Source organism: Cyanistes caeruleus, chromosome 1 (genome assembly GCF_971803275.1).
Source record: "Cyanistes caeruleus chromosome 1, bCyaCae1.hap1.1, whole genome shotgun sequence".
Lineage (NCBI taxonomy): Eukaryota > Metazoa > Chordata > Aves > Passeriformes > Paridae > Cyanistes > Cyanistes caeruleus.
In genome coordinates this window covers 117,993,282-118,281,639 of record NC_141701.1, presented here as the reverse complement: position 1 = coordinate 118,281,639, position 288,358 = coordinate 117,993,282, and the positions used below count along the sequence as shown (strand labels likewise).

At 40.3% G+C, this 288,358-nt stretch overlaps 2 protein-coding genes and 2 long non-coding RNA genes across 6 annotated transcripts; 2 read left to right on the top strand and 2 right to left on the bottom strand.

Annotated features, from left to right (window-relative positions):
• Positions 1-20,994: 20,994 nt before the first annotated feature.
• Positions 20,995-26,156, bottom strand: LOC147655851 (uncharacterized). Its single transcript, XR_015280254.1, has 3 exons — positions 25,930-26,156; positions 22,829-22,990; positions 20,995-22,342 (listed from the first exon to the last, which is right to left on the bottom strand). It is a non-coding gene; the product is annotated as an uncharacterized LOC147655851 (long non-coding RNA).
• Positions 26,157-46,132: 19,976 nt separating this feature from the next.
• On the bottom strand, positions 46,133-47,011 carry LOC147655850 (uncharacterized). Its single transcript, XR_015280218.1, has 2 exons — positions 46,899-47,011; positions 46,133-46,607 (listed from the first exon to the last, which is right to left on the bottom strand). It is a non-coding gene; the product is annotated as an uncharacterized LOC147655850 (long non-coding RNA).
• Positions 47,012-92,730: 45,719 nt separating this feature from the next.
• Positions 92,731-251,084, top strand: CHN2 (chimerin 2). 2 transcript variants are annotated; one of them, XM_086852786.1, is made up of 13 exons: positions 92,731-92,911; positions 156,370-156,408; positions 163,752-163,807; positions 181,597-181,628; positions 184,661-184,774; positions 186,438-186,723; positions 227,452-227,529; positions 233,698-233,782; positions 236,117-236,290; positions 238,081-238,158; positions 244,604-244,741; positions 245,586-245,691; positions 249,245-251,084. In XM_086852786.1, exons 1-13 carry the CDS (start codon positions 92,863-92,865, stop codon positions 249,414-249,416), a joined length of 1,407 nt encoding a protein of 468 aa, XP_086708912.1. In that variant the 5' UTR covers positions 92,731-92,862; the 3' UTR covers positions 249,417-251,084. The 2 variants fall into 2 exon arrangements, with proteins under 2 accessions (XP_086708912.1, XP_023774943.2); XM_023919175.2 differs by lacking the exons at positions 92,731-92,911; positions 156,370-156,408 and adding an exon at positions 159,640-159,710.
• A 7,433-nt stretch (positions 251,085-258,517) lies between these two features.
• On the top strand, positions 258,518-261,056 carry PRR15 (proline rich 15). 2 transcript variants are annotated; one of them, XM_086852795.1, is made up of 2 exons: positions 258,518-258,689; positions 259,143-261,056. In XM_086852795.1, the coding sequence occupies exon 2, from the start codon at positions 259,152-259,154 to the stop codon at positions 259,512-259,514; it is 363 nt and encodes a 120-aa protein (XP_086708921.1). In that variant the 5' UTR covers positions 258,518-258,689; positions 259,143-259,151; the 3' UTR covers positions 259,515-261,056. The 2 variants fall into 2 exon arrangements, with proteins under 2 accessions (XP_086708921.1, XP_086708927.1); XM_086852801.1 differs by lacking the exon at positions 258,518-258,689 and adding an exon at positions 258,741-258,829.
• Positions 261,057-288,358: the final 27,302 nt, after the last annotated feature.

The following is a 288,358-nucleotide window of genomic DNA, read 5'->3' as shown; positions in this document are numbered from 1 at the left end:
GAGTTGTTTTGTGCAGCCTGTCTTAATTTATGTAAGAACCTTGATAAAGTGTTTGTAGAGTTTTTCAAAACATTTCTAATTAAAATGAGGGGACCTAGAAAATTGAAGTGGAAGCAAAAGCATTGTGGCCCTTACATTCTTTTATTTTTATAAATATTTGCATTTTGATTACACAGTACTTAATGCCACATGATGAAATGTGATACTGGATCAAAGCTGCTGCCCATGCTGTAGCTGAGACTTGTTTAAAATGGTAGATTTATTTGTAGTGTTCCATTATACTCCATTCTGTTGAGGTACATGTTACTTTAGCTGAATATGTTGCAGTTGGCTCCAAACAAGAGTATATGTATGATATAGTCTGGAATTGTGGACGAAGGAAAGGCTTGCTGTGACGTGTAGTTTAATGTATAGAGCTGGTGATGAAAGAGCTGTAAGAACACCTAACATAAATAAGAAGCTACTCTGATATTCTCAGGGTCTGAGAACACATAGGGTAGATGATAATATTCTAAAGTGGGACTAAATGTGGCTGGAAAACTTAAAACTGATCTGTGTTGGTATTTGCTTCATAACTTGTCAGGTTTATCAGCTTTGGTTCTTCAAGGATTTATCCCCTGCTGTGCATTATTATCTATCATTAAAAATCTGGATGATGGAATAGAAAGTTCTTATTTAATTTACTGGCAATTCTGCACAGAGGAGAAGCTGCAGATATTGGAGGGTAGGGTCAGAGATCACAATTAATTAAACAAATAATCTAAGGAAAAAAAGTAATTCATAATCCCCAAGAAAGATGTGGTGAAGAGAGAATGTAGGCAGGGAGAGCAATAAGAATGATGAGTGCTACAGCAGTTTCAGTAGCAGAAGAGCATATATAGGCTGATTTAATGTGCATGTCTGTAGTTTTCACCACTGTAAGAAGTTTTATCTTAAAAACATGCTGACAAGACCAGAATTACTTTTAATTTTTGGGTGGTTAACTGAGAAGCTGAGCTCAATAATTTTTGAATGCCTAAACTGAGAGGCTCATCACCTGGTTTATAGTCATCATTTATGTAGTATTTAAATATTTAGTATGTAGCTTCTGCTAACTGAACTTCCACCTTTAATTTAGAGGTCACTTCTTTTGAAAATCAGGTTTTCCAGATGTTTCAAATTATACAACCATCAAATAAAGGACTCTAAACTTGTGGGGGTTGTGTGTTGATCTGTGATAGAGATAGAAACTGCTACTCCATGGAAACATTTAAGTATTTGGACTCTTTTTTTTTTTTTTTCCTCCTTAAACCTTACAGTCCGTGTCTCCTGTAAAATCTGATTCTCATGTCCTGCTCATAGCAACCTCTTCAAGGCTTTGAATTTTCATGCCACTAAGCCAAGATCCCTACTTCCTTCATAAAGAACTTAATATCAGAGTGTATGGAAATATATATGTACATAAATGCTGACAAGGTATAAAGGCAAACTAAATTCTGTAATTTCTTAAGATGTTTAACTTTTAGAATTATAGAATATTTAATGTGATTTTTTTTTTTAATTGTTAATTTAAGTTCTTAACATTTGAAGTCCTCTGTAGTCCCTGGAGTACTACAATTCTCTTCATAGATTATAAAATAAAAGATCTAAATAACTAAGTAACTCTTTTTGTTTTCCATATCAGATTGTGAAGAGCAGTGTTGTCCTTTTTCCAGTTTTCATGTGATAACTGATGATCCTGTGTTAAATTCACCATCCTCTGAGAAGTCTGAAGTTACTTGGATTTGGGTTATATTCTCAACTAAGGGTTTTCTTTGATTAAGAACTCTTACATATTTCTCATGTAGCACACAGGATTTAGAATATTAATTTCTATTGTCATATATAATATAGTTTATATCTCTGTAGCCTTGTGCAATATGAATAATGTCAGAGAGTCTTGATAGGGCTTCTGTCTATCAAGGCTTCTGCCTTCTTCAATTAGTCATTGTAAAATTGCCAAAAAAAACCCCTATTTCAGATTAATGCTGAATATTTAAATATTCAGCATTGTTCTAGCAATGTTATTTTACCTCACTTGTATTTTTTTTCCACCTCCCCAGCACCGTTTGTTTTACATCATGGGTAGGGGTTTTGCATAAAATGAGGAAAATAAGCCCGTACCAAAATTAACATCCTGAAAGTAATAAAACTTAATAAAAACCACATTTGTGATGGACTGCTTGTTAACAGCAATCTATAGGATCACTGCAAGCGTATCATGTTACAGGTATCTCATTCTTAATCAATGCAGGTTCAGAAACTTGGCTTCAGAGACAGAGGAAGTGAATAGGGGCAGAAAGGAGAGCTCCAAATTAAGGGGAGAATCATGTAGATTTATATTTTAATGGTATTTTCAGGTTACTTGTTGAGGAATTCCATCATTCTGCTCTGCTGTTTCTTACTGTAAATTGAGTATTTGACTGTCCTTGGTATTTCATAAATATTTTTATATTGCAGTGACTTCCTAATAGCTGGCCTACTGTTGATTGTACAGGCCATGTGAGAGAAGAAGGTAAACAGTAGTGCCACCAGGGAACTTGTGTAACACAACCCAGTGCTGTCCAGTCTAAATGTGTGGAAACTGGTCTTTTAAAAAATACATTTTTAGCTAGAATCTCAAATGAAACAATAGACATGTGCCTGTAGTAAGTATAACATACATTCACTTTTCTTAGGGGAACGTGCAGTAAGCACAAAATATTTGATTTTTAATGATTTTTCTGTCTCAGTGACTCCTCTGTTAAACTGAATATACACTACATTTTGGGCCAGATCTTCAGCTGGCATTATTTGCAATACCATTACAGGCTTTTCCTTACATGAGTTAAAGTGCTGGTGCATCAACATAAAACATTTTCACTCAATCCTTCCTGTAAATATTTAAAAATCTTCTACAACCTGGCTAGATTGAGTTATGTATGAGGTCAAATTACGATAAAAATGAAGTGTATTCAACAAAATCAGTATTCTTTTCCCTAATGGTAATATTAAGTAGTATTACCATGTTCAAGGGTTGAAATGTAGTAAGAAAGGTGCAGAAAAATTGCAACTTTTCAGTTATAGCTTCCATTTTGTTCATGCTGCAGAATAAGAGTGTATCTGAAGGAAGTCATTAATTTAGAATTCATTTAGAATTATACAGGAACTTCATCCTGTATAATTGCCATGACACGAGGGGTTTAACATTCAGCAGGAATTACAGTGAAAGCATGTATTAAATGTATACACTGTATGTCATGATAGAATTGTTAAAGCACATTATTAAAGTTTCTAATAAAAGACTGAGCAGCTTTAAACCATTGTGAAGTGAAAGAAAAACTTATCTGATTTCTTGCATTGCTTCAAAATTTTAAGGAGGGAGGACTTCCTCCTTTCTTCCACAGTGTTCCTGTGTCAAGAACAGCTTTGTGTTTTGGAGTTCTCCTCTCCACCTTGTCTTCTTGAGTCACCTTTACTTGAAAAACCTTGGTTTAGGTCAGGTATTATGAAAAAATTCTTTACTACGAGACTGAGGCACTGGAAGAGGTTGCCCAGAGAGGCTGTGGACTCCCATCCCTGGAAATATTCAAGGCTGGGTTGGATGGGGCTCTGAGCAACCTGGTCTGGTGGAAAATCTCCCTGCCCATGGCATTGGGGCTGGAACTCAATGATCCTCAAGGTCCCTTCCAACCCCAAGCATTTTATGATTCTATGAAGTAAATAAAACCTTCCTCCCTGGGCTGTTCCTTCTTATTTTCATACTTGAAATATCATGTGAAATATAATTTGTGTGTAGAAGAAGTGTTACACCTTTGGGAAATGATTATGCTAATAGTGAACAGTGTAGTTTTGTATTAGGTCATAATCAATTGTGCACATCATAGATTTAGAAATTTGAAACTTAAAATTACTAAACCCAAATCAAAAGAATAATTGTATTAATAGCTTAGGGAATAAATATCTGAACCAGAAGGAATATAAGAATTCCCATCCTTTGGCCATTAAGGCTGTAAATATTTATGTCTTGTTAGAAAATCTTTCAAACCTCCCCATCTCAATGAAAATTCTTCTTTTTTTTCCATTACAGTGTTGTCAAGTCCACCAGTAGAATAAACAGAAAGTGGGATGCTTGGACTCCTTCAGCTTTAGGCATCTCATGAAGGCAGTCACTGGTGGTGAGGTCAGTTTGTCCTCTAACTTAGTAAAAGTGAGAGTGTTTGGTCTTACTCCTATTAAATGTCCTGGTTCTGGCATCAGAAAATGTAGTTGCTAGGCTAAAGAATAAAATATACATTATCCTACAGCTATGTCTGTATTTAAGAGGTGGAATAAAAATGTACAGACTTTAATCAATGGACAAACATGCAATAATAACCATGTTTCTGGGGGGAAAAAAAGGCAAGAAACAAGATTGTAATTGTGTGCAAAAAACTTTAGGTCACTAATTCAGTTGAAACAGGCTATTAAAAAAATGTACTTGGATAAGAAAATATGTAAAATATGGGACTGAATATTTCTCCTGTTGGCTAATCTAACTTCAATTGTCCTCACACATGACAATTATGCCACTGTATAAGAGGAGAATGGTTTCTGAGGCCAATCCAAGGCTAAGTACAGTGTTGTGAAGTAGGGTTGTTGCTCTACTACCAATTCATATTACATATATGTCAGTTCGAGATAGAAGAGAATTCATTCTCTCAAAATACTGTGGTAACAAACAAAACCTGAAAACATTTGCAGAGGAAGATGCAGAATAGTCTATCCTACCATAGTTATGAAGATTTCCTCTTGTTCAGTAAACTTTATCTTTTACTGTTTTTTTCTCTTTTTTTCCCCCCTCCTTTTTGTTTTTCACAAATGTCAGATATCCTTCATTTTTACACCCTTCTGAATTCTTTCCTTTGATTTAGATATAAATATGTATTTTCTGGAAATTAAACTTGCTTTGACAATAAAGGAAGATTAATAAGCTCTTTATGTGTCGCCACTAGCCGTTGAAGCTGCTCTTGTGCAGCCTGCTCAGCTATTTCTGTTGGCACACAGCAGAGCTGGAGTTTTGCCTAGAGTAGCACAATCTTTTTATGTGCTGGAGAAACAGCTAGTCACCACCTCAGCTATATGATATTCTGCCTACTGCTATGCAGGGACACAGTTGCAATATTTGTGATAGTGCCCTCATCTCTAAAGCTCTGTGATGTCCACACTTTATCATTTTTTTCCCTAGCAGTTCTCTATATTCACGGTTTTTATATGTTTCTGATGGTTTCTTTCAGCTTCTTACTCTCAGTCAGTGCCTGACTTGACTACTTGCTTGGGGTTGTCATGCCAACTCCCAGGCTTGAAAACCAAAGTAGAGAGAAGATTTATCCGTTTTTTATCCTTTTTTTTTGTGTGTGTGAAGTACTCACTTCACAGTTACCAAGCTGCATGAACTGAATGCATAAGTATGGTAAACAGCTCTGTGACATTGGTCTGATGCTTAAACTTCTAAATATCTCTTTCTGTTTTGTAAATACTTTGAACATCCCTTCCTTTATCCTTGCCTCTTGTCTGCATGCTGAAAATCAGGAAAATTAAAAAGATTGATGAAGTGGGGAAGGAATTTTATAGACAAGTTGTTGCATTTTTATTTAAACAGAACTGCAAACATACATCAAATCCCCTCCATAGAAGTAATCTTTGAAAACTCCATGAGTCTGTTCAATCTTTTTGAAAGTTAGATATTACTCAATTTGATTCACTTTTCATGTCAAGTCATACAATATTTATGTGTATCAGCTTTCCAAATAAACAAGTGAAAAATACGAGAGGTACAGGAAATCAAAAATGCAAACTCTTAAGTTACATTGAAGTCACATGCAATCATTCTGCCTGTTAGTAATGCATGTAATGAAGACATAGTTCTGTGAAAAAACCTGTTCTCAGAAATAAACAGCAGTTTTAATAGGTTTACTGTAATTGACAGATACATTCATGGGTGAATTGCATTGGAAAATATAATGTGTTTAAAGGAAATCGCTTTAAAAAGGAAAAAACGTGGAAATTTCATTTCTGATAATATTGCTCTGTGGAGATTCCTGTGGAGGTAAGTTTGCCCTAGGTTTCACAGGAGCCTCCTGTATGGCTTGTGTACCATTGCATCAGTCTCTTGCTTTTCTTAAGCTAAAAAATGTGCCCTTTTAGTAGAAGTTATTTCATTTATAAATACTTGCTCTGCATCTTTTATTTGAAATTGAGCTTTCCAGGCTGCAAACTTCTATTGAGAAAATACTTTAATTTTACTTGAAGAGCTTTATAGAATCAAGTAAACTGGCTGAGCCTTTTCACAATGGTTTAATAGTAAACTATGTTTGTTTAAAGGAGCCTGTTCGAAAGTGGAAGACTTTTATATCTCATTGAAAAAAACAAGAGACCTGAGTTATCTAAAGAAGCTTTTACTTAGTACACAACTAGGTTTCAGAGCTGTATTAAACATTACCTGTACTTTGACAATCTTGCAATAATCTCAAATAACTCCAAATACAGGAGACTCTGCAGTTTATCTGAAAAATTGACTTTTTCTTCTCCAGCTCTCTCAAAGAGTCTATGACTTGCTCTGGCCCTTTATACAGACAGAGAAATAAAGGTAATTGCATTGGTTGAGAACTTCAGGCCTTAGTAATTTTGGATAACTGCAACAGATGTTAAACCTAAAAGGACCACTTGTACCTCTACAGAAGCCTGTTAAAAAGTTTTAAAAGTTCAAAAGGCGAGTTACAAACTGCCATAGGAAGAAATATGAAGCACTGAAAGAGTCTTGGGATCCTGTGGTAACACAATCTTTGAGCGATAGTTTCTGCATGGTCTTTAGAAGTGTGTATGTGGTGTATATGTACATGCTAAGGCAAGAAATCCCTGACAGGATTTACCTTTCTGCTCCCACTTCTGATGCCCAAAGTGGGCATGTGATCTGTCCTTGAGAGGTTTTAATACTTTGAGGAGCACCAGCACGGCCCAACTTGTTTATTTCATCTTGTGCTTTCCATCCTAATACTTGCTCTTGATGAGACAGGGTATAAACTACATAAAAACAGATGATCAAGCAGCAAGATGACCAGAAAAGATTGTTTACATTCTACATCTGCCAAGAGGAAATAGACTCTAGTCTTCTATGCTAGGAATGCAGCTTGAAAAGAAATGTTACTTTCACATCATCTCCATGGTACTTCCTTTATACTGAATTTTATGCATCTTTTTCTAGCTAGATTTATTGTGAGAAGATCCTGGGATGGGAGGAGGCAGAGCCAATTAGAAGGGCTAATCAGCTGGAATGCTGAGAACCACTGCTTTGGAGGCCTCCCATCCACGCGGCACCATCAAACGCACTTTGCTGAGCAATGGACAGCTTGTTTGTTTTGGCCATGCCTCATGTGAGCAGAGATAGTGAGAAGCCAGGGAATCTAACTGGATAAAGAACATCTGCAAATGATGTTCCCTTAATGCATATTCTATCCAAAAAAGCCTTGATGCTTGGTCTCAACTCTGGTCTTAGCCACACAGGCAGGTTCATTCAGAATCAGCTTTGGTTTTCTGTAAATAAAGGGGAGCCAGAGTCTATTTGATGCTAACCTAAAGTAACAGTGTATACTATTTCTAAAAAAAAATAAAAAATATTGTTTGATATATGTAAATCCATTATGGAACTAATTAAAAAATCATGGATTTAGAAGTTTAATCAGGTTTTTCATTGATTGAATCTTTCCTATATTTCTGTGTGGTTTTTTGGGGTTTTTTTTAGTTCAAGAAGATGGATTAATTTGGCAATCTATCAAGAGAGTATGAGAAATAAATTGCCTACTGCCCCATGTGACACAGAGGCTAAAAGTTAAATATTAAATTTTAAAGAATATGCTAGGTGACTTTAGAGAGGTAATGGGGTCATATTGCTGCAGAAGGAGCTATTTGTTACCAGTTCTGTGAATTAAGTTACAGTCTAGGACAAAATAATTTGCCTTTCAGTTTGATATTTTTCTCAAACAGAAGCATCTTTTTAATTATTTACTATTGTTGTCCTAATATATTAATAATCATGAATAGCTGGTTATTACAGTTGTATAATTTCTTCATTCTGCATGAGTGTTCATTCTGTACTCTAGTGTAAGGTTGGATAAACACAATCTTGTAGTTGCTTCCAGAGAGAAAAATATATACAATTTTCAGAACATAGAGTTGGAGAAAATTTGTTTTGGGGACAAACTCACATTTAATTCAGTTACTTGAAAGCACAAGCTGAGTTTCCTGTCCTGTACATGTGCTTTGTATGGGGTTGATAGCTGATATCATGTCCGAGCAGATATTGTTGTAATATCTTTTGTGAATCTTCTGTCTCATGGTTTCAACTCTTGATATTTTCTTCTCTGCAGTCTTTTTCTAAGTGAAGAGGAAAAAAAAAAAAAAAGATTAATCATTATCATTAATAATTTGTGTTTATGGCAGTCTTAACAAGGTAAGCAGTAAGTTAACAGCCAGTATTTCACAGTTTAACAACTGCAAACATTTGTATCTATGTTTCCCTTTATGTGAATTTGCATTGATCGGTAAATTAAGATAGTATTAATGGAAGATAATAACCCTTATATATTTCACTACAAACTATTTTCCTCTTAAAGCTATTTAAACTTTATACCATTGTTTCAAATTTAGTTTTATGAATCAAAGAATTTTACTGTGAATTATTACTTGCACAATACACCACAATAAACCAACCACTTAAGCTTTCCAAACTGACTTTCTGCACTGACTGTTGTTGGGTTAATGCAAACATTTTTCCTCTCTTTTTTGTTGCTTATGTATTTTATGTAGCGTATTTTTATGGTTTGTCTGACAGCTTTTCAGCTCTTTTTTTTTTTTTGGTCTCATCTGAGGTTCTTTGATCTTCTATTTAACTCTTTCCGTTCAACTGATAAAGAAAGAACATGCATGGTCTGTTCCTGCTCTCAACTGCTGTTAGTGAGACCAGAGTACCATGTTTCTAGATTATGGAGATTATATAAGAGAGTGAGATTTCAAATCTATTTTCATCTTTATGTGTAATGTATTTTATCGCTTCTGTTTTTCAATTCTGATATTATATTTAAATAATAATAGGTCCTTTTTCTCCGTGACTACAGTGTATCAGGCCAGCTTGTCAGCAGTTTGGACAATGGGGATAAGAAAGCTTAAAACTGAAGAGATTTAGCTCTTCATAAGTATATCACCAGTCCAATCCATGAAAATTTCATTTTGTAAAGCATGTGAGGCAAAAAACCTTTTCTGATTACTCACATAACTTCAAAATTTTGAGGAGGTGGGACTTCCTCCTTTCTTCTTCAGTGTTGCCTTCGTGGCTTTGGGTTCTCCTCACCACCTTTCATTCTTGAGACAGCTTTACTTTAAAAATCTAGGTTTAGATTAGGTATTAGGAAAAAGTTCTTTACTGTGAGGGTGGTGAGGCACTGAAACATGTTGCCCAGAGAAGCTGTGGATGCTCCAGTCCTGGAGGTGTTCAAGGCCAGGTTGGATGGGGTTCTGAGTGGTGTGGTCTAGCAGCAAGTGTCCCTGCAGGGGTTGGAACTACATGATCTTCAAGGTTCCTTCCAACCCTAAGCATTCTATTCCTAAAACTCAGCTGTATTCAGAGGACAGTGCCATTTTTAATCACTGCTCTAAGGTGAGCTCAACAAATTTTCCAGGATCTGCAGCAACTTGGATTTGCAAGCCAGTGTCCCCTGCTTATCTGGGACAACAGAAAGGGAATCTGCCAGTAACTACTCACTCACCCTGATTTAAGTTGCCTCTCTCCAGCTGCAGGGATTGCAGCTCACCAGTTTTTATCTGCCCAAATTGTAGTGCTACACCCCCTCTGAAATTTATTTTTCAGCCTAAAATCTCACATGAATGACACATTTGAGTATAGTCATCTGGCTGTAGCAACTCTAAGTACACCTTGATGGACTCCCATCCATCCAATCCTTTCCTACAACCTCTTTGTTTAGGAGAGCAATCAAATTTTTCACTGCATTTGGGAGGTGTTAGTAAGTAATTCAGTGCTTCTTCACCTTATACAGAGACACACCTTCAGTGTTAATCAGGGGTTGAATCCCTCTGATTAAATAGGCTACCTTTCCTCCTGAGCTGCTTTTTAAGGTGTAGTAGTGAATATGTCTTTTACAGCCTACTGAAGTACAGAGCAAATTTTTCTTATCTCTAAAACACTGTATAGTACAAAAAAAAAAAAAAGAGTTGAAGTTTCTGAATTTCTCTGATTGGATAGTAGGGGATTTTTGGAATGGCAATTAGGAAAAGGATTTCAAATGCATTTAAACAATATAAAGACTGACATTCTCTCTTTTTATGAGTAATTTATGCTATGCATCCAGTTTGCTTTTGAGAATAGGATATTAATGGCTTTTGAAAATTTCTCATATTGTTAAGATACATTTTTTTTAAAACCTGCACTTTACCAACTAGACATTTGCAAATTTAATACTCCTATAACATTCACTCAATTAAAAAAATTGAATGGATTAATCATGTCAAAAACTGAGTACAGCTAATTCAGTATATATTGGGTTGCATACAGTTTCAGCACAGCTAGACACTTCAGGTACCCAATGACTGAATGATTCTTCCAACTATATATAAGGTCTGTTAGCTAATCTTTGTGGTTTGAAGAAAAGTGAAGCCCACTCAAGTAAAATAAGAGGAAATCTGATTTTCATTACAGAATGACAGATTTTTTAACCTCTCCGCTGTGTTTTTTTTTCTAACAACATATATGTTAAACCCTGTATTATTTAGGTTTTCTTGTATTTTGGCACAAAATACTCTAAACCAGAGTATTTCTTTCAACTCTTAAACTTTACCTTTAAAAACCAAATTACTTCTATCCAGCTCCTTTTACCTGCTAATTATTTTCTGAGAAGCAAATTTCTGTGTCTGACTTTTTAACGGATGAGATCCTCTTTTCTGGATGCACGTTTAAAATGTATAATTATTCCTATGAGAAGATTTATTAAAAAAACCCCACTATGTTCCATGATTTCTGACATTCACACAAGACAAGAAGAAAATGCAGGAGGAGAAGCATTGTTGCATTACCCTGTCTCTTCATGCCGACACTGAGTATGAAAATCTGGGCTCCAGAGGGTGAGAGAAAGTTCAGACTTCATGCTAAATCAGTTTTGGGACTCGCTCCCAGGATTTGCCAGCTATGCCAATTTCCATAGGACATAAACTCTAAGATAATGTTAATGGAAAGCAAACCACAGCCACCACACTCATTTTCCTTTGGCAGAAGGATCACTTTAAATCCCCAGAGCAGTCAGTGCTGTATCCTTCCAGACAACACTCTCTCCCCTAATCCAATCAGCACCATGACCAGAAGCTGCTAACCATGCTGTGGATTTCCAGATTTCTGCCTTAATTGCCGGTCTGCAGGAACCTGAGGCACGAGGCAATAACTGGCACAGTCAGGTGGGTGAACATCTGCAGCTGCCCTGCTCCAGGCTCTGCTGCAAACACTGCTGGGAGAGGCTGTGCAGCAGAGCCCTGGTGCCTCACCTGCACCATGCTCCTGGGAAACAAAGGTGGGGTGTGGTGTCCCTGCTGGCTCCAGTTGTGACCCAGGCTTCCTCCTTGTCCTCTTGTTGTGGAAAGGAAAGGCACTGGCTTTAGGATGTAACTACCCTGTATCATTGTACCAGAAACTGGTAAGCAGGACTAGGGAACAGACTGTGGTCCTGTGCTCAGCACTGGTGAGGCTGCACCTCAAATCCTGTGTTTTGGGACCCTCACCTCAAAGACATTGAGGTGCTGGGGTGTGTCCAGTGTGTTGTAGCCTGAGATACAGAGTGTGTGCCCTTGTTTCTGATACCTAGCTCTGAGATCCAGAAGAACACTGCGTTTCATATAATAAGAAATTTATGAGCATGTTTTCATTGTGTTACATGAAAACAACTGTTAAAGTTAGATAGAAAAGCTAAAAGTGTGAGTGTGTAGATTAGAGAGCTTTCTTAAGTCACTAGGTGAAAAAGTTACAGTTTAGAGCTTATGCTAGTTTAGAAAGCAGAAGACAAGATGGAGGATTTAAAATGTTGTTTCTTTTCCTTCTTTCTTCTTCATGTTCTTCTTCTAGAGGCTTTTGGGTAATAGCAGGTGATTGGATAGAAAATTGGTCATTGGATCATCAAGAAAAATAATATATGTGTCTATTGTTAATTGGAAAAGAATAAGTATAAAGATAAAAGAACTGAGTAGTTCAGGGCACTTTTGTGCCTTCAAAGCCCAAAGTGAGCCACAAGGCCATTTTATACCATCAGAACGAAATGTGCCAGGCTGCAGTGAATTGAACTTGTGCAGAAAGTCTGGAGAGACCTGCCAAGTTTTGTGATAACATCCTAATGAACACAAGAAACAAGATCCTAACAGGCTTTGGAGTTTTTGTCCTGACCTGCAGAACTGAAATAAGCGGGACTCCCCATGAGGGAATATCCCCAAGGAGCTCAACTCAGAGAAGCTGAGAAATCCAGGAGTGAAGAGAAATGCAGAGGAAGCACAGCAGCAGCAGAATCAAGAGAGAAAACATAAATAGAATTTTAAAAATGTTGTACAGTGAAGGGCAGAAGGGCTGGGGAAGGGTCTGGAGCACAAGTGTTGTGAGGAGTGGCTAAGGGAACCAGGGTTATTTAGGCTGGACACAAAGCTCAGGAGGGACCTTATCATTCTCTACAAGTACCTGAAAGGAGGCTGTCTTGAGGTGGGGGCTGGTCTTTTCTCCCAGATAACAAGTGACAGAACAAGAAGAAATGGCCTTGAGTTGTGGCAGGGGAGGTTTAGATTGGATATTTGTAAAAACTTTAACATGAAGAGGGTGGTCAGGTACTGGAACAGGCTGCCAAGAGAGGTGGTGAACCATTTAAATACCTGGAGGTACTTAAAAAATGCGTAGATATGGCACTTAGTGACACAGTTTAGAAGCGGACAGTGCTAGGCTATCATTTGGACTCAATGATCTTAAAGGTCATTTCCAACCTAAATGATTCTATGACTGTGGTTTCAATGAGCCAGGAATTTCACTAAGACAAACAAACATCAAGCTGGTTGAATGACATCATGAGGTGTATCTTAGTGCTTTTACGCCTGTTATGTGCAGTCATAATTAAATTGATCCTGACTGGAATAGTCTGGTCTTTGTTTTAGGTTGTATTAAGGCTTGCAGGAGAGATTGCATGATCCCTTCCATATGGCAAACCATCTGTGTCAGAGATAACTGCAGACTGAAGTTGTGGCTCTCTCCACGTGTCAGATGTAGGGACAGACAGCAGGTTTTACCACAGTCAGCCTCTCTGCAGGAATGTACAGCAGCTGACTGACCTGGTGCCCTGGTGTATCCCACAGGTCAGTGACATGCTGTGCAGGGCAATGTTTCTTTCTGGATTATATTTACCTTCTGCTCACTTTAAGCCACATTTTGCTCTTTTGTAAATAACAGACTTTAAAACGAAACTGGTGCTTCTTTTTTTTCTGTAACATAACTTTTCCAATAGCTGTAATAAGTGCTTCCAGCTATGTTTTTCATATCCATTTCTCTATCCTCTCCTTCCCACCAGTACTTCTTACAACTATTATCTCCTGGATGAACCTTTACAATAGCTGTGATCAACACTGCTCTGGCGAAAAGTGGTCAGGTCTCCACAACATACCTCCTGCAGAGATGCCAAGGTCATGATGGACATAAATACTGTTATTTACTGTGCTTAGCTATGGACTGAATCCAGACAAATATCTCTGGTGGCTTACTGTCAGGAATGGTTTGGAAAGTCCTTGAGGCACTTCTGCAGCACTGCACATGAAAGAGCTGAAGGGAGAGGATTTCTCTGGGCAAAAGTTTTCCAACACAGAGCAGCATTGTCTCGTATCTTAGATGAACACCAAACAATGTCCGACAAGTGATGACTTCTGAAGTATAGCCTCATTTGTTAAGTGGGTAAGCCTATTGTTTTGAATAAATACTAAAACAATCAGTGGAAGTAGCCAGTCTCCCTAAAGGATATTATTAGAGAATGAATGAGTTATTAAAGGGAGTATGTTTGTTCTGGATCCCACCAAAACCGAGCTCTCACTGACATCCTTCCTTTTATCCAAAAAAAGTCATTGCTAAGGTCAAGTCAAAGATTTAGAGTAAAGACTGCAGCTATTTTAAGTAAAAAAATAAAATAAAATAAAATAAAACTTGTGTATGTAATAAGCAACATCTGCAAAAAGAAAGTTTATATTTATTTCCATGATGCAGAAATAAAGATTTATTTTTGCCAAAATGCTGCTATTTCTTTGTCTTTCTTTCCTTCTTTCTTCATTAGCTAGCTTTATGCTGTAGTTCCTTGTGCTGTCTGGGGTATTGGGAGGCATGTTCAATTAAGCCAATGAGAGGAGTACTGCGAAACAGATGTGGACAGACCCAGCATAATTGGGTGAGCAAACTGCTGGAAGCACAGAGCAGAAAAGGCCAAGAGTGTTCTTGTTTTCTGATCTCTGGCATGGGACTGGAAGTTGGCTGATAATGGGTGTTTTGAACAGCCCTGTGGCTTTGTGGTAATGCAGAGCAGTATCATTTGGGAGAGCAGCTGGATTCCTGATGTGGAGTTATTGTTTCCTGGCTGGGATGTGCTGGGGAAGCAGCGATATCTGCTCCAAAACTCAAAGGACAACCTGCTTTGCATGGGTAAAGCTGAAGAGTAAACTGGTAAGAGACAGCTTCACTCCTCATGCAAATGGTTGGCAACTGCAGGAAACAGAGACTCAGTGTGCAGTGAAATGCAACCAAGAGCTGAGGGATGAATGGAGATCAGGAGACTCAGATTGATTTTGGAATAGCTCTGAGTGAGGAGAATGAGTGTCTTGGCTAACAGCCTCATCTCCAGTTCTCAGTAGCTGCAGAAAATCAGCCTGGAATATAAAATTAATAAATACCAACATCACGTAATTCATATGTTAAGAAGTTTGCAACCACATTTTGTGCAGTTCTTAAACTCTCCAGGCAGCAACTGACAGAACAAGAGACCACAGTTTAAAGCTGTGCCAAGAGAAATATAGGTCGAACATTTGGAAGAAGTTTTTTATGGAAAGAGTGATAAAGTACTGAAATGGTCTGCCCAGGGAGGTGGTAGAATCACCATCCCTGGATGTGTTTAAGAAAAGACTGGATGTGGCACTCAGTGTCATGGTTTAGTTGAGGTGTTAAGGCTGGGTTGGACTCGATGATCTTGAAGGTGTCTTCCAACCTAGTGATTCTGTGATTCTGTAAATATTATTTACATATTGAAACTGTGAAAACTTAGTATTCTTAGATAAAGCTGCATGAAACATTCCAAAGATATATTCAAGTTTTCTTCTATTCAAAATTTATTTTAAATATGCATTTCTCTAAAGAATATACCCTGAACGTACTACAATGGCTTCAGAGTAATAAAAATAATGAGAATTTCATGTGAGCCCACTCACATATCCAGCAGAAAACAGCATCCTGACCAGTCAAACATCATTTTAAAATGGAAGCCAATTGTACTGTTTAAAACAGAAGGCAAATTTTTTCGAAGGCCAAACGAGTGTGCTTCCTTTGTTGGCACTCTACATTAGTACTGGAAAAGGATCATTTATTGTCCTTTGCTCCTCTACTTTTGCAGGAGTTAATGCAATGGTAGAGGACCCTGCTTCCCCTAAGGAAGAGCATGCTGGACAGATTCTGTCTCCATAGCACACCCCAGAGAAGTCACTACAGTGCTGAAATCAGTGCTTGCACAGGCGATTTTGTGTCAGCTCTGAACACCAGGCAATAAAGACCCTTTTATTTACTGCCACTTACTTCTATAAAACAGAAATTTGTGCTATTAAAAACCCCTTTTTTTCCTCTGCCAGCACAAATGAAAGTGTCTCCCGAGCTATTTTCCATACACCATGGGCTTGTGCCTGCCCAGTTTGACCCTCACCAGCCAGAATGAATGTCGTTCTTCATTCTGCACATACCACTGGCAGCACATTCCGTGTTTGGAGCAGGCTGCATAAGCTGTGCATTGTGGCTGCCCTTGGGTTGGATGTAGTGCTGGTATCAGCTGCATCACTCCCAGTCCTGTTCCAAAGCAGAGAAGTCTCTGGAGATTCAGCAGCTAGCTGGGGGAATTTGGAGCTTCAAAACACAGCTGAGGTCACCCAGAGTTTGTTTGAAGTTACTTAAAAACACTGTCTTTAAATAAATGCAGCTAAAACCTTGAAGGGGGAGGTGAGAGAAGTTGCTTGCTCGCTCTATCAAGAAGTCCCCCTCAATGAACTAGTTTGGCATGGATCCTACTTTTTCACACATTTATTATTCAGAACTGAATAACTGATTAATAAAAGATTGCTTTACAATAATACCTATGAAGTGCCTAAGGAGGACTACTATTTTCTTGTATTAAAGATCAGCAGGTGTAGGTGCTTATTTGGAGTCCAAGGTAGGTCTTGGGACTTAATTTGCAGTCCAATCAAAGTGATTTACAGCAGCTCACTGCCATTCAGTGTGACAGTATGGTGGCAGGATAATTGGTCCCATCTTATTTCAGGATATTTTCAACATTTACTACATTTTTGCTTGTTTCTGGTTTACCTCAACCAGAAACTACAGAAGAAGAAATTAGGAATAAGGAATTAGCTTGCTCTTTCTTTTTTTTTGGTACATATGGGTAACCGAACTCATTAAGTTGGATCTGTGCAAGAGGGAGACAGAAATGGTGGACAGGAAAACAATGTTAATTTTTATATTTTCATTCAATAGAAGTTAAGCTTCTAAGTTGTACTTCTAAGTGTAAACCATGCAAGCATGCTTGTTACTCAGACTACTTTTGGAAGCCTTGACTGCTGCTGAAGTCCTGGAGGCAATTTAAGATGCGACTCTTTTACCACATGTGGGCCTGCAGGCATTTAATCCCAATTTCATAAGCAACAGTTCAGGTGGAAAGCCACAAATCATTTGGCATGTTAGCTTGTTCAGTGGCTGGACAAGAAGTGTTTATTTAACACATTAGGGTTACAAAGGCTGTGAAAATAAGCGGAGTCACAATAAAAAATTTAAACATTCATTTTGACAGAACGACAACTATGACAACCATTAAAGATGCTCTAAAATCTAAATCTAAGAAGTTACATAGTCATCAAGGATAAACTACTGTTCTGTTACTTCCTAATTTATGGAATTGTTTCATATTTAAAACCACTGCTAACTTGAGAATGTAGAAGATGGGTTGATTTCTATTGTATTTGACTACCCAAACAAAATCCTAGTGTAGTTAAACTTTGAATGCAGCCTGTGGTACACATGACTGGTTTGTTCTGGTAGTAGAACTGCTAAATGAATGTACACTGAGGATTATATTTGGGGACAAAAGGGAGGATCTAAATATTACAAAAGGTGTACCCACTCATCTGTCAGGTTTGCACACGCATTTAGCAAGAATTAGCTTTAAATACTCAAACTGCCAGAGTTTTCTTTTCAAAGACCTGTGCCTAAGCAGTGGATGAGAATCCAAGCATTTGCTTCACAGAGCAGGCATCTGCATTTTTAATTTAACAAAGACTGCAATAAAATCAAGGTTTTCTTCCTGAAAAAGAGCTGGTCCAGAAATAATTAGCCCAAATCTATTTAGCAGCTTGGAGATTGTCTAATATAATGTAATGCAATGGGGAAAACCAGAACTATCTTATTAGGATTTGTCAGTTTGCTACCTGTATTTTGTCTTTAAAAGATCTTGCTTAGAAAGTTGCCAGGCATTGTTTTTTATTTATTGAATTGTTTTGGTCAAAATTCTGCACCATCTCCTCTGAGTTCATTACGTACATTTAGCTTAGCATTTAGGCTTTGAAAATTATGTTGCATATATTAGGTTTGATGAGCATTTGCATCATTGAAATTAATCTATAGTCACTTAGGCAAAAGGATTTGAATTTGTCTGGGGAATTTTGGTTTTGGAGTTTTAGTTTGTTGTTGTTAGATAGACCAATATATCAAGACCCATTCTAATTTGGTTTAATAAACTGTACTTGGAAGAATAATCAAATCCCATTTTTAAAATACAAATGTATCAGCCTATTCCTAAAATATGCTTGAATGTGACTTTATCCTAAATACTTTGATGTTCCAGTATGTCTACCTTTGCAATTTGTAATTGTTCAGTGCAAGTTTTTTCTTATTTTACCAAGGTATCCACATTTTGGAACTATTTTCTGTCTCTATCATGTATTCTCGCAAAGGTTGAATATTTCATGAGTCCTGAAATTGTTAAGGTGCAGAGAGGGACAGGAAGAGAAACTTGAGGCAGTGTCCACATAATGGCTGAGCAAATCAGGTCTCCTCAGTCTGCACGGGGACAGTTGAAATAAAATACTCATCTAGTAAATCATGATAGGCACAAAGAAGGTGGACAGCAATCAGTGGTTCTCTGTTTTCAGTGTAGGCACTACAGAGTATCTAATAAAGCTAATAGGAGGTGAAGTTTTTTTTTAAAAATGGAGGAGCTTCTTCATCTAACTGACAGGAAGGCTGTGAATCTCTGTCTCACAGTCCTGTGAGCGCTTGAAACTCACAGGGAGCCAAAGGGGGACTGCAGGGATTGCCAGATATCACCACTGATTCACGTGGTCCTCGAGCCAACAGGGGATGCAAATTGGGACTGCTGCTGCTCAGGAAACATCTTTCCTAGAAATCTGTTTCTGGCCAGTGTCAGAGACAGAACTCTGGGTTAGTCTGTCCTTTAGTTTTATCCAGTTCCTACAGCACCAGCTGATGTATGAACTCATCAGGTATAGTAAGATTCACATTACTGTCAGTACTAGTGATGTAAAATGTGGTTGTAAAGTATCCTCAAATCATCATGTTTTCCATTGCTTCTGACCTCATCTATACTGGAAGATTGATGGAAGATAACAGGTAAAATAAATTGTAAATGAACCAGCCAATGGTGCAAACTCCAAAAGCCTACTTATATTTAACTCTGTTGAACTTGACTTTGCTCAAACCAGTTTAAGTTCATAATATTAAAAAACCAAGTTTGCATTGCATTAAGGATCAAAACTTAACTGTACCCAATTTCTGGAGTCATGTTTCTTTGCTCTTAATTTTATGGCTTTTTTTTCTTAAAGACAACATTTTTTCCCTTCTTTTTCACTAACACTAAACATAGTAAGCATCTATCATACTGTAATTTATTTTAAATTTAAGAGCCAAAGGGTTTGGCAGAAAAAGTTTTCATTTTTGTCAACACAAGCACATGCTTCTGTTTTATGTAACTAATGCTCAAATGAAAGCCCATGGCAATTACAGCCTATTTTTTCATTTCCACACACTTAACTATTTGTAAAGTCTCCAAAGATTCAAGTTTCATGGAGAACGTGTTTTTGTTACTGCTCAGCAATCATATTTGATCTCTGAGCAGGGTGAAGACCAGATCTCTGCCAACATTTTTAAATCAACTATATAAAAAATGAAAAGGCCTGGATTCAGAATTAAAGACCACTTAATTATTGCAAACATGTGTAACTCTATTTTTTTCCCTTTCTGCATGTTATGAAATGTTATAATCTCTTCTCAACATACATGTAGAGGCAGTGTAGTCTATGTGTGGATAAATCACTAGGCTTAGACTTCTAAGACCCAGATCCCACCATGGACTTTGTTACAGGCACCAAGGAAAACCTATCCCATCTCTTGAACAAAATTTTCACCAGTAATGACAAGAGAGAGCCAGATAAAGGGTGTTGACTTATGATTATGTGCATTAATTTAAATTTTCCAGTACTTCCTAACAAGGCTTTCAATGAAATAATTTTATTTGTCTTTTCACCCGCAATTTGCTCATTCTGGTTTAAATTTGATCCACCTTCCAGGCTGCTAAGTCCTTTGAGAGTACCAGTCATCACAAAACCAGGCATAAATGTAGGAAGGTGCATGCACAGAAAGAAAACACAGGAGAAAACCTGAGGGCTCCCTAAGATGTTGTTTTCAAAAGGGGACCTTTTTGGACTTGGCATTTTTGTTCTACCTACTGTGTACCTCCTGTCACAAACCAGAAAAAAAACACCAAGACAGCCCACAAAAATTAACTGTATATAGTTTGCACTCTCTGTGGTAGATTTAACTCCAGAAAGGCTTAGTTATATTTCACTATACACAACAACAGGAGATGATAGGACAGGCTATGTAGTTCCACTAATCCTCCAGCTGCTGACCCACAGCAGACCCATGGCCCTTCTGTGCAACAGAAGAATCGCTGTTGTTGCAGTGGAGACCCTTGGACAGAGATCCAGAGCAGCCCTGCAGGCTGCCTGGGGGCAGTTCAGGTGTCCCTGAGGACAGAGGTGCCTGCAGCACAGAAGAAAATCCCTGTTTCTGTGCTGCAGATGCTCTCCTAGCGCATGAGCAGGGGCAGGAGCATCCCCTGCCAGAGAGAGGGTGTCTGATAGAGCAGCTGCTCCCTGCGCTCCAGGCAATGCACTGCTTAACAAACCCCTCCTGTTGGAAAGGGCTTCTCCTCAACAAAATATTCAGAAGGCATTTCTGTGGCTTTCCAGAGGCAAGGAACTGAATGGCCAAGAGGTGCACTGTCTCTGGGAGGCAAACTGAACAGGAGAAGACGACTCTGTTGGTTGAGGACAGAGAGGGAAAATGGGGGAGCAGAGATACATGGTAAAACTGCAGGGGCTTATGGACCTATTTTCAAAAGAGATTACTTCAATTTGCACAATAAAAAATGTAGGCACTGACTAAATTCAACCCAAACCACTTACACACCCATAGGATGTCTGTGCTCTCCAGGGGCACCAGTTTTATGCTTCTCTGAATTAGATGTTGAAGGTCACAGGCAAAATTATTCTTGGCTCTAGCTATAAGATCATTGTGTGCTCTGGCTCTTCTTAACCATTTCTGTGTAAGTGGAGTGGAGTCTAATCAAGTTTCTTTTTTAACAGGTTTTAATTTTCTCGTTAAAACCAAGAAAAAAACTACAGACACTTTAAAGCATATTGTAGCAAGATAGAATACAGAAAGAATATTCAGAAGAAAAAGAAGTGCTCTGAGGTGCCATTTAAGAAAATAGATGTGTTTTCTTCCACTCTGACAAACTTGTACTCACCCCTATCACACCCCTGTATATATTTTGGTGGTTTTTTGAATAGATCACTAAAGAACTCAAAGAAGTTATCAGCTGTGATATGAATCGCCATCTGTTTCCAGCCCTCTTTGAGATCTTGTCTTTCATATTACAAGACATTTAGTGGAGCATTTTGCCAGCTTTTTAGAATGACCAAAAGAGGCCTCAGACTCTCAGTTTTCATAGCTATATTCCAAAATTAGAGTGTTCTCACAAATTGGCGAGTTTCCAGTTTCCGAAACAAAGTATAGCAAAATCCAGCACTGTTTTAGCACTTGTCCCCAATATCCAATGTTAAACACCTCTGCTAGTGTTCTTCAGCTACCCACAAGAGTTACCTGGACTATGGTAAAGAAATTACTTACAGTTGGAACTGTAGTTCAGTTAACAGGAAATTTAATAAGGGCGACAAAAAGGTCATATTTAAGAAGAAAAACATCACAGGAACCTTATGAGTATGCTTTAAACTAGTAAAGAACACAGATTATTTTGATACTTGTCTTTCCACAATGAATTCTGTAATAATTTTTCTGGAGATGTAGTGAAGATTTTAAAGAAATTAGTGTGGATCTCCTCATTAAATACTTTTCCAGCTGGAGACCAAGCTCTTGTTTTCATTTTGAATGAGAATACTCCTTGTAAGGAACTGCCTTGACCCTTCAAACCTGAGACAAAAGGAGCCAAGCACATGTACTTTGCCTTTCTCTTCTTTCACCAGGGTTCTGGAGGCCATCAGTTTCCAGCCCTGCTTTTTTTTTTTTTTTTAGAATCCAGTTACTGGTTGTGCTGATGATCACTGGCACATTCATAGAGACTGTGGTAGACCCAAATTTTCATCACAAATACCTAAAAATCCAGATTCTATAAGGCAAGTTTGACTCCAACAAGCTCCATAGACTCCTGACAACCTCCAGAATAGAACAGAAAGCCTCAGTTTTTTTGTGGCATCTCAATGGCAGCATTTTATCTGGATATTCATTTTGCTGTGTACGTGCATTTCATATTTCAGTGACAAAGGAGGAATTCACTAAGGTTCACTTCAATGAGAATGTGCATCAGTGACAGGGAGGTTTGGAGGGCGACTTAGAGCAAGAGCTTAACTTCAGACACTCTAAATCATAGCTCTGAAGGAACTCTTTTCTTTCCAGGTCCTGTGAAGGAAGTGCAGAGAGATTATCCTCAATCAACACAAATGTCAATGCAAAAGATTGCATGTGATGGCAGTTAGGAAATCAGATAGCTTAATGCAGCCATTAATTAAACAAAACCACTAAGGCATTCTCACCATACATTTTCATAATGCAACTGAACTAGAATTTCAGTGTTTGAAAAGATTTTTGTAATTAATTGCATCTGTAGAAGCGACGAAACACTAAGTGTCTGAAAAATTACCCCTCAATGCCCCCAGCACATTTAAGTGAGCAAAAAATGTACCCTGTCTTTTTCATAAGTGCAATTCCAGGACAAAAAGAAATAGTTTGAAGAACTGTCATTCAAAACATGGTATATAACTGTAGCAGCATATAAATAAAGCAGAATGAAACTTTGTTAAAATGTTTGTGCACACTGTAAGATTTAATGTTTCCTTAAAAACACCATTTACAAAAGTGGTTGATATACTAAAAAATGCACTTAACCTTTGGACTGTGTGTCTGAGCATTTCCTGGTATAGGTTCATGGTGGCAGCATGAGGAGCTATAAATCTGTGGAAGACACCACAATAAATGTGGGAATTGATGTTTCTGGATTTCATCATGGGTGAACTCCACCAGGCAGATGCTTTTGGCCAGGGAGCAGGACTGAAAAAGAAACAGGCACCCCTATGTTGAAAACACTTTATTTATGTAATAAATATTTATAAATAATAAATATTTATGTATTGCTTTAGAGCAAACACATGATCGATAGTCAACAAAGCAATACATTGGGTAATATTAATTTCTAAATTCCAGGCTGGTGTAGTATTTACATTTTGTATCAATCAGGAGCCAGCAGCAATTTTGTAGGATTTAAACCAAAATAAAGACCTTTTAGTGTGCAAAACATAAAGGTATTTCCTCTATGAGCCAGTAAAAATTGCAAGATAGGCACAGAGGTTTTTCTGAAAAGTCTCATCCCAACCAGATGACTGAATACTTGCAATGTTTGTGCATGTGAGGGATGTCAAGAGATCTGTATTCTTTGTACCATCAAGAGAACTTTCTGCAGCGGTAATATTTACCAGCATAGACACCATTAAATCTGTCTTTTATACCACATCATGTATGCAAACACTGAGAATTACTTGGTGCCCAAGGATTATGCGTCTTAACTGTGATATTCTCCTGTAAAGTATTCTTTTTGAAATGTTAACACTCAGATTACATTCATTGTTAGCACTGATTTCTTCTCTTGTTTGATGTTGCTAAATGTTTTTATTACAGCATTCATGGCTTTATCTACATAGAAAATGCAATAAGGTGTACTCCAATGTAAGGTAAATATGGGACTACAGTACAGCTCAGGTAGAAATCATAGTATTTCTCCATCATTTTTTCCATAAGTAATTGTTGGGATAGCAGCTTATTTGACACAGAAGAATGAAACGCTTACTTTAATGATTTTTACTAAAAAAACCAGCAAGATCTCTGACATGCAAGACAACTCAGCAGGTCTGTATGTGTTAAGCAGATTATTAAAAGAATACAATATGGAAAGATGAGGTAGGCCATTCCAGTGCATATAAAACATTTTCTCATTAACACTGTTTTATTGAGAAGCTATCAGAAACTTATTAAGTGCATTATCAGTTTGTTAGAATTTCCTCTATTATCAGTTGATATATTTTCTCTCTATAGGTCTCTCTTTCTCTCACTTTTCTCCTCCTAAGGCTCTAGGATCTCTTACTAGTAATTATTAATATGTTATCAGTATTTTGGCCCCTGGCATATAAACATGTATTAGATATGCAGGTACTGAGTCATACAAACATCATTAATTTTCAGAGGAGGAATTTCAGGGGACGTTTTTGTGGCAACTGAGTTATGGTAGACTCAGTGTTATGTCTGGGCTCTGAGCCAGCCTTAAAACCCTTCCCGTACTACCAACCATCGAGGGCACAGAGTCACAGCCACACATGGGGGTGTCAGCTTGAGGCTGTGCAAGAAAGCCCAGATCCAAGGAAAGCCAAATATATGGAAGGCAGCTCTGAAGCAGCTTGGCAGCAAGTCAGATTCTAAGTAGTAATGCTTGTATGAAATATATTCTACCTTCCACGCTTAATAGTAATAAAGTTTGATTGAAGTCATGTTTAAATTGCACTCTGTCTGATGCCAGGTATTTAATATAAAGCAGTTTGGGGAGTTTTGCTATCTGAAGCAAAAGGGATTTAGATTTATTTCAGACTTTCACAGTAGAAACTTGTTCAATGGCCTGGAGCCATTAAGCCAGGGGAAAAAAAAAAATAGAAAAAGGCTACTGGAGATCTGATCATCTTCCTTTTGGCAGAAAAACCCACTATTCTTTTGCCTGATTTTAAAAATTGCTCTGCCATAAGAGGAGTTACCCTTTGCTGCAGCACCAGGAAATCCCCATTTTGCCTTGAAACTGCTGCAGGGTCAAATATGATACTATTTCTTTCTGCAAGCACAGAGCTCAGAACTCCTGTGATGATGAACTCCCATCTCCCTTCCTCTCTCTCTCTTTTACTGAGACACTTCCTTCCCCTTGTGTTTGCAAAATTAAGTTTGCTGCAAACAAGACTCAAAACAAGAGAAGCAAAAGAAAAGAATCACAAGTTATATATTGTTTTTCCTTTGTTATTTAGAAAGCCTCCTGCTCCTGTGGCAATCCAATTATATTTGAAGCCTGGCTCATGACTTTTGAATACTCTCTGGCACATCAGATATCCTTGGGGACCCAGAGCAGGCTCTGATATTTCATAAAACCTGTATTAGGTTAATACATAATTCACCATTTAGAAGACAGATAGGAGGGCAGCCTTGCCAATACAAATTCTTCATTTACTTTTAGGTGATAGGCAATACAGATCCTGTATTTGAACTCTGATTAAAGATTTTATTAGCTCAACATTTCATATCACTAGCTAACAGCACACATGCAAATATGTGTTGTATTCATTTGGATTTGCATTTGCTTGGGTGGTTTTACCTATAATGCAGCCATAGACTCTTACAGGATAAGAATTGTCAATAAAGTAATCTGTATACTGAGGAGATAAATCCCTACCTGGAGCATAAACAAAGAATTTAAAATTCAGAACTATTGGCATAAAAGGTTTTGAAATGTGCCTACAGGGTGAGTGTCCTTTTGAAGCTAAGTACAGGTAGCAGGAGGAAATTAGGAGACATCCTTCTACACTGAGCTGTGGCCTGGGAAAGCAGGTGACTTGCCAAATAGGTTCCCTCTTCCTGAGCACCCTTAGCTAAACCCTTGCAATAACACCTGAGGATTGTGTCAGACTCTCTGCCTGATGCAGAGAAAGTTTTACTCTTCCATCACACCACCTTCTGTGGTTTTAAACTATTTTCATTGTTATATATTGGTGCATTCCTAGGAGATGATAATATTTTGCAGACAAATCTGTTGGCCTTTCCCAATGACCCAGTGATCCCAGTCTCCAAGGTTTTGTGATTTCCTGAGTGGGGAAGCACCAGAGCAGCGGCCTCAGCACCTTCTGCAGATTGATCCCAGCTGACTGCAATGCATCTGCATTTTGAGTGCTTTTCTGTTCACTCACCCAACCAAGTCAAGAGTCAGGATGGCAGTGAAACATCTGCAGAGAGCATATTTCTTTCTTCTGCTGCTGGAGATTCTGGCAAATTTTGGAATGCATTTGGAATGCTCTTGACTATGGCAACACAATACTTCCAGCTTTGTGCTATTTTGTGCCTCCTATGTTTTTTCCTTGCAGCAAGGGGAAGTGGGAGGAGAGGAGAAGGATTTTCCCTGGTGCAATGGTTGGTGTCAGGTAAACTCTGCATAAATCTCTTTCTGAGGAATTCAGTTCATTAAAGCCCAATTAGACACCAATGGTTTGATTTACCTCATTAAAGCTAATTAAAATTAGCAGAAACAGCAAATTGCTATTAGGGATTTATAGCTAGAGTTTTAGTGGCCTTTAACAGACAAAGCAAAGCCTTGTTTCCTTTGACTATACTTTTCACTCACTCATACTTTTGAGCATAAATACACATAAAAAGGATATTTACTAAACCTGGAGTCAAACTGAACTTGAAACAAGGAAGACATTACCAAATAGAGTAATTTATCTGCAATTCTTTAGTGCATATGTGGTGTTTAGATTTTTCTGGGAAGTGGGCTGTTTAATAGTTCGGGTTGGGGGTTTTTTTGTTTGTTTTATTTTATTTTTTTTGCTTTGTTTTGTTTTTATTTCAGTTTTTGTTGCCGTTGTTGTCTGTATTTGTTTGAAGTACAACCACATTTTTCTTTGAGATATATTAAGTGAAAAGACTTTTTAAAGAAATGAAAATAGTCTGGATGTGTTTTTCCTTTCTCATAAAACTTGTAGTGAAAAAACTAACGTTTGCACACATTGCATCTTCCAGCATTGCAAGAGCAGGTTTATGCACTTTTGGAAACAATTATATATTCATGACTCTGTGCAAACATGGTGGAGAAGGGTATGGACACTGTAATGTACCCAAAATTTCAAGAACAAGTATTTGGAGTAAAAAATGACCCAGGAACATATCCAGCTCTTTCAGAGGCCAGGATCTGTGTGAAAAGGAACGTTGATTCTTTTCTTTATCAAGCTGAAAATGTTAGCACTATCCAAGAAATGGCTGCTTGAGTACAGCAGGAAAGCACCTACAGACATTTATGTGAATCTATAATTCTTTCATTTTGGATCCATAAAGCCAGCTTGTGTTCCCAGAGGCCTGTAAGCAATCAAAAAATTAATATCTAACCTATACTGCTCATCCAGTCTCCCTTTCAGGTTAACAAATATACAAGATGGCTTTTACAGGTCCTCTACAAGAGTTGTGGTTGTTTTGTCATTTGGAAGTGTCACCTAGATTTACTAGAGGTAAAGTGTCAGGATTTTGAAAAGCCGTTTGTACAGCCAGGTTTTGGTAGTGGGGGTGTTATGGGGGGGCTTCTGTAAGAAGTTGCTAAGCTTCCTCCATGTTCAGCAGAGCCAATGCCAGCTGGGTCCAGGACAGAGAGGCTGCTGGCCAAGGCTGGGGCAACCAGAAATGGAGGGGACACCTCTGTGGTAGCAGTTTTAAGAAGAGGAAAAAAGTTATTGACCAGATTAACTGCAGGCAGAGAAGAGCAGGGTGAGAGTGTGCGAGTGCAGCAGCTCCGCAGATCCCACAGCCAGTGGAGAAGGAGGGGAGAAGAAGTTCCTGGTGCTGGAGCTGGGATTTCCCTGCAGCCCATGGTGCAGATTATGCTGAGGCAGCTGTGCCCCTGCAGCCCATGGAGGTCTTTTGGAATGCAGAGATCCACATGTAGTCTGTGAAGGACACCCATGGATGGGTGGATGCCCGAGTTCCCATAAGAACCTATGGGAAGCCCACACTGGAGCAGGCTCTTGGCAGGGACCTGCAGGTCCATGGAGAGAGGAGCACACACTGGAGCAGATTTCCTGGCAGGACTTGTGACCCCATGGGGACCTCATGCTGGAGCAGCCTGTGCCTGAAGGACTGCACCCCATGGAAAAGTGATCCATGCTGGAGCAGATTGTGGAGAATTGTTGCCTGTGAGATTCATGTTGGGGAAGTTCAGGAAGAACTGTCTCCTGTGGGAAGGACCCATTCTAGATCAGGGGGAAAACTCCTTTCCCTGAGCAGCAGCAGGAGCTTCAAGTGATGAACTGACCATAATCTCCACTCCCTGTCTCTCTGTACTGCTGAGGGGGATGAGGTAGAGCTGGAAATGAGGAAGAGTTGGGGGAAGTGTTTTGAAGGTCTTATTTTACTTCTCATTATCCTGCTCTGATTATGTTATGAATAAATTCAATTAAGATCTCCAATTTGGGTCTGCTTTGCATGTGATAGAGAGTGAATGAACTCTCCCTGTCTTTATCTCAACTCTTGAGCCCTTTCTTACATTTTCTCTCCCCTGTCCAGCTGTGGAGGGAAGCGTTAAGAGGCTTTGGTGGGTATTTGGCATCCAGCCAGAGTCAACCCACTATCAAACATCACACTCCAAAAGCTGTACTAAACTATAATATGGGTATAAATGTGTGTGAGTGTATACATGTACCTGTAATACTCCTTTTGACAAAGGATGTATGCAAAAGGTCTTTCCTATGAAAAGCCAATCTCAGGAATGATTTCCACCTCCAGATTTATGTTCACCTATCTAAGGTTACATGTGCTTAAGATAAAGTACTCAGATACATCATATTTGTGCTTTTTCAGCCTAAGACTCTTAAAGGAGGAGGGACAGGTTGCATGAATCAAGTAGTTGAGCATTTGAACTCAAATTTTGTAACTGAAGTTGGTAATAAAGTTTTACATACAGCAGAAAAATGGTAAGTTTGGATGACAGTTTTCTCTTGTACTAAAGATATTGCAAGGATGTGCTCTATCAAGAATAGTTTCTGCTTAAAACATCAGTTCTCTTCAGAACACTCAGGCTACAGATTGGGAGCTCATCAAAGCCATTGAACCATGTCAGACAAATCAAAAAAGGTAGGTATACATTCAGCAGTCAAGAACAAATGCAAACATTGTAACAGAAATATTTATCCATCCCAAATGGAAAGTTATTTCTGATATTCTGAAGAACTAAAGCATTAATAGCAAGAGAAGATTGCATAACTGCATCCTCAAGGTCACCAAAAGTTCTGTTGAAGGCTTAAAGTCATGTCTTAGTAACAGAGATAAATCATAGCCTTCTACTTTTGGAAATTCGTCTTCAAAAGACCCACAGCTGCCACAGCTCTCTGTTCCCATTGCTCTCTCTGACCCATCTTAGAGTGCTTGAATAAAAAGTGGCTGACAAAAGACCATGTCCCAGATCTGGAAGCTTCTTTGTACTCTTTTAATCTTCCTTCTCTGATTTTCCTAACAGTCATTGCTAAAAAATGCCTATCTGTTCTATGCTAAAGCTTGCTATCCTTTTGAAAGCAGTGTTAAAATCTAGTTGTTACATCTGGTAAAGTTTTCTCTGGTGATGTTCATGGGAGAAATTTGGAGATCATTTTACACAGAAACACAGAAAACTGTGATTGCAATTTAAATCACATGAAGCCAGTTCTCTCAATTAAACTTAATTTTCACTTCCCCCATTATGAAGATTTAGTATGTGAAAATTTGCACATGCCAACTAAGGGGAAGTTTTTTCAGGAGCTATGCAAACAGCCTTTCTCCATCACTGCCTGGACTGTGAATGAGCCTACATTTACCCCAAAGTTAAAATCAACAATTAAACTCTTAAATGCTCTTAACAGTGTGGTCTGGTGAGCAGCTGAGCTGGTCTAAGAGTCTGCAGTTGCCAGAAGGCAGTGCCTTCACCCTGCTGTCCCTCCTCCTCCTCTTCCCACATTTCAGCCGCGGGCTCACCCTCCCTTCAGCTCCCCTGAAAAGCAGCCACAGTCTGAGCAAGAAGGGAAAGCAGAAGCTGAGTGACTGCCTCAACATAGCACAGTTAGCCAGTAGAAAAGAGCAGACCCCTCACATTCTAGTTTCTCAAATGCCAGCCCCCTGAACAAGTCTGCTCTGTGCCTTGTCTGAACAGTCCCAGATAGGTCAGCATGGGAAAACAGGAAGAGGTAGAATAAGCAGAGGGCTTCTTTCTCCCTCCTTCAGGAAAACAAAGTGGTCAAATCAAAGGAACTGATTTTCTGCTTACTTTTAGAGGAAGGCATTGATATATAGAGATGTTTCATCATGTTTCAGTTTGACAAGTGATACCAAATAATACCCAGTTTATGCAAGTCGCAGGGGAGTGGAGCAGCTCCATTTTTATCCTGATTTTGGAAGGGTAGGGGACTCCTGCAGCTGTGGTGTCCATCTGCCTCTCCCCACCATACCCAACCACTTTTGAACCCACTGGCCAGCTTCAACTCAATGTCCATGAAAAGCCATTTCTAAACAGAGGAGAAAGAAACACAGATTATTACTATAAGAAAAACAAGCCTGCAGTCTGTGGTTATTCAGGAGGCAGAGGAGAGATATCATGGTACTACAGGAGATTTAGGAGACACAGAGGCAATTTAATGATGCTGCAGCAAGGAGTGAATTGAGCTTAGGCTATGTTACAGGAAACAATGCCATAGGAATCCAGATTTGTTAAATCTATTGTTTCTTTCATGGATGAAAAAGTATCTTTGTGGAGTTTTTAAAACAGCATCAATTGTTTGAAACCTTCTGTTCAAAATCTTTTCTTCTGTGTGATCTTTCGCTTTCAAAGAGGCAGGAGGAGGTTTTATGTTTATGTATTTTGTGGATGGAGATCCTACACAGAAATAGCTGATCAATATATTTATATAATTTTGAGTCTCACACGTGCACTTTTCCAAAACAAAAAATAAATGCACGCACCCTCAACAACATCTGTATTTATTTTGGCCTTTTCAGAGTGAATTTCTACAACTTTCTACCAGCGTGTTTCTAATTGCTAAAGTAAATGCAACATTATATCCAAAATTTGAAATAAGACACCATAGTGCCTGTCCTAATTAGGAAGAGATGCTTCTACAATTTTTTTTTTCCCATGAGTCAGAGGCATTTCAATAACATTCCTGAGCAATGGGACAAGTACAGAAGAAATCATACAGTCACAGGCAGCTGCACATCCTGTATTTTGTCTTTTGGAAATTAATGAGCAAGGTACCCCTAGAACAGCCTTAAACATTTTTGAGTTCATTCAGAAATAATGCTGACAAACATTCCTTCATGATTCGAGTCCATAAAAGTCCAAGTTAAGAAAGTCAATTGATTAGGTCAGTGTCATAATTTTTATTAAGTTAAGGGAAAGTTTGATGCCTGAAGGAGCAGTGGAGCCCCAGTGGAACCTCAGTCTGCCACCCTGAAGACTGTTTAAGCAAACCTGCCCATGGGAGACAAATTCTCCATGTTGTCTAACAGCTGCATTTTAACAAACTGAGGCATTTCAGCAAGATCAAACAGCCTCACCTTTGGGAAGAATGACAGAATGGGCATGCTTTGGTATATAAAACAGGCTGCGTGAAGGATATCCCACCTGCAGTATTCAGCTGTCCTCTACCAGATTAGCCAACAATGGAAAAAAAAAGGTCTGAGGAAAGATAATTGGCCTCCAGTACTTGATAAATTAGTGCAAATTAATAGCTGACATGTGATGAACTGAAAAATCAGAGCTGAACATTTGTATTTCTGTGCAGAGGTATGCAGGGGCAGGGTGCCTCAGCATCAATCAGCAGAAGAGGAAAACACTCCAAGACAACTCTAGACCAAACACACAGGCAAAGGCCTTGCAAGCTTTCCCAGAGAGCTTGGAACACTGCCTCATTTATTCCAGATGTAATCTACAAGCCTCATTTGTTCTGATGATGGCTAGATAGGGATATTTCATACAAAGGTCTCGAATGGTAAGTGACCAGTGCTTAAAAATACCAAGTGCTGTTCACATCAGTGAGCAGGAGATCTGGGATCAAACTTCACAAGTTTTCCTTTGTTCTGGCTCCATAAAGCATGAGAAATGACACCAAGAATGGCACAAAATAGCTCTGCTTGGTCACCACATGAGTTTAGCAACAGCTCCTCACCATTTTTGTCTGTAATTTACCCAATGTTATCTTCTCCAGATCTTTGTTTTTTAATCTATGAAATTAAGAGATTTCGTACATCATTCAAGTTCTGCAAGACCTGGATTGTTAGTATTTATGAATTTGCTCTGGTGTGAAAAATGTACATTTCATGAGACTTTACCAGGGCAACAGACTTTCTGAACAGGAAAAACTGTGCTGAGATCCTCTTGTAACAATTATTATCCAGGCACCAGTATTTAGCCTGAGAAGACTGATGTGTGATCTTGCAGAACTGCATTGCCACTTTCTGCACATAAAAGTGTAGTTTGGTGAAAATTAAATGCATGCTGTATGACAGCCTAGAGAAATGTTCTTGTGTTTGGTAGATTTTTAGATTAACTGCAAATTTATTTTTTTTTAACTTTAGGAGGTTTCTTCCCCATCAGCATTGATTGTTATCACTTTCAAAAACACTTTCAAAAAGTGTCTGAGAAGACAGCCCATAGTTTGGCGCAATATAATTAACAGACTCAATCAAGGCTAACAAATATAACAAAACCTAGTAAAACCAGCAGCAATAGCATCATTCCTCACATCAGCTCCTCACAGAAAATCACACAATGACATTGTATCTCAAACAGGAGACTACAAATTGAATTTATTTACCAAATGCATTTGAAAAGATTCTTAAATCTTGTGTATCAAGGTAATAATGATGAAAGTGTTAAAATAAGAAGAAGCTTCATTCAAAAAGGCAAGAATTTTCAATTTATTTCAATGATCTAAATGCTAATTATAGTGGAATTATTCCCACTGCTACAGAACCTCTTAAGCTTGAAAAACATATATACCACTTCCAGGTCTTTTTCTAAAAAATAAAAGAAGACCTCTGCCAATTGAAACAGGAGGTTTTAGGAGAATAAATAAAAATCTGTATTTGTCTCATGATCATATAAACATAACTGAAAGTGATTAGTTTCTTTTAACTGCAAAATTAAAGTCAGTATTTCAAGCTCAGATGATGCTAATCTTGGTGTATGCCATCTCGTCTTCAGAATTTTGTCCTGGAGAAAATAAAAGCACTATGACATCTTGGACTCATGGATTGCTCCTCAAAGTAGTCACCTGAAGTTATGAATGATTCTAAGCTATGACTTTTGATTTAATTTGTCCTAATAGAAAATACCAAGAAGAAGGGTGCTGGTGGATGAGAGGCTGGACATGAGCCAACAATGCACTCACAGTCCAGAAATCCAGCCGTACCTTAGGCTGCATCCAAAGCAGTGTGGCCAGCAGATCAAGGGTGGTGATTCTGCCTCTCTGCTCCCCTCTGGTGAGGCCTCACCTGGAGCTCTGCATCCAGCTCTGGGGTCCTCACCACAGAAAGGACATGGGCCTATTGGAGCAAGTCCAGAGCAGCTTGACAAAGATGATTAGAGGGCTGGAGCACCTCTCCTGCGAGGAAAGACTGAGAGAATTGGGATTGTTCAGCCTGCAGAAGAGAAGGCTGTGTGTCCTAATTGTGGCCTTCCAGTACTTGAACTGAGCCTATAAAATGGAGAGAGACTATTTACAAAAGCACACAGTGGTAAGGGGAATGACAGCTGAAGATGGTAGGTTTAGATTAGATATTAAGAATTCCTTACTGTGAAGGTGCTGAGACACTGGAACAGGCGGTCCAGAGAAGTTTTGAGTGCCTCATCCATGGAAGTGTTCAAGAAAAGGCTGGATGGGTTTCTGAGCAACAAGATGGAGTGGGAGGTGTCCCTGTCAACAGCAAGGGTTGGAATTAGATGATCTTTAGGGTCCCTTCCAACTGTAACCATTCTATGGTTCTATGGTTGAACTAGATATTATTTATATTTTGAGTACAAGATAGGATGTATTCAAGCTTTTTTTTTCAGCTGAACGTTGGCAGTAGGATTTTTTTGGATATGAAAACATTCTTTAAATTATTTAATGAAATGGGGGGGTTGTTATTTATGGCAAATAACCACTCGAATATTTTTTCTTGTGATTTTGCTTATGAATCATTTCTTTGGTTGATAGAAACTTTTCCTGCAAATCACATGATGACAACAAAGTGATAGATAATTCATAGATAATTCTGTAGAGAGGTATTCATGGGAAAGAACAGAAGGAGCAAAAGAAGTACAATGAATAATAAATGAAAAAGAAATAATTTTCATGCAGAAACAGGCATATCTTGCACTAAAAAAATATAATTTCCTCTGCATTTCCAGCCCCTTCTGGGAATAAGCATTTTCATCTTGAACAACTGAACTAAAAGATTGAACAAAAAGGGTACAATTTTTAGTGTTTTGAACAATATAAACCTCTACATTCCATTGCTTTCTGCACCAGAAGTGACTAAAATAAGGGAAATCAGTTGGATTTTAGGATTTCAGTGTGCTAATTAGGCTCAGAAACATTAGGACCTGGATACTAGAGTGAAGCTGCAATTAGCTGAGATTTAATGAGCTGTGTAATGATGAGTGACAGGGCTATGTAACTTTACAGCCATAATTTCCTGATTAGATGAACTCCTTAACACTGCAATCCTAAATCCTACCCCAAGGTATGTTGACCTCTCTAGCTGGCCAGAGGAGAAACAAAGTTTTGCCTGCAAAGTTTTTAGGACCTACACAATATTTTAGCAACAGGAAATTCCTATAGTTTAGGGGCAATTTCTCACTCTGATCAGAGCAAGCATCGTTTTCCATGCTAGTCTAAACATTTTTTTCTCTTCCTTTTAATCTAGTTTATGTGGCTAGAAGTGTTTGTCTGATGACAAGAGGATCCTCTGAAGTAGCCACGGTCGGATAGGATATCAAGGGCATCCAGTATCCACAGCCACATCAAACACAGTTTGGGTGACAGAGAGGATGCACAAAGAAAGCCTATAATAAAACACCTCATAAAAGGGGCCCAGAAATGCAATCCCAGAAAGAAAGCAAATCCCAGCATTAGAAAAACTCTGTAACATTCATGAACATCAAGGGGAAAGTCTTCTAGATAAACCAGGGGTCTGAGAATCAAGTGATTTGCAGCCATAAAATGCTTCTGACTGTCTGCAACTTTTCACAAGTCATATTCTCTCTACCAACCTTAACATGAGGAATGTTACAGATAAAAATTATTTGAAGGTGACAACGTCCTCAGATTATTCCCTATGGGAGACACTAACATATTGCTCATTCTTTGAAAACCAAATAAAGTCAAGATTTTCTTTTAAATCTTAAACTTTCTAGGATAGACAAACTGTCATGTATGCCATACCTGAGTATGTATATATTTTCTTATTATATTTTTTTCCTTCATTCCTTTGCCTCCTTAAGCACAGAGAACACATTGACCATGACTGATAAGCACTTAGAGGATTGGAACTTAATTTTACCAATTTTTTCAGCCACCATCCCCTGTTCTGTCCTTCAATTTTAACAGAATTTATAATGGATCAAGGCTGAGAGATAACGCGATGAAAGAACACCTAGAAAAGCTCAAAATTCCTATAGTGAGATTTCATCAGAATTTGAATATCTGGATGTACAAGAATGATAAAAATCTCTTTCTCCTGCAAGACATTTCTTTGGAGGCACTGACAGGACCTTGCTAGACACTGACACTTCCAGCATGTACCTTCAGCAAGAGGCTGAAGAGTGAGTTCCCATCCATGTTCAAGCACGGTCCAGAAATTCTGCATAGGTCATGGAGACATTGAACTGCTGGAATCTTTCAGAAAGCCCATCAGCATGGTCACATCCTTGGAAAACATACATACAATAATATAAAACATAATAAAATACATCAATACTATAATATATAAATATAAAAATAAAATATAAATTATACACACAATTCATGGCACTACTTGGCACTTTGAAAACATCTTTTGAAAGTGGGTGGCAAGAGAGAGAGAGAGCAATGAAGGAAGCAGATTAAACATGGTGCTCCCCAAATGCCACATCTGCTATCTTTACTGTCATGTATTTGTTGTGGTGGGAGTATAAAGCCAGCAGTATGATACTGAGTGCTTATCAAAAGTCCCAAGGAGATAATAACTGCTCTGATATGTAGTTCAGAGCTTCTGGGGCTGTGAAATGTGTGATGACATGGAATTCCTCAGCAGTGTTACCAGCTGTGATATCCTTCTGCCTTTCTCCACCACTTGCCACTCTTTGCTTCCTCCGTGGCTTGACATGCAGTATAATTATATTTTTCTGGGGCTGACAGCAGAATAGAATCCTTTTATTTTGCTTTTTGTCTTACTTTGTTCCGCAAGCTGGTGCCCAGCCTGGCTGACAGGTAGTCACACTCATGCAGCAAAGAAGGCACAGCTGCTGTGACAAGGGAGTAGGAGTACGTTAAGCCAATTTTTCTACAAGAAGAGTAATGTATAATGAGATTGTGTGAGAACCATGACCTTATCTAGCTGTGAAAGGAGTCAAATACAATTGTAACTCAGTTAACATGCTTAGGAAGTAATTGCCAACTATCTTTTGTGCTAGGAAGCTGGCCTAGCCCTGAACAAATATTACCATGCCTCATTTACACTATCATCAACACCTACAGCTATTCAAAATTGTCACACAATCTCCACTATTTAAATAATTAGGCAAGGAGGAACATGATTAAACAAGACAAATTTTGCATTTAAAGATTGGAGTTCTTTGCTGTGGAATTCTCCTGTAATCAACTTCATCCTGTTTTATCCTTCCTGATGGGACAGGAGGTGGGAAGGTTGCAGGCAGGGCTGGGGACACAATGCCCTTGTGCCAACCTTTTTCCTGGGACATGCCTCTCACTATCTTTGTATCTGAAATAGGCAAAGGCAGCAGTGGAGGAGGACATGGATTTAGTAGCAGTCTTAGGGGCCATGATGAAGAACAACATCTGGTACTGGGAAGTGCCTCTGGGGGAAAGGTAGAACCATGATTCATTGCTCTTTGGAGACCTCCAACCCAGGACACACTTTGTAAAGGTGAAATCCCCTTTTCAGCAGCACTGAGGATTGTGCTGAGGGAGGGTGAGAGTGGGAAAAGAAGCAACAAAAGGTTGAGACATTTGGTTACTACTGTATTTGACCCTGGCATGGCTAGCTGCCTGCTCCTTATGGAACTTTGTGGGCAGGCTGCATCTTCATAGAAACCAGAGTTAACAGATTCCTGCTAGCCATGGTTATCTTTATTTCTTTGTTCATCTTGCTTGCGCGCTCCTCGGGCTCTGCAAAAAAGGCTTTCAGAGATGGGTGGATAATACCCAACTATGACAAAAGCTTTCAACAGTCATCTAATGTTCCAAATGAGTAACTCAGTGTGGAACACAAAACCCATAGAATGAAGTGCCAATAATGATGGTATCCAACCTTTCCCAAATAACTGCCACAACATGCACAGTTATGCCTTGCCAAGCAACCCAAGAGTGAAAAGTGCTGTACCACCAGTCTTTGGGAGATAAGCAGAAGAGTCACACAGTTCACACTGGCATGCCACAGACCAGCAAATCATCACATGTTCCTCACAGTATCTGGATTTTATGCCACTCTTGCAGACTGGTGGCATAGCAGAATCACTGGCAAGTAGATGACAAGAGTTTGCTATGTTAATGTCATTTTATGAAACCTGTTTCTCAGCCAGTGATGGGGATTTGAAGAATAAAGTATACCATTCACCTTTTTTCTTTTTCCAATTAAAATAGCAGCAGCCAAAGACTTAATGCAAGAAGATTAAATGTATGTGAATTATTTCCTGAGGGCTTTTTCTCATTTCAGTATGAACAATGCAGCCAAAGTAGTGGGAAAGCCATGGAAAAATGGCCAATTTGCTCATGTGCCATACTTTAATCACAGCCTAAACCTATTAGAATACTATTTCCTTGAAAGTGGCAGTATATTCTAGAAAAACTTGGTAAAAATCTGTAAGCAATGCAATGAAATAATTCAACCCCTGCAAGAGAGAAAGGTACCAAATTATTTTTTGCTTTAAAGTCAGCTTGATGTAATCATATGTCCAAGTAACAGAGAAAAACTCACAACCTAATCACTAAACCATAGCACGGAAAAAATACACCAAGAAAAAAAACCCAAGTCCTATGCTCAAGCAGCAAAATTTTTTTCATAAGATTTTGCATATTTTATCTTCAGTAAAATAATATGAATTAGTTAAAATCCCTTCTGAAACATTCTGGAATATAATATGATTTGAGATGAGGAAGCAGCAAGAGTTTTTGATCCCTCCAGAGGACAAAGTCTAATACAGTCATCCGTTTTAAAAGGCTTTCCAGCCAGAAGTTCCTCTAATGCAGCAACTGCCTCATAACTGTCATTTATCAGAAAGATAAACTGGTGGAAATTGTCCATTCCCTGTTCCAGCATGAGCAGCACATGATGAGGAGTAAGTCATCGTTTGGAAATAATCACCTTCCCTCTGTTCCCTTCAGTTTCATCCAGCAATTCCAGTAGTCCTCTTAAAATAAGATTTATATCAGAAAATGGTTTCCCAGGAACTCTTTAGCTTAGTAATGATATTGCATATAGTAAAGAACTACATATATTGAAAATGCCCCACCAACACAATCTCTGGCATCTAATTTTCAAAACCAGCTTCTGGCAACTAATCACAAAAGCAGCTTTCATAATAAATCCACCTGCTTTAGCTGCCACGGTAAATATGCTGCTATGATCAGGGCAACATGGAGCTTGAATCCCAGACAGAGTCTTGGATTGATGGCATTTTTCATCTACGTGCTACAAGGCAATGCAAAAGTTGTTCAACTGTGTAGTTCTGTGTCTGTTTCATTTTCCTTGAAGCTGAATCTTAGTCTGGATTTCCTGAGGATGTAATGGTTATTCTTGTGATAATTATCTTAAATGACTGATTTATACACAAACTCAATTGTGGTTTAATACTGTCCCTAAATAAAAGGACTTCCTTCAGGATTTTTTTTTTGTGGTTTGGTTTGTTTTGGTTTGTTTGTTTTTCTTTTTTTTTAATGAATGAATTTATGTGTATCATTTAAAAAGTCAAAGAAAGAAAATATTGGTGCAATAATTGTTTAAGTACCTTGAGAACACATTTGCTCCTGAAAAGTGGTGGAATGATTCTCTAGATCTTTCAGCCCTTTGATGTTTTAGAGCAGCAAGAAGCAGTGAGTACCCAGCCTGTGGAGCTGGGGTGATTTCCAGCTTCACCTGGCCAGGGGGGGAAGCACTGAGGCTCATGGGCCTTGAAAATGGTGAAGGCAACAAATTTGAGAAGCTGCAGGAGCCTCAGTGGTGAATTCTGGGGAAACAGATGGCCAAGAAATTGAAGATAGTTGTAGCAAACAAAAACTGCAGTGAGGGCCAAAATCGCCAACTCTGGGGCATTCAGAAGAATGAATAAAATTCAACCATCCAGCAATGAGATGTGACTGAGGCTGGAAGAGAGATCCTTCCTTCCTTCCTTCCTTCCTTCCTTCCTTCCTTCCTTCCTTCCTTCCTTCCTTCCTTCCTTCCTTCCTTCCTTCCTTCCTTCCTTCCTTCCTTCCTTCCTTCCTTCCTTCCTTCCTTCCTTCCTTCCTTCCTTCCTTCCTTCCTTCCTTCCTTCCTTCCTTCCTTCCTTCCTTCCTTCCTTCCTTCCTTCCTTCCTTCCTTCCTTCCTTCCTTCCTTCCTTCCTTCCTTCCTTCCTTCCTTCCTTCCTTCCTTCCTTCCTTCCTTCCTTCCTTCCTTCCTTCCTTCCTTCCTTCCTTCCTTCCTTCCTTCCTTCCTTCCTTCCTTCCTTCCTTCCTTCCTTCCTTCCTTCCTTCCTTCCTTCCTTCCTTCCTTCCTTCCTTCCTTCCTTCCTTCCTTCCTTCCTTCCTTCCTTCCTTCCTTCCTTCCTTCCTTCCTTCCTTCCTTCCTTCCTTCCTTCCTTCCTTCCTTCCTTCCTTCCTTCCTTCCTTCCTTCCTTCCTTCCTTCCTTCCTTCCTTCCTTCCTTCCTTCCTTCCTTCCTTCCTTCCTTCCTTCCTTCCTTCCTTCCTTCCTTCCTTCCTTCCTTCCTTCCTTCCTTCCTTCCTTCCTTCCTTCCTTCCTTCCTTCCTTCCTTCCTTCCTTCCTTCCTTCCTTCCTTCCTTCCTTCCTTCCTTCCTTCCTTCCTTCCTTCCTTCCTTCCTTCCTTCCTTCCTTCCTTCCTTCCTTCCTTCCTTCCTTCCTTCCTTCCTTCCTTCCTTCCTTCCTTCCTTCCTTCCTTCCTTCCTTCCTTCCTTCCTTCCTTCCTTCCTTCCTTCCTTCCTTCCTTCCTTCCTTCCTTCCTTCCTTCCTTCCTTCCTTCCTTCCTTCCTTCCTTCCTTCCTTCCTTCCTTCCTTCCTTCCTTCCTTCCTTCCTTCCTTCCTTCCTTCCTTCCTTCCTTCCTTCCTTCCTTCCTTCCTTCCTTCCTTCCTTCCTTCCTTCCTTCCTTCCTTCCTTCCTTCCTTCCTTCCTTCCTTCCTTCCTTCCTTCCTTCCTTCCTTCCTTCCTTCCTTCCTTCCTTCCTTCCTTCCTTCCTTCCTTCCTTCCTTCCTTCCTCACTTTCACTGATTTTTAACAAAAGATGTTTAAAGTTCCATGTTGCTATTCATGTAAAAGACATTTTTAGTAAAAGAATGTTACATTTCATCAAAGAAGTTTATTCTTATTTAAGTTTTAAGACAAGTAATTATTAAATCTAGTCATATTCTATATTTTGCCCTTTACATTTGAAGTGTGTGATGCCATGTGTACTTAACAAAACACTTGAAAGAAAAATTTGATTCATACATGAGGAAGTGACTCATCTAAGAGCAGCAGAGAGAAGTGACTGAATTATTTCTTAGCGAAAAATTTGCTTGGAAAGAAAGAAACTCACACCAAGCAGCCATAAAACATGACAATGGCTGGAAATTAATTCAGACATGTAGAAAACTAAAGCATATTGCACAGGGCTTGAGCTAATTGTAATCACGAAGTTTAAATCCCTTCTGGCTTTTGAACGAGCCCAAACCAGTTTGCTTTGCTTTGGATTTGCATTCTGCACAGATAGGCTGAGTGATACCTGCCCCAGCATGTGTTCAGTCAGGATGTGTGCACTTTCTTGTTCAGCCCTCACTTCCAGCTTGCAGCATGCAAGATATATTCTATGACAAGAATTGTGCTCCATTTTGGAGGACAAAACATGTATCACTCATCAGCGCAGAAGCTGTGCAGCTAAGAAGCTTTGTAATTAAGAAGCTTCACAGTTGCATCCCATAATTTATTCATAGTATCAATTACAGAATTCCTGGTAGAGGAAGTCAAACTAATTATATTTTTTAAAATTTAAATTAGTTTCTTCTGTTCAATTAAGGGAAGCCAGAAACTCTTCAGGGTACCCATACTGCCAGTGGCAAAGCGTAATAGCTTTGCAGTGAGACAGTCAGCTGCAGCAGCTGCTAAAGAACACTCTGCAAAACAAAAAGCAGCAGTAAAACAATTTTAGCCAGCTTCATCTTGGAGAGTGTTGGCTCAGCCTGCTGAGTACTTGAGTGCTACTGGCTTTATATATGGTCGTAATTCTGCAACTTTAAAAACAGGCACAATGAGCAATATATTCCAGAACTACAGTCTGCCTTTCAGGGTGGTGAATAACCCATCTCTGAGCAGATGAACAAATGCAGATGATTGCTCCTAAGGTGTGTGTTAGGGACACACTCATTCTAGACCCAAATCTCCTCCTGGGTCCTCCTCATCACCTAACGATGAGCAGAGAACAGCAATTTCCCAGGGCAGACCCCTCAGATGCATGAACTGAGAGGGCAGTTTTGGCCCTGCAATCCAAGAGTGCAGCTGAGTTGTGTGTTTATGTCATCCTAATGGGATGTGGGTCCTGCCACCCCCTCCACTGGCACTGATGGATCAGGGGCTGAATTCAGCTGAATTCACCCCTCACTCCCTGGGCTGCATCACTGCCTCCCCCATCCTCATTTCACTGGATCAAGGATATCACTTCACCTTTTTTGTGCAGTTGGAGGGAGAAGGAAACCTTGAGTTTTCAGATAAAATGAAAGCTGCTTTACTTACATTAGATCCTCTAAAAAACCCCACAATTGCTTGCAAGGAGAGTGGTACAACAAGCAGCATTTCTGAGAACCCTGTGGGCATTTTCTGATGTACTTTCAAGTAGCAAATAAAAAAACTCTGGGCATGAACTCCATCTGCAACTGCTTATGCCCTGATAGCAGAGCAGAGGGCCCCAGCACCCATCACAGCAGTTATTACAGGACATTCCTTCACATATCCCACACAGTGAGTTACAGCAAGCTGTATTATAAATCCAGCTGTATTTTTAAGTGCATTAGTGGTCGCTTGAGTACAAGTGAGTCTGGTCGGAGTTCAGATGCTTGGTGGAGTTTTTTTTATTCCCCACTTTCCTCCTAAGAGCTAGGTTATTTTGCTCAAAAACCCCTGCCCTGCAAATTCCATCTACTGATTTGAACAAGGAGTATGTGTGTATGTGTGTGTGTGTGAGTGTGTGTGTGTGTGTGTGTGTGTGTGTGTGTGTGTGTGTGTGTGTGTGTGTGTATTTCTTTTAGGAAAAAATTCCAGAAAAAAATTAAATATACTACCAAGTAGTTTATTTTCTAATTACAAAGACAGCAGGTTACCAGATCAAGCAAAACCAACACCTTATCTTGGATCCATTCCTTGTGATGCAACAGTAACTTTTGGTAAAAACTCCTCAGTGTCTGGAGTGATTTGTGCATGGCTAGGAGATGAGATATTGGCAGTATGTGACCAGCAGGGAAACTTATTTCTACACAGAAAAAAAAGACCAGAGACTATGTGGTTAGAAGTTCTTGAATGCATTAATGCAGCTAACAAGGCTTTATTGTCTTCATCATATTTTAGGTTAAAAACTATGCAACTGCAGTCATGTTGTGCAAAGCAATGTGGTTTCTCACATGGGTGAAGTTATTCATTCTGGGAGCAATGAAAAGTTTCCAAAATCACTCTAGTCTTCAGGCTCCTGTTCTAAGGGAAAGTTTTTGTGAACAGAATAAAAGTGCCTCAAACAACACAACCAGCACCCTATTTCCAACATAATGATTATACATAAATAAAGAAAAGCCTCTCCTGGTTTTTGAAATATCTTAGCACTTCAAAGTTCTGCATAATTTGATGAATTTCATCATATTTTTTGTCAGAAGAGAGAAAACAGCAACAGCAAAGTAACCCAAATACTTCTTGTGACCCAGAGAATTACATGTTCTCCAACAGAAAAGAAGGTGAAAGATTTTCTTTGCAAAACAGTCATGCTTCAGTTACCATGTCTGCAATCCCACTTTCTCCCAAGAGAAAATGCCACAGGGAAGCAAAGGTGCTGCACATTGTCTTTCCTCCCACTCTGTGAGAAAGGGAGTAGCTATTTAAATTTTCATTTTATGCATGCCAGGCAATGAATGGAAGCTAATTGTATCAAATCTGCTCCCAGCAATATTTTAGCATATTCCTGGACATTTGAACTCCATGCTCACAAGGACTTTGCTTCTGGACTATGTCATAGGATGCAAAAATGTAGTTTACACAAAAGGACTGAATCCCTTGATCTATAAATTAAAATGTTAGTCTTCTAAATAACTCTTTCCAGAAAAATATCCAGGCTTTGAGGTGTTTGTGTCTTCCATCAGTCATTTATATAATAACCTGCTATCAGCCCATGTCATATATCTAAGCTCCTTTCAGATGCAACACTTACAACCAGAGTCTGTTAGGAATTGGTTTTCCCCATTTTGCATAATTCCATAAGGAGTATAAACATCTTCTGACAGATCTACCTGAACAAGTAATCAACAAATGATACCTGTAATATCACTTCCAACCAAAGAAGTCTCTAAAAAAAGCAGATTTATATGAGGGCCCATATATGCAGTCATGATATACTCTTATAAAAAAAATTTGGCTCATTATTGTGAAAATTCGGAATGATCCTGTGTCTAGAGGGGATTACACCAGTTATGGGGCATGTAATCAGATACCTCATTTCAGCCTCTAATTTCATATCCAAATGCCAAAAAACCATGGCCAGCAGTTTTCAGTGGTTTGACTTCAGGCACCAAGGTCAGACCATAATCCTTATCATTTATGCTGGTCATAGCAATTCTGAGTGAGTCCTCTGCAGACCTCAAATAAGCCCTGCTGTAAGGGGAAATGCCTTCACAGAAACTGAGGTGGGGGAGAGGTAAGACCATAACCATGCAATAAAGCTGTTTCCGATGTGCATGGAAATGAATTCCTCCCCAGACAGAGACTAAGCTCTAGTAAAAGAAGTTGCTGGGTTTGGAGAAAAAAAACTATCAATAAACTCATTAATGTATCCCAATGTCCTTACTAACAGCGTCTGATAGTCTAAGCTTATACATAAATGAGTGTGTAAGTCAAATATTATGTGCTTGAGTAGCCTCTTTGAAATCAGTGCAGCTGTTCCTCCTCTTGGATCAACATACACAGAAATGCGTGACCACATGGCAAGGATAAACCAAATTTTACATCAGCTGCATTTAGGCTATTTCCTAGTGCTGGTATAAGAATAAGACATTTATTTACATTAAAAGATTTTTTTTTGCTTGTACACCAACTGGGTGGCATAGCAAGGTCATTTGTTTGAATCATACTGAGAGCTTGCCTGGCAATAAAAGACATTATAGAAGTTAATATATTATTTAATATTCTGAGAGAGGGAAGGAAGATGGTTTGTATTATTATATAGCCAACCTGATAATATCTGGAGAAACAATCACTCTAAACCAAGATGGATGGGTGTCTTTAAAATATAACCCCTATAATCAAAAATTTTCTTTTACATGAATTTGTTTTCTAGGTCACATTCTGGAAAGTTTAACTTTCAATTTCCTTCCAAGTATTGGTATTAAATGACTGTTTAAATTTTTTATATCAAATCCACAGTGAGAGAAGAGAACACTTTCGTATTACTAGTTCAATAATACGGCACAAAACGTTCCCTCACACCTGGATGGAATTTAATTACTTTCTCATTTAAGCAGTTTCTTATTTGCAGCCTAACTCTAGTATAGGGAGGAGTCAAAGGTTATCTATTCTCCATGGAAGCTAATTTGCAACAATTTATACAGTGTAGGACAGGTCTGTTAAGATTTGTAATTACTTATATTTACTCACAGTCGTCAAATGCTCCTTTCTGTCTTTCATTTTCTATAGTGGACTAAGGTCTGCACTTAACCTCAGAGAAAATTCAGTCTGAACTGAATTATTCTGCTCTCCCACAAATAATGGAGTTCCCCTTTCTTCCCCATTCTCCCCCTGCACCTCCACTCTCCCACTTCCTTAACACTAGATTCTGTATGGTTTCATTTCTGGGTACAATTCAAGTTGAAATATTTAGATGTCTATGGATTCATGACATTTTTAAGCCTGCATTCAACAATACTTACATTTGTGCCAAGTTTAAGGTGTTCTCAGAGAAGATTTCCAGTTTGGATTTTAGTTCAAAAGACTTTAAACTAATGTTTTTCAAAGGGATCTCTGCTTTGTTTCCAGCCTTAAAAATATGGTTAAGGGAAGGCTTATGTTTGTGAGTAAAAAGTCCCTGCATAGCTGAAGTGGACTATACTTACCTGTGTTGTCAATGCAGTGAAAAATACTCATTAGAAGAGAAATTTCATTACTGCAGGCACAATGTAAATAAATAGAGCAAAAATATGGTTTTTTCAGCTAATTTACAACGTGAAGAATAGGTTTATAGATAGTTTCAATTATTATTTTACAATTGCACTGTAGGAAAATTTCAACTATGTTGAGTGTTAGGTAATTATCACAAAACTTCTCATTCAAAGCAATGGTAGTGCAATTTATTTTCCTCTATTGCGAACATTTAGTGTTGAATTATCATTTGTGTCCAGCTTCTACCATAAAAAAAAAAGAAGCAGTGCCTAAATTTGAACTTGTCTTATAAAATGGCCTGGCACAAATTGCTGGGAGATCTTTTACCTTGTTTAGATTTAGTCTTGGTGATTAGCAGAAATTTAAGGTGAGTGCACAATTTTTTTCACTGTTTTAACAGAGGCCTTATCAGATACATTAAAGCTCTTCTAAAATTGCTCAGTTTTTCACCTTGGCTCCCCATTTCCCCCAGGCCTTCCATTTCTAATCACCAAAGCTTCTGGCCACCTGAAAAAGCCTCGAGCTGGGTTTAGAATTTGTCTGGAACATCCTGTATTGCTCTATGACATTTCTGTCACAAGTTAGTCCTTTAAGATGACAGCCTGAAACAGTAGGCTCAGAAAAAATAGATTAATGATACCTTCACAGTCACACTGAGCTTCTGAACAAATATCCCTTTTCTAGCATACTGTGATAGCTTTTATTACTCACACCAGTGTAATATGTGAAAGAATCTCTTGAATATACTACATCACAGACAAAAAAGCTTCCTTTTAAGGATTTGCACATTACTTCATTTCTACTGAGACAAAGATTAATGGATAAGCTTTGTAGTCTTTTTTTTTATTATTATTGCAAGATTATGAAAGCCACCTTTAAACATTTGTTTTCTTTCTATTTGACACCCTGATATTCAAAAAAATTATTTTCCATGTGTTTTGGGACATTAAGAGAAAGAAAGAGCAGCCCTGCAGAAAGGGATCAGAAGGTACTGGTCAGCAGTGGGCTCAGCAGGAACCAGCAGTGTGCCCATCCTGGGGGAAGCAGTTCCAACAGCACGAATCTGAAACACAGAGAGAAAAGGCTTCTCGGGAAAGGTAAAATCCTTTATTTGCTAAGTCTGGAATTGGCTTCTATGAGTAAAGATACAAACAAAACTGTAAGCCTTTGGAGAATGTCCCCATCACACTTTTAGAGCTGGATATCCCAAAATGTAGCCCCACAAACAGGAGCCAGACTTTGTTTCCAGCCATACAAATATCTCCTCACCGGAGGTGAACAATGGCAGATATAATTTTTGAAGAAATTATAAGCTGCCTATATGTGGACATAGATCTACAGGTGTTAATCTGACCTAGCTCCTACAGTGTCTGGACACTGAATTGTCCTTAAAGAATTTGTCTTTGTAGCATTCCTGTGAGATGAAACCCACGCCTTTGCCTGCTTCACAGGGGGACAGGAGCACCTGGGGCCCTACAGCCTCAATGCAGGCCTTTAAAGGCACCGAGGTAATTAGAAACAGCCAGCATCTGGCCTAAGAGTGAACTTGTGCCAGGTGAATCTATGCCTTGCCTAACTGAGAAATTTTACAAGTTGTGAGAAATGGGAATATTACAGCAGTTTATTATTTGCACATACTCAGCCATATCAGCAAAACGTGTGCTTTTTATGTGAGGGATTTCTCCAAAACCAAACAAGACATATCAAAACATGCTGTCAGAAGCCTCTAGGTCATCTGCAATTTTACCTTGCTGTTTTCTTCACCTGCTAGCTGAGTGGCAGAGGTATATCAACATCTCATTGTCCCTGACACAGCTGTTCCAGCATCATGGACAGGCTGCTCCAGGGCTGGCTGTGTAGGGTGAGGATGGCCTTGGCCCCTGAGAGGGCTGCCACTGTGCTGCTGGGCCAGGAGAAAGGAATTTTGATAGCAAGTGCCTGGTTTTCTGAAGTCTTACTCTGAGCACAGACTTCATGTTTTGGCCCAGATCAAGCATGAAGTTTCCAAGGACTTGGAGGCAGGTGTCCAGCTTTCAGTACTCATGGCAATCAAAATGTTTCACTGTGGTGGATATGTTTCATGCTCCAGCCTTATCAAACTGTCTAATTGTTCCTTTCCAAAATGAGTAGTGTACTGCCAGGCCTCTTGGAAGGCTAAAAATAATCCTGCTTTTTTTTTTTTTTTTTTTTTTTTTTAATTGTAGCATTTTTTCTCATTTATTGCTGCCTTTTGCTAATGTTAATGAGGGACAGATTTCTGCATATTAAATGTGTAGTAGCCCAGATACAAGGATGAGCCACAGTTATAAATATGATGTGAAAATTCTTATTGAAAAACAAAGTTACACATTAGGCATACAAATGATAGGATTATGACAGCAGAGCTCACTGTAACTTATTTGGAGTGGATTATTTTGTGCTTAGAAAACGTCTGTGCCATAAGCACTAACAGCTACGACCTGGTATCCATCAGAGAGCTCAGTTCTTCCTTGAGATCTCTGCTCAGCAGTGCCTTAAAACAGAGCCACTGCTTCTGAACGTGAAACTCATAAAGCATGTCATCAAGCCCACATCAGCTCTCCCTAGACTGCATATCTTCTGATTTCCATGGGATAAGTCAAACCTTCAGGGCTCACAGAGCCTTAGCTAAAGAAATTAAAACAGCTCTTGAAAGACAGGATTGTATAAACAGATTCTGAAGGGGCTCTGTTTGAAATTAGGCCAAAGCAAACACTGAGGCCAGCTCTTCCTTTCCCTTTGGTTGCCTGTCCGCCCTCGGCGCCGCTGCAAGGGACACCTTTTCCAGACGGCTCCTGACCTCCCTCACGCCCCTTTCTGACCCCCAGCCTCTCAGATGGTTTTAATTGCAGAAGGTCTAGGTCCTTCAGCATGTACTTCAGTGGCATCTCTCAGCTCCTTCTCCTGGATATTTTCAAGGCTTGCCCAGCCAGCTGCTGGATGAGCCTCTCCACCTCTTGTCCCGCGAGTCCGTCGCTGAGGGGATTTTGCAACCTGCATCTTTCAGACATTCATGCAAAATCCAGTACAAGTTCCTGGAGAAGGGATATTTTACTTCTAAAAGATAATTTTCATTTGCTTTTGGTAACTAACAAAGACTGAATGTATTAGAACACATTTTATATAAGTCAAAAAAAACAGAGAATCAATTTGGTGATGTCTGAATTTCTTTGACAGCTACCAGAGGTATAAATCTATCAGAAAATAATTTGCAAAATGGCTTTTATCAAAGTAGGATAAATGAATCTGCTTAATTGCAAAGAGAATAGAGATACAAAGAAAAGGCAAAGGTCATGCCACCCACATCCATAAGCAATTTCTTTGAAGTTGATCATAATCAGGGAGGTGGGATTATAGGTGTGAATCTAGCACCAGATAGTAGGTGCAGATTTCTCATCCTACGTCTGGAGGATTGGAGGGAGCACTAGGGTGATTGAGTAAATGAGATTTTTTTTAAATGAGTTCACATGGTCTGTTTTGTGTTAGGGTTGAAGGATTTCTCTGTTAGACTACCTCACAATGTTTTTAAATTCAGCTTTCATAAGGTAACTGTAAATTTCTGGTCTTTTTTGTTTCTATTTTTCTTGCAGCACTTGCCTAATCTCCTCCTAATGACCAAAAATTATACTTAATGTCATAACCAAAGGAATCCCAGGTTCTGTGGGCAAAACTGTCTAATCATCTGGAGGATTTGAATAAAAATATCTCATTACGCACTATGGAAATTTGGCAGTCCACATGGAAATCTGATCCTTTAAAAGTATTTCTTTCAGAATGATTTTAGTCATTATCGAGGAACACAGAAGCATGACATACCAGCTTTGTTTTCAAGCTCCTAATTCACCATGCACAACCTTAGGTCTATTTAACCGATGTCTAAAGTGGTTATGGCTGCAAAGAAAAAGGCCAATGTGTGAGCAGAACAACAGGTGCAGAGCACCTGGAACAGCAGCACTTGGACCAATGAACTGCCCTATTCATCCCAGTAAGTCCAAGGTGTAGGTTTCTGATACAGCTGAGCCACTCTGTGCAAACTGCTCACAAACACGCCTTGCTCTCCTCCTACACTGTTTCCTTTTAGCCAGCTCTGGCATTGGTTTGAGACCAGAGTAAAGCAGATCAGAACAATTGCACAGAAGAAAACTTTCTTTCTAACACATCTCTATGCCCTAAAAGAGGGAAGGAAGAAAGAAAAGACTCTTTTCCATCAACTGAGAGGATGAGGAGAAATAGCTTTGAAATCTGTGACTTGCAAATGTATGAATCTGGCAACTTATTCCTCTCCTGAGGTGAGGTTCAGCATATGATCAAAAAACCCTTTTGTTTACCTTGTTAAAGACCCTTGAGCAATCTCTGGTGGTGCTGACATGCCCATGCTGCACTGGGACAGGTCATTAGCCACAGCAGCATCGTGCTGCTGTGCAAGCAGCCATGGATGGAAGGGAAGAGGGATTCAGCCACCAGCAGGACCACACTGATGTGGCACCTCACTTGGGACTTTTGGCTGTCATGGAGGTCACTGTGCTGCAAGAGCATTTTGGGAATGAGACACTGTACACTGCAGCTCCCTGAGGGGCTTAGACCTGTGATTTCTTCCTTCTCCCAGCCAATGCCCACCACTCTCCTGGAGAACACGTGTGCTCATTTCCCATATTCACCCAGTCAGGAGATGCATGATCCTGGGGAAAAGACAGGACTGACTGGGTTAGATGGCTCTTTTTGGCATCATTATACAGGCTAATACCCATGAGAACTTTTATGTGTGCAGGTGGCTATTCATGGCATAACTATGTCAGCAATACTTTCTAGACTGGCCTGGCCTGTTTTCCTTTCAGTGTGGTGTCCTACATTGCCATCATTTAGGAGACTGATTGATTGCTTCTCTTTGCTAAAGATCCAGGTCCAGTGGACCAACAGTCTCTGAACCAGAGTCCTATGAGAACAGGGTGTGCACAACATCCATGTATATAATTTCAGCTTTTTATGTGAGCTGAAATGATAGAAGTCCACTGTTTCCTTCCTAACATACCCTTTGGACCCTCTGATAGGAAAGTTTTGCTGTTAAGGTCAGTTATAATCAAAATCAATGACCCAGAAAATAATAGAGCAAAACTCACTTGTCCCTGTTCTAAATGTTCCTATTTCATACAGTGACTTTGCCATGGTATCTTCAGGAAATCAAATGCTGCATGAGAAGCAGCTGGCAAAAACTGAACCTGGCAGGAATACAGTAATTCTGGTCAAGTTTGAAAAAGAGAAGGTTTCAAAACCTATGTGGTACATAAACAGAACCTTTGCTTGCTTCTATCTCTGCTCATGTCAGCATACAGGTCCTAAATCATGCTAATCTCACCATCAAGTTAGAAAGCACTTCAAGGACCAGCAAAATAGACCTTTGACTTTCCTTGCAAGAAAAGACCTGATACCAGACTGCTTCATTGTTCTTGATGCTAGAAAAGTGGGGGCAGTGGTGAAGAGTCTCATTCTGGCAGGAAAATGCAGCCTACCTGTGCTGGCAGCTGCAGATGTCCTTGTTTGTTCAGCCATCCCAACACTGCTGGTCAAATTTCAAGATTTAATCCTCACATTTCACCAGCACCTCCAAATCCACCTATCTGATTTCCAAGATTCATTAGGCCAAGGCCAAAAAAAAGCATTTTTCTAATCAAAAGGAGTTTAGTTCTCACAAGCAGAGACCATGGAATAAAGATTAAGTAGTTAAAATGGATTTAGTCTACCCTTAAAGCATTCCTTATCATTTCTTCTAGGACAAAGATTTTCCCATTTTTTTACTATGTGCATATTTTCATTACCATAACTCCACTTTTGCCCAAGGCAGGAAGAGAAGAAATTTCCTGAAGCACAAACAAGCAAAAAAAAAAAGTAAAAAAAAAAAGTAAAAAAAAAAAGTTTAGCATAATTTCCTCCTGGCAAAGGCAAAAAAGGGTTTATTTACTCTTATAAACCTGAAGAAAGGCTCAATATCATAAAAATCCAGGTAACCTATAGTATTTCTTATGAGCAAAAAAACCTGAAGGTGTCCTGTTTTGCTCTGGAGGTGGACAGTGCTTTACAGGAACATGAGACCAGGTTTCTGTTTCAGGAAGTGGGAGACCAATTTTTCTTTAATGTGTATATGAGTTACATTGGTGGGTAATCAGAATGGCAGCGTACTCTGAGTCCTTTACAGAGAGTTTTACTGCTGTTTTACTGCTTTTCAAAAAGAAGCATCATTATTAGTTTGTATGTCTTTTCTGACCTACGCTGTATGAACTAACCAATTTCTGTGAGAACAGGCAGAATTATTTTCCAGAAATGAAAAACATAATGAAAGGAACCTGTCCCCTGCACTAGTGTTCAACACTGTCTAACCCATGCTAACATTTTGTAACAAAACCAACCATTGTAAGGGTTTTTGTGCTTTCTGTTGTTCATTACTACTGGAGCAGTGGCTTTCCTAATGAAGAAATCAAACTGGAATCTGACACTTCAGAGTCCGAGTAGCTGCGGAGAACAAAACTGTAATGAAAACAATATCCTGGGACCAGTTTCACATGTGGTAGCAGTTACTCTCGCTGCCTGTCCTCTCCCAGCACTGCCTATCTGCATAATCATGGGCTGCAGAGCAAGATCAAAAGGCTTTTCTGCAGAGGAACCCCACACTGCCTTGGCTGCAGCGCAGCACATCCCTGCATGGATGCCCAGCAGCTGAGAGCTGAAGACAACTCCTTGGCTTGCTTCTGTCCTACAGAACAGCAAAACTTGGCTAGTGCACACTGAAAGATAGAACAACTCTCTTCTGTCTGCTTAGTTGCCTAACTGTTTTGTCAAACCTGTGTTAAATACTCCAACTAACTCAAGAATTCTCTGGGCCCCAGATTGCTTGTCCTGCTTTTGCAGGTGCTGTTATTGCTTGGCTGCCACAGGCAGGATCAAGGGCTGAGCAGGCTGTAGATCTGGTACCATACAACTATTGCTATATTTGCATGTTAATACAGCTCTGTTTACAGCAAGGATCAACACTTGGCTCTAATCCTATAAATTATACTTTGCCATTAGCAAAATCCTGTGGTCCAGGATTTCACCTCAGACTTTTAAAATCAAACTGTCTAGTTGGTTTCAATTAAATATATTCATATATATTTTAGACCAATAAGTTGAATAAAGGAGCAGATGAGCCATAAAAAAATCATTTTTGACCCCCTCCAAAAAAAATTAGTTCCGACCCAAACTACTCCACAAAAGAAGAAGGACCCTCAGATGTTTCACTGGAAAGTTAAGTGAAGCAGACTTAATAATTACCACACTGTTTCTTCTAGACATCCCTCAAGTTCATTGTGCCGTTACTGAAGAACGGATGCCTTGTGCTCCCTCAGCTGGTTAATTTGTGAACGTTTCCCAGAGTTATGCTGTTCCTGATGCCTGAATTTCCCTCAGCTTGCTAATGCCTTGACATGTGCAAAGGTATTTGTCTCTATGAAAAAAACAGAGCTTACAGCAGCGACAGCAGTACGGTGTGGAGAAGGAAAATGACCTGCTGTTAGGGCACTGCCTGTGATCTTGAGTTGTCTGACAGGGGTATTGAAAGATAGCAAGTGAAAGCAAACATTGACTCTTCCCTCTCATCTCCACACACTTAATTAGACTTTACCCTGACAAACCCCTATTCTTTAAAGGAACAGCCTTAACCAGTAATTCTGTGCTCTCACACAGCAATTCACATGGTATTGTAATTAATTCAGGAAAATAGTGGTTTCTACCAAGGAATTCCCTAAAGCTTTTTTTTTTTATTTTTTTTTTTTTTACTGCTATTCTCAATGCATTTTTATTATTTAAACACTGGCCTCTCAGTGAAAAGCATGCAGGACTGACCACAAGCTCTCAAATACGCAGCCTGTGGAATCCATTCACTTCAATAACCCATCATAGGCTAAAACAGAAAAGTAGCAAACTTCTCATCCACTCAGCTGTGGTTTGTTTGAGGTTTGCCTTGGGATTCCAGGAAATTACATTTTGTCTCTGTACCTTTTTATCACCAAGCAAAATTATTTGCCATTATCTTTTATTCAATTATTTCCTATACTTACTTTTCTCTCTTCTTTGCCTTCCCTTCTAGGCATATCTAATTGAAATTTGGTAGGCCTACTTTCTCTTATTAAGTTACTGTAGAAATAAAACACAGCTTCAGTATCTTTAATGAAAATACGCAATTAAATGTCAGCAAAGTAAATTTAATAATTCCATTTAATTTACATCTTTGAGTAGATTAAAGTATTATATGCTTTCAGTATAAGTGGAGATTTCCTTTAGATGCCAAGAAGAAAAGGAGGAAAAAGTAGGGCTTTTGGTAACTAAATTGTCCAGTGAGCATGTCTTCCATTTTTTGTGCTTATTTACAAATAGCCATGTATATGACAGGTGTCTTTCATGAAAATTTGTGTTGGATTGTTTGGATGTTTTTCAGTATGGTCCTGGTATTTGCTTTTACTGAACAAGTTGAAATAAGGTCATAAGAATCTAGCTATTATTTTGTCATGAGAATCTCACTAAATAAGACCTCTGTACAAAAGCAGGTTGTACATATAGCACCAACTTGGAAAAGTAAACATTTATTTCTTTTTTTCCTCCATATCTGAGATGCAGGTAATATTCTGCAGAAATAACACAACTTTTTTGTAAGAAATTTGGTGCAGAATCTACTTAGAAATCAGATGAAGAAAATTTTGCAGGTGCTGCTGAAATCAGGGGAATGTAGCTATCTGCCAGAGACCTCTATGGAGACTGATTCCTGATTCTACTTAATTCCAAAGCCATCTTTATATTTACAAACAAAGAATTGCACAGTCTTCAGAAAGGACCCAGATTCTTCTCAGAGTTTCTTGCAAGGATAAGGCCAATTTGGCTCAGGAGAATAATAAAACATCAAAGTGAATTGAGCGTAAGTTGACAAACAACGCAAAATAGCAGCCCTGGCAAATGGAAAATGTGTTTTTCCCTGGGTATGGCAAGGCAGTGGGGATACCAGGCCTTGGTCAGATGGGTTTTAACTTTTGCTTGAAGGTCCTTAAGGATCTTCAGCACAAGAGATCAGCTTCCAGCTGGCCCTGAAATGTGAGCCAAGGTGATGCTCAGGGTTTAAATCACGGTGGTTCATAGGGTGAAGGCCACAAAAAGAGCTGGCCTGCAGCTTTTCAACTACATTTCTGAAGCATTTTTAAGGTCAGATGGTTAGATAAAATATCTGTACCCCTCTGGATCACCCTTGCAGATAGCCACATCAGGTTGTCTGATCAGGGAAAGGAAAACCAGCAAAAGTCTCATAGAATACTACTTCCCTGTGGAGTGAATGATGGAAAATAAAAGCATTTCAACCAACAGGAAAAAAAAAAAATTGCAGGAAATTATTTCAAAACATAATGTCTAGCTTCTAGAGAGCTTCCAGATAACTCCAGGACTCAGTAACAGGTGAATTTGCTAATTAACAAATACAGTGGGGGCCTAGTTGTACAAACCCATGTTTCAAGATCCAGGATTGTTTAACAGCTGAAAGTGTTGCATGTTCTACCAAAATGAGAATCCAGTGAAAATCCAATAATACTGTAAAAGCTCCAACAACACCTTCATGGACTTATTGAAATAATGCATCTCATAAAAGAGCTAAAATGAAAAAGAATCTATTCCAGGCAAGTCTCTAATCTTAAAATATAAATCAAGTGTGTAACAGAACAGTAAACAAATTTAATCTAAAATTTATGTCTAATAAATCTGGGGAAGTTGGTTAAGAATCTGTCACATACACTTTAAAAGCAATGGTAGTACCCTCTGATAGACTGCTGCTCTAAAATAATTTTCTGAAACAGATGGAGGAATGTGCATAAATTGAAAGATGTATGTGACTACTCTCTCTGTGAGGTATAGAGAGAATTAAGACCCATCTTTTTGTCAGGTGATCTGCCAATCTGGTTACAAAGCTGAAATACGCCAATAGAGACCTTAAGAATCAGAGTCTGATGCAGAGAATTACATTGTACTTGAAAGGTTTCATATTCACCCAAGGAATACAGGATTTACAACAGAAAAATGTTCCTATCCCTCTTTACCATATGAGGATCCTAAATTTTCCCTTTCATCATTCTGCTCAGTGGTGTCTGTCAGAGTGTAAAGAAATGAAGATTTATTTCTTAAGCTCCCAAGTAGTTATAAAGTAAGATGGTTTCCAGGGACTGGGGGTTGTTTTATCTGAAGTAATTTCTCCAGTAACATAGAAACATTTTTTCTGGTAACACAGAAATCACTAGGAAAAAATAGATAAATGTACTGGACTATAAATAAAAATACAAATCAGACTTCTATAGGAAATGTTCTCCCAATTCAAGCAACACATTTAAAGTACATTTATTTGAAATACACAGCAGAGTTTTATATAGTTGTAGTTGTTTGGATTGGTAGCCTTATGATTAGAAAACTCATTTTGCTATGTTTATGGCACTTTAAAAGATATAACTGTCTCATTACTTGGTGTTGAAGATATAACTCCAGCCTGAGCAGTCATCTCATCCAGAATTCACATAGTTTGTGGGAAATGCAGCCAATACTAAAGGACATCACAGGTTACAACATTTCTAAACTGACCTTTGGAGAGAGAAATTTTTAATTTTTTTTGCGCAATGAGATGATATTTAGAATTTCCTGGCTCATTTGGAGCAAATTTGCATGGTGTGTATGCAAGCATTAAAGCTGAACTAAGTTCTGTTTTCTTAATTCTGTAACCAGCCAATAGGTACCACTGAGTCTCAGTGGAAATGGGATATGACAGCTTTCATCTGGTGAAGTTATAAACAGTATTGTTGAAGGAAACAGATCCGTCCTTTGAAGAAGACAGAGGGAAATGCAGCTGGCTTTGGCTTAAGCCCTGGTCATAAAGAGGGCTGTTTTCTCTGAAGTGCTGTATGTACCCCTCTGGTTACAAGCAGGCAGTAAACATGTTTAAGGCTGGAGAAAACTTGTTAGACCACAAGGCAATCATCAGCAACTACTGAGTATTTAAGTGAAGGGATAGAGGGCATAAAAATGGCCTACCAGCCCTTAATTTCCTGTAGGTAGGCATGCCTTTCTAGAAATTTTAAACTTTCTTTTGCTTTCTTCTCAGTTCTGGGGAAGGGGACTGCATTAGAGAAGGGAAGATGCCAGAAAAAAAAAAAAGTGAAACCTATGAAGAGACAGCTGAAATCAGTTTTCTGCACTAGCCTTTGATTAGCTGTTCCCCAGCTTTAAACCCCTGAAGCTAAAGGAACTAAAAAACCCAGCCATAAACAATGAACGCTTTGAATTAGCTCCTCTTCATATGTCATGCAAGAGGAGAGGGGTGACGTGCCCGCGGTGAATAGCCACAGAGAAGGTCAACTGGAATCTGCAACAAAATCCTAGGTTGGAGCTAATAGCTAAAAGCATCTTCAGGACAATTAAGGAAAGCTGCATAAAAGTCAAGACATCTGTTAATTAAGCAAGTAAAACACTTGTTAATGCAGGAGAACAGCCACCTGAACCCACCTGGGCATATGGTGGTGGTGGTGGTGGCAGCTCTGAACTCTGTCCCTCTGCAGCCCAACACTTCTGTCCCATTTCATTCCATGTTCAGCCTCCACCAAGGTGAGCCTTGCTGCTCAGGATTGTGAGGAGACGGCAGATCTAGAGAAAAGTAAATACACCTAATACAGGAAATTCAGAGATTTTGTTTCTCAAAACACCAGTAAAGCCTCAAAACACCAGGAGAATATCTAGGAATGAAAAAAAGACCAGAAAGATCTGAGTAGATGATAATATACTATCCATTCTGAAGAATCCATTAACAGTGAAATCACTGACTCTTTCTGACAGATATTCAAACAGGCCTGTAAATACCCAAGTGGACTTTTCACTAACTGTGTTTACTTAAAGAAAAAGATCCAGGCAGAGCCTTTCAAGAGAGCCAGTGGAGGCTTCATTTTTTAAGAAAAAAAGGGAAACATCTACACCATGACGGTAAGAGAAGAATTTAAAGACATAAGCCAGACAAATCTTCGGGAAAAATTAATTTATTTTATTCCCACTTGTTCATGGGAACTGGGTATTATGGTTGCATTTTTATAAGGATGAATTACAAGGCAAGTGATTTTTCTTGTACCATTTTGAATCATTACTTCCCCATTATTTTTCCCTGAAGTTTTTTATTTCTGATTTTACTTCAGTTAATAATTTATATTACAGGTATTACAGACAATTTGGTGCCCCAGAGAGATTTCTTAACACCAGTGATTATCACTAAAAGCAGTAACTTCTACAGGTCCCCTTTTAACATAAATTTCTTTAAACTATAAAAAAGAAAAGTATAAAATAGAGAGATTTTAGAAGTTGCCCAGGAGATGTTAGCAATATCAAATTCTGGGCATGCAGAGGGCAAGTGTTTAAAAACCAGCAATAATATAATCTAGGAAGCAGTACCTACTTGTACAAAAACCTTTCCACAACATCTTAATTTACTACACTTTAGTTTCCATTTCACTTTACTACATTTACTAAAGTAACATTAGCATAACTAAAGCTAATCCAAAACTAGCAATAAAGAAAAATCTAGGGCACATGAAAAAGAAAAGCCTGCTCTTCATCACTAAACCACTTATAGGGTTTTGCTCATATTTCCTTTTATCTAGAAGCTAACATCATGTTGCTTCTTGATATTAAAATGGATAGATTATACTTAGGGCCTCTAAATTTTGTGGAGAAAAGATTCTCTTGCATTTTTTCTCATATGACATTCTACATAATGGGAATCCATATTTGAATTTATCAACCTCTTTTCAAAAATTAGAAAGAAAACTCCAAATTGCTTTAGACTTTATGTCTGCTCCCTAGCCATTATGCTCTCACCACATTCCAGGAACAAAGAGTCTTCCATAGGCTGCAGACTTGCATACATCAAGGATGAACTCTTTGGGGTTTTTTTAAAATATAATTTCTCAAGTAAGAACAAAAATGTATGTAAAAGTGAAGTTGCTCATTTAGCCAAAGAGGTGCTCAGAAAAATTTTAGATGACTATAAATAGGTGTACACTTCCATAGATCACAGAACCATCAAAGAATCATAGACTGGTTCGAGTTGGAAAGGACTTTAAAGATCCTCTCATTCCAGCCCCCCTAGATCAGGTTCCTCAAAGCCCCATCCAACCTGGCCCTAAACACTTCCAGGCATGGACCATCTAAAGCTTCTCTGGGCAACCTGTGCCAGTGCCTCACCACCCTCCCAGTATAGAATTCTTTCTTAATATCTAATCTAACCCTACCCTCTTTCATTTTAAAGCTATTCACCCTTGTCCTGTCACTACATGCCCTTGTGAAAAGTCCAGCAAGTTGCAAAAGCCTTTTATGCAGCTGTCCTTCTCCCTGTGCAGGCACATGGTTCAGAATCTTGTCTCCAAAGGCTTCTTTGTTTCTTAAGAGCCTGTTGCTAAAGGGATGTTGGCAAGAATAGGCCATTTACTTTCAGGTATGAAGGAGGAAATATGTATTCAGTGTTTGCTCCTACAAGGTTGTCAATGCAAAACGTGGATGTACAAGGAAACTTCTTTATTCACTGATAACAGATTTTTTTGTCAGCCCTGACAGTTTTTGAATGATGGAATTTTTCTATTAAACAAACCAAACAAACAAACTGCTACAGAACAATATAGTAGCTGTTTTTCTATTTTCTTCTACACGTGCTGCTGATTTCAATGCCACATGTAAGAAATAACTATAATGACAGTGTTATAAAATTAATATGACCATGGAAAATGTGCACAAGAGACACAGTAGCTACTGTATTTTCCCAGGATGTTCTGCATTATCATTGTTGAAGCAGTTATAAATCCTGGTTTCAGTTACCCAAGTTCAGCCACTTTAAGTTCATATTTTTCAGTCCAGAGTTTTGGCCCAGGACAATTAAGGGGAGAATGTTTTCTGATTTAGTTTTTCAATGATTTTCAAGAGTTACCTTAAAACATCCTGGTGATTTTCCCTTTAAACATCTCCTGTGTTTCTGGCTTTGAAACTGTACTTTGGCAGGATGATTGCTCTGTCCATGATGCACCAGAGGAAATAAAGCTGATCTGGGGAGCAGTGAGGATGGGGGAAGATGGAATGGTGGATGGGGAATGGAAAAAGAACGCATAGGTGGTTGGCATGAGGACGGTGAAAGTGGTAGTTTTTCCTCTAGGGCTGGATATCAAAGTGTCTTAGAATGGGGAATATTAAAACTGGGGGAGAAACTGCAGAAGGAGAAGTTTGGGAAGGAGGAAGCAAGGGGGAAGGGGTAAAGAACAGAAAATGAATGATGCTCTGGGGAAGGTGTGGGCGGAAGAATGAAACGTGTGAGCAGCTGAGGAGTCCAGAGAGCAGGCTGATATGGGACTGGGGGCACTAGGGAGAAAATTTAGATGGCAGGCCAGGAAGGATTGGCTGGATAAGAAAAAATATGCTGGAAGCTGGAAAAAATGGGGAAGAAGATACAGAGCCCAGGCAGAGAGAGGTTTGTCAAAGGAACATATGGGCAGAAAAAGTTATAACAGAAGGTCAGACCTGGGGCTGGAGAGAAATCTCAGAAGAACCTATGCCTCCTTGGAAAAACAGTAAATAGCTGCCTTGTTAAAGAAAGTTTTTTTTTTCAAGTGAAGAGTTCAAAAGACAGAAATTTCAGATTAAGGCTGTCTGTGTAACCCTAGTTCAATCTTATTTGGGGTATTTTTATCACAACTCTCACTCAGATTAGGAACTGCTTGCTTTTCATGGCACCTCATCATTACAATTAAATTTGTTAGCCTTGCGTAACAAAGAAAAAACAAAGAAGAGATAATGTTAGTGAAAACATTTTTCAAAGTGCAAAAGTAACAGAGAAACATGGATAAGGGAGTTCATTGAAAGAAAATGCTACAATATACTCTGGATAAGTGTAAGTCATTAATAACCTCGTGCTTTTTTAAAAATTATATATAATGTAATATAATAACTAGGAAAAAATGTATCAAACAGCAAATAAACAAGCAGCACACTGGAAGGCAGGAAGAAGTTTAATGCAGGTGCATTTAAGAGCAAAATGTAACTGTGATATATGTTGGATGTAGGAAATAAAAAGATATTGCAGAGCTAGGAAACTTTAAGAGGCTACAGTACAGAAAAGTACAGACAAAATATTTAAGAGCAGTTTGAAGGTTTCAGATTTGTATCAATAGCCTATATATTGGGATCCTCAGGATTCAGGCTCACTGCAGAGTATGAATCAAAAATCCAGTCAGGAGATCCTAATATGAAATAGAAAAGCCAGAAGTTATAGGGAGTACAAACAATGAACATTCCAGAGAAGAGGGTGTATTGTAGGTTTTCTGCTATTGTTCCCAGTCAAGTTCACTGTGCTTGTACCCACAGTACAGCACAGAAATATGGATGCTACCAACAGTGTTATTTATTCTTTTAAATGCAACAAAACTCTTCAACTAGGATTCAGCCCAGATAATAATGCTGGAGGGCAGCCTATTCCAGTATAAAGGAAACAGAGGAATTTCTGAAATAGTCTGCCCTATTTCTCAGAAACTTTTAAAACCTTCTAAATCCTATTGTCAGTGGTGACTGAAGTTCCCTTTCCCATGACATTCTCTCAAAGTCTCTGCTGATAGCAAGACTTTGGAGAATGAATGGGGTTTAAAATCCAGTCTTCCCTTATCAAGAAGCCAGAAAAAGGAAGCAGAAAGGATGTAGTGAAATGTCATCCTCTCCTTTAATCGAGTGCTTTTTTCACCTTTTCTGATTTAATGACAAAATACTCCATTTAAGGGTCGCTATTGTTAGAGTTACAGTCAGAAAACAATGTTTATCGTCCACCAAATTCTTTTGATGCCCCCTGCAGGCCATGCTGGATAGGAAGCCTGAATCCTCCTTGGAGAAATCCTGGAGGTACTATCAAAATACCTATTTTATTAAGAAATACAGCTGCTGCCAGTTTAGCTTGCCTCATGAACTTCCTGACACGCAGTCCTTCCTGTTCCAACACGCACGAGCAAAATGTGAAACACTTCTTGATTCCTTCCCGCTGACTTAATCAGGCAGAGTAACGAAGGCTGGCGGAGCAGCGCAGCACAGAGATGTGCAAGGCCAAATATGGGGGTAAAATTGGAGATGCCCAATTGGTGCGTGAGACTTGGAGGAGCCTTCCCCATCCCTGTGGGAACGTGCAACTCCGCTGTTTTCTGTCCTGAAGATACCAATCTCTTGTCAAATGTTTTTGCCTCCTGGTGGTAGTGACTCCTAGAGATGAATAAACTTCTGGAATTAGTCGATAGCACAGCTCACATGGAGTCAGTCACCTTCAAGAAGCTGAAGGTTTCCCTTTAGGGTGTCTTCTCCCCACTAAACACCCTCCAAGACTTCACAGTACCTGCCTGATAGGCTCTCTTCTCCAACTTCTCCAGGATCCTCGGGGACAAACGTGATAAAACTGCACTAGCTGGTTATTTTTCATTACTTTCCTTTTTAACCTTGGAGACTAAACATTTTATACGTTTCTCATAAGGGATCTGTTGTGCCAGCAGTTTGGATGAAATATGCAACTTCAGTACTCAGGAGAAGAGAAAAACTATAATCACACATCATTAAATTAATCACCCCGCTACCCTAGCAGCATGTAACAGGATACAGTGTGCCTTGCAAACCTGCTCTCAAAAGTTAAAATTACACTTTCTTTAAAAATCAGGATCAATCACTTGTCTCTCTCTTTTTTTTTTCTTTTTTTCTTTTATTCTTTTATTTTTTTTGAGAAAAGATATGTAAGATATGGAAGGCATGAGGCAGATATGGTGGGATAATTCCCAGATAAAAATAATATTAAGGGTATAGATTTAAGAAGAAATAGAAGACAGAAATTTCTAAAGGATGTTTGTGAGATAACTTGCAGGGAAGGAAATAATACTGAGAATAGATAATTAGCTATGGGAAATTATTACAAAAGAATGTAAGGTTCTCATAACCTTTTGTTCCTGCTGTCATCTGTTTTTCAGGGAAAAAAAAGCCCTCTGAGACAGGTAGTAGAAGTTTGATGGACGCACACAAGCTGATCTGGGGTCATTCTGGACTTCTTAAATCAACCTACAGCAGTTTGGAGCCAACATGCAGCCAGTGACAATAACATGGGTAGGAAAGAAAGGACACAGGGTGCAAGCAAGTCTCTCCAGAGGAATCACTGCTATTTTCTGGTTTTCATTACACAGATGTTAACTCTGAGCTATTCTGTGTGCTTGTTTGATAGCTAGTGTCTAAGGTACCGTGCTTTTCTTCTGAAATGTCATCTTCCTATTGTGAACAGTGAAATAACTGCCATGCTGAGGTTTTGGGGGTGAGCTGTTTGTTTTGTAGGGTTTATCTCTGCCAGCCTCTTGCAGGTTAACTCTGCCTTGGCACAGAGAGAAGAGATTGCTGTTTCAAGTCTTGCTCCGTTCAGGGAAACTAGAGTAACTTCTCACTTTTATTCCTTGGAGGCAACCAACCAAACTTAATTTCCTTTCCAAAAAATGAGAGGAAATGAAAACAAGTGTTTAAAAGAAGTGGAGTATATGCTTAAAACATTTGTAAGAGAGTCAGTTTTAGTTGAAGCACACACACACGCACACACACACACACATAGACATGCAATTATTGTGGTAAAGCTTTCAAGGCATCACCTATTTTGACTCATATACTGAAAATTCAGCATATATACAATTTAAAGCACTTCTTTGTACACAACATTATTCACCTTAAGACTTGTTCATATTTATTCTGCTAACTGAGGTGGCTTGTGCTGATTCAGACCATGAAAGAAGTGTCTGGGTGAGGAAAATCCCTGGCTTAGGCAGACAGTAGTGAGTAGTTGTTCAGCTGGACAGGGTGTCAGTGGGAAGACACAGGCCATTTAGTTTAGTGAGTATGTCATTACAAGGCATAAACCAATGGGCAGAGATTTTTTACACACAATGAATGGAAAGAGAAGAATAAGAAGGGGATACGCCAACACTGTGTATCCTATTCCCTGAGCAAATATTACCATCTGGGCATCCACAATTCCAGAAGTTGATCCTTTCTTTACAGGCTGTTAAAGAAATGGAGAATAGGGGATATCCACACCACCAGCACCTTTATTTAGGGTAACTGCCACAAAGACTTTGGTTCCCAATCCCTTCTGTGGGATGCCCAGCCCACTGTACAGTGCAAGTTGCACAGTGGGCCCTTGAAGCACTGAAGAGGGAAAGTCACTCAGCTTACCAATAATCTTGTTTCTTTAGGCATCAGGCATTTACCCTGAATTAGTTTCTTAGGATCCTGGCTTCTGCTAGATATTTAGAAGTAATTTGGAAAATGTAAGCTCTTTATAATTCAACATGAGCGAGTATAAAACAAACAACCTATACTTGGTTAACACAAATTGTAAATCTCATGATTTTGTTTTCCAAATTTTCAGAATTTTTTCAGAACAGAGTCTCATGTTTTCAAGAATTCCTTTAAAATCAGTTATTTAACAGCACATTTAGTAATATTTTAAGTCCTGGCACAGTTAATGAAATCTGCTGTTGCCATGCTGCCGTATGAGCAGTACATTAGGCTATGTCATTGCAGTCTCATTTAATCTCTTGCTTTGATTCTTAAACTCTTGCAGCTTCAGAAATTGGCAGTGGCAGGGAGCCCCAGATCCCTAGTGAAGGTTAGGCAAGGAGTCTATAAAACAGTTTTAACTGTGCTGCCATTTCCAAAAGAAAGGGTAAGCAAGAGCAGCTGCTCTGGGTGTCCTCTGGGTGGCTTGCAGCCCTTTATCTCTCTGAGCAAAGACTGCTGCTGACTCCTAAGGTGCCATATAAGCTCAGCAAAGCCAGGAGAGCTGTTGTTTTAGACACTGTCATTCAATCATCCAAGGTAGGAAAATGCCTCACAGATCTGAGACAAGAATCTGCTGCTGTGCTTACTTTGCTTTGCCTAATGGTCTATCATGTCATTCTATTTTATCTCCATCTCAAGATGGTATGAGGAATCCTCTAGGCGCCCTTTATCTAATACCTCCTGCAGAACAAATTGCTTTCACTTCTTTAAGTTGTTCTCACTTTTACAGTGATACAGCAAAGGAAAAGAAAGTTTCTGATAATTTACAGCAAGAAGTAGATAATGTGCCCTCCTGGCAACACTGAAGGAGAAGCAGAAAATTTTCGTAAACGCATTTCTAAAAGGCAAGATCAGAAACAGCACATTGCAACTTCAGAAAAGCCCTTGCTACAGATTTTGCATTTATGTCCACAGCCTCTTGCAGTTTGGGATTGTTCAGTTCTCAGGTAGAGATCTAAGGCTGCTTTTCCATGATAACACAAGCTAATTCTGAATTTTAAAAATAGCACTTCTAAAAGGTTTTATGTGTTGATGCCACAGTTCCCAAAAAATGGGAAATGAGAAGCAAAAATAATCAGCAAAGACTTGGAAGGGTAAAGCAGCTGGAAAGTTGCCTGCTAGAAAAGGATCCTGGGGGTGCTGGCTGGCAGCACCTGAACATGAGTCACTGAATGCCCAGGTGGCCAAGAAGGCCAATGACATCCTGGCTTGTGTCAGGAACAGTGTGGCCAGCAGGACCTGGGCAGGGATTGTCCCCCTGCACTCAGCACTGGTGAAGCTGCATTGAAAATCCTGTGTTCAGTTTTGGGATCCTCATGAGAAGAAAGACATTGAGCATCTAGAGCATGTCCAGAGAAGGGAAACGGAGCTGGGGGATCTCCTCACTCTCTACAGCTACTTGAAAGAAGGTTGTGGCAAGGTGGGGCTCCGTCTCTTCTGCCAGGTAGCAAGTGACAGGACAACAGAAAATGGCCTTAAGTTGAACTGGGGGAGATTTAGATTGGATATTAGGAAAAATTTCATCATGGAATGGGTTGTGTAGCATTGGAACAGGCTGCCCAGGGAAGTGGCGGTGTCACCACACCTGGAGGTATTTAAAAGATGTGTAGATATAGCACTTTGGGACATGGTTTAGTGTTGGACTTGGCACTGCTGGGTTAATGGTTGGATTCAATGATCTTTAAGACCTTTTCCAACCTAAATGATTCTTTGATTCAATGACTCAAGCTATTTAGGTCAGAGGCCTTTTTCTTCTTTCTGTGTATACAATGCCCTACAAAGCACTGCTCAGGAGCTTGAAACTGTGGGAAGAATTCTGAAGGAAGATTTTATCTAGATAAAATCTCCATGGAAAAGACTCATGGACTTGGTAACAAAAACATTTTTCAGATTAATGTTGGTTTCAAAGGAATATTCATATAGTACAGCAAGATGAGCTCCATCATTTTGACACTATCAAAGTGAAGGGACAAAAACCCTAATTCTAAACACAGTTTCATCTAAACCCAGAACAGTTTTTCTGACTGTTCAAGAACTTCAAGCAAATGAAAGAAAACATATATTTTATGGCGTTTGGCTTCAGGTGTTATTCCAACAAAGAACAGATAGTAAACCTTCCTTGAGATCTTCTGACATGAGATTTTTCAAATGAAAAAAAGGCAAGATTTTTCTAAGTTCATTTATATTTCTATAAGGATTAAAATAGAACGATATAACAAAAGGATGTCAGGCTTATATAAGGTTCAGCATTTTAAAATAGAACAATATAACAAAAGGATATCAGGCCCTGAAGAAGGCTCAGCGTTTTCACAGCTCAGGGTTTGGGAAAAGGTAGTCCACAGATGGATGTAGTTCCACAACACCACATGCTCATATCTGGCAATAAAAACTGAAACCTGCTGTTCATTTTAAGACAGGATCTGTGGCGAGGTACAGCTGTTTGTTTGAGCTACAACACTGAAAAATAAACCAGTTAACCAACAGCACAAGTTTGCACCCACATCCTAAACATGTCCATTCAAGGCTTTAATTGCATTTGTAACACAGACCAGAATAAATGCTACAGGAGGACCGGAACAAAAACCAGCTTCTGTGATTAAGAAAAAACAGACATGTGCATGCTAATTCAAGCAGCCAAGAAAACTGTGTGAGGTTGGAAAAGATGGGAAGAAAGGTGGAAACAGCCTGAAAATAATATTAATATAGCTCTGTGAATAACTGATAATCTTCTGGAGATTGTCTGAGTCCTAAGGAGAAAGACAAGGAAAAGGTGTTTTTTATTGCTGAAATGAAAATCTGCAAGAACTCTTTGTTGAGCAAGGTCACTTAGTGGTTTTGGACACAGGATAGTCCATTCAGCCTCAACCCTTTTGGACCTGAGTCAAGAGAAACAATCTAAAGAAAGGGTTGGAGTCAGAAAGTTGCTTGGGCTGTTTAAATGACTCATTAGCTAGAACTCTCAGCCAGCAGAAGAGATTGCCAGATTTTATTGATTCTCCCACTTTCAGAGGTTGAAACTAGTATCTCTCGTTTCCCGGGAGAGATCTGTTCTGATTTTCCTTTCTGTATGAAAGGGCTGCAGCAGGCAGCTCCATGCTCTAAAATAGTTTACCAGACAGTATTTGAGTAAGAAAACAGAAGTTAAAGTGTTCTCTCTCAAGTCCACGGTGCAGAGAAATCCCAAGGGAAACAAAGAAGCAGAAAAACTTCTACACTCATCTAAACTTCAGTTGACTGAAAATCTTCATAGATTTACAAAACACTGTAGATGGAGACTCATTCATACAAAGGCTGAAGTGTATTACAAGCAAAGCTGTTTCCTTCATGTTGCTCTTTATAGATTATGCTATAGGCCTAAACAGGTTTGACAAGGGCCTTGGTTAATCTGTGGATTAATTTGGGTTCAGCAATTATGTTGGAAGAGAGATGTTCTGTGTTTCATAAGCTATTGCAGTATTCATTTGGACAGTAAAAGCTGTATCAGAAGTAAATTGGTGGTTACACCTACAGGTATTTCTCAATCATAAAAGGAGTGTAAGCTCATGGTTCCCTTGATCTGCCTTCCCATTTTTTGCCTTAAAGAAAACATTGCAGGAAAAAGCAGTATAATTGCAACATCCCTAAAATCTCAGAAAAAGCTGCAGTTTGCTCCAGTATCTGGATTAGTGGAAGTGATTCATTTGAAGATGATACTTAGCTGTTCAGTAAGCATTGTTCACTCCCTGATTTCTTTACAAGGCAGGAATCAACGCTCCATTCACCAGGTACAAAACATTACAATTTAACTTGTGAGCATATTCTGATTTCCTGACATCATCACTCCACAGATTTCTCTGAAAAGTTACTTCATGCAAATCAGCCCCGGCCTTTACCACTGGCTTAATGCTAATTGCACAGGTCATGGGAAGAAAACACTTAGGAGCAAATCCTTGTGTTAGCACTTCTTGCAACACACCAGCAAGAAAGCAAGGCTGGGAATCAGTTTCCTGCAATTTCAGACACATGTGAAACCTTAAAGAAATACCCCCTTTCTCACCAAGGTTCTCAGATTAATTGAGCTGAACCACTCTTCCCACAAAAGCCTGCTTCTGAAATAAATGCCCTTTTGAAAATTAACTGATATTAAAGGAATTTGACAGCAATAGCAACCTGCTGTGCTCTCTTGACCACAGTCCAAAGATACACCCTCTGGTCAGTGTGATCAGTAAGATATCGTTATCTCACAGCTATACTGCAGAACCATTAGTTGACATTGTTGCCTCTCTCCTGAAGTAGCTGCAGGTGATATGGATGAATGCTATCAGTTAATAGCAGTTATTATTATCTCATAATAAAATCAATATTATCAATATCATAATATAATATGAGGGTAGGTGTTGGGATTTTTTAACCCAATCACTTACTTCCACATTATTGTAGAATGATAAAGTCACAATTTTATTGCAAAAATAAATGATAAAATTCCTAGGAAATTAATCTCTATTCAGATGTTGAAGAACGTGCAAGTGTGCAATAAAAATACTGGATTTTCTTCTGATAAATCCATGTAAAAACACACTGTATGGAAAAGCCAGGTATTTAGTATTCTAGGCCAGTCTCCTCAAATCAGAGCAGCTACTTGCTGCTCTGCTGCCTGGGTAATCTATTAAGCAGTCTTAATCTGACAAATGAAGGACAATGGCATTTTAGTAATGGGCTTCCTATTTGTTTGGGAAGCCTGCAAAGGCATTCTGAGCACTCTCATCACAGTCCAGAGGAAGGCATGGAGCTCTCCCTGCCTGGGCTCCCTGCAGCTGGGTGTGCAGGACAAGAGCAGCAGGTCTGGCAGAGCTGTGCTCCCCTAGAGCTGGAGCACGTACTGGGAGCAGTGTGCTGCATCACTCAGCTACACACCAGGATCCAGCTGCGGCTCCTCGCTGTGGCTCAGCTCCCAGAAACACCAAACCGGCAGAGTCTCTTGCAGGCTGAAATTCACTTATCCTGCTGATTTCAGCTTGGGTGTTAGTCACTCTGCCAGGACTGTTGCCAACCCTCAGGCATTCTCCTGTATGATTTCCCCGAAGGCTGACTTTCAGGCTGTGCATATGTTGGTCCAGTGCTTATTTCTGTTCTTCTCAGCATTTTTAAAATTCCTCCCAAACTCAGCATGGTGACACCTGATGAAAAGAAGGTAGTCAGGAGGCTATTTAAAGGTCCCTTGCTCAGCTGGGCTGTGCTGCTATAACTCTTCTGCAAGTAAAGGAGATGGATCAGAAAATAATGCAAACACTTTTGCAGCAGTATGAGAAGCATATTAGTTCCACTCACACAAAATCAATCAATCTTTAGCAAACAGACCACCCATCACTGTGAGTCTTTCAATGGATTTCAAGAAGAGAACAATTAGCAGGAAGGCTCCAGTCTTGAAAAAATAAATTAGAGACTGCACAACCAGGGTGACTCAGGGCCGCTTCTGATACAAAATACCAGCAAGCCACTTCCAGAATATTCTTGATTTAATCCTCATCCTGTGGTGTTTCAGTCATCACTCTGAGTTTTCCTGGATGCAACAATCTGAAAAGCCTGGGATGCTTTTTTTCATGGCCTTTGCTTTTTTGTAGGCTGGGGTTGATGGGAGGCTTTCATATCCACACCAGTGGAAGGAGTAGCTGAAAGCACAGGAGGACACAGAGGAATGAATGCACCAAAACAGAAATCAGGTGCAGTACCTAGTTGGGTCAACACAAGTTATACACCTTCTTCCTTTTAATCCATTTGACCCCTGCTGCAACTTTTTGACTTAAATAAAAAGAGTTGAAGCAAGGTGTTTCTGCTGAGGAGGTTAATTTTTTACAAATTTAAGTCCCTAATGCAAAGTTAGGGAAACAAATGGAATTCACATCAAACTGGAAGCCTTGGATTCAGCACCCTGCCTAAAGACAAGCTTTCTGACATGGGTAAACCATGTGTCTAATATGTCAGCTAGACACTTTCCCAGCGTGGTGTTCGTGCGTTGCCTGAGTTTTAACCATCTGGTGAGCACGTTAATTCCCTCAGAAAAGGGAGAGACAGCGGCAAGCGCGGCAGAGATTTGCACAGTTTACATTACAGCTTTACACCCAACCGTGAGGTCGCAGCACCGCGCCCCAGGACAGGGTTTGGCAGCAACCACCAGCACGTCAGAGGAGACCAGACACAACCCTTGCACTCACAGGGACCACATTTCTTCCTCTCTTGGCAGTTGACACCAATTTCTGAGAGTAAAAACATGAGGAGAATAACCATGAGCAGACTGTCTGTGGGAGGTGCCATCAAGGCTCTTGGAAGTGCTACCACAGTGCACCGTGATGTCCCAGTCTGGTTCAATCACTATTTTCACAACATAGCAGGAGCAAGACACAGGAAATTGTGTGAAAGGAGTAACAGCGCGGAGAGGACACTAAAACCTACTCTTAACACCAGTTAGGGAAAACTAACACAAATAAAAGCTGGCAGGCTGTAACCAGCAGGGTGGAAGATCTGCTTTCAGAAAACAGGCAGGAAAGGTGTGAGGGAACATAACTTCCTTTTATAATTGTTGGTTCCCCCACCTTGGCACAGAAAGAAAGCACACAGATTTTATCCTCTGACTGACTCCAGGTCACTGGAACAAAACACTTCCTTTAATTTTAAGCACAACTGCTAAACAAAATTTTCCTACTCCTACAAGAGGTGATGGTAGGTAAACTTTCTCCTCATCAACTCTGAGGTGTTTTTAGAGGAATGTATCAGTTAGCATGGCTGGGACTGATGCAGTCTCAGTCTCCTTTTGGCAGTGGATGTTTCTGTCCTCCTTTGACAACTCCATTTAAAGTTTTGCATGAGGCAGAGTGGTCAGTACCCTAGCTACTGTCATCCACGTTTCCCCATTCTCTTCCACTGTTGCAGCTTAGAATATTTAACAGGTTGAGCCAGCTCAGGTATAAAGGAAGGTGTATCTAAAATCCTTCACTGTGGTTTGTCATTACTTAAGACATTTTTTGTTGTTTTTCAAAAATTTGGCTGTGTCATCATTAAGCCATCAGAAATTTGACCCCATTTCATGTAAAGCAGATGAGTTTTTTAATAAGGTTCATTGAGATGACTAAAGTAATAATATCCAGGATTCCACATCTCAGAGTGCAGATGGGTATCATAGAAGGATTAATTAAGTGACTTCTGGGGAAAAAAAAAAAGGTCTTTTCTATTGTCATCAAGTAACATGGAAATGCTCTGAAGTTTCACTGTGTACCAAGTTACAGTGTTGACAAAATGATAAAATTCCTCCAGAAGAGTGTAAACCAAAATATTGTTAAGATATCAGGGAACAGACATTGGGCATAAACTCTATGCACAAGCCTTTGTAATTTCAAAGCTTTACACTTAAAGTTGGCTATTTTCACTGTTGATTTTGTGATTATACAGAGGGGACAGGAAGACAGACCTGAGTGATATGTTTCATCATCACTTCTGCAAAGGTGAAGACAGTAAGAACTAGGCATCCAAACTATTCTAACTTTACAGCAAATCTCAAGATATGACACAAGACGTGACAAGTCAAAAATTTCCTCAGGAAGTAAATAAAAGCAGAGATCTTGCAAGAAGCTGGTTTAAGGAACTTGAGATTTTCTGTGTCTTTTACCTACAAATAACCAGCTCACTGGGGAGTCCTTGGTTTTTCATATGAATGACAGACTATTAACTTTTAAAATGAAAGTTCTGTCGAGAGTGGATGTGACACAGTGAAAAATGGGAAGGCGTGCTGCATTGCCATCAGTCCACAGCTCTGACATAAATGCTGTTTTATTCACTTCCATCCACAATCCTAAATAATATAAGAGGTAGAGCTTACAGAAACTAAATTTCTATATAATTAAATACACAGCTGTGGAATTTGACACTGTACTCAAAGTCAATTTATTTCATTTATTTTTCTGGGCAAAAGCAGAGTATGAAATTTCATCATACATGTTTGTTCCTGCAAAAGTACTGCTATAATTAAAGAAGGATCTTGTGGTTAAGATGTGACTAAAAGACAGCAGTGACAGAGGCTGTGTACAGCTGCTCTACAGCTTACAGAGGTTCTAGTTTGAGTCTGCAGAACGAGGATGATTTAGTCATAACATAAAGTAGACAGGACAATGTGTATTAAAATCCACCTGCAGAAATAATTCATAACAGTGCACTATACCAAATGCAAACCCAGAGCGAGAAACCATGTTTTATTTTCTTGAAAATGCATTTTACACATTTTAATGAATACTAAAAGCATCAAGAAGCTCAAGGCACTGCACTGGGACTTGATCTAGGAGACATTTTCTTTCTTTCCTATAGTGTAAACTAGAGAAGTTTAGAGTATCACTGATAGATAACTAATACATTTAGATGTCTGAACCCTCCTGTTTCAATTTATGCTCAATAATCAGAAGGCCAATATCATATCTGAACACAGTCCAAATGCACTTAACACAATTAACCGTGTTTTAGGAGAACAGAATTGTAAATCCAAGCATACCTAGTGGACAGAAAGTATAGATTAACCTCCGTTCACGGGGAAAAAAGTGATAATTATTTCCTGCATAATATATTTTTCATGTAGGCCTCTTATTTTAACAGCTTTAACCAGAGTAATTCCATGTTATTCACATGCACATCAACTGTAGTGAATCAAGACTTGCAAATTAGAATTTTATTAGCCATAGCAAGGTTAACAAGCAATCTTTCAGTGTAATACTTCAGTGTCATTTACTCTTCCATTTTATCTGACCGAGGCTCCTGATACCCTCATGAGAGACAGAGATTATTCACCCTTAGTGGTAACTATCAACACATGTGGCAAACTGGTCTTGAATGAAGAAGCCACAGTGGCAAAAAAATCATTCACAAACACAACTGCACAGCTTTACATCCCCGTCAGAAACCTGAAAGCCTTAAGCAGTTGAATTATTGTATATTTCTGCAGCAAAATCTCCCAATTAGTTTGAAGCTAAAGTCGCAGTAATCAAAATTTTCCTCCCTCTAAGACAGCTGATGCTATTTGCTCTTATGTCTTAATCTGTTTGTGGAAAAAAAAAAAGAAAAAAAGTCTTCATTTAAAAGTGCATTAACTGCTGCTTGTAGGGGCTGGAGCTACATGTGTGGTATTTGTTATCAGCTTCCAAAACATATCCATTGTGATAGTGAGAGCTCCAGAGAAAATAGCTAAGCAATAATTAAATCAATATGCTTTCAAGATGTCAATACAGTTGTGTGTTTCTAGAGCATAGATCAGCCTTTGACTCCTGTGCAAAGCTCTAAATCTCTACTTTGAGCTTGTACCCACTTTTCTTTACTTGAGAAGTCATTCTGCACAATGGAGGCTCTTTGACAGGAAAGAGTTTATCAGCTCACTGTTACTTTAGAACTGTTCACTTTCTACAAAGTATCAGAATTTCTTTCTGAAAAATATTACAGTAAAGAGAATAGATCAGCCAAGTAAACCAAATCCCTCATTCTAATCAAGTGGACTAAAATTTGTAAATCAGATCTTATTCTCTGAGCTTTGTAGCTGGAGCTTAAGAAGATGGAAGCTTTAGAACATGCCATTTTTGAAGCTCCAGGTAGGATCTTCATCTTCTGATGGGATTCAGTTGCAGCAGAGCAGAACCAGGTTCCCTCTGTAAAACAGATAGCTATTACCTGAATAATTGCCAATGAGGAGCTCAATGGCTCTTTGAGATCCACAGGTGACACTGACAAAATCCTGATTTACTGTAAGGGAACCTAAGTCACTAAGACATCCAGATGCCTAAATTTAGGTGTCCTCATATTGTGGATCCCACTCACTGCAGAGGGACTTGGATGGTTCACAGGAAGCCTTCTTGAGTCATTATTTTGCAAACTAGCGCATCCAAGGACCTAGAAGGTATTTCAAGCCCCAGTTAAGCCTGATAAAAACAAATACCACAAACTGTAGTTTCCCTTTCCACCTTATTTCAAGATCTATTATTGCAATTAGAAAGAAAAACTGACACAAATCTGAAAAGTAACTGCAACTAGACATCAAAAGATTGCATCTTGTTTCAAGGTCATAAAGATATGCTGTGGCATAGTGAGCTTATAATACAAAAAGCAAAATCCCAAAGTTTAGGAGAGCTTACTGTAGTTCTGAGAAAAAGTTAAATTCTAAATGGTTCATGAATTGCAGCAAAAAACTACTGTCTATGTAACTAAACACTAAAATAAACAATACTGAAAAAAATAACGTTGATTCTGGATTTTGATAAATCTATTTCTTATACAGTTTCATCTCTGCTAATTTGATCATCAGTTTTTATCTGCTAATACTGGCTTGATTGCTGGATCAAGTAAGTGCAATGAGTCCTGTTTCTTGTCTCTGTCAATGGCATCAGTATGAGCTCTTTTGACTCTCCTTTGCTTAACTGTGGCTTAAAGCTGAGTTCACACGGTTTCATTCAGCAGGGTTCTGCCAAATTATTTTCCAAGAGTGTATCTACAACAAAAGGTTCATAATACTATGGGATGCCTCAGTCTCTCAGGTTACAGACATTCCCCCACCTCACAGGACTTCTGGGACAGTTAGGCAGATGTTAGTGATGCACAATTCCTCTTCCATTTGCAGCCGCATCTCCACTGCTGGCCTAGGAAGTTATAAAGCTTAATCACTCTCTGCTAGGGAGAGATCCATAGGGGATGCAGCTTCTTAGAAACTGGTCCAATTTATTGGATGTCATCATCCCTCAGGGAATGGCATTTACAACTGAGTTGAATGTTAATGATCAGCATTCCGGGCTCTAAAAATGGTGAAAGGTCTATGGAATGGCCTCTGTATTTCTTGGACGCAATGTCAAGGATAAATATTAATATCTCTTCTATAAATACAATAATTTGACCTGCAAAAAAACAAAACACTTCAAAGAGTATAAAAATCCTTCCTAGCATCTTACCAGATCATGCACAATAATGATTCCCTGTATAATGATGGTATTAAATTGTGTCTCAAATTCGTGTCAGTGGAAATTCATTTAGCGTTTTTCACTTACAGGCATCAAAGGAAAATTAGTTGAGACAGTCCCACTACTGGCTGTGACAGAAACATTTGTCTTCCAGTGTCTGTAAACAAGAAAAAGGGAAATAAGAATTGATTGATAAAAATTTGACTGGAAAAGAGGTTAGCCAGTTATTAGTATGAAGAAACTACTATCACAAATCTAGCCTGAATAATGCACCATACTGGGAGAAAAGGGTTTCCATACAGCCCAAGGAAGAAATCAAATGTCACAAAACTCAAGTTTTGACTGAAGCTTTTGACAACTACTTTCTGATTCTAAAAGGATAAGGTCTTTTTTTGAGAGGCGAAATATTGTAATATTCAATAAGCAACTAATGTTCTCTATTTCCAATACTCTGAGAACAACAGTATGTGAGTTAATTTTAACATGTGGAAAGAACATTTAATTTTATCAGAAGGAAACAATGAAGAATCTAATTTATTCTCCATATGTGTGCATAACCCCCATTGATATTAATAAGGGTTAAGCAGCCTATGGAGAGGAAAATAGGACTCCAGATGAGGCAAAATGTTTTAAGAAAATTATGTGCAGCTTTCTAATGACCACAAAAATTATTTCTTTTTCTGTATCAGTGTAGAGAAAAAAAATGGCCTCATATCCAGCCAGTCATGAAATGTTTCTGACTTTCCCAAGGCTATGTGTGTGTGAGCAGTGGTACACACACAGACACAGACACACACAGACACACACTCACAAATGTGCATATGGAAGGTGGCTCACAGACACACAGGTACATCCTTCTCAGTTGTTTTTTTCCATGGCACAGGGTTGTTTGAAATTCCACTGCTCTTCCTACTGGCTGCTCTTCCCAGCTAGGGGTAAAACAAGGAAAATTTTGCTTAATGCATTATTTTTTTAAAAGTGAGTGTTTAAAGTATTGTCAGAGGTAGCAAACAGGGCCAATAAAAGCTGGTGAAAAACCTCCTTTGCCCTATGCTATGTTTGACTGTAATTCCACAAACTTTGGTGAGTGTGGAGGGTTAATCTTGATTAACCATGAGTAAATATCCTCAGTTTCCCATTGGCACTCCTGAAGTGGGGCACTCTTTGACTTAATCCTTACCACTTTTTGAAGCTCTGGGTATGTGTACAGTCACTTCCATTTTCTTTCCAGAATGAACTGTGATATAAGAGGTTGGTCTTTGGCAAGTCATTCCATCTAATTATTCATTCTTCTGAGGCATTTCCTTCTGAAGACATAAAAATACCTTGCTGTTTCTATGGTAGAGCTCTTTCAATTTTCTGAACTTTATTGAGAACACAGTGATCCTTATGCTCTTGTCCAAACCAACCACTGCTAAATGGAACCTCTGCAGACGCTGAAAGGGCTGTCCTTTTATTGGTGTTCACAGCAGAATTTTAACTGAATGTCATTCAACTTTCTTTTCACAGCATCCCCTGGGGAACTGCCTGGGCCTTGAAATCCTTCACTTCATGTTCTCTGTAGCCAAGAACTTGCAAAGCTGAACCAAATCATCCTCAACAATTTTATGGCCCTATTCTGCCCAGCTAAGCTTATGACATGTTAATGTTATTTACACACAGACACTTATTTTGACTCTTTTACATAGCTTTCATCCAATTTTATCTTTAATTTATTGTGCAATTTAAGAATAATGTCATTTGAAGTACTTGCCTCTGATAAAATTCCCTAGAATTTGCATTTCACATAATGTTTTTGCATGCTTCAAAATGTCAGAATAATAATGAGAGCAGGACTTAAAGGTTTTGCTTCCTTTTTACAACTATGGAATGAAAGACAGGTTTGGTGTAGGCACCTCTGTTTACTTTCCTTTTGAATCATAGACAATAGGATCTTCAGTCACTGATAAAAGCTCATTTGTACTTTGAATGTTTTCCTGTCCACTTAAACTGATTTTATATAACATGCAAAATGGCTATTCAATATTCAGTTAATTATGCACCAAATGGTATAAGGCAAAGAATTAGCTTAATCAAGCATTCTTTTTTCCTTAGGGAAAAAGTAAAACCCAAGCAAACCAATCCAGCCAGAAAAAAGCCCAAAACTAAATAAGAGCTATGACAGGTATTGCAGATAGTCTCCTGGATTGACAATCAGGAGACATTCATTCTCTTCCTGGTGGGACTCTCTCCTTCTCATGGTGATTTTAAACTGGAGATTTCATTTTGCCTTCATTTACTTTGTCAGGTTTTCCATTATCAGCCTTAGATAGTTACTTAGAAGATTCCTACTTATGGTACAGGCTATATCCATGTATCTGTATAACTATACATATCAAAATATTTATGGTATATATATATTTTATTTTTTTTTGCAAGCTTTACATTAAAAGGTTTCCTCAGTTGTGTTTTTACCTTTGTAGGTACAGGCCATATAAAAATAAATATATTTATAGCAAAACACTTACTGAATAGAAATATTCTTTACAATCTATTCTTCAAAATGTTTCCTCAGCTGAGCTTTTATCTTTGAAGCCCAAATGTGCACCACCCCACATCCCCTCCTCAGATCATAAATAACAGAATACAGAAAATACAGATACAGAAATAACAAATACAAATACAGAAAAACAAATATAGAAATTCTGCACTGGGACCAAGATCTGGCCTTCCCTTCAAAGTCAAGGCTGTCACATACTTAGATGGACCTGACTTAGGAAATTATAAGAGGCCAATAGCTCAAATTGTAATAGTTCCTGTCCCTATTGCTCACTGTCTCTACTCATCTATAATACTCTATATCCTGCATACAAGATAACTTTATTTGGCTCTGAATGAAAGACAAACCTGATCTTCTTTTCCTTACATATATTTGGTCTGGATGCTTGAAGCTACAGCAATGCATGTATCTTCTCAGGCAGAAGATAAATGACTGGGAAAAGTTAACTAAAGAAGTAAGGTAATCCATGATGTCATATCTTGAAATGAAGCTGAACTTACTAAAATCTAGGTTTCACCAGGACAGTGGTTCAATACCTAAGATCTGCAGAACATGTTCTATAGTCTCACTTCTCTCACCAGCTCCTTAGAGCTCAAAATCACATTTCTAACCTTCTTCGTGACTGAGAAATTATAAGAAGAGATTTGTTGGTAAACCTGTGGTTACCTTCTGACTGCCCTTGGTGGAATAGTACTAAGCAGGTACATGGGGGTTTTTTATTGCTTGAAAGGATGTATTTTCCATTATGAATGCAACAAAAACTCTGTTTTTGACTAGGAATATTTGCCTCTCCTGCTTTATTTCTCCTCTCTCTACTGCATAAAAATACATATTGACACTACCTTGTGGTATTACAGTTTTTACTATGGTGTATTATAGTTTGAAAATACAATAACAAAAATTTTTATGATATGTGGTAGCTTAAAGGGAAAAGCAGTATCCAGCAGGGAAATGAAGGGTGAAACACTGGCCTCTTTGAAGTCAGTGAGAAAAACTATTACTGTTGTCAGTAGAGGCAAGGTTTCAGTCAAAGCATACAGGGAGAAACATGGAGCTGTATAGTGATTTTATCTCTTAGGCAAAACTCTAGAAGAAAGAAGAGAAATGCGTTCATCTGGAATCCAGGCTGGTTAATGTCAGTAGGCCTTTAGGAAATTGTGTTACATAGATGAATGGTATGTTGGTCCAATCAAACATCCAAAATCTCTACATTTGACCTATAAGTCTATAAACAAAGAATAGAGAACCCAACTGCAAAACCCATTATGGCCTGTAAGGCTTTTGTTTTCATACGTGAAACAGAGCATCCAAATCTGAACATATTTAAGAATAAAGCAGCTAACTTCGAGGCTTCCTCAGCCTGTAAGTTGCAAAGTATATGCAATTACATTTAGACAGCGTTTTATAAAGGAGCAGTAAACATTTATAAATAAAACCCATATTAATATGGGAATTCTCCTCTAGTAGCTGCCCCTCTCTAATTTAAGGTATTTGTAGCTAATTAAGAGAATATGGTATCACAGTTAAATAGAGAAAATATCGAGATAAATAATTCATGAACATCTGAAATAAATAACTTAGAAATAGATACTTTGACTAATTTACTTCTGACAAATAAATGAGCAAAGCTTTGGTTTTGCAATAGTCTGATAAAGACAATTTTCAGCTCTGTAGCTGAAATAGAACTTATTTTGGCCAGCTGCTGGTTTAATTTCTAAAGGCTCATAACACACAACCTTGGTGACAAAACATACAACTCTACCACTGTTTGAGAATTTAGGGTCTCTGAATACATTTTTGCATTGAACAGTTCTCCAATCCATCAGCCAAAATTTGTCAGTACCAAGAAATTGTGAGAATGCTGTAATAGCAAATAAATTTGTTAATTAAATCTTGGTAGGTTTGCATATAATTCACATACAAGCTAAAAATGACAGGAGAGTTAAAGTAGCTCTGTCCTGAATTCCACTCTTTCTTCCTTCTTAATGAAAGAGTAAAGCTGAGGCTTTGATATCACTGCTTTGTCATGGTAATTGTGAAGTTGTGAATTCAACATGATGATTTTACTGTGGATTGAAGAATGAAGAGGTGTTGAACTATAAGGAAAAGGATCTATTTAAATGTCAGTCTAGGTAAAAGGCCGAAGGTTAATAAAAGCTATGCATTGTACATCATGGAGTTTCTTTTTAAGTGTGATGTACTTGAAACAATTCTGTATGAAAATCTCAGTTTATGCCCATTAGGCCCATACTTAATATTGAAATATTCATATTTGTTAATACATAGTAACATAAGAATTAAAACACTCAGAAAGGGAGACTGATTATTGTTGTTGAGTTCATCAAAATAGTTTCTAGTCTTCTTTTTATCACCTCTTCACCTACATCAAATTATTTCGTAATTCAATTGTTTCCAATAGCTATAAAGGGAAGATGAAAATAGCTCTTATACAAACATGACCTTCACACTGTACTAGTTTGAAATCAAACCAGTGAGAGATCGCAAGTCAGAATTATAATTTAATAGGAAAATGATAAAAAGAATAAATGCAATAATATCAAAAACACTGACAGAGTCAGAATACAGCCTGGAACCCTGTTAGGGTGATGGTAGTCGTCCAGATGAGGTGGTCTTGTTGAAGCGTGATCCTCTGGAAGAAAGGGGGTCTGGTCTTCAGCTGAAAATCCAGCAGTAGCTCCTGTCCTCTGGAAGTCCCGTAGGTAAGGGCTGCTGTGGTGTTCGAATTCTCAGCTTATATCCAGTATGGAATGCTTGGCTCCTCCCTCGGGGAGGAGCATCTCACAATGGGATGGTGAGTCATGAGATAAGGCCTTGATGAGCCATTAACAGAAAACAGTCCAGGAGGAAGTTATCTCTGAGTCATGCAGCAAGGCAGTGGTGGGCCCATTAACAGGGGACAATACAGGGGGAAGTTATCTATGAGTCATGGGGCAGGGCATTGATGGGCCCATTAACAGAAGGTAGCCCGGGGGGGGGGGGGGGGGAGGCAGGGAGCACTGCCTCACCTGGTTTCAACAGTACATGAGGATGGTGATAGAATATACTGCAACCCAGGACATAATCCACCCCTTATTCTATTACCATCTACATAATTCCAAATCAGTACCTTCCTTAAACTCCACACACACACACACACATATATATATATATATATACAATGGAACCTTACACACAGTTCTCACTTAAAATGAGGTCTCCTTGTGGCACACATCGGGTTTCCCCATCTTTCCGCATTACCCACCAAGTGCAACCAGGTCCTTGAGCGAAGACAATCCCACGGATAGGTTTGTTCTTGCCTGAGGTGGGATTAATCCAAACAGTCTTTCTTAACATACCTCTCATGTGTACCACAGGGACTTTATCTCCATCCACCGTGTGCAAGGGTTCAGACTGGGCAGGACCAGCTCGATTGATGGATCCTCTGGTGTTAACCATCCAGGTGGCCTTTGCTAAGTTCACTTCCCAATTTTTGAAGGTTCCTCCACCAAGTGCTTTTAGGGTAGTCTTGAGTAGTCCATTGCACCGTTCAACTTTCCCAGCAGCTGGTGCATGATAAGGGATATGATAGATCCATTCAATTCCATGTTCTCTGGCCCAAGTACTTACGAGGCTGTTCTTGAAATGCGTCCCGTTGTCTGACTCGATTCTCTCAGGGGTGCCATGTCTCCAAAGGACTTGCTTTTCCAGGCCCAAGATGGTGTTCCGGGCAGTAGCATGAGGCACAGGGTATGTCTCCAGCCATCCAGTGGTTGCTTCCACCATGGTCAACACGTAGCGCTTGCCTTGGCGGGTTTGGGGAAGGGTGATGTAGTCAATTTGCCAGGCTTCCCCATACCTGTACTTGGACCATCTTCCACCGTACCACAGAGGCTTCACCCGCTTGGCCTGTTTGATTGCAGCGCAGGTCTCGCAGTTGTGGATAACCTGTGAGATGCTGTCCATAGTAAGGTCCACCCCTCGCTCACGAGCCCATCGGTACGTTGCATCTCGTCCCTGATGACCAGAGGCATCATGGGCCCAACGAGCTAAAAATAATTCTCCCTTGTGCTGCCAGTCCAGATCCACCTGTGATATTTTCACCTTGGCAGCTCGATCCACCTGCTCATTGTTACGGTGCTCTTCATTAGCCCGACTTTTGGGTACATGAGTATCCACGTGTCGAACCTTCACGATCAGCTTCTCCACCCGAGCGGCGATGTCCTGCCAAATCTCAGCGGCCCAGATGGGTTTCCCTCTGCGCTGCCAGTTGGCTTTTCTCCAGCGATCCAGCCATCCTCACAGAGCATTAGCTACCATCCAGGAGTCAGTGTAGAGATAGAGCCTCGGCCACTTCTCTCTTTCAGCAATATCTAAAGCCAGCTGGACAGCTTTAAGTTCTGCGACTTGACTCGATCCACCCTCTCCCTCGGTAGCTTGTGTAACTCGTCGTGTGGGGCTCCATACAGCAGCTTTCCATTTCCGGTTAGTGCTTACAATTCGGCAGGAACCATCGGTGAAGAGGGCATATCGTCTTTCACTCTCCGGTAGCTCATTATATGGTGGGGCTTCCTCAGCACGTGTCACTTGCTCCTCTTCTTCAGAAGATAATCCAAAAGTCTCACCTTCAGGCCAGTTTGTTATAATTTCCAGAATTCCAGGGCGGTTCAGGTTTCCAATACGGGCACGCTGTGTAATGAGGGCAATCCATTTGCTCCAAGTAGCATCGGTGGCATGATGCGTGGAAGGAATCTTTCCCTTGAACATCCACCCCAGCACCGGCAGTCGGGGTGCCAGAAGCAGCTGCGCTTCAGTACCAATGACCTCTGAGGCAGCTTGGACTCTTTCATAGGCGGCCAAAATTTCCTTCTCTGCTGGGGTGTAGTTGGCCTCGGATCCTCTGTAGCTTCGGCTCCAGAATCCCAGTGGTCGACCCCGAGTCTCACCAGGCACCTTCTGCCAAAGGCTCCAGGACAGACCATTGTTCCCGGCTGCAGAGTAGAGCACGTTTTTCACTTCTGGCCCCGTTCTGACTGGACCAAGGGCTACCGCATGAGCGATTTCCTGCTTGATCTGGGCGAAAGCTTGTTGCTGTTCAGGGCCCCAATGGAAATTGTTCTTCTTGCGGGTAACCAGGTAGAGAGGGCTCACAATCTGGCTATATTTAGGAATGTGCATTCTCCAAAAGCCTATGGCACCTAGGAAAGCTTGTGTTTCTTTCTTGTTGGTCGGTGGAGACATCGCAGTGATCTTATTGATGACTTCAGTGGGAATCTGACGCCGTCCATCTTGCCACTTTACCCCCAGGAACTGGATCTCCCGGGCAGGTCCCTTGACTTTGCTCCTCTTGATGGCAAAACCAGCCTTCAGGAGAATCTGGATGATCTTCTGTCCCTTCTCAAATACTTCTGCTGCCGTGTTCCCCCACACAATGATGTCATCAATGTACTGCAGGTGTTCTGGAGCCTCACCCTTTTCTAGCACAGTCTGGATCAGTCCATGGCAGATAGTAGGACTGTGCTTCCACTCCTGGGGCAATCGGTTCCAGGTATACTGCACACCCCTCCAGGTGAAGGCAAACTGAGGCCTGCACTCTGCTGCCAGAGGAATGGAGAAAAACGCATTTGCAATATCAATGGTCGCGTACCACTTTGCTGCCTTGGATTCCAGCTCATACTGAAGCTCCAGCATGTCTGGTACGGCTGCACTCAGTGGTGGCGTGACTTCATTCAGTCCACGGTAATCCACCGTCAGTCTCCATTCTCCACTGGACTTACGCACTGGCCATATGGGGCTGTTAAAGGGTGAACGAGCCTTGCTGACCACCCCTTGGCTCTCCAGCTCACGAATCATCGTATGGATGGGGACCACAGAGTCTCTGTCGGTGCGGTATTGCCGACGGTGCACTGTTGCTCTGGCAATTGGTACCTGTTGTTCTTCAACTCTCAGTAGTCCCACAGCAGAAGGGTTGTCTGAGAGACCAGGCAAGGTACTCAGTTGTCTGATGCCTTCTGTCTCTAGAGCAGCTATCCCAAAAGCCCAGCGATAACCTTTTGGGTCTTTGAAGTACCCGTTCCTGAGGTAATCTATGCCGAGGATGCATGGGGCCTCTGGACCAGTCACGATGGGGTGTTTCTGCCACTCATTCTCAGTTAAACTCACTTCAGCTTCCAGTACCGTGAGCTCCTGGGATCCCCCTGTCACCCCAGAAATAGAAATGGGTTCCGCTCTCACATACCTTGATGGCATTAGAGTGCATTGAGCGCCGGTATCAACCAAAGCCGTATATCTTTGTGGGTCAGATGTGCCAGGCCATCGGATCCACACTGTCCAATAGATCCGGTTGTCCCTCTCCTTTACCTGGCTAGAGGCAGGGACCCTCTAATCCTGGTCATGGTGCACGTTGCTCTCTTCCGGTGAATATGCTCTTGATGTCCCTTCAAGAGGATCACTCATATCATCATTTCTATACCTTCTGATGTTCTGGCCACGAGAGACCGGAGCGGCGCTGGCTCTAGATGAGCTCCTTGTGGTAGTTGTCCCTCTTTTTAGTTCACGTACCCGGGCTGCTAAGGAGGAGGTGGGTTTTCCATCCCACTTCCTCATGTCTTCTCCATGCTCCTGGAGAAAAAACCAGAGGTTACCTCGTGGAGTGTATCCTTTCTCCCTGGCTGGGGAATGCCTACTCCTAATAGCAGAGACTCTTGTTGGTTCTGGGGAGACGTGGTAAATTTCTTCCTTAAGTTCCTTTTTTAGTTTCTGATGGCCCTCTTCAATCAAGCTCCGGACTTGCTCAGCTAGCCTTGTTTCCACAGATGAGACATGGGTGCGAAACGGGGCAGTGACAGTGTCTTCGTAGATTCTTAGTTTATTGGCCAGGACACCCACCCTGTCCTCACCTTCCCTCCATTGCAGTGTTGCCAGGTAACGGGAGTACATCTCTGGTCCAAGCCGTGCAAATCTCAGCCACATCTGTGACGTGCACTGGACACCATCTGGGCTCTTAGGAAATCTCTCATCTTCTGCAAAAATGATCTCCAGCACAGCCAACTCCCTCAGGCATCGGATACCCTGTTCTATTGTGCTCCATTTTCCCTGGTGCACCTGGAGGTCTTCTTTGCAGAGGTATCTGTCCTTTACACTTGTCAGCAGTCGCCTCCAGAGGCTGAGAGTTTCTTGGGTTCTCCCAATCCCCTGGTCAATGACCACATCCCGGGACAGCGATCCCAGTTGCCTGGCCTCACTTCCATCCAGGATGGTGTCGTTTGCTGCAGCGTCCCAGATGCGGAGCAGCCAGGTTAGGATGGACTCGTTCGTCTGGCGGGTGAATTCCCTCCGCAGGTCACGCAGCTCACCTAGGGATAGAGAGCGAGTGATAATCTCTGGTTCTGTCTCCTCCGCTGCGTGTGAAGGTCCTGCCTCACTCTCATCAGTCACTATGCGGACTGATTTGCTTTTTGATTTCTTTTTCTGAATGGGGGCAACTTCTACCGGTTTAGGCTGCTCTGGTTCGGTGACTGTTTGTGTGGAGGTGCTCATGGCCCTTTTGGTTCCTTTCTCCTCTGTGGTAGTCTGCGTAGACATGGACGCTGTTGTTTTGCTCTTGGTTCCTTTCTCCTCTGTGGCAGTCTGAGTGGACACGGATGCTGTTGCTTTGCTCTTGGTTTCTTTCTCCTCTGTGGCAGTCTGCGTAGACACGGACGCTGTGGCTTTGCTCTTGGTTCCTTTCTCCTCTGTGGCAGTCTGTGTGGTCATGGATGCTGTTGCTCTGCTCTTGGTTCTTTTCTCTTCCTCCTCAAGAAGACGCTGTACCACACCAAACAGTGCTTTGTTTCTAAGCATGGTATACATGGTGCAGGCCATGCAGAGAAAACAAAACAGCAAGACTAGGCTGTCCTTGGCATCCAGAGAGAACTCAATATTTTTAAAAACTGCTGTGCCTGACCTGAAAGGCTGGAAGAAACCACTCTCCACTCTTCCCACCAAGGGCAGGGTGCGATTGTTGAGAAGGTCCCAGATGTAGCAGCCCAGACTAGGACAAGCAAACAAAATTGAGTATATATTCCGAATGGTATTCATTGCCTCACAGGTTATCATGCCATAAGCATAATAAACCAATAAAGCAATTCTCATACCATTCCCTGGTCTCAACAGGAGCAATACAACAGGCAAGTAGTTCCCCATGTGAGGGAAAATATAGAGAGCAAGATACAGTACCCATATAGACAAGCCAACCACCATGGTGGATAGGTTTCTGTTAATATGAAATTGCAATTCTGACTTTCTCTCAGGTTAATGCCCCACGTTGGGCGCCAAAATATGTACTAGTTTGAAATCAAACCAGTGAGAGATCGCAAGTCAGAATTATAATTTAATAGGAAAATGATAAAAAGAATAAATGCAATAATATCAAAAACACTGACAGAGTCAGAATACAGCCTGGAACCCTGTTAGGGTGATGGTAGTCGTCCAGATGAGGTGGTCTTGTTGAAGCGTGATCCTCTGGAAGAAAGGGGGTCTGGTCTTCAGCTGAAAATCCAGCAGTAGCTCCTGTCCTCTGGAAGTCCCGTAGGTAAGGGCTGCTGTGGTGTTCGAATTCTCAGCTTATATCCAGTATGGAATGCTTGGCTCCTCCCTCGGGGAGGAGCATCTCACAATGGGATGGTGAGTCATGAGATAAGGCCTTGATGAGCCATTAACAGAAAACAGTCCAGGAGGAAGTTATCTCTGAGTCATGCAGCAAGGCAGTGGTGGGCCCATTAACAGGGGACAATACAGGGGGAAGTTATCTATGAGTCATGGGGCAGGGCATTGATGGGCCCATTAACAGAAGGTAGCCCGGGGGGGGGGGGGGGGGGGAGGCAGGGAGCACTGCCTCACCTGGTTTCAACAGTACATGAGGATGGTGATAGAATATACTGCAACCCAGGACACACACTAAATAGGGATCCATTCTGTTCAGAGTAAAGCAGTAAGAAACACAGAGAAAAGTCCTCTTTTCCTGTATCTGTAGGACTTGTTTGATACTAGTTGCCTGGACCAACAAAAGGTTTCACTGTCCAAAATTATTAGTGTTTATGGCTCAGTAAAAAAACAATTAGACATATGTTTAAATATTTAGTAGCTTTGTGTTCCACTTCTGGAAAAATTTAAAGAAACACTGTCATGTTCCAAAGTAAGAGTGTAATTGTGAAAAAGAACTATACTGCAAATAGTCAGAACTTTCAAATTCTGTTCTCTGAGGCAAAATATTTGAAACTTGATGATTTTTATTAAGAAAGGAAAAAACACACTGAAGTTCAATCTCACCTGAATGGATTCTGTACAATTTATGTTTTGATAATAAAATCTAATGATAGTTACATAGTTGACTGGTAATTTCAAAATCTTTATCAGTTGCCGATTACAGCTTAGAGCTCCACAATGAAAAGCTTTGAAAACAACATAACAAGGAAATTCTCTACCCCAGCAAACACCCTCTCTGAGATTCAATTAAAATAGGATGTATGAGACAGGAAGAAAAAGGACAAATAGGATGGGTGTTCATAAATTAGTCATAGCAGCAGCTTTAGCACTCACAAATTATGACAAGCCCATTTGCTGTATGTTTTGGGGTTTTTTTTTGCAGAGCTAATAAAATTCGATAGATGCCTCTAGTTTGTTCACCAATTGAAAGTGCACAGCTAAAAATTGCACCAGGCTTTTGAGGTCTCAATCCTTCCTCTTTGGAGTATGAGGAAAAAAGTGAGAAATCACAGAGTGTCTTGAACTACACCACCACCTGCTGTTGCAATCATTATGACTCACATAATTTATTCATACCCAAATACAGTGTGCATCTGCTATTTATTGATATTTTGGTTTATTTTTCTTATTATAGCTTCTGCTTACATTGAATAAAGTTTCCAAGTACTGTGGAGAGTATATAAATATGGATTATATATTGCTTATAAAGGCCTTTCCTTTTCACAGCATCAAAGAATGAAAAATGCATTTCCTCCCTTTCCAGCTAAGCAATATAAACATCAAAGGAAGGATTAGCATTTTAGGTCTTTGCACTCTAAATCTTTGTGTCATATGTCTTGCTGTCTTGCACAGAACATTTATATTTCTATACCTATTACATAATCAGAGGAGTGGGCCAAACATCTTTACTTTCCTCTTATTTGCATAATTAATTAAATTCCAACATTTTTGCCAAGCTATCTACACTCGCGCTGAAATAACAACCGCCACATTTCAATCTGAAATAAATTCATTACCTAGGATGCAAACTGCTGCTCTCCCTGCCAGGTGAAAGTTTATGGCACACAGTCAGCCCCTGCTCCTGTGCTGCACTAACCCAGCCATCAGATATTGCAGATTATGGCAGATTCCATAAACATAAAATCCCAGACGCCGTGACTGCAAAACCAGAAGGGCCTTGAGGATTGTGCTGCAGCCACCTACAGGGGCTTGGCTGCCAGAAGGCAGCACAAACCTTGGCTGTCATATGGGATGGGGAGGGTTTGAGGCTGAAGAGACTCAAGATGTGCTGATTTCAAGCCAGATTTTTTTAGGAGGGTTCTTATGAAATGGTTCCTGTGTAATGGAAACTTCAACAGCTTAAAGATAGCAATGTAAATGATTGCCTGCCTTGGATTAATTTCTTTCAGACAAAGTAATCCAGCCTGATACAGAGATCCATATTACTGCAGGCCCTATTTAGTGACCCTCTTTTTTTTTCCCCCCTCATCTATACTTGTGTTTTAAATCTCTTTTTCTGCAGCAGAAAGCATTCTGCGAAGTCAGTAAAATGAAAGAAATTCTATGCAGAGGTCTTTGCCTCCACTGTGAAAGTGCCTACTGTGCCTAAAGTTGAATGAGAGGAAACCAGGATGTTAAATATGTGGATACTTAATAATAAGCCATTTGGTCAATAGGGAAAAATCTGGCTTCTTGAAGGAAAGCAGCACAGCTCTTCCTGCTTTCCTTTATTTATTATTTCTAGGTTTTCAATCAGCTGTACAGAAGGGTGACTTTCTGCTTGCTTTTATCACATGGGAACATTAACAACTATTTGTCAGCCAGGATTTGTCCTCACAGAGTCACTGCAAGTTAGGTATGATAGTGATGACCATGCAGAAGGCAGGTGGTCCCTCTCATCTGCAGAGCCTTTGTTCTGAAATAAGGAGACAAGCCAGTAAATACCAGTTGGCTGGGGAACTAAGGCCACTCCAGAGGTCACTCCACAGCACAAAAGCAGCACAGAGGTGTCCTCAGCTGTCAAACTCACTATGCTTCGCACTGATGGCTCTCCAAATGCATGTTCTCACCCTGCTTACGCTTACAATTTTACCAAAACACATCCTTCCACCAGGGTTTGCATGACAATGAAATTATGCATGTACCTACACACAAAGAGGTTTGAAAATACACTGTGAAAGAAAGTTTCTTTTAAATGTAATTTTACTTACTTTTGTGTTTGGTTCAACAGTTCTTGGGCAGCAAGACTTATTATTTACTGTAATTCCATGATGTTTATTCATTTTTGTTTATTGGAGAACAAAAAAAGTGTGACCTATAGCTTGAACAGGAGTTTCACCGTGCTAAAGTATGAGAGTGGATAATTAGGCTACAGAAATAATCTAATACATTCAAAGTTTGGAGAAACCTTTTAGGTATTTTCTGAGTTTTTGTGGGGTTTTTTTGTTGGGTTTTTTGGGTATTTTTATTTTTTTTGTTTGTTTGTTTGTTTTAAATCAAGTAGCAATGGGTTTGGGTTCCTTTAATATTCCAGCTATTACTTTGAGCTTCCCATATCTTGCAGTTTTTGGAATACTATGGCCTCTTCCACAGTGAGTCAAATATTACTTCAAATATCACATTGTTAGCTGGGCTCTAGCATTAGGTAGGCACTCACTTTGGAATTTTGCTATAGACTGAGGACTGGTTTGTTAAAACTTTGTTCTTCAACAAACACTTTAATCTCTTAATAAAAAACTCCAAAAACTCAAAGAAACCAAACAAACAAAAAAAGCAAAAAACCCAAAAAAACCCAAAAAAACCCAAAAAAACAACTAGCCCCAAGCAGTCAAAGTCTACCAGTAAAAGCTACATTGAACCAGTCTAGAAGCAAGAAAATCTTCAAGGAATCTTCCCCAGGAATGAAAACCAGAAGAGCTTCCAGATTTTTCTCATGCTTAATACAAAGCATACAATTTTATATTTTTCCTTTGCAACTCCCTGCTAATGTCAAATGTAGTGTTCTAAGGTCATAATATACAGGGAAATGCGGTTTTTCTGAGTTCCTCAAAACCATTGGAAGCTGTGACTTCTCATCAAAGTGCAGATATCATGGAAGCAGGCACTAAATTTAGTTCTATAGGGAGAGTAAAGTAGAAGATTTTTATCAGAGTTATATGAAACTTTTGTGAAGATTTTTATTAGACTTATATGAAGCTTTTCCATAAGCATACACTTATGGAATGACCAGGAACAGTTTACATCAGAGTTTACAATTAAAAATTTGTTCTTGATACTAAGGATTTATATCATTAGCAATGATACATCTGGACTCTGCCAAATTAGACTTGGAATCTGTTGACAGTTTCTGTAAAATAGAACTGAGCTTTGATTGCATTGTCTTTACTTTGCACTTTTTACACAGAACAAGGCTACTTCTGTGTCATTTAAATTTGCTTCCCCTTTGATGTAGTAATTTCCCCTCTACTTCCATGGCTTTTATGTTCTCTGCTTGTAACAAGAAAAAGGCCACCCTATCTTGAAATGTGAGTTTCTTTTAATCTACAGTGCATTTCACTTAACTTTATTAATTTACCTTTCAGTAGAAACTGAGATTACACAACCTCATACCTGCTGTTACCACAAAAATTATCAACAATTGCCTGTTGATAATTTCAAAGGTACACACAGCCATATCCAGACATGTTCATACTCACAGGTTTTGGATAGAAAATACTCCATTTTCAATTACTGGAATATATGAAGTAATCATTCTTTGAATAAATTGCTCTCTTGATTTATCCAGATATATGGGTGGAAAGATAATTTAAAATTAGTTAAGAAAATTCTTTTCTGTCTGCCAAGTCTCAGCAGAATGAGGGCATTTTCTCTTTTTCAGCTTATTTGCCCTTGTCCTTGCAAATTCTGACAGTGTTGTTAACACCACCATATTTCACCAATCATAAGCGACACAATTCCAAGAGTTGCTGGGGAGACAAGAGGACAAGGGAGTGCTAGATTATAGAGGGGAAAATAAAGACATAGCAGACTACGAGAAGGCAAACATTGGAAAGAGATATTTCAGGAGGAGCAGAAGAAACGACCACGTAGGATCCAAGCGAATCCCATTTGACTGAAACATCACACACACTGCAAGTAACATTTTACTAGGACAGTCTTGGTGTTTACTGTACAACTGCAGTATTTTCCTACACCCCAGGTATCAGCCTACTTTTATGACCTATCTGCCTTTCTCATTTTGCCCTTAACATCCCGTCTTCAAAAATGCGCGACACAAAATATTTGGCCAAAGACCAAAAAGCGGTGACACGCCTGTCCCGGTTTTATGTCCGCGCGTGGCAATTTACAGATTAATAGGAGCTAGCGCTGAAGCCTGGTTTAAAGCTCTCTCCTTCTCCGAGCCGTCATTAGAAAATGAAACCCGGAGAAGCCAGCTGGCCTCGGCAGCGTTGGCAGCGCTGCCGCAGGAGCCCCGCGGGGGAAGCGGGACCCGGCACCGCTGCCGCCGCCGCCTCCGCCGCTAGAGGGGACTCGGGACCTGCTTTCCCGAGGAAAAAACGGGAACCGGCTGCAGGTTCTAGGGAGCCCGGGCTGCATTTTGGCTCGGCGAGGAAAGGGAAGCGGCTGGGCGCGGGTTTCGGAGCGGGCAGTTTGCGGTTTGCACGCTGCTTTGGGACGCGGAGTAGCTGGGTGGGTAAGGCTTGGATTGCCAAAGAAACTTTAACGCGCTTCCTCTCTTCCAAAGTAACTTTGTGTTAGAGACTCCCTGTTACGAAACATGGAAGGCTTTCATAAATCAGCGTCATGGCAAATAGGTTTTAAGCTTCTTAAGATCCCGTGCCAGCAAGACTGTGTGCCATGCCACTCGGGCGCCCACCTTCCTGTAGCCTTCCCATCCTGGTTTTATAAAGTGAGATGGAAGCTTTGGCTGGCGGTAAAACACTGAAAAAGGGAGCGAGAAGGGCAGTGAACAGGAGGAAGCCTCCAAGTGATGCTTTCTCGGCTCTTCTTTCCCTCTTGCACACTAATGCGGACCCGGCTGGTCGGCCAGAGCCCCCATGCCCCCCGCCCCCGTTGGATGCTGGCAGCCGCTCCCCGTGTCCCCCAGAGCCCCCGGGCCGGGAGCGCTGCGGGGGAAGGTGCGAGGGAGAACCCAAACTGCGGCCAGGCCGGGGGCCCGCACTCGCTGTGCACCTGGCAGGTCAAAACCCCGTGTTGGTGTCGGCCTGGCTTTTTTTGGAATGGGGGGGTGGGGTGGGGTGGTTTATTAAGAAAAACTCATGTCAGAAGAGAGAGAGGAAGGGGAAAAAAATTTAAAAAAAAAAAAAAAAAAAGGAAAAAAAGGGAAAGTGGGAGATTGCCCGAAGGGATGGAGAACCCCGCGGGAGCGGAGGGCAGCCCGCGGGGTCAGGAGACGGACAAAGGGCGGCGAGGCCGAGGGGCGCAGCCATGCCCAAGCCGTAGCGGGGGTCCCCGGCGGGCGGCGGGGCGCAGCCGAGCGCGGAGCCCACACTGCGGCACCACCGAGGGGGCTCCGGCCGGGGCGCTCAACAGGCGCTGCCGCCCCGCCGGGACGGGGCTGGCACACGGCAGGAGCCGCGCTCGCTGCCAGCCCCGTGCCAGGCGGCGGCAGGGAAGGGGCTGCCGCGCCGCCGGGGCTCGCCCGAGCGGGACCCACCCTGCCCGCTCAGCCGGGGCCGGCAGCCCGGCCGGCAGCGCCGCCGCTTCCTTTGTGTGCGTGAGGGGAGCTGCGGCGGGTTCCCCCGGCGGGCTGTCAGCGCTGCCCGCGAGGAGGCGGGGAAGGGAAGGGACGGGAAGGGAAGGGAGGAGGCGAGGGAAGGCGCTGGCAGGGCGGCTCTCGCGTCCCCGTCACAAGGTAAGCCCTGCTCCCCAGGGCGGAGAGAGGCGCTGGAAGCGCCGCGGGGCCCTTTGCCTGACCTGCCGAGCGGCTTCGCCCAGCCCCGGAGAGCGGCGGGCAGCGCCTCGGCGGGTCGCCGCCGCCTCCTGCTCCCCGGCGGCGCGGGGAGCCGAGCGCGGGCTGCGGCGGCGGCTCGGCGCGGCGCGGCTCCGGCACTTTGCCATGGGCTGGCGGCAGCGGCGGCCGGACAGCAGCGGGGGCCGACGCGGGGCTCGCAGCTAAGGGGCGAGGAGGAGGGACCATGGCCGCATCCAGTAACTCCAGTTTGTCCGGCTCGTCGGTTTCCTCCGGTAAGTTTCTCCAGCGAGCGCCGCATTTCTCCCCTCCCTCCATTTTAGCAGGAGCTACCTGTCTGCAGAGGTCTCGCCGTCCCGCTCGCCCCGACCGCGCGGCAGGCGCTCCCCGAGCCCCGGGCGGGCGCTCCCCCGGCCGGCGATGCCCCTGCCCGGGGTCCGCTGTCCCTCAGGCGGCACCGAAGGGGGAAGCCGGGACGAGGGGAGCGCTGCGGGGCCCGGTTCGCCTCCCCGCCGCCCTGCCGTGCCTTTGTGTGGGGTGAGGGAGAGGGGAGCCCCGCGCCCGGCTCCCTGGGCGGGGGAGCAGCATCCCTCCTGGCTCGGAAGGAGCGCGTTACCGGGAGCTCCCGCCGCGGGGCTTGGGCTGAGGAGGGCGTTCAGAGACCTACGAGCATCCTCTGCCGTGGTCCCCGCGGTACGGGACCGGCCCCGCATCGCGCCCCGGCGCGTCGCGGTGCTCCGGGGCGGGCGGGGGTTGCCAGGCTGCCACTTGGTGCGTGTTGCGGCACACCTCGCCTTTCCAGTACTTCTAAAAGGACTGGGAACGATTAAATTCGCGATCCAGATGAAAAATGCTCCAGGTGACGGATTGCCCCAGGGTTTCGGCCGCGGGTGTGAGGAGCTTGTGCCCGCTCTGTGTTTTGGGGGTGCTGGGTGGGAGGCGGTGCCCCGCTCACGGTGGGGGGCTGGCTGCGCTGCAGACCCGCAGGAAGGCAGAAAAGTTACGGTGCGTTTTTAACCGAAGCAGCCCGAAATTGAAAGCAGTGACACAAGAATTACCACCGCCTGCTGCTTAGCTCGCGAGCAGTTACTGTAATATTTAAGTTATGAGAAATTGGCTGAGAGTAACATCCTGGCATTTCCGTGGGCTGAAGGAGTAAATAGAAGCATGAACAACTTAGGGGTTCAAGGGACTTGTGACTCAGTGTTTTATTTGAGGTGCCAGACTGAGATTTTTAAGAGCATTTCTTAAACATAGCAATATGTGCTGTGAACAGCAGACAAGCTCCTCTGACTATCAATACAACTCAATATAAACAAGCAAAATATAAATAAATGTAAAGGCCAATGAGCAACTACGGTTTTTTAAAAGACAATGCGTATAATTTACGCAACATATTCTACGCCACTGTTCCCGTGTTCAACACTTAGAAACACATCTGAAGAAGGAAATAGGTCCTAAAAGCATTTTTTTTAAGTTTTAACAAAAAACCCCACAAATGTTGTGAGCCCTTATTGCCTTATCTCAAAAGCATCTGAACGAAGCAGACACGAGAAATTCTGCCTTGTGTTCACATTCACCATGCAAGAGTTGCAAGACCAGAATGAAAATAAGCAAGAATCCAGCCAACTTTATGGCTTATTAGTGAAGGTACTCATTTGGGCAATGTGGTCTTATTTTACACATCATTTGTATATTTTTACATCTTAGTTATGTGATAAAACCAGAAACAACTTTAAAAGCCCATTCTGGAGCCTGTGACCCTCTTCCTTGGTTCTTTAACCATTAAGCTGCAGAAGCATGTCCCCACTTTGGAGAAAGTGTGTAGCTCCCTTGCTCCATGAATCTCACGGTCTTTCTTGCATACTGCTCCAGTAGGATACTGAATGCATCCCTCTGAATTCCTTCTGGCTTTACTAAATCTGGGCTTCAGGATCCATCTTGTGAATTGAGAGATGTGCGATCCCTGCAGTGTTGGTTCAAATACCTGAAAAGCAGGGAAGAATGGGAGTTCAGGTACATCCTTGGTGTGAGCAGTTGATGTCATCCAACTCCAGGTGGCCTCCTGCTCACCGGGTAAATCTAGCACCAAAAGTAACATCCAGCCAAGGAACTGGGATCTAGACTTTAGCTGTACATCATTAAAAGATGTACATTAGGAGCTGACACTTGACAGTACCCTGTTTTGTATGAAGCCCTTAGCTACAGCCTACAACAGTTTGTCAATTATCTTTTCTTTTGTATTTTTGCAAGCATGAGCAAAAACATCTGAGCCTTGGCCTGTGCCTGGGGCTCTTAGGTGCCACCGTAGTACAACTAATAAATACTGTCAAGTACTCTATAAAGCAACTGAGTGACCTTGGCTTCCATAACTTATGACCTTGGAATGGTTTTTGGTTTTGTTCCAGTTTATTCAACCTATATTTTTTCTATGCATGTACTAACCAGCAGTTAAATTTTCTGCAGCATGATAAAGTTGCCAATATTAGCAGACACACTGTATCTGACTATGTGCAGCTGTATTCTGGCTGTCTGTGGTTTAAGTTTTCAGAACTCAGCAACTCTAGCAGCATTTTGTTTACATGGCCTAAACAAACAGTCTTGCCCTAAAATTTAATTTGCTAGAATTTATATGTGTGCTTTACATGCCAATATGAAGATTTCCAAATAGTAGAATTGTTTCTATTCCACTGAAGAGGGGAGGTTTTGCTACCACAGTACTTTCTACTAATAGAAAAAGGAAGTGAAGTTTGAGGTTGACAGCAGAATACCACGCTGCAGAACTCAGCTCTACCACTACTTATGAATGCTGCCAAAATGCTGCTTGAGAATGTGTTACTACAAGTGACCATTTGTGATGTAGCCTTTCAGCAAATATTCATACTTAGGAGGCTGTTGCTCCTTTGAAATCACTGCTGGAGGACCAGTCCCTCCTTCAGAGCTTGTGTCTGTGGCCTGCATACTCATCTCAAGAGCTACTGTGAGGCTGCTAATGATAGGTTAAATAATTTTAGGTACTTGTTACAGGCCCCATCTGACAGAAGCCTATAAAGGACTTTTTTTCAGTAAGCTGGCACTCACTGGTAACAAAATCTACAGGAGAGCCATGAGTATTTGTATTGTATTTCTTCATATATCATTTCTCCAAGCTCTCTGCTTATGGTAACAGAACTTAAGCCTCCCTGACTACCAGCTGTTGTGTTTGAAGTGTCTGGGGGAGAAAGAAGGGCAATATGCTGGGGGAAGAAGGGGGCATGGTAAGAAATTACATTAAGTATTCTTCTTTGGACCTTGGATAAATCTGCACACCATATAAAAAACTGAAATTATAATTACTTCCACTGGGAATTCCACTTTACTTTCCAGTTATCTCTTCTCTAACACATACCCAGGTGATCTATTAGCTGTATTCGTTGCAAACCCCTAAATTTTGTTCTTCTCCCTAGATGAAGGGCTGATTTAACCACAAGCAGCATCTCTTCTGTCTCTCCTATCCTCTGAAGGAAACTGTACATGTTTTTATGCTTTCCTTCACGCTGCGGTCTCCTTAAAATAGACATTCCCTTGCCAGTGCCCGTCTTAGTATTGACCCTCATTCTTATTCATTACAATCTTTCTTTTTAAAAACTTTTTTTGCTGTTACTGTAACTTCTTGGCTTTTTCCTGGCAAACAATCCACCTCTCCTACTTTGTCACTATCTGCTTCTAGTTTCCTCCACCCAGTAGCCAAATACTGATTATAAAGAACTGATGAACTTGAGACTCGACTTTCTAGAATGTAAATAGAAGCTTGAGTGAAGAGAACTTTGTGGCTGTGCCTGCTTTGCTTCTCAAAGAAGCAGCAAATGCAGCATGTTTCCCACCTAGGCTCAGTGCAGTGGTATTTCTAGGCACTGTACTTCTTCGTGCAGCTGTGCCATCCAAGGTTAGTACAAAGTGGTTATGAATGCCAGCTGGCTTTTAAAGCTGCCATTCTGCTTGGGAAGTCTTATGCCAGATACCCTCCCTGTGGCAGGTGGTTGGGTTAGAGATCTTGGGCTTTCTGCAGGTGAGGGTCCACACTGAAGGTGAATGCAAATACAAGTCTGATAAATGACAACATATAATCAGGCTGCCTCTGACAGCAGGACTCAGGCTGTGCCAAAACCTTTGCATGAGCCTGAGCCTGTGCTGTGAGAGTGGTAACACTGCAAGAATTTGGGTGAGAACCCAAGGCAAATATGTAAATGTATGTGCCAGTGTACCCAGTATTTTGTTTCTTCTTTGAGCTCCAAAGACAAGTTTGCAGGTGTTAGGAGGAAGGGATAGCTCAGCACCTTTCTGCTTCCCATCTGAACTGGTGCTTCTTCGTGTGCTTTGTAAGCATTTTGAGTAATACCTGTCAGTAGAGCAGGTGATGAAGTTAAAGCACATAGGCAAGCTTTCTGCTTCAGGCCAAGAAAGGCTTGTGTATTTTCTCAGGTAATTTTTACTTTTCAGCTGGGTCCACTGCTCTAATAAAAGACAGCTTCTTCTCCCCCCAACCCCTGTTTTTGTAAACTCAGATACTGTGGAGAAGACTGTTATAAAGTCAAGTCACTGATTATTGATGGTATATTTTTTACTTGAAAATCAAGATTTATTTTTTTCCTTGAAACTCAGAGAAAAAGGCCTTTAAGTACCATTTAAGCAGTGATCCTTATTTAATCAATAATTAAGTTTATGGTTATTAAAATAATACTTGCAATAAATTGAAAGGCAACAAATCGTTGGGTTTTTTTTTAAAGAAAGGAGCATGAGTTGTTTAAAGAAAACATAGTTCTCAACTATATGTTTTTGCACAACCTCTACATTTTCAGAAGGATTAAAAAATGCTTCAAAATCAAGGGAAGAAGAAAAATCTTTGATGGTTCCAGTAACTTAACAAGGTCAAGATAAAATATTAAACGCTCGTGACTCTCTGGGGGTCATGAAGGTGCTATGATGTGAAATAGGCAGATATATTATAAAAAAATGAAAGTCAACATGGACCGATTTTAATTAAGATGCAAGCAAGTGGGAAGAAATGAAATTACCATTGTACAGAGATTCAGAGAGATTCTAACTGGGAGAAAGATTAGTAAATGAAAATAGATGTTTATTCTAAATGATTTAATAGAAATAGTGTTGTGAAACTGGCACATGAAAGCTATTGGAATCATGCTGTCATTATGCCACGCTATCATTATGATAAGGTGCTACTTTTGATTTTTAAAAGGGCAGTAAGTTTTTTTCTATTTCTGTTCTTCATGCCAAGCTTCTGCTGGCCAGGGTATTCTTGCTCTAAATTAAAGCTGAAGTCTTTTGTATCTGATGATTACAAAGAACTCACCGTTCTTATTAAAAATAATAAAAATTCAAAAGGGAAAAATGCCATAGTACTCCCTTCCAATGTAGTGATTGATTCAACAGTTAGTTACTGAACATGTAGGCTGTGATTATTGGGAATAAAATAGACTGAAAGCGGATGCAGTGCATGTCTGCTTCACAATTTAGCTTATAAGCACTCATGCACTGTAAAGCAGAAGTCTTATTCTTCTTAAGGACCTGCTTGTCTCACAGGCATGTGTGGAGGATCAGGTGAGCAGTCTTTCATGCTGTCCTGCTGATGATCTTTTTGGATTTCCGTTCTATTGGAGTTCTTGCCTCCTGTTTGATGGTTCTAAGGAAGCTAACATTTGCCAAATGCTGAGTGATAGGAATATTTTTATGTTGGTGAGAGTGTTTAGAGTCCTCTTGTATCCCCATGACCATAATGCTTTATGATGCTGAAATCAAAATAATTCGGCTACTGTGGTACATAGTTAAGTGTTAAACCTGGTGTTTTAGACAAAAGAGATACCTTTTTTCCAAAGCTGATTTGTTTATATGCATACCTTTGGCTAAAAGGGCAGCACTGGCTGGATTGTCCTCACTTGCAACATTGAAGGCTGGCAGAAGCTGTTCCCATGCTGGGAAGCCAGTGGGCTGTCACTCATTCTTCTCTTCTGCCAAAGGAAGAAATACTGAAGAGATTAAATATTTGGAGAGCTCTGTGTTAGGGAATGACACATTAATTTTGCATGAAAAAACTTTTGTTGCAGGGAAATATAGTGGGATTTACACAAGAAGCTATAAATCTGTAATTCTATATATATCGCATTTTTTACAGGTGTAGTCACAGTTTGTCTAAGAATTATACAGTATCTAGTGTAAATGTATAGTTTTAACAACTGTGAATAATGACCCATTTTGCTGTCTTTTTCTGACCTTTGATTATGAGAATGTAAATTTGAATGTTGCATTTGGAGGTGGTTATTACCAGCTGTGAATCATGCCGAATTCAGCAATAATTGTTTCGTCACCCCATTTTACTCAGCAGTAGTTCACATCCCAGGGCTGGAGGGTGAGTGTATCCCTGCAGAAGGAAACTGATGTTGCAATAGTGCTCTCATAACATGAACACACTTCAAAGTTTGCCAATGAAACTTGACAGTGCAGGCTGATGTATTTGGTAAGGTAGGGAGAGGTTAAAGGGTTTTTAAGATTCAGAAGAATGCACAAGTATCACACGCCTTGCTTCTGGTATTATTGATCAAGGTCATCACAAAAGAATCAGTTCAATAAATAAGACATCTCTTATGAGGATATCTTTATCAGGCAGTCCAATTCCACAGAGACAAGGTGTTTCCAGTGTGCTGTTTCCAGTGCTATTGCTGACAGTGTAGAAAGCACTAGGTGGGCACTTTCTTATCATCAGTAAATCATGTGTCACCTGCTGTGACCTGTGTGAAGTCACATTTCTCAGTTTCTTCTTGCAAGCTTCTTATGTGGCTGTTCCTCTCCTTCATTCTCATCTTCTTGTTGGCTACATAAACACTACTTGTAGCTCTTAGATAAAGTGGTGTGTTTGTGGTGTTACAGTTTTTATTTCACCATGGAACAAAAATGGATGTCAGAAGAGATGGAGACCTCAGTTTGTAAATGAGGCTCAGTTGCTGAGCAGATGTTTAATTGCTAAAAATTTCTCTTATCTTGGCCGATTGATTGGTTAAATGTTTGGCTTTGTGTGTGGCAAGGATGAAAAATGGCAAGTAGACATCAAGTACAGGTATATGGGGCACAGCCATTGCAAAGGCAGGAGAAGTTCCCTGGAGCAGGAGTTCTCCTCCACCAGTGTGCTGTGTGCCAGAGGATTTGTGCTGTGGTCAAAAGCAAAAGAAGCCTAAGAGCTCTTTCAGCATTAAGTTTGCCACCAAAAATCATGGATATCTGTTGTCATGTTTTTCTGCTGTGTGAAACTGCACTGATTCCACCTTAATTCCCCATAATAAACTAAATAATAAACTAAATAAACTTAATCAGATTGCCCCAAAGGAAAGAGGAAAGGAGGGGGGGATCATAAGAGACCCAGACTCTCAATTTCGTGAGAGACACATAAAATTCTCAATTTTCAGCTTCTCCAAGGTATTGATATGGTTGCTGCTAAAGCCAGTTGAGTGGCACTTTTTGTGTGGCTGTACCCTACCTTTCTGTGCCGTAGCACTGTAATATTTTGGCACATTCCACAGTGCTGTGGCTGTGCAGACAGTGCCAGCCCTTGTGTGCCCCGTTTTTAAACAGTTCCAGTGTGTGTAAGCATGTATAACTTCACAGCAAACCATATCCTCTCCTGCCCAGGCATTGAGGGTTGGGCACTGCCTAGAGCAGAGACACACATTAACTGTGGAACTCTTTGGCATGGAAAATTAGAGATGCTGCTGGCTGACCTGGGCTGTTAGCACATTTAGATAACTTTGCAGGAAAAAGATCCATCCACTGCTGTTAAGCACAATGATAGCAGCTCTGCTCAGTCCCTGGGCTGTATGTAAGCTGGGAAGCTGGTGAAATATGTACGCTATAAAGCTGCTGTATTCTTTAACACTTCCTTATGTATCCACTGATAGTCACTGTGGGAGATAATCTACTGATCTGACCTGTCGTTGCTGTTCTTATCTGCCAGGCTGGTAGAGTTACTGCTGCTGAATCAGCACACCTTCACTTCTAGGTCCTGAGTTCTGAAACCAAGGGCTCCTAAAAGAGAGGAAAATTGGGGGCGAATTTAAAATACAGAATGCTGACATTATGTTTTTCAGGTTAAAAACAAAACCAAAACCTGCACCTGTGTTACAAGGAGACCTGATAGGAAAATCTTAGTAATCATGTGCTGTATTGAAAAGTATATCAATCTGTCTCAAGCTCCCTTTCTTCTTTTGATTGAATGGCTTTTTCCCTCTTCTCCTTTGCCATGTGAATACATGAACCAGCTGGATTTATGATCCAGCTACAGCTGGATCACATTTCATTCTTTCTGATTCCAGTATTAAGGCTAGCAATTAATGAACTTTCAAGAGCTAGAACACAATTTTTCCTATAAGGTTCCTCAAAGCTCCAAGATTTAGGGCTTTATAAAAAAACCTGAATGTTGCAATCAAATTTTTGTAATGCGCAGAAGTGTAATAAAACTAAATTAATTATTTGTAGAAGATTTGGTTTGTTAATGAAAAACCTTTTATGAAGACAAGGTGTTAAGTCCTGACCCTTCAAGCGGCTTGGTCTCTTCTGTTCCCACTTCACTGAGTTAGTAAATCAGCAGCTACTGTATGGAGTAGCTGCTTTTCTGAGTATTTTTATGCAGTTTACATTAAAATAGCATCTGCTGTTGTGATGGGACAAATTATTATAAGCTATGTGGTAAAACTCCCCTCATCCAAGTACATAACTTCTTTAATAGTCAATTTATATGTAGATATATATAACATGTCAATTAATTGGTGATGAACTTCTAAGGATTATGTATAAGACTTACATTATATGTAATTTCTATAAATATCTGCTTCTTGAGGGAACATACTCTCCATAACTCCTGATCTTCTACCAGGCAAACCAAGATGATGGATAGCTTTTAGCATCATGATGTGATAGCTCTCTGTTTTATTTTGCAATCTGAAGCATGTAGTTAGAATGTTTCATGTTGACAAATGTATTTGCTGAAAAAATATTGAACCCTTTGATGTCTTAACAAAAAATGGATAGACAAATGTCAATTCTAAGCTTCCTCGTGCTCCTTCATCTCTAATGTATTGGTGTATGTTGGAAATTTTGCTTAAGTTTAGAGATAACTATAAATAATGGAATAGAGCTGACTGTCATGGATGAAATTTAAGGCTGGGAGATGTATTAAGCCATGGAAATAGTGATTGACAGGCATGCTTTTTTCTCCTGTTCCATTCTGACACTAAAAACAGCATTAAATCAGTAAGGAGAATAAAGTTAGCTGGAGGATGGAGGTAAGTAGATGTTTTATTGGTGAGTATTCACGGAGTTATGTAGACAAAAAAACTGATGTTTTTATTTTGGTTGTACAGAAAGAAGAATCAGGATCCTGAAGTCTCTTTCCAAAGCAGGTTGCTGTATCAGTCTATGTTATTTACCAGGGTGGGAATGTATAGTTTTTTTTAATGTAGAATTTCTGGTCATTTTGGTAGCAGATGAGTACACCCAGGCATGGGAGAGAAAGCCTGATAGAAAATGTTCAATACTGGCCTTATCATGAACAGATGGGCTCTAAGGCATAGCATCAGTCCCTGGCCACAAAATCTTCAGTTGTAGCCCCTTTTCCTCCAACTGAACCAGCAGGTATCTGTCAAAGTGAACAATTATCCTGTGCTCTGGTAGCATTTTAGGTAAACATAAAATAGCATTTCTATGGAACTCTCCAAGAGCTGCATTTCCATCCACACCATGCCTGGAGTGACCACTGTGGTGGCTTTCCCTGTAGCAGTTTGAGTGATTTCTCCTGCAATCTGAGGAAGTATTGTGAATACATGAGGTTTTCTGGGCACACTGCTGGGTAGCATGGCTGGCTGGTGCTTTTGCACACTGCTAAACAGTTGTTTTTTTTCCTTTCAGAATTGATGGATTAGTTCCTTCAATAAGCTCCAAGAAAGAAAACACATGAAACTCTCCTCCCAAATCCATTAAATTGCCTTTTACCATTGATTTTAAAAATAAACCTGAAGAAATGAAGTATAAGTGCAAAACCAGAGTTAAGTGTATTATTTTTAATGATTAATGTAACAGTAAATCTTTCAGCAGTGGCAACTTAAGAAATCAACCCACAGTGTGTGATTTCCTTTAGCACTACAAAATATGGCAAATGTGTACAGGCTATATATGGGCTATTTGTACATGAAAGCTATTTTGAAAAAAGATCGTAAGAGCTAAAATAAAATATTTTCAGACATGGAAATATTATGGAATAGTTATTTTGAAACAACTATTCCTGAACATTGTTCAGTTATGTTATAGTACTCTGGATCATTGACTTAAAAGGTGGAGGAATACAGCATTAATTATCCTCATTTGTTGAATAACACTAAGCTTCTCATCTTTCATTTTCCTTTCTGCTGGATATATTCTTGGAAGCTCATTGTTCCCTTTTTTCACCAACAGAATGCATTCCTGGCACCAGAAATTTAAAACTGAATCTGCTATTTTCAAGGATTTTTTCTTTTATTTAGTTTTGAGTTGTTTAGCCCAGGAGTATGATGGCTTAACTATAAAAGGATGAAATGAAGATAATTTCAAAGTAAAACCTTGCTAAACAAAACAGGTCATTATTAGTTAGAAGTGTTCATAGGCATGTGAGAGGTGCAGTCAGGGCTGGAGGTCTACTTTGCTAAATGTTGTTCAGCAGGATATTATAATTACTACTGTATCATTTATGCTGACAATACATATATGTAGAAATCAGGTGAAAAGCCACCGAGAAGTTGGTAGCTGTATAAATATAGAACAAATGCCTGTTGGGAGAACAAAAATCTTGTGACTTGAAAAATGCTGGGAGCATGGGGGTGGTGTGTGTAAACTACAATCAAAATGGTGAAGAACTAGCACACTTTTGCTAATGACATGTATGAAAATGTGTGTTTTTGTTTAAGAAACTAAAAGGAATGAGAATGTTTAGGAAAGTAGCAGGAATTTGCTCCCCGTGGCCCCACGAGCCATTTCTCCTGTAATTCTGTTAGCTGAGAAGAAGGAGGCACATTGTCTCTAAAGAGTCACTGCAGAGAACTTTGGCTCATGGAAAACCTTTTCTGTCTTGTGTTTGTTTTAGATCCTTTGATCTCTTTTGGTTTGATGAGTGTGTGTCATCACTTGGTATTACAATTGCTTCCTCTTGCTCAGATGTGACAGTAATAAATACATTCACTGAAAAGTGTAATTTAAAATTTATATTATTCACAGTTATTGGCAAGTACTGTAGCCTAAGTGATGAAAATGAGGGAGAGTCTGGTTCAAGCTGATTTTTTTTTAAAAAAAATTATTTGACTTATCAATATGCATAATAAGCTTATGAAAATAGACTTTTCAAAAATTAAATAAGAAAAAACTCAATATAAAATGATTGTAAGTGTAATTGAGTAGTGTAATTTACTTTCACTTTACAGGAAAAGGCTTTCAGCTCCACCTCTTAAGCAGCTTTAGAAAATGGCACACTGAACTCCTGGCAGTAGTGTATTGATTGAAAGCGTCCAAACATCTAGAAAGCATAAGAGTACATAAATTTGTCTGAAAGGGATGTGTTTTATAGAAGGAAACTCCATCACTGTCTAGGGTCTGTAAGAAGTATATTAACTTCAAAAGCACCGGAAATACTATAATATATAGTATTAAAAAGCTTGGTAACAGCAGGATTTCTTTAAAAACTTTTTTTTTTCATCACCCTGTAAATACTTAACTAATCTTCACACCACCTGTTTCACAACTGGGAAGAAATTAGGCAGAAAAATTGAGCCACTCAGCTACTATCATGAAAAAAATTCAAGTCTAGATAGAATAAAAATAGAAGATTCATCAGGAAACATTCTTTGTTTGTCAGTGAATGAATTGCAGTCCCTCCTTGGACCTCATTGGGAACATTACCTCATATAAAGGATGTATTTTTCCCCCCACTTTTATAGTTTACCTTATTTTCGTTTTGTGTAATAGCGTGTCCTAACTTGTCCCATACATTTTTGGTTATTTTTATCAAATCAGTTTACGACATGCATTGTGTCAGTAAAATTTAGATAGATTTCTTTTTGTTTATTCCTCCTTTCTTATATGTAACATCTTCCTCCGGATGTAAAGCTTTTCTGTGCTTAGGCTTGTGGTTAGGTAGACATGCTTAAACCAGTTAAGCAGCTGCAAGAGATGTCAATGACATGAACAGTGTTATCCTGGATTTATGTTCTAACAGTTACTTAGTCTGATGCTGACTTTCTGCATCCTTGATGATCAGGCTGTTCCAGAGCAAACATTTCAGAACAGATTTATTCACTGCTACGTACTTAAAGAAGTTGGTGCTGTTCATTTCTGGGGCTGTGGAGCACCATTTGGAATAGCAGCTGTTGAGGTAACAATTTGGACATGTCCCCTACCATCCTTGAAAGGAGAAACATCGTGGGCGCACAGAACCTTTCCAAAATATCAACGACATGCAAGCCTGAAAGCATTTGCATATTTTGTTTTAACAGATTTTTCCCACCATGAATATGTTTATCTTGCTTGCAGATACTGAGTCTGTTTGTGCAATGTCAAGCAGGAATGACTTCAGGACTTTTTGTAATATGTAGGGCTCCCATAAGCTCAGGAGCAAGGGCATTTTCTTTCTGATTACCTGCCAGGTTGTGACAAACTTAAAGAAATATGATCTTATGGGTAAGACTTAGTAGTCAGCTCAGTTTACTGTATCCTGTGATTTATTGGAGCCTGCAGTCCATGTAATGGGAGATGCCAACTCTCATTTGAGGGAACTCTAGAAAAGAATGAGAAACTCGCCTTCAGGCCTGGACCAAATTTCTGAAATGCTGAGAAAGAGAGTTTTTAGTGAGGTTATTACTTGAAACCAAATCAAATTTTAAGCCAGCCTATCTTCATCCCACAGCTCCTCCAAAAACAGCCAGACCTCCACTCTTCTGCTTAGTAAACACACCAGTGTTTATAATCTGTAATCCTAAAGGACCAAACCTTGGGGACAATCAGCTGGGTCCTTCCATCAGAGAGAGAGTCTGCCTGTGAGTGTTCTATGAGAAGTTAAGTTCTAATAGTTGACCTGTCAGAGCACTGTTCAGTTCCTGGCAGTGCAAAAGGGAATCAAACCAGGTCTGCTACTAAATGTCTGAATCTGTAGTGCTGCTGTGGGGTTTATATTGTCAGGGGTACATTTCCTTTGGACAGGCTTAGTAAGAGGAGTATAAAAATCTTGGCTTACAAGATGAGGTACAAGTGGTACAAGTATGAGGAGACTATCTCAAACTCTTTGCAGAACTTTGTCAAAATGTCTTGCTCATGCTGGTCCTCACTCTCCCTACTTTTGGAAATAGTAGAATAAATGTATGAGAAGGTAGGTGAGCCAAAAAAGTATGAAGGGGGACAAACAAAATTCCTGTGAGATGACTTTGTCTCCATTCTGTTTTCCCTGTTCTGGATCCCTTTGCAGTTTATTAGGCTGTGCTGGGCAGCTGGGTGTAGCACAGCAGCCAGAACAGCCACTAGAGCTTGTTTGTGTAGGAAGAGCTGCAGCAGTGGCCACAGGCTCAGCTACAGCCCCGTGTCCTCCTTCCACCTGCGCCCACCAGCCAGTGCTGCGTAAGGACAGGAAAAATGCATGGAGTAAACTCCTGCAGGATATCCCGCTAGCATCCAGAAATCTGTGCCTTGGGGACTTTCCCCAGACAAAAAGCTGGGCTCTGAAGTTTAATATATATTTTTTATTCTTGTATTTGATGTCATGAATTTGGTTAAGTTGTTATGTGGACCCATGTAAACTTTGGACATGCTGTGAGGAAGAGCTCCAGACTTTGAGTGTGTTATGCAAAAAGATGCCTTTTTCAGTTGCTTTTGAACTTGTATAGCTAATTTTATTTCATTCAGGTAATCTTATGATTAAAACCAGAAATGAAAACAGTCATCATGTGATGGATGCATTTTATATTTATTCCACTGAAATCAGGATGTGTCCTCGGTTCCTTAGTATTTGCTTTCCTTTTTCATTTGTGGCATTTTTGTGCTTTTATGAGAGTTGTGTTGACTTGCCTAATATAACATATTGCCATGTGTCTGCCAGCACTGTTCTTTTCAATAGTTTCTATCAATTTGAGACTACCTGGGTTTTTTGGCTTTCTCTTGGAGCCCTTTATGAAATGGCCATGGTGTAAGCCATTTTGCAGTACTTTGATTCTGAGGAAGTTTTAAAAGAGGCAGTTACTCACACTGCTGTTTTGTCCATGAGTTCCTTAAGAATGCTTTCATAGTATCTTCTGATGTGTGCAAATTGTTATTGCTCATATGTTCATTCTGTAGCCTTTTCCACTGAAATCTCCATTTTAAATGGATGATCCAAACCAATACCTCATAAAGAAATGTTCTGACATGTCAGCTTCCCTTGGATCTGGGTTCTCTGTATGCAGAGCTCAAAATACCTATTTTCTTCACTAAGTGCTGCTTTTATCCCTTGATCATCTATTGGCCAGACTGACAGGTTTTGCATTCAGATGTGGAAAAGGGGCTGTGGTTAGTCCTTGTGTCTTCTCATAGTCATTCCACAAGCTGCCTTTTGACTTATCCAATTGTGGTTTAAGTTTGCTTTCATTTTGGATTGATTTTTTTTTTACTTATTTAGCCAACAGTAGGTCATGAGTCTTCCTACTTCCTTCATTTGGACACGACTCCAGCTTTCAGAAGGATGCTAGTTTGCTTCTTACAGCCTCTCATACCCTGTTGTTCAGCTACACTGGCTTGCTTTACCACTTTCCCAAATCTTTTCTGTGCTATGTGGCATTTGTTTACCACTCAGCCTCCAACATGGTATCCCTGTTTACCATATTACCTAGGAAGGTTTAATTCTATTAGCTTCCCCATTTAGATAGTTTCCTTTTAGCAAGGTTTAATTTATCCTCCAGGGTGACTTAAAAATCAGATTTCGAAGATTTTACCAGTCCTGTCAAAACTTCCTTGTGTGTGTATCAACACTACCTACAGTTACAAACCCATTAAAAGAGTCCAGACTGGAAGAACTGGGTGGGACTGTGTGTGTGCGTTCATCACAGATAGGGAGCAGATAATCGTTCTTGACAAGAGGAATAATTCTAAGTGTGGTGGAATCTAGGCAGTCAAAGCTGAGTTTTGTTTGTTTTTATCAGGCTCTAAAACAGCTGCAACTGTCTCTTCAGATGTGATGCTGCTGGCTCCAGCACCTGTGGGCTGCCTGAGGGCCAGCCAAGCTGCCTTTGAACTCAGAGTCTGGGAAGGGAGATCTCAGTTTTGAGCTACTGTGGTCTGGAATTTGGATGGAGATGGTTTAGCAAGATTCCTTGTACAATTAGATGTACACTTTTTGGGACCAAAGTGGGAAAACCTTATTCCAGGAATAATCTCCCCTAAAACTGCATGTCTTCGTCACATCTGATAAATCCAACTGAGGAGTCAGTGTTGGTGAACAGCCTTAATAAGTGTGGACTGATGTGGTCCACACAAGTTTGGTGAGGTCTGACACTTAGCTTTGGTATTGTTTTTGATGAAAAAACTTTTTAGAGAGTCGGAAGCAGAGGGGTATATGAATTGCATCATAAGACATCACTGACACTGCTGCTAAAAGGGAAGAGAAACTGAGAGGGATTAGTGATTTGCAAATATTTTAAAAGAAGAAGGTAAAAGGATTTCAGAAATGATGAAACAGTGAGCAGACATTCTTCTTTAAACCAGAATGATGCAGTTTATATGAATTTAATGGAAGACTACAGACACATATATATGTACTCAGGAGCTGTCACGTTACCCAGCCATTAATCTTGATCTGACCTGTTCCAGACAAGAAGCTCGTGCTCTGTGAACTTTCTTCTTTAAACTTCAAATGTGAGCTCTCTTTATGATAATATAATTTTTTTTCCATGCTGACTTTCTGAACCTTCCTCCTTGTGTTTGAAATTTACAACACTGAGCTTTATCTGAAAGCAAATTTATTTTTAGACCTTGCAAGAGACTAGTTCAGCTGTGTGAGTAATGTGCAGAGATGGAGCAACCTGGAAATTTCCCTCTCTGAGAAGCACCTCTTCTTGGCTGGTCAGAAACACCTTTCAGTTTCCCCATGACACAAAGAGGTATAGGGTGTGTGGTTTCAGGTTGCTTACTTGTAGTTTATTAATACTTTTTTAATATGATTGTAAGGGGTGGGGCTCTGTGTTAATTAAGGAAAAGCTGACACTGAAATGTATTCCTGTGAATAGCTAGGGAGGCCTATTCTAGAAGCAGCAGAAATAACACCCCAGAGGCTTCCATCTGACTGGGATGATGTGTCCTCACCTCTCCCTTTCCTGAGGCATCTCCTTGGGGAATATATTCCTCCTGAATGCACCTGCCATGCTCTCTGTGGCCCCCCCTCCATCCTATCCCTTGCTCCCTATTTTCACCTTGATTATGGCAATCCTTTTCACCTTGCTCAGAGTAATCCCTAGCACTGGAGAAGATGTGTGGGTCACAGTATGAAGATCCAGGAGACAGCTTGAGCAGGCTGAACACCCTGATGGTGCCAGGGAGAGGTGGTGTCCCAGCCTGCTGCCTGCTCCTGCTCTCTGCTCTTGCTGCTGCCACGCGTTCGTGGTGCTGGCACTCCCCTTGTCCTTCTGTGAGCTGGCAGACGGCGCCGTTGGAGAAGCAGGGCTGACAGTGAAAAGCAGAAATCTCATTATGGCCTTTGCTTAGCAATGGTCTCCTCTCCTTAAACGTGCTTTTTCTTGCTCTTCATACACGTTATATGGCACGTTGATAATTTCTAACGGCTTTGCTTGCAGAGGTTTTCCAAAATGACCAGGTCTTTCTCTTCAGTTCCTCATTTTACCCCTCCCACACCTCTTCCCCTCATTCAGAGCTGCAAAACCATTTTGTGCCTGTATCATTCCTTTTACGTAACAAACAGAATTAACCTTATCAATTCCACATGAATTTTGCTAATTCCTTAGTCTGAGCCATTTTTAGGTTTTAACAAAGCATCTTCACTCTCTTAGGATGTTTTTTATGAATTTCAGCACAGCTGACCATAATGGGAGCTTTCTGAGAAAAAAAAAACCAAAAACAACAAACCAACAATATTCTGTATTAAAAACAAAGGAAAAAATGGTGCTGAGGAGTGTCTACTACCAGGTTTGATAAACCATGAAATTCCAAAGTTGAGTCTAGGTGCACATTTTCATGGGCTACTGTCGGCATCAATATTAAAATGTAATTATCAACCATATGATGTAATGTTACTTTGCAAAACATAAAATCACACTGTTTGTGCTTGGAATATTACCCCATCTCTGAAACATGGTGTGTTTTATTAGGTGGGTGAGCTGGAACTCAAGAAAGCTATTTAAATGAAATGTGCTTATTAAACAGAGGTGGCAATAGTCCTATAGCACCAAAGGATTAAAACAAAAAAATAAAAATAAAAAGAGGGAAAAGTGAACTCATGCATGAACATTTTAGAGTCCTGCTTTGCTGTCTGCATGCACAGACTTGATTTTTTTGGTTTTTTTTTTCCCTAAGGATGCAGTCTTTTTTCTATATTTTTTTCCCCCTGTTCCTTTGAAACAGCAGACTGGAAACGATGATTTTCTGTGATCTATTGTATTAACTTGGGCTACTGCCAAAAAAACTTTTCTGCCTGGAGAAATAGTGCCAATTTTCAGGTTCTATATTTCATACTACCTGGGTGATAAAAATATTGTGAATTTCTGCGCAGCTGACAATTTGTCTTTCCAATTCAATAAAGCTGTTACTAGAAACTGGTTAATTATTAATCGTTGCAGCATTGCTTTCTATTTTAACCCAAACTGTCTCTTGAGCAGCTTTAGATAAATAATATTTATTGGGGGTATATTTTACTGTGAGATTTTTTTCAACTCAGCTTTTAAATGCTGAATGAATTTCTTCTTTCATATATGAAATATTTTGTAGCTGAGACTTAGATTACTGTAAGAGCAGAGAGATTATCAGACTGTGTCATTTTAGGAAACAGATTTCTCTAACTTGAACACATTCTGCAAGCATTTTTTTTAACCTGTCAGTGACTTGATAAGTTTAAGTTTTCAGATGCATGATGGTCTTAAGTGACATGATGGTAAAATAAAGAACATAAAACCTTTATTCACATGAAGCTCTTTGGTCCCATTGAATCTTAAGAAACAACTCATTATAAATCAAATAGCTATACAGGGAATTTCAGAGATGACACAGATATTAGTTTAAACTCTGGAAAAAATAGTTGGAAAAACATAAAAATTTTAAATCTTTTCAACAGGGAGTAAATGCCACTTACACTTATGTCTCTAAAATATCTTTGGTGGAGTAGTAATGCTTTGGAGAACAGCAAAGTGGAATTGGCTCCATGGTTCAGAATATTGGATCCCTGCAAATGCTCAATAACAGATAATGAGGATATGTGAGAAATTCAACCAGGAGTGTAAAGAGAGGCTCATTCTTGCAATGAGCTCCATATGGCTACACATTTCTGCTTTGCAGAACATCACTTCTATCAGCAGGTCCCCACACAGTACATGGATCAGCTGTGTACAGCTGATTGCATCATCAAAATGAAGTGACAGCATGTCTCAGTTGGTCAACTAAAGGTTGTGTGATATTCTTGATCATGGGGATAAAGCCTGTGATTATTTTGTTTCCATTAGCAGATTCAATTGTGTGTTTCACCCAGTTATTCTTACAGTGTTTGTTTATTGTCTGGGATAACACATGCCTAGGCTTTGGTTTGGAATGGAACTATTAACTCCTAACAGCAGTTTCTGAGGATTTTCTGGTGGACAGCTTGGGGAATGGGGAAAATAAGGAATTCTGTGAATACTGAGCATCTTATCCCTCTTTATCCCGAGTGCTCCAAGCTACCCATGGCACCGGATCCCAGTTAGACGCTGTGTGACACCCCAGCTGTAACGCTCCAGGCACTGTCCCTATCTGCCTTCCCCTCACATGTGCTCATATTTTCCCCTCTATCCACCTCCCTGCAGCCCTCCCTGATTTCTTCCACCTCCTCCTAAATCTGTAAACTATTTCTTCAAATACCTTCTGCATTTTTGGGCTTGGTTGGCCGAAAGTCACCCTGTCCTTTTTTTAGTTCTAGCTGTACATGCAGTTACTCATCAGGAAATGTGTGCAGCCCATCAGGGTTGTCTGTCTGTCTCCACAATGACACCCCCAATGGGGTTCTGCCCTCTAACACTATCACTGGTGTTAAAGTGCTTGAGTTCCCCCTGTCTTCCGAGTCTCACAGCCACATAAACCTACAGGAGCATCGTGTCTTTAAGATTTTTCACTCTCTTAGATTAAATGCTAATTGGGAAATGAATTACAGTAAGTTTTGTTGCCTGTGGGAAAAACAGGGACTGTCATTTTGGAACTAAGTTGAAACTCAGCTTTCTAGAAATGTGAAAACTGATTTGCTGTGTCTGTACGAGTGAATGAATGTGATCTCTTTCAGTCTGATTAGTTACATACATTAAAAAAGGGGAAAAATGTATTTCTTAGAGTCTGAAGTATGTCTGTGAATGAAACAATATCAGTGTTAATAAACTTTGTGATTAATTAAAACACTGAGAAACTTCAGCTTCCTGTCATTTCAAGTCAAAATTTTTCCCTTTCATCTTGAAACTTACCGTAACAGAAATAAGTAATTGTATTTTTAGACATCTAAATTAAAGTAACCATAATTTAAAATAACTTTCAGTTATATCTCTTTGAAAAGTGGTTGTTAAACCCATCCATTCATTTCCACAAGAATGTCAGTTTTGGGGCCAGGTGAGACACTACCAGCTGTTTTGATTAATGATGCCAATACCTTATGTTCATGGAAGACATTTAATCAGTCGGGGAATTAAGGCTCTTCACTGCCTCAAACACACTAGAAGAAGAATTTGGGGGTTAAGTGCTGCCACAGCCTCCCAGCACAGAGCAAGGTCAACAGGTCAACGTGGAAGTTAGAAAGCATCTGCTGCTGCAAAGGGGTTTGTAAGGGAGGGAGCTGCAAGAACCCCAAAGGGGAACTTGGCACTGAGAGTGAAGTCACTGCCACTGCTGGTGTAAAATTAGCCATGAATTGAGCTATCCACTGTGCTGGTTTAGGGACTTTCTCTAAAAGGTGACACATGGAGCTTGTGCAGGAGATCAGCCCAGTGCAAATTTGAAGGACAACATTATCATCACCTTCATACCGAAGACACAGACTTGGCACTTCTCACTCCAGATGTTTCATGAGCAGCTGTGATTATCATCAGTCTACCACACAGTAGCTACATTTTAAGACTTGTAAATGCATGGGCTTAAACAGCAGAGGTAGAATCTGTCGCATTTTTCTGTCTAGACATGCTTTTAGCTGCAGCATCTTGAAGTAACAGGACTGTAAAAATTGAAATACAGCAGATAGCATCTTGATGTCAGGGTGGGAAGGGACTGCATAACCATTTGATCATGACAGGGACACATGAAAACAGAACTCGGTGGCTTATGCTAATGTGTGAGCTGATGCCTTCTTCCTCCACAGCAAAGCTGTGCTTTTACTTACTGGTTGAATGATAAATACTGTTATTGAAACTCCTGGTTATTATTTTTACCTACATTTCTAAGCTCTTTCTTAATTCTTTGCAAATACATTTGAAGCATGAAGAGTGATTTATAAGATATTAGCCTTTGACCATTGTAAGATCCACATTCAATAAAAATACCATTCAATTTCCAAGCTAAAAAGGATAAAAAGGGATGATGGCTTCACTGTACTATAAAATTTTTTTGCACTCCATTGCAGTGACTGGTGTAAGGCTGAGGTAGTTCTCTACTTAGGTTTTTCTCACTTGCAAATATTAAGAGTAGCATATCTGACAAGCACAGGTTCAAACTGAGGTTCATACTGGTAATAAGAATTACTTTCAGTCTTGAGGAGAACTTTTGTAATGAGCCAGGATTTCCACAAATTTGGGGTGAGACACTCTTGACACTTTAGCACTGGAGAGGTTAGGATCAAAATGTGATTGGACAGCAGAGAGATCAAACCTTTTAAGGGAGGAAAGATGTCTGTTTTCCCAAGGAACAAGCACTAGGACAAGAGGAAACTTGGCCTCAAGTTGCAGCAGGGGAGGTTTAGATTCTGTGTTAGGAAAAGTTTATTCACTGGCTTGTCAAGCCTTGGAACAGGCTGTCCGAGGAAGTGGTGGAGTCACCAGCCCTTGGAGGTATTTAAACCTGTGTAGATGGGGAGCTTTGGGGTATGGTTTAGTGTTCATTTTGTCATGCTGGGTCAATGGTTGGACTTTTGTCTTAGAGGTCTTTTTCAAACTAAACATTTCTGTGATTCCATGATATATGTTCCAGAGAGGTATTATTTAGTAATTTTTTTTTATTTATATTTTTTTTTAATAGGCAGGATTTTTCCTTCCTTTCCCCTCCCCCTAGTTTCTGTGAAGAACTCTGGAAGTTTTCACTAACAACTTCTGTCTTCTTAGCTGACATATGGAGAAGCCATGATGTTGGCATGAAGTTATCTCCCAGTTACAGTGCCAGAAGTGTTATTTTGCAGCATTGTTTAGCATAGGAAACTGCTTTGCCTTTTGTCTGTAATTTCAGTTTTTCTGAATGTTTGTTTTTAGATTCATAATGTTAATATTGACAGCTTCTTTTGCATTTTGAAAAGTCTAATAAAAAGGATAATAGTAGCAGGAAATATTTTTTGTTGGTCTTGTATTTCTTTTTTAATTCCCTCTCCTTTATGTACCTTTAATGAGTTCTCTGGGGCAGATATTGAGGAATAGCTGTTTTAGGAAAAATTGCAACATAGAAATGCCAACTTTTTACATCTGAAAACCTTCTATTAGTGCAAACATTAAGATCCATCTTAGCTGTGTAACCATGAACTGGGTGCTTCTTTGTTAACACAGAAAGCAAAACTGTCAGTTCAGGTCAAATCTTGACTCCTTGCTCACAGCAGCAATAAGCAAGTCAGGAAGAAGGGAGTGGGATTCCACATCCCCATTTATTTCCTGACCTATGGACTGGGCAATTCTGATTTGTGCAGTAACTAAGAATAAGGGCTTCAAAATCCTTTTAAATAATAGCAGCCAACATTTTTGATAGCAAATTGTAGATAAGAATCCTGGCACTGTTGAAGTCAATATTAAAAATTCTCACTGGCTTGAGCAGGGCCAGGATTTCACATGCAGCATTGGAAGTACTGTCAGGCCATTGATTGATTCTCTGTTGCCATGGCCAGGACATAGGCAGGTGGGCAGGTATCATTGCCTTTGATTTGCAGAGCACGATAGCACCATGAAATAACTTCCCTTCCTTCACAGAGAGTCAGTTAGTGCCAGGACAGGAATTTGGGGCTCCTTGACCTCAGCACTCAGTTCATGCCTGACACAATCCTTTACAGAATGCTTTTGCATGATATCCCCATGTGTCATGTTGATGCTCCATTCTTTGGCCTTGTTTTTACTTGCCCATCTTTTTACTTACCGTTTCATTTATCATGTGCTTCTCTAGCATTTTTTCCCCCTACTTAATTGACAGTGGTTCTATTTCTGGCCATTAGATTTCCTCTCCTCCTTTTATGGTTATAAGAGAGCACACTTGTAAATCATTCTTTGGACTGCATGCACTGGCTGCCTTCTTGCTGCAAAACACAAGCAACTCTACCCTGTCACGATTATGGACTGACATGGAGCAGATGTATTAACATTGTTCCAAAAGTACTATTTCCTTAATATATTTAAATGGCCTTCTTAATATTTTTAAATGGCCTTTTTTAACTTTAGTGGCCTTCATTCTCCTTTTGTGAACTTAATAGGTACATTGTAAAATTCAACAAAATATTTGTTGAACTATTTGGAAGCAATCTGTACAAGCTAAATTTTTATATTACTTCCTGTTGCAGACTGTTCAGTTGGGGGATGTGGAATTCATTTATCTCTCCCAGTTATATATTGTATTCTACACAAACACTTAAATTACATTCTTAACAAAGACATCATGTGAACAATGGTGGACATGTCTGCTGTATCCAACATCTTATGCTGTGCTTCTGGGAACAAATAATGTGCTATCTTTTTAAATTTCCTATTCATTTCCCCAGTCCATTCCTTGTTGTACTTGTTCTCAGTTTAATGCTGGCTTCTTTCCTCTATCAAATGAGATCTTTTTGAGTACCTTGGCATGTATTGTGATTTAATAGTCATTAACTGGGTTTTCTCTATGGACAAAGAAAGGCTGGCACAGACAGAGCTCCCTGGGTCCCTCCCTCCTTTCTCTTCTCCCCTGGAGCCTTGAACTCCAGCTTTTTAACAGCTGGGGTCTTATCTGTGTTCCCTGGTATTTGACATGAGGGTTCATCACTTGTTAAAAGACAGTACTCCTTTATTTTAAGAGTTGCATTCAATGATTTTTGTAACAGCGTCAGGTGGCTTGGGCTAAGTGAGCTGAATCTGAGTTTGAACACAAATTTTCTGTGGTTGTTAGTCCTTACCATTTTGTTTTTCACTTCTACTGCACAGTCATGCTGAAATTTGCAAGTTTAATTCCTTATAACAAAATGTTGAAATGTGGCAGCTTGGTAAGTGAATTGCCACTTGCTTTCTGCTAAGCATTATAATCAGTTTTGGCTCCAAAGTGAAACCTTGTTCTCAAGTACTCCAACATTTTGATCTGGGAAAAATCCAAAATCTGCAGAGTATTTGTCTCCTGGTTCTGGTTGAGAAGGCATCAGGCTTTGCCAAGAGGAGTGATTTTTACCACATCTCAGTGTAAGAGGGAATGATGTCTTTGGAACAAAAAATTCTGTGAGATTTCTACTAATTTGATGTAGCTAATTTTTGGAGTTACTGCCTTTCCTCACAACTTGGGTTGCTCTTGCTGCCGAAGCAGTTGCTTCTGGTGTAAAAATCACCAAGGTCTGTGGCTAAACTAATACTTCTCATTATCTTTGCCTGTGTTATCACATTGCTATTTATCTATTTCCAAAGTGGAGGGGAGGGAAGGATAGAGGAGGAACCAGCATCCATGTGAGCAGTTTCATTCATTATATGCTCAGTAATGCATTCTGTGACTATAGCAGGCTATTCATTTTAAGTGGTATTATTGCTGCTCATAGAGGCATAGCTGAAATGCTGGCTTGAGCATTAGATCATGTATATTTAAATGTTAGCTGTTGTAAAAAATGGTAAGCACTTAATAGCTGCGTAATTTATTACTGAAATGACCACATGGATTGGTATTATTTTCTTGTGTGTTTGAAAAATCCATAGGTTGCTTCAACTCAAAAACAGAAATGTACCTGAATATGCCTAAGGGAATGCCAGTCTCATATTTTTTCAGAAATTTTGGAAATCCATCCAGATAGATACAAATTCTAATAATCAGTGATTCTTCAGGTCCCTGAAATATTGACTGAAACATAACAGAAGATGATAGCAGGGTTCATTCAAAAATTTTTGAGTATTCATTGACATCTAAGAGTGCTTGATTCTGTGAGTAATTACTGAAATATAACTGTACTTGCTTTTTATGGAGGAATTCAGTATTACTGGAAAACCATTTACATCAGTGCTCACTCTTCCTGCATTGTGCCTGCATTGTGAACAGGCCAGATGGTGCTTTGCTGCATGTGAGCACAGCAATAATTGCAGTTCTTGAAGTGAATGACTACATTTTGCAGCATGACACCAATTTTAGATGAAAATTAGGCCCAGTGTATTGACAGACACAAGCAGAGTGAAGCCATGGCCCACAGAGGGGGAGTGGACTTGCTTTCTGGCTATTCCCTCCTATTATTCTTTATGTACACTTAACAAATGTCTATGTAAAACAGGGCCATTTGAAGTGATGTTTGGGTGGGGTGAAGTTTCAGAAATTATTCTTCTTCCCCAAGGCTGTATCTTTCAGGATTCTGACAAATTTCTTACAATATTGTTTAAAGGTATAAAGGGTAGTAGATGTTAATATGTGTTTTGAAAATAATGTTTTGATTGGTAGATCTGGTGAATATTTTGCTGCCAATTACCTGTTACTACCTAGCTGAAAGCATTTGTTTCATAACTCTATACCAACTTGTTTTCAGCCTCCAAAGAATTTGATCAACTTAAGTGCATTTTTGCTCCCTTATTCTGCCCAAAGCCTCCTCACTAATCTTCTAGTCTGCTCAGAAATTAGTAAGCCTCCTTTTCCTTCTCTTTTCCCTTTATCCCACTTGCCAGGATGCCTTTTCTCCCCTCTCCATTCTGTTTGAAATCACAGTGTTCAGCTACCTGGGCCCTCTGCCTCCACTGTCCTCTTTTGAGGTTTGCATTTTTGGGGTGGGAGGGAAGGAGATGCTGAAGGCAAGTTGTCAGCTTCAGCAGGTCTTAATAGGAGAGAGGGATGGAGAATTGGGGAAGGGGGGGACAGGGGTGGGAGAAGGTTGCTAGGGATTAGGTTTCCATCTGCCAGTCTCTCATCTGTCCTTACCCTGGCCCTGAGCTGCCAGTGCTCCCCTCCTTTTCTGCTGTTGAAAAGAAGGAAGAAAGCATGGGCTTTTGTTTGTTTAAAAGCATAAAAGAAAGAGGGAATTAAGCTCATTAGTCCTTCCTTATTAGTCACCATTGAATGTAGAGAGTCAGCTTGAGTAAATGCAGGCTTGCAAAATGATGTAAAATCATTCAAAAGCAGCAGTTAAGGAGAAGCTGAAAGGTTGTTTTTTTTTCCCTGCAAATTTGAAAAATACTGAAAGAAGATGATTTTACATCAGAGTATGAAATTCAGAATCTGATCATATTGTATCAAAAAAATCAAAATCAAATCATATTGTATCACCAGTTGCTTCTTTCCCTTTTACTGATTATCAAAAGAATCTAAATACTTATGAGGCAAGAATTTTAATTCATACTTGGGTTGGTTCTGCAGTACATGCTACAGACTTGGATTGTTTACTTCTGTATGAATTCTAAGAGCAAATTTGTTACTTTAAATGAGTGCTCTGAGGTAATGTGTATAAATACTTATATCTGAAGTACATGAAAATTCTCCAATGGTTGTGTTTAGTAGGATATTGTTCTATTTGCAAGACAAGTTTCTGTTTTCCTGCTCTTGGCTTTATCTTTGATTGATGCTGTGCTAGAAAATAGACTGAATTCTGTGTTATCTGCTCTGATAAGAACTGTTTTCTTGATTTTAATCATGGAAAGCCAATTCCTGTTGACAAGTTACTGGGTTTACCATAATTAGAAATTGGCTGGGTCCTGAAAGTGTTTAGTTAACTTAATCATTATGATACAGAATGTCTAAATGCAGGATGTAAGTAGTTTGCAAGTAATTTGCTAGGATATTCTGAATGTACCGAAAAGGCACAAAAAAGCATTTGACAGTGAAATAGTAAAAATTTTCAGAAAAATGCAAAAAAAAAAAAAGGTATCAGTAGCCTAAAAGTTCCCAGGTAAACTACTGATGCCTTTTACTGCTGCTTCTGTGTTGGAGACTGCTGCAACCAGTAGCCACAGTGCAAACTGAATATGTTAACAGGGAAAGTTATCTTGGGAAAGCAGCAATTAGTGCATTCTTAGCACATTTACATGTTTGATGAACACAAGAGTCGTAGCAACAGGGTGATGTATTGCCAGGTGTTTAGTGCTGTGCCCCTTCTGCCCTCTGTGCATGTGTGTGTGGGAATCCAATTTGCATCAAAAACTCTCTTAGCTTGGGATGGCAGTGGCAGGTGGAAGTGGTCTCTTGCAATTAGGACATGTAGAAAAGGGAAATGGACACTAACATTCCATAGACAGCATTACTGTTTCCCTCTTCCTTTTAAAGAGTTCATACAAGTGAGGTAGTTGCTCCTGACATTCTTTGAAATTATGAATATGAGTTTGGATCATTCGTATGTCTCCATGAAGTTTACTTATTTATTGTATTTTGACATTGTTTGCATGCTCTTGAAGGAACAGGTTTCAGTGAGGAGAGTTTCTCACAGGACTTTAAGACAATAAGAGAAAACAGGCAATTGTTTACAGTACTTGTAACAACACCTTCATTGATATGTCTCATTTTTAGTATCCTTTTATCTACATGTCTAAAATTGAATTATGTCTCCATTACTAAAATTAGAAGAGTCATTGGATTAGAAGTGCTTTCTTTCTGATCCTTAACTGAATGAAAGGAGCTTCTTTTGATAAAACCATAATAGAATTAAATGCTCCACATCTCATGTCCCTAAACCTTATGGAAGGGGTATTAAGTTTATTATATCCATCAGACTAAAAACACCTTAAAAGGTGGGACAGAATTCTCTGAACAGGGAAATAAGGTTTATGTGAGTAAGAGAGATTAGACATTCAGCCCCAGTATTACTCTCACACATACTAGATTTTTGTTTAAGGTAGCCTTTCTACCTTGCATAAACACAACTCCCATTGTATTCAACACAAGTTTTGCTTGTTTGAGACAACATGCTTCTCATAAACTTCATTGGATTACACTGGTGCTTAATACAAAGCTTGTGCATAAGTATTTTTACTAATTGGGACCACAGCATTAAGCTTCATTGAGCTCTGGCATCTTTAGGACTTCAGGTTTAAATCTACTTCTTGGCATGATTCCTCAATATATGCGTTTTGTATGATTAAATATCTGTATGTTTCTAAAATGCTTTCTTTTCTACCCCAGAAATCATCCATAGTTGAACCTCAACCTGTCTTTTGTGCTGTAGTTTCTGGCCTAGAGGCATTGAGCGAATCTTCAGTAGAAATGGTGTAGGGGAAGAAAAGCAATCCCAGGAGCATCTATGTCTTTAACAAGTCTGAGCTCAAGGATTGAACAGAAACATAAGAAAGAAGGATCCAAACTTCACATCTCTAGATGATATACATCCTGTTGTCTGACCAGCAATTATTTGAGTATTAAAAGCCAATATTATGTTTTCTACAACCACAAAAGATATCTACATTTTTCCATGATTTAAAAGTAGCAAGATCAAACACCTTCAGAGCAGTTTAGCAGAGCTTGTCCTTAGGAAGATATGAATCCTTCAATGTTTTTGGGGATTGTGGAGTCATCTGGTGTGAAATGGACTCTAGACAAGGTCAGCTGGAGGCCCTGGAAGATGACACTGTATGATGGGTGATTGAAAAGTGACATTTTTTGAACACTTTGACTCAAAATCTAATCTGTGCCAGTCCCACACTCTGAGGTTATTGGGTCAGCTGGGAAGGTGCTGCAGGGTACAGGATAGCAAGGTATGTTCAAGAAGTGTCTGACTTCCGTCCACTTTTTTGCAAACAGAGTACTGCCATGGAGTGCCATGTCATTTCAAAACTATTCATCCAATCTTGCCAAAGAGCAAGGGCTCAAGTTAAGAGGACTACATTTTTGTGGAGATAAGCTTATTATGTAGCCGTATGTACCAAATTTTGCATGTACCCTAACAATCAAAAATTCAAAGTAAAGAGCATAAAAAGCTGCTCCATTGATGCCATTTCAGTTGTTGAATATTTGTTGGGGTGTGAAATTTCCATGTCTTTGAATTTATCTGTTAACTTGTCTTTGAGATATATAAGCATAATCAGCATTTGGGCAGTGGAGGGAAAGCCAGTGTTTAAATTTCTTTCCTATAATTGGGTCATTCTCCATGAAGAAATTTTCCAACTGCACTGGGATTATTTTAGCATGATGCAATGTATTCTGTAATGTGAGCAAGTCTCTTTCATGTCTGATGTGTCACTTTTATAAACAGAGCTGTAGAGGAATATCTTTGAAAACTTCTAAGGTGACACTTGCAGTTTTCATGACCTTTTATTAGTGCCTGCTCAAGCTGAGATATCTTCTAACTGCAGTTCCCGAGCTTAGCTGCTTTGGTCTCTTTTCCTGCCTTCCAGACTTGAAGAGCAGACTCCAGATGCAAGTTGCACTGCTTTTCCAGAGTTGAGACATCCCTTGAAGCCCAGTTTCTGAGTGTTGGGATCCCACCTGGTCTTGTGGACCCACATTCCAGCCTGACGTTTTGTACAGTAGTGTTAAAGCCTCGCTGGCATTGTTGTGACATGCTGTTGTGTGTGCCACAACTGGTGACAAACGTGAGATTTACCCACCAGGAGAAGGGCCAGGCCTGCATGAATAAGGCAATTTGTTATTCAGAGAAACAACAGGCAGCTCCTAGGGATAATGAGAATCTCAAAGGAAAGGTTCATTGGGAGGTGCTGCCTGTGAAACGGTGGGTGCAGATCTGATGCAAGTGGGGGCCTAAAAGTTATGCTCCACAGTTTACATGAAGGATTTATTCAGAAGCGTTGGTAAGAACAGACTTGTGGTGGAAAATGTGTTTAACATGAAGAGCAGGCAAGCCTAAACATAGAGCACAGTGTAGTGTAGTGCACAGGTTATGCAGGTGAAGTATAGTCTTCAAATGAGTCTGTCTAGTGCTAATTTTACATTTGGGTTAAAGGAATAAGGTAGATTATCACTTAAATCTTAGGCAAATGGCTGGTTAGAGAAAGGGAACTTGCTCCTATTGTTTCTTTTTAGGTTGGAAGGGGCTTGGAGTGGTAAAAACTAGTCAAGTTCACAGAGGGGCAGGATGTAACTGGAAACATTTCCTTGTGGGCAGTGAAGCACTGATCTGAAGAGGAAGTGTTTGAAGGGTGGATAAATGCCTGTGGGTATATTTAGCCAAAACCTCTATGACAAAGGGCAGCAGGGACTGGAAGGATTGCCAGGACCTTGCTTCTCTCCATTTCTGTGTTTTTCACATATATTTCAGTGAAGGCTGTGAAAACCTTTACCAAAACAGCATTTTACCTAATTTGCAAAATCTGTGATGTGCGTAAGCAATGCACCTGCTTTACTGTTTACTGGGGGAAACAAACATTTTGATGTTGTGATCAACTTTTTGAAGGAAAAGAGTGTTGAAACTGCAGGAGAAATTAAAAACCCAAACTCAGTTTTGTTAATTCAGGTATGTAAATAGGTCATTCCAAGACAAAAGGATTGAAAAAAGCCTGTGAACTAAAATCTCAGTTTACAAGTATTATGTTTTGTTTATTTTATATTAAATATATTTTTTTAAAAAAAAAAACTGACTTGGGCATTTTTTTATTTGAGGGGGGAAAAAGCCAAGTCTTAACTTCTTAGAAAATGCAGTGTTTTCTGGAATGCTTGGTTCAGCATATGTAAAACTGTGTTTTGAGAAATTTATTCCACTTAACTCCATTAAAAGAAACCTGAGCATCTGGCAGTGTAATAGTAAAGACTGGAGTGTGTTTCTCTTCAAAATGCAGCTGAACGCAATCTTCCCCCTGATACTTCTTAGGAGTATGTGACAGCTATATCAGCTATTTCTGTGTTCCTTGTTTTGACAGATTAACATTTTGATGGGAATTTTTCATGGAAGTAATCTTTTTGTAAACATGTACTTAATAAATTAGAAGTTGACTAACAGGCAGTGATGACTAAATTATAATGTAGGAAATATTAATATGACAAGAATTCCTGTATCTTAAGAGTGATTTGAGTTTCTGGTCTGTTTGCATATGTTGCTGTTAGCAGCAACCCAGACAAGAAACAAACAATCCATCCCCTCTGTATATTTTTGCAAGTTTCAAAAATAATGTCAAGTTGAGAACTGCACACTTTCGTTTTCTAAAAGCAATTTTGCCCTTCCATAGGAAAAAAGATTGGAAAAAAATCTCATTTAATCTAATTGATATATCACAAAAGACAAACTGAATTAAAAAGTTACATCCATCAGTGTTTCTGCTATTTCTTGTGTTTGGGTCTTCAGTATTTTGTTGTCTTGTAAATATAATTTTCCATTTCTCCTCCTAAAGCACCGCGAACATATATATGCTAAGACATATGCATATATGTATATATTTGGCCTATAAAAAATCATGTAGTGATTAAAAACTTAGGGAATTATATGTTGGACAGGGCTTTTTTTCCTATTAAAACCCATATTTGTATTAGCAGAAAAGGTGATGCTGTTTGGGCAGTGTATATGCTAATCTCTGACCACTTGAAGTTTCCTCCTTTCTCCTTGATGTGTCTTCTCAGCTGATGAGTAATAAATCACTTTTAAGCCAGGGCACAGGGGACTATGGCATGGAAGAAAATGCGAGGATGACAGGGTCATTTACTGGCTTAGCACACAAAGACATTGGGCATGTTGCCATTACTCATCTTGAGTTTGGAGTTCAGCTCAAAGAGATGCTTTGCATCTCCAAAAGGATGCGTCATTTCCATAACCATGCTGGTGGTGACTGCACGCTCAGTAGAAGCTGTGAAGAAACTGGAACTTCCTCCTCATTCTTGTTTTGACATGGGATATATGGTTTATACAAACTAGGTTATAAGGTATTAAAATTAATGAGTAATTGTCCATTGTTTTCTGGCTAGAAGAAAGTTGAAAGCACACTTTTCAAAACACCAAGCTTTGCCCAGACTTTGTCTGCTGCATCGCCAGAGAGAACATGCCCTGATTTGTTGAGTCGATTGTCCTCATCCAAATGGACTTTCTGGGGCCACAGCTGGTCAGAATACACTGAGGAAATGGGGATGCTGAGGAAGCTGTTGCAGATGGCATAGGCCCTGTCATGTCTGTCCACTGTCCTTCCTGCTCTCCTGCTAATGAAAGGCAGTCTACAATCTCATGGAAGAATGGTTCCAAATAAACCTCTACTGATGATGTTTCCAAAGAAGTTCTAGAAAAAAATTCAGAAATGTATGTAAATGCATTGTCAGAGAGAAAAAACAAAACCCCAGAAAATTAATTTTATCCTGCACACCGCAAGAGAAAGTGTTCTACCTTTTCTGTCTTGCTAGCCAGAATGAGGTGTTCTGGTCATCCTGCAGGATGCTCAATCTCCTTTTAAAGTGCTATTGTGGTAAGTGACAGGATGCCATCAGAAAACTTTTAGTACATGCTCTTTCAGAAATAAAACACAGCTTCAGCTTCTGGGAAGAAACATTTCTTGTCAAACAAGGAATAAATTGAGGAGAAAAAAATCCTGATGAAATCTTTGCTGTGTTTTTTTAAAGGACATTTTAAAAGGTCTGATTCATCAACTTCTCAGTGACTATAATACTTACCTGAAGTTTAGCTGTGGGGCCCAAAGTATTGCCATGGGTTAGAAGTGAGCAAGCCTGTATATGCATCTTACTTGACCTGTGTACCATAATTTAACAGCTTTATTCTACTTGAAAAAAGATCTTCCAAAATGAAGTAAACTTTCTAACACTTTTTCAAATGTATGAAGTGAACTCTGTTAAAATCAAGCTCTTTTCAGAGAAAACTCCATGTCTATGAAGTCTTTCTTCCAAAGTATTTGAAAATCAGATCAAATTCTGTCTTCTAGCCTTTGTATTTAATACTTTGTATGTATTCCTTGTATCTCTGTTTTGACATCAACTTTTTACTACCTACCACTGAGCCCACAAACATCTGTAACTAACAAAATTAATTTCTTCTATTAATGAGAGACACTTTTCCCTATAGAAACACATAATCAAAAATTGATTACACCAAACCAAACAAAAATTTCCATGAGCTTGAATCTGAGGAATTCCCAGTACAGACAATAGAAATGGGCTGCAGCTAAATCAATGTGACTCCTGTTCATAGTTATTTATACAAGTAACAGGAACTAGGCTATGCTAATAAGCAAGTCAGCCTTTGAAGTACAAAGAGTATGCTAATGTGTTAGCCAAAATTTGGAGTTTGGAATGTAATTAATTGAGCAGAAGAAACACTGAGGGTGCAGAAAAGTTACGGAACTATGGCCCACTTTCCAGGTGGAATTCAGTGAATTTTGTGAAGTTTTTATCGTGCCCCAGATCTTTTTCATTCTCCTGATTGTAATTTCAGGTGATAAGTGATACTGTAAACTGTAGCAGTTAATGGATACCTGTTTTATATGTTAATGATTATGCATACTTCCTGCTGTTTATGCAGCTGAGGAACTTGTGCATTTACCTTTGCATTACTTGGATCTTAACAAGCACAGCGTTTTTGGGAATGCTCAGACTTAGGTAATTTTGCTCCTTAATTTCTCTTAGCTTCTTTCCAGCAGGAGCATTGAGCCAATATACTCACCAGCTCTAAGGGGAATTTAAGGGAAAAAGTTGGTCCAGACCTAGGGGTATGGAAAGGTGAAAGATGAACATAGCAGTTTGAACATCAGGAAAATAAAATAATTGCTTGTGAATGGATATAACTATTTGTAGAAGAAAAGGCCAATAGAGTATGGAAAAAGGAGAAAACAGCTGTGCAAGAAAGGAAATTTTGAACACTTGGATAGCAGCAGATAAGAGTAAATTAATTGATAGAAGAAACTTATCATAGGTAGGAAGCTGGTGTATATCTTCAAAGCATACCAAACCCATGCTGCTTTTTCTGTATAGAAGTCTTCAGCACCTTACTTTGCCTTTAAAATCTACAAGTACTTTGGCTGGAAGTTTTATGTGTCTTCTTGTGCCCAGTTCTGAGTTTTTAGGGAACATGCTGCAAGAGAGAGTTGCAGTGGCCCTGCTCTCATGCATAATGAAAGTTAATGAGTGAAGGTGAGTACTCAGTTATGTGGGATAGAGTTCGTTGTTCACTGTCAGGAAGACAAGAGGAGTTATTCTGGAAAAACTGTATTTGTAACATGCAAATCTACTAATTGTATTGATCACATGAGCAGATGTTGGAGAACTAGGCTGTATGCACGCAAAATCTTAAGGGTTGGGGTTGAAGTAGCACTATCAGAGGGGTACCAGGTTGAGTCAGAGTAGGTTCTTGGAAGTTGGATTACCTTTGGATTTCTTTAATGCATTGACCCGTACATCACTGGTAGAATTTAGTGACAGATTTTGAAGGTGGCACCTGACAGCAGTGAAGGGAATGACTGGGAACCTATGCCTTTCATGCATTAGTCATCTTTGTTTTGCTAGACTGTTGATCAAAAAAATGCTGGTGTTTTGGTTTATGTTCTGAAGTTCCCTATAACACAGATGGAATTGAAAAAAAAAATTAAAAACATAGAAGAAAATAGCATCTTATCCAAGAGAAAAAGTAGCTATGTGGAATACCCTGGCACTTCCTGGAATGACTGGTTTTTCTTTCTTGGTAAAAAAACAAAACTTTCAAATCAAATTTGAAAGCATGGATTAGAATGTGTGCCCCATGTATATGTCTCCTACAGGTTTAGGAAGACAATATAGTAGTAATAGCACATACAGTAATAATTGTCCAATGCAAATTACAGATTAAATTCTGAAGGAAAAATCCTCCATAATGAAAAGAATTTTGGGAAACATATTCAGTTTACTGAAACTAAATTATCAGATGAAAGTCTTTTCCACATCTGGAGGAGCCAGGTGTTCAAAATTCCTAATTTTTATGAATATTTCAACAAGTATAGAAATTCTACAAAACTAGAAATCTCATATAGTAGAAAAGCACAAATTTTTAGTGATATTGAGGACCCTCACAAAATACTGGAATCCAGGATAAATACCTTTGCTGTGGGTTTTGTTATTAAAAGTCTGCCTTGAATTCTCTGTAATGGAACACTTCTGAAAGGCATTTCCTATCTCTGATTGTTGATTAGCACAGGTCACAGAAGGAGCTGGTGAAGCCCGACAGGAAATGATCATGTGCAGCCCCGCACGCTTTCGCTCCCGTCTTAAACTGTTCATATCCTGTTTTGTAAATGGGCAATGATTAAGTGTTTCACAGAAAAACAGAACTTGGAAGGTGTGGTATTCTAGCTTTGTTTATAAATACTTTTACTTGCATGTCTCTTTTCTTGACTAGCCATGTTTATAGTCTGATTCTATAGTTTTAATGTTTGAGCTGGGACTGGGAACCTCATCCCACAAACCACCATTTACTACAGAAAATCTTACTTAGTCTGTGTAGTACAGAATACTTTTGTTGGCAGAAGTGATGGTCAAGCTTTAGGATGTTAAAACACCATTTTTAAAGATATGCTTTTCATGCCATTTCTGGTTCCCATTTGCCTTCTGCTCAGCAAAACCAGCTGGGCATGAACTGTACAGTGAGGCTTCAGAATCATAATTCTGCAGCTGAGAAGAGAGATTATTTACCAAATGCTTCAGGCTTTTCAATAATGGGACTGAAACCAAGGAATATTTTGAGATTTCTCCTCACATGCACAAGCTGTGTACTATTTCCCCATGAAAAATATGATTTTGTGTGTTAAGATACTGGTTAGAAATGGCTCCTGTGTTGCCTGTACTCCACGAGTGACTGTGAGTGGCAGTAGGAGGTTTGGGAGTGCAAGGAATATACATCAGAACCATTCTGCACAGATCTTATTACAAACCAAGTACATGAAACATTGAATCAGATTTCCACTGAGAGAAAACTCTGAAGGTCTGTGGAAATCTGCAGTCATCATTGGCATCCTCAGAATTAGAATGAGGTTAGCGAGCTGCTGGCTAAGGCAAGCTGTCTAGTTCACATGGACGGTATTTAGGTTTTGGACTTACCATTTCTTGGCAAATTTACTCTTGGGAAGGATGTTAGTTGGGCTTGATGTAACTAGGTAACGTCATGTATCAAAATATACAGTCATTTCTGAGAACATTTATCCAACAGCAAGTATAAATACTGTTAGAGGACAGAAGTCCAAGAGAAGTTCTTAGGATTGTCCATCCAGAGTATTGGAGACCCTAGGGCACTTCAGAAATCATTATGTTTATGCAGCCTTCCCTCATGACCTAGTTAGACCTACAGACAACACTGCTGACCTGTTGTTAATGGATTAGCAATCCAGACAAGAGCTGGTGGGATTTGAAGAACAATTTTTATCTTATTCTAGGACACAACCCCATAGATGTGAAGAAGTAGCACTGTATGAACACGGCTTGGACAAAGGAAGAAGCAGAAAGTGCCTCCAGCTTTTTGAGCATAATTGATAGAGTGGTGGGTAACACTGGGAAAAGGCAAAAGGCATAAAGCAGACAGTTTCAGAGACAAGGAGTGTTGCATTTCAAAATAGAAAGGTCCTTTCTGAAGATTGTCTTTAGACAACCTGTTAGAACTGGGTGTGTTAGACTCTATCCTCCTTTTAATGAAAGAAGACCTGAATGTTTTACACAGTAACATACATTTGCATGCTGTGGAAAGTGATTTTTATGTTAAAGGTATTTATGCCAGAAGCTCAGACAAATGCCTTAAGGAATGAGCCTGGTATAATCAACTTCAATATTAGCAAAATTTTCATCAGGGAGAGGCTGTTAATGCAAACTTAAATAGACAATTTTGAACCTTTTTTTTTTAATAAGCTGGAATTCATTGCATATTTCATACTGTAAAAACTGCTTAAAATACACTTAATACATACTGTTGTACTTAAAAATTGGGCAGAAAGGAATCAGTGGTTTCCCATCTCTGACCAGAAGCCTCAGCTTCATCAGGCATTCCAGATTCAATAACCTAACTCAGAACACTTCGGCATGGCTTCATCCTGTGCTCAGGGGTGATATACTGAGGGACCTCCTTACTATTTTTGGGTAGTATGAGAAGCCACAATACTATAACTACCATGAGTCTCTCACACAAGATGCCAAGACCATGACAAATTTCCAAGAACTTCTAAGTAATTTTCTTTACTGGACACAAGAAATGGAAATAAATGCTTAATTCATGGTTTAAAATTGAAAAACTGCATTATCTATATTATAATAATACACTGCAACTAGGTCATTCTAATTGTGGTTTACCCCTTCCTATGGTGTTAACTGGAGAGGTGAAGTTTTTGTTTCCCACCCTCTTTGCAATGCAGTCAGGACAACACTTTCAGTAACAGATTGACTTCAATCCTATGTCCCAACTATCACTTACTTTTAAGCCTGTAATTTGCTCTTATGTCTATTATAAGGAAGCAAACCATGACTAGATGACTTTGAGAAATCAGATGTATCAAGTGTTGGGAAATAACCAACCCAGAGCTATTAATTGCTATAAATACATATATATACACCTATATATATAGACTGCTTCCTATATTTTTTTGCTTATGTTACACATGAGAATTTTTAATAGGGGGTATGATTTCGAAAGCCATGGAGCATATCAACAATGAAATAATTGTTTTAAGAGACACTTTAAGGCTGATAATCCCAAGTTTTACCTACATGTTTTTTTTGTTTACTTTATGGGCTTGATGCTAGTCTAGACCTGTCACTAATGCTGCTAGCTTCAAAGCTGCTTCAGTGCAAGAGGAGCCTCCCTCTGCCTTTTTTACCTCTGGCAGTGTGGTTGTTTGAAGACGTTCTTTGTTTTCAGTCTGCACATCATAATCTTAGTCTGCATATAACACAGGCATTCAGGTTCTTTCAACTCTGTGTAGCAATAAGATTTATGAGAACGTTGTTGGGGTTGTAGTCAAAATGTTTATTGATAGTGTAAAAGCATCTTGTTACCTTAGCTGTACCTTTCAAATCACCTCACTGCAAGACAGTGTCCCCAGTAATTAAAAATTAAACACAAGGTTGAAGAGGATCAAAGCCAAACAGAATACATTTTGGAGACTGTAAGTATATTTTGGTGGTGTGGAGCATCCCAGGTGAGGCAGCTGGCAAGCCTGCAGGGACTCTGTTGCATGAGTATGCAGAACAACTAAGCACTTGAACTTTCAGGGTCATGGGCATGCAGCAGAGAACCTCAGTGCTAAGCACTTAGATATGTGGAGCTTTTCTCTTTATAAAAAGGAGATGAAAATACAACATAAAGCAGTGACTTCAGTAACAGCTGATGATTAGTCTATCCAAATATTAGGTGAGCAGCTTTATACTCCAAGAACACCTGGTTGAAAGTTTCTAAAGAGGAAAACTTAGGACTCAGAATCTCTTGAAAAGAGGGCCAATGCCCCATCTAACCTCAAATTTTTACTCCCAGATTCTTAGTATTTGAGAAGTATGAGCAGTTGGCATTGTGTTGATTCTGACAGGAACACAGAGCATGCAGAAAACCTCATTTTTAATACTTGATACCTAAACACAAGTATTTACATGTATTTTGCTTAGTAAATACTCATTCTTTATAACATAGACTATTTGGTAAAAGATTTGCATGTTGTTTTTCCTTTTATTTGGTTCCAAAGTTCAAGACATGTTAAATGTCTTTTACTATCTGATTCAGATATGCTGTTCTCTCATAGGATGTTGGCTTTGTATCTGAGTGTGATAAGATCATTTGCTCTTAATAATCAGGTATAGGCTAGAGAGTATATAGAATACTATGTAAGTTTATATGTATTTTCCCTATCTTCATTGCCCAAACAAAAATGAATAAATAGTAAGAAAGGAACCTGGCAATTTCTACCTGTGAGTAACATGGCTGGCAGGTTAATTGCAGGCTTAGGCATGAATATGCAAAGGCAGAGATGATTCACAATTGCAGGAATAAAAGGACAATGAATGGAGTGTTTGGCTAGATGTACAGTTATGCCTGGCACCAGAGAGGATGAATATAATACTTCCTCAATTGGGCAATCATCATGATCAAGAACAAGTTCTTCCATGAGCAGAACTGCAATGAAAACTGGTTTGCTGTGGGTTCATAACATTCACCTCCTCACCTTGTGCTTCTCCCCAGTACCTGCAGCTGCAGTTCCTTTGGTCTTCAGTGCTCCCTTGCCTCAAAGCAGTCCCCTGTTCTCTTCCCTGTCATATTTCCTCCTCCTCTCATGCTCCCTTGACTGCCAGCTATGCAGTTATGCTTTGCTCTTAAATTTAACAAACCAAACTCTTAAATCCCTTCTGTGGCCTTCCCCACATTGGTAAGTCACAAATTTTAACCCTTGTTTTTGAGAATGCAGCTGATACAAGACACGTAAAACACTTGTAGCCTTAAGACACTATTTAGATGGAAAGAAAAATTTGAGAAGTTTGAAGTCTGAAATTTTATTGGATTGTCAGAAGCTTTTAAAAATCTCTAGTCCTTAAGATGCAGAGAAGCCCTTGACTAACTCCTAGTTAACTCTTTACCAGCTGAGGAGTAAAGTGAAGAGTTATTCTTTCTATCAGTCATGTATTTGTTGATGGGCTTTTAAGTTTTGCCATTTCTGTGGTAACTTGTTTGCAATGCTACATAATGGATTAGAAAAGTTTTTTTAATATGCCTGTGTTGGATAATATGAGTGCTGCACTCAGTGTGGTTTTGTGACCATAAGGATTTGCAAAATGCTCATTTACAAGGTCATAGAATATGAAGATGAATCTGGACAGTCTTCCCATACAATGTGCTTTTAGCTGCAGTAAAAGTTCACAGTTAATCTGTTGTGAAAGTTGTGGCACTGGCAGTTTTTGCTGTTGTTTCAGTGCACCACAGTTGCATTTCTCTTTCTCCCTGGTTTTGCTTTATGTTCTGTGACAGTTGAGTCACTTGGTGAGTGTTGATGAGCTCTGCTTTTTTTTGTGGCTTTTCAAAATGCCTGAGTGATGAAAAGAGCTGGAATGAAACAGGATTGGCCCTACTTATGCTTCCTTGCTGATTTTCTGCAGATTTTTTTCAGCGTAATTTCAATGTGAAACAGATGACAGTGTGGTGATCTGAATAGGTTTGAAAAATAATATGACATTCACCAGAAGGTACTTATGAGGAATAAAGACTGAATTGGGTTCATGGCTCTTTGGGTTGTAGAGGAATGAAGCTTTGATCAATAATCTTGAAGTACACAAAATTGCTGCTGATGTCTTTAGTGGATGTATATAATGAGGACAAGGCAGTTATGCAGAACTGTATGCTTGTCTGAACCAACCCAAAAAAACTTCTGAAGTAGTTTCTGCTTTAAAGGGTGATCTCTGATTGACTGTGTCAGAATGGGGCTACAGTGTCCCAAAGAATGGGTGTTTTTTGAAGACTGATAGTGAAAACACAGCTTGAGAGAGGCTTTTACAAAATGAGCTTATAAACTTTGAGAACGTGTAGGTAGGGCAGTAACTATCAGGAACAGACTGGTGACTTCCAGTATGCATGTCACTGGTACAGCTGGTTGTAGAGCACTGAGTCAGTCCTCATCCCCTTCAAAAAGGAGGTTGTGAAAGGTAACAAGAGGGACACCAGAGATAGGGTCTGAGTAATGAATGAGTCTTATACAATAAATGTAAAAAAAGATATCAAGCTTATTTTGTCATAAAGGAATTTGAGGGAGAGCTAGATTACACCATACAAATTCCTCCACAGAAGAGATATGGAGTACTAAAGGCTTCTTTAATTCAGTGGAAAATGAGTCATAGTCATAATCAGAAACAAGATAAAGTCAAAGTACTTTAGGTACTTTAGGTACTCAATTAAATATGAGAAATGATGAATGAGTGAGGAGATGGTGCACTGTCTATCCCTTGATTTCTTCCAGTCAAAACTGAACACCTCCCAAAAAGGTGTATTTCCATAAAATAGTAAGAAAAATAAAGATGTTATATATGTAGGACATTATGTAATCTCAGGCCTGGTGTCCTATGAAACTCAATAAAATGACCAGATCACTTTGACTGAAGACAGTAACGTAGCAACTTATCCACAAGAAGCCTATATGCAATTAAAGTTACAGTGCCAATTCTACACACTGACCTATTTGAGTGCAAAAGTAATGCCATGTTTAAATTCATGATGAGAATTAGTCACAAACTTGCCTCTGTCTTACATTTTATGTTTGTCTTTTAAAGCTCTTACCATCTCACAACACTTTTATTTGTAAAGCAGCATTACTAGTTAGTACACACATGATACTGAAATTGGTGGTAGGCAAACAGTGCTGAAAAGCCAATATAGGAAGGGTTAAAATACAGTTTTCTTTGCAATTCACAATATTTATTTGCTTTTCTTGAATCGAATGAATGGCAGTGGCCATGTGGATGCAGAGCAAAGTGTGTGATGCTAGTTTTTTTAAGAGTTTATGGCTTTAGGATTATCTCAGGATTGCAGAAGGGAAAGCAGGAGGGAGATGGGCTTTTCCTAAGAGTTAGACAAAAATGTTTCAAATGGTATTTTAGGGTTAAATGGCTACAAAAATAATACTGATTATTGTTAGAGCAAATGCAAGACATTTTTTAAATGTTACTTTTTATTCTGAATTAATTTTCTTCTGAAAGAGGCTTTCAGGAAAGGTTGTAGGAATTTGAGGTGTATCATTAACTGCACTAATTTTAGAAATGAGGAAGATGCTTGGGTAGCAGTGCAGCAGCTATAGTGATTTTTAAAATATTATTTTATTTTATTTTTTTAAAGTAGCTGCAGGGAAAGGTCAATTGAGGGAGTACAGCTGATGCCTCCTAGGTGGGGGACATAGCTTGAAGTACAAAATAACTTATCATTAGCACCCTCCCCAGAAAGATCTGAGTGCTGTAATTAAATGCTGTGCTGTATTTTTGTATTCAACTTTAGTTTTGGGAAGGGCTAAATACCCTCAATTTTAACCATACTCAGTTGCAGGAGAAATTAATGGTCTTCCACATCCTGTACCTTGTCAGGCTTTTAATGGTATCTGCTCTGAGCCTTGAACTCTGCCCCTTGCACACTGATCTCTACAAAAAGGACTAGAAAACTTATATTTAATAGGAAGGACATAGCAAGAAATGTTAGATGGGTCTGGAAGAAGCTGTCAGTAATACAAGGTATTTGATTCCAAGTGAGGTGCAGTGCTCTAGTTTTTTATTTTTTGTATTTTTTTCTTGCTCCAAAGTTTTACTACATTAGGTGTCAAGTGAAGCAGCTTGTAATTTTTTTCTTATTTTTGCCATCCTAGTCTTTAAAGCTAAGAAGAATGAGAATAATCTTCTGTTTCCTTCCCTATCATTAGCAGGGCTTTGAGTGCTGAATGGCTTTTTAGGAGAAGTATGCATTTCCCTTTATTTACCTCTCTGGCCTGTAGAATAAGCTACAGGGAGGTGAATTTTATTTCACTAAAGGTTTCCACTTGGAAAATAAAATGAAAACTGTGCCACAAATCCAGCCCCAAGTATCCAGTCTGGGGAAAGGCCAAAATTTGATAATGACTTTATTTATGGGTTCTGATGAGTTGTGTGACTGTTCCAGTTTCTAGAGCCATCTGTGTGAGAGTAGCCTGACCTTCTGCAGACCTGGAAATGGAGAGGAGAGCATCTTCAACAAATGAGTAGCACATGAAAGGAAAAAGTAAAGCGTAATTATTGTCACTGTTCATTTGAGGGAAAAAAAAAGTTCCAATAAAAAAATTGGTGTTGCTAATTGCCATTTACTCTCACCCTTTTTCCATTTTCTTTGTTGAAGCATGTGCCCACTAAAAAATGAGCTAGTGTTCCTCATGAAGGGAACTCCTTAAACTCAGGATTTAGAAACTAAAACAGTGGTTTCCTGTCTCTCTGTCAAAGAAATGATTTTAATTATTTACAATTCTGTTTCCATTTCCTACCTTTGTTTTAAATATGGTTGAAAGAAATCTTAGGTGAGATAAGTACAGATGCACTTAATTTTTAAGCAGAGCAACACTACAACCAGCATCTAATTTATAAAATACAGATAGTGGGTCTGATATGATTGAAAGAATTCTTAGGTAAAATAAGTACAGATATGGTTCATTTTTAAGCAGAGCTGCACAACAACCAACATCTAATTAATAAGATACATAAAGTGTATTATATAGCACATATAGATAGTGGATCTGAGCTGCAGGAGGTATTTTGGGGGTCTTCTTTTCATTAGGTACATTTGGTTCCTTTGGCATTTTTTTAGAGGCCCTAATGTTAGTAGGAAGCTTGATACATAGCAACAGCAAAATATATAACAAAATTTTATATTATGGATTGGAAATTAATTTTCCAGTAGTGATTTCACATAAATTAAAACTCTTGAGGGGCAAATTTTGCACTCCTCTGAGATCAGTTTGAAACTGATCCCATGAGGTCTTTTCTCAATCAGCATTCTCTTAACTCACATGGGGAACAGCATTTCAGTTTCAGACAATTGAAAGTGCAGCCTTTCTCTGAGCAACATAGATAAGGTTGTGCATGTGCATATATGTGTTCTGCATCTCCTTTATGCATGAGCATGTTCAGGATCTCTTCATAACCTTGGAAGATATATTCTTGGCTTTGGAATCACACTTCCAAGAGGCTGAAAATTTTAGTTAAACAATATTTTTATCTAATCTTTATTTTCTATCTTCTCTTTCAGCACACAGTCTCATAAGCAGATTCTGTGCTGTAGAGGTAGAGACAAAAATCCTCTCAAAACTTCCCCCATTATGGACCACTTGTCAGAATGTTCTGAAGTGGCTTCTTACCCATGGCAGAAGTGGAGAGATGTAGCTCCTTTGGTGGGAGAGTGAAAGAGGGGTTTGTTCCATCCATCTTGCACAGGGCTCAAACACACCTGGAATCTTCTCTGTAGACTGGTATTTAAAGTAGCCTAAATTGTTAGCTGAGACCTAGATGCACGACTTCTAGGTGGCTAGGTTGAGACAAACCCCTAGAAACATTTTGTTGTGCTCACTCTGTCCAGACATAGTCTTTGGACAGTCTGAGACCTGACAGAGGAACCAAACCAGTTTGGTTACCAGCTTACCAGTAATTAGTGGGTTTGTGTCCAGGTGTCTCAACACACAGGTCTATCTAAAGTTTGGTGGAAAGTAGATCAGATTAACCTGTTTTAAATAAGTATAAATGACATGCCAGTCTGACCCTTCATCTTGTTGGCAGATTCAGGCAAAAGGTAGTGTTGATTTTATCATCTTTGGAAAGAATATACTGAACACAACATCAGTGTGTTGTCTGTGATTTATTCTTTGTGACTTCTGACAGGGTTTCAGCCACTGTTTCATTTCTGCCAGTGTCACACCATCAGAACCTATTAGCTAAAGTTTTGACAGTTCTTACCTCTTTATCCACTGCCATGACACCATTTACTAGCTTTGCACTCTGTATACTTACATGCATTGGATCTTGACTAATCAGCTAATTGGATTGTGTTAATCAGCTTTTAAACTGCTTTTATTGGAGACCTTTGGCTGAGGTGCTGGGACAGTGTCAGTATGGTTGGAATTTCTGCATGGATGTAGTGTGATAAATTTTAAACTCCAAATGTGATGAGTTTCACTGTTTGAGAAGTACAGTGAGCTGGACCTCCCTGTTTGCTTGGAAATCAGAAAACAAGAGGACAAGACTCAAAACTTCTTGCAGCTGTTTGTAGAGCCACTGTGGGGAGGAAATGAAGGTGTAGAGTTCCTGCTGTGTAGAGAGCAATCCTGGCAGGAGCTAAGAAGTGTACAGCTACTTAAACAGCAGCCATTGCCAACTCTGAAACATGTTGCAGCTTTTTTTCCAGCCCATCCTCGATTTCTTATCATGGCTGTAGTGCTACAAGTAACTATTTTCTCAGATCTTCCCACAGATATGCTTATTGAAGATGTTTCCTGACCTTGTTCTATCCAAAACAAGCTTGGTTAATTTATGCAGCCTGGAAAAACACGTCTGTGTTTAACCCTACCTGATGCACTTTTGTGGGCTGAGGCATCTCAGGTTGGACTTGGTGATCTTGGTGGATTTTTCTAACTTCAGTGATTCTATAATTCTGTGGTCTGACAGGAGGGCTATGTGAGTGAGCGGTAATAATCTTTTCATTAAATTATAAGAATATTGGATAGAAGAGGCCTTTGGAAGTACTGAATCAAAACTATTTCCAGCACTACGTCTGATGAATCTGGTTTTTGTCCAGCTTAGTCTTGAAAATGTCCAAGAATCAGTGTTGCACCATCCCACTGGGAGCCTGTTCCACTGCTGCCTAGAATTTTGTTTATCACATTTGTCAAATCTGAAGTATCTAAGCTGTAGTTTATGATATTTACCACTTGTTGTATTTCTGCTACAACCAAAGTAAATTTGGGTCTGTCAGCACTCCAGAAACTCTTTAAACCATTGTAGGCTGCTATTAGATTGCCTCTTGACCTTCCCTTTGCCACATTAACAAAGCCCAGCTCCCTTAACCTTTCATTGTGGGTCACATGCCTTCTGTGTGGCGTTTGTATTGTTTGTGAAGAAGGCACACTGTTGGTTCCTATTTATTTGGATTGCACCATGACCTCCAGGTCATTTCAGCAGGGCTGCTACACAAGCAGACAATTTCCAAGCTTCATTGATGTATGGATTTAGTCTGCTCAGAAACCAAACTTCGCACTTGTAGTTGAACATGATGAAGTTTCTGTTGTCCCAGCCCTCACTTTAAGGAGTATTGGGACCTCACTGGATTCTCAGCTGAATCTCTTAGAGAGAGATTGAGCTAAAAAGTAATTTACAATTGTCCACAAAATTGCTGAGGAGTCTGTTTTTATTGCTCAAGTTGATGAAGATACTGAATATTATCGGCCTGCTACTGATACTGCAGTGCTTTGCAGATTACCAGAGCAGTAAAGTCCTCTCAGGACCATCTGTCCGACCAACCATTTGGATTCCAGACCTAGGAATCTGTTCTGGCCCTTACATCCTCAACTCTCGAGTGAGTGTGGGAGAGTCACAATGTCAAAAAGTGTAATGAGCTGAGATATGTTGTATCCTCCTCTCTCTCCTCACCCCCAGAGCAGGTTATTTTTGTTACAGAAAGCAGTCAGCTTCATAAAGCATGGTCTGCCTATGTTGAGACTTTTGGATTGCCTTCTTGTCCTTCATGTGTCTGGAATATGTTTCCTTTCTGTACAAGGACTGAGATGAGGCTGACTGACCTGATGTTCTCTTGGTCCTCCTCCTTGCTTTTCGTAAAAGAGGCATGTCAGTCCTTTTCCAGCGCTGGGGACTTACTCTGATCGTGTGCATTTTCTCATACACAATGGCCACACAGTCACATCACCCAACTCTTTTGGCACTCCTGGACAAATCCCCTCCAGTCCCAGGTGTTTGAATAAGTTCATTGAATTTTGCTGATGAGTCCCTAACCAGTTACTTATGAACTGCCAGCTGCCCAAGCTTTCTAAACCTGTAGTGCTCCATGCAGGGGTCTGGAAGCAAGTTTTTCCACATTGTGATTCTGCTCCAGTAATCTCTGGGCCTACATTTCCCCTGAACTTCCTTTTGCTGCTGGCACTGCTTGCAGAAGCCCTTCTTTTTTCCCTTTGCGAATTCAGCTGTGGCTGACCTTTGACCTTCCTGGCGTTAACCCTTAGTGACCAAGCAATGTGCTTATCCTCCTCTGGTGCCTTTTTAACCAGCAGAGCTGCTTGTTGGAGAGGATGTGTGCCTGCACCTTGGGTGTCCACTGAAGCGCCGGGGAGCTGTGAGTGCACAGAGGCGCTCCCGTTGCTCTCCCTCCAGGGCAGAGGAGTGCCGGCTAAAGATACCATCTCAATATTTACATCATTTCAGTCACTTGCTTTTGTACACATGTAACAGGTCATGAGAAACTATTACTTTCCATATCCCTGATGGCTATTTGCAGTATGACTAATTTATCTCAGCAGGCACTCTGTTATAAATATGTATTATATTGGGATACTGCTGTAAATGGCCATGTTGTTCAGAGGAATTGCTCTAATTCAACATAATACTTTTCCAGTTACACTACAGTGCTAGCATTTTTTTAATTCAGTGCAGTTAAAGTGTCATAAAATTGAAATATAGGAAGTGAACCTGTCTATTTTTTACTTCACAGCCCACATAATGGTACAATCTTGATACAATCTGTATTTTAAAGTTAAAGTAAAGCAGTGCATACATAAAACTTTGCCCATGGTTTTTCTATATGGATACTGATGTATGCCACAGAATTGTTTATGTCCAAAGCACTTTGGAATGAATGAGTGTGATGGAGATCTGATGGTGACATATAGGAAGAAATCTCCTTCAGTTTTGTTGTCCTACTCTCACATTCTTTGGAAACTCTGTCAGCTGAGACAGGCAGTTTGTCTTGTCTTAGTATTGCCACCTCTTTGTTCTTATGACTTTTACATCTTGATATTTTTTCCTTTCTTTTATACATATTTAGTTTGAGTGAATGTGTTTTCTGGTACATTTTATCGGTAACTACAAATTGTTAATAGGATGGATAGATAAATAATGTCGTGAAAGCTTTTCAAGTCAAACTTTGAGTGGATGTCTTTTGTAATGCATTAATGGCAAACAAATATCCACTATTTCACTAATTGTATTTCTTATTCAAGCTGAAATGGCTTATTCCTGGGTTCTTTTCTATTATCAAAGTAACAAAAGAGCAGTTGACTTTGACCTTAATTAAGTTTACTCAATGAGACATCAGTGTGCAAGGTCTGCTGCACAATTGTGTTTCAGAATTATGTTTTTTTTAAGAAGACATCTCAAAGGTCACAAGAGACACTTCTCGAAAGATTTTCAATAACAGCTTGTTTGCGAGATGAAATTCCAAATCAGTAAATGAATAATGAATAGAGTTGGAATTGGATATATAACAATGAGTTTTAGAAGTGGGTAAGGTAGAATATGTCCTTGTCCAGTTTGAACTGGAGCAGGAAAAAGTGCACTACTTGAAATTAGAAAAGACACCTGAGCTGTAGAGCTGTTTAAGATTTAGCTTTATTTCCTGGATATTTCTGTCTGTCCCACCATTCTTAGATGATTTCTGGGGTGGGAGGGGGATTTTTTTGTTTTTTCTTAGCTGGTAACTTTTGTCTGTGTTTGTACTTCAGTTACTTCCTGCACTTATCTGCTTCTTTGTGGAGATAGGGAGTACTTTGTTATTCATGAGGAACTAAATCAATCATCACTTTCTCATGTCATCTTGCATTGCATCAGCTTCCTTTTTCAGATGAAATGGATGGGTGTAACTCCTTATGGAGTTTAGCAGTGCTGTTTGCTGTCTTGGTTTTGGGTGGTGGTTACTCAATATTAGCCTAAGCATTTAAACATTGCAGTTAATTTATATTTATCCATGCCAATGCAAGGCTTGGGGTTTAAGCACTGTTGAGGTAAATGGGCATTTTTACTGCAGTAATGTTGTGCCATTATCCCTACAGTCATAATTGCAAAGATTTGCATTTTCAGTGGAAGTGGGTAAGGATTAAGAACACAAGCAGGAGAGAGGTGGGTTGTAGAGATATAACTGAGAATGCAATTTGTCCTGCCAGCATCCTATAATTGCTAATGATGCCTTAGAAGAAATGAAAGGACTTGGGACTGTTGTTTGCAAGATTGACAATTAGTTTGTTTACTGGGGGGTCGATGGAATATTTTATGGGGTATGAGAGCTGACAGGTAGCAAAAAATACCTTATAATTTCAAGTTTACTTTTCAGTCTGGAGCTTCATTCAGGATTGAGTAGAATTGAAATTCTATTGAAACAGAAAAACTGAGATTTTTCTTTAGCGCATTGTACGGTCTGCTCCACTCTGATTTAATTCCCTGATGTCAAAAGAGTCTGCTACCTAAGTTACTACATTAATATTCATTGGGTAGATCAGTATTGCACTGCTGGAGCTGATAAATTTTGGTTTAGTTTAAAATCAGAGATGATATTTTATACATTATGTTAGCATACAATTTTTATTAGCATATCAGACTGGGAAAGAGTGATGCATTGCAGTAAAAAGCCAAGTATTTCAAGTTAATTGCTGTTCTATTAAGTAGAAGTGGTGGTTTCAGCTTTAAAAAGTGTAGAGAAATGTTTGGCTAATGAAAAGAGCACTCAGAGTGATAATAATTGTTTGATGTAGTGAAGCTGCTGTCTGAAAACACTCACCTCAGCAGTCAGAACTGAAGGCCCTCAGAAGGAGATGCTGACATGGGACCAGTCCAGCACACAGAAGCACTTATGGGATGAGCCCAAAAGGCACTGGTGCCCACCAAGGCCCATTGTGGTACTAAAAATAAATAAAGAGCTGCCAAGATAAGTATTCAGCAGCAAGTTTGCCTAACCTGACCTGCTCTTTTTGTCCAGAACAAGTTGTACAAGAGAGCCAAAACCACATTAAAGCACTTGGTTAGAGGGTAGCTGGGAGACGCAGGTGTGAACCAGCAGATTCTTCTGCACCGTGCAGTGCTGGTGCATTGCCAGCCCACACAGACAGGCAGCTCCTCTCACAGGGCCACAGTGAGGGCAGGGAATCAAGGCAGGTGGTTTCCTTAGCTGCTTTCCTTCTCTCCTGCTCACCCTTCTGCTGTGCTTTGGGCAGGTGTGGAGCCATCACTTCTTGGAATGTGGCACCAGTCATTGGCAGCCCCTTGCCTGTTCTCTCCAGTTCACATATTGAGCATGTGGGAAATGTCCCTTTAGCCAGCTTTGGACAGCAGTGTTTTACCAACATTATTCCCACCTTGAATCCAAAACAGCACTGTACAAGCTACTAAGGAGGAAAACTAACTCTATCCCAGCTCAAGCTCCTTCTTCATTTCCTTCCACACCCACACCCTCAGGCTCTTACTTCCTCTACCATGACAGGGTTGCAGATAAAACCAGAGTGGAGGAAGGGAATGCAGCTTTTGCTGACTGCTATGGAGATCTCTGTTCAGGAATGCTGGATGAAAGCTTCTGAGACACATTTTGATTCATAACACAACAGCAATTTCCTTCCCTGTGCCCCTCTTCAATGATGATCTCAACAGCTGCTATGGATTTCTTTGCACTGATTGGAGCACTGCAGCACCACAGGGTTATTTTTGTCAGCTTAGAAATATCCAATCCACTGAACTTTGCATTGAAGACTGGGTTTGTTTACTTCACTCTCCCTCTCTGTTTTTCTGCTGTAGAGAGCTGCTTGTTTTTGAAATGTGTCCTGCTGAGGCAGATGTATTTATGGCTCGTTTTGTGGTGATGTCTTCAGGCCAGATTTGAGCAGGGATTCTGCTGCTGCACAAGACTTGGAGTAAGGTGGGTCCTTTCCCAGGAAAGGTCAGAGAGGAAGTTTTTCTCTCTTATAGCAATGGAGCATAACACAGGGAGCATTTGCAAGAGAGAGAAACTGAACTCAGTGTCTGACAATTTGGTACTGTCCTTTAACTGTAAACCATTCTTTTTATAATTTCTAGATGTCAGGGTGTTCCCTCCTATTACATCCCTGAACTGTGTCACTGGTTTGTCTTTTGTCTAGCTGAACCCATGAAACTGAATAAAAAATTGGTAAAACCACAAAATTTATTTTGGAAGTCAGTGCAATGAGAGAAGAAAACTTAATGATTCATATACTATGAAAAATCCATTGAAACTATAAAGGATCAAAAAAGTTGTAGTGAGCATGTGAGAGGGACGTAGCACACTGATCATACATGTAAAAAATATAATAATAAGTAGAAATAGTAGAGAAAATCCATTATATCCATATGCTGGTAAATGTATATGAGCATATTCAGAAGAAAAAATTTGGACTTCACTAAACTTTTTTACCTACATTAGGAGATACAGTCATTGAAAACACATCCATTTCTGAATCTGATTGCACATCACTGGTGTTTGGTCAGGTGTGCTGTCTTTTATTTTGATTATAGGTAAAAATTCAGCTTTCTGTTCTAAAATAAGGTTACCTTGCTAATATTTAAGAATGAAGGAATTGGACTTAAAGTGGATTTGAAACAAAAATTATTTGATGCTGCTTCTATTTTGCGATATTGGTAGGTTTATAGGTTAGCTTTTAAAGAGGTTTTTAATAATTGTTTGGGTTTTTTTATTCCATCAGAATGGACACTTCTTTCAGTGCTCACAGGTGGAATCTGTGTTTGTCCAGTGTATAGTTCGATGAATAGACTTCTGTAGTTCCATAGGTGCTTTTCATCTTTGCTGCTTTAACAGTACATGAAAATGCTGTCAGAGGAGAGTACTTCTGTTGACCTGGACATACAAAGATCAAGTGCCCTTTCTGTGGCAAGAGTCCTGGACTGTAAGGGGTAATGAGAGTGGCAGGCTCTGGTTAGCATTATATAGTGCATGAATAAAATGATTATAATTGATAAAGGTAAGTACAATGTATTGCAGTCACTGGTACTGAGCTTACCAAAAGAACATGAGAACCATCTGCAGTTTAACACTGTGACCACTGGGATTTCTGAGCTCACAATGCTTATGTATGTCTGGACAGCTCTTTGGCTGAAATAAATCTGTCTCACCCTACTGAAATCAATGGAGCAGTTGTAGTTTTATAAATCAAAGTTTGGCAATCTCTGATATAAAATTTTTTATTGAGTTGAAACATCATGGAGGTCTCAGCTGTAGGCTGCATTCATTTTTTACCTCTTAGGAGATGTTTCTTTAGTACTAATTATGCTACTTTATTCCCACCTATCACTTTTTGATGAATTTTTAGCTAATACATATTTGTGCCACTTTTAAAGTAAACCATGCAAGGATTTGTTGCCTATTGTCCAGAAGACAATAAATACAATAATTGAGATGCAGAATAAATAGTGCAGGAATATAGTGAACCAGTCTAGGATATGCAAAAAAATAACACTTCAGTAGAACAGCAGGAGCAGTCAGGGCTCAACTCTGAAATCCTTGTTGGAACGTGTACAAAAAGACACTTGTACTTTGAAGGACATTGTAGCTTAAAGTTGAAACTGTTTTAAGAGAAATCATAAGAGCTGCAAAGCCTTTCTTCAGAGATGGTATCAAACCATTTTGGCATCAAATCAGTCATTTCTTTCGTTGTTATAAAAACACTGAAACATTTTCAAGTGAGTGTTTTGAGAACAGCATTTGTACAAGGCTCTCCTGCTATATTAGAAGAGCCTGCAATGCATTTTTTGGGGATGTGTGATTTGCAGCTAATGATCATGAGGGACCACCTCATGTTAATATTCTTCCAGTACTTTTGTGCACAACCAGTGGGTTGCTTGATGGAAGCTCCTGTTTCACATCTCCTCCTATCCAAGGTTTATGTCATCATCAGTCGCCTGCGGCAGAGCTTGGCATTCTCCTGAATTTCACTGTCTAACGGCACCAATCGGGTGCCTCGTGGACCTCATCAGATATACATGACTGCTCTCAAATCCAGTCTCCTCATTCCACTGGGGACAAAGTCTTGAACCCTAATGAGTGAGAAGCTGTGAGGAAATGTGGTTCTTCTAGACAATAAATGAGGTTCAGAAAAGAAGCATTTATCAGTCGAAAATATTTACCATTTGGGGACTCTGGACTGCAGGTTGCACGGCAGCAGTGTAAGTAAATTGACTGGCATCAGGTGAAATGATGCACTGAAATCAAGCTGCTGAGCAATAGGCTATAGGCATGTCTTTGAAAATACAGTGAAGTCAACTGCTGTTCTCTGTTGCACCTTAAGTGGGGAAGGATGAGCTGCAGTTTTCTTTGGAATAATTCACTCTTCAGTAGAGATAGGTTATTATAAAACCTTGATCCAAAATAATTCTATTATTTATGTGATGTGTCACTTCTATAAAAATGTAACATAAATGTATTGAGGTTGTTTTTCCTTGTGTTCTCAGAAGAAACTAAATCTCCACCATTTTTTCATAACATTTATAAGCAAACCTGTCTCATGTAATAATAAATCAGCTTATCCTAAATTATTGTTATTGTATTTATGTGATGCTCTGTGCTGCCTAATTTTTTTTATTTTTTTTTCACATCTTCTGTTTTCTAGTTATCTTTTCATTACATTCAGATGAAACTACTCTCTTAATAGTTAGGGGAGGATGCTGTGACTGGTACTTATGGCTGACATGGATAGCACTCCAGTTACCCTATTCCTTCTCCATCTCTTTTCCTCTTATCTGTTGGATGCTTGCCACACACTATAATCACAAGCACTTTTAGGTCAGCAACTGCTGTGTTTTATTTTTAAACTGTACTTGTTAGCAGTTGGACATCACACCAAACCTGATTTTGGGTTCCCAATGCTGCCATAATGGGAATATTTGATGATAATAAAATGCTTTGCTTCTCTTTCATTTAGAGTTCCACCTAATCTGACTGAGCAATCAGCAGTTAGTAGGCAGATCTAAATGAAATATGATTACTCTATAAAGCTGTTTAAATTTGAATGACCGTTTATTTAAGATTCATAAGCATTTTTCCAACATTTGCACTGTTAAGCAAAGTATATGCTATAAAAGAAGCATTTATTGCTTGCTTGTAAAAATAAAATACAATATTGGTAAGTTAGCTGGAAGCTTATAGATAGCCTAAAAAGATGACAAGGTAAGATAAGCAGTAGAGCTAAGCTGAAATTGCTCTGGAGGTCTTTCTGAATAGCTGTCAGTTTTATGTTCTCCTAGCACAATAATGGGCACTCCCAGGAGGTGGGAGTCTCATGGGATAATTATTCTTCTGAGGTTTAGACTGGTTTTTCTATGCTTTTCCACAGATTGGTAAGACTGCCTTATAATTATTCTCCTCCTCTTTCACTAGATTTTTCTAATGTAGAAATTAATAGAATTAAATCTGTGTACATGCACTGTACTTACATTACCTAGCCTATTAATGAATTTCAAGCAATATTGAATGCTATCAGATGGCAATAGTAAGTGGCCTGGTTAGCTTTTATCTTGAAAATTGGATTTAAGTCTCACCGCCCTTGCCTCTTGGGATGTGTTTCTTTTTAATATTCAGGTCTATTTTCTGCTGTCATAAGCAGGCATATTTGCTCTCTCAGATTGGTATACCTTTAACTATCCTTGAAAATAATAAGAACAAGAAGTAAAAGTTTAAAAAAAATGTATATTTTGCAGCTGTTGAATGCTTTTATAGTTCTTGGTGCACAAAGCTGACACAGTGCTCATGCCTTGTGAGCATCAAATAATATTGACAAAATTAAGCAAAGACCTGGCAAAACTTCAGCTTCCTTTGGAATGGGTTGTTGGGCAGCACACTGTCTCAGTCATTAGTTACAACTGATGTTGGCAATAAACTCACAGACAAGAAAACTTATTCTCTGGGCTCTCAAGGAAACGTGCATTTTGGGAGGTTTTGCTACTTGAATGATCTGACAAGCTCTGACAGGCTTTCCCCTATGATATAACAGACATTCAGGAAAAGCAGGAAAAACTTTTTTTAAGAAGATACACAAGTATTGCTGTGTTTCCAAGATGAAATACCCATCCTAGCTCTGGTGATGTTGGACATGAGTGAATTAGCTCATCTTTTTACCCATCTTTCGTGTCTCCCAGGATGAGAGCAGAACTGCAGAGCAGCAGTTGTTACTAAGACTTGCAGTTCTTGCTTGGCACCAACCCTTTCCTTTAGCTTAAAAAAATAGCATCATTTTGCTTTGGACATTTGCCAGATCTTTCCAAAGGAAAGGCTTGAATTTGTTTTGTTCTCTCCTCTGTGCTCCAGAGAAACATTAGTCAGTTTTGAGTCTCTGAGCATGCAGACACATGTTTGTCCCTTGGGAGTAATGAAATGCTTGAACGTGAACCTTGCTTGGATGAAGATCAGTATGTTATCAGAAGAACAAAGCTCTCCTTGGTTTCATTACTGGGAAACATGTGATGGAAGGCATCTTTTTTTTGTGTTCATTGGTATTGGTCTGCCAGAGTACTGGTACCTCCATGTGAGCCTGGGGAGCTTGGGAACAAGGACAAAACAGCTTCTGTAATTCTGCCTTGCATTTGGCCAGGTTTCATCATCAAGGCTGTGGTTATGCTATGGCATTTAAAGAATTCTGACTCATTTGCTGTTTAAAGGGAAGACTGTGCTGGATCATATAGATCAGCTGCTGATTTTGGCCCACAGGAAAAAAAATGAGGATATTTGATGTCTGAACTTCACCATTCAGGGTATAAATCACAGTAGAAAGTGTACTTGCTTAATGGTATTGTATTGAATATTGTTTATTATTTACCTGCTGGAAGCTTACAGCAAATACATTTGCAGAACTTTTGATGACTATTGCTTCTTTTCCCTGAGCCTTTGCAATGAAATATATTAAATACTGTTGTGCCAAAACCATAACCTTATTCATAATTAATTGTCCTTACACAAAATGTTTTAGGGGGATGAGTTAGAGGTTTTGTCCAAAATTGTGGCAATTGGGTGTATCTTTAAAAATAACAAGATAGAAGAGGGTATTTTTTTCCTTACTGACTGATTTTATGATCAAAGATATGATGGATGTGCTTTTAAGCACTAGCTTTACCATCTTCTGAGTCTTTCTGTAAGATAAGTGAGGTAAGAAACAAATTTTGTTATTTTTACAAGGGTGAAGAAAAATTTTAGAAAAGTTACTGAGAAAAATTGCACTTTCTCCTTCCTTTGTCATTTATTTATGTAAAAATAACCAGCCTATCTCAGATTACACAGAAGCAAAATCCATTTTTACATAGGAATTACTGCTTCCACTTTATTTGATTTACTTATACCATGTAAAGAAATTTCATGTATCCTAAGACACTTAAATGCAGTATTCTTGTGCTGTCTGAATCTTTAAAATTTGCAAAGTAGGAAACTGGGGTATTATCCAGGCTGCAATTGCATCTTCCTTTATTCATTGTGTGTGGACAAATTCTGTCCTCTCAGTGCTGCTGGAGACACTCATGCAGTTGTTCTGTGAGCACCAGTTTGGAATTGTTTAAATTTGACAATGAAAGTGCTAGGGAGACATGGGTTGGCCTCACCAGACATGATATTGACCAAAGTTTGTCTGGGGAAAACACTGCCAACATTGCAGGTTGCAAAGAGGAATTGTCTCACCTATGCCCAGGCAACAGGACAAGGACATTTTGCACAGACCTGTTGGTTAGTGTGATAAAACTTGTGGAAGACCTAAGTGTATTTTAAATGTTGCGGTGTTTCATACAGTGCAGCCCCTATGCTGAATACAACACATTTTGTGATTTTCGTAAGCTACCAGTATAAATTCTCTGATTCCCATTACTTTGCTGAGTGAGATGCATTACTGGATTCCCATTTCATTCTGAGTATGCAGTTTCAGTATTTAGTAACACCTATATTTTTGTTCCCAGAGAGGGGCAGGTGCAGGGCTACATGGAGCAGACGGGGATGATCTCTAAAAGCTGATGAGCAGCCTCCACAGTCAACAGCAGGACTAGGACCCCCTTACATCCTTGGACAGACAAACAGTTGCACCTTTGCTCAGAGAGATGATAAAATTACTCATGTCAAAAACAACAGTTACCAAAAGCAATGACTTGGACTTTGCTAAAGTTTAATAAATTTTCAGGGAATGTGCTGGCTCCTTTGATAAGCCAGATAAAGGGGACTCAGTCAATACATGAGCGAATTTCTGGGACTGGGAATGTGCCGGCAATATTTCAGCCTAAATGTTCTAATTGAAATACTTCATGATGACCATTTTCTGGCATTCTTATGGTTATTTCTGTCATATGCTCTTTCTTACCATGCCTGAACTGCTTTGCTGAGTCCAGGGATCATTGGCTGGAAGGTTGTGGGGGGTGAGTTTTGGGATGCAGTAAGTAAATGACCAGAAAAACGTTGCCATATCCTGAGCAGTGATAAAATTACTGCAGCAGAGCTATGCTCAGATATACCAACTGATTATATGGTTTTGATTTTCAGCCAGGAACTCACTGGTCTTAGGAGCTAAAGTATACCTGTGTAAGATAGGAGGTCTGCTAATATGATGTGATTTAATTTATGTAAGTTGTTTATTCCTAAAAATATGTCCAATCTCTCAGTCAGGCAGAGCTCTGATGGTCCCATTTAAATGCCTTGATGCCTCTGGTTTGTAGGTTAAAAATAAGAAAAGGTGAAAATGACTGTGTTAGATTTTAATTACACTGGCCTTAGTGTTAAAACAGAGAATGGTAACAATCATTTGGGTGTTCTTTTTAGACACCAGATTTAATTTAATGGCAGCTAATAAGTACAAAAGATTTTTTTTGATAATGAAGGATGCAGATATTTTTGATGATTTTTCATTGTCTACCTTTCTAGTTATTAGACACAAATCTTTAATAATCTGTTTAAGGAAATTCTTCATTATTGCTCTGGGAAAAGAACTTTTCAGAACACTTAGATTATGGAGGTTCTTAAATGCCATCCAAAGGCAATAGATTCAGTGTGATTCAGCATTAAAAAAGACCTACCTGTCTAAGATTAGGTAGTGTGATTATTCCTCTGCACTCCTAAATCTTGAATATTTCTCAGGAAATATTTAAGCATTGGGAATATTTTTATCAGCTTACTTAGATCCCTGTCAGCTTCTTGGATTTGCACTCTGGAAGAACTTGTTTCATTCTATTTTTTTTGGCCCTAAGAAAGACTAGACTCCTAAAGAGAGTTTTAAAACTAGAACTGTACAAAGACCCTTCTCTTTTTCACTTCTATTCCTATTGAGAACTCTGATTATTCTTTCTCAATTTCCAAATTTAAAATAATATTTTAAATGCTTTTAATTATCATAAAATCTGTACAGAATTGAGAGGCAGATTTTTAAATTAATGGGATATTGCTCCAATATGATGGTCATAGCTGGCTGAACACCACCCACCAACTACAGAACATGGCTCCTTATGCTTTCATTTTACAAATTTCACTGTGGATTTAAAAAATTCAAATATCCTGTTGTCTTTTGGAGTATGCCCCTAATAACTCACTTACTTCAAACTCATATTTCATTTGATACTTGGTCACACTTCCCAATTATTAAATACTTGCACAGTCTTTCACCTGCATTTCAGTAAAACAGACACCTCCATTAAACAAAAGTAAGGGAGGGACTGATAACCTGCCTCTTAGTGGAAAGATACAGTTTTGAAATCTGAAGCAAAAGCAGGAGAGAGCATGATCTGGAATGACCCTGATTCGTAGAACTGGCTAAATGAGCTACCTTCAGAGCAGTGGCTTCTAATAGCAAGTTTGTGGTAGGCAAAAGGAAAAGATACAAAATAGCTGTCAATTCATATTGTGGTTATTAAAAGCTTACTGTTTCAGTCTAATTGCTGTGTGAGAGAGAACTCCACCCCTTTTGTGAGCTTTTTCTGACATTTAAATTACACACTATTGCTGATTTTTTAATATTTTTTATGGGAGAGAACAGCTCTGTGGGAAGCTCCCATCATCTGAATTAATACACCAATTATAAACTGCGTTGCAAGTAAACAGTTTGATCATTTCTGTACCTTATGCTGAAAGCTAAAGTGCCTCATTAAGACAAGAACTGAAGTCTCATTCCATATTTTAGCTGTCCATGTACTTGTGATGAGAAAGTTCAGTGATAAAGCTGGCAACTGCTCACTCCTCCATGGGCAACTATTCATTCTGAATGAAATATTAAACAGGGTTTTGACATGCTGAAATATTTCAACAGCTCCATTGCTAATTAACTGCAAGAGAGTTTTGCTCTTCACAGTAGCAGTGACTTTTCAGGAGTTAGAGTGGGGGACTTATTTGACATTATGATTATTCACAACTTCAAAAATAAGAATATTCTTTCTTTGTGTGGTCAGATGTGCCTGTAAGGGTAGTTACCACATGTAATATAATTAACCATGATGTCTAAAGTATATGCTAAATGAGTGCCATCAAACATAGAAAAACGTGCCAGTTTAAAGTAGTTTGCAAAATGACTGCTAAGTGACATAGTTGTGTATGTGTATATATTATTAGTTGAGGGGGAATAAATAAATTAAATTAAATCAGCCCTTCACCAGGACATGATTAGCCAGTAGGGGATCAGATAAGGAGAAAATGAGGTTCTGTACTTGGTGTTTTTTAAATCACAGAATGGAAACAAAAGAATGGGGTCTATGTTTTATGTGTCAGAAAAGAATGGATGCCCCCTAAAGAAGCCCCCTTATTACTCTTTCATTTTAGCCTCCATCCACCAGCATATGCCAAGAACCACCCACCTGGATGTGGTTATAGGTGGCCATGCTTGAGAAGGGGGTTTGGATCACACGACCTCCACAGGTACCTTCCAATCCCAACCATTCTGTGGCTCTGGGATGGCCATCCACATTATAGTAAATTGAATAATAGATTTCTGTCTGTATGAAGAAAAATATTCTTAAAACCATGTCCATAAAGAGCGCAAACGCTGTTTATCTTTCACAAAAGCTCTTACTCAACAGTTTTCTGTTCTATATATAATTACATATATAAAAATAAGAAAAAATTATTTAATAATACATGCTAACTTTATGTTTTGGAAACAAAGCAATAAATATGAAAGTGTACGTGGTAAACCTGTGAAAGAACTCTTTAAAGGAAATATACAAAGGGCATTAAAATACTCATAATTGTTAATCTTGGTCCTAAAATAACAATAGAAGATTAAAAAAAATTAGTAACTAGACCTGTTCATCCGGTGAATCATTTATCTGCACAGTGCCAGTATACCAGTGGCTTCCAGATTGGCTTTTCCTCACACACAAGTGTCTTCCCTTGCACATACAGGTCATAGTTTTAAAATTAGTTGTTACTGGAAAGGAAGTCCAAAATGCAGACAATGGTGGCAGAGAATCCAGGCTGAGGCAGTTCTTCCAAGGTGAACTGCAAAATATTTTTTTATAATTTCTTAGGAAGGACAAAGGCAAAAAAAAATTAAAATCTTTACACTCTTTTCACAGAGACTGTGAGAAATCAGCAAATAATGACATTTCCCTTTTGGCAGGTGTCCTGCTGCTAGTCTGCTTAACTCTTTACTGTCATGGGAATCACTAATACTTTTTAGCATATCTAGAACTGGGCATGGCATATAGAAAGAGTATAGATATTTGTTGCTGTTCTCCTTATGGTTAGAAATGGCACTTAGAATTCAGAAATATTTGATTAATGTGGCATGATTTGTGGGCTTTCCTGTAAAACAGAATTTACACTTTTCAGTGCATTACCAGTCTTGATAGTCAGAAGAATCACTTGGAACTTAGTTTCTTACTAGATCTGCTTTAGCCAAGTCAGTCCTGGTGCTGGTAGCACAGACCCACATGTGCTGGCATTACCTCATCCCTTTCACAAAGTGCAAGGAAGTAGTGAAAAGCAATTCTGTCATTCCCATGTCTTGCACAACTACATCCAGAAAGGTGTCACTTTGGTACAGGGCCAGGCCCAGTGAAGAGCAAGGGTTGAAGTCCATGGATTACTTTACTTACTATATACTCAATGTAAGACCATTTCTCAGAAATTGCGTAAGAATATCTCTGAGTAATGCATTAACCATTTCCTGACCACTATTGGCAGTAATACCCTATACAGTCTTCATGTTTCTTTGAAAAAAAATCTTACATAGTTTTACTTTTTATCTGTCTGCTTAAAGATTTGCCAACTTTTCAGTCCTCCCTTTACTGTAGTCTTTCTACACTTAGCTTTAAGTGCTCCATCAGCTTTATGAAAGTATTTTTTCCTAAGATCCTTTTCATCCTCTCTGCTCTGTGAAGAAATAATCGTTTTTTTCCTTACTCCCATTTTCCAGTTCCAAGTATCATTTTTGGTTTGACAATTTTCTCCAATATCTTTTTCTGTCAATTTTGCGTTATGAGAAACTTTCTAATAGCTGTAATATTCCTCAAGAGTCAGCATTCTGCATTCCTTTTGCCCTTCTGTTTAGCATACAACCGACTCCTAATACTTTTTTAGGTTTACTAAATATTCACTTTCTCAGCTGGTATGTTTCAAAGCTTTTAGTTAACAGTATTGCCTGTAATATTATTTGTGGAAGTCTCTCATGCACTTTTGCCAGTTCTAGTCTTTGCAGTAAGTACTCCGAGGTGTCTGGTTTTGCCAAGGTCATTTATGATACACTTTTGAGAAGACTTAAAAGAATTTTAAAGATACCTTAACTGGACATTCTGTAATTCTTTTACAGTGAGTCTTTCTTATGCTGAGATTCAGAAAAGTATGTCACAGATGACCTTGGGATATTTTGTTGGGTTTTTCAGAGCTGTTACTCATCTTGTGATCTGAGTTTCTCCTTTGACAGCTGCTCTCAACCTTTGCTGGCACATTTTCTGAATCTAGACAAGAAGTCACTGTAGAAAATACGAACCTTTCAAGAAAAGAGCAATAGGAAAGACCCTGTCTTGTCACCTGACAGTACTTCAGTGAACCCTTTTCCCCACACTGCCAGTCACAGTTTTGATAGCCATTACGATCAAAGTTCATATGAGGGATATCATTTCATGAGACAGCAACGCAGGGCATTTGTCATTTGTGCCAAGTCTGATTGGTTGATTGATTGACTGACTTTTGCTAAGTGGCTCAAAACTGAGGTCTGTTGTCTTTGCTGAGACCATTACCATGTGCAGAACTGAAAGCACAAGCTGTGGGAGTTGGTTGGGGTGTACTGCAGTAACTGAGCCAGCCGCCCGAACTTGTACTGGTTACTTCTGAGAGCCAGAACTGCTGTTTAAAGTCTAGTGATGGAGAGTGGAGCACAATTTAATGAGTAAAGCTGCTGTGTAATACAGAGAAATAACAAAATACAGAACAGGAATTTCAAAAAGGGAAAATAGTAGTTATCAAATCTGCCTCTGACAGGATGTGCTTCTTTTGACCTTCGACTTAAAAATGGTTGAAGTTCAGTCTAATCTAGTCAACCAGGATGGTTGACTAACTAAAACTTTACCATACAAGAATGAGAGTTGTCTAAACAGGGGCTTAGCAGCCTCCTGCCACGTAGAAAGATGTTTCTGTCTGGATTCCATTAGACCTCTCCCTGGTCCTCAACCATGACCCTTGTCTCCAAGCTGTATTTAAACTAATTATTCTTTATTTCCCTACAAATCAAATGTATGCCATCAAATGCATGATAGCTTGACAATAAACTCTATTAGTACCATCACTCTGGCATTTTGTTCCCTGTGATTTAGGGATGTGCTTTCAGCTGAAGGGATCACAGAGGATGTAGCAGTACCTCGTAATGGTGAATGTGGAGCTGGTGACACGTGGGCTTCCTACGAGTGTGCCGTCTTTTACAATTATTTTAGTGTTGAAGAATGGTTCTGTCCACGCTTTCTGAGGCTGACAGATTCATAACTGTGACAAATCAAAAGCAATCACTGGGAGTTTTGTTTTATGATTTATCTCCTGGATGATTCTCCATCTCGGCTGCAGTGTTTCCTCATCATCAGTCTGTCTCCAGCTAATGAAGCACTTTACAGCCACTTGTACATCAGCTTTCACTGTTGAATCTACTGTGCACTTTTTAATTAATTTGGAAGACCAAAGCAACAACTAATACTCATTGGTTTTTCATTGTTTCTCTCCCTATTACTTCCTTATCTGAAGTCACAAGTACAGATAATAAGATATTTGCATTATCTCAGTGTTTCTTCTATTGGAAAAATATAGTAAGTGAAGAAGGAAATTCTTCAGAATTCAAGAAATTCTCTTGCAGTAGCACAGAAGAATTTAATACACAATATTATAGTGTTATGGTAAACTATATATGTGAAGCAATAGATGTATGAGGTGAAGAAAGAGTGACATAATACTATTATAATTTGAGAAGAGAAAAAATTAGTTTATGAATAAATTTCATTCGTCTCATGAATAGCCTCATAATTTAAAATAAGTCTTCTGCATAATGAACTTGCAAGCTATTACTCTTGCATTGCCACAGCACAGTATAACTCTGTCAGTCTGGGAGCGTTTTGAACTTTGTCAAAGTTGTCAGGTGGATTCGATTGAAAGTGAAACTGAATGGGTTTCCCAATCGATAGATCTACAAATTGTTGCAGGGTGATATTCCAGGCAGTAACTGTGATTGTTGCTAGATTTATCCTCTTCTAAAACAATGGAGTTAAAAGTGGCAGATGGTAGTAAGTGATTAACATTCCTAGTAAACAGACTTCTGCAGGGATATATTTAAAGTAGTTGTGTCTATGTAAATAGACAAGGAGCATGAACTGTGCAACTATAATTGAATTATATTAGCATAACTTAAGTAGAAGTTTTGTAAATAACAAACACCTTAATTAACCTGCATGGTTTTGGCAAGTTAATGACATACCTAGGGTAAATGACATAAAAGTTTTTGGCAGCATGACAGCTCAGAGGCAAACTAGTACCCAGTACCCCACCCTTTGTTGCTGATGTTGCTCCTTCTGCTCCAGCATGGCTTTGCTGGGATTTCTGTAGGTTACAGCAATAGGTTTTCTTGCAGAGAGCTGGAAACCTCCCCATGGAGTGGTCAGTGAAAAAAGACACCAACTTTTTGTACCCCTTTAGCCAATAATGTTACAATAATGTAACCTGTTTGTAATGGCAGGTTTTGCAGTCTTTCATCTTTTCTGTCTTTCTCATATTGTTTTTTGTTGATTCAGCTTCTGGAAAATAGACCAATTTCATATGCTAGTGGGTTCAAGAAGTGTAGCTGACTCTCATGGAAATTGTCAGGTCTGTGCCTCTGAGTCCAGCCTGAGCTGTGCATCTTTTTAGCCCCAGCGTGTGTTACTCGTTGATGCTCATTTTCAAATCTTACTGGTGGGGTTAGAAACCAGATTGAAAACCAGTACTGATTTATCTGTTTATCATGCCAGGTAAATAATGTGGTTACCAGCCCAGTTAATTATTTTTAAAATACTGGTGAGTTTTGCAAATGGGTAAAAAATTAATTTCTTTTACAGCTGAATAATTTGGGAAAAGCACATTGAATCCACAAGTGGTTGAAATTTGTATTCTTCTCTCACATAGAAAACTGTACTGTAAATAGGCTCTCATCTCTCTTGGGAAAGAAATGTGGATTTTGCTGACAAGTAGAGGGCTCTCAGCAGAAAAATGCATGCTGACAGTTTGACCCAGTGGCCAAATGACTGATTTCCTTCTCCCTTTTTGTTTCTATTTTAGATGCTGAAGAATACCAGCCTCCAATATGGAAATCATACTGTGAGTATACCAGCAATTTGAATAATCTTAGTGCCTTACCAAGGTGTCAATCACTGTTAGGTCTTTTCTCTTTTTTTTTTTTTTGTTTGAAAGAAAGACATAAATGTACTAGATACATGTACAAATTATTGTATGGGACAGCAGCAAAACCTGAACTTTCATGGATTTCCATGGAGCAAGGGCAGCAGGATTATGTGTGCCAGATTCCCTCCATTGCCTTACAAGTGTGCAGCTCCTGGGTTTCATGGTTTCTCTGCTGAGATTTTCAGGAAGGATTTCAGAGGTAGAGGTTAATGTTTTGTGTGTTTACTAAAGGTCAGGCTTGAGAATACTTGTCTTTTTATATGGGTCACCAAATCACTTTAAGATAATAATATTTTTGATCCTTAGCAATAGAAGCTGATTTTTGAAGTGGTGGTTTAGAAGTTGGAGACAGCATTATCAGCTCTTTGAACCTTCCTGTCTGCCTTTAGAAAAATCATTTACATAGAGTGCAGTGCAGAAGTGCATATTTTATGCTCATTTGCTTTGTTCCAAATGTATTTTCTAATAGAGTAGCACAGATCTAAGACAAAATATTGGCTTTTAAATCCCTTATTAAGGATGGCCTTTAAATTTGATTTTTTTATTTTAAACCCTTCCTGGAACTTTAATAAGAGTGTAGCTTTGGGTATAGAGAGTTGTTTTATTCTTTTTGTTTCTTCATACAGAACTATCCTAAGCAGAATTCATCTCTTTTATTGTAGCAAATTCAGTACAGTGCCATTACCAAAATGCAGCTACAAAAAGGCAATGATCACAGTGGCTACATGCATGTACATGTGTAATTTTAAAGGCTAGAATAAGCTTGTTGACTTCACTTATATGCACATTAAACTACCTTGCTGACTTCAAAGACATCACCTCTGTGTTACCTGAGAATGACATTCTGCCCCAGAATGGACTGGGATTTTTTCAACCGAAATTTGAATATGCCATTAAATTACAGAACTTGCTTCTCAGAATATTGTTTTCTAGATACTTTGTTGTTGTTGTAATGTTTTGAGCATGTAAGAGATACCTCCTAAGAAGTCAGCAAGAGTTGAACCATTCCAGAATTCTTTGCTGAGTACTTGAAAAGAAGCAGACAGTTGAGTGATTTTTTTTAAAAGAACCTAGCTTAATCAAAATCAATGAAAAAGCTCCCATTGACTCTGAGAAGACCAGCATTTTAAATGACAGATACTTACTTTTTAGCAGTAAGTTTTCATTAAGAAGTCAGGAAATAAGCACATACATTTACTTATCTGCTCTTAGGTGCCCCAGTTGTGCAGCAGACAGATCACTGCATGCAGTGAAAAAGTTTGGTTACTTTTATTTGATAGCTTGCATGTAGTCCAAAGAAACATTTTTTTAAATGGAAGAAACAGAAACCAAACACTACCAGAATGGATGAATAGCCTATGAATATATAATTTCCTATTCTGCTGTATGTAGGATGCCAATACTGTGATAATGACAAAATCATTTGTGTGTAAACTCCATGCACGAATGACCTTGGAAAAAGTTGCAGAGCTCCAAAATGCAGAAAATAGTTTAAACTTAGAAAGATTTACTGCTGAGACTGCTTAGCCACAAGTACACATTTTTATATGCAGTGGTAGGTAATGTATGGTTCTTTACTCAGCAAGAGCAATTCTGATCTGGTAAATTAATTATATGTCCAGCAATAGTGTTTATCTATGATTCCATCTGCTGTCCTATTTCATGACAATTTTAAGTTATGTATATATTTCATGCTTAGCACTTTGAGTTTACTGCCTACTTAACAATTATTTTCAGTGTATTTTACCTAGAAAGTTTGCTAACATACTAGTAAGATACTTTGCATCAAGTTTTTGATTTCTTATTTTAAGTCCTGGATAAATTTAGGTGACTATGTTGCCTTTTATTGACATGAAGATCAAGGCTTCAGTCCTTCTAGCTTATAAACAAAGACAGGTCTTCCTGTTTGTACAGAAGTATTCAAATAATCAGTGTTGCACATGTCCATGGACAAATACTCATCCAAGTGCAACTGTTTTTAGAACTCAAACCATACTGTTTTGACATAGTGTACAAATTTGATTCAGCTATATTTGGAAAACATGGACACTTCCTCACTTGGAGATCCTCACTTGTTTATGAAGAACTGTTAGAATTTCACATAGATTTCACAGGTCACAAACTTTTTCAGATTTTTTCTGATAGCTCTGGGACACAGATAATAAAACAAATGGCAAGAATAATTTTGTATTAATGGGAAGGAACCTGGGAAAATGTTTGGAAAGTTTCTAGCAGCCAGCAGTCTCTAGGCAGTGGGTTTGATTTTTACCTGAGAAGCAGACCAACAAATAACAGATTTCTTATATCATTCCAATAACAGATTTCTTTTTGTGGTCTGCCGTATGTTGGAAGTCTTACAGAGAATGGTATTTTGCCATTTTATCATCACTGAGGTAATAAATAAAGAAATATAGGAATCACAGAATGTGTGTTGGCAGGCTTCTGGAGTGAGCTGGTCTGGCTTCCCACTCAAAGCATGGCGATTGTTGTCTCTAGAGCAGAACAGCCATGGCTTTACATAACTGAGTCCTGAAAAGCTGCAAGGTGGAGGCTCTGCCAACCTTTGTGGGTAACCTGTTCCAGGAGTGCACTGACCTCTTAGAGGAGAACATGCTTACCTTATCTGCTTCTTGGGAGAAGCAGGCAACTTGTTTGCCTGAAAGAGCACAGTCATTGCTGGTTTCCAGCCTTGGCACGTATGTGCTTGAATTCCGAAGAGATGTAAAACCTCTCTTTTCCTCCTTCTACCCCTGTTGAGATTGGCATATGCTGAGTCAGTCCTGTGTCAATGCCACTTCAGTGTTTGTTTGCATTACTCAAGAGCAGTGTGTTGGTGGGAAGCAAAGTGGCAAGGCACAGAGCATCAGCTGATGCCAAGCTTCAGCTCCTCACGAAGTTTCTCTGCCTTCTGTCCTTCATCAAATAAAAGGCACAGTGTCCGAGACTCATTTTTGTCAGAAATTAAGTCTTTGTTTCAGCCAAGCACTTAGGTTCCTAATTAAGCATGTGAGTAATCCTGCAGAAATAGGACAGCTCATATTGTTCAAGCTCAGCTCATGGATAAAAAAATGCCTGACTGAGATGAGGCTGAGGAGGTAAAACGAAGGAACTCTGCGGAACATTCTGAGACAGAAGGCGGTATGTTTCCTTGCTGCTTTATAAAAGCGATGATAGGAATTTTTCCTCTCCGCTGGAGCATCACTGAACACTCATCATAGGTGAGTTAAAGGAGAAAGCTTGAGGTCCTGACACAGTGCAGAATGGAAAAAAAAAAAAAAAAAAATATGAGGGAATGGGTGATAGCCCTTCTTCCCTGGCAGAAAAGGAGTAAGTGTTGATTTTTGCATGTCACCCCTTTGTTTCTTAGCCAGATTGGATTTTGGAATTTGACAGCTCTTCCTAAAACATGCAGTAGAATTTCCCTATTTCATCCCCTGAGACAACTCATGCTCTAATGGGAACAAAAGAGAGAAAGATATATTCTAACCAGCTACTTTACATCTCAAAGAAATGTTCCTTGAGTAATTCAATAATAAATTTAAGTTTTGTTAACACTGTAAGTTCCAATGTGATTATGATACTATGAATGCTGGCAAGCTATCTGAAGTATGAAACTGATAAAGATGTTCAAAGGTCAAATAGAAGCTACTGCATTTTTCTGTTGCTGTGCTGCATTTTTGCCTAATATTTAATGTGTATTACTACTGTGCATTTCATTTGCATCTGATGCTGAACGAAAAGAACATTCCCAGTCTGATGCAGTTCTCTGAGAGCAGTAATAATACATTTTCTTTTTGCATGCAATTGACTTTTTATAAGGTTAATTTTCTCAGGGCTAAAATAATAATGCATCATTATGTTCGAGTGTCATCTTTCTATGATCACAGTGGGTTTGTCTGTAACCTGCCTGTCAGCTTTAATGCTGGAATTGACTGGGTCAGATGTCAATCACTGCTTGCCACTGCATTAAATAAGTGTGTTTTTCTATTATTTCACTTAACCATGGTCTTATACATTGAATTCTGTCTTAAGATTTTCTGAGATGGGAAAACGGGGCAGAAAGGCCCCAAGGATTGTTGGTCATTTGAGCAAGTAGGTGAGGGACGTGTGCCTTCTGAATCTCTGACCATGCCCTGGGCTGTGCTGGGGTCTCAGCAATGTCAGCCTCAGTGTGAGTGCCCAGCACTTCGGAAAAAGTGTATAATGAGATCAGGCAGAGCTGCAGGATGTTCAGCACTTCTGAAAATGAGGTCACTTAATGAGGTGTCTGTGCTCATTGGAACTTAGCTGTAGGGCACATTTTTCTCCAGTCACCTTAGCCATAATAGTGCACTGTATTCATAGCCCATTAGCAGGCTTTCTCATAGCAATCATTTGAAGCAGGAACAGCAGAGACCTTTCTAAAGGAAAACACAGCTTTTGGTAGGGTCACACCGCTTCCCTCCGTAATGCCTCAGCCTGTGAGATACTGCCTTCCTTATTTTCCACTTAACTGAACTTTCACTGGTGTTTTACCATCTCCACCCTTGTCTTGCCGTCTGTCCTTACTGGAAATCCTCGGCAGCTGTGCGTCTGTCTGTCTCTCCTCTGTTGTTTGTCTCCCACTGAGCTGCTTGGTGTCCCTTACCACAGTGCCACTGGTGGTTTTCTGTCTTTTCTCTGCTCCCAATCTGTCTTCTCTCCCTCCATCTAATGGTTCTGTGTCTCCCTCCAATTGTTCCACTGGTTTGTCTTCCTGTCAGTTTAATGACTATCAATTTAAAGCTAATACGGTAAAATCTGAATTTTTTCTCTTTCAAAGGAAACCATTTCCCATTTGTGACATTTTCTGTGGTTACCACCATACACTGAAATCTTGATCATACTTGGGCCATTTTCTAATGCAGTACATTTAGCATATAATTTGTAATTATTTATTTGTATAGTAATAATCTTACTATGTTTTCTTCTGATGCATTTCTAAATCAGATGTTTCGCAGTTCGTATTATTGCACAGATTAATTACCTGTCTCCCTCTGAGAATGACAGCAACCTTTTCCAGTCTATTCAAAATACAGTTGTTAAGATGATTTGTCTTCCTTACACTCACCATGAATCCTTGTGTGATTTATCCCAATGCATCCTATAAGCATCCAGTTTTTTGTGTTTGCTTTTGGGTCTTTCATATATGTATATGCCCTTTCCTGTTATCATTCCTTCCTTTGTGTTGTGAAATGCTGACTCTTCTCCACACCACTGCTTCTTTGGTGTTAGCAGCCTTAGAGAACCTTCTGGTCATGTTGGAGAGCTCTTTGCTTTTTTCATTTCTCAAAAATGCAGCACATCACAAGATAGGCTTTCTGGGTGTTCTTCAGACCAACTTGTTTTGTTTTGTCACTCTGATCAAAGCTGTCTTAGAAGCAGCTCCACTAGCCTAATTTATTGTGTCAGTCAATGTTTAACAGATTTGATTATTGAAAAATGGAATTTTTATGAAGTATGATTTTTCAGTTAAAATTCAAATTAATTAATTGGGGAATAGATCATTTACTTTAAATGAGAAGCAGTCATACTCTTGCCGTGTTTTGAATACTTAGAGTTCCTTCTCTCTATTGGAAATGGGGGGAAGGAAGAAGTTGTTACTTTTGCTCTTGGATATGTTAGTATTAAGCATCATTAACTTGCTCAATCAGTGGTTATGCTCATTTCAGACATTCAGAAGTTCATTCTTAAATCATGATATTGGGCTCCAGTGTAATCAGAGGTTTAAAAAACAATCTGTTTTTTGAACAAAACTGTCACGCATTGTTTAACACTTTATTCAGATACACAAGTTGTTTGATCTCAAAAGAGCAGAAGCCTTTGAATCTTAGTCACATTATTAGAAGAGGTAAGAAAGACCGTATTTATCCTGGAGTTATCAAAATATTATCAAGTTATCATAAATCTTGTGCAAAAGTAGCAGGAGATCTGACAGTGCTGAATGATGCAGAGTAAATCCAAAGCCTGAGTAGAAATTTAAAGCTGGATTACATCCAGCACTGAAAGTGGTAGGGAATATAAGAAATGATGACCTGTCTTTCTGTGCCTCTCCAAGGAAGCAGGGATGAAGGTTTGATTGGTTAAAGAAGAGGTTATGGGTTTTTCCACTTTGACATGAGCAGAAAGCAGGAGCCCCCAAAGCTTTCACATCCCTTTGAGCTTGTGTGACAAACTTGGGTGCAAGCTGAGGATTTCCCCACTTTCCAGATTTCATTGCTTCTAGCCCCATTTAAAGAGAAGGTGCAGAAGGTGGGAAAAGGTGCTGAGTGTTAACACCTACATTTTCAATTCACTTTCTGCAAGAGAGCTTCTGTGTTTATCAAACCTAGGGACACTTCTGTTCCTCCCATAATCTGCCACCTTTCAGGGCGTGCTTCTGAGCTTCACTAACATTGTGAATAAACTAATATTGTGTCCTGGAAACTCAGGTTTTTTTAAAAAAATTCATGGACATGATCTTTCCAAAAACAAGAAGGTCAGCATACAGAAGGCCTTTCTCGAGGGAGGCAATCCAAACCTCTGGGATTTTTACTGGAGCTACAGAGAGACAGTCTGTCTGTGCTGGAATTGATTACTGTCATTGCATGTCAGCTTATTCTCACGACTCTGGAGTGGAAGGGAGGGAGAGGATCTCATTAAATACATGCAGTGAAGAGTCTGGGGGCACGGCAGCAAGTACCCCTCGCCTCAGGTCTCTCTCCTGCAGCCCTCAGAAGATTTGCAAAATTGATCCAGGACCATTTGAATAAGGGCATAATTGCTCTGAAAGGAATGTTTGCTTGCTTCTCAGTAACTGCCATCAAATCTTGAAATAAATTATGAGGTTGTGATGAACCAATTCAAAGGTATTGAACTTTTTCTTGTCATATCCAAAAAACTGCTGGTTTTACTGATAAACTATCTGTTCTTGTTACAGCATTTTATATGCAAAAGTGGGATTTTATCCTGAGACAGACCTAATAAGTTTTTCTGGCTAGTCTTCCCTGGTACAGAAATGTAAAAGCCAGTACAAAGGGATAGTACTTCTAACAGTTAAAGCATTGATCACTTGAGTGAGTTTGCCGGTCAACAACCGATTTTCATATAAATGACTTAGACACACTGAAATACCTCATTTTGCTGTCATTGTCTTTACATTTGCATTTTTCTCTGCGGCCTCTGGCTAAAAAGACTCATCTGAATGAAAGTTTGTGTATGTTGCCATCTTCTAATGGTCTGTACATTTTTGTGTTTGACAGTGTATCAATTGCAACAAGAGGCACCACGTCCCAAGAGAATCATCTGTCCTCGGGAGGTCAGTTCTTTTGCTCTACTTTGTTACAGCTGATGAATTGCCAGCAGCATATGATTACCAAAAAAACTTTTGTACAGTCTGTGGGTATTATTTGCTTTAACTTTTCTATGCCATTATTTTATATAATCGTTTCTCTTAAGGTTGATCAATTAAAGCTGGATAATATTTGCCAGTTAGGAATGGCAGCCTCATTCTACCACGAGAAGCACCTTCATTTGACAAGTACTTACCCATCATTGTTAAGTGTGCTTTTCTGTGTACTACCTAAAGGTTTGAGTTTCCCTGTCAAAATGTAGGTGTTTTTTTCTTCCTGCATCTGCATGATAATGTCTGTGTGATATGTTTCAACATCATACACATAGCTTCAGTTTGTTGAATACTCCCTGCCAACTACTATGTTCAAGTTAAAATTCTGAAATGATAGCCAGAGAACTCTGTTCTCTCACAGAGATTTTGAAAATGATAGAATATTTACAAGTCTGCAGGGCTGCAGGTTTGGCTGAGTCGTCTTGTCCCCTTGTTTTCTTCTGTATTTCTCCATTTCTACTTGCTTTATTATGTCAGTTCATCAACCTGCATGGCATAACAGTAATGGAAAACATGTAGATGTCTCTGGTCAATAAAAAAACCTGTGATGTTTATCTTCTGTAATGTCAGGGACAAATTTTGTGCACACAGACATGTAAAACTAGCAGCAGAAATACTAAACATATGAAGTGATTGCACAGGGTGTAAAAGATGATGTGCAGGAAGATAGAAACTGCAGCTCATTGGTGCGATACACAGCTCTACTCCCAGACATCATCCTGAGCTCTGTCCCGCTTCCCACACTGTGTGCCCATGAAAGCAGGGTCCTAGCATCTCTCAAACGTTTACATACTGCCTCAAAACACTTCTGTCTCAGGCAGGAGGTTTTGTAGCAAGGCACAGGTACTTGCCTGGGTTCGTGAAGAAAATCCATTGCAAAGCCAGGAATTGAGTACAGTTCACCTGAGTTCACCCAGAGCCTTAATTAAAAGAGCAGTTTTCTCTCAAGTGCCTTCTACTAGTTGCAAGGCAGGAGAGCAGTCTCTTGGCCTCAGTCTGGAAGTCTTCAAGTCCTATCAGTTTGGGATGGTCCCAAGACACCTACACAGGATGCTAAGAAGGATAAGCAAAACATCAGAGTGGGTGAAGCCTTGTGTCATCCTTTCTCCCTGTCAAAGATGAGGCTTGGGGTGAAGAAGTGTGTGTTAGCCCTCTGGGACTTCAGTGCACATGTGCTGACAGGTTTTATCAAGACCTTCCTCTCTGTAATCCTCATGCAAACCAAAGGACAGTAAGGTCTCTGTGGCTGGTATTCTTTAAAGGAGAGAAAAGGAAGGTTTTTAATGAATTACATAACAGATATCAAACTAGTCATGGCATAGTTAAAAATATAACTTTTTAAGGTAAACAATTCATTTTCTTCCAGCACAGCCTTAGAGGAGTTTCTTTCTTTTCTTGATATAATGGTTTATCTATTTTACCTATTTCATATTGAGACTATTTTGAGGAAGGACTTGTCTTTAAAAAACAAGATTAATAAAATAAAATAGAAAACCATGTCTACAATATGAACTCATCTTTGTGGGAATACAAGTTAATCTGTGTAAGTTTAATCCAAAATATAATATACTAACCCAAATTTAAGCATTTTCTATTTGCCTCCATGAGAGAAAATTTAAATCAAGGTAAAATAGTCGAAGTAGTGTAGCAATTGCGTTTTTGTTCTAGAAACAAGATTATCTACACCAGGGAAGTGAATGTGCAGCTGTGAACTCCTTACCAATGTGCTGTATTTAACATATTTCCTTGAACTCAAGAACATATTATGTACAACTGAAGTTATCCTGTTTACCTGATGTTTAAAGACCACACATATTTAGTGCCTATTCAGGTCACTTCCAAAGATTTGCAAAAAGAAGCTAAGATAATATTAATTAAATCAATACATAATTGACAAAGCATAACAAAATAAGCAAAAGATATCTGTTTCACATAGTCTGGGTTTGGTTCTAACTGATGAACCATTTTCAGTTGCTCATTTCACAGACTGCAGAGTCCTATTTTGAGTTTGTTGGATTTTTATTTCAAGTTAGTTAAACAGCTGAAAATGCAGAGACTTTATAAAGGGCTTGGTATGTAAAGCAGTATGGATTCCCACAAATATGATCTTTGGTTCTTGTTACTTGAATTTCAAATCTTTGTGTAGCTCAGTTGTATGTGTTCATCATCAGCCTGATTGCCAGAAACGCAGGTTCTCTGACCCAAAAAACCACTATGACACTGCTAATGTGCATTTTTTTTTTGCATGTAGCTGGGGAGGTAGGGCAGATGGGATGTTCTGATACCTAAGGATGGCAACATACACAAATATGTGGTTCATATTATCAGCTTATATTATAAATTAGAACTACACAGTGGTTTTGTAGATCATCGCAGATTATTTTAGAGAGGAAATTCAGGACTCTGTTCCTATGGCACCTGCTGCCTTCTTCTTAGCACACAGTCTATAAGATTTCAGTTGTTTTTCTCAATTCTAGTTTGATTTCAGTGTCATCTGATGATTTTACAGGCTTGCTTCTCTAAAAGATGGGTTTTTATTAATACTGAGTTTTCCAGTTACATAGAAAGATCTCAGAATCTAATTTTGTGTTGTTTGTGAAAATACATTAATTGGAAATACAACAGTTACTTAGCACACAATGAAATGATGCTTATCCAGTGTCTGGAGAGAAGGTGTCAGCAGGATGTGTGGCTGACAGAAAAGATTTATCTCTCTCTTGCATATCATAGGATGTGGACTTTGCTGAGGGTGTTTCCATGTGTAATTTAGTATTCAAACTAATTTAAAACAAATCTAAAAATTGCAAATAATTTGAAATCCTTCATGCTTGTGGGAAGATGTCTTTCATAATGGGTAAGTTCTACACTGTTTGCAAGGAAATTGAAGGAATTGATACTGCAAACCAAATCTGTTACAACAATACATAAACAAGGATTGGAGGTTGTTGCTTTTTCTTTCACCATTTAGCATTTTCATCATTCCTCCATCTTTTCCATTGTCATCTTTCACATTCTCCACATTCATTTGCTCTTCCATTACTTCTCTGTTGCTCCATAGTCACAGGGGTTTTAGCCTCAGATCTCTGCAGTTCTACCATCTAATTTGTGCAGGTTTCTTGATAAACTGTACTGTGGAGACAGAAATCACCTCTCCTGATATGTAAACCACCAGACTAAAAGCTGGGACTGTAAATAAAACATGAACATTTATATCTTTGTGTCTTTGAGCTTTGCTATCATCATTTGCCTTTTCTTCTTTTGGTTGCATAAATATCTTGTCAGCAAAAGCAGGTCATTCCTGCAATGGGAATCATATTGAGTGAACCATTCGGGCTCCAGGTATCCAACGTCTTTTAATTAATCACCACTGGCAGCAGACTAGTGTGAATATCCTGCCTTCCCAATAACATTGGATTTCTGCCAATATCCTCATTTGTAACCATATTCCTTCCAGCAGTGTTTTAATGATTTAGCTTTTAAACAGAAAAAGTTCAGTTTAAAAGCGCTGTTCAGGTGGAGGAGTAGCTTTTAAATATTGAGTGGTGTGGTGGTAGGCCCCAAAAAATCTGATCCATCTTGTGAGGAAGTCATAAAGTGTCTTTTAGGGCTTATTCTACAGAAATGCTTATGAAAAAATTACATTCTCAGAAAATAACTCAGGCTTTCAACTTCTTTGTTTTATTCAAAAGGAACATGTCAAATGATTCTTAATTTTAAGAAGTATTTCATGAGTAGATTATTCAAAGTAAAAATATCTTTTAAAGAAATGGAGGCTTTAACAAAGTAAAAGAATTAAGGAAGCATGGTGACATTACTTTGGACTATTTTATGTTAAACAATAGGCACATTCAAAATTTTTTTTGAAGATGGAATGAATCTTACTCATGAGTTCTTGGATTGTTTTTGTAGAAATATTCATACCCGTGAATGATATTCCCATTTTGCTCCAAGAAAACCTTAATTGCTGATAGCAATTTTTGTGGCTGGTGAATTTGTCTGCATTAGACCTTCCACATTCCTAACAGTGCCTTGGCCAAGTCAGTGTCAGCAACACTGAGAAACTTGTCTAAATTTCCCTAGTGTAAACAAAGCCTTAGAGCCCTAACTTATATTATTATGTAGAAAAATGTCAGTTAATTGCCTTCCTTGTCGTTCTGAATTCCAAATAGGTTATGTCAGAAGCCATAGAGATTATTGTTTCTGCCTTTACAGTATAAAAATTATGGTTTCTTGACTAAAAGCAAATATAGTTACAAAAGAGAAACTGTTCTCTGGGAAAAAAAAATAAAAAATCCCTTTTTCTTTTTGCTTAAGTCATTGTAAGAAATTAAAATAATGATGGCATGTTAGAGTGTACTGCTGAGAGTCTTTAACCATCCAGAGGGTCAGAAATTGTTTTGACCCTCTGGGTATCCATTACCTAGATTTATCTAAACAAGTGTATAGATTGTGGCATTTCATAGAGCATAACTGCTAAAATGGTCACTAGCAGGTCTCTAAAGCTGTTGCCATCTTGTGCATTACCAGCTGCAAATATACAGGATTATTGCACATCTCCAAAACTGAACTGTTGCAATTTACTCTTTGCTCAGTTCTCCCCAAAGTTCCTTCCAAAGCATGGGATTCAAGCTGAGAGGAATGCAATTAGAAGAGTATCATTTAAGCAACTGCAATATTAAAAACACTGATTACTTTTCTCAGTCCTTCTTTCAGCTACAACAATACTTTATATTTGTATGTTAGGAAAAGCTTGTGATTAAGCAAGCTTGAGCAAGGTTGTTCAGCTTTAGTAAGTAAGACATTTGAATAGTTTATCTGACTGGATAATAAGTATTTAATCCTTGCAATAAGTCTTCCACGAATTCCCTTACTCTGATCACTTAGTGACCTTTACAAGCTGAATATTTCCTCTTTGCCTCTGCCCTCATCTTTCTAAGAACAACTTCTATACTGTGGTAAAGTACTAGAGAGCTGTAATAGGGCATTGAAATTGGCCATAAAAATTGGTGGTAAATAATGGGAGTAAATGTGAATTTTCATGGCACTTGTTCAAATTACTCTACTGCAAAAAAGTCAGACACTGCCATGAGGTGTCTTTTCCTGTCGGTCCTGAGAGCTTATCTGAGATAATTCAGAATATTATATTATCTTTCCCTTAGAAAGAGACCTCAGAACGCACACAGTGACACACCAAGAGACCCCATTAGTCAGCAATTAAGTGAAAATAAGCAGAATAGTGCTGAAAACTGTTTTTGTTAATGAAAATGTTTATACATATAAGACTTAATGGAGCCTATATTTTCAAATGCTTATAATATTGCTGACGCTTTAATTGTGTTTTTACAATCCCCTTTAGGATAGAAACAAAGAGGACACAGCAGTAGTCTGTGGGCAAATGAAGCTAAAGAGCAATTTTGAATAGACATTGACAAAAGGAGGAAGGTTCTTCAGCTGAAACCCATAGCAAGGGAGTGGGAAGCCTGGCTGCACTGGTGGTGGCTGAGAAGAGTTGAAGGCCAGGAGGGGTGCTCAGTTACACTGGTGCAGAGGGCATGTGGAATGTCAAAATATATTGCATCCAGCATCTCTCTAAGCCTGCAGGGTTTTCTACATAAACTGTGGGTTTAAAATTTTACAGAAAAATGTCACTTTTCTGTAGTATCTCTATAGTGAATTTTGCCCCACAGAATGCCTGTGGTTTGCAGCTGAAGGAAAAGAAAGAAGGGAAGCTGGAATACTGATTGCCCAAAATTCCCTTGTATTCATCATATCAGAGAAATTTGCTGGTGCTTTTTTCCAAGGCATTTTAGTGACTGACAGGAAATCTCATCTCTCCTGGAGTCCATGAGTCTTGCAGTTTCTCTCTGCTGCAATAGTGAGGTGGTGGAGCACTCAGACGAAGCCACATCATTCTCATTTTAACAGTCCATTGACTACTGAACAGAGGAGAAAGCTTCCTAATTATTCTGCAGGCATGATAGTAAATACTTCATTTAAGTAGTTACAGCTAAACAAAACTAGAAGAGGTTTATCTGTTTCAGTTGAATTTTCTCAGTTTTGATTTACTAATGGTCTAGGTTATGATTTGCAAATTAGACCAGTGTTCATCTTCATCAGAGGAATGCAGTATGAATCAGTCAGTGTGTTTATTGATCACCGTGAAATGGAAAAGTTAAACCATCTTTTTGGAACCCATGATGGCAAGCTCTGACTTCTTTGATGAGCACAAACTGTAGGTAGCTGTCTTTATGGACTGATGAACATGCTAATTATCCCTCTGGGTTTGCTTGAAATCTTTGCAAAGTTTCACACTCCCTTCCATCTCCCCTTGAAAGTGCGTGATGTGTGTGTGTTTGTGTTTTTTGCTATTCTCCTAGATTTTTATTTCCTTTTATCCTTGTTACATATCACTCTTTTAAGCTGGTTCTTTTTATTTAGACGTGGTGTTGAATATAAGAAGTTTTCAAGCCAAAAATAAATTAAAGCTTCTTTCATATCTTGACCTAGATAAAGTTTATCAATAAGCCTACGTGCAGGTGAAAAATCTATTTGCTTTTACAGGTTTACATACCTGTTCCAATTCAGGCCAATTTTCCTTGTGCCTGTAGAAGGGGGTCTTGCTGTCTCTGCTCTCTGACTTTGTGTCTGGTATCTTTTTTTCAAGTCTCAAGATGAGGAAATGTTGTAGTTTAACCCCAGCCAGCAGCCAAGCCCCACGCAGCCACTCAGTCACTGCCCCACCACTGGGATTGGGGTGAGAATCAGAATAATAAAAAGTAGAGAGCTCATGGGTTCAAATAAAGACAGTTTAATAGGTAAAGCAGAAGCTGCACATACAAGCAAAGCAAAACAAGGAATTAATTCACCATTTCCCATGGGCAGTCAGGTGTTCAGCCATCCCCAGGAGACCAGAGCCCCATCAGGTCTAACAGTTATTTGAGAAGACAAAAAACATCACCCCAAATGTTCCATCCTACCTTCTTCTTCTCCCCACTTTATGTAGTGAGCATGATGTCCCATGGTCTGGAACATCCCTTTGGTCAGCTGGGATTATCTGTCCTGGCTGTGTTTCCTCCCAGTTTCCCAAGAGCCCCAGCCCCTCACCATCATGGCAGTATGAAAAGCAGAAAAGGCCTTGGCTCTGTGTAAACCCTGCTCAGACTGAAAAAAATTCTCTGTGTTATCAGCTCTGTGTTCATCACAATTCCAAAATGGCCTCATACCAGCCACTGTGAGGAAAATTAATTCTACCCCAGTCAAAACCAGGAACTCAGAGTATTGAGCAGCTGATGAATTTGTATTTCCTAATATGAATAAATATAGAAACTTCATACATCTCTGTGTCTGCCTTCCTGTATTTCCTGTACATGTATGTGTATAGCTAAAGACAAGAATGATCAAATCAGTCAGTTACACACATCTTTTTGGAACTGTGGACTTTTGTGGCATGTGTCATAGGAATGTTTTAGTGCTTCTCAGTTGTTACAGAAGGAGCCATAGCATTGATGTGGCTTACTGCACTTATCCACTGCTGCTGGGGATATTTCTCTTCCTATTTAAATGACTCAACAGATCATTCTTGAAAAAAAAGGAGCATAGTTTAAATGTTGTATTCACATTTTTCATCCTGCATTCAGGGTAACGTCGATGTTCCTTTTACATTTAATGATGCCCTTACTGAGTGAATGGAAGCTGCATAATAAAATAGATGACTCCTGCTTTTGCTGTTGAAATTGTTTGAACCTGACCTTGTCTCCCCTGACTGTTTAGCAGCAGCCACCTTCTTGATTAAGATATATTTCACTTTATTTTAGCTCATGTTCAGGGGACCATTATTTTCTTTACTACGTGAGAAAATATTTGGATTTTCTTTTCCTGTTCAATCTTGATCTTTTCTGTTAGAGCTGAGTATATACAGAAATATGTTATGGTTTAGTAGAAATAGAGATGTCCACGCTGGGAGACAGTTTTGTTATCTTCTAGAGTTTATAGTGTTTTGTCTGGTGTATTGATTATTGGCTACTGGTCAGCTTGTTCAAGGTCACAGAAGGGAAACAAACCTGAGTTAAAAATACCCTCAGAAAGGATGGCTTAAAGCAGCTCTTTCAAAAGCTTGGTACAAGCAAGTAAGTAAATAAATGAATTAAATTATTTGAAAATAATTTGTCTTTAAAAATGGTAGAAATAACCTTGACTGGGTGGAAATCAACCTGCAACTTCTGTGCCACAGTAACAGTCACATCTGTGGAGCTTCCTGTGTTTCTTTGATATGTGTTATCCTTCTGCAAACAGTCATGGATTTCACCTTCTCCATAGGTTGCAGCATGCCATCAGAGCAGAGGTGTGTAGCTTTGAACAGGAGTTAATAAAAGCATTCTTTGTGCTCTTGACTTCTGTCTTATATTATTTTACATTCTTTCTAGTGGTGAAGAACACTCCTACCTTCTCCTTGGCAGTGTACATTTTTCCACAGAACTATTTTGTTAGAAGATACCAAACACAATTTGGCACTTCATTATGATGATGATGGCTTTAAACTGGCTTTTGTTATTTAGTTAAGTGGTGACAAGTTTATCACCTGAAGGCTTGGCTTTCTCCTTCATAACAGTTCTCTTGGTGCCTTGACTTCTTGGTGCTGCCTTCTCTCCTGAGAGCCTCATACAGGTAGGCAGAGTATTATTGTTGTTTTATATGTGATTTTTACAGCCTATTCAAGTCTGCTCCTTGCTTATCCCTATCACCTGAAAACAGCCCAGGCAGAGATGATGAATAGGCTGGACTGTGCAATCTTGAGGCCAGAAGAAACTCAAGATGTTGTCTTTCCTGTGTCAAGAAAATATGTTTGCACATATGATATCCTTTTCTTAAAGCCTTGAAAAAAGCTTCATGAGGATGTCTTGACTGCCTCTGCTTCTTTAGTTAATGCTTAATTATTTTTAAAGTTTTTATAAGTTCTATCTTCTTTTTCAGCAGTTTAAGCCTATTTCTTCTTGTCACATCTAGTCAACACACAGACAGAAAATTTATTTCATCTGGAAAACAGCCTTTTTTGTACCTATCTTCTACAGCCCCTCTCTATCTTCTGTTCTTTAGGCCAGTCTTTCTCCATGTCATTTCAAAGTTGCTAAATCCCTGCTTACTCCATTTATTTCCCCCAGTCCTTCTTGAGACGTGGTGCTGAACCCACAGTCAGTATTCCATCTGGAGAATTTCTGAGTGGACATTGCAAGGAGAGGATTATTCTAAGGTGTCTTGTCAGCTGCATTCTTGGGTTTGTACCTCAGTATGACATTCTGGTTTTGAAAGTTGTTGCTACAGACAACATGCAGTGATTCAAGTTAATTTATTGATCTGTAACTCTGGCAGGATCCTTTTCTGCAGAGCTCTGTCTAGTCATTGGCCCTCTGGTGTTTTGAATGGATTTAACATCTTGCTCCCAGCTACTTTCTTGGAGGCACTGTAATCCCTGGCTGTCTCATGGCTAAATGTGCACCCCTCAAGTGGCCACAACACTGGCATCTCCGTGGCTCTGTGAGTGACTGATGAAAGGAGATGCACACTTTCAAACCATTCCTGTCACCTTTCTCTCTGGACAGCTTCTGGCACATGGACAGAAGCTGGAATACATTCTGGGGACTTGGGCACTGCTGGTTGTTTTCTGAGGAATGCCTTTGCTCCTCCCTCACCACACAATCCAAGTACAGGAACATGCTCAGGAAGCTACACATGACGTTGACTGAAGATCTTGAGGGAGAAAACCATCTTTTCATGATGTAGGTGCACTGTAAGTTCCATAACTGGCCTGTCCTTGGCTGAGGACTAGAGGTGCTTGCTATGTTGCTGCTATTCCTACTGACAAAATCAGCCACCGACTTTGTGGTGTGAGACATTTTGCAAAACCAGGAGTCGTTTCTCTTAGAAAACACTGGTGCCAGAGAGCCTGATAAAGAAAAAGATGGTTAAAAGGTACAAGAAAAACAGATAAATATTTCCCTTACAGAAGAATGTTCTCTCACATTGCTTAAGAATTATTGGTGTGAAATAGTTTGTCCTATTTGGAGAGAATTTTAGACATGCTAGTAGATGTAAATATAATTTTTCCTTTAAAAAATGTAGAGGCAAAATAAAAGATTTTATAGGAGTAATGAAGTACAGCATAGCTTTCCTTCATTCCATTTAATGGGTGCTTGCAATTTCCCTTAATCCATTTTGGTCGTTGATTGTAGGTATAAAGTTTTCAGTGGGCTTAGGATAAATCTGCTGAAAGCTGAGCAGTACAGACAATAAACTCCTTTTCTTTACAGTCTGTTTTTTACTGGGCTTGTCTTGAAAGCTTCTCTTTCAACACTTCTATTTCTCTTTGTGTCAAACTGAGCTGAAAAACATATTTATATCCAGTCAACCAGAGATACTGAAAAATAATTAGGATTGTTCCAAACAGAAAATATATCAGATTAAACTTCCTTTGGGAAAATGCCTCACTGCCTGCGCTGAGTAAACACACCAACATTATTAACTCGTGGATCTTGTTTCTCTGTTCTTTCTGAATTTTGAGGAACAGAGAACCAGGTGCAGCTACCCACCTTATTGTTTCCCTTCCCCTTTTATATTCTCATCGTGGATGTATTAAGGTAGTGGCTGAAATGTGTCCACAGTACACAATGTTATACTGTGCTGGTCCTTCTGACTTGGAGAATTGCTGTCCTAGGGGGATTTCTAAACTTTCATTCCAGCATTTCTAGATTTCAGCTCTGGCCACTGGAAATATGTCTTGTGCAATGAAGCTGAAGAGAAATTAAATTTTTCTGAAATTAGGGTTATTCTATTTCCACTTACACAGAAAGAATTCTTCAGGGTATCTTGAAAACTTCAATCCAGTGTGGCTCAGATGTCAATGCTTACAATGAAAATCTGTCACATTAGGGGATGCTCACCTCCTGCCTTCATGATTCCCAGTAGTTTTGTGATGAGTTATCTTGCAGAGTGGTGTGGGATTTTAATACAATAATCTGTACATCAGTGGGAGTATGTCATGCTAGGTCTAAACCATCCTGGCCAAAAGAGGAACTACAAATCCCAGTGCACTGAAACTCAGTAAACTTCAAAATTATGTAAGCATAATATATTGCATTAGCTCAGATAGCTAGTTCATCTTAAGAAGGCTTAATTTCTTCTCAGTGTTGACATCAAATCCATGTATAACCTTGAAGGATATGCTGTAACATTGTAAAATATTATGTAAAGCTATTCTGTGAACAAGTAAGGGTTTTTTGGAGGGTGGGGAGAGGCAATCAGGTTTGGCAGGCTGGGAGTCAAGACTGGAACATGCAGACTTTCTCAAACATGAGATTCCAAAGGCCTTTGTAGAGTGCCAGGAGAGCTGTGCAGGGCTTCATTTCTCTTTGAGCATGCATCAAGATTAGATGTCATTGAATGTTGCTGGCTTTGTACAATTACTGGATTAGTAGTGATTTAGGTCGTTTTACCATACATCTTACTTCCTGATCAATATGACATAAGTTTTAAACACTTTTGGCATTCACTGGTGTTTCACAATTTATACAACTATGAAATTCATTAATGATTTTCAGCATATTCCCTATGGTTTCTGGAACAACAGCCAGAAATGCCTGCTCTGGAAGAACACTTTTGGTTTGAAATTGGCAATAATGCCTTTTTCTAAGCCAGAAAATTATCATCTCACATTTGAATTGAAAGCTGCCACATACTTTTAGTGGAAAGGGAGAAACCCTTTAATTTATCTTCTGTATGGGGGAAGTAAAAGCAAGCTGTGATGTTCCTCAAGGCAAAATATGTTTTCAATAGTGAAGAGCTGTAATTTGCCTTATGTAATTTTCCTCATTTTTGTACTTTGTTTTTGTCTGTTAGCGTAAGAATCCATAAATGATTCAAACCCTCTGATCTCTCCCCTTGCTCCGTGTCTAGGGAGTTATGCCTCAGAGCCAACTGGTTGCCTAGGAAAGATGGCTCTTTTTTCAGCAAGAAAATGGTGAGGACTGTAGTGAAAGTGATGAAAGTGTTCTTCATGGGCATTATCTATGCAAAAATACCTAAGTGTGTGTGTCCTTGGAACAGGGCCGATTGTTCTGGGCTCCTACCACCAGGAAATAGTCACTTCCCTACCTGTGGATTTTCTGCTCTTTCCACTGCTGCAAGTTCTTTTAGGTAGATCTGCTTGACTTTGTGTGTGCAAGCCCATTTATAACAGGAGAGGGAAAGCTAATCCCAACTGAATTTCAGTCACCCTTGCCTTCTGGAATATATAGAATTTCTCTTGAAGTTTTTACAGAGTCTGCAGTCAGCACAAAACAGACCTAGTGGTTCCTTTGATATTTTTAAGCCTCTGCTTCATCAATTGTGCAGGCTTTTGGTTTATTTCCAAGTTCAGTCCAACATTCTGGTTTTGATGTAGAGACCCTGATGTTATTTTTGATCTTTTATCTTGCTTTAACTTTGTTTCCTTGTGTTTGTTCGCAGTGGTAAATTTGGTTAGGACAGAAATTATTATTTCAGGGTAAAGGTTGCAGTAAGCACAAGAGGGGATTTTTAGCTTCTGAGGCACCTGGATGGTCTGACAGATCAGGAGCTTCATTTCAGAAAATACTACAGTATTTTTCCTGTCTAAAGCCAAATACTGAAGTTATGGTGATTTTAGACACATGAATGCTAAAAGATGATGGAGTGAAGGTTTCTGTTCTATGGAATAGGAGGAAGAAGAGAAGAGTAGAGAGGCTTTGTGTGGATTCTCAGTAGAGCAAATCTTTTAGCTCATGAACAGCAGGGAAAGTGGAAATCACATTATCCAGGGTGGTTCAGTCAGTTGCTAATCAAATGATAAAAATTTCACAGAAAAGTTTATATTTTTGCATAAATAGTGTGAGAAGAATGAAAAAATGTGCCTCACTTTGTTCAAAGAGTTATTTCCAGATTACTTTTATACTTTATATTTTTACATATATATACGTTTATGGGGGAGCCTGTGATTAAAGCTAATTTGAAGGTGAGTTCGAGTAACTCATTTTTCTAAGGTAGATTGAAAGTGTTGGAGTTTATTCTGCATATAATTGCAATCAAAGTAAATCAGTATTTTAAAATAGAGGCAGTTTCTGACTATTAAATAAAAGTCATGCTTTACTTCTTTTGTCAAAGTGTTTTATTTGGCAATTTTCAGTGTACTGAGTAGCCTTTATTTCCATGCAAGAGAAGATTTCATGTGGTGGTCTTACATAACCCAGCTTCTGATACCCAATTTTTAATTGAGTTGCCAGCTAAATCTGTGCTTTCAAGGGTTATTAAGGTCTGTAAGGATGACAGGAAGGCTGCAGAGTTCCAAGATAATAAAGTCATATAGTGCTATTGAAGATGAACATATGAACAGCCTCCTTTCAGAGGTAATACGTCTTTTCTTGATATTATTTTTTTGACTTAAAAATAGAAAGTTAAATTGAATTCATGCACTTTCTTCTCTAAGTTCCTGTATATGCACATCGAGACAGAGCACCTGCACTTGGCAATTCCTTTGATTTTGAGCTCTCTTCACTTCTGTGTTTTCTTTTCTCTCTTATTCCTGCCCCTCTGAGCTCAGAAATGTTTGTATCAAGGTATTATTCCTGGGCAGGGGTTCCAAGAGTATGATACTGCTATTGTTAGTGCCGTGGTAGAAAAGAAATGCCGAGCTGGGAAAGAGGCACAGTAAGGGCTTGATTGAACTCCCATAGGTCTTCTATTGAAGATTCTCATTATCTTGTACAGACTTTTGTTCATCTTGTGCTGTGTTGTAGCCCCAGTGACTGCGGGGTAGAAAGTCAGCTGCTTCTCTTCTCGCGCTTGGCGTGTGGATTATTGAATCAAAAATGTGACAGTTATGCATTTGCTATTCAGGGGGGGAAAAAAGAAACAAAAAGCAAAAAGAAAATCTTTGCCAATTTAAAGTTTTTATGAGGGAAATAATAAGAATTCATGGAAACAAGAACAAGGGCACTTGTTTCCAGTCAGAGAAATGGAGGGAAAATCACTAAATGGGTAAAGAATGAAACAGTCTCGAAACCACAATTTGTCGCACACGTGTTAGCATGTACGAAGCAGCAATTCCACCCACACAGACACCTTCATTGAGCTGTACGGGGCTCAGATAATCTCCTTCAGCCTCTCGGGGGCTGTGTGTGTCTCCTGGGCGCTGGGGGACCGCGGCCGGGACCGGGCCGGACCGGGCCGCGTCAATTGGGGCCCGCGGGAGCGGCCCCGGGCCAAGGCTGGGCGGGCGGCGCCCCCTGCCGGCCGCGCCGCGGGAGCCGCCGGGAATGGAGCGGGGAGCTGGGAATGGAGCCGGGAATGGAGCGGGGAATGGAGCCGGGAATGGAGCCGGGAATGGAGTGGGGAATGGAGCCGGGAATGGAGCCGGGAATGGAGCGGGGAATGGAGCTGGGAATGGAGCGGGGAGTGGAGCCGGGAATGGAGCCGGAAATGGAGCGGGGAATGGAGCGGGGAATAGAGCTGGGAATGGAGCTGGGAATGGAGCTGGGAATGGAGCCGGGAATGGAGCGGGGAGTGGAGCCGGGAATGGAGCCGGGAATGGAGCCGGGAATGGAGCGGGGAATGGAGCGGGGAATGGAGCCGGGAATGGAGCCGGGAATGGAGCGGGGAGTGGAGCCGGGAATGGAGCCGGGAATGGAGCCGGGAATGGAGCGGGGAGCTGGGAATGGAGCCGGGAATGGAGCGGGGAATGGAGCCGGGAATGGAGCCGGGAATGGAGCTGGGAATGGAGCGGGGAATGGAGCCGGGAATGGAGCGGGGAGTGGAGCCGGGAATGGAGCGGGGAATGGAGCCGGGAATGGAGCTGGGAATGGAGCCGGGAATGGAGCTGGGAATGGAGCCGGGAATGGAGCGGGGAATGGAGCGGGGAGTGGAGCCGGGAATGGAGCGGGGAATGGAGCGGGGAATGGAGCCGGGAATGGAGCTGGGAATGGAGCTGGGAATGGCACTGGGAATGGAGCCGGGAATGGAGCCGGGAATGGCACCGGGAATGGAGCCGGGAATGGAGCCGGGAATGGAGCCGGGAATGGCACAGGGAATGGAGCTGGGAATGGAGCGGGGAATGGAGCCGGGAATGGAGCTGGGATTGCAGCGGGGAGTGGAGCCGGGAATGGAGCGGGGAATGGAGCGGGGAATGGAGCCGGGAATGGAGCGGGGAATGGAGCGGGGAATGGAGCTGGGATTGGAGCTGGGAATGGAGCGGGGAATGGAGCTGGGAATGGAGCCGGGAATGGAGCTGGGATTGGAGCGGGGAATGGAGCGGGGAATGGAGCTGGGATTGGAGCGGGGAATGGAGCTGGGAATGGAGCTGGGAATGGAGCCGGGAATGGAGCCGGGAATGGAGCTGGGAATGGAGCCAGGAATGGAGCCGGGAATGGAGCCGGGAATGGAGCTGGGAAATGGAGCCGGGAATGGCACCGGGAATGGAGCCGGGAATGGAGCCGGGAATGGCACAGGGAATGGAGCAGGGAATGGAGCTGGGAATGGAGCCGGGAATGGAGCTGGGAATGGAGCTGGGAATGGAGCCGGGAATGGAGTGGGGAATGGAGCCGGGAATGGAGCCGGGAATGGAGCGGGGAATTGAGCCGGGAATGGAGCCAGAAATGGAGCCGGGAATGGAGCTGGGATTGGAGCTGGGAATGGAGCCGGGAATGGAGCTGGGAATGGAGCTGGGAATGGCACAGGGAATGGAGCCGGGAATGGAGCTGGGAATGGCACAGGGAATGGAGCCAGGAATGGAGCTGGGAATGGAGCCGGGAATGGAGCGGGGAATGGAGCTGGGATTGGAGCGGGGAATGGAGCCGGGAATGGAGCCGGGAATGGAGCGGGGAATGGAGCGGGGAATGGAGCCGGGAATGGAGCCGGGAATGGAGCGGGGAATGGAGCTGGGAATGGAGCCGGGAATGGAGCCGGGAATGGAGCTGGGAATGGAGCCGGGAATGGAGCGGGGAATGGAGCCGGGATTGGCACAGGGAATGGCACAGGGAATGGAGCTGGGAATGGAGCCGGGAATGGAGCCAGGAATGGAGCTGGGAATGGAGCCGGGAATGGAGCCGGGAATGGAGCCGGGAATGGAGCAGGGAATGGAGCTGGGAATGGAGCCAGGAATGGGGCTGGGAATGGAGCTGGGAATGGAGCCGGGAATGGAGCCGGGAATGCAGCTGGGAATGGAGCTGGGAATGGAGCCAGGAATGGAGCCGGGAATGGAGCCGGGAATGGCACAGGGAATGGAGCTGGGAATGGAGCCAGAAATGGAGCCGGGAATGGAGCCGCGAATGGAGCTGGGAATGGAGCCGGGAATGGAGCCGGGAATGGAGCTGGGAATGGCACAGGGAATGGAGCCGGGAATGGAGCCGAGAATAGAGCCGGGAATGGAGTCGGGAATGGAGCTGGGAATGGAGCCGGGAATGGAGCCGGGAATGGAGCGGGGAATGGAGCCAGAAATGGAGCCGGGAATGGAGCCGGGAATGGAGCGGGGAATGGAGTCGGGAAAGGAGCCAGGAATGGAGCAGGGAATGGCACAGAGAATGGAGCCGGGAATGGAGCTGGGAATGGCACAGGGAATGGAGCCGGGAATGGAGCCGGGAATGGCGCAGGGAATGGAGCGGGGAATGGAGCCGGGAATGGAGCTGGGAATGGAGCCGGGAATGGAGCCGGGAATGGCACAGGGAATGGCACAGGGAATGGAGCTGGGAATGGAGCCGGGAATGGAGCTGGGAATGGAGCTGGGAATGGAGCCGAGAATGGAGCCGGGAATGGAGCCGAGAATGGAGCCGGGAATGGCACCGGAAATGGAGCCGGGAATGGAGCGGGGAATGGAGCCGGGAATGGAGCTGGGAATGGAGCCGGGAATGGAGCCGGGAATGGAGCCGGGAATGGAGCTGGGAATGGAGCTGGGAAGGGAGTAGGGAATGGAGCTGGGATTGGAGCTGGGAATGGCACTGGAAATGGAGCCGGGAAGGGAGCGGGGAATGGCACCGGGAATGGCATCAGGATTGGAGCCAGGACTCGCCGTGACACGTGTGCCCCGAGCTCGTGGGTGACAGCCTGGCATCCCTGAAATTCAACTTCCAGTGTGCTTTGGGTCAGGCCCACAACAGCTTGAGACTTCACGGGATTTAGGACTATGTCTAAATACCTAAACCCCTGTTCTTTTCCCAAGGATATTAACATTTTGTTTGCAGTCAGTTACTGTATAAAGGCAAAAAAAAGGTACATAAATATGTACCATAAGTATGTATATTAGATATACATAATGCATATGTAATGTAAATAAGAGGTATGTAAATGTATACAAAGGGTACGTAACTAAATAGTCTTGCTTTATGTTATAAATACTAGATTGGCAAAACTGCAGTAAAATATTGTTCGTCTTTTTGGTCACATTTCATACAGTTATGTGTAGTTCTATTTTTTGACCACTGATACATGTTTTCCCTCCCAGAAATATACCAATAAAACCACCTCTTCTGTTTTCACTTTTCTGTTCTTCTGTGTAGTTATGTTCCAGTCACAGTTCTGAGTCAGCAGAATACTGTCACTTAGATAGGTGCAGCAGTCCTCCTTATTAACCAAGAGCAACTTATGTGTATGTATTTTATTCAGAATTGTGGTTTTTAATACATTTTTTTCTTTTTTTTAAAATTTAGGTGGAGAACAGACCAAAGTATTATGGAAGAGAGTAAGTGTTTTTCTTTTTGAAGTGTCTGTTGGGTATATCCCTAAGTTGTTACTCTAGGACTAAAAAAAAAAAGGCCAATGGAGGTCTAATACAATATTTTATTTTACCTTTCACTTCAGCTGGGAGCCAGATACAATGAAAGCCTAATAATATAGCTCTGTTACAGTCCATTACTGCTGGTCACAATCCTTGGATTATGCTTTTGTGTGAGCCTGCATGTTTATTTTGCTTCTCTCAGGAGAGTTTTGGGCAGAAAGTGTTGTCTGGGGTGTTCCTTCCTTTTATTTTAGTCATTGTTTAAATGTGCTTCTGCACTGGCCTGGTAAGGAGAGAAGCACCTTGTCTCTCTCACTGCCTTTCTGTGTATGTTCCTTTCACCACCCTGCTGAGTTCTGGAAGTATGTGTATAGTGCTGCTTGTGTAACTGCTGCTCTCCCTGCTAAAGTTATGGGGTCCAAAATACCCAAAGAAGAGGTGTATTTTCCTTTGAAGGAAAATAACAAACCACTAGAGTGTAAATCCTTTGTGCTCAGGAGTCTTTTTGCCGATAAATACCCAGGAAAGAGCTCTGCTGTGCATTAGCATGGAGGTCTGGGCAGGTGAAGTTGAAAAGCACAGCCACTGCAGCAGCCACCCAGCCTTGGCATTTGGCCTTTACTAAAGTAATATGCTGAGACCTCAGCCCTTATCACTAGCTGAATTGCTTAGATCCCATGTTCTATTTTTCATTCCATTCCAGACACGCCGTCTGTGTTTAATGATCCTTTTCTACCATCAGAAACCTCGCCAGTAGCTTTGCCCCTAATAGCTGAAGTTTCATTTTTTAAATATTACATTTGCCAATGAGGAATCCAGATGTAGCCACTAGAGTACAACAGAGCTGAAGACAGCAGCTAGTTGAGTACCACATCTTACTTCCTACAGCAGGACTTGTAAAACGATTGCTGCAGTCTTATCCAGGAACATGCCTGGGTTTGTGGAGCAGCACAGCTGACAGGAACTGTGAGACATCACCTTAGTGAACCTGTCCAGGCAAGATCACCTTAGTTATTACCATTCAGAAAGGAGATTTCAGAAGTACTGAGGTAGTCTCATAAAAGCAGTTGACTCAGTACTCAGTAGTACTTGGAAAGAGAAACATGAATTTCTAGGGAAAGAAACTGAAAAAGCCATCATAACATTACTATACAAATCTGTGATTTGGCTGCATTTTAAGTAGTGCAGGTATTTCTGGTGCCTCTCTACCCTCTCCTCCTCCATCCTTTTCCCAAAGGTTCTGAGAGAAGGAGAAGGTACTGTGAGGGGCAGCGATGGTGGAGCGAAGGGATGCAGCTCCTGCCACAGGAGCACAGGTCACCTCAGTGGTGCCCAAGAAGGGCACGTGCACAGTGCCTTTTTCAAGTTCGTTGCCAGAGGCAGCTGCAGAGGCCAAAAGCACCAAGATCTAAAAGGGTTTACAAGTGAGATTCTCAAATCTGTGACGGGTAAGGTCACAAGTGGTCAGACAGGGTTGTCTCTAAAGCAGTGATGGATAGACAGGGATGAGAAGTGAAAGAAATATGTCACTGCTTCCTGCACTCTTGCTGTAAGCATTTCTTGTCGGCTGCTGTCAGAAGCAGGCATTAGTTCAGGGGATCTTGTACCACATACAAGCTTTTTTCATGCTTTTATAAAAATGTACTGAAAATGTCCACAAGAAAGCCCAGATTACCCAGTGTTTACCACCCATGGTTAAAGAAATTTCACAGGTGCCCCAAGTATCACATCCAAGTGATTTCTTAAATTGATCACAAATATTTTGTCTTAATATCTAACCTAAAGTTTGCTGCATTTTGTGGGGAATAGCTTATGCTTAAAATTTTTTACTACAATTATGAGTTTACTGGTAAAATCATGTTTAAGTTATGTCATTTAGAGCATGCTTGTCCCCCACCTTTACAGAGGGAAAAGATGAATCAATTCACACTACTTTTAATACAAAGTCACTCTGTCATCTGAACCTAGTATTTTCAACATGTATTAGTTGTGAAAAAGACAATGTAAAGAGAATGGAACAATTGCATTTACATCCAATGCATTTTTTCTCTTTCACTACCAAGCCAGAGGCAGTGTTAGGAATGTGCCACTTCATATGTAGTGTCAGAAAAGAGAAAATGCTGAAGGCCAGTAGATTTTAGTGCCTTTTTTTAGACAGCAGCAAAAATAGAAACTTTCAAAACCTCTGAAGAGACCCTCAGAGACTTATCAGCTAGCAAAATGTGCGTAGGAGTTAAGACTCAAATTGCTGTCAAGACTGAATTTGTACCTATGGAGAGATCACTGCTAAATATTGGTTTTCATAAGGTTAATTGTGCATCCTAGGCCCTCTTTCTTTCTTAAAATAGCAGTGACAAAAGAATCGGAGAAGTATTGCTTTTTTCCAGCACTGAATGAGGAGCTCCTTGACATGAGGAAAACAATGTTTTTCTCAAGACTTCTCTGTACCTTCTTCTACTTTAATATATGCAGAATAGAATTTTGAATAATTTTTCCATTTTTGTCTCTTTTCCTTACAAATTTGAGGAAGCAATATAATATTAAAATTAAGCAAATTGATAATAAGAAGGCCTATGATTTTAATAGTATTTAAATGTTTATGTATATAAACACATATATTTAAATAGCTGCTTATTTAAATATAATAATTAATTTTTTTTTTAAATGCCTTTTTGCCTAGTTTTCAATTCTGTTGTAAGGCCACTAGAAGGGAAACGAGGAGGGGCATAGACTGGTAAAAGAGAAAAGTTATGAAAGGATAGGGCACTTACAGAAGATAATCCTTGGGTCCAGCTGAGTTTATCCTGACTGGAAACACATTTACAGTGTAGATGTTGTGTCTATGCTGAACCTATCCATCCTGCTCCTTGGATGCTAACCTGATGGCTTAGACCACGGTCCTCGAAAGTGCTGAAGTTTTCAAATGTTTTCTGGGGTGGAGGAGGATGTTTTTCTGGTTGGATTGTTCTGTAAGTCACTGAAATATCTCCCCTTAGGTTTCACGGGATCATTTCTCGGGAGCAAGCAGATGAAATACTTGCTGGTGTAGAAGGAGCGTATATTCTTAGAGAAAGCCAGCGGCAACCCGGCTGCTACACCCTTGCTCTCAGGTAAATGCTGGTTTAATAGAGGCCTATAGTTCCAATGTAAATGTGCTTAATGGAGGGGATTTTATTGGTCTCTTTTGAGTGAAGTCTGTCTCCACTGTTACTCAATACACTGTGCAATACCAGAGTCATTTTACACCCCCGTGTCAGCGGTTTGACTGTCGTGGTACTGCAGCAACCCAGTGTCTCCTTCACTGATTAGGAAGTCCTTTTTCAGAAGCAGTGCCCATTTTCAGATTTATTTTTTTTTTACCTAGAGTTCAATTTTATAAAAATGGATACTCTCCTGCAAGACTCTATAAAAGATGTGAGTGAATACAGAACAGGAACACATTCCAGTAGAGGACACAGCCAAGCTGTCCTCCGAGCTGAGTGTTGCGTACAAACATCAACAACTATCTGTGATAATAACCCCAAATAAAGCTGGAAAATTATGACATACAGAAGCTGAAAACTGGCAGTTTTCTTCCCCAGTAGGAACTCGAGTTTTTTGTAGAAATACATTGTGAAGCATGAAGCATTGTGAAGCTACTGCTCAAAGAAATGAGTCTGCTATTTGACTGAATGAAAAATTCAGTGGGAACCCAAGCTCCAAGCTCACTGCTCCTCACAGGTGCCTTTCCTGGTTTAGCTGCATCATTCAAACCCTGCCCACTCAGGTCTTAATGGCACTGTGTATTAGTGGCAAGGGGACAAGATATTCAGTTGGGTTTTGGTGAAACAAACTCCTTGGCAATATTTTGCAATTTTTATAGCATTTTTACTCCTGTGAGATATACACAAACTAAATGTCTGCATTTTTACCCTTCTGCTGTTAAGACACGAAGAAAAATCCTTTGAGGAGTTTACCCCAAGTAGCTGTGATACAGTGCTGAAATCATGCTTAGAATTTGTATTGATGTGCAGATGGTAAAGCTGGAAAAGCTGGTGAGTCATGCCAACTAAAAAGTGGTGTAAATTAAAACCAATTTGTGTCAGCTGAAAAAGAACAAACACAATTTTTTAGGGTTTTGGAGGAGATTTCAAAATGAAGAATAATAAAAAAATAAAGGATAAGAATTATGGCAAAATGCCTATTGTTTTGATGAAACAACATGTTTTCTAAATCCATCTGCATAATTATTTGTAGAATCAAAAACAGAATTTAATTGTAAATTGGGATTATATATGAAAAATGTGGGCAAAGAATAAGAGGCCATGTGATTTGAAGTCCCAACAAAATTTGCAAAGACGTGCAGTTTTGATGCAATATAAGGACCATTTAATGCAATATTGCTTCTTTGAATGTTTTAATCAGTGATGGGATTCCAACCTCAGTGTCACAAACTGAATGTGCTACTACAGCACTTGGATTATTAACACACTTAAAGAATCCCAATAGATCATACCTGTGGTAAATAGGGCTAGAGTTTTCCCATATAACTGGATATTTAATGGGGCCCTGAATTAGGAGCTTGGTCTCCCTGGCTTCCTAACAGATGTGATTCAGGCTCTTAGGATTTTGATTACTCGGTAGATGTCCATCACTTTGTTGACTGTAAATATGCCCATATGTGGTTAAGCACTGACTTTCTGCACCTCAAAAATGCTTCAGGATGGAAGAGCCTCCAGCACAGTCTGAGTTCTCTCTCTCTTCTCTCCCTGTTTTTTTTTCTGGTGTTTGCAGATTTGGTAACCAGACCTTAAACTACAGGTTGTTCTATGATGGGAAGCACTTCGTTGGGGAGAAAAGATTTGAATCAATCCATGATCTGGTTACAGATGGCTTGATAACACTGTATATAGAAACAAAGGCTTCTGAATATATTTCCAAAATGACAACAAACCCCATATATGAGCACATTGGATACGCCACTTTGCTTAGAGAAAAAGTGTCCCGGAGGCTGAGCAGAACAAAAAATGAATCAAGAAAAGCAAGCGTAACGAGTGAAGAAAATACTCCAGTTGAAAAGGTAAGTATTCAGTTTAAAATTTTTGTAATTAATACCAGTCTTTCTGTCAAACCTGAGAAGAAAAAGTTTTGTCAGAAGACTTGTTTCCATTTTCCTGTACTTTAGTAAGTATTGGTATCCCACTGCAAAGTTTACATCCTGTTAATATGACCTTGGTTCCCAGCTAATATTTGACCGGAGCTTCTGAGGAAAACTTTCTAATAAGTACCAAATGCAAATGTTTTCTCCATGTAAATATATGGGTATATACCATTTACCTTGGGAGCTGAATCTGAAATTGGTCACAGGTTCTATTTGTCCATGTATATACTCAAGCATTTTCCACAGTAGGGTTATGATCTAGTTCCCAATGACCCTTCACCACAGCTCAAGTTTGTTATCTTTCTGTATATAGCTCAAAGCTCCTCTTCTCTAAAAAGCCTTTGGTGGATGGGTCTCAAATTGGGATATTGTGTGTTTTCTTTCCTTCTCATGGATCTGAAATTGGGATGTTGTCTGTTTACCTCCATTTCTTCTTGCTCTTCTCATTTGAAGTGGGCTTTGCTTGATCTCATCTTGTGCACTCGTATCCCAGAGCGCTGTATGGACTAGGACTTAGATGATGATAAACTGAGAATTTTGTGCAGTTAGCAGCCATCTGAAGGTGTAAAATTAGAAATTATTTTACATATGAGAAACAGCCTTGTAAGCAGTGACATGTGGATATTTTCATTTCCCAGGTGGTATGGCAGCAAGAGCTGTCAAACAAAACTTTGTTTTTGAGTCTGGTCCTTGTGCTGAATTGACTTACTGACATTTGTTAAGCATACTTCTGCAGTGTGACTGTTGATTGTAGTGTTCAGTGCTGGCCAGCTAGTTGGGAACTAGAGCCAGTTTTTATTTGGAAAGCAGGGAGTGAATTTGCTGTCATACAGTCATGACGAGTATGAAAGGGATCAGCTTTTTTATGTGTATCCTCGTATCTCTGGGGCATTTCTAGCAGAATTATCTGTTGGGTTCACATATCTGCACTGGCTGAGTATTTACTGGTTTGGATTTCTCAGTAATAATAATTGCTTGAGTAACTGACCTGATATGTAAACTTATTCATCCTCTATAATAAATTAATTGCATTGACAATGACGTTTTTTAGGGAAGGGATACTGATGCAGGGAAGGCCTTTGGAGAATGGCACAAGAGCAAGTCCTCCATTCACATTTTATTTCAAAATGAATCCACTGGTGATGGTAGCTTTTGGTTCAACTGAATGGTGGTGTAATATCCAAGATGAGTAGATGCCATTGAGACATCCAATGCTCATTCACTTGTTTCCTGTGATTGGACTCTGGGTGATTTTGAATGCTGTAACAGGCATAAGAAAGGGAATTTTTACTTTATTTGAGGCACAATAAGATGTAGACACAGTGCAGTGTGACAATTTTTTTGGTGTAGGTGTTCCTGTGAAAGTGAGGGAGTGGTCCAGAGGGTGTTCTGGAATTGGATCATTACTGGGATGATTGTAAATATTGTTACATGCATATAGTATAATAAAGTAATCATGGCAATTGAAAACCATGCTACATTCTCTAGGAAATCAGAAGAATTTGATTTGTGCAAGGAAAAATAGTTTCAAAATTGTGTTTGGTTTTACTTACAGTTTTTGTAGTTGAGGAGCAAGTCTTGTTATTCTCAAAAGTGCTCTCAAAGGCCTCAGAGGGGTTTGCCCTAATACCAAATATTCCATAACAGATTGTGTTTTCTGTTGTGCTTACAGCTGGATGCCATTCTTCAGGCTGGGCAGCTTTGAGTAGGCATTGTAAAAAGAGTTTTAGACCAACAGAAGTCAAACCATTGCTGAAGGGACCCTGGCCTCTCTCCTTCACCATCACCTTTTTATTGACTTTCAGTTTTGTTCAGCTACACAATAGGTGACACTAGCAAACAGCTCCAGATTAAAACTGATTCAGCCAGAAGAAAAAATAAGCGAATTTTCTGCCACATCTGCTGCCTGATCCACCTCATATAAGTGGAAATGCTGCACAAGACTCTCCCCCAAAAAGAGCTCAAAAGATTATTAATGTGAGAGGAGTACTGCTTTCTTAGTTCCAGGTACCTGTGCTTGCAAATGTTTGGAAGCTGATGTAATGCACTGGCAATAGCGAAAACACACCTCTGGACCTCATTAATGGTTGTATTAGGTCTTCTTTTGTATTGCTGCTGAATGAAATTTAAGTGTTTTGGAGGATTATTTGTCTCTGAGGCAGTTCATGATGTGAAAGACAGGTCCTTGGCCTAAAAGGACTTGTGCTCATCTAGATTTCTGTACGTGCAGGCAGGAGCAGCCTGCAAGGCTGGGCTCTGTGGCTGTGCTGTCATGTAAAAATAGCTGGCTTCAGCTAAGCGACTACACTGTTGGCAAGCTACTCTGCCTTCCTCCCACAGAGGGGAAAAGCAGAAGGAGGAATACCAGCTGTTTCTAACATATTTTTCTTGCCAGGAAGAGTAGGAGCAATCACAGCTAGAAGAGGAGTGGGGATAAATAGGCAAGGGGATCTGCTCAGGCTGAAGACCTGATGCAGCAGCTGAAGCCTTGATGTTGGTGATTAGGACTCTCACTGGGCTTTTCTACCAGTACCAGTAGCTTTCCATCATCTCATGTAAATCCATGTGGAAAAAAATAAAGATTACATCAACTGAAATATTAGCAACTACAAAAAAAAGCTCACAGAAGTCTCTATGGTGAAGCCTACCATAGCTGCTTTTGATTCAAATGCTCCTCAAGGAAGTTATGAGAGTTTTGGTAGCAGAGACTCAGGGGTCATATTCCATTTTGTTATCCACAGTAGCCTCAGATAAAGTATGGACAGAGCTTTGGAATAAACTGGTGACTTATTGATCATTTGCCAGTACTAACAAATGAGGATAAAATAGGATAAAAGGAATTTTGTATAAAAAGTTTTTTATATAAACTCTTGAAGTCCTCTAAAATAGAAGAATATTATGGAGAAGTGATTGGTTCGGTGAGAGTTCTATCAGATGTTTTGCTTGAGGCTGATATGTCTTGTACAGAATTTTAGACAAAGGCCATGGTTTGCCCACAAATCACAACCTTCACCTACATCAGTAACTCCAGAAAATTTCAGACCTCTAGAAATAAATTAATGAATATTCGGTATGACAATTTTCTGCAAAGTAAATTCTTTGCTGAATATGTGAAAAATCATTCATGTTTTTTCCTCTGGCCAGCTGAACAGGTAAAATGTTGAAAAATAAGATTATTGAACTGCTTTATTTGAAAGTGCTGCCTAGAGCATTTTGAATGATCCAGAAGTGATGGGGGGAAGCCATACATGCAGGGCAGAAGCTTCCATCATTTCTCAAGAGGAGGATGAGAATTCAGTGCTCTAAAGTTAAGCACCAGTACTCTTCTAAGAAATTAGGCTCTTTACAAGCAAGATTTTGTTTCATACTGAAACTAATTCCAGAGTGTGAAAGTGCAGCTGCAGGCATTTGTCTCCTCAGTGGGTTTGTTAACACCATCCAGGGACTCTGCTCGTTCTGTCGCCTCCCACGATGACAGCGGGGATTATTCAATGTCTCAGTCACTCCGGTGCCACCGCGTCCGTGGGGTGGGTGGGAGGGCAGAGGGGGGCAGGAGGAGCCAGCACTCAGATGAGATGTCTAGGTACTGCCTGGGGTACTTGTCTATTCCCATAATGATACTTTCTTTGAGGTTGTAATCAGTGGAGTCATGCCCATTCCAAAAAGAGGATGTGATAATTGGGCTGGATTAAGCTGTTGTTGTTCATGCTTTTTTTATCCAACATTCTTTATATCTGGCCTAAGAAAATATTTATGCCCTAAGATACTTAATGCTGGTGTTTCATCCTTCAATTCAAGCAGTTATTTCTGCTTGATTTTGAAGATGTGCTTGATTTGTAGACACAAATTCTAAATTTTAGCCTGAATAGTTTAACAGTTCTTTATTCTGAAAGGAACCACAATGATTTTTAGGAATGAAGTGTTATGGGAGAACAGCATGCTGCAGAGTCTTTCTTAGCAGTATAGGCAATTGTTGTTTTATCCAGGTTCAACAAAGATTTTGGATTGAGAAGAGAGTGTTTTGTGCAAAGAAAATCTGATGATCACATGTTGTCTGCTTAGAGTTGTGATTTAAGCTTGGGCAAATTGTGATTGCCTGCTTTATGTTTGTTCTGCTTAGGGAATGCTGTACTTGGGGCAAATGAACACATACTAGAGGATGTAGGGCAGATAAGTACCTGGTATTGGTACACCCTGTAATTAATTGCCAGTAGTTCAAGTTAATAGTGAATGTAGGAGAAGTGTAACCTGCTGCAAGCAATTAATCTTCACATACAGGAGTGAAAAAAATTGCAGTAATCTGTCAGTAAAATATGTAGTTCTGAAACATTTATTGCTATTGTGTTTTCCTGCAAATGCTGCCCTTACTGAGTCAGCAGTCTTTGTGCCACAGACAGGGAGAAAATAATACTACTTTTAATCCTACCTCAGCAAACGTAATTTGGAAAATACATTTGAGGAATTGAAATGTTGGAAGTAAATACAAGCTGTAGTTTCATGAATGCTCTGATCAGGTAAAAGCTGTCACAGTTGCTGATGGAAAAGCCATCCTGCTCTTGCATTTTCAGTCCAACTCCTGTGACCTGCCCTGTGCACTACTGCAACTACCCTGTGCCTTGGGTGAGACCTGGAAGCTGTGACACAGTGCCCTGTGTCAGACAAAGGCTCTGCCCCACAACTTCTTTCTCTGCTACGCTGGTCTGATGAGAAGAGCAGGCTGGAGTTAAAGAAAACCCTTGGTAGCATTTGAGCTTAAAGTGTTTGCAAAAAGGGTGATCTTGATGTATCTGAAAGAGGACAAACTGTTGGTAAGTGCAGTAAAGATTAAGGGAGGCTTTTTCCAGTGCCATGTCTCTGCTTACTTGGGTCCTGGCAAAGCTCCCATCAACTTCTCTCCCAGTCGGGTCTGGCTCAGTCAGTTCAAACATACCGGTTGTACATGAAATATGAGTTTGCTTGGAGCCTGGGCTGGAGTGCTTGTTCTGCTCTCTGGCTGCAGGTACATGCCAGAAGCAGCATGAGGCATTTAGCAGTGATGGTGTGTACAGAACAGTGCAGAGTTTGAGCTAAACCAGGAGCGAGCCGTTCGTAGAGTCGTCATTTAACAGTGGGACGGCGCAGAAAACTCTGTGTTGCTGTTTGACACGGTAACTTCTCTATATCTGTTTTGGTGGAACTCATAACTAGACATTGAAGTGCAAATGACAGAGCCCACAGTTTACACTGCAGCTAGAACTAAAGAGCTGAAATGATTAGCATATTATGAAGTCTGGGAGGCTGTAGATTTCCTCGGCAGAAAATCCCACACAAGTAATAGACAGATAAGAAAACTATCCTGTTAAGGCAAAGGTGACAGAAAAGGAAGAATAACTTTGCTAGAAGTTGATATTACTGTCCTCATTAGTCATGCTGCTCACACACAGTTTGCCACAGAAGAAAATGCAAGACTTCCAGGAAAGACTATTTTCTAACATCCCTTAACTGGAGATGTAATCTGGTTATGGAACTAAATTTTTAGGGGCACTGCTGTTTTTCTTACATCAAAATTGTACAAGAGGCAGTCAATTTTAAGACAACCTATGGTTTGACTCAATTTTTGTAGGTATTTGACACTTTTACATTGTTATTCACACCACGTCCCTTTCTGAAGGCTTTTTAGCCTCATCTTACAACTGCATTTTTGTCTCTTCATTGCATTTTCTGCAGGTACTGCTATTAGCCAACAATAAAGAAATCTTTTCAGTCTTTCATTTATTCATTATTCTCCCCATTCTGCAGCTCCTCTAAACCTCTAATGGTCCTATTACAGGCTGCTAGATAGTGTTTAATTCTCTGCTGGGATGTCTATGCAGATGGTGAGCATTTCCTTCCACAGGAGGGCTGCAGGGTACTGTGCTGCCCCAGCAGCAGATCCTGGGGTTAAGAAGGTAGTGAGCAGAAACATCTGTTCCTGCAGACTCTGGGCTGGAAATGCACTGATAATTTGATATGGTGTATTTTACATTGCCTTCAACTCCCTTCTTTTTGCAGCATGCTTGGTCAGAAAAAAATGAAAATGCTCAGCTCTACATGGATGTTAACAACACACCATTGTCTTCTATTAGGGGTTACAGTCACACTCCTGTATGCATGGCCACAGAATCCACAAGGTAATTCTCCCTGGCAGTACTGATTTTTCCCAGAGGGTGCTCAGACACCACGCTGATAAAAGGCAACATAAATCCTGTACACAAAGGTGGCCTTTATCTGCAGGGTTAAGTAATACATGCAGTGATAGAAGGTGTGTGGCATTTTTGCTGCTAGAAGCAACAAACTAATACATCAAAATGACTTTGGGAGTAATGAATTCCTTTCATCAGTCACTCAGGCTTGTCCTGCAAGAGTAGTATTCTACACACAGGTTACCACATGTACATACTTAATTGTAGCGTGCCTTGACATGAGTACTTAACTACATAGCTGACTCTCTTCTTTAAATAACTGGTAGCAATTCAGGAGTGATCCCATCCAGGATACTCTTTGGTATTATAGCACAACAAGGAGGTTTTTTGATTAATACAGTAAGTCTACCAGCATATATATTTTAATAAATTTGTATTTCGAATGGCAAACAGCATCATACCAAAAATATATTCAGCTGATCATTTTCTTTTGCCCTTCAGTGTTGGCATTCTTTTGTATTTTCCAGCTGTGTGTCTGCAGCTTTCTGTTTTAGTGCATCATAAATATAAAATAGACACTATATAAGAAATAAAAATAAGAAAGCTACTAAAGTAAAATTGTGGAAAGTGTTTCTTTCAATTCCTTCCCTCTGGCTGGCTCTGTTTAGGCACAGGAAAATGGACAGTGTTTTGTAGTTGACTGTGGAACTCCTAACTACTACTACCTAATATTTAGCCTGATTAAACAATGATTTTTGAAAGGAATAATTTTTATCAGTTATAACAGGTGTGGAAATTGAGGGAATCAAGAGAAAGAGAGGCTCCATAGCAATGTGTTTGCTTACATTGCTGCCCTGAACTGTTAACATCTCTCCAGGTTCCTGGTTTATGTTATGTTATTACCGTCAGTTTAGAATTCATTACTTTTGCCTTAAGCAGAATAAGTGATATGATTATGCCTGAAAAGAGCTTGTAAGTTGGAGACAATACTGATTTACACAAATGGCATGATGCAATGGGTATAATCTGATCCAAATTCTACTGAATTAAGGGGAAGACCCCCAAGGATTTCACCGAGTCTTGGAGCAGTTCAGGGCATTGATAAGCATATGGAGCAAAGGTAAATACCAAGTTTGTTACCATCACTGTGTTTTCCAATCCAGTGTTTTTGAAAGACAGCCAAATGGAAGCAATGTGAACAACTCAACTAGGTTGAAATTTTCTCAGATGAGAATTTCAGTTTAGTACTAAAAATCATTCAATACACCAGAAGTGCTTATAGTACTCCTAAGGCAAATACCACTTGTCTCTTCAAGTACAGTACTGTGTATCTGCAGGTAGGCTCTACTGAATTCATAAATTAATCCTTTTCTCTTGGGTATGTTCCTTTTATGATCTTATTAATAATTCTACTAAAGCTAAATGTTTGTTGCATTAAAATGATGTACAAAAAGTTTGATGTACAAAAAATAAAAGCTTATATAAGGGTTTATTATCTTGGCTTTTATACTCTTTACAGAGTTTGATGGCATTAAATTCATATAAACAAACTTCCATAGGGATTGGGATGGAGCCTTCAGCATAAACATTTCATTTGTCTAGCCACTGGAAAATGAAAAGGCACTTTTTAAGTAAAAATCTATACTTGATCATCTTGCATGAATCTTGAGACACTGTGTAGGGATAGAAACTAAAATTTTACAAGCGCCTTTAAACTGCCATGTTTTGATGTTGGAATACAAGTGTTCAACTCCTTAAATATAAGAGAGAAATTCATTTCTGGTAGCGGAGAACTTGGAATTAGTGTCAAAAAGAGAGTATTTAAGTTGTGAGCAGTATTTTTCCATTATATATTGATTAGAAAGTAAGTATTTTAAGTGATGTGCATGTCTAGGTCATACATTGGCTTGTCATTGGAAAAAATAACCTGTTCCTCTGTGTTCATGCTGAATATGACAAGAAATGATAGGACTGAAACACAGTGAGAGCATTGCAGGTTAACTATTAAGAGAGAAAAAAAATAATGAAATGCTGGGCTAGAGTGCCTGAGGGGGTTACAAAATCTCCCTCATTAGAAGGCATAGAAACATATTAGAAAACATCTAGCAGAAATGGCACAGATAGCACAGATACCTGAGGCAGGCAGGAAAAAATCATCTCACATCACCTTCTAGTCCTATTTCTGTGTGATTTCCTGAAAGTATGTTATCTAGTCTCTGATTAATCCTGGCTAGATGAAGACAATGTACTGAAGTAGCTAAGGATGGGCTATTTGATTCCTCCCCCTGGGCTGAGGGGACATTTAGCCTTCAGTTCAGAATTGCCACTGCACTAGTGAGATACCAACTTCAGCCACAATCCTGGTGTCCAAGGCTTTATCGTCTGGTCTCTCACCACAGAGACAGGTTAGCAGCCTGCACTACATCCTGCAGCTGGGATACTGGGAATCCAGGTGCAGGTATCTCCCTGGTCACCTTTAGGCTGGGTCAGCAGCAGAAAGTTGGGCACAGTCTCAGTTAACAGAGCTTGATGGCTCTGCCAGGCAGGAGAGGGCAGCAGCCTGGGCAGGAGGACAGCTGGTAGTGCCCACAGTGAGGCATGTGCTGTTGACTGTTCTCTGCTGAAGCTGGACTACAAAGTTTGGGAACCTGTTATAAAAACTGCTCATATTTGGAAAAGAGGACGCTGTGGAGTGACAAGTACAAATGGTTACAGTGGGCTCTTCCTTTTAATGCGTTCTCAGCCCTGGAGATCGGTGGGACTGTGCACAGTCATCAGCATGGGTTATAAAGAAGGAATGCTGCCAGTTAGACTTGATTGCCTTTTTGATAGATTTACAAAAGTACTGAGTGAAAAGAATGCAGCAGATGCAGAATAATTGGATTTTTAGTAAAGTAGTACAATCTCTCATGAAACTGCACTCTTGACATTAATTCAAATTTGGTTGGCTCATGAACATGGTTACATAGACCAAAAATAGGTAGAGGAATTTCAAGCGAAGAACAGAGATAGACAGCAACTTGATGAGCCGGGGGAAAGTGCCTGATGAAGTACTGTAGGAACAGGAGTTTCATTTAAGATTTTAATTGATCTGGAAAAAGTGCAAACAAGACATTACTGGAAACACAGGACAGTTTGTGCTATGATGTCACGTAGTATGGGAATTTAATCCCTAGAAACATAATGAGCATCCATGACAGAAACAACAAGAGAATCTCAATTAGAATTTTTAAGAGAAGAATTTGGCTGTTTTTAAGTGCATAGAGAGGAGCCAAGCCACATACAAGCAGTAGCTCTACTTTGAGGGGGGTTGTTTGCATTTAAGCCAGGTGAGTCATTAGGCAGTATTAGGCAGGAGCTGGAGGTGACAAAAGAGGAGATTGCCATGGCTTCAAGAGAAATTGCCTTCACTGCTTTTGAAGATGTTATACTTTGAAAACATCTTTCCCTGATTTTCTGCTGGCTCCATCCATCAAAACAGTACCTATAGCTTTGGTGACTCATCCACTTTTGGCAAGCTCTAAGCCAGAAATAGTGCTTCACCTTCCCAGAATAATTCTGCCCAGTACCTTTAGGCGGGGAGATGTGGGAAGTCTGGGCCAGGTGTCATTTGGCCCGTGGTGCAAGACAGCTCTTCTGAAGTCTGTCAGGCTTTGTTGGGATCTTGACATCAGTAATGACACTCTGAGGTCAGTTTTCAGTGCCTTCTGCATTGCTCATGGCAGTCTGAGCTGCAGGATCCTCAAAAAAGAAGGATGGGCTGGGAGTGTGTCTTGGCAGAGTTTCTCAGGAGCAAAACAGAAGTTGAGGCAGGGCTTTTTGTGGGGAAGAAAGGGGGCAAATCTGGAGATGGTGTTTCCAGATAATTCTGCCTAGACTCTATACAATGTCAACTTGCATGGAACAGCTTGGGAGGAATCAATCAAGATGATTTATGAATGAAATTGTCACAATTAAACACTAGGTGGCATGTTTACTTAAGAGTTTCTGGGGACTGAATTAGGGTATCTTGCACTGCTGACACCCGTTTGTGCTTGTGCAATGAGTGGTTTCATGGGAACATGACCACCTGATGCCTTTTCTTGACAACAAGCATTCATCTTGTTATTAAAAGCCGTGGCACATCAACACCATTGCTTACTTCAGCCTCACAGTTAGTCTTTAGCTTCTGAAAGTCACTTTTGTTTTAAAACAGATTGTGAAATGCAGTGCTGTAAGGAGTAGGTGTGTACATGGAGATGGTCCTACAGAAGGGTCCAATCTCAGAGGACTTATGTAAATAGTGACAGGGGTTAATATGCAAAGACATCATATGATTTACTTGTTTTACTTATCTGGAAAGATAATGTGGGAATATATAATGCATTTAAAAATTCAAATGAAGAAAATATTTATTCTTACGTGAACGAAAAGCACAGCTTTTGATTTCATAGCTGGGATTTTAAAGTAATGGCATCCAATGGTTAGGGCTAAGTACTTATTGGCAGAAAATAGGCTTTTATTCTGCATGTCTGCGTGACACATTTTACATCAGCCAGGCTGCAGTTTTAATGTATGCTGTTGCTTCTGTGTTGGTGAAAGAATAAATGCAGCTATCTTCTGTTGTGGGAAAAAAAAACAACCCACCTTTTCACACAAGTCATCCTTGAGAAAGGCCAAGGCCACAGTCATCACCAGGGCAGAGCACTTAGCCTCCACCAAAAAAACCCTGTTCAGTATATCTGCTCTAAGTTGACAATTAGATCCTTTGGACTAACTGCAGATACTGTGAGGATAAGCTTTGTTGATGCAGGAGATATCCATATGACTGATTGCACAGGTTTTTGCAGCTCTCCCTGGAAGAGAGTTGTAGGTGCCCCACCAGCCAAAATTCTGGGATGAATCCCACTGCCTGCCAGTCTGCTCTGCCAGAACTCCTGTGAGGACCTGAGTTGACAGAACTGGTTTTGGCTCTAGAGTGTGAGCTCGTACAAACAAGGTTGGCCATACAAAAAGGCATCTAAATATTTGGGGGTGTGCTCATTATGCCAGTGCTGAGGAGTGGAAAACAGAATTTGCCACAGGAACAAGATTTTGGGTGTAGATTCTCTCTTTGCTTGATACTCGGTGTGCTCTGGACATGCCTGGTGTTGGAATTAGGTGATCTTTAAGTCCCCTCCAACACAAGCCATTCTAGGATTCTGTGATTATATGATTTTAACAGCTTGAATTAGGACATCAAAACTGTGTCCATCTGTCCTCTGGCATCCAGAGAGTCTTTGTATTTTGTATGACAAAGATGAATTTATTTCTGTTTCCATTTTCAGTAGTTCTGGTGCCCACATTCTGTAAGGGGGTTTATGTCTGGTTTTTTTGCAGGCCTCATGAAAATACTAATAGAGCAGCACATAGTTTGGACAGTGAGCAGCTGTCCTGCATGTCCATGGCTGGATCCCTGATTGGTGCCAGGCTAAATTCATAAAACTTTAGTTTGTTTGCAACCTAACTACATAGAGAGACACCCGGGAAACTGTTTCAAATAAATTAACTCTACTTCTTTAAATATTTTAGGAAGTAGAGAAAAAATATTTTCCCTTTATTTCTCTCTTCCCCTTCCTTTTATTTGATCAATCCAATCAGTGGACTTTCCTAAATCCATCTGGTCTGTAATGCATTGCCGAAATTGAAGCCAAGTGAATTTGCGGACAGAGCTTAAGGCACTTCCAGAATGGCTGAAATTGAAGTATACTGCCAGAGATTGGACTAAAGAGAGCATTTTCAAGGACACTATTCACCTGATTTGGTTTTTCATAGACCTCAAAGTACTAGGAATTAAGAGAAAAGTCTGGATTGTGGTTTCTTTGCGGGCTGGCAGAATCCCAGTTGAACAGAGTCAAGTCATCATGTGATATAACTTGTTTTTTATGAGACGCTACATTCAATGCAGGGTTCATCTAACTTCCACATGTGGAAATTCCACTTTGTGGGGAATTTTTCCATGTGTGGTTTTTTAATGAGCTCTCAATTCCATGGCTTGTTTCTTTCTCCACATGCGAGCAGTGTACAAGCTCTGTATCATCCACCAATAGACACTGAATTTCATGAGAAAATACGAAACTTTCTCCAACTTCCTTTGTTATATTTCTCAATAAATTTGACATTGCAGATACAAAAAAAAAAAAAAAGGAAAAAAGAAAAAGGTAGCTACAAGTACCTGAGTAAGGGTAAGAATCATGACACTAAAAAGAAAGAGGAGATTAAAAATTTCAGCCATCAGCAGCCTTTCTGACTACATGTAAATTGGCTTAACAACTGTGAAGGTTTGCACTCTAACACCACCACCTACTTTTATCTTCTCAGGTGCTGCTAAGAATAATTTAGTATTTTGAATAGTTGTGTGTTTAGAGATTGTATGCAAGAATGCAGAGAAAGTACTTGGATATTTACTATTCAAATAAATAGGTGAAAAAATACGTTCAGTTTTTGATAGCACTTCCAATCTAATATAACATTATCAGAGCCAATTGAGAAAATTACATATTCCTATAATTTTTTTATATTTTTTCCTTCTGTAAAAGTTTAGCAGATAAATTTGTGCATAGAAAATGAATCTTGATATTCTCAGCTTCATATGACTTTAAAAAACACAAGTTCTGCATCATCCTTGAGGAAAAAACAATAATTCAGTAACAGTGTAACTGAGTATTTATTGCAACAGGGAAGAAGTATTTTTCACAAGGCTTAAAAAAGAGCCAGGGGAGTGGGGGGATATGGGAGGAATTGTTTGTATCCCTGAAGAAGAGAAATTGGGAAATAGGAAACAGTTCTATAATAGCTCATATGGGACCATGAAGCATGTTGGATTAACCATGCACCATAATACTAGTTTATCTTTTCATTATTGTTGTTGCATTCACAATTCACTGTATTCCAAGATGTTATAGATGGCCTTTTGGGGCATAATTGCATTTTTCACTTGATCTGTAATTTAGTAGCTGGAACAAGAGACAAAAGGTTATTTGGAATCAGACCTGACAGCCAGGAGGCTGAAGTGCTGACATTAGTCTGCCTCTGACAGGTCTATGCCTCATGTTTTGTCTATGCATGTGTTTGTGATATATTTAAAAAACAATAAACTTAGTAAAAAGGATTCTCAGCCCACACATAGGTGCAGGCAAAATACACAGTAATGAGCATTATTATCTGTTTTATTTTCAGCAGTATGTCTTTTTTTGCGGGGGTGCTGGCGGTTTTATGGTGCACTTTCTCTGAACCTGGTGAAAGTAACTGTCACACAGAGCGTCAGAGGATGCTTTTCTCCTTCCCTCAGCAGTGCACATTCTGTTGAACTTGAACCCATATTACTGAGCTGGTTGTCTGCCTTGCCATTTTTACACAGCCCAATTGTTCCACTGGTGGACCTCTGTACTGAAAACCTGTTGTGTTGTTGTGATTGGCATTTGCTAGCCAGATGATGGGAAGTTCTTCACTGTCTGCCCTTCACCTCTGTATGTAGCCATGAATTAATGTCTGTATCTCAGCAGCTGGTGAGATCCCTCCTCATGGCTTCCACTAAGATCTCATCTCCACTGCTATTGCACAAGAGCCTTTACATGTGGACACTTTCTTTGATTCACAGAAAGGAAAGCAGGGAAGCAAAGACGCACAAACAGTGGCCTTAGGACAGAAGTGCAGATCTGTCTTGTTTAAGAGTGATATGTCACTGGCTATGGTAATTAATGGTCTCTTAATGGTTTATTTGGAATAGGAATGTTGATTCACAAGGTATTTTGTATACCTAAAAGCTTGCAGCAGTCAGTCTGTAGAGGAGGGCGTGTGGTGGGGGGGATGTTAAGGAGGCACATGTGTGCTAGTGGAGCTGTCACTAAAGGTCAGGGTTGTACCCAAGCATGTCTCCATGACAAGCCAAAACCAATCCTATTTTGGCATTGTAGTCAGGGCCAGTGAGGTGTTGCTGCCAAAGACTGTGATAAATCCCAACAGAAAAGTACAACCTCCAGCAGATTTTCTTTTAATTAACATCTCTTTATTGATCTCAGTGGCAAACACAGAAAAGACAGCTATTGTGAAGAAACTAGGGAGCCATGAGAGACAGAAACAATAGCAGAAATGGCATAAAAGGCTTTGAAAAACTGCTTACTGTTCTCAGTCATCAGCCTTTTTCCTTGAACGTTCTTCTGTGGCACAATGCCAAAGTCAAAACATTTTGCCTTAATTACACTTTTTTAGATGTCTTGATAGTTCAGACTTCTGGGTGTAAAAACTGCAGAATTTTTAACACATCTCTATAGGTAAGTGTAAGACAAATACAGAAGAGATAGTGCTACAGATTTCATCAGGTTTAGTTGCCAAATCCTGAATTTCCTAATTCCCCTAACTTTAATAAATCTTCCCTCAGATAAATAGGCAAGCATGTGATTTGCATCTGAACATAGCAGCACAGGGATGTGGTGAGTCTTTGGCTGCGGACAGTGAGATGGGAGCAAAGGTTTGAATGTAGCAGCTTTTGCCTCTTAGTTCATCCCTTGGTTCTATAGATCCCACTTCTTCAGTTTTTCAGCTCAGAGTAAAATTTCACACTGTGTGCTTAGGAGAGACTTAGTAAATAGAGTGTTCTTTTTTCCAGTTAAACATTTTGCAGCTTCCACATCTATGACTTTGCTGAGGCCTCATGGGTGTTTCTCCGGTAATGGTGCTTTGAGCTTTACCTTCCTTAGCTTTGGGCCCTTCTGTTCAGTCTAATTACTTGCTTTTACAGGGCTTTACTTTTTTTCTTCTCAAAATCAAGCTTGAGAACTTTTGGTGGTGTAATAAAGGAGTCCAGGGAACTTGTTCTGACACACGAAATTGTCCAAGCCAGAAGCTGGGGAGAGTGATTTTGAAATACATTCTGTAAAAAAGTTAAAACCATGGATGTGGCTAGATTCCACACCTTTTGAAGGAGACACTTCAAAACAAGGAGCTATTGTTGAATCTAAAGATGTGGTCTATATATGTCCCACAGCAGTAATCAATTTTTCCTCTGTTTTACGTTTTGTTTAAAATACAAGTGCCGGGCTGTCACTTCAGAAGAAATTCTGCTGCTCTGTTCAGAGAGATAGGCAATAAAATTGAACATTGTCTTCCAATACTGCAGTCACCTCGGGCTATGCTTCAGCCTCTTCCACCAGGCAAGAGGGACAGGAGAGGCAGTGACTGGTAACTGCACCATCTGCACTCCTGAGCTGGTGGGCAACAGGAATATGAAACCACTAAAGGTTTCTAAAGGTTTTTAGAAAGCCCCATGCACCAGCTTCTACAAAGAGTCACCACCAGTTTGCCCCAGGATACAAGACATTGAGTTACTGTCATTGCCACCCTTCTGAAGGGGAAACTCCAGCAGTAGGCCACTGCTGATAGAGGAAGAAATTCAGGTGTCTGGACCTTGGGAAGAGGCAGCGCCAAGCTCTGAATAACTTGTCCCATCCTTTGCTTCCCTGTGGAATGACCAAACATGATAAATAACTTAGCTGTGTTGTGGTGTCTAGTCTAATCCCAGAGAAGGAAGAGTGTGTAGCCCTAGATTTTATTTATACCTCTTCTCACTGGATATTTGCAAATCTTTACCACTGTTTCGATACTAGCCTGAAGGGCAGGAGATCGGCCTCAGTCCCTCTTTAGCAACATGAATCTTTTAAAAGGGGTGAAATGACAAATATTTTTTCCATAAGGGGGCTTGAGGTTTATCCAGATTCTGTTGCAAAGAGAAACACGTGATAAGAAATGTGACTTCCTGCTGCTGCTACTAAGGAACAGAGCATTAATAATTTCTTCCAACAAGTGACACCACTTCCAGAGAAGCAACGAAAAAAAAGCAAACATCAAAAATATGAAATAAATATCTTCCTGGGCAGATCTTATTTACTGTTCACTTCCCTTTTTGTTTAAACAACATATACACATTGCTAAACAAATTCTCAAGGATCAAACATGGGAATTTTTGAGGGACATACAGAAATTGCCTTCTTATCTGTTTTTAGTCTTAAGTGACATTGAAGGCACAGCAACAAGCGGAAAGAAGTTTTTCAAATTCAGAACAAAATGGCCGTGTATTACAGACTAATATATCATATATGTTATATCATATATGGTTGGATCCAGCTAAGCTACAGTATTTATTTTTAGGAGGAACCTTTTAAAGTACCCAGGGATAGTGATAAATGTGCTTACCATCATTTAAAGGAAGAAGATTGTTAAGAAATAAAACTAATTATTTTTGGCCCCAAATGGATACCGTAACTATTATGTAGATATTGAATACAACAAATATATGAATATGAAAATTATGTAAAGTAAAAGAAGTACCAGATTAAGAAACTGTTGGATCTGGTTCTTCAACAGCTTGTATCAGCTTGAGGCTGGTGTTAGATCTGCCTGCCAAAATCACGCATTGAAGAATTGGAGCATTATTTTTGTGAAATACACACACTTTTTTAACAATAAATTTTAAGGAATTCTATATTCATAATATTTTTTTTTCTAGAAAAACAACACCTTTTTTTTTTAGTGTGTGCCCAGGTACACAAATAGGGGGAAAAATGTTGTCATTGCCCTTTTTTAACTTCTTCAAGGTCATCCAGGCTGGTTGTGGCAAACCCTTGTTGGGAGGTATTTTCATATCTGCCATTAAGTGTGTGGTAATCTCAGCTTTTTCCATATTAATTAAAGAAATTGTGGACATCACAATGTGTTTTCCATAGCAGGATTAATCAGAGCAACATCAGGACAGATAGTCTCTGTAAGACAGCTCAAGCCCTTGCTGACTTGTTTCAGAAGTCAAAGTGGAAATGGGGGCTCTCCTGAGACTCTGGGGAGGAGGATGTGCAGGAAAGGTGTATGAAAGGCTTTTTAACCCAGTAGATGGCTTGGTCTCCTTCCCTGAAGCAGATGCTTATCTGGAGGCATGCTCTTTTATGTTTAGCTTTTTTTTAAGAGGAGCATGGAAGTGAGAGGAGAAAGAACCATCACGGGGACACAGACTGGAAAAAAGGCAATTGAGACCTGCTCCATGAAAAAAAAACCTAAATGCACCTGTTCATTGGGAGCTGAAAAGATCAGACTGACTGAGAACACAGCCTGCTTTGTGATTCTCCTCCACCATCTACATTCCCTGCCAGAAAGCAAACCTGTTGAGACTCAACATTTGAGGTCTCAAATTGAGATTCTACGTTGGGATTCTACCTGCAAAGTTCTCAGGTGTTGCTCTGAGTAATCTTGGAGAAGGTGACCACTTTCACCCCAGTCAGCTGTGATAAAATGCAGCAAAGGTTGCAAATTCAGTTGCTATATAAAATTGTCTATCAGAAGCATCCCCTAGCAGGAACATGGCCTTAACACTCTAAGAATTTAAGGAGAGTGATCTTGGTCAAAACATCACATGAGAAACCTACAGACTTGACTCCAATCTGATGCACTGAAATATCTCCTCCCCTTACCTTGTGGTTTTTCCTTCAATCATTTTTATTTCCTTTATTTAAGCTATCATCCTAAAAACCACTTTATGCTACCCATAGTTTTCCTCATTATTTCCCCTCTTGCCTTCCCAGGACAAGAAAAAGTCTTTCTTTTGGCTTTTTCCCACTTTATGCTTCAGAAACCCCAACACAGATACTCTGGTTTCTGCCTATGGAGCACCGGCACAGCAAAGGAAAACTGTCACCTTCTGCCGCAGCACAGAAGATGCACGAAGGACCAGCAGCAAAGGGGTTAAAGGGAGTCCCATAGCAAAGATATGCAATGCCTTGAAATTTTAAGCACTAAAATCTATTAATACATAAAAGAATAAATCTCTGCAATTCCAGATATTTCTGGTTGACACAAACCACTTGGAGCCAGTTATTAAAGGGTATTTTTTATTGTGAGCACTGAAATTGGTGATGCCTGGGTTCCCTATTCATTTGTGCCCTATCTTTCTGCACACTGTGCTCCCGCTTCAGCAAGCCCAACCATCCCTCCAGACCTTTCACACACTCGTCCCTCACCGCCATTTCTCTTTCCTCTACCCTCTTCTCCCCTTATTCCCTTTTCATTTCACCACCTGCAAAGGCATCGCGGCCAGGCTGGCCAGGAGGGAGCACAGCAGCTCAGACCACATCTCTCACCTCAATCAAGCTATCAAGTTTCATGATACTCAGACTGTTGCTCCACCAATTTCAGCTAAAATCAGTCAGTTGGTTCAAAAAATATTCAGGGCAAGTGGACAAAAGAGATTGACATACTCTGCAATCACATTTCTAAGGCAGCCTGGCTAATTGGAAGCTGATAATACTTTTTATTTTTAATAATATTTTTAAGCTCCATTGATACAGTTTCCAGGCATATTTCTTACCTTCCTGAAAGTGTAAGTGTAGTGATAAGATATACCTTTTGTTCCACCCTATCTTTGTAAACATACTTCTGTCTGCAAAATACATGGCTGCAGGGGTTCCACTGGTTTCACCCAGTGCCACAAGCTGGCATCTGGGTGTTTGTGACTTGCCAATTTATTATATTTCACAGATTGGTTTCAGGTGGCTTAAAAAAAAAAAAAAAAAAAAAGTCCGAATTTTGCTTTTCCCTGAATACCACAGGTGTAGCTGACCATAATTTTCACTGCTTGATAGCTGCTGGAAGAAAATGTGTCTGAGTGAGTTGGGCACTTTACCAGAAGTCTGAGACTTGCTCATTTTAAATTGTGAGGAAGGTGAGTCCTTCCTCTCCTAAAAGTGGCTGGTGTATTTATGTGGGGTGGAGGGAAAAAAAAGAGGTTTTACTCAAGCTGTTTTTCACACAGTTGGGTAGCATCTGGTTCCCAGACTTCTCCCCTCTTTTCAAGTGGACTGAAGGGAAGAGAAAATTGCTCCTGCCTTTAGCTCCTGGGAATAGCAGCTTTGGAAGGGGCAAAGAGCCCTTATCATTACCTACAGGTGAAAAAATTGAGGGAATCTCTTTCCTTTTCCTCATCTGTCAAAGATATCTGAGAAATTTCTCATTTTCACCTCCTTCCCTCAAAATGAGAGCTCTGGGTAAAAGGGGCATCACCCTTCTGTGATGGAGTTAGGTCCCTAGCTGAAGAACATACACTGCCTCCTTGCAGAAGTGGTGAGAAGGGCCTCCAGAGTGGGTCTTGTCTTTGTACCTGAGTAGACACCAGAATCATTCAGGACAATCTGTTATGAGCCAGTTTGCAAACTCCAGTTCCCCAAATTGTGCTTGGAGTTACGTGCACTTGGTGATTCAGAAAAAATACAACAGAAAAACATGCATCAAGTGGTATCCTCTAGGTTTGGTTTGTTTTAAATCTCTGATTAGGCTACTTCTAAAACTTGTTCTCCATTTTTCTGATTGCCCTGATTCCAAGAGAGATTGAGCTTCCTTCTCTTCTCCAGTGGGACTGTTGTCCCAGTGAGTTACTGTCTTGGATGGGCAGAGGGGTAAATGCATGATTTTCTCCATTTGAAAAAGACCCAAAAACGTTTTTCTGCTCAGCCTCAGCCATTTGGCTGGGAGGTTTCCACACATGTGTCAAGCTGGATTTTCTTCTCTGACTGCTGCAAACTACTCAGATGAGGTTGAGGGAAAGTACAAGCTTTTGACAGCTCACAGAAGATTCCAGCTAATGTAGTTCATTGGGAATTTTTCTACACAGCATTTTTCTGTTGAAAAATGCCAACTCCTTGTGGTGGAGGCTCATCTCCAACAAATCACTCACTTTAACAGATAGAGCCTGGAGCAGCCTGAGGTTGGCCAACACATGACACTCTCCCTTGTAGGACTTAAAAATTCTGGGTCCATAGTCTCATAATTGCCTTGCTGTCAGCAAAAAATTGTGGAAATTCGTTGATTCTTTACGCTCTTCCCATGACTGACCCATCCACAAAGTTATTACCTACTCCTTGCTGAGCTGTGCTGGCTCCTACTGCAGATGTCTGTCCTTGGTTTTTTTTAAGCTTTGCCCTAGCCTGGGTAATTAACCATGTTGGAGTCATTGGGGTTCCCCAATGGGAAAGGGATTCAAATTGTTACAGGAATCCAAAGAAACTAGATTAAAGAGCCAATATTAAAAGAGCTTTGAAGGCACAAAATTACGATAAGGAATGCCTGACAGAGGGTCACCAGTAAAACCTCAGCTGTGCATGATAGGGGGAGTTTTAGTTACAGGCTCTCTTTCGTGTGGTTTCCTGTCTCGCTCAGTGCACTGGAGAACCTTTGCCCCACTAAAGCAGCATGGTTATATAGTTAAACATGCTGTTTTCAGTTCAAGTGGTTTAAAAACAAGAAGAATTTCCAAACTTTGCTTTCCCCTGAATGCCACAGCTCTAGCTACTATTTCAGTTGTTTCATTTTTTGATGACTATTAAGTCATGGCTGTGAGTGAGTGCAGGGCTGTGGGCAAGCAGCTTTGCCCAGCTATTTGTGGAAGTGAAAGGCATGTGATGAAAATGAAAAAAGAAGTCTACTTCTTTTGTGAAGGCAGTGATGAAGCTGGTTGAAAGTTGCACAATAGGCTGGGTTACATCCCTGCCCAGAGCCTTCATTTTGTGCTGGCAAGTAGTTCAAACATGTTAAGAGGCTAATGAAGCTACTTCTGCTACTGAGTGCACAAATTAGATTCTGCAGAAGTATTGAGTAAGCGCAGGTGAAACTAATGGGATCTGTTATCTAAATATAGAAAATAATATAGCCTATTAAATGTTATTTTAAAAATGCAAGCTGCAACTCCAATTAGGTGCCAAAAATGAGAAAAGATTAATATAACGAGTCAGCCTCTTGTCAGTGAACCAGGAATAATACCAGCTTTCTGATGAAAACTGTTCTCCAGCATCCATACTCCACAGCTTCCCAATTCCCTGATGATCCAGGAGGGAAGGGAGGGTCATTAACATTCTGGATTCTCAAGAGTTTGAGAGTAATGTGCATGATGTGAACTAGCTTGGAGAAAAATAGTCTGTGCTGGTGTAAACACAGACAGCATCATAAAACTTCAAGGGTCAGAGCTCAGCTTGAATTAAGACAGATCTCTCTTAATTAATATTTAGCACTGGGAGGATGAAAGAAGTATTGCCCTAGAAAAATCAGCTTTAAAATTCTGCTGGATGCTGGGATTTCACTTTAGAAATAAATTGGGCTGTTCTTTCCTTTGCTCTGCACTTCAAAGATTTACATACGTGACAATGAGTTATCAGCTGTTTGCTGAGCACAAGTCGGTGTGATTGAGAAATAGCCACTGGTTTGTTCCGTGAAGTCGTGGGAAGAAACAAACAAAACAAATGACACAGGGAATGGTTGATGGTTTTTTAAGAGCATTATATGGCTGATATATGAGCATTTTTTACCACTAATGGTAGCAACCATCTTTTTGGTTGTTAGAAGCAAATTTTTTTAGTCAGAATACTGTAATAAAAAGGAAAATAATCAGATTTTTCAGAACATGCTTTGGAGGGTTTATCCCTAGACCATGCTCACTGTGACCCTCAGTTTGTCACTTGCTTACCAGCACCCAGAGGCAAGTGTCTGCTCATCTCATAGATATCCTGAGGAATACTATTAATAGTCTCTCTTCTTATTAATATCTTTTTTCTTTAGTAGCACTGATATGTACTAGGCACTTTATGTACAAATAAGGAAGCAACTTACTTTTCCCAGAAACTGGTCATTGATTGGGATTTGCCTGGAGTAGGGTAAAATTATTCTTTCTGGGCTGTATTCATTTATCTGTTACTTGTAACAATTTATCTTGCATGCTTAGCTGTGACAGGTCTTGTTTTACAAAACCCAAAAACATAGCAGGTGATCCACAGTAGAGTCTAAGTGTGGCCTACAGCTGGAATGGTATTTTCAGGGAGGCAAAAAACCAACCAGACAAACACCAAAATCCAAAAAAAGGTGATGTTGGCAGGTCAGTCTCGCTTGGTAGTCTTCCTTGCTATTCACTGTCCAAAATCCAGCCAATCTCAGAAACCCATCCAAGTGGCTGCTTCTGTAGCCTGCCAAGTTTAAATGTTAGAAGGAAATGGGAGAAGCAAAGCTCCCAAAGCTGGTGGAGAACCACTGGGTGGAAGTGAATCCCAGGGAGCCCAGAGCAGATGCTGGGTGCTCTGGGAATCCTGTCCTCACCAGGAAGAGAAGGCTGGTGGCTGTAGCCTGGTGTGCAGACCCCAGGTGGCTGCTCCAGGTTTGCTCCTGAGCAAATGGCTTGGAAGTTCTTTCACCCTGGAGGCGGTAAAGCAGGGAAGAGTCTTGCAAAGTCTACCTGAGAGAAAAAATTCACATCCTCATTGGTGTTTTAAATTATGTAAGGCACTGCTCTTCCTGACGGCTGAGAAGGGATACTAGCTCTAATAAATTCTGCTAATTGCTGGTACCATTTTAGGGAAAGACAATTTATCTTCCTTAGGTAGACAGTTTAGGTTCTTACCAAACACATTCGCTGACACAGCTGCTGGAGATTCCTATTTTAGTTGTATGCTTCCTTGCACAATCTTTTTTTAAACAATAACATTTGAAAGGTATGCAGGAATAATAGGTGACGCTTTTTGCTAAAAAAAAAAAAAAAAGCTTTCTTTTGATTTGACTATGAACTTAGATCCATGTGAAAAATGTTGTGTTTTTCTAAATGCTGTACTTTTTCCCTGTATATTCACTTCTACAAAATACAGTTGTGTGGGGCAGTAATACCCAAAATTGTGCATCTAAAAGTCTAAATATTTGTATATTTCTAATGAAACATCCTGATTATTATATTTTACCTGTACACAATTTAGCACAATAATGTCTAGTTTAGAAAGAGACTGTGGGTATACAAGGGTGGTATTTACTGTGCATGGCTGCAGTTAACATGCCAAGTCTTTCTTTTGTCTTTAATACCTCTTTCAAATACAGACAACTAATTAGATTTCAATATAGAGATTTTTCTGTACTGATATGCATATTATATGCATACATAGTATGTGTGTAGCATTTCAAAAGATATGTACATATGCAGACATACTAAAGACAAATAGTTAATGTTACATTACATGCATATAATAGATTCATAAATATAAAATACTTTCACTGTTCTTTGGTTTCCATGCAGATTTACGGTCTATCGAATGGATTAAAGCCTGTGGCTGCTGCATAGTCAAGTAGGCAGCTGCTCAATATTTATTTTTATCTTCATTGCTGAAAAAGTAGGCCCACTGCTCATTAAATTAGTCCTGGTTCTTCCAGTAAGCATTATCTCCTTCACCAGGAGTACAGGTTAGAGATATCTGGAAGTTTTCCAGCAATGCTTAGGGGTTTTTTGCTTTTTTTATTTTTCAGAAAAGACATATTTGCGCCTGAAATGTTTCAGTCAAAAGAAAAAAAAATATTTTACCGACCATATGTGACCATACGTATTCACACATCTCACCTCCGCCCTCAGCATTCACACCTCACTATTTCCTTGGATTTCTTTGGGTGTCCTGAGCCTCGGTTTAATCTGCCTGATAGATGGGCTAATTATGTTGAAAGCTAATGATCCCTGGGCCTTAGGCAGTCTGCCATTAAGCTGAGAACCCAAACCACAGTCTGCCTGGCAGATCTTCCCCAGGCATAGCAGACCTGAAACTGGGCCATTGTTTGCCAGAAAACTTCCATCAAAAGCCCACCACCTCCCCTGGAGTTTAAAATTTTGGAAGAAATACAAGAAATTTCACAGAGAACAAACTCCATGCTTTTCACCAGCTCTAGTCCACTCACAGCAGGATAAATCATCATGTTAATCCACTACACCTGTCTATTAATATTTGCCTTTTCCTATAATGTTCATGGAATGACAGACTCTATGAGTGCATACATATATGTGTGTGTATATATAGATATACACACACCAAATTAGACAAAATATGTTGTCTGTAAGTAGGTAAGATTTCTGTTGTGCCCAGAAGGGCAGGGGGGGAATTCTTCAGATAGTTCTTAGCTTTGGTATTTCTTGGCTCCTAAATGTTTTAGTTTGCGGTCTATTTATAAAGTTAGAAAGTTATTTTAAAGATGTATTTTAATGCAAAGTCTAAGAGAGGCTTATTTTGAACTAAACTACTTGTGATTTTTCAGTAGATGTTCTAAAAATAGTTTTGTCGTGTATGTGATGTAGACTGCAGAGTTTTGCAATAGTAGGGCTCTTGAGCAGATTGGGGTTTGTCAGGAATTAAAAAATGGAGTATCAGGTTATAAAATAATCTACATCCCGTGATAATACTCAGGGAGAACTCCAGTTTCTTATAAACATTGAATGCATTGACTGGCCATTGTTGTACACATTTCTCTCTTGAACTTGTGCTGGTTAATTCCCTGAAGAAATAAGGGATCCAGGTATTTTGGGGAAAACAGAGACAGCAAGGGGAGCAACCTTTGAATTAAAACGGGATTTCTGCTTCTGTCCTCTTCTTCATTTGCATTTTAGTCAGGAGTTCAGCACTTAAGCAGAGACAGGGACTTTATTACTCGGGGTATTACATATAGTGCACTTTTAAAATACTGTAGTAATTTACTATTGGGTCCTTGATCTGATAGTTGAAAATTCTTCTTTGCAGCCTTAAGTCTCTTGTGGTTATGTTTCATTTCATGTTTTTTTTTTCTTGTGTGAAAAAGCAATGTGCTTGTTCCGAAGGTGGGGCAGCTCTCTAGAGTGTAAGCTCTCCAGGGCAGGGAACGTCTCTTACTCTGTGTTTGTACCACGTCGCTGTTGCCTTGATCTGCTCAGAGGCTCAAGCTTCTGTGCACTGTTGCAATGCAAATAATAAACACTACTGAAAAGTAAAGAGTCTGTCCAGTCAATTGGAGTCTTACCCAAGTATGAACTGAGGGAAATTGGGTGTCAAAGTCAATGCTCTCCATTGTAGGTTGTTTTAACACATAGTGACAATTTAAAATAGTAATGAGTTTTATAAATTAGCCGTGCAGCTACTTGATAATTTACAGACTTTAGAAGGTTTGCTGCTGGTAAATATGATGACATTTCTTGTTAACAGTAAATAGTGAGACTGTACAGATTTACCAAACAAAGGAGAATTTTTACTCTGAGGTCCTGCCCTAAAGGGCTTCTGTAAGTATAAATCTCTATAAACTGCAGTATTGCTAAAGCATACAGCTAAGTACTTCTGTAAATTCAGAGAGTCTAATCACTCAATTTACTGCATGAAATATCATGAAGGTAACTGTAGAGGGCCTTTCTTTTTCTTTCTCTTCTAAAAAAAAAAATAAATTCTCTAGGCAATGACTTAATGTGTGGTAGTGATTTTCCAGACATCTTAGCGAATAAAAATGGAACTTTACAAGCTGAATTACCTCCAAAAGTATTTTTCTCATTTGGTGCTTCATGCAGTTATGGTACCAGAGTCATCTCAACTGAACATGAACAGGAAATCATGGGAATATTAATGTTGTGGATAGCATATGTAAAACTGTTTTGAAAATAGTGGCCTAAATTTCAGTAGGATGGATGGCCCATTTCTAATCTGAGGCAGGCAATTACACAAGGGCAGGAAGCAGAAGGTGAAAAATATACAAGGTAAAAGTCTGTCAAAGTGACAATGCAGAGATCACTGTTTAGAGCTGCTGCTGAGCTGCAGAAGAGTCTTGACTGAGCATTCACTGAATTTTTCTTCCTTCCAAGCGGAACATTTTATTGTAGAAAAGTAAGAAATAAAAGATCTGCTATTCTAAGCTATCTTTGACACTGTAGGTTTGGAGGAATGTTTTAGACATTATTCTGTCTGCTCAGGACAACTTTCTGATTGCTTAGATGATGTTTTTCCGATATGGAAAAATCTGCCAGAATTGCCACTTCACTTGTTCTTCTTCACTTGTAGGTTAAACTTCCATGACATTGGTCTGTGTGAAACTGAGGAGCTAATCTCCTTATCCCTGACTGATCTCCAAGGTTCTCCTGATCTCATTTGGTGCTTAGCACTGCTATGGTTTTAAGAAGTGATGCTTCCCCATCCTCATCCCTTTCCACCCTGCCAAAACTCACTACCTGGTCCTAATTGGCTGGATGTAGAGAGCTGATACCTGGCTGGCTCCTAACTCTTCCCCTCATCAGTAAATGTGTATGTTTTTCACACTGCTGAGCCCATCATGGGTCACACATTGCTCAGTGCAAACAGTTGTCAGGGAATACATAATAATTGCTTCTTAGTGGCTTTTTTGTTAGCTGAGAGCAACCACTTGTTTATTTCCAGATTCTTTGTCCTGAGAGCTCCCTGGGAGGGATGTTCCCCCTTGTCTTCACCCTGCCAGAGGCCAGGCTATTGTGGCACTTCAGAGGAGCAGGGCTTTATTTCACCCACAAATGGTTGATTTGCATCTTGCAGATGGAGGCAGAAAGGTGGAAGTCAGCGGCACAGGAAAGTTCCAGATAACTTGGAGCTGAATCTGGGTGGTGTGGTGAAGCCACCTGGAAGTCTCTTGAGGGTCACAGCTCCTTCAAGTCCCCAGGCTTGTCTGTGGCATGTTACCAGAGCCTGCAGCTGCAGTATTGCTGCACCCTCTGCTCCTCTTCAGCATTTGTAGGCAGTGGTGTCTAGTAAGGGCTCTACCTTGCAAGTACCTGGCAATTGCAGCAGTTTCCCTTAGAAACATGAATTGGCACCACAGTCTTCCCCATTGCTGCTACCAGCTGCTTGTTCCTAAAAGCCAAACAAGAAACCAGTGCTGGAGCAAGAGCCTCTGTGGTGGCTCATGTGTTGTGGAGCAAGTGGTACACGTGTTGTAAGGCACCTTTTGCTGTTGGTTTGCAAACAAATTTAGCATGTTAAGGCATAAAAGGCTTAAACCTATAAAGCTTGAGGTGATTTGTGAATGGTTGCCTATAGAGATAACCTTTCCTCTTCCCAACATTTTGCCACTGCTGGAATTAATGAAGATTAGTAAGAAAGCAGAAAAAAAGCCCAACTGGGAAGAACTCATCAGGAAAGTATCCAGGTTTGATGCCCTGCAAGTGCCATGCAAGCACTGATGGCTGTGAAACTGGGATGCAAACGAAACATTAAGCACAGGGAAAATGGAAGCAACTGGCTTGCTTTCCACGCCAGTCTGTGACATTGCTAAGAACCCATGTTGACAAGGAGCAAAAAATTGCTCTAAATTAAAATAAAACAAGGGCAGCATGCAATCATAATGATGTTGATAGAAGATGGCAGGTCATTTAATGAAATCTCCCTGTATTACAGCAATAGTAAACCACGTTGTTAAACTTCTGAAAGATTAAATGGCTTAAAAATGAAGTGAAAATGCATTTAAGTGATAAATTAACTTAGTTTGTTTGAATGAACAATAAAGTGCTCAGCTTGTTTTTCAAATGTAGAACCAAGAAGCAGTTATTTCTAATGTGGAATTTAAAAAAAAATTGATTTGGAAATTTATGTAATATAAATGGATAAATTATAAATGGAGGCAATTAGTGTGCTGTGAAAACATACTACCCAAAAGGACGTGCATGGAGCTATGGTTTTGTCAAAGTGAAGTGAAGTCTGATTTCAGTTGTCTTGTGCTGTGGCAAGTTTTTGTCTGGTTTTTGTAAACTCCAGGTTTAAAATGCTGCGTTGTCTGGTTCTGGTTGGGTAAATTCTTCATTAATACCTTCTATATTAAGTGTGTCTGGCCCTTCCACAGGGACTGAAGTGCGATACTCTGCAAACAGCTGAGAGCTTTTCCAAGGCATTCCTTCAGGAGCACTTCTCATCCCTCAGCCTTCAAGGGGCGTGGCTGTGGTATGGCCCCTTACCTTGCTGGCTGGGTTAAGTCTCTCTTTCTGTTGGAAGTCCCCAGAGAGCAAAAATGAAAGGAGAAGAGGGCCATGATTCACATCAGCCTTCTAGGACATGACTCTTTTGTTGCTGCTTTCTTCAACTAGGAGAATGAGATTCTTTTCTGCTTGAAATTATAAAGTGTTTAGATATGTGCCTTTTGTTTTAATAGCAGAAAAGGCATTCTCAGCAGTACTGAGGCTGTCACCACAGATTAAAAGAGCCCAGGGGAACAACTGATTAGAAAAAGAAAATTAATGTAAAGCCTTTGTGTCCCTGTATTGAGCTCATACAGAGGAATACAACTTGTTTGGCAGTCATCATTAGAAGACCACCTTTGAAACTAACATTTTATCAAAGCACATAGTTGAGGGTTGTAACAGTAATGGGTAATTTCTGCTCTTTTGTTTTCACTTCTGTCTGGTTTGCGATAAAAGTAAAACTCAACTTTTCATGACCGAGCACTGAAGAGGCACAATAAAGGCAGAAAAATATTTAAGTTCGATTGACTGAAACTGTTCCAACTACTTTTAATGTTTTATTAACTGTTTTTAGCAAAACATTTCAAACTGGAAACAGAAAATTAGTTTTTTAAATACTTTAAACCTCAGTGTTTCCACATTTAAAAAAAAAACCAAAAAACCAAACGTAATTTGGCTCTTGGTCAGAACTTCCTTGTGCAAAGTTTCTGGTCTGATGAGTCTCATGTTCTGCAACAAAAACTGTTTCCCTGAAAAATTCACCCCCGGGTTCAAGCATGCTGGCTGATAAGATGTTCTGCTCTTCAGATTAGCAAATAAAACATGATAGTACTTTATGAAGCAAATGAATCACCCCTCTTCTTAATCATCACCTCTGGTTTAGCTCTGCAGTTTGCTGAATTCCATCCACTCTGAATTAATGGCAGTGGAAGGTGTGTAACATATTGCCGGTTCGAGGCCTTCCACTCTATGCTGGTGTTGCCACCAGCACTGGTGAGACAGTAAAACTCAGAGTGTGTTGGATAGGAGCTGTTACATCTCTTGTCTCATCAGCATCATGTTTTTCTGTGCTCCTATCCACTGGCCACTGCTGTGCAAACATGCTGAGAGCCACAGCTTTGCTCCAGGAGCCTCCCAGACAGAGCTGGTTTGTACAGCTGTGCCCGAGGGAATAACCTGAACCTTGCTCTGGGTGGTTACATGCTTGCTTCTTTGGGCAGAACCACAAACAGACAGTGATGTCTCCCACAGATGCTGATCAGTACTGAGGAGCAAAACCATCCTCAGGCCTGAGCCTGGTTCTGGGGCAGAAGCAGGAGCTGTGCCAGGGCACTGTCTGGTGATGGGTCCCAACCCCAGCTCAGGCTGCATGGAGGAGAGCATCTCTGATGTTCCCCAACACAAGGACAGAAGCAATTGCTTGTTTTCTTTCCTTTCAGGGGAAAACAAAAACAACCCCCTCCCACACATACACACCTGGAAGGAGCTTTTTATTCTTTATGTTCTTTGTTCGCATGGCAGCATTCCTGCACTTCTAGTGCCTGCCAGCTACATAAAGAGGGTGGTGGCAGCTAATGTGGCCACTTTAACAAGTGTCTTCAATGAGACATCTGCTGCAAAGCAACAGTCTCTGCTCTGGAGGAAAACATTGGTGCAGATGGCACCAAGTACCACACATAGAGTGAGGCCAAATTCCCGTGTCCCAAACAGTAATCAAGTAATGTGCTTAAGATAATAAATAAATTCAGGTAAGTACCTTTGGTGTCTGGTAATCACAAAAAGAAGAAAACAGTGATTTCATAGATCTGGAGCTGAATTCAAGGCAGAAAAGTGACAACAAAGCTCATTACTTCTGGAACTAATGCTCTGCAGTTTTTGTGTGTTTTGTTTTGTTCTGTTCAATTAACTTAAATGGGTCTATGAGATATGAAATCTTTAACCTACAAAGTGTTATAGCAGGATTGGACCCAATGGTGAAAATCATTTACTCTGTATTATGTTTTCCCAGCTACATCTTATGAACTCCTCATCACAAATGAAACAAAATAAATAAGCTTTAAACCGAGTTGCTGCAGTTGAACTACAGCCATGGATAGAAGTAGGTTACATTATCAGTCTTGCTTTCAGAGTACTTTAGAAGCGCTGCTGCTGATAGGATAGTATATACTCTGATTAACTAAAAACTGTTAAAGAATATAAGTATCAGAGTGTTGGCAACTGTATATTTTTTTTTTTAATTCCTGTTACTCTGAAAAATGCAAACTTTTTTTCCTGTTCGTGGCCCAAGTCAACTGCAGTGTTAGTCCGTGCCACTGGTAGCCCCACAGGTCCCATGAATTAAATTGCAGACTGAGGAGTGATGTCATTCCCTCAGTTTTCTTTAATCTCCTTTTTGTGCTGAGAGCAGCCATCTGTCCCTCTCCTGACAATGATGGAAGCAGCTGTGCACGGTGTGCCATCAAGAACAAAAGCTTCTGCTTCATACCAGAGGGCAGCGGGCTGCAGGTCAAAGGGGGTTATAAGGCTATCAGGGTCAAATGACACCTGTACAGAAAAATAAAACTAGGATTACATGGCTTTTGTGTGTTCATTCACTAGCAGAGAAGTGGGGTCAGCCTTTGTCTGAGTGTTTCTCTAGTGGCCATGGGAATGTGTTTCCAAGGATAGCTGAGCCGCTGCTTACCCACGGAGTAATGGAGTAACAAAGCCAGACGTGACACAAAACAATTATTTTGAAAGGGAAATAAAACAGCTTGTATGCATTCTGGTACTTTATGCAAGTTCAAAGTGTGTGATCTCAAGTGGTGTGCGTAGCCAGCATCATGCCCTTCTAAAAGCACAGTGAACTGTGTTTTTCATGTGCAGTCTGCAGCACACAGGAGTTCCCTTGCTGCTTTGTGCGAAAAGGGAAGCTGAACAAGGGCCAAGGTGCTCAAAACCTCATTTATGAGAAGCTGGTTATGCTTTGAGCAGCTTTTTCTGCAAGGTGAGCTGCAGGGAGCTGGAGGAGGGTACATATCCCATAGAATGAATTTGCCCATTCCTGCAGATGCCTTTCTGCTTTGCCGTATGTGGTGTCAGTCCTGTCCCAACTCTTCTCTGCTGTGCTGGGCCATTTCAGAACAGAAACAGATACAAGTGTAACCTACAGGAACTCTTCTTATATAGCAAGGGGGGATGTAATACATTCCTGGGGTAAAGTCCAGACATATAATGAAATAGGTAAGTGAGCCTGGCTGAGTTCAGAGCCTTTCTTTGGCCCCACATCACTTTTTTCTGCATGGCTTCCTTCCCTGTTTCTAAGCAAACACACGTTTCGAAGCTAGAGATATACCAGGGACCATTCAGCCTTACACTTCTTTTGGGATGACAGCCTGGTATTAGACACTGTCTGTCATTACCAGGGTTAATGACTTTCCTTAAAGGTGATGGGGACAGAAGCACATATTTCACAGTCAGGTAAGCTGTAAACACTGTAGGCTCCTGTCTCAGGGGAATGTGCCCTGGGACATGCATGGATATAAAAGTGAGCTCAGACAAGCTGTCAGCCAGCCATGGCTGGGCCATCACCAAAACCAGTGATCTCCTCCATGCCACAGTTTCACTTATGCATGTGGAAAATGGTTCCCTATTGCCTTCTTTGGTTTTTAACAATGCAGTTCATAAAGGATACTGAAGTGAAAGTTCACAGTCATAAAGCACAGCATTTTTATAAAACTAGCATTTCTCCCTTTTTTTTCTGGTTAAGGGCTGTTGATTCAGGCTTGTTAAAAAGTATTCTTTCAGCCTGAAAACACGCCGTGTTCTTATTTGCTAATTGCCTACTTTGTTTCCTAAATGGCATGAATAAGTCCTTTCACCTAACATTGTCTACAGAGTTTATGCTTTTTTTAATGGGAAAAAGTCACAAGATGCTGCAGTAAAAGGGGACAGAAATATTACTAATGATGGAAAACACATGACTACATTTCTAGGTCAATGTACTGTGTTGTTTATCTGAAGGTGCCATGACTTCTGAGCAGCAGTATAATTCAGTCATGTGAATTAAGTTTGAGACTGAAGCTTTAGAGTTCCTTCACACCCCAAGAAACTGCCAAAACAAGAGAAAAATCCTGTTTGCCACTTGATGCTGATGTTGGCACTGTCCCCCCTGCAAATTGCTTACCATTCACATCTCCCTGTGAGTGCTAAATGAGCAGAGCATCACACCATTGAGAATCCATTCCTGAACTGTTACTGCCCAGGAAGAATTTTACAGATTGCCAGTTTTTAGACAATATGACCACCAGTTCATGAATCACTGGTTCACAAATTATTTGTTCCCTTTCAGGCTGCATAAATCTCTATTTAACCCACAATAAAGTCTCTTGTTTTAAGCTGTCTTAAGCTAGGGCAAAACTTGGGGCGCTGCTGTTGGTTCCTGAGACTGCCACAGCATACTTTACATTCTGGCAGCTCCATCAGCGTCGCTTTACAGCTCCTCCAGAGATCTGCTGGCTCTGATGAGCGGTTAGTGGCTCCAGACATAAATACCATTGCTGTCCAACTGTTGTTTCTGGGAAACTTTCATGAAGCCTGTTTTTCTCCACATTTTATCTTAATCCCAGGAGGGGCAGATTTTTTCTTCTCTATATGAGCAGTCACTCTGACTGCAGTCTGTAAGTTTCAGTCCAGAGCTGTGCTGCAAGGCTGAGCTGGTCATGCTCCAGGAGAAGTCTACTGTCACTAATATAGTATCAGAAGTCAAAGTGAGAAACAGAAGAACTTTCTAAATTCTATTTTTTGTATTGTGTTTATTTTTGTTGTGTTAGTTTCACTGTGTATGTTGAAGATAGGCAACATGTGTTTCTTTGGGATAACACCTGGCTGTAGGGTGTAGTAGTGTTTGAGACAGAGAAATGAGAATTATCCCAGAAGTGAGGGTGTAGATGTCTGTGTAGGGTGCTGTGTGTACATTTAGAGTATAACAAGACATGAGGTCAAACATCCATTGTGCCCACTGTACAACATAGTATCTGTATGTCTCTGGGATTTTTTTAAAGCTGATATTACACAGACTTAATGCAGTCTCACAAAACATGATCCTCTATCTAACCCTGTGTTTGAGCATGACAACCCACTAGCTCCATTAAGCAGTTACGGCTAATGGTTAATGACAACCCCACAGGAGCCTAGAGGCCCTAAGGGTAGGTCTGCTATTGCCTGTGGCACCTCCAGACCTTTTGCCATCTTTCCCTTTGCTGCTTATCACATCTTTTCAAGGGTACTATGCTGCACTCACAGGAGTCTTCTTTCTCAGAAGGGATGTTCCTGCCTCCCTGCCTCTCCCCAGACAGGGAAGTAAGAGCGTTAACTTCTCCACTTCTTTGTGGCAGCCCAGTGGGTTTGGCTCTTGTTCAAGCTCTGCAGTCTCCTTGTAGGGCAATGATGGTTTTAATCAATGGCAAGCTGGCTTTCCTAAACAAAGTACTGTTTCTTTGGAAAGCAAGAACTTCATAGCGAAAATGTGAAAATAAGAGAAGGTGTATAGGAGTATAGCTTACATGGTGCTGAGCCAGCATCCACTGGGGATCTGGATAAAAACTGTGGTGTTTAGGTTCTTTTTTTAATCTCTGTCTCTTGACTAATAGTCCCATATACTGCAGACAGCATGAGTCACTTCCTTCTTAAGCCATTGAGGCCATTGTATGTCATATTAAGCTCATTATGTTGTTAGGCTATTTCCTCCGTGGGTGAAATGTCAAAATAATGGCTACCTACATAGTCAGTGTGAGAAATCAGTGCTAATATAGGCCCTTCCTTCTATAGTTACAATTCTTGAAAAAGTTCATTCAATGAGCCCAGATAAACCTATAAAGTTGCATGCAGCTGTGTAACCAATGATGTAGTAAGCTGAATATTCCATGTTTCCAGAGCATGGGTCTTAACCAGTCTGAAGTATGAGGGGTATTGATAACCAAAACTAAGTGCAGTTATTAATCTATAATTACTTAGAGATACAGTTGAGGCTCATAAAATAAATTATTCCATATTTAATTTATTCTAAAATTGAATATCTAACAGAACAATAGATACAGAAAATAGTACAGAGGGATATTGATTTTACCTAATTTTAAATATCCTTTAGTAAAGATATCTGTTTCTGCCAGAGCCATTGAGTTTTCCTGTATGATCCATAAATGACCTCAAAAGGCAGTTCAAGCTCATCCATTTTAGACTTGACCTCTCATAGAAGATGAATCACTGTCTGAAGGTTTATGTTTTTCTCCTTTGTTTATAAAACAAGAATATGTTACTGTTTTAGATTAGACACCTGCTATGCACTCATCCATCCATCCATCCATCCATCCTTTTCTTAAATGTCTATTTGTTAGAAAAATTCTGTGTTGGTTGTGTTGTCAAAAAATTGCCATCATTATTGACAGAATATCAGGATCACTGCCAATATTTTGCAAATATCAGGATAAATATCATGCTTGAATTTTCGTTTGGCTACAGGCCAGATGTTATCATGGAGACACATTGATCTATATGTGTGATAACAGTACTCATTGACAGGCACTGCATGCAGGCAAATTCAGTCAGTTACACGTGTTGTATCCCCAGAGAGAGCAAGAGGTAATTCAGAAATCAATCCAGTTCCCTGAACAAGCCCTTTTTGCAGATGAAGCATCTCCTGGCAGCCCTGTGGGGGCTGGTGTTCCCTGGGGCCCTGGTGTTCTTCCACCACAGCAGCAGCAGTGGCCGTGGTGTGTGGTTCTGCTCCCACCTGCCCTGCTTAGTCCTCATGCCTCTTCTCTTTTGTTCCTCTGCGACCATTTCGGTCACAAATACTAAGCACAGGGGAGAGGATCATGAACTTGGCCAGGAAAATGTCATTAATAACCTTGACAAGTATGGAGATGGATTGGGAAGGATAAAGGAGAGAGTGGGAGGAAAGGAAGTCGAGACAATAAATAGGCTAGACCTGCTGTTACCATGTTAATCTCTACAGGGTTATTTGAGGGAATTGCTGTGCCTAGATCCTTTCCTTGTTTCTGCACTATTTCTTCCACGATACTGACATTGTATTTGTAACACAGTGCCTATTTATTATAGTTGACAAAAATAAGAAATCAAAATACTGTTTTGGACGTATTGAAGGTGGATAGGAAATACAAAAATTAATGCATTAAGTGATGGAACGGCCTGACAACATAAAATCATTTAATCCATTCACTATTTTTTAATAGAAGATGACTGTGTAATTGCATACCACTTAATGTGATCTCCAGTCGTTCCAAAATAGACAAAAGTTTATTATATTAATACACCATAAGAAGCTTACAGAAACTATTATTTTTAATAATAGTCTCACTAGTGCCTCCCTGATTACACACTATTTCACCTTTGGCTGTTGTATTGTTTGGTTCACTATATTGCTTTGAGAAAAATAATCATGATGCATACAGAAAAATCTGTTTGAGGAGGATTTAGAAAGGGGATCTGAAGTTTAAGGGAGATTATATTTCCATTTTCTGTAGGTAAATTATATTTTTTGTCTGTGGAGGAATGTAGGAATACACGTATGGTCAAAAATAAGTGCATATAAATGACAGCTGTTTGCTGAGATGCTAATAAATAATCACATTAATTTAGGAGAGGTATAAATATTACAATTTTAACAACTTTAACATCAGTAATGTTACTGATGTAACAGGTTACACATGTGCTTCGTTAAGTCTTCCTAATTAAACACTTTCTTTTGCTGTGGATTAACTGCAAAAGATAGGTGTGAGTGGTGATGGAAGCGCAACCAGGCTCTCCAGAACAGGAGCCCAGTGTAGGTAGTCTGCTGCCTAAACACTTATGTTGTTGACAGCTGCTCAGTCATAACTTTCAGAGATACCGATGGTCATTAAAAAAAAAAGAAAAAAGAAAGTTGAAATTCCAATTAGTTAAAAGCATAACTATAGATAAATCTTAATATTTAAAAAAAACACCAGTGGTTCTTTTTTTTTTTATTTTATTAACACTATTTTATAATATTTATAATATTAACATAATTTTATTTTATTAAGTATAGTGAATGACAATTCATTTTGAAAGGAAGTTTTCTGCTGGAAACAAGAGACTGTTTGGTTTGGGCTGGGGAAGAGGCAAACCAGAGGGCAGCAGTAGCTCAGCAGCAATGCAATCTGATTTCTTCCCTAGCCCTGGGCCACATGTTGTGTATCTTCCTGGCCCTGCTCACCACTGCAACCTCTGCTCCTCTAATCGACACTGGGAGCCTTCCCACAGGAGAGAGGGCTCCTTAGGAAAGTGGGTTTTGCAACACCAGGTTAGCAAACATCACCCTTCACTCATTGTGCTTGGCTTTCTGTTCAGCATGTTTTCTGCTTGGAGTTTGTTTCCTCCCACTGTTTCAGCAGCACAGGAGCTTTTTAATGGCAGCTCACAGTGCTGTGGCAGTGGGAGGCACAGATTGGTGGGACTGTGGTATGGCAAGTGCCTTTGGCCAATTGGCCTTCAGCACCATTTCCCCTCTGTGCCTCCTGTCTTGCTAAGAGATGGCTTCTTTGACGTGTTCTGAGCACACCGTGGGAAGAGCTCCGTGGGAGAAAACTAGGAAAAACCCAATAGCTGCAAGATTCCTGCTCCGTGTGTCATCTCCACCACGTGTTTGCAATTGAGCAAACATAATCTGTCTGGCAGATAACCCTGTGTGCCGTGCCTGCAAGGAAACAGGCCTCTCTTTGACCTATGACTGTATCTATACGCAGAGCTAAGTGTATTTAGTTAGAGATCAGTCATGGATTCGTCACAGCTCCTCATCGTGGAGCAATCTCCGTTTCACTTGTGGTGTCACCCAAAGAGACGTGCCCGTGCTCTTCCTTTCTCCCCCACAGCTGTGTCCTTCGGCAGGCAGAGCAGCAAGCCAAGGATGTGCTGCCTGAGCTCCCCTCCCTGCCAGCCACGGTCAGGCACAGTGGCAGCCCAGGGAGCGGAGCCACCGCTCCCATGGCATCTCTTCCCACCACGCTGGAGCTGGCACAGACAAGCAGGGCAGCGTGCAGAGTTCCCCCACCGCTTGCTTCCAGCAAATCCTCTGCACTGCCCACACGACTGCAGGAGAAATCATACCACATGTACAAAGCCAAAAGCTTTTCGTACTGCAATTTTTTCTTTCCTGTGCCCGAGGCCTTTGTTAGCAAACAAGACGCCAGTCTTTGAGGGGAGAGACAATGGTGTGGTTCAGCTCATGCTGCACTGGAAATGGCGCAACAGCTGAGTTGTCGCCCTCTTCCCCCCCTGCTCCGCCCCTTAGTTTTATTATTCTGGTTCAGTGACATTTTACTTGTCTCTAAATGCCGAATTTCCATCTGTTTTACAAAGAGACTAGTAAGCTAAAACTGTATCTTAGGCAGAAATCCTGTGGTCTGAAAACACAGATAATCCACAGTCACCTTCCAGCCTTCACTAGCTTCACTTTCAGCGACAACCAGCAATAATATTCTTAGCCACTGGCCTTCTCCTGTTTAGCTGCAGGCTAACTCACTAAGTTGATCAAGAGATGCTCTTTGAATGAGTTGACACCATGTGCAGCCAATTTTGTATTAGGAAAAAAGAAGGCTGATAAAAGAAGAGCACTGGGTTGAGCCTGTGGTATCAGGAGCTGATTGCAGCTGAGAATTTGTCATTGCTGAAGTTTGCATTGTATTTAGAGAAGGAAGTGGTTGTGTATGTGGTCCAGCTCATCTGAGGTTTGCAGCACCATTTAGAAACCAAACCTGTCGGGGCTTTGATTAAGCCCTTCCTAAAGAGGAAGAACTCACTGCTGGCCTTCTGTGCACATCCCGTGTCTGCAACGAATCCCCCTGAACAACTGTCTAAATGGGACCCAAGCAAGGCAGATACCCAGGGGGTAAATAAAATCTCATCTATGATAAACAGTAAATACTGCTGTGCCTTAGTCATATGAACTGGTTTGGCTGAATTTTCCTCCCCCAAGTCTAATAAGTTTAATGCTTCTGTGCGAACACTCAGAGTTTCCATTGAATATGTCTGTATGTCTGATCCCAGGATGACACTGTGATATTCCAAAAATAGTTTAATAAATTGAATTTCCAAGATGTATCATCATAAGCCTGTCACTTGAGTATCAAATCTGCCATGTTATGTAAAAAATATTGGTTATATAATGGGATTTTTATCAGTCTAGTGACATAAACGCAAATATTAGAGCATTATTAGGAAACCGACCTCTCTCTGACTTTGGATGTGTTATGCTGAAAGTTAGAGGAAAAAGTAGATTATGTGTAATGTGGGGGATTTAGATGGAGTATTTTCAGGGGTGTCTGACAACCCAGAGCTAGCTTGAGGGTTTTCTTCCTGATAAATATAAATAAATTTAAATGGTATTGAGGAAAGAAACTAGAATGTGATCAGAACTTTGAGCATCTCCAAGGTTTCCTTTGTGATGGCCCAAACCATGCCATTGCTGCTGGCAAAAAGCAGTACTTTTTGCCTCTTGAAACACATGGAGAAAGAGCTGGGCAGCTATAGTCTGTCCTGGAAAGCAAATAAAGGTGCCAAGGTAGCAGAAGCTGGGACTCACTACAAGAGGGCATATGGAAGAGCAGGAGGGATTTCCTGCAGGCAGAGCAATGTTCATGCATGCATCACAGCCAGTTGTCACCAGTGGTCAGGTAACAGTGCCAAGCGCCAGGGAAAGGCTGAATGGGGAGCGACTCAGGGAGCAGAAGGTTTGTGTGGAAGTCCTCCCTTCTGGGGAGCGGAAGCTTTGAAGTATGGGAGCGTGTAAAAAGTGGCGTTGTGAGTTACCTGAAAAAGAAAAGAATTAAGTGTGCTATAGATAGAAGTAAGTGCTTCGTTTTATGACTGAGAAGCTGATTTTGCAGGTTGCACAACTGCTGGAAAACCCTAAGTAGTGTACTCTCTGAAATTGCACAGCCTGATGTTACTGACGGACAGCCATCTGTCCCCATGGGCTTTCAAATCAGCAGAGCATCACTTTTACTAAGCGCAGGCAGTCTGTGTGGTGGAGGGGTTAGTAAGTGAATTAGATGAACCTTCTGACTTTTCAGCCTGAGGTAAAAGCAGACTGAAAAAAATAGATGCAAGGTCAACTTCACAAGTTAATGTAAGTGAATGAAATACTTCAATTTCACGTATTTTCTTTGTTAGTTGAAGTGGGGCAGACTGTGAAAGACCACTGGTGTGGTCTTCAGTGTCTCTAGTTCAAATAGGTAATTTTCCCAGTAGCACTGGCAGCTCATCACTCAGCTCTATCACAGCACTTTGAGCATTAGGCACACCTTTGGACTTAAATCTCACAGTGCTCTGCCAAGCAGGTAACCTCCATCCTCCTCTTCTGGATGGGGAACAGAACTTAGTAAAGGAGTAGAAGAAGGGACCTGGAGGGAGAGAAACCAGTGGGGAGGGGGCACTGAATGCGCTTCTCAGTGAATGCTCAGTATCAGACATCTGTGTCCTGGGACACCGAACTACCTGCCTGTAAAAAAGTGGATCACATGTCCAAAGTAACGCTGAAAGCTGTTAGTGGTCAGGGTCCCAATATCTCCTGTCCCTGGGCTTTAACTAGAAAACAGCTCCCCTCAAAATCTAGAGATGGCAGGTAACCAGAGCAAAGGTAATCCACCTTGAAGACCCTGTTGTGCAAGCAGGGCTGTGCATATGGGCCTCCTGCATCCGTGTGAAGCTCCCCTGCTGCCTTCACTCCAGTGCTGCACAGGCTCCAGGGCTTCCAAGGCCACACAGTCCCAGAGCTACCCCAGTGTTACTGAGTCCACAGTGACGAAATACTTAGTTTAAACCATGGTGTAAAAGTGCCAAATGCTTGGAGTGCTGCTGGATTTTTTTACCTTGTACAGGATATGAAAAGCAAAAAAAAATAAATTAAAAAAAAAAAAAAAAAAAAAAAAAAAAAAAAAAGAGAGAGACAGAGAAAGATTTTTTTTGCCCTGTAAGATTAAACAATCATCATGGTTTTAAGGGCTTAATCTGCTGGCATGCAGACTGCTGGCTGATAAGTCTCCGAGTCTGAGTGTAATTGGATGCAGCATCAGATTCAGTTGTGTGTGGGCTTTCCAGGGGCTTTTTGTTTGTTCATTTTTTAACACACTGCAGAGTTGAAGAGATCTGTCCCTGGAAATGGGGGTGAAGCTGTAACGCTGTGTGTCCCCCAGCCGGGATTTCGGCAGCACCTCTCTGGAGACCCCCGCTCGGGGAGCACAGGGTGGGGGGAGGCTGCTCAGTGTATGAATTCGTGCTATTGTTGGAGGCACACATCTGCCTCAAGAAACTGCTCGGCACAGGCCGTTACTTATTCAGATGCAGAAGCTCCTTCCGTCCCACAAGACGGCCCATTCAAGTCACATGCCAGAGGTCTCAGCAGAATGGGCTGCAGCTGCTTCAAATCTGCTGTCTAACATCAGAAGCACTTGGACAAACTGTACCGTGCTGACTACAGTCAGGCTCCCCGGCGCCGAGGAAGACAGGGAAAAGATTTGGGATCCCAGCGCTATGTTCTCAGAGGACCTGTGGCTGGAAAATGAGAAAAACTGTGCTGTTGTTCACAAGTCCAAGCGAGGAAGGAAGCGCCAAGAGCTCCTGGCCGTGGCCCTGGGGGTGAAGGTGGGAGTCAAGGGGGCACTTCTGTGGCAACCTCTGAAACTCTTTGCCTATTCACAGATCACCTCCTTGGTCAGAAGAGCAGCCTTAACTCAGAACGACAACCACTTCAACTATGAAAAAGCACACAATTTTAAGGTAAGCACAGCTTGCTATTATTTTCAGCTAAAAAGTTCTGTTGAGATGCCTCACATTTTATTTTTTTGTTGTGAAGATTTATATATTTATTTATAACTATTTATAATAGCTCTTAGAAAATTGTTGAAAAATTAATTTTTCTTTTTACTTTAAGTTCCCTTAACTGATTTCTTAGTATGCTGTTACATAGGCACTTAATCCAAATAATGGTTTTCCTGCTCATTGTATTACCTGACTGGCAATTTAACTCTTTTTCACAGATTCGGTTTTCTTTTCTATTCAGAAACAAACCACTTCATACTTATTGTCTTCATTTTAAGTGTATCTAATTTTAAATAAGAAAAAAGCCCCTTTTCAAAATCCAGCTATTTTCAGAAGGCAGCAGTATTTTACCATATTTTTACAGTACTGTTTATTTAAATACCGTATATTTACAGTATTTACAGTAAATATTTTGGACCATTTCTGATTTCAGAAAAAGTTGAGAGAGCTTGGGTGCTCCTAACAATAAAGCAAAGCACAGTGGTGGGCATTGTCTCCTAGCTTTTGTTCCCCCACCATATGCTAAGGAAATGTTCTCAGAGTCCCACTGAGCTATAGGATCTGAGCTTGTGTTTGCTTGTCAAACTAAAACAGATCGCTGGGCAAACACAGGGACATTTAAATGGATCATCTCTCTGCTGTCTATATGTACAAAATCAGATTCTTAAGGATTCTTTTCCCGAGTGCTGTCTGGCAGACTGCTGCAGGGAAGTGACTCAGCTTTGGAAACAGACCTTCCAGGCAGCTTGTATTAAAATGTTTTGCCAAAAGGACTGTGCTGGTTTCAGAGCATGCCAGCCAGTTACCATAGTTAATGCTGTCAGACTGTGTTTTGATGCTTATCAGGATGAGCATCAAGAGTAAGAGTCAGTAACAAGACAAGAAAGGAATGTATCTCAGCTTTGAAACATCAATTTAGTTAATGCTCCTTGAGCATGCTGATCTGGGTCACTGTCAGAATAGTTCAACTCATTAGCAGAACAAGAATTTTCTGATATTTATCTAGGGCCTGTCAAAAAAGGAGAAGCACTGATCAAAATCATTTCACTTAGCAAGAAAGTTTCATTTCTTATTTTTCTACATACTCTGCTGTGCAGACATTGCTAACCTCTGCAGTGCTTCTGCTGTCGTTGGCAAATCAATAATTTAATATTAGTGAACAAAGCAAATAATGGCATCCCTTTTCTCATTCCCCTTCCTTGAACCAGTCTACAGAAAAGTCGATATTTATCTCTCTGATCAGCACTGAAGGAAATAGGGGAAGCACACTCTGTTTTCTTGCTTGATTAAGCCAACTTTCATTCTTTCTGGGTTTTACCCTCATTATCATTTTAATATCAAAACTATTTTAGTTTAACTAGAAAATATTTTCTCATGACTGAGACTTCTTTCCACTTTGACCCATGCATTCCTTCCTCTTCAAAATTTCCCTTGTTTTGGCTTTGATTTATAATTGGACCTGTGCCCAGTTAACTTGGTGTTTGCACAATCTAGCTGTTGTATAGTTTCTGTTCCTTTCTGTTTCAAAAGAGTCATAGTTTAACTGGAAAGCCACATGATTAAAATAGATATGTATTCAAAGACTTGACAGCAGAAAATAATTGTTCTTAGTAAAGGCAATAACAGACCCTAGGGAACAAACATTTAAAAAATAGTTGTCCAGAAAGGTCAATCGAAAGTGTTACATCTGCTTAATGGACAAATATGTTCACTATGCAAATACAGTTACTTTTCCAAAGGAATACATTAGAACATGTCCAGCTGTTGAACAAAAAATGTGGATAGTATACTCAGAACAGAACATTTAAATTAAAAACATGGCTCAAGGCTAATATCTTTAATATATCCCATATTCATTACATAAAGGGGTTCAGAAATCATTTTAAAAAGAAAGAATGGCTTTATGGGTCTTGGACAAGATGCTTGATGGCTTTTGACAGCACTCAGGCTATGAAGATATGGGGTTTATCTGAAGGACAATGCTATTTTGAAGACATTCAAAAAGTTGTCTTCCCTGTTTTTAGGTGAATACTGATGTGCATTATATCATTCATCTCAGTTTCTAGGGATAAAGGTTATGTGTCACAGTGTCCTTCATAATCCTGTCATAGGCAATTCTTCATGAACAAACAGGCACTCTTTAGCTTTTGTCCTTTACAAGATGAAGAATATAAAAAATGAAGGGCACATTTCTAGCAAAGCTGGTGGGATTTTTGTACATCTTATACCAAAGATCTTACTGCAAGAGAGAAGGAATGAAAGGTGCAAGGCACAAATTCAGATGGCTCTCCCTTCATCCTTGCCAAGCTAATAGAAAAATTAAAAAGTAGCATTGAAGTTTGGAGCATGAGGGCACCAAGTTTATGCTCTTCTGATCATCCATGCTTTCTCATTCAACCTCTCTTTCAAATTTCAAGGCAGTCAAGGCAAGTGGACAAAAAAAGATTTAGTATCCAGGCTGATTTGTCAAGCTGTGTGAGCACACCACGCAGTCACATGGATTTAGGTTTGGAGCTGGCGTCTGTCTGGCGGGACAACTTTGCATAAGCCAGTGTAGACATACCATAATTCAGGAAAGAGAATAAATCTCTGAAGCCCTGTTTAGAAAAACACAGAGGTATTTCTCCAGCTCTGTGGATGTCAGCCTGACTGGATCTCAAAGTCCTTTTGCATCTTGTTCCAGTTTGGATCCAGCAGCCTCTTTTGGATGTGCTTTACCTGCCAGCTTCAGTAGGGTCCCAGCTGGTGGTGAGGTCAACCTTGTGCCTGAGGGCAGCAGCATGGAGTTTGAGGATGCTCCACACTTTTTGTTCAAGGCTGGGAATTCGTGAGAGGGCTTCTGTGCTGCTTCAAGTGAGCAAATCCAGCTGAATAATGTGCATTTACCACAATACTGTGCCTGTCTGCCACCATAGCATGGGCACATCCCATTTGCAGGAGGGCTAGTGGAGTACAGGCAGCTGATCACAGACATGTCAGATCTGCTGGGAGAGAGGGGGCTCTGGGATAAATTTCCACTTGTGTTAAGCACTGCAGATAATGCTGCTTCTGGGAGACAAAGGGTTTGGGGGAGATATTTTTTTACAGACATCACGAAGATTATGTTCATTCATTTAAACAAAAATAACAGCAGAGTCAGCTTTTCTTCCCTTCAGATGGCTTAGGCTCAGCAGGAGTTCACAAAAGAGTCTAAATATGTCTGTATTCAGGCACAACTCTGAAAAAGACTTATTTTCTTGGAAAGCAAATAGAAAATCTTCAGACCCAGTCACATAAAACCAAAATTGTCTCAGAATCAACACTGTATAATGTCAATTAAAAAAAAAAAAAACAAAAAAAACAGCAGTTCAATTCAAGACAATTGTTTTTGTTCATTTCTTGCTTGAGGCATTATTTTGTTTTGCCACTGTACTGGCATTCCTTAACTTTGGTCTCAGTTTCTCCCTCTGTGAAGATGACCAAGACACAAACAAGACGTGAATAAGGTATCACCTGCAAGGGGAATGCTGCCATTTGAAAGCAAGGGCACCACGGGGGCAAAGGGCAAAGAGAACAGGAAGACAACAAGAAGAGACATGCAGGGTAGTGTTGTGTGAGATTGTGCAGCAGAGAAGAAACAGTGAATGTAAGAAGCAACTTCTCATTGGAAGAGGATGAAAGACTGAACAAGAAAAGTACAGTGTATAGTCTGAAATGTCACAGGGTTGGCTTATTTTAGGAAATAGTTTCCTGTAAATTCATTTTAAAAGTTTGAATTATGTGTCAACTGTAGCTCAGGCAGCTCAAGTCTATGCTGTGTGTACACAGAGAGATCTACTGAGACTTCAGGATGGGGTAGGAACCAGCAATAAATAGTACCGGACCATAGTTCCAAAAAATCTATGCCCAGTCTGTTTGTAGTGATGTGGTTACAAAGGATGGGGCAAAAACTAAAATTCCATCTCAAAAATATGAGACTTGCTGTTATCTCTCTCTGTTTTAAAAAGAGATGAGGCCAGTCTTGCAGGCAAAATTCTCATATACCATTCAAAAATGTTGTGTTCCTAAGAACAGGCTTCCTTCATTATTTCTTTAAAATTAATGACAAACCATAAGAGACTTAGTTCAAAATTGCATCCTAAGGGAATTTTTGCACCTTCATCTAGAAACTTTTGAAGTTCTCCCTTTTTTCAGTGAATTTCCCTGTTTCAACTTGGCCAGAAACCACCAAGACTAGCTTTTCACAGGGTATTTCAGCTGGAGGCTTGCCATATGAGCTAAAATGCGGATCCGTGAAAAATTGAAGTGAATGAATAAAGAGAACTCAGCCTTTGAGGGCCACCAAGCTGAATGGAAGAAGGGAAGGATGCGCTGTCAGCACTTCTCAATTGGAGCCCTCAGTCAGCATTGATGACTTTCCAATTAATGTCAGGAAAGATCAAGGAATAATCAGCTACCATTTCCAAAATAAGCCTCAGCCAGATCAGTTGAAATAAGCTTTATGTAAAGTGAGCAAGTAGGCCCTAAATATCCTAGCAACTGCAATGGACTTTATTTGTGAAATGGTGCATTTTTAAAAGTCCTGGCTGAGCTCTTACGACCCCTTCTCACAAGGTTAGCTTTTGTAAATCGCTGCAAAGCAGAAGACACAGCTAGTTATCTTCCCACAGCAGATGATTTTCACCCACAATTAAGTGCAGGTGCAGACCTACTAATTATGTGGCTTTCAGTCTGTAAATGATAAAGATGCAGGCATAATTAGTTTTATCTGTAGTTTTGTATCCACTGAAGGTCACATAGTGCAGATGACTGAAACTCAGGTCATCAGCTGTTACGTACAGCCGTTTACCCCTGCAAAAAGCCATGTCTGAAATTCATGCTACTCACTCTGCAAAATAAAATGAAATGAAATGAGAAGTATAGGTCTGTATCTATTAATATATCTATCTCAAAGTTTATTAAAGTTAACATTTTGTTTCACAGAGATACTTGTTTTTCTGAGAGGTAAAGTACCATCCCAAAAAAAGTCAAACACTCTAGTTTTGACCTTTCACTGTAAAAAGAGAAGAACTACTATTGCTTTAAGTTTATTTGACTGTGAGTACTTGGTCAGGAGCCATTTGCAGCCAGGCTCACATTTTTACCTCAAAATCAGGAAGAGAAGTCTGTATTAAAATCACAATACTTCATCTTTCTGGCTTAAGAGTACAGACTTGTGTCGGTGTGATCCTGCAGACAAATGGGGCGAAAACATTAGCATGCAAAATGCTTGGCCTAAAACTTTACAGTTTATCTGAAAAAGGCCAATGACTGTTTTTTTCACTCCATGAAAAGCAAAGAGCAGCTTTTCCCATCCCAGGGGTGGAAGTGGCCTTTCAGCCATCCACCCGACGGGTAAACAAGAGCAGAGAGGATGCATTGGCAGCCAGAGTGTGCATGATTTATGTTTTGTTAAGCTCAATTAAGTCTCTGGCCAGAACTAGCTCATACCATGCCCATTCACAGGGGCATAGACCTCACTATTTACTTTTCATTTCAATGAAAATTAAATGCTTACTTTACCAGAATACACATCTTAAATAAAAAGATCTGCTCTAGCCTTTGGAAAAGCAGTGACGGAAGAAGCAGTGGTGTGCAAAATGTGGCTGGGGAGATGTGAGCTCTGTCAGCACACAAATCATTTTATTCTCCTTTATTTACTTGTGACTGTAGCAAAATGAAGTTTGATCTGCTGAAAAGGAGTCTATTGACAGCTTTTCCCTATGTGAGTTCAAATTACTTACTAGACTGGGGAAGGGTGCTTTTTTCCTACAGTTCTTTGGAATATTAGTTTTACTATTTTTCTCCTGGTTTCCTCCCCTCTGCTGTAGCTAGAATGTCAGCAGGCAAAAATTATTTGTTTTCAGTGTCATCCACAGCCTGGTTCTCTGCTATGTTAAGCCTATTGAAAGATAAACTTCGAGATCAAAGCAAATTTCTGTTCCCATGGTTTATTTCATCTAGACGTTGGAAGGATGTGGGCACTATGTGCTAAAGATTTACTCCTACTGAGTCTTCTGTTGTTTATCCATTTCAGTTTCTCCATCTGTCAGCCCATCTGCCTCCCAGTGACCCCATTTCTTTCCCCCACCCCCATCTGTATTACAGGTCCATACGTTTCGAGGTCCACACTGGTGTGAATACTGCGCCAACTTCATGTGGGGTCTCATCGCTCAGGGAGTGAGGTGTTCAGGTGAGCCTGACTTCAAAATTTTCTGTCAGTCTCTTGAAATGCTCAGAGATCTGTCCCACTCCAACCTGCATTCCCTGCAGGAGTGGAGGGCTGGGATTTCTTTAAAGAGCAAAGCAGGAAATCCTCACGTAGAGGTTAGAGCATTTTCATTTGCCTCATTAGCTGGTTTAGAAATTAAGCTATCAGCCCTTGGTTGCTGAGCTTCATCCTCTGCTGGTACCTTGATCCTGCCTGTGCCTGTGCTTGTGCCTGCTGTGTACATTCAAACTGGTCTTTTATGATTAAGTTATCCCTGATGGTTTTATGTCTTAAGATGCAAGCACTGGAAATGCCAAAGCCAACCAGCAACGAGGCTTCATAACTCCTATTTTTGCTACCAATTGCCCTTGTCTGCAAAAAAGACTGCCACCTGTTTCCCATAAAAATACCATGCATTGCTGCAAGCCTGAAGTATCCCACCTCAAGATAAAAACAAAAAATATGACGGTCATTTTCCAAGAGGGATTAGTTTTCTGGTGCCTGTATTGGCATTTTAATAGTGCCTTAATTATGTTTTTTCTTTTGTGGAAAATATTTTTCTTGCAAAAACACAATAATCATCACATCATGTGTTTTTGGATTCAGCAAGTGAATTAGTATTTGGTGCATTACAAATGGATTTTTGTAACTTCTTTCTCCAGATCTGAAATCAATTCAAAAAACTGTTTGTCTTACCTCTCCCTGCCCTGACCTCCAGGCATTCCTGTTCTCAGACTGGCACTATACACATCCAACCCTGACATCTGCCTTTCAGAGACAGAGGAGGTGGTTGTTACCTAAAATTAATTTAGACCACTGTTTGGAGGATCAGAACAGCTTTCACAAAGGCACAGTGTTAATAAATGCAGTCTCAGCTACGACAACATCTTGTCTGTCTGTAGGTGAATAGTGGTAACACAAAGAATATGAAAAGGACATTAAAGAAGAGGAATAGTAATTTGCTTTTCAAGCTATTTGATCTTAAACACAAGTGTGCAAGACCTGACCTCACTAATGCACACCACTATATTTGTTCACATACATGAAATACTAAATTAATGAAAAGGCATATTAATTTAGTATGAAACATAATACTCTCCCTCAAAATTACCAGCATTTAACTCTAAGTAGACAGATGCATTTAAATTTAACTTCACATGCCTGGAGAACAGCACTGAACACAATGCAGGCAGGATCATAACTGCAGCTTCTCACATTTGTTTAGATTTCACAAATAACATATTATGCAGTAATAACCATACAGAGAAACACACAAAAACCTACCCAATTTGATTAAATGTTTAGGTGTGCTTGTGATTTTCCTTGATTAATATTTGATAGAGTATAATATTGAAACACGCTGCAAGTAATAGTCCTGTTTACATTTTTAATAGCTAAATGTTAAATTATCTCAAAGGGTCGTCAGTGATGAGCATGACTGGAAAAGCATTAAAACAGGAATCAGAGTTATATAAGATAATGCAGCTCATGGTGGTGGTTTTTGCTTTACTGAAGCTTATAAATTCATTTGGCTGAATACTTGAATCAATTAGAAAAATACAGTTTGTAGAGGTGAAGCAGTGAGGGTTTAACAGAAACCCACCTGTGCAACTGAGGGCAGTATTTGACTCTGGAGTAAGACAGCAAGAACTATTTGTAAAATGAATCACTTTTTTATAGCATGCCTTTCACAGCATTTTATATGCCTAAGCTGACCTACAGGCTAAGCCACAGGGGACACTTAGTCACCAGTGAAGTGATGAGAAGGGATGGGGAGTCTGCTGATGTGGCAGAGCGAGCCAAAATGTGACACTGCAGGAATGTGGAAAGGGGAGTGAGGCATGGTGGCTCACAGCACTGTCCCAGCTGGAGTGCTCAGGTGAATCTTAGGTCCTCCGACGGAGATCAGTGCTAAGCCACACAACAGCCAGCAAAAGACAGTCACTACTGTGCTAATTTTATTTTTGGCTAATCTAAAATACCCAGAAGTTAAGTCTCACGTGTTTAAATGCAACACCTTGAGCTATGTGTCCAGTAATGAACTGATCCAGACTGCACCAGCAGTCTCCTTCAGCTCAGATTGTAAGGGACATCCAGACTTTTTACACCTTTCTGACAACCCTGCTGGAGTTTACTTTTCCAACCATGAGATTTTTACACATTTTCATGCTCATCCTTCTCATCTCCACTATTCCTCACTGATGGGGAAACTGTGCCCCTCGCTTGATGAGGACCAGGCAAATAAATCGTTAGACAAGACCTATCAGCATTAGCACTAATTAATTAGGGAGTTAACCTGGCTAACTCTGCTTGCAGACTGCGGGTTGAACGTACACAAGCAGTGCTCCAAATACGTGCCCAACGACTGCCAGCCAGACCTCAAGAGGATAAAGCGAGTCTACTGCTGCGATCTCACCACGCTGGTGAAGGCCCACAACACCCAGAGGCCCATGGTGGTGGATTCCTGCATCCGGGAGATCGAAGCAAGAGGTTTGTGTGCTTGGGAGAGCAGCAGAGACAGCGAAATGAGGATGACCTGAATTACGTGCTAAGCTAGGACACGGTGCTGTGCTCATGCACACTGAGGACAGGATGAGAAAAGGGGTTTTTTAGTGTAGGTGATACATTGCTTTGCATTAGCTGGTAAAATTAAATCATGGCCTTCCTTAATGCGGTTCCCTGAAATGCTTTCTGAAAACATGTCAAAACATGTATTACATTACACTTCTGAAAGGGGTGAACTTTAAAGTGAACTTTTAAGTTCATGTTTACATGTCTTTTTTCATTATTTTAACGTACCTAGGGACACATCCAATTTCAGAGTAATCAGTTTAAATCAAATCCATTTTTAATAACCTTTACCGACATTGTGGGCAGGAGAACACAAGTGACTGGAAGTGACTCAGACAAGTGAGGTCAGGGGCTATGGTGCTTTGTGGTAGGACACCAACTGCACAGGGTTTCTCATGATGCTCAGTTCCTGACTGATGGATCCTGTGGCACAGGCAACATATCACAGCCAAAACTCAAGCTTGTGACAGGTTTTTGGTAAACAGATGTGTGCCAGATTGAAGGAAAATACATACCTTCTTCAATAATCATGTGTCCCCTCCGTAATACTCATGTATTTTTCCTTTGGATAGCAAATGTGCATGTTGTGCTGCCCAATAAGCCAAATTTTCCTGTTAGCCACAGCTTCAGCACAGGAATCTAATAATGTTGAATTCATGGCATCCCAGTAATCTGCATAGCAACACCCTGATACTAGCCATAGGATTTCAAGCCCACGCATCGTCTACTGGATTGACTCAAAGACTTACTAGCAAATCCCCTGCACTGCACTGTAAAGCTCTAGCAGGATTATATCATCATTGCAGGGACAAATGGAAAGAATAGTATGGACTAAGACAGAGGAGCTTTACTCTGATGATATAGCGGGAAGCTACATTGCATTTGTGATCTAATCACTTACTTCTACATTTATTGATTGAGATAAAATCTGCTGCCTGCTCTCTGTTTTTTCAACATCTTTATATTTCTTTCCTTAATTGCCATAGAACTGTGAAAGATTCTGATTTTGTTCTTAAGAAGACAAAGAATATTGGAAATTATAAGTAGGTTAGCACAGTGCATAGTTACAATAATGGATTTTGGAATTGAAATGAATAATGTGTGTGTGACTCGGCTGAGCTGCCTTTCATTTCATGTTGGTGTGGAGCAATGGGGGGAGAGTTGTGCAAGTGAGCAGATCTCTGCTGGTGAAAGAGCTATAGAAGGGATGTACTGATGTGGGGAAGACCTGTATCTATTACATCTATCAGCTGTGTATAAGTAAAAGCAGACAGCAAAACAGGAACAAATTGTGCTCATAGGGAAAGGCAGTCTTATACCTGCATTGCTATTTATCATTAGGCAACTGGTAAAAGGAATGGAGACCTCTAAAGCTTTATTAATTATAGCTAAATCCAGGAAAATCTCCTACATAACGTGAATAAATCGTAATAACATCACATGCCTCACCATTAGCAAATTGCAGTATTTTTCTCTAAGATAATCAAATCAACCATGTACCTAAAAAAATTGGAAAGTATGAATTCTAAAATGCTTTAATCCTTTAGAAACAAAATTTCACATCATCTTGATCATTCCTTAACTGCTCCAGAGTTTCACATTACAAATAACATTTTGCTTCACTTAGTAAAATGTTCTTGCATTATTGTTCTCAAGCCTAAGTATCTGTTGATTACTGAAGCTAAGTTAACAAGAACTTTTTGTTTCAGGTTTAAAATCTGAGGGCCTCTATAGAGTTTCAGGCTTCACTGAGCACATTGAAGATGTGAAAATGGCCTTTGATCGAGGTACACCATTTTTTAATCTTGTACAGTTTTAATCTAAGCTTTCAGTTCTAGGACATCTCAGATCTTTCAGGGTTTATATATGTACCATGGAAATGAATCTGACATATAAGCAGAAGTACAGAAAGTAACCTGTCTTTTCTGAGTTTAAAGTGATCTGTAGTCCTTCTCATAAGAAGAAATTATGTTTCATAGTTGGAAGGAATAATTAAATGTGATGTATTGGTGTGTAGAAGCTTAAGTGGGGGACTGGATGATTGCTCAACCTAGCCTAGTTCAAGCATGAGCATAGATGGTACCAGGGGAAAGTTGTTATTCCTGTCTTTAATAGACTCAGTGCTTTGCAACACAATAACCTATTTATGAGTTTAAGGACCAGGAACTCCAACTGGGAAGTCCTTCTGCATGTAGCCTTGTAGAAAGCACTGCACCACTGCTCACGTGATTGCATCTGCACAACAGATGAGAGGGGCATTGAGGAGATTGGTTGTACAGCATATTGAAAAACTAACAATTAAAACACTGACTGATTACCATCCTCATAGCCCTTCTGAACTGATTGAGTTGATTTTGTTGGTTCTGACTGTGCACAGTCTTTGCACACAGGGCTAACTTGAAGTGTGCATGTAAGTGAGCACAGGGAAGGGCCTCAATCAATAGAAAATACCTTTGCAAGTACATTTGAGAAGTTATACGAGTATTGTTCTCATTTCCTGTAAATAGTGGTTTCTTTCCTACTTAATTTTTTTCAGGTGTTCCTCTGCCATGGTAGGGAATAGGGTCAGACACAGCCCTGTGATCACAAGTCCATGGGCACAAGGCAGGTCCAGATCAAGCCAGAGGGTCAGCTTGTGGGTCAGGGTAGTGACCAGGAGGATGGATGGCCCCACACCAGCGTGGTGCAGCTGGAGACAGCTCTGATGTCACTCAGGCAGGGATTGAGGGCCCCCATGGCCCATGGGGAGAAGATGTGGGGTCTCAAGGGGAGGCTGCACTGGCCAGCAGGGTCTGCAGGTGGCACATCTTACACTTGCTGTGCCTGAACATTTCTTGTTTGGAGGCAGTTTGTCATGCCATGTCATGTTTGACATCTCTGTAAAGAAAGTCCAGCAAGGAATTTCCAAACTGGCTGTTTTCATCCTGAAATACCCTTTAAAAAATAATACATATTTTAAAATATGCTGGATGCTGCAATTTGGAACATATGCATACACACCCATGGATCAGCCATTTTTTGGGCCAGAGAGGTGCACAGTGACATGACTGCTATCATGGCAAGATAGTGTTCCAGATGTGCCACAGTCCTCACAGGTCCCATTCTGCTCCCTGCAGGTAGATCTGGCCTGGCAAACCCTTTCTTTTCTGTGTGTTCAGTCTCCTCTAAGTGTACCAACCTGGATGAAACCCAGAAGGAGAAGCACAGGTTGTAGAGGGAAGAGTTGGAAGAAGGCAGATTTATATTTATGTCTGAGCATGACTTCAACCCTGCTTCAGCTGTAGCTCCCTTGCAAATGCTTTGAACCACTTCAGTTTATTGCCTATTTATTAAGTATACTCCCAGCATAATTGATGGCAATACACACTTCCTTCCCACAGCAAGGAAGAAAGTGTGATTTACAAAGGCAGCAGCACCTAGAAACAGGAAGAGGGAGGTGACTAGCAGTATTGGATTGCCAAAGGAAAAAAAGCATGGATAAACATGAAAACAGACAAAGCAAAAACAGAGTTTGTATACAATGGCTGTAGGGAAGACCATTGGGCAGAAATTGACCAAAATCTGTGTCTTCATTTTTTTTAATAGTTTCATGAAAGGAAAGAGTGTTGCCATGAACAAAAAGGCATGGATAAAAGCAGGAGAATAAAGAACATAATCCTGTTATGGGCTAGAGGACTAGAGTATTGCAGAGACCAGAAGCTGACAACTTTCAACACTTTCTTGTTTTGAAAATGTTTTCTCCCTGAACTGGGGTGGAAAAACAGGAAGGGTTGAGAGTTTTTACAGGAAAGGATTTAAAGAAAAACAAAATAGTAGTTGTTTCAGGTTTTTTTGTTCTGACCTGTGGGCTGTGCAGCTTGAAGGTGGTTGTCAGCTGGCAGAAGTTCGAATTGGCGAGACACTTCCAGCCTGAGAGCTCAGGGCTTGCTTCCCTGTCAGATCCTTACAGAGACAGGGATGCCACCCTCTCTTTTGCACCCCAGCCCCATAGGTAGGAACACACTGCTTTTCTGTTGCCCTGTTAACTCTTCTAGTACTTAGAAGCCAGAGTAGCATGGAGTGAACTACCCCATGAATGAAGATTACGCCGTTTCTCTGTCCCAGGTGAAGGAGCTGGGAGAGAAAGGATCTGAGTGCCAGATGGCAGGTCTTGTCTTCAATACCACCTGGAAGTTTTCTGTTCAAATTCAATTTTCTGCCCAGAAAATGAAGTTTGTAAGGGTTTTACAGAATTCATGTTTCCACTACAGGAAATTAACTTTTTTTGTAAAAAAAAATGTAAATTACAGGAAAATTAAAATTACAGGAAATTGACTTTCGGTGTGGGGAGGATAGTCAAAGGAGATGCTGAGACCAGGGGTATGAACCAGAGAAGAGAACTCTTTAATCTAATTGATAGTCTTGGCACACTACTAGAGGATGTACACCGGCCAGGAATAAATTTCATTTAACAGTTTAAGGACCATTTTTTAACCATCTGAAAGCAAGGCTTTGAAACAACCTTCTAGTAAGAGCAGGGACAAAAAACATTAGCTAGTTTCATAAAAGGAAGTTGCAGGGTTTACAAGAAGGCGCCTGCGGTGGCTGAACATTGCACTTCAGCATTCCAGAGGCCCTTCCCTGCCCATCGTTCCTGAGTCAGTCCCCAGGCACCTGGATAAAATTCCAGGACACTTTTGCATCTCCAGAAATACAGGATTTAATAAAAGGGTTTGAAAAGAGACAGGCAAGAAGTCCTCCCATTTTAATGCACAGGATGCATCCTTCAAATAATGCCATCAAGTGTTCTGGTTCCAAGCTCCTCATCAAGCCCCAGGGGCCAGGAGACAGCAGGAGACAGCAGGATACAGCAGGATGAGGCATGGGAGATGACTTGGCCGTGGGGGACCTCTCCTGCTGGTCTCATGTGCAGCTGAAGGAGTGCAATGAAGAGCAGCCAGCCCTCCCTCTGACTAATTCTGCCTTGACAAAGAGGCAGTCACTTGGTGCTTCCAAAGAATTACAGCAAGAGCAGAAAAAAGTTACCATCTCCGGAAGAGAATAACATCCCACATAATATTACTTGGGCCAAATGTAGCTGTGATAGTTGGTGTTTAAAAAGGGTGAAGTTGGTCCTCATCTGATTTAAACTGCCTTCCAAATCCCAAGCAGTGTAAATACCCCTACTGTAAATTAGCATTAGGCTCTCTGAGGCATTGACAATGTTCCATTTTAGTGATTTTTGTAATGAGAAGGAGGGGAATAATGTGGATTTATTTAATCTGGTGAATGTTGGTGCTGTAGAATGACAGTTGCTCTCTGTCAGCATTGTTGAGCTGTGGCATTGTGGCATCCAGAGAGCACCCATTGTGCGTTTTATCCACAGAGCTGCCATTGTCACCACCACTTTCTGTCCCCCCATTTGTTTGTACAACTGGCTGGTACAATACACTTGCTAAAAATACTATGCTGTTAAATATTACATGAGTACTTAGAGGCATCATAATTCATACCCTTTTGCCAGTGTAGCTGAAAACCTGTCAAATGCCAAGTCCAAGAAAAAACAAAAAGCATGCTAGCATGGTAAAGGTTGTGCAATTTAAAAAAAAAAAAATAGCAGGAAAGGAACTTATATAAAATCTAATTCAGTATTCAGAGGGCATGGATGAGGCTTTAAGAATGTAATACTTATTCTATTTTATTCTGCAATGAACTATTGATAATTTCTATGGCATTCAAAGTCAGACGTCAGTCTTTAAGGAAAAGAACAAAAACTTTATTTTTCTTGAGATATTCAAATTGTAACATAATGCAACAAAATACATTGAGAGTCAAACTAACAGAGAAGAAGAAATTATGGGGTTTGGGTAGAATTAGGTTTGTAAAGCTGAAATTCACTACGTGTTTGCAATCCAAAATATTTTTTAAAAAAACAACAAAAAAAACCAACTATATTATCATATGGATGCTGCAATGATACTGAAAATAACAGCTATAATCTGAAAAAGTTCCTGTATTGAAGAGTGAAAAATTATTGTGGTAATGCAGAAGGTACCATGTAAACCACATGTAATTCATATATACATACACACACCAATCCCTGCATATCTGCTGTAAAAATGTGCAGGGTATATTACAACAGATGTTTTGCTGGGCACACTTTAAAATAAACTTCTGTGCATTTCCAATGGATGTATATTTGTCTCTGAAGAGGAGAGTAAAATCTTTGACTCAGGAATTCGTAATTTTTCCTACAGTAAGCACATATGTAGATAAGAGGTATGTTTGAAGTACATTACAGTTTGAAGTACCTCAAGCTAAAATGCCCCTTTAAGGAAGCTTGCTGGGCTGCTTTGTAAAAGTACTAAATAAATAACACTTCCATTTAGTGTACTGGTGACCTGGATAATAGATGTAAGCTTGTGCTTTGCTATATCTGCTGGCTCCTTGGAGGTATCTGTTTTCAGTGGAGCATTTTGAGTGCTCAGTGTCCATCAATTAAATAGAGCTCTCCACACAAAGCTTTACAAGACTAATGCTACCGTGCCTGGAATGTGTGGATTAAACAAAAGATGGGGGCAGTGTAAACATCCTCCTAGGGCTTATTGATGCTGTATTAAATTAAATGCTGATGGATGTATTCAGACTGCTCAGCTGCATCAAGAAAGGCTGTTTGTTTTAAACACTTAAGCATATAATCTCCTCTTGATGAGAACATGTAGTGCTATTAGTTTTAATGAGAATTATGTGCATACATTGGACAGGACGTATCCCTGCAAGATTAATGCCATAGGTTTGTATAAAATGTCTGCAGTCAATATAAACTCTTTTACTGTGCTGTGAAAGCCTTTATCTCCATCCTGGATGCCATGTATCAAGCATCCTCCCTCATCTGTCTGTATCAGGGCATGTCCACAAGCACTGTTACTGTGAGACAAACAAGGCAATGGCTTTACAACATGTCAGCACCTTGGTGGCAGCAGCCCAAGCTTGTGCCTGCACCTCCTGGCAGACACAGCAAACCCCTTTCTGCTGTGCCAGCAGGCAGAGCCTTGCCTGAGAACTCACCTGTGGTCCTCACCTGCACCTCCTGCCTCGAAGGAAGCGCTGTATCCTTAGCTGAAGGATGGGAAATAGGGACTACAGAAGCCTGAGGTCAAACTGGGGGTTAAAATCCAGACAGCCACACCCCCTGCTTGACCGTCTTTCTACTGGAAGGTCACCAAGAGAGAAGGTCCCAGGAAGGGAAGACAGCAGAATTTCTTGATATGGAGAAAAATGTGGGTATGAGGCTGCTAGGTAGTACAGAACAGAGGTAGTCATTTGAACTTGAAAAATTATAGTGATCCTGCCTTGCTGCTATTTTTTGTAATTTCACCCGCTGCAAGCCAGGATTTCCCAGAAACACCTGTAAACTCTAAGCTCACATGTTTAAAAGTGCTCTTTAATAGTGTTCTGACTAACTGTTATATTGTGGCAAACAAAATATATGCCTTTTTAGATGCATAATTCATCTGTTTAGCATTCCATCCATTACAAGTATACATATTAATTTTTAAAATTGTGATGCACATTTCAGAATAATTGTATAACTAAATACCTTAATATGTCTATTTAAATTCAGATCTTTGCCATAAATAAATAAGTCAAATATTAAGACATTAGAAGATAGCAAAATATAAGGCAGCTTTCTTTTCAGCTAATCACTATAGATATGTTGGTACAAAATGTGCAGGATTTGGATGATTCTTGATTTTTCCGACTGGTCTCCTGAGAGACATTGGAAATTTATGTTATTTCTCTCTGCCTCTCCTTCCCCAAGTGGAGATGAAAGTATGGCTCATACTCCTATGCACCGATCTGCAGATGGAAAATATGATGTCAGAACAAGTTACTAAATAGCTTCGTTTCAGTGAATAAATGGGATAAATGCAAGAAATATGTTATTAGCATGGTTTTTCATCCAATATTAAAACAGTATGTTTGAGGTGGTACACTGCAGATGTGGATGCTGTAATCACCATCCCCTCCAAAAGCTGCAAGCAAATAAATTTTTTACTAAAACATAAAGAAACTACCATTCCTCATTGATATACTGTAAAGCTGGTAGCAATATATTCTCATTTAAGCCCTCCAAACACTTTCAGCTTGATTTTCTTGTCGGGTTGCACACAATAAATCTGACTTAGAAGTCTAGCCTTGCTTCTGTCAAAATTAAGGTGGTTTTAAACAGATTTCTTCCTCCTTTTCTAGATGGTGACAAGGCTGATATTTCTGCCAGTATTTATCCAGACATAAACATCATTGCTGGAGCACTGAAGCTATATTTCAGAGACTTACCAATTCCCGTGATCACCTATGACACTTATTCCAAGTTCATTGAGGCAGCAAGTAAGTATTGCATAGCATCTGTACCAACCTTTATTTACATTTCCCATCCATAAAGCTGTCCACATTAAAGGAGAGGACAGAAAAAAACCTGGAAAAATGGGCACTGTCTTCATTCCTTCTCTGCCATGTCCTTAATTTGCGTGAAGCTTTTGCCTGATTGTTCATCAGATGGGATATCATGCAGGTTAAAAAGATAAAAGTAAATATATGGTATCAAAATAACCTAATAGTATCAGAAAGTGTGGTTTCAGTGTCTTTTTGTATGTCAAGATAAAAAAATACTGTAAATTCTGCTCAGATTTTTAGAGAGATTGCCAAAGAGTTTCAAATGAGCACTGATACTCAGTATATGTAGATATCATTGATACCTACATATTTAAATACATTAAGAAATCTTGAAGTAATCCCATGCCATTTCAATCTCTAGCTAAACCTACATATTCAAGCATAGCCTCCTCAAGTCATATATCCACACTCCCATCTAGTTTTGAAGGCTAATGGAAGTAATCTTTTGTAATATTTTAAAGGGACATTTCTGGGCAGAATAGTGTTATGAGGCACTTAACAAAGCTCGGGTACTGTACCTATACAGACCTGTAGATAGAGCTACAGACCATGGGGATGACTCCTGGGTGGTCTTTGTTGCTGATTTCTTCTTAAAACCTTTTTTTCTGAGCATGCAGAAGTTGCTGATAAGCATCACATTTATGAGTGCAATATTTATCCCTGCAAGCACAGTCAATGGCTTGTAAATGATTCCATAATAATAAGTTATCTTCCTGATTTATTGCTGTGTACACATGGAAAGCCCTATTAACATTAATCCTGTTTGGTGTTTTTACAGAAATCTCCAATCCTGATGAACGACTAGAAGCAATACATGAAGTGTTGATGTTACTCCCTGCTGCTCACTACGAGACACTTAGATACCTAATGATTCATCTCAAAAAGTGAGTTAATTGACATGCAGGGTAATTCTTGAAGAGCTTAGCAATTTTCTGCTTTGAAAGAGAAATATTACAGAAAGTCCTAATAAAGCTTCCATTAGGGCACTGCCACTAAACCAATAATGTTAGAGATAAGCAGACAAGCTGTTTGTAGAAGTGCATATAAGCTGTGCACTTTTATAGCATAGATCCTTTTGCTGGCATATTATTGCAAACCCTTCAAGAGTTAATTGACATTTGTCACGCTTCTCTGAGGCAGATAATATCTGAAAAATACCAAATGGTGGGTAGTCCAGAGATGTGCTGCTGTGAGGCAGCACTTGACCATGCTTTGCTTCTGCCTCCCCTTACCTCCTTTTTTGTCTTCTTGAACAATAACCCTAAAAGGAAAGAGCTGTCTCTTATGAGTTGTTTGCTTACATCACAATAACCCAAGAATCAAGCAGGGCCTATTTTTATATGACTAGTAAAAGTAATGTGGGTCCCAGTTATATCTCTCTTGGTTTTAAACATGTTCTGCCTCATTTGCTTTCCAAAGCTTCTTTAGGCATACATAAGACATCCATGAGGGGCTTCATAAAGCTTCATAAGGCATACGAAATTTTAAAAAGTGCATAAATTCAATTTTTTAAGGTACTTAGGAGTATACTTCCAAGTTTTCCAAGTTTTCAGCTAGGTAACTAGAAAAATTAAGGACTGGTCCAGAGAGGGTCCATCACTTCCACTCATTTCAAGCAAAACTTTTTCAAAACCATCCTAACTCTACTTTGCTGCTTTGGGTATTTACATGCCTCAAGAGGCCTTCTTTGTAAGATTTTTAAGCTAAGTACAGCTGGTGCTGGCATCTCAAAGCAGGCCTTCATTTATGGCTTTATTGCCCAAGTTATTCCTTGTCTCTGGTTAAACTTTGATACTTGTTAACAACAGAAAAAGGGATAAGGGAAGAATAAAGCTATTGATCTTTTATTCAGAAAACCATTGTTCTCTTCTTAGTTGTCCCACTACTTGCAACACAGCCATAAATGTGGAGTACTTCCTGGGTTTAATCTACGTTATTCTGCAGTACTAATGCCAACCTAAAAAGACCTCAATTCACATAAAGCTGCATCAGAGAACTTTTTTGAAAAGCATTTCATGCTCTATCAGGTTCTCATTATGCAGAGACTTTTCCTCAATTTGAATTGGTTCAGGTCATTACAATTGAGTAATTTTTCCACTTGATGGGACATTACCTGGGCATGCAGGGGCTTCTTTTAGACCCTGCAGAAATGAGATGTGCAAATATCACCCTTGTCAGTACATATGCATGGACAACTGATGGCGACTCACATTGGCTTTTAAGAAGGCCTGTGGAGGCTGTAGAAAAGTGACCTGCACACAGAATCAGTACTTTCATGTCCTGACAGCAAATTTTTAATAGACATTTATGGGCTTGCCTTCCTCCTTCTCATGAACTGCAGTCCAGGCTTTGTTTCAGCTTGTTGAACTGAACTACTGATGAGGCAAAGAGAGTCTGAAGTTCTGATCAGACTTTCTCTCTCAAATATCTGCAAGTCATGCAATGAGTTTCCTCTCGGTTCCCAAATTGTAGCTTTTGGTGTCTGCATGGAAATCAACTGCACGTCAGTTCCTACAGAGAATCCATTGGAGAGATCTGAATGTGAAAGAGGAAAGAATCATTAAGGTTCAAACTATTCTGTTGTGTAGATTAAACACAGAGTTCCAACTTCAACCCCCTAGGACTCTTCCAGCATGGATAAAACATGCACCAGTATAAGGGAGTCTATGTCAGGACTGCAGGGTCACAGCCTCTACACCACTGCTGTTTCTCAACTGAAGAGAAACTCTGGAGTTGTTCTTAAAAGCACAGGAAAATCCAGCAGAGGAAAACATCAGCAACAAAAAAATAAGTTTGTTGGTCAATTAATTACCTTTCTGATAACTTTTTGCTCAAAATTGAAGGAAATGCAATAGCGTGAGCAGTCCCCCCTGTGGTGAAATACATACAACTCCATCCACACTGACATCTCAGTAAAGCTCTGAATCTTCTCTGTGTTCCCCCCAGCTGTGCAGCAAGCCCCACACTACTGAACAGAGGTGCTAGTAAGACCTGTGTAGCTTTGCACAGCTGTTGAACATCTGTGCTGCATACATGCACAGAGGGAAAGCAGAGTCTCACACATACACTTGCACTGAGGTGGCTGCAGCTTCACAGCCTTGGTTTGTCCTTGCTCCTTGCAAAGCCCAGCTAATATATGTGCTAGAAGATCTGTGAGTGGGGGCACTAATGGATTTCTGTCCTGAAAGCAAAGAGGAGCAGCATTTTTCTGTGACAGAGACATTCTTTGCAGAGAGATGACAGCAGAAGCAAAACCAAGTTTTACGAGTACTTTGCAAACAGGGGAAGACCAGAGTAATTCTGGTTTCAGCGATTTTGTGCTGCCCTGATGGCATGAGTGAATCCACTCACAATGCCCAGCTGGGAATTGCCATGGCTAGGGAAGGCCTCAGCAAAACCAGATGTACTTCACCCTGGCAGAGCAGTTGTATGAAGGAGATGTGAAATATTATCCAGGCTGTATCTCTCACAGGAAATGTCTGGTCCATGACTGATCAAGGACCATGATGGATCAAGGCACTGTGGCTGTCCTACACTGCAGTGCAAGAGCACTCTCAGGACTGAACTCAATATGCCACTCAAATAGGCAACACTGATGTGATCCAGCACTGGAGGGAAACCTTGACAGCACCTTGCATTTTCCAGCAGGCCTGACTGATTTTCCAGTCAGGGCTGCCTTCTCTGCAGCTTGGCCAATCCTTGGTGGCCTTTCTTTGCTCCAGCCACAAGCAGTCCATCTATTCTTGTTTACCTTATATGACCTATGTCAGCAAGCAAAACAGCCTGGGCTCTTCCCTGAAGTGCCTCTGTTCTCTGTCAAGGATGGATGGTATTTATAGCAGCCCAATTTAAGCAAGCCACCTCTCCAGGCAGGTGCAGGATTCAGCCAACTCCTAAAGGGTAACAAGTAGTTGGAATCACTCAGCTGCTGGCTGGCCTGAGGCAGCCAGCAAGGCAGAACATCCATGTGAAGGGCTGGGTTCCTGCAGGCTGGAATCATGTCTGGGAGCATCAGATAAGGAAAATCCTTGCCTGTATTTGTGGAGCACACCCCCTGTGTGATCACACCAAGCACAACCTGCCAGAGATCTGCATAGAGGACTGTTGCATACATCATCATTTAAATCGTGATTATGGTTTTTAAAAAGCAATTAAGCCACTAATTCTTACACCCTAACAAGCAGTCACATGGAAAAATCACTGAAGAGGCCCATGAGAGGTGTTTAAAGGCATCAAAAATCACAGTCCCACCGTAGCTGCCTTGTACTTGTTGTGGAAACAGTTACTATATTGAGATAAAATAAAAATTGTTAGTGAAAAATGTCTACATACCAGTGCTTGATGTGGAGCAAGACTACAAAGATGCAGATATTCTTTTTTTCCTGGGAAGTAAGCAACTGATTACTTTCTTTTTATTTTTTTTTTTTTCTATTTTAGGGTTACCTTGCATGAAAAGGAGAACTTTATGAATGCTGAAAACCTGGGAATAGTGTTTGGACCAACTCTAATGAGACCTCCAGAGGACAGTACCCTTGCTACACTGAATGACATGCGGTACCAGAAGTTAATTGTGCAGATTTTAATAGAAAATGAAGATGTTCTCTTCTAGTCAGAGAGGCATATCTTCAAAGCCATTTGTTTTAAGATAATTAGTCTGAAGGAAAAACAACATTTCTTTAATTTTTTTTAAACAGAAAGGAAGAGTTCCTTGACTGCACTTCAATTTCTGCAAAGTTGCAGATGGATGCCAAAATGTTTAGGGAAAGCCTATGTCTCATAGACATATGCCTCTTTGTAGAAGGGAAAAAGAAGGTCAGAAAAAATCCTCTTACCTTGTATCTTTTGCCTTGCCTCAGATGTATATTTGTTTTGAGAAGTTTCAAACAATTTTATTGTTAACTTATTAAGAAACACAAAACGTATTTTAATATGGCTAGAGAAGCATAAAGGTACTTAATCAGTGTTACTTGTATACACCTATAAATTTCCTTCTTCATGAGACATAATTATATATGTCAATTGTGAAACAGAACGTATATTATAAAGATATTTTTACTTTACCTAGCTGAAAGAATGGCATTTTATTTTAGCAAACTATAAATCAATGCGGTGCATTGATTATTTTCACATAATTCTTTCCTGCATTTTTGCTATGATATATTGAAAACAATTGCCACTAATGCAGTATTATCCTGACATACCTCTTCCATTGCAAGTGTTTTAAAGGAAAATACCTTTCTTGTGCATATTTCAGCTTTCCTTAGGTTTCATTGCATCTAGGCACTAGAGGCCTAGGATTGTACACTTCTAGCCATTTGCTATTTCCCAAAACATGTAGTATTTTCTCTTCTTTTTTTCTCCTATGTAAAATACAGTCTTAAGAATTTTTTAAAAGTCCTGGTGGTAGTATCAGTTTCACATGTCACAGTAATATATAAGTTACATGATGCTGGGACACTGGATATTTTCTGGCCTTGTTGAAAGTCAGCACTTTTTTGGGTGAATGATGAAGGATTTGGTTTTTCTGTAAAAATCGAGTTATGTTTTGTCATGTTTCTCTATTTATAAATGTACAGTAAATCTGCTAAAGTTGTAGGTATTTATCTCGAATGTGTTTCCTGATGGTTTGTTTAAAAAAAAAAAAGAAAAAAAGAAAGAAAGAATGTGTAGGACATGTGGGAGCTGGTAAATTTAATTTTTACCAAATTTTAATATTTTTCTCCCCTCGCGTGCATTGACCTACAGCGTTCGTAGTCTAACTGCAACTTATTCCTAATGTTAAAACTGTTTCTCAGCATGACATGTTTCTGCAAGCATAGAAAATCAACATACTTTACTACCAAACTCAATTTTCAGTACAAAAAAAATTCTAATATGCCCTCGTCTTGATCATTTGTATCATATGCTTGGTAACTCAGTGATGCAGTTTCCTGAATTATTTCAGGGAGCACATGTTTCTATTCAAATTGAAAAATATGTGTAACTATGATAATGAAGAGAAGTAGAGGGTATGACTGTAAATTTGTTGTCTTCTAGAGAAATAACTAAGGGCTAGATAGATTAACCCAGATTGCAGAGCAAGTGGTAAATAGTCTGAGTTCCCAATACTTCCATAGATCCTCCTGCCTTGTACAGGACTATTTGTTGTAGGTTATGTTCTACTTAATACTGTCATAAAAATGATCTGGAAATGGTTTTATTTTGTGAAGTGAAATATGCTTTGTAATTTATGATAGTGTAAATGGAAGGAAAAAACCCATTAAATGTGTTAAAAGAGTTTTGGTGTCTGTCACTGACTACAAGGCAAGCTGCCAAACAAAAATCAATCGCTAATTACCATTCTGACATTGCTGGAAACTTTCCTGCTCAAAAATTCAGAAGAGTTTTACTGCCTGTCACAGTTTCAGGTTGGCACTAGGTTGCCCATACTACCACAGCCAAGCACATGCACACACATTTATTTTCAGAGACCACCCTGAACCACCTCTATGCAAAACTTCAAGCAAGCATCGAATCCCAGCATCAAATCTAATCAATATCAGAGAATCAGTGCCATCAGGGTATTTTTCCACACTCTTCAACGCAGACATTTGACTAACTTTGCTTTTCTTTATTTTCTTCTGGTCAGTTCCAGTATGAGTTGTTTTTTCAAGCACACAGGCAGCTTTAGCTTGTCTCACTGTCTGGAATCCCCAACACATGTCCCATCTTAAGGATCTGATGACAGTACAAGGCAGTGTGCCTGGGAGCACCCATGCTTGCTGTCTGGGGAGCAGAAGTTTCTAATCTGTTGCACAGAGGGATGAGCACGATTCTGTGTCTTAAAACACAAATATCTATTAAATTGTTCGCTTGGCTAACCGAGCAGCCGATGTCCAGCATCCTCGGGGCATCCTGAGCACGGAGGTGAAAGGACTCTGTCCCCTCCACACCTCATTAGTGCCACCTTGTGCTGCGCCTGCTTCATCTCTTGTGTCGGACTTGTGGCCATCACTGCTGCACCTGGGCTTGAGCTGCACGGCTGAGGTCAGACCATTTCAGATTCACCATTTGAGGAAGAAAAACGGCAGCAGACTTCCCTCCGCAAAACTGACTGCTGAGACGGTAGATAAAATCATGTTTACCTGTAATGGAAACTTATAATCCAGTACACAGGAAAAAAATTGGGTCTGACTGGATTAAACCAAATCCTTCCCTTTGCTTCAAAGCTTTCAGCAAGAGCATGATGACTTACCTCACACTAGCAGCGAGTTGAAAGAGTCCTTTGAAAGATGCTCCAGGAGGCTGTGTGTGAGCCCATGTAACTTCCCTGTTAGGTCATTTCATCTGGAGTAGGACACAGTTCTGCACCTCTGGGAGCAGGTGAGACACCGGAGTCTGGCTGCAGGGGTCCTGCCTGCGGCCAGGGATCAGCAGAAACCTTGTTCCCCTCCAGCTGTTGGAGAAGGCCCTTGGTGAAGCAGCAAGTCCCCTCCTGCAGCCACCCACTCCCGATACTCATCTGCCATTCAGCTGTCCTCATGTTCTGGGTGCCACTCTGTGCATCCTCACAGCAACTGGGGTAGGACAACTCACCTTGCATAAAGCAGAGGTGTCTAACAATCGTGAAACATTACATCAAAGTTATGTTAATGCTTTGTAAGGTGGTAGCTTTCCAGAGTGCTATGGAACAGTTGAAATCTCTTCTTTATACTCATCTTTCTGAGACTCACCACTGTCAGATTTAAGTATTTGGAACCCACCAGGGAACTGAGCAAAGGAGTTGTTTTCTGACACACACACATCCTGAGAGGGCACCGGACAGGGAGCTGTCAAAGGGATTCCTCAAATGAGCCACCACTTCGGGGCTCCTCCACCCAGACACCAGGTGCTGAGAAACTTAATTATCCCTCTCCTGCTGTCAAATACTATTGGAATTGTACAAAGGATGTAGAAGTTACCGAGGGAGAAGAGTTTGTGGGGGGGAGGGGGAAGAAAGAGAAACAAAGTGCATAGTAAGGAAAACTTTTTTTAACATGAAGTTACAAAGTACAAAGAAGACAGAGGCTTGTTCTCAACTCTCTGCTTTGCAAGCTGAGGTCAGTTTAAGCTACAAAACAGGTCTGACAGAGCACAAAGCTGGGTGATTTGGAACCACATTCATTTTATTTCTAAAGAAGAGGTAAGACTACACTTTTCCCCACAATGTTCTCAAAGCTCACAGAAAATTTGAGTGTTATTGACATGGACACTGCTGCAGGGGCACTTAGCCTAAGACTCTGGGAAGGAATGTATCAGGTTTGGGGTCTCTTCTGAAACAATGTTTTTGACAGACCTGGGCTGTGTATTTCGGGGAAATGCAGTACATGGGAGGGAGAAGGGATTGCAGGTGGGGTATTGGGCTGAACTCTGGGCTTAGTGAGACCTTGGAGAGGTGCTGGGAGTACCTGGAGTCATAAATAGCTGGGCTGAATCACATAATCGCAGAATCATAGAATAGTTTGGGTTGGGAGGGACCTTCAAAGGCTATATAGTCCAGCTCCTCTGCAACCTCCCTGCAGGAGCCTGTCTGACCAACTTCTTATCTCTTTTCTTGACAAGTACAGAGTGCATTTCTGCAGAAAAGAGAAAAAATATTGCAGTGCTAATAAACCCCCTACCCATAACCAGGGACTGAAAGCACAAAACCTCTTTGAATAGGGAGGTAGTTGACAAACACTTAGGCAAGAAGAATGCCATCTAACTGGATCTTCAAAGCAGAATTACATTGCTATCCCTACAGCTATCTAAAGGAAATGAAGAGACTATAGAGCTAATAGAGATAAGGGTAAGAGCATCAATACACTTTATGTTCTTTAGCTGTAGAGATTAATTCCTTGATTTAAAAAAAAAAACTGTTAAGATTCAGAAATCTGAACCTTAGGGAACTAAGATTATTGCTGAATGCTCTAGGGCCTGCAGATTCAGGACATCAGTGGATCTTATCTGGGGGCCATACTTTACGTTATCTTTCTCCAAAGACATGGTGTTCTGAATATAACTATACTGCTGCTACAGGTAACGCCAGGACTGGGTGTTCAAAGCCTCAAGGACATGGATTATTGCAGGATATTTTAAGGAAGTTAGGAAGAAAGCTTGTGTCAGATGGAGCAAGTGCTCTGTAAGCTACAGTAGAAATTAACAGCTGTCAGGGTTCAGTTTGCAGCAGATTTGGGGATGGCACAAACCAAGGTTGCCCCTGGAAGCTGCTTTCATTGCAGGGCCTGATAAGGTGACAGTCAAAATATCCTCTCTTTTCTTGAAAGTGTGAGCCATTCCCTAAAAGGAATGTTAGAATGAGGAGTAGGGTTAGATGTTGGCTTTGGAGCTGCAGATCTTGAAGAGCATAAATTGCTGCCAGCCATATTTGAAGACACCTTAATTTCTGTTCTACTGGAGGGCACATATGATGATCAATGTGATGAAAATCCATATTCATTACCACATGCTGCCGCCCAAGGACTTTAGGAGACTGGGCTCCATAGGTATCCATAACATCCATAGGTAACTGTTAGGGCTAGGTTAATAATCCAAATATTGAGGAACCAGTATTGTCACTGCAAGCTGCACAGCCCTCACTGTTAGGAATATGGATGATGTCAATAAGGGGCTATTGTTCATGGTGGGGTTTTTGTTGTTTCAGACATGAGTGTCACAATTAAAGTAGGAATAGGAACAGACCTTGGAAATCTAAAGCCCTAAAGACTGAGTGGTTCTCAAAGTTGTGAAAACTGTGCAGCATATTGGTATCACTAATGATTTGCTCTGTCTTTCCATACAATGTGTGGATTCTGTGTTTATGGTCTGTTTTGCTGAAGATTTGGGCCTTCCTTGTAGTTATGGGTATTTTAGGTAAAGTTTCAGAATCTGTTGAGTTCTGAGACAGATTTATTCATGCAGCTGAACTTCCCATTGAATATGAGTGAGCACTAGCACTAAGCTAACACCTTGCATTCCACTACAGGACTAGTTCCCTTCACAGAGCTGCCTTAGGGCCCATGTAAATAAGAATATTGTCTGCCCTAGTGTTGGAGGTAAGATCAGAAAACTTAAGACTACATCTGTGTCAGTCAATAAAATGGAGTCAAGGCAATCATGCCCTATCCACATTACATTGTACTTAAATGAGGTCCTCTTAGGGGCTCACGGTGTCACCTGTGGCCTTTGAGAGTCTTTTCTTTCCTAGAGGCACTGATTCAAAAATTGTGCAAGGGCTGTGTTTCAGCCCATCAAACTGCTGCTTTCATACCCAGAGGCTGTGGTGCAATGCATGTCCTAGTCTGCTACATGAGGAGTGGTTGTGAAGTGTTGGAGGGTGCAAAGCCTGTTGCTGTAAAGCTGGGGCTAGGGCATAGATGGATAAAACTACACTAGGCCTTGTGTAGTTTTATTCATTTTGCCTAAGGGGAATAATCCTTTGCTCTCACTGCCTTGAAACCATGCCTGACCAGTGCATATACAGACAGAGGCCCAAATTTGAAATTATTCCACAGAGTCACCACTAATAGGCTAAATACACCAGGTGCAGAGTTAAAATCCATGCCCTGGTACTTATTTTTATTTTTATTTTTATTTTTATTTTTATTTTTATTTTTATTTTTATTTTTATTTTTATTTTTATTTTTATTTTTATTTTTATTTTTACTTGCAGGGCAGATGTAGACTGGCAGTGAATGCTGCAGTTCCACAGTCTTGAGTGGCAGCCTGGCATCAACAGGGAAAATGTTCTTGCCCATTATAAAATGGTTGGAGTCCTTCCTGTGGTTATTATGGTAAAAGATAAGATTTGAGCTGCTGCTAGCACATGGAAATCTAAATCTAAAAGAAATTCAGTCACTGCTGGCTTCTTCTGAACTGGCAGCTTAACACAGATAAGAGACAGTTGTTTGTGTGGTCTTTTCCTGTACACAGAGGTTGTTTGGTTTAAATTAACATAACATTTTTGTTATGTTATGGAACAACAGTTCCAAGTATTGTTTTTAATGCTGAATGTTAAAGGGCCAACTTGTGCCAGCAGGTATCAGTGTTGCATATTTTTTTTTACTATGAGCCAATTGCTCACTTGTGTATCAGGGCAGAGTTAGGAGTTGAATTGAAACTTGAAGATATAAACTTTGAATATTGCTGGGAGTATGGACCTTAGCAGAGCTCTGCTCTCTATGGGTGCCAGTGCCATATACTCTTTTCAGTTGGTGTGAACACATCCTTGGCCTTAACATTAGCATTTGAGAAACCCAAGTTTCAAGCATCCAGTACATTTTCTGGATGGTCTGGGGTTTCAGCTCAGATAGCAATATTCACTAGTGCTTGTTATGCTTCTGGGTAGAATTGCAACTCCATTTAATATCAGAGCTTTGGAAGCCAAACGGTTCCATGGTGTTGGGAAGGCTGATGTCTGCAGTGGATGGTGCCTCTCTTGTCCTGCCAGTAGAGATGGGTCCCCTCAACACAATTAGATAAGGGTGTGGTTTGGCAATCCAAGCTTTCCAGAGCCAAATTTCAACTTGAGCACAGTAGGGTCTGCAAAGTTTGGAAAAAGGACAGTGGGAACTGCAAGAAGCACTATTAATTTTTTGTTGTTGTTCACTGCAGTAACAGGGGTTGTAAATAAGATTAGTTTGAGGACTGACATTAAAATCAGTCTATGAGAATCTAAGTCTTGAAAATATAAGGATATTTCTGTTTTGGAGAGCCTTCCAAATTATGAAGAAATTTATGTCAATATGGTCCAACTGTACACAAAAGGAGCATGTTATAATTTAAAAGGCCCCATCATTTTATTTTGCAGTGTACTGTGCTAGAATCCTGCAGAGACCTGCTAGCTGGGACTATAAAACCCCACTGCAAAGACAGGACAGAATTTAACTGCAGCAGTCTTATTAAATGAATGTGCTATCCAACTTCCATGCCTTGAAATAGGCTACATGTTATTTACTTTTCCATTTCAATAAACACAGTAAATATATGTATACTGAAAGAATGCAACAAGTGCTGTCGCAGCAAGAAAGGGAGAGAGCATACATTTTCACTGTCAGAGTTGTTTTTGTATAAACACTAACCTTAGTGACAATCTTGTGGAACAGCATGTTGTGACTTTCAAAAGCAAAGAAGGTTTTGCTCCTGCAGCACCACAGACTCATGCAAGCAGCATCCTCCCACTCCCACGTCTCTTACAAAGCTTTCAAACCTGCCTCTCTCTTTTCAGTAGGCTCTGCTTTCAGTATACTGTCAAAGAGGGAAAATCTCCATTCTAGGACTCTTTGAAATGGGTTTAACTGAAAAAAACCAAACTGATTTGATATAAGTTTGGCATTTTGTGAGCTAAGAGGTCAGGCGTATGGTAATCAAAATAAAATAAATACTAAATGTTTTGTATGACCCTAAAAGTCACAGAGTAAAAGTTATAAAAGATGACCAGTAATGTTTTTTGTGAAAAGAGCATTTAAAAATAAAAACTACTTTTTTTTTCCTACTTAAATCCCCTTTTTCCCAGGCACTTCCCTGGGACAAGACGGGGAGAGATGCTGGTGTTCTCTTTCCCTACAGATAAAAGTGAGTAGCAAAGCAGTAGGTCACAGTCACAAGGAGAAATTTGACCCTGTGGTTTGCTGCTGCCCTTGGCCCAAGAGAGCCTGACGCCCTGGTGCTTTGTGTCTTGGAAAATGTTAGTTGCTTACTTATTACGAGGGAATGGAAAGGCCATCTTTTATCACTAGAAGTTAGTGTTTTATTCCATAGAAAATTTTTTTTTGCTGTTGATTTTAATTAGTATGATAGACAGTTTGGAGTACTTTCAAGTGTGTATGCTTCCCTATCAAAAAGCCTTTACTTTTGAAAAGGGCAATCTACAGAATGAGGTAAGTGCATGCCCCAGGCTCCTCTCCCTCAGTAACCTGCATTCACCAGTTTCAATTCCTCCTATCTTTATGGACTATTCAGGGAAGCTGCAAATAGCAGAAGTTGATGTGCAAAAGAAAATGAGGCTGAAATATGATGCTTTCACACACTTTTTGGCACCATCATAGGCATCCTTGACTGGCTGAGTGTGTAGTTGATGGGTAGGGCGTTAGAAATCAAATGCATATTACATGGTGTAGTTCTCCAAAGAAAAAATCATCACTTTGAACATATGGTGTGGCACAAGCAAATCTGTTTTCTCTTTTCTTGGTGAATAAAAAAACCGCAAAGTCGTTTGTATGGCCATATACCCATCACCACACAGAGTGTCGAAATCCCAATACTCGGTCAATTTGAATACGAGTATTACACTACCCCGTGTGACCTACAGCGCCAGCCGCTTTCTAAAGAAGGGCAGTTAACCACAATTCTATTTTCTTCAAGGCTATAAAATACCCACCCACTCACACCCAGCACGTGCACAAACAAAAAGCAGTGATATTTTGTTTCAGCCGTGCACGGTGGCAGCACCGCATCCATCTCGGCAGCCCCGGATTTCACCTGCGCCGAGGCTCCCTGCTCTTCCTCCCCTTCCCCCTCCCGCTGTCCTCCTCCTGCAGGGGACCCCGAGCCTTGCCCCGCGGATTCAGGGCCGGTCCCTCCCGTCCCGCCCCGCGGGAGCCGGGCAGGTGAGCGGGATCCGCCCGGCCCCGGGGCTGGCCGGGCCGCCGCTCCGCCCACGGGGGCGAGCCGCGGGGCCGGCCGGCACCTGCGGCCGCACCGCCCCGCACAGCCTCCCTGCCCGCCGGCCTCTGAGCCCCGCACAGCTCCGCACAGCCCGCACAACTCCGCACAGCCCCGCACAGCCCCGCACAGCCCGCACAGCCCCGCACAGCCCCGCACAGCTCCGCACAGCCGCCCTCCCCGCCGCGCCGGGGCTCCGCGGGGCAGGAGCGCGCTCCCGCAGGTCAGTGTCGCCTCCCGTACCTGTTGCGCAGGGAGCCGGCGGGGCGGGGAGAGGAGGGAAGGAGGCGGGTGGGGAAGCGCAGGAGCCCCAGGAGGCGCCGGGTTCCCGGCCTCGTCCCGCGGGGAGGCAGCAGCCCCAAGGTAGGGCCTCGGCTCTGCTTCTGGGTATGGAGGGTGGTGAGCGCGGGGAGCGCGTCCCGCGGCCCGGCTCCGGGGCGTCATTTACCTGAGGCTGTGCGAGCCGCGCACGGAGGCGGGCGGCGCTCCCCAGCCGCCCGACGGGGCTCAGGCCGCTCCCCCCGGCGCGGGACCCGTCCCTCCCCGGGCACAGCGCCCCGGCAGCGCTGCCCGTCCCCCGGGGCTGGGGAAGGGGAAGAGGGGTCCCGGCGCCGGCGGGGAGCGGGGAGGCGGCGTGCCCGGCTGCCAACCCGCCGTCGCCCTCTTCCCCCCGCAGGAGCCCGAGATGGCGGACAGCGCCGCGGCCACCGCCGCTCCTCGGGCCGGCGTCAAGGGCTCGGCGGGGCCCTGGTGGAAATCGCTGACCAGCAAGAAGAAGCACAAGGAAGCTGCGGTAGCCCCGCCGCACCCCGTCGCCAGCGAGACCCCCGCCGACACCCCCAGCCCCGACGGCCGGGAGGAGCAGCCCCCTCCCTTCGGCAGCGGCGACGCCGCGGGAACCGGAGTCGGCAACCGGCGGAGCCTCCGCGTGTCCCACTCGGGCCGCTTCAAGGAGCGGCGGAAGGTGCGCACCTCGCTGCTGGCCGACAGCCCCGAGGTCTTCGACGGCGGCGGCGCCCCGGGCCACGCCGCCCAAGGGGCCGAGTAGCCCAGGAGGGCCTTGCCCAGGAGCTGCCACTGGATGGGCGGCCGGAGAACTGGCGGGACGGGCAGCCGGAGTCAGTGACTGCCCCACAGCTGGGCTTGGACCCATGGGTGACTCGTCGGCAGCGGCCTCCCAAACGCTGAGCGGACACTGCGGGGAGCCCGGCACCACTGCCGGGCGAGGGAATCGCGTGCTGTGTTAGGTGAACACGGCCAATACCAAACCCCCGGATGACGGGACGATGTGATTGTCTTTTTAAAAAAACACAAATAAACACCCCACTCCCTGTACTGTGGTGAGCGGACTCAAAGGTGCTATATCCCAAGGCCGATGGTGGGGTCTCTGAACCTTCCTGCAGCCCTTGCCAGGAGCCAACGTGCTGACTCTGAGGCCTGTGACCTAGCTCTTTCTGGCTCTCAGGCCGAGGAGGTGCTTTGCTGCCTTCGTCTCACAAGCTGTCTTATCGAAGGAAGGGGGGAACAAAGTGCTCTTATGTAATTTCAGGGCCGAGGACCTCCGGCGGTGCCGAAAGTGTGCCTGTCCTGCCATTAGCCACAAACACGTCCTCCGTCCTCCACGGGGGTCAAAAGAGAGGTGTTGTGAGGAGCAGGCCCTTGCCTTTGCCCATGTCCCACATCACATTTACATATGGAAAAGGCAGGACCATGCTGGTATTCTCCCTCTTCTTACTGTGTGATACTAAGCAGGTGTTTCAGAGACTGGTCCCTCATAGTTCTACTACAGAGGGAGGCCCATGTTGTCTAGAAATTCACACTATTTACCCAGGGGATACATGATTTTTGCATAATTGGTGTTAACTGGCGTAATGAAGCTCCAATGAAGAAATTATGTGATAAGATGTAAACATGCTTCTGGGTGATGAGCCCAGCCCTGGAGAGCACAAGCAGGGTTGCAGTTCTAGTGTGGAAGTAGGCTTGGGCACCACTGGAAGTGTTTGCTGTTTACCACATCTGAGGCTTTTGAAGCAAGGTTAAATGTCCCAGGATTTCTTCTGATGGTGAGATGATGTGCTTTCACTCGAGTAGTTATCTGCTCCCTCTAAGAGCTCTTGGATTTTTGGACAAATATAAGCCAGATTTGTACTGGTGTTGTGCCTTACAGAGCAAAATCAGCTAAAATACTTAGCAATTACACGTTTCTTGATAGTAGGTGATGTAGCAACAACTGACTTATTTATTTTAAATGCATTTGCAATATACTTTATATTGTTAAGATGGTTTTAGACTTTTTCTGAATACGAGATACTACATAGTGGCAGGCACTGAAAATTACTTCCTATCAGTCAAGTATTATGCAGTTATGATTTTGGTTATTTGTAATTAATCATTTGAAGTCAAATAAAAATAAAAAGTGACTGGAAAGGAAATAAGAACTGAGTTCCAGTTGAAAATGTGAATTAAACCAGCCACTGACAATCAAAATTAAATGTTGCACCAGATTCTGGGCAAGTGCCCCATGGTTCAATGTGCACAATAATATGTAGTGAACCTTGAAAGCTCCTGTGCAATAAACTCAGACAACGTAGCTGCTGAGGTGCTCACTGGTCATTCACTCCTTCAGACTCTGGAACCCAAGGACAAAGGGACTGTAGCATCAAATCTATTTCCATGAAAGCTTTCTCTTTTTTTGGGTTGTTTGGTTGGGTTTTTTTTTTTTCCCACCCAGTGTGTAGATACATATTGTTGGGGTTTTTTTTAATTCATTTAGTAAAACCACAAAGTACTGGATTTGGACTGCCTATTTATGTTGCTGACTCCATGCAAAGATCTGACCAAGTAAAGATCTGGGGTGGGTGAGGGGAGCTCTTTAAACTTTCTCCTCAGAAGTGCTTTTCTTACAGAAGGCCTCTTCAGTCAAGGGACATCTGAAATCTTTCTCATGAGAGGAAGCAGTCAGAGCAAACCTAGTCTTGGAAAAAGGGGGATGAGAGAGAAGGGGGAAAGTTTAAAAGCTGGAAACTGAGAGGTGGATTAAGAAGAACCCAATTCCAGCTACAGTTAACCCAGGGTGGGAGTGGGGCAAGGAGGCAGAAAGGGGTGGCTTTGCTGCCAGGGCTGTCATACTACTTTTGGTGGGCAAACTGCTCATGTTTATTACAGGCAGAAATAGTCTGCTGTGTTTATGTATTCTAAGGTCTAAAGAAACGTTTTTGTATGTCTGTGTGCCCAAAATGGAAGAACAAGTTAGCAGAAATTGCACTGATGCATTTCTTAACTCCTGCATCTGGTTTGGTGCGAGTTCTGTGAGGGTCAGTTCCTCAGAACTAGCCAGAGGCTGGAGAATTAATGCAGACTAGTGTTTTATATCAATGTTTTTCTGCATTTTTAATCCTTAAACTGTTGTGAAAACACACTTTCCTCCTCTCTTCTGTACCTCAAAGCTGCCTTGTTTTACACTGAACCTCTGTTTGCCTTTTGGAAATGCCTCAGGTTTGTTAGCTGCAAGTCTTTACTTAGGCTCAAGAAATATCCAATTTGGGTTTTATTTGAGAAGTCTGGTGTGTTGTTCAGATGGGTGCTGCTAAGATTCAATATCAATAGTGGCTAATATGTGACTAAATATTAGCCACATCTTAATCCTTGCATACGATACTTTCATCTTGGAAATTCGGTCAAAATACAAAGTCAATAAATGCACGCAGAATACCTCACAGCACTCCTCCATCTTTATCCTGACCTTGAGCTGTGGGAAGGAGACGTAATCCTATCTTCCTGCTCAGTCAAATCCTTGCTTCAATGAATGTGATAGCAGCCACTGAAAAACTAGATCCATGAGAAAATGGGCTGGCTGCCTCGTCTCACTTTCCTTGCCCTCTGTGCCCAGCAGTACCTGCAGCTTAGTGCTCACCCACACCAGGGCCAGGAGCAGGGAGAAGGCCTCTTGTTTCTCAGCCAGAGCCCCAGATAAAGCTTAAGTAATCTGTACACATGTAAATTAATTAAGCTGATACAGAACAAAAAAAAAAAAAATGGTATTTTATGGAGCAGCTGAATTACTGTTTTTAACCATTGAAGTGGAAATAGTTTGTTATGTATTGGACAATACTTGCTCTGTTATAACAATAGTGCTTTTCTGGACATTGGATTATTAAAAGGCAGTTTGCACTCTTAGTGTGGGTATTTTTCTCATCTTTATAGAGATCATGAATCAGAAAGTAAGCTGAGGAAATAGGCTGACTGAGAAAGTACATTTTTAAAAGTAAACAGTGACTTTGACAAAACAAATGGAAATAAGCAGATGAGGTGAGCCTCAGCTGTGTCAGTTATAGTGAAATTTTCTTAATATTATCCCAGATACTAAGGATTGCTGGTTTGGGGAAAAAAAAAAAAAAAAAAAAATAGCAAATAGAATGAACTTTTGAAATAAACTTGCAAAGTATATGCTTGCTTATTCCTACTCTTGCCAAAACTAAAAATAAATCTCTGAGTGGTTGCCTGGTGAATCATTCCCTGCTATTGTAGGTTGGTCAGTCTGGGCTTCAACAAAGATTATAGGGAGCACCTGCAGAAAATGATCCTAAATTGGAAACGCTGGAATAAATGCCTTGAAAGCCTCAAGACTTCTAACCTCAGATGTTATGTCAGGGTATGACTTAAACTGAACTGGAAGAATGGAGAAGGGGACCTTACTGTTTGGAGGATTGTTATTTTTTTTTTTAGCAGGAGAAAGGGGTTGTAGGGGTTTTTTTTTGGTTTGATTTTGATTTTTCTGTTTGGTTTTTTTGTTTTGTTTTGGGGGGTTTTTTTTGGTTTTTGGTGGTGGTGGTATATTTTTTACTTTGTTGTTTTTTTCGTTCTCTTTTCACTGTAATGGCACCAGTGATAATTTTATATTTAAAATATCAAGTGTCTTGTCCCTTAGCAAGATAACCTCATATGAAGGCTAAAATCTGAAGGACAGCACTCCTGGCCTTGGCCTGGCCAATGCAGCTGGGTGCTTGGCCTTAAAGTCCATGTTTAATTTGGCTCATTAAACAGCTGATATCAGAAGACAAGCTGTTTCAAATGCAGGCACAAACTGGAAGCTCATTTTGCTGCCTCTTGGGACTCTATCTGGTAGGACAAAACAAAGAAACCCAAAACTGGTATTTTCTAAGATGTCTTTTAAAAGCTGGGGCAAGAGCAGGTTGGTTATAGAATAATATTTGAGACCATAAAATTACACTGTTTTGAAAAGCAAACCTTTCCTCTTCATCTCTAATTTATTGTAAATAAGATGGGAAACCTGCTGGCTCTGATTTTTCATTTCAGAATACAACAAAAGAGACAAAGTTGCTCAGTTTTATAAACACCAGAAGTAGTGAAGTAGTTTATCAGTTTTATCCTTAATGACACATCTGAAATTCACAAGTAGCTCTAAGAAACAGTATTTGAATGTAGTCTTCAACTAAAGCATATTGATTAGCAGCTGCAGCTTATGAATTTGATTTACTGCCCATTTTATCTAGATAAAGCAATATAACATCAGATAATACATGTTTTGGGGACAGCAAGTGGCTTTCCATTTTAGCTATAAGGCATGATTTTAACCAAAAAAATCTACCCTGGTGAGTAATCCTCATGGGGTCTAAACATCATGTTTCTTGTGAGTAAAATGAGATAGATTGGTTCTTTTCAGAGTATTAGTTACCAGACTATCAGATGTTTTGGAATATGGGAAATAAGCTTGATTCTCAGACACAAGCCTTTGCGTGATGTGAATCTCCTGCTGCCTGTTTGCAGTGTGTCAGGTCTTTCTCTTCATCCAAAGTTATTGTTCATTGTGTTAGTTCCCTTTACATAAGGAGATAAAAAGCTTTACTCTCCCCATTACTGAAAATAAGGACCATACCTTTGAATGCCTGCTGAAGAGAAAAATTAGAGGTAGTGTGCACTTGAACTTTGGTGACTCACCTTTTTTTTCCCACTGCTGACTTAAGTTCATTTTGCTTTCCGGTCTTTGTTTTATCCTCAGTCTGTAAATGTTTGAGCAGATAAACCATTCACTGATCTCTCAAGAGCTTCTCAGTGACAGGAGGGTGGGCAGCACTTCAGTGGCCAAGGGAAAGGGAAAAGTTAAAATAGATCTGTTTCTGGGTTCTTTCCCACTGCATTTTATGAACAGGAGCAGAACCAAGCCTTAGTCTTGTTTCTGGAACTGTGACTGCCTGGAAAACAGAAAAAGCCTCGTAGTCTGTGCATTCTTGGTTGTATTTATCTTGGCATGTGCTTTCAGTGACAAGTTTCCAAAAAACAGAATTGATTCACCTGTCCTGTTTAACATCATTGGGTTCAGGACTAGGAGCATGGTGTAAACTTCAAAGAGAAATCCTGCCAACAGTGCTTCCTAGAAATCCTGTCGCTCAGACCTCTGCAAAGAGGGGAGGAAGGGGAGAAAAAAACATATTTTCTGACTTCTCTATTCTTGTGTTCTTTTCTTGTTATACTAGTGGTGTAACAATTTCCTTGCTAGACCCTAAAACAGCTAGAGAAGTAGAATTTATGTAATAGGCATATGTACAGAATATACAAGGACAGCATTTTACACTGGCATGCATTAAAGGAAGGGACAAGCCCATGGCTAGATACTGCACTGAGCATTTAGAGGTAAATGCCCTTCCTGCAGGGCTGGCAAGTTATGGTTTGTACCTGGCTCAATTCTCCACTGACTAACAGTAGATAGGAAAATGCCTCTAGGTAATATATTAGCTATCACAGGTGTTAATTAACATCTGCTGAATTGCCTCTGAAATAGCAAAGAGTGAGAAAGTGAAGAATCACATTAGAACAGCAGACATTGCTGAGCATGACTGAAATCACATAAGCTTTAGAAAGCTGAGGCCCCACTTTAAATGATCTGTTGAAGCACCTAAAATATTATCTGTTTTTGTTGATGACAGCTGTTTTTTCTTAATCCATATATTTTTACTTTTCTGCTGTAATAGTTTACCATACAGATACCTTTTTAATGAGTATTTTTACACAGTATGTATTACCTCTCTAGTTTTATTGATTGCTTTTTCATTTTTTTCTGCTGAAACAAGAATTTGGCTGAGCTTATCACCTAAAAAAGGTTTCCACAAAATTAGAAGAGAAACCTATGACTTATGCATAAACCTAAACTTGAATTTGTAACCTTGCAGTTGTGGAGTGCTCTGGAGACGTGAGCTCACTCATTTCCACTCACATCTACACTTCACTTCATCTCCCTCAAAAAAGGTATGCATCATCCCTACTTTAAAGAAAAGAAATGCAGGGAATAGGGCTAAAGTAAAGCTTCTAAGTATGTGAACAAAATTATGCATCTAGTCTGAGATGCATAAATCATAGATGCATAAATCTGAGAACATAAATCAAACTATGCCAAAAGTACCTAAGAAAACCAAGGTGTAAAAAGTGGAGGCAGGAGTGTCAAATGGGCTTTCTAAAGTTTTAGATCTCTGAGAGGAACCTTTGGATATGTGGGAGTTTTAACATGACTTAAACTTAACACATCCCTGCACAGCGACTTCCAGGACATGGCTGAGACTTCAACTAGAACCAGAGACGGGCAGAAATGGAATTGCATCAGTGGCATCGGTGTCCCGCAGGCACATGTAGGAGAAACAATTCAGTTCAGTCCTAAGATGTGTATGTAAACCACTGTGATTGTATGGGAATGTGTGTCCCCTTGTGCAGCTGCAGATTGCCAGTGTGGTCAAAGGGTCACACTGACAATAGCACTGAGGGGTCTGATTCCATTTGCTTCAATGGTGGCTCTAAGCTTCAGTAAAACCTCATAAAAGAAGGGAACGGAGTTCCCAAAACTGTCAAAATTGTACTAAGATGAGAGGTAAAAGGGAAAATTTTTGGTTTATTTACCAATTCAAATGGAGTTAACAATGCAAAAGAGCTGCCCAATAACACATACATTTTTTATTCTGTATTTTCAGCTGTTTGTGCTGCAGTGGTGTAGCTGCTTTCTCCCCTCCTCCCTGGTATATTCTTGCTTTCCAGCTGCTATTTGATCTTTTCCAGTCAACTTGAAATTATTCCTTACAGAACCTCAGCCCCGTGTAGCATTTCGGCTGGGCTATTGTTCTTTTGTCCACTGCCTGTAGATCAGCTTTTACTGCTAAACAGCTTCTTTATAAAGCCCAATGAAACCTTCTCTCGTGCTTTTGTTTGCATTGAGAACAAGACCAAAGGTTGAAGAAGGTTTTTAGTCCTGAGGTGTGTGGAGCCCCCCCATCCCTCCTGTGTTTCGGTCTTAGTTACTGCTTTGGCCTTCACCTGTTCTGCTTCACCAGCCAGGATGGGGCACACCTCGCACAGCACAATACAAACCCATTTAACTAAGAGCTATTCAAGCTCTTTTTTTAAATATTTGCTTCAACAAATGCCCATGTCAAGCAGCAGTCATACGACACCTTTTGAAACCCTTTAATCCAGAGTAGAAACCAGCAGCACAATTTTAACTTGTTTTTGGGTCTGAACCATCATTGTAAAGGTTCCCAGGGCTTGTTCCCAAGGAAAGGTCAGTTGCCAAGGCTTTGCTGGTTCTTTATGGCATTTTCTACAAGTGATACCAAAATGTGCCTGCTATTAAGGAAGAGGCAAAAATGGCAGCAGAAATTTGGCTTCTTGAGATTGGCAACTTCTGCATGCAAATGCCCAGTGAGCACTAGCAAGTGGGATATTTTCAGGATATATACCCAGCCTTTGGTATCTGCATGTAGTAGATGTATGTAACAGCTGCCAGAGTGTGTGAAGGATTTGTTTTAAGACATGGACCTGTGCAAATCAGAATGCAGGAAGCCCTTTGAAAATGTTGTCCTCCCTGTCTTGCATGGCAGTTGGGGCATCCCTGCACACCCCGTGTGACTCCTCAGTGGCACTGAGGAGGCTGAGTCTGCCGCATGTCTCCTAGAGCACCGTGGCAGGCCCTCAAGAGGAAGGAGAACTTGCTCAACCAACAAAATAGGAAGTAGAAGCTACTACCAGCAGTGTTAATGCCACAGGGATCCTGGAGAAGTGCCTCTTCATCTTCTTTGCCAAATCAAAGCTACTTGTGGGAGCTGTGTTTCTGCTGCCTGTTGCTGTGACAGCTTCACCACCTGCTTTCATCTGCCTTTAAGTAGCATGGCAATATCATATGGAAATGTTTGACAGATTTGAGAAGGGGTGTGGCTCACTGAAGGTTTGACTAAGGAGAGAACTTGGAGAAAAGTCACTTTTAGGTGATAGAGCTAAATTTATGGGGAGGGATTCCCTTGGGGATAAACACAACCAGTAAATTCTTGTGAATTTAATGAGTGGCAGGATCTCATCTGAAGATGCAGTTGACTATGGGGGATGGATCTAGATGCCCTTACACTCCAGTTGGAAGTGGCATGTGCTCTGAAGGACTGTAAACCTGAGGCTCTTCATCCTTTTTATTCCCAACATGTAGAAAAAGTGCCGACTTTTCACTCATGTAATTGGTTTTTAAGACGGGCACGTTGGCAGTCCTCTATGCTTATGGCAATGTATCACCTATGTGCCATTTTAATCAATCTTCCTTACAGCTGCTCTGTTAGCCTGTGCTGTTAATCTTCACCCTGAGCCTGCCCAGAGGCTTTTAAAAATATGCCTGAAGATGAAGATGCCTTGTGGTATCAGGTAGTTAGAGAAACCTGCCCAACCAATAGCCTGGGAAGATTTATGGCCCCAGGTATCTCTTGTGACAGAGGTAGGTCTGAGTCTTCTCAGACATGAGGGAAACATAATTGAGGGAGCCACCTTCCTTGTAAGTATTTTAAATGTCAGGTTAAGTATCTTATTGCTGCTGATGGGGCTCAGAAACTATTAGGCAAATTCCAGTTCAAAGACAGGTTTATAGCCCGCCAATGGGAATTTCTCAAACAGTCAGTGTGGATGTCTTGTCAGAAGTGGGAGAGCATAGCAGAAGAGCTATCCCATGGTCATCCTACTCGGGAGATGAGAAGGGAATATTTGCTGTCAATTATTGTCAGAGCGTGTTGGATTGGATGGATGTTTGGTCTGACCTGGTAAAAACCTGTATCTTGTTAAAGAAAAAATGAAAATAAGGTCTATGTCTTTGTGGCAGAAATGGTGCAAGCTCATGAGGCAATCCTAGGCTCCGGAGGTAGCCTTGGTGAAAGTATGATCTAGCAGAAAGATAGGACACAAAGTACTCATGACTGTCCTTAGAACTTTCACCTGAACCCAACACCAAGGCTTGAGTTTGGAGTGGAGTCCAAAACTGAAATTCTTTAGGGAGCGTGGCTTTGCTATCACACCAGGAGTAATTTGCACCAGAACAATGACCTTTTACAAAAGACTACAGTAAAGGTGCACTTGTCAGTACTGGTTTCTCTCTGGTTCGAACCTAACAGGTACCTTTTGCAACTGCTACAATGAGCTATAACTTTGCCATATTTTATCTAATTGTGGCTATACTTTTTCACATGTACTTGTTCACAGGCAGATAGTATTTCCTAAATGCTTTTGAATTCCTCTGCATGAGAGCTGCATGAACAGAAGGCATGGCTTTCTGCTCCTAGGGGTGAATGAGTACTTGGCAGGAGCTCCTGTGCCTGCACTAGAACATGAAGTATCTTTAAAATGCTTTGTCATGTTCAACATTTTAAAAAACCCAAAACAAACCAACAATAAACACAAAAGACAGCTCCAGGCATATGCGGGGTGAAATGGCATGCAGGTGTTTATGGCAATTAAAGTGTCCAATGTTCAAACAATAAAATATTTAGAATTACACGGTAATATACAATGTCCTTCCTGCTACAGGGAAGGGCTGATGTGAAAGGCTTTTCACCCACATCCTTTGGGAGGTTTCATCTCCTTCCCAATGGAGACACCCAGATCTGTCATCTCCAATGTTCCTTTTGCAGTAAGAGGTAGCTTTTACATTCCCATACTCTTTCTGATGACTGCAGATTTTAAACTTACACACCAAGGGAAATATTCTTTAAATCACTTATGTTGTAACCTTAAGATGATCTAGAGTTCACCCTGGTAAAATTTGAATGTGCAAGAAGTGTGACAATTTTACCTGGACAAGTCTAGCCATGTGAAGCTGACCCTTTCTTGTGTACATAAAATTGCTTAGCACTGATCATTTCCTGAGCTGGCACATAGCAGCTTCTTATAGTTTATGTTCATAGTTTATGCTTTTAGGTCTTTGTTGTTAGAGCATAGTGACAATAATGCCAAAGTCACGAATTCAACACCCTATGGGCCATGCACTTAAGAGCTGGCCTTAATCCTTGTGGAACTCTTCCAACTGAGAATATTCTGTGATTGTGTGGGATTCCTCAGAAACAGCCTCAGTCTCTCAGAGGCTGACTACCTTTTACACCTCTGTAGTAAGCCCGAGAGGAAAAAAAATCACTAAAAATCCTTCTTTCGTCATGGGTGCTTCAAAATCTGTTTAGGAGGGGAAAAAAAAAAATCCAAACTTGTTTTGAAGGAGCTCTTAAGTTCCTCTGGAGCAGGGGCTATTGCAAATTGCATCACCAGGTTGAGGCAAGGAAATCAGACAACTGACTTAGTAACTACTGAGATTTTAACCTGCAGGAATTTTGAATCCCAGATGCAATCTGCTGCTCACAATTGTTGTTGTTTTTTCTCACCTTCCTATCAGTTTGAAAACATGCTATTTACAAGCTTTATTTGTTGGACACTGACAATAGCTGCTGCTATTGATTCTGATTCTGTGTCAGGAGTGATCCTGTTTGGAGGATTTAAGCTTTCCATAACACATAAACCTTTAGCTCTTTAATGCATCAGTCTTCACACTCCCTCTGCTCTCTGAGGTCTCAAGAAGCATGCTGAAGCTGCAGACTGGTATATCAGGGGAAAACACAACCAGGTGATTCTAAGAGGTTTTAATCAGACTTTTAATTATGTTAAACATAAATATCCTAAAGCTTTATACATTAGCAACAGTGGTATAAATGTTAATTTTCATGTTTGCAGGCCTTCCTCTTGACAGTGACGACCCAGCTAAGGACACAACTTTCACAGATTTTCTACAGCTGTCTGTTATCCACAACTAATAACACTGTAGTATTAGCTTAATTTGGCTTAAATCTAAGAGTACTGTATGTAACTAATTCAGGAGTATGTCAGACCTATAATTTAATTCGATTCTTTGGGGAGAAAGACTTAATCAGACGTTCTTAATACTTGTGTAAAAGTATGTCTGGTTGCTTAAGGCATTACAAAGGATGAATGGTTCACTCTTCCCAGAAGTGGTGGAGAGCTTTAAAAAATAGCACATAGGCCTCTCACCAGCTCAGTGTATCAACATGGTTTTGTCTTGGGCCTGGAGCAATCTCAGTGGGCACCAAAATAGTTTTTAATCTCTCTCTGCCACCTTCCCTAGTAGCTCCATTCACAGGGTTGGGTTGCTGCTGTCCTCTGCTCAGCTGTATGTAGCTGCTATGGTGTAGGCAAAAAGCCCTTGACTCTGTATTCTCCATGTAAGGCTTTTTAATTTTCCATCTGCATGTGCTGAGTAGCTCTGCTTTTTGCTGGCTTAGAAAAGCTGATCAAGGGATTTTTCCCACCCTCTGTTCATGCACACTACCAGCTCCACAGAAGGGATGGCACAAGACCCATAACCCATTGACAATATACTCCTGAAAATATCCAAGAAGGCACCTGGAAGGAGGAGACAGAAATCTGTCAGGCAAAGTCTGTCTCTCCCCCAGCCAGAGCATGGGGAATACAGTTCATTTTTTGTGATTTTGCCATGAGTGCTACAAATGATGTTGGTTTGAACTGTAAATTGTGTCAGAGCTGGAAGGTTGAGGGAGCAGGAGGACCAGCAGCTGAGGAGCAGGACATTATGTGCTCTGTGTTGGTCACAGATGCACCAGGGTAACCTGCCAGAAAGGAACAAGGCGTGTCACCTCTTCAGAAGTGACATCCATTATGAAACAGGTTTGGACATAAATATTTATGCATGTTGTGTGCTCTTTGATGGGCAAGTAGTCTGCTTTGGTATGGCAAGAAAAAGAGCCCACTAACAAACTGGGGGCAGGGTTGACACTCATTCTGTCTTTTATTGTTATTTGCCCTATGAGCATGACACGGTGCCTATTAACAAATCCTTTATTGGAATTTTAAGTAGTAACATACTAAAGTTAATCCTGATCCATGGCTGGTGGATGAAAGGACATTTAATTTCCCAATTGTGAAAAGCTGCTAGGGACAGAAAGGTTTTCCTATTATACTGTTGATATCTGATACTCAGTGGAGTATACCAACAGTCCCTGCTGGCCTCAGAGACAAGGGAACTATTATGAGTTTTTCCTGCTTTTGTTGTCCAAGATTTATATGCAGAGACATCTTGATTTCCTGCTGCTTTGGAAAACAAATAATAGATACTTGGTAGATACTTGGAGAGCTTTACTGGATCATAGGACTATATGGCTAAAGTAATGTTTTAACTTCAGTGTGCAGCAATCACCATATGTATTTTAAAATTATACATGTTTGACTGCAGCATCCAGATCTGTTATGTATAAGGAGAGACATTTATTTTCATTCTTGTGTGTGAAGACAGAAGCTATAAGTATAAAAAGGGCACGAATTTGAAAAGTTGTCTTCCACAGCAATCAAAATTGCACAGAACAATCTCCTTGTTACTTGGGCAATAAATTATTTAATTGAAAAGGGAACAGTTCTCTCATGAATCAATAATATTTTAAAAGACAAAACTTTTAAAGGGTAATAACCGGTCAAGTGCTGGAAACAGCTCTCAGTGAAAAGGCAGTGGAGGGCAAGGTGACAAGACTATTGATTATGCAGAAAAAGTCAGAGTTTAAACTACAGTCTCAAGAGTTGATAATAGAATGACAGATGAAAGCCAAAGTCAGTACAGTAATGGGTCCAAAGAAAATAACCCTTGCAATGGTAAACTCTCCAGAAATTATTACTATGCAGTAAAGAGAGCTTGAAACTGTTGTGTTGGCTTTTTCAGCAAGAAAGCCTGTTCAGTAGCCTGTGACAGTCCAGAAAGGTAAATCAAATGTTAAGATTTATCAGTAAAGGCACAGAAAGCAAACATGAAAACTGCAAGTTCATGATGTGATCACAGTGTGATTGTCAAAGGCAGTTCCTTATTTCAGTGAAAAGATGGCTAGTCCTAACTAGAACAGCTGTATAGGAAGGTGAAGAGGCTGTCATAGGTTTGGAAAGGTTTTTGTTACAGATGAGATTAGACAAATTTTCTTGGCCAAGAATAGTAGCAAAACAGATGTAACACACCTATAAAAAATGAAAAACAGCAAAGAAAGGTGAGCAGAACACCATTATTTTCTCTCTATGCAGAAGCTTGAGAAAGCTGGCTTAAATGAGCTGGGAAGTATTTTTCACAGCCAATGATTAAGATGTGCAACTCCTCTCCATAGGATGTTGTGGAGACAAAAACTGTAATTTGAGAAAAGTGCTATGAATAAATTCTTAGATGAAAAAAAAAAAAAGCCATCAGAGCTATTAAATGCAAAGATATGGATTAAATCCCTCCCTCAGGTAGGCTCAAGCTAGTCTAGTAGGATCTGTGAGGCTATGCCAGAGGCATTTGCTTTATTCTTCCACTCTTGCACTAAACATTTGCTGCTGGCTGCCACAGAGCCCAGCTCCCAGCCTGGACAGACCTTTGCTCGGATCCAGTGTGGCTGCACTGAGGTGCCATAAATCTGTTTGAGAGACAAATACTGAAATTAAATTTGTGCATCAGACAGTGCTGGAAGAAACATGCTATCTTGTGAGTCCCATAAAAAGTATACAAGGCATCTATCATTCCCTTGTAAATATATGGCAGGGAACTAGTTTAAGACAGCATGATTTGCTTGTTATCTATGCTCTATCAGACTGATGATAGTAACTCAGTACTGTTATATTGCCACAGATTATATAATTTTCATAACACAGGTCATGGCAGAGTCTTGGCGCCAGAGCTTAGGAGAGTATAGTTTAAAAGGTTATTTCTCTGTTATAGCCAAATAGTTGCTTCAAGATCAGGGTCTTGCTACCAATTGGTCTGGTTTAACAAATTCTTGTAGAGGATCTTAAAAATTAGGATATGCCTAAAGTGCAGGTCTGAGGTCCACTAGAGTTCACAGTTTTAGATTAATCTCTGAAAATAAATCAGACTTCAAAGAACTAAGAGTTTACCAAATATTACCAACCTCAATGAATTAACAACCCTAACCCTTGTGTTAGAGAGGGCTGGGAAGATTAGAGGAGAGATCCAGACTAAAGAGTGATTTATCTTTAACAGGGATCAACCACATTTTCCCATTTATGTAGTAACATTCGTTATATGAGGAATTCAAAGTGCTTTATAAACATCAGTTAGCTAATGGCTGTGAAGCAGACAGACATTGGAGTAGCCTCAATTTTCAGAATGAGAAGACTTCCCTGAAGAAAAATCAAATGGTTTAAAAATTTCCCTTGGAAAAAGACACCAAAAAAGTTACTTTTGTGAGGACAGCTTTCCATGTCTCTGCTGTGCTGTTTTTTCACACTATTGCACTTCAAATTAAGGAAAAGTTAAATACTTACTGAAGGAATAGCTGAGAGTCCAGTAGTTATTAAGAAAACAAACAAAAACAATACCTTCCTGTAGCTGTGGTTAAATTCAACTGAACTTCACTTTCTATTATCCTGTTCCTGTTGGCAAACTTCACTTCTGCAACTGCATTTCCCATGAGCTCATTACCCACAACAATGCCACCCTCTGAAATCCTAAGTGCTAACTTAGAAATCACTCCTTTCTCTGGCATATTCCCTGCAGGTTAAGTTCACATACTTAGAGTAGCAAAAGCATTATTCACTGATCAGCCTACATTCCCCTTTTGAAAGGGGGGAGAAAGACTACAGAGTGTTGGGGAAGCTGGAAGCTGGCAATTGCTGAGGTGGAGCAAAGCTGTTGTCTGCTATTGCCCTTTGCTATGGAAATGGATGTTTTGGTTCAGCTGGAGGATCAGTAACTGGAGATGTTTTAGCAAATAGGCTTTGGGGTTGAAGACAATGAATTACTTCACATTAAACAAAACAAAAGCAAAACAAAAGCAAAACAAAACAAAAAAAACACCATGACCAAAGTTTCAGTAGAAGCTATCTGCACCCCTGTGAAATGGCTTGTGAATGTATGTGAACAGTGAATGCAAAAGAAGGGCAAGAAGGGAAAGCTGGAGGAGAGTATGGAGGTAAAGGCAGTCCTGATGAGCCATGTAACTTCACTTGTCATCTGCTGAGTTCAGAAATGTGTGTGGGAAACGTGGCCTCCTGGTAAATGGATGGGATATTTCCAAGAGAAATTAATAAGGCAGGTGAAAACAATCCTGGAACTGCCGAGTTGGTGGGCCTGACTAAAATGCAAAATTCTGCCTCTCTGTTGGCAGTTCTTTTTCTCAGGAAAAATTGGCTCCTCCTTGAAAATATTTTAAATTACTTTTCAAGTTGAGTACCCAAACCATGAGTCACTGCTTTTTGCTCTAGTTAGTGATCAACTCATACTCACATTTCTGCTTAAATGCCTTAGTGTTTCCTGTGGAATATTCTCCACAAAGTACCAAGAAATGTTTTAAGTGTCTTCCATTTTAAATTAAGAACATTTCAATGAAGAAAAGCAGCAGAAAGAAGGCTGTCTCAGAGAGAGACAGAACAAAGTGTGGAACTATTCCTCATAAAAGTCCATTTCCTTTCATGGTGTGATTGCTGTATGCTCTCTGTAAAATGAAACATGGAATTACTCATACAAGTGGACAATAATGTTTGTCCCAGTATTTTCAAGGAGTTTAAAACAGCACTCTTTAGGAATAAAAATCCTTTATTAAAAACAATGGGCTGTTTATCTTAAAACCTTTCACATAAACTGGAGGCCAAGCGATGTTTCATGACTGAGCCTCACAGAATTCTTATTTAATTTTTTTAAATCTTAATATGTTTTAGACATCCAACTTCAGCTGTTATCAGTGGAAAAAAGCATGGAATTCCCCTAGCTGCTGTTGAAATTTCTCTTCTAGGTTTCAGCTGACCTCAGATGAAGCAGCCTGCTGGTTTTAAGGAAGACAGGGAGGAGGTTAGTCATCAGTTTAGAGGGAAATCGTCATTAGGCACCATGGGAATATAGGAAGATTTGCTCTAGTATGGCATTTACCAAGAAGGTAGTGCAAAGACTGCATGCAAATGACAGGCTGTGGTAGCAGAACAACCAGGGCAGCAAGAATTGCTGCAGTCTGGACAAGCTGCATCACAGAAGTAGCTCAATGAAACGAGGAATGACAGTAATTTACCAAAGAGTCTATATCCTTAATGAGCATAAGATCCCTATAATTTTACTGGCAAGGCACTTGATGTACTGTTCTCCAGTTTATTGCACAAACAGCAGGAAGTCTCTTTGAAAGTAAAACAATGTCAACAACAAAAAACCCTGTAGAAAAGTGATGATTGTTTCATGTGTCCAGGCTTCTGAGTCCTTTTCTTCCTGAAGATGCGTGTGACCAGGAATGCCAGACTGATATTTGAAGTCCCTTAAGCACCATTACTTGTTTTTTACCCACAAACAGGGCTATTAAAATGTTTCAGAGAAAGTGTTGAATCAAGGGTAGTGTGGCCTAGGAAACAATGTTTCAAGTCTGTTCTGCACTGATGAGATTGCAATTGGAATATTCATCCAAGTTTGAATCCTTCAGGCATTAAGAAATAGGGAGGGTAAGTAGAGAGGTACTTAATATGCATGAGCAGAAGCCTAGAAAGCATGATATATGAGGACAGACAAGAGAAATTAGAGGGTTTTAATCTAGAAAGGAAAAGAACAGGAAACATAATGGTCTCGAAACACCTATAAAATTGCTGTAAAAAAGAATAATCTGTTTCCTGTGTCCTTGGTAGCTAATGCAACAAGTAATAGGTCTCGACTTCAAAGTGGAAGCTTAGGCTTGACATTCGAAAAAGCAAAGGTTGGAAGGCTTGCCTTTGCTGTACACAGCTTTAAGATAAGGGCCTCTCAGAAATACAGCTAACATTGCCTTGAGGCAGGAGGCTGGAGCCAGGGTTCTCTTCAGGTTCATCCAGCCTTCCAAGCAGTCGGTTGTAAAGGGAGAAATAGTGTCTGTCTGTCTCTGCTGGCTGTTTTATGGACACGGGAGGAGCATTCCCAGCAAGGGAAGAAATTTATATGAAGCTGATCATGCAGAAAACATTTGTTTGGTCCTGGGAAACATGCTGAATAACTGCAATCCCTGTATGGACCTAGGATATTTTTGATACCAGCAAAGGCCATAACACCTTCCTGATACCTGGCAGGTACTATGGGAAGGTAGAGATATAAAGGAAAGCCTATTATTGGAAATGATGTTGGGTATTTCTCAGCAGTAAGATTTGTAAGGGGTTGTAAATGCCAAAACTCAGCCCTTTCCACAGTGACTCTGAGGATTGCAGCCATCTGGCCTTGGAGAAGCTGAAGCCATAAATGACTTCTGCAAAGTGCATGTTGAGAGGAACAACTGGCTCTGACGAAGAAGCAGAAGATAAAATCTCAGCAAGAGCCAGTGAGTGCAGGTGTTTCCAGGGTCCAGAGCAAACCAGTGTGGGAGGATTACGAGTTTCTTGTGTTTTACTCTCCCAGTACTTCTCACACTGTGCCCACAAACATTTACCTTTTCTTGCCTGAGCTGGAGCAACTAATTTCCTAACCAAGTAAAAATTTGTTTAGATAGTTTGGTCTGCATCTAGAGAACTCTAAAACAGGCATGAATCAACATGAGGGAATATTTCAGTTCAGCCCCTTGCAGTAGTCACTGGATGTTTTCATTTGAACAGCAGACAAGACAGTGCCCACCCCCGGAGCTGCACAAATCCAAGGAGACAGCAAATATTCAAATTCCCATCTGTCAGTAGCAAGCACAGCCTTGTAGTAGTAAATCTGCCAACTTAGGTTAGCGATTAGCAATAAAAATCCAATTATTAAATAGCAGCAAAAGTCTTTGGCTGAGGAATTTCAGAGGATGGAGCATGAACTGGCATTTGCTGGCCACCCATTTGGTTCTGCAGGAGGTTCATCTGTTCATCTAATGTGGCTGGGTCTCCTTACAGCAAGATAAGACAAGCTTTCACTGCTTCCTTGTAAACAGATTTCACAGACTTCTGATTTCTGTGGGAGATGGAGCTCAGGTTAAAAGTTGTCTGGGTAAACCTGTGCCAAAACTGTCAGGCAGGAGGGAGACTGCAGAAGAGCATGTCCCTGAAACAGGGAGATGGGTGCAGATGGGTGCTCCTTAGGGAGCAAAACCTCTGCAAGAAGAGCTTGCACCCTGCTTCCCTCACTGTTGCTGATAAGGAGTTTGTCCAGCTTCCTTCTAGACAGAAGGATTTGGTCATGTCCTGGTGCTCACTGACCTTATCACCCTCCAAAGCTCCCTGAAAGGCCTTTGTAGCCAGGTGAGAGTCAGTCTCTTCTCCCAGGCAACCAGCAATACAAGAAGAGGACACAGTCTTGAGCAGTGTCAAGGGTTGTTTAGGTTGGGTATTAGGAAATCTTCTTCACAGAAAGGGTGATTAGACATTGGAATGGGCTGCCCAGGGAGGTGGTAGAGTCAGCATCCCTGGAGGTGTTTAAGGAAAGACTGGCTGAGGCACTCAGTGCCATGGTCTAGTTGACAAGGTGGTGTTGGTTCATGAACTCAGTGATCTCAGAGGTCTTTTCCAGCCTAATTTGTTCTGTGATTCTCTGATTCTGAGGTGTACTTGTCCCTCCATCCTCCCCTTGACAGGACAATGAAGATGGGACAATGGAGATAGGACTAGCCTTTCCCTTTCAAAGGTTAGACTTCAGTTTTAAAGCCTGGGTGGAGAAATTGCAAGCAGAAGAAATTGATCCCTAAATACCTTGATTATAAAGTAGGGCTGGTAAGGTACAGAAACTGTTATGTGCAGAAATATTCATGGAGAAACACTAGCTGTTTTATTAATAGTCAAAAGAATACAAATGAAAAGTAAAAATTTTTAATTGTTAATACTTGACATGTTCAAAACCTCACTGCTAGTAGGAAATTAACATGGTTGTGTTGCCAGTAAAATCTGACATGAACTGTCTCTTACTTCCGTGTAATTTAACATTTTCCATCAGCAACATGGAAGAAAAAAATAATTCCCAGTCTTAACAATTCCTGAAGTCTTGAGTTTACACAAAGATTTGAGATAGTGGGTAAAAAAGATACATGCAACAATACATAGAAACCAAAAAAACAATTTCTACAGAAACCATAGGGCATAAGGCAAGCCCTCTTTGCAAGCTTCCTGTGGCCAAAGTATGTACCATAAACCTTGATGTGTGAGCAGGAGAATGGTGAGAATGAGTGGGGAAGACATACTGCCTCCATCATTCCACTGATGTAGCCACTTCTAAAGGAACATCTAGTTAGTTTGTCTGGGAATGATTAGAGAGAAAGCTGATCATGTAAGATCATACAAGAATGATTAAAGCACTGGAAAATAGACCTCAGTGTGAGACAAGAAGAGTTCAATCTATTTAGCTTAACAAAGGAGCCACAGCATGACAAAACTTTGATCTCAGGCTCCTTCATCTCACAGACAAAGATATAACAAGATCTGGGACAGGATGGCAGCAAACCCAGATTATAAATAAGATGTAATTTTTTATAAAATCGTTGCAATTTTAAGGTAGTAATAAAATTATTTATAGATAAAAGGCTTTAATTCAAGCAAGAAAATGTTTGTCAAAACCTCCTAATTCATGGTGTATGTGAAGTCAGATTCATTAAACAAAGTAATCCCTCAACCCAGATAATCTATGGTTTACTAAGAAAATTTCCCATGACTACTATTTTATTATTTCATTACATGTTACAAGAATATCAAGAGACTATCAATAAAAATCGACATTTCTTTGTAGTCAATACTATGCACCTATGTTTCAGAGGAAAAATCTCTACCCCAAACAGGTTCTGAAACAAATTATTTTATGTCCTATTTTGCAGATGAAGTAATTTGACCAAAACCAGACAGGAAGCTTGTGACAGAACGCAGATTTGAATCCATGTAGTCCTTAGTGCTACCTTAAGCAAAATGTCATCCACACCTCACTGGGACATCTGCCAGTTTTATGTGCTTATAGACCTAAAGTGTCTGCAGTGCCTACGTGCTGGTGGCTCACTCTTTGTGCCACAGGATGGTGATGGAGGAGTGCAGAAGGAAAGGGAATGTTCACATAGTTCATAGGGAAGGTACCTCAACTCTTGCTGATGGGACCATACTGATTTCTGGATCAGTTTCCCTTCTTGTATTAGAGCCTGCAGAGGACAATAGTGAGACTCATTCAATGTGAATTAGCTATTAACCTGTCAGTGCCAGAAACAGAGATATAGAGTGCAGTGCATGGGAAGGGCAGGGCTTCCCTCCTGACGTGCACAGAGCTGAGGACACTTCAAGATTTGTGCTGCCCTGAAAGCATTTGAAATGCAGCCCAGCAGCTACATCTCAGCCCACTATAACCACAACCACACTCTGCTCATGGGAAGCCATTGCCTCTGATGGATTGTGTCCTGGCTTTGGACTGCACTGCAGGCTGCATATGGTCCTAGCCCTAATGGCTCCCCCAGCTCTCCCTGTGTGCTGTTCTCCCCCCATTTAGAGAAGGGAAGTAGATTATTCTTCTCTGCTTTTGTTTTAATTTTCCTTTTTTCATCCTGCATTTTCAGACTGTATTTTTAATGAAGCTTAACATTTTGAGATGAACGTTTCTGAGTGGGGGTGGGAACAAAAAATCCAGGAGTTCCATTGAGATGGAAGCCTGTTGTCAGAGAACTCTTATATTGGAAGATATGTACATCCTCTGAGGACTTTGAGTCTGTATGAAAGAAGCACCCAAATTCAGTGGCTATTCCTTTGGTGGAGATATCCCTATGCTTCTTGGCTATGTCATGCAGAGTGGGGAAAAGAAGCCTTTTCCTGTCCAGTGCCTCCAAACACACACATGAACTCACGTAGCCAGACACTGCCTTTCCCTTCACCCTGAGAAGTCAGCTGGTGCTGTCAGGTGTTTATGCAACACTGTCGTTGCTAGCTAATGCAATGGAAATTCTGAGCAGCAATTAAATAGCAATTAGTAAGCTGAATGCTTTATTGTGGTCATAATTCCTTTCCATTTTGCTCAGTGAAAGCAAGAATGTCTTGGCCAAAAGCCAAGTGATTGCTCAGAAGGGTGATTCTGCATTTCCACAGCATCCAGAGAGTTAAATTTCCTGAAGAAATTCAAAAGCCAGCAATGAAGACATAACTCTGTGAGATGCATGGCAGGAATGACTATTATAATAATGTTACATAGGCACAAACATTTTGGAAACAGTTTTTTGGCAAAGGAGCCACACTCCTCCCATCTCGTAGCAATGCTAAGGGCTTTTTTTTGCCTTCTGTGATACTACTTTCTTATTGCTTCATACTTTGAACACTTCTTATAAACTCAAAAAATTATGACACTTATTTTCTTATCTCATTAGCATAAGCAAGAGATGAAAGTCGTGGAGATCCAAAGACCCTTGTCCATTAGGTCCTGTTGAACTCCCCAGCATGTCCTGTGACTGCAGAAGGCATATCTCAAGCTGTTCAGCTGTAACTAAGCTGACTAAATGAAAACAAGCGAGCTAAGGGTAGTCGGGTGTGGTGCCAACCTTTGCTCTTGTGCTTTTGTTTGCAGTTGGCAGAGTCCAGGCTCAACATATTTATCTTATTCCCTGAAATCTATATCTCTGTATTTAATTGTTGTCAAAAGGAAATGGGCATGTCTTGTGGCTCCTGATTGAGTTAGGAAAAGGTAATGGTCACCTTATATTAAATCTAAGTCTTTTGCTGCAGGACTGCAGTGCTATGCGGTTCGTTATCACTGGAGTTTTAAAACACTTGTTAATAACTTCAACAGAAGTACAGCTATAAATAAAAGACTTCTTCAATCATATCTCTGCCTCAATCAGAATAATCCTTAAGCTACAAATACTTTTTCAAATAGATGCAGTAAAATAATGCACCCATCTATGAGGTGTCACTTTCATAAACTCTTTCAAACCTGGGAGATTTGTTGGGGGATGCTAGTTTTGTATCTAACCCACAGCTCCTTTGAAAAGCTCAGCTAAACTTCAGCTAATTAAAAGAAATTGAACTATACAACCATGCTTCCATACAGACTGTGGCATTTTAAGGCTATGAGGTAAACCCATTTAGAAATACTCTCTGTGAACAATACATACACTCAGTATATTGAAAAGGCTAATTGCTAGGTTTCTCAATAACATTTTTCTATTTTTCTTTGTCCTGTTGCTCACATTGCCTCCTCCAATTTTATATCTGAGGGCATGATAAAGGAATTGGTGTATCTGCAGAACCATAGTTGGTAGATCTTCATTAAAGGTAAGGCCTTCCTGTTGACTTCCTAATCTGGACAATAATTAGAGAATGAGATGAAATGTATTTAGGGTAGGTACTCCATTCTTACTGTTAAATGCAGAGAAGGATAATAAAGAACATGCACAGCAGCACTACATGTACTGAAAGCAGGGTAAAAATTAGAAGAACTTTGAATTTAGGAAGCAGCACTGTTTTGCAAGAAGATGGTCACTATTCCCTCTCAGTAGTATAGTATTTGCAAAACTCTATAAAAGAAAAGACAAATTCAAAAGTAGATGAGCTAATGTAACATTGCATTCCTAGAGAGCTATGTGAGTCTAAATCTTTATTTATTCCTATAATAAACAGGTACTTATCTGGGACTTGCTGACATGACAAAGTCACTTCAGAGAAAAAATTTGCTTATGTGTGTATACGTCAGGGACAGCAAAAGCTTCAACAGTGGCTGAAAAGCAGCTGTAATTCACTTTACAAATACATGCCTGTCAGAGGGATTTATACCTAAAACATTTCCTCAAAGTTCTGAGTTACATGTCTTTCTAATCTGTAGAAAGATCTTTCTTCTGAGAAGTCATAAGAAACTCTCTAGTACTTGAATACTTTGGTACAGGTGACATTACAAAATGATATTGTTTTCAGCATAGCCAGATCTGCTGGGACATCTTATGCCTAAGAAGCAGACTCTAGAATATTGTTTTCCTCTAGATAGACTTTATGACTGCTATTCTGATGTATTAAGGTTTTACCTCTGAGTTTTCCTTTACTTACACCGAAAATTAAAAGAACGAGCAAGATACTTGTAGCTTCCATATATTTTAAGAGATCGCCACCAAGTGGTAAAAGGGAATTAATATCATTTTCCAGCTCCCTTAGGCAGCAGGTGTATGGCACTGCTTAGAAAAGACGGTGCGGATCAAAATATCGCCATAATAACACATGCAAAGTAAATATTAAGGATCATGCAATCAAAGGTAGTTCTTATTTTAGAGTGAATTAATCAAGGAGATAAACCATTTAAATGTAGATGACACAGCTTTCACTACCATGCCCTGCTCTAAAAGAAACAGCCGTAAGTAGGTAACTTTTTATTTGAACCACTGACATTGGTTATTACCAAGATGAGACCCACCTGAATTGCTCAACTCTAACTTATCAGCATTCAAAAAACTCAATAGAAATGATTGCATTAACACATCTACCTTTTTAGCTGGCTGAGTTTCAAGTAGCTAAGTCTCTTAAAAATTAGCGTGCTATTATTTAGTCACCATTTTTTTAGCCTAATAAATGTTACTTGTAAACTCAAGATTGCAGGGTCAACAGGATTACTCATAGAGGGTCCTGGACAACAAGCTGGATATGAGCTAGCAGTGTGCCCTTGTAGCAGGAGTCCAACAGTATCCCAGGCTGCAGAGTATGAGGAAAGGCTGAGAGAGTTGGGACTGTTCAGCCTGTAGAGGAGAAGCCTCAGCAGGGGTTTCTCATCAATGTGTACAAATATCTGAACAAAAGGTACATAAAGATGGATCTCTTTTCAGTGTTGTCAAGTGACAAGACAGTGGGCATAAACCAAAACACAGGAGGCTCTGTCTGAACATCAGCAAACACTTTCCATATCATAGAATGGTTTGGGTTGGAAGGGACTTCTAAAGATCACCTGGTGCAGCCGTCACTGTGAGGATGACCTGCGCTGGCACAGGCTGCTCAGAAAGGTTGTGGAGTCACCATTCTTGGAGACATGCAAAAGTCATCTGGGCACTAGCTCTGCTTCCATTTACCACACCAAGTTTACCAAAACATGTGGAAGTGAATTTCTTGATTCACAGAAGGAAACTGTTGACTTGAAAGTGCTGAAAGAAGGGAGAACAGGAACTTCATGTTCTACATCTATGTGTTTAATACACTAAATATAACTTTGCAATTACTTTATCTATTATTTGCTTGCCATTTCAAAAGTATTTTCTGTATTCTATAACAGAAGTCAGAAAAACATACAAAATAATTACCATCATTGATTCTTCAGCAAAACCAACACATTTTTACATCACTTGGAGGCACCTTAATTCTTGGAATGGCAACTAGCAATTTTTTTTAAGTGAAGTCATCTTTAAATAGTATTTTCAGACCACCTTCACTCTGTGTACAGTACTCTTGGAGGGCTCTGCAATAATAAAGCCTTCTGTGGTCCAACATTATTTGCCATTTATAAAAGCCAGCCAACTATGCAGAAAAAAACCCCCATAGTCTTCAGGAAATCTGTATTTAGGTGCAGCTACAGGATCTACAATCAGAGGTGACCAGCTCCTGATCCATGGAGCTCCCCTCCCATGTTCCTGGACTTCATGAGAAAACATTTCATCCAGAACTTCTGCAGGCTGTGTTCAGCCACCTAACAAAAGCAAGGGCATTTAGGATCCTGTCCTTTGCAAAATTCAGTGCTTACATAATCATTAAATCTTCTCCTGCATATCCCAGGTTTTCTAAAAGGCACTTACAATGTAGGGGACAAGTCTCCAGTTCCACATGATTTATTAAATAAAAAAATCTAGAAAAAAAAATAATAAAATACTGACTTCCTTCTGGGCTCTTAAACAAAGAAAGTCTTCTATGTCTCCAGTGATCCATGAACCATCATGAAATATTCGTGTTGGTGATTCATTGCACTGTGACCAAGCATCACCAAATGCAACAACCTCCAAAGACAAAAATACACACACATACACAAGACAACTTTTCACTCATTCTCTGAAATAAAAAGCCTCCTGGTAACTGTATTATACTCTGTTTTGAGCCAGTGATCCAACACAAACTTGTCTTGGGAACCTTGGCTTGTGTTTCATCAAACCACCGATACTGCTAACAGGCTCCCTGTTGAGTAGCAAGGACCAAGCGCCTCTCAGAAGCAGCCCCAAAAGAAATTTTACTTAAAGATTGCTGCTTTTTGATATAACTTTATCTTTCAAAACCAATTGCATGCTGAAGTACAACTTATGGTAGTGGCATTGGAAGTCAAACCTGAAAAGAAGGTCCAGCTCCAGTCACCCCATGGATAGCAGAGACTGTGCTCAGGATATGGCCACTATACCACAGTCACACTGTTGTAACGTGTACAATTCAAGTCCTGAAAATACTGTAACAAAACTCAAATACCCAATGCTTCATCATACATGTAGTTATGCAAACATTACTCAGGGCTGGAATATGTTCATAAGACCATGTAGCTAGGTGTTTGTTTAAAACCTGGGAGGAATGCCAGACCTATATTTTCCTGCTTCCTGTTGATTAAAGGAACAGGGTGCAGTTGAAATTGGTTGTGCAGTGAGCAGCATGGAGTCCTAAAGAGTGTGAGAAATGAAGGCTCCATCACTCACAGGAGCCCAATCCTTCCTTTGTGCATACAAATCTGTGAGAATTATATTGGATTATGACAACAGCCTTGGTCAGGACATGAATACTGGTTGGGAATAAATTCTAAATTCCAGGGACTAGGGCAGCCTTGTTTTAGGAGGATGATGGTTAGCATGTTAATTATATTTGGTTCTAAGCTGATACAGCTTAAACAGTGCAAATACTAGAGGTTAACTGGGCAACAGTAGGAAATAAAGATGCAAAGCACCTCAATACCAGCATGTTATCTGTCCTCTATTCACGTAGCTGTTGCTGGATTAAAATACCTGATTTATGCACCCTATTATTGCATCTTCAAATTGATCACACAATTGCAGTCCCTTGATTAGTGTAAAGCTTTACTTGGTGAAGGTACATTTGAAGTTAATGTCCCATTCTACTGTGGGGACAGCTTTTACATGGAAGGTGCTGATCTTGGCTGCCTGGGATGTGGTGGTGTCTAATCATATTTACTAGGCCACCTTCTCAGTCATATCAAGGTCTCACATGCAATTTCTTTTTTTGCAATGGAAGCCTGTGTGCAGGCTGCTGCCTTGACTGATGCATTGAGGAATGAACCTGAGACCTTGGGGGAAACAAACCTCAGGGATCTATGTGCTGCTACAGCTTGAGCTGAAGATCACTGACATAGTAGCTGTGAGCTGTAAAACGCCTCTGTGAATCAGCACAGATGGGATCTGTATCACAGACCACAAGGGGTTTGCACTTCACTTCAGCTGAGTCTGGCTACTTCAAGCAGATGAAATTTGGCCGTGGGGCTGAACAATGAACTGCTGTGTTAAAACTCCTACTGGTTTAATGAATAAATAGCTATGAACACCTGTATCCAAATGGTCTTTTAGTCTCTTTGCCTTTATTCTCATTCCTATCTGACGGCAATAGGAGCAGTGTCAGTTTGTGACTTGTAACCTCTGTGATGTGACAAGGTTATTAATCCTTTTGTCAGCTTAAGCCACGTTGAGAGACTGAAGCAGAAAACAAGGATCAGCTTTCTTTAGCAGCACCCTCCTGTGTTTGGGTGCATGCATACTCTGCTACAGCAGTGACAATTCCATTTATGTCAAGCCAAACCCTTTTCCTTTTTACATATTCATATACATTAATAAAAATTTAACATATATTGTGTAGATTTTATTTCTCTCTTGTGATGAAAATAGTCACCATTTTGGCACCTGTCTCAGAATACAGGGATCTGCTCATGTGTCTAAGACAATGTTTGATTGTTTGCTGTGAGACACCCTTGATTATAATGTGTTTATACAATTTCATTAACATTAAAGTAATGAAATAGTGAAGTAGGACAACTGTCTTCTCTTCACAGACCCAATACAGCAATGAACAATCTGTTACAAAGACATAAAAACTCTTACAGAAAGTAAAAACCTGACTGCACACATTCAGGGCAGATTCTGTAGGTGTCCCATGATTGTCCTAATCTCTTTTGAACACGTGGCAGCCTCCTGGTGATTTGGCAGGAGGATTCTGCTGCACCCAGTTCCACCAGACCTTGACAGGTGGCCTTGTTTGTCATTTTGGAGGAGGCTACTAAATATCTGCTGCATTTCATTACATATTTGATAAGGGAAGAATATTCCTGGAAATATTAGCTGCAAGGAAGATCCTGAGATACAAAAATTTGAGCCACATTTGGCCCATATTTAGCTCATTTTTGGAAAAAGGGTTGAGTTTGGACATTATTAAATTTTGAATGCTGGGATTGCTTTAGTTCCACTTTTGTGTGTTAGTTGGGCTGAAAATGTGGATAAGGTTTGTCAAAAGCAGTTCTGCTAACTTGTTTCAGACCTGCTATGTTTCATGACATGAGAACTGAGAACTCTCAAATGAGTTCTTCCCACAGGTGCAGCCCTGCCCTGCCCTGGCTGCTCCCCAAGGCAGGCCTCACTCCAGCTCCTGGCTCCCCAGGGTGTAGCTGCAAAACCACAATTGCCTGCTCCTAAATTGATTTCAAATCCTATTTTTCCCGGGAACCAAATTCATTCCCAGCCTTGCTCAGCCACAGAGCTCAAGCTGACACAAGATTTATGACTAGCCTTTCTTTATTAAGGCCGGATAACAAACAGAAATTGTTTATTGTCAATTGGGCTGGGGTCAGTCGTCCAGCTCCCAGCATCCCATAACCCTCAAGCTGCATCTTTTATATACATCTATTTAGTTTCTTGTATCTTGCAGCATATTGTTGGCTATTTTCTTTGACCATTCTCTTTTGAAAGTGTTACATGCTTTTCCCAAGCCCTAAGGAGGCACACAAACTCCAAGCCTCATCAGTGAGAGGTACTCAGGTCAGACTGTTTCTTTTAAGGCTGTGGATGGGTTTGTCCCGATCCCTGGATGGACTACAGATATTCTTCTCATTTGTCTGGTATTTGAGCCCTTAGCAGTCACACTCTTTACTTCAGTTGCTCAATTGTAATAATTAGACTTGCAGCTTTCCAGGCCCCTGTTGCATTGCATTAACCTCTGCAGTCTGCAGCTTCAGCATTTGCAACACAAATGCACCTGACAAGGGGCCTGCAGCCCTGGCAGGGCCTGCCAGAGTTTCCCCATAAACAAAAACTGCACCAAAGTCAGTCCCAAGCAGCAGCTGCAGACCCCAGTCCTTCATCTGTCATTCCCTTGGGTGCACCCATCATACTTCTCTCTTCATCCATCACCTTTGATCAGGCCTTTGGAGTCTCGTGCATCAGCGGTCAGGTAAGTGGTTTGTTTAGAAAAGGATTCTCTGCCCTTGTGTTTGCATTCACCTGTTTGCATCCACTCTTGTTCTCGCTCTCCTCGCCCTTCTGTGTACTGAAAACCTTCCTCTAACCAACCTGTAATGTTTAGTGCAGGCTTCCATGTAAGAGCAAAGTATGATAAGGTATCTGCAGCAACAGCCAATTAAAGTGAAGTAAAAAAGGGAAAGATTTTCAAGGTTAAATAGCCAGAGGTGATTTAATTACTCATAGGGTAGGGGGATTGGGAGCCCAAAAAGCCAAATCAGAGCTG

Coding starts and splice junctions, on each gene's coding strand:
- CHN2 (XM_086852786.1), top strand. CDS start 92,863: ATGGCCGCATCCAGTAACTCCAGTTTGTCCGGCTCGTCGGTTTCCTCC. Junction 227,530..233,697: donor AAAAAGCACACAATTTTAAG/GTAAGCACAGCT, acceptor TCTGTATTACAG/GTCCATACGTTTCGAGGTCC. Junction 245,692..249,244: donor CTAATGATTCATCTCAAAAA/GTGAGTTAATTG, acceptor TTTCTATTTTAG/GGTTACCTTGCATGAAAAGG.
- PRR15 (XM_086852795.1), top strand. CDS start 259,152: ATGGCGGACAGCGCCGCGGCCACCGCCGCTCCTCGGGCCGGCGTCAAG.